This window comes from Oryzias latipes, chromosome 12 (genome assembly GCF_002234675.1).
Source record: "Oryzias latipes chromosome 12, ASM223467v1".
Lineage (NCBI taxonomy): Eukaryota > Metazoa > Chordata > Actinopteri > Beloniformes > Adrianichthyidae > Oryzias > Oryzias latipes.
In genome coordinates, this window is record NC_019870.2 from 16,233,921 (window position 1) to 16,463,575 (window position 229,655).

At 38.7% G+C, this 229,655-nt stretch overlaps 5 protein-coding genes and 2 long non-coding RNA genes across 16 annotated transcripts; 5 read left to right on the plus strand and 2 right to left on the minus strand.

Moving 5' to 3' along the window:
- Nucleotides 1-1,299: 1,299 nt before the first annotated feature.
- Nucleotides 1,300-24,632, minus strand: LOC101161069 (sarcoplasmic/endoplasmic reticulum calcium ATPase 2). The gene is made up of 23 exons (XM_004074844.4): nucleotides 24,515-24,632; nucleotides 24,222-24,239; nucleotides 24,070-24,152; nucleotides 20,658-20,762; nucleotides 19,431-19,569; nucleotides 12,987-13,067; nucleotides 12,292-12,377; nucleotides 11,506-11,661; nucleotides 11,250-11,391; nucleotides 10,663-10,829; nucleotides 8,081-8,169; nucleotides 7,003-7,105; nucleotides 6,788-6,919; nucleotides 6,569-6,688; nucleotides 6,258-6,476; nucleotides 6,047-6,170; nucleotides 5,762-5,973; nucleotides 5,467-5,687; nucleotides 5,184-5,386; nucleotides 5,013-5,098; nucleotides 4,805-4,938; nucleotides 3,092-3,209; nucleotides 1,300-2,992 (listed from the first exon to the last, which is right to left on the minus strand). Exons 1-23 carry the CDS (start codon nucleotides 24,630-24,632, stop codon nucleotides 2,720-2,722), a joined length of 3,129 nt encoding a protein of 1,042 aa, XP_004074892.1. The 3' UTR covers nucleotides 1,300-2,719.
- A 10,037-nt stretch (nucleotides 24,633-34,669) lies between these two features.
- LOC105355256 lies at nucleotides 34,670-35,702 on the plus strand. The gene is made up of 4 exons (XR_002874320.1): nucleotides 34,670-34,822; nucleotides 35,079-35,147; nucleotides 35,235-35,373; nucleotides 35,444-35,702. It is a non-coding gene; the product is annotated as an uncharacterized LOC105355256 (long non-coding RNA).
- A 2,615-nt stretch (nucleotides 35,703-38,317) lies between these two features.
- Nucleotides 38,318-40,554, plus strand: pus1 (pseudouridylate synthase 1). Its single transcript, XM_004074847.4, has 6 exons — nucleotides 38,318-38,652; nucleotides 38,821-39,044; nucleotides 39,130-39,267; nucleotides 39,417-39,519; nucleotides 39,601-40,301; nucleotides 40,381-40,554. Exons 1-6 carry the CDS (start codon nucleotides 38,601-38,603, stop codon nucleotides 40,411-40,413), a joined length of 1,251 nt encoding a protein of 416 aa, XP_004074895.1. The 5' UTR covers nucleotides 38,318-38,600; the 3' UTR covers nucleotides 40,414-40,554.
- Nucleotides 40,555-41,053: 499 nt separating this feature from the next.
- On the plus strand, nucleotides 41,054-48,985 carry noc4l (nucleolar complex associated 4 homolog). Its single transcript, XM_023961110.1, has 15 exons — nucleotides 41,054-41,243; nucleotides 41,370-41,490; nucleotides 42,525-42,631; nucleotides 43,195-43,302; nucleotides 43,378-43,527; nucleotides 43,624-43,726; nucleotides 43,818-43,852; nucleotides 43,938-43,988; nucleotides 44,070-44,181; nucleotides 46,728-46,788; nucleotides 46,884-46,994; nucleotides 47,072-47,235; nucleotides 47,318-47,400; nucleotides 48,425-48,538; nucleotides 48,650-48,985. The coding sequence occupies exons 1-15, from the start codon at nucleotides 41,091-41,093 to the stop codon at nucleotides 48,779-48,781; spliced, it is 1,605 nt and encodes a 534-aa protein (XP_023816878.1). The 5' UTR covers nucleotides 41,054-41,090; the 3' UTR covers nucleotides 48,782-48,985.
- Nucleotides 48,986-49,910: 925 nt separating this feature from the next.
- Nucleotides 49,911-138,455, plus strand: LOC101174933 (RIMS-binding protein 2). 9 transcript variants are annotated; one of them, XM_020707767.2, is made up of 25 exons: nucleotides 49,911-50,347; nucleotides 52,962-53,105; nucleotides 62,317-62,463; nucleotides 92,976-93,065; nucleotides 95,495-95,617; nucleotides 99,494-99,598; nucleotides 101,255-101,305; nucleotides 105,642-105,843; nucleotides 107,907-107,998; nucleotides 108,132-108,211; nucleotides 108,647-108,756; nucleotides 114,616-115,425; nucleotides 115,604-115,627; nucleotides 116,478-116,629; nucleotides 117,879-118,634; nucleotides 118,772-118,927; nucleotides 119,194-119,340; nucleotides 123,569-123,671; nucleotides 124,002-124,130; nucleotides 126,250-126,419; nucleotides 130,466-130,634; nucleotides 131,262-131,362; nucleotides 131,605-131,676; nucleotides 132,346-132,510; nucleotides 135,890-138,455. In XM_020707767.2, exons 2-25 carry the CDS (start codon nucleotides 52,968-52,970, stop codon nucleotides 136,115-136,117), a joined length of 4,320 nt encoding a protein of 1,439 aa, XP_020563426.1. In that variant the 5' UTR covers nucleotides 49,911-50,347; nucleotides 52,962-52,967; the 3' UTR covers nucleotides 136,118-138,455. The 9 variants fall into 9 exon arrangements, with proteins under 9 accessions (XP_020563426.1, XP_020563427.1, XP_020563428.1 ...); XM_020707768.2 differs by lacking the exon at nucleotides 115,604-115,627; XM_020707769.2 differs by lacking the exon at nucleotides 95,495-95,617.
- LOC105355259 lies at nucleotides 51,237-55,595 on the minus strand. 2 transcript variants are annotated; one of them, XR_909723.3, is made up of 4 exons: nucleotides 55,345-55,595; nucleotides 53,088-53,154; nucleotides 52,845-53,003; nucleotides 51,237-51,487 (listed from the first exon to the last, which is right to left on the minus strand). It is a non-coding gene; the product is annotated as an uncharacterized LOC105355259 (long non-coding RNA). The 2 variants fall into 2 exon arrangements; XR_002291361.2 differs by lacking the exon at nucleotides 51,237-51,487 and having other exon boundaries at nucleotides 52,617-53,003; nucleotides 55,345-55,534.
- An 8,791-nt stretch (nucleotides 138,456-147,246) lies between the features above and the next one.
- Nucleotides 147,247-191,252, plus strand: LOC101175177 (transmembrane protein 132D-like). Its single transcript, XM_011481911.3, has 10 exons — nucleotides 147,247-147,603; nucleotides 150,137-151,061; nucleotides 159,985-160,131; nucleotides 169,173-169,344; nucleotides 174,820-174,963; nucleotides 179,125-179,333; nucleotides 181,936-182,116; nucleotides 183,107-183,220; nucleotides 183,298-183,489; nucleotides 188,872-191,252. Exons 1-10 carry the CDS (start codon nucleotides 147,504-147,506, stop codon nucleotides 190,342-190,344), a joined length of 3,657 nt encoding a protein of 1,218 aa, XP_011480213.2. The 5' UTR covers nucleotides 147,247-147,503; the 3' UTR covers nucleotides 190,345-191,252.
- The last annotated feature ends 38,403 nt before the right edge of the window (nucleotides 191,253-229,655 follow it).

Genomic DNA, 229,655 nt, shown 5'->3' on the forward strand with positions numbered 1-229,655 from the left:
CACTCTGCCTTGTTAAAATTCTAAATATAAACGGCAAAACGCAACCAAAGAAACTATAGACTATTTATGGAAATTATTTGCATTTGTTCTTCATAGCCATAGTCACAATGGAGTGACAAAGAAGCCACACGTGGCTCTGGAGTCTCATATTTATTTGAGTGAATAAAAACAGACACAAATCAAATAATAGAATAGTTTATTTACCTGAAACCACAACCTCAGTAATGCTTGTTGAATCGTTATCAGTCTTTTGATAAATATGGACAGCTTCTTTACAGATCGGCGTTATTGTTGGAAAATAAAATGTCACAGAGAAGGCGTTACATGTCCCCCTCACAATAAAAATCACAGTTTCACAGCAGTTCAAAGTAACATTAAAAGAACTGGAATGCCAAGGCGGTAAGAAAACAACCGGTTGTATTGCAGATTTACCGATGAATGATGCGTGTCGGGGACGGATCCAGATCAGCTCGAGTCATTTCTCCAACGTTGTGCAAAATCATTACAATAAAAAGTGATATGATTTATTAAATATAGCCATCTTAAAACCTTATTAGAGTACTATACAGCTGAGAGGCATGCATGGATTTACACTTACGATTATTCTACCCAGTTTTAAAGATGTGACAAACTACGATGGAAGTCAGTTCTTTCATGCAGGAGGGATTGATTTAGGGGGGGTATAAACACACCAACAAAAATGGGTTTATTGGTTGCACACAGATACATGTGCATTTTAAAGTCTGCAACAGCTTGTGATGCTTCTATTATACCTTTGCATGTTTGGCTGTTCTGGTGGGTTGTGTATGGATACGTACTGCTGGTCAGCAAGGTGACAGAGGCGGAGGAAGCTCATGCTGGACAGCAGGAAGTTCTGAGAGCGCTCTGAATGAAAAGGAATCATAAAAGCCAACCTATGAAGAAATGAAAAGAAGGATGAAGTCAGCACAGCAAACTCAAAAACAGCACATTGTCTCAACTTTGAAGGTCATTTTGTGACTGGAAGCAAGTGTCAGAGGTGGAAAGAACGGCACAATCACAATGGTGGCTTAAGGTGGAACGGCGGCACAACCAACCACATGAAACAGCTACTTTATGATACTAGAGAAAACACAAGTGACTAATAGAAAGTAACATTTTGTACAATTAATACAAAGCAGAAATGGATACTCACTCTAATGACATGGGAGCCAATGGAAAGCATTGAAGGGACAAAAAAAAACGCTTTTAGGAGCAAAACAGGCAGATCAAAACCAATCTACTTAAACAACATGCTTCAGACAGTTTCTTTTTTTTTTGTTTTTTTTAATATCCACACAAAACGATGCGCTTAGGATTAGTATTGTCGGGTTTAGGAGTGCGATCCAACAAGAACTCCAAATCTGAAGGTCTGCGGGAATCCAACCGCAGATTAGGATCCGTGTCACAAAGGCTTTTTTTCTGCCGTGTCGCGTAAAGAAAACATAAGCATTCATATGTCTGAAATATTTGTATTCAAGTATTATATGTACAGACAAATACACTTAAACGAACAGTTATGACAAACGAGTCTTAACTGGATTAAATAAAAGACAGAAAACACTTGATTCAAAGGGTTTATCACTGTATTTTCCTTTAAGAAAAAAAAAAAAAGGGGGGGGGGGCAGTTGGAATATTTATTTGCATTCAATGTCCATTTGGAGCACTTTAGTATTATGGATGTTAAGATTTTCTTTATTTTTGTCCTTTGAATCAAACGTCACAGATGGTAAATAGCGTTCCCCTCCAGACTTATTGTCACAAACATTAGGTGTTAGAGAGAGTAGTGGGCGTGTTGTTCTTCGTTTTCTGCACAGGCATATATAGGGACACACCTCAGATGTTATCGGCGAGCACTGAGGGGGGGAGAAGAACAAACTCCAGATGAGCAAAAAGAAAAATAAACAACTATTGAGGTAGCTGCTGCTCGGTGCAGAAAAACTGATTTCCATCCAAACCGTAGAAAAGAATATCGTTGACTTATTGTTAGGGGGAAATTTAGAAATGAGAAACCGTTCGTTCATGCGTGGACACGACATGCAGCTACTGATGCTCTTTTTCTCGTTTTGCTTAAAGCCAAGCATCCCAAACCTGCCTCCATCCTCATCTGCCGCATGGCGCCCGTCCTTACAAACGTTTGAGTTTACACTGAAGACACAATGGTACACGTTAGAAAAGAAATCAAGGCGGTAATGTCTAAGCCACGCCGGTCAAAGCAACTTCAAAAGCTTTACAAAAACAAAAAACAAACAAAAAAAAGTTGCATAAAATAGTGTTCCATCTCTGTACAGATCAAATCACATATCTTCCATTTCTTTCTTAACATCAGGGAAGGTAAAGAAAATGTTCTCTAATTGTAGTGACAAAGGACATGAAGTTCCCATCTTTAAAACATACCTTAAAGGCATCATTGAAATTAAAAAAAACAAGAACTGGCAACACTATTTTCTTTCCAATCAGCAAAAGTCCACAGCCTTGGGAGTGACGCTCAGATTTACAGCCTCACCCTTTTACAAATTCAAAGGATTGGTCTTTACAGAATCTGTTGTGTTTTTGTTGGTCCTTCTCATCCACACTCGCACACTTTCACACACACTAATGATGCACAGTGAGGAAGGCAGAGAGAACGAGGGAGGGGAGGTGATGGCAGTGGGGTGGGGTGGGGGAGGGGATGGAAAAGTAGAGGTGGTGCTCAAATCAGTCAGGACATGAACATGTCGGCCATGTTAGTGTCGCAGCTGTAGATCCAGAGGACCAGGGGCAGAGTAATGGCCACGAAGGGCCAGGAGATGCCCTCCATACATGCAGGCAGGGGGCAGCCTTTGGAGCTGGCGGCCTTCTCCAGCTCTTTACCAGGCTCCACGTAGTTTCTGGCAGCAAACTTGAGCAGCTCGTCCAGCAGGATGACGGGCAGTGAGATCTTGAGCACCATAAGCCACTGAGTGAGATTCAAAGGGGTGATCTGGAAAATCATCTGTAGATGGAAACAAGAAGTGACGACAAGAAGTCCAAATCTTTTTCTCTTTTTAGTTCATCAGAATAAGCAAAAAAAGGAAGAAAGCCTCTTCCTTACCGGCAGAGGCTCCACATAGAGGATGAGGAAGTGAAGGGCCATGGAGAGGCAGATTGATCCCAGCAGCCAAACGTTCTCCCAGGGAGGCATCCTCAGCAGGGACTGGTTCTCTGACACACTGACAAACACAGCAACGTTAAAATGCAGCCTCCTGCATTCACTTCAGTTGATTCGGCTCCTTAAAAATGGGAGTAGGTTGTGAATATCTTGTCTTGAATTTATTTATTCATTTTTTTGGTGCACGCTTGACATGGAAAGACATCATCCTGCCTTGTTGCATTTTCTGCAGGTGAAGACCATCAACTGTGCTTCTAGAATAGCTTTGAGCTGGTCTGGATCTTTTTAGTCTGCAAATTAAAATTGTACCAGTAAACCTACATTCACACCATCCTCTGCATCATGGGTTCCAGAGGCCAATCTCAAATAAAGTCTATGTAAACCCGCATAAACACACGTTTCAGGCTTCCACGTTCAAAACTCTTGTGTTTGTGCGTCGCTACCCAAGTTTCCGCCATCTGTTCTGGCTCTATGTACAAAACTTGAACGTGTGTTGAAACCAGATGAACTTTTGACCAATCAGGAACTCCGCACAATGGCGTTCCTTTGCTCTGCGGTTATAAAAGTGATGATGAAGGAGTGCAGTTTGTGCCCGTCTGGAATTCTATGACACCAAGTCTCTCGTATATCGGAATAGAGCTGTGACAGCAGAAGCCTGGAGCAAGATCCACCAGATTTGCACCAAACCTCTTCCAACTGTAGGTGCAGGACGAGCGCCGCTCGCCGCCGAAGGTCCAGTGTGAACGTGTTCAAGAACGTGCGTCATGAGCCCGATGTGAACGTGGTATAACACAAATGAGTGGACAGCTATTCCCAAACTTTTATTCTGGTACTTGTGCACCCAGAGATGTGGGAATCTTAGCCAAAATGGGGCGGCCGTGGCCGTGGTGCAGCGGTAGGGCGGTCGACCCATGATCGTAAGATTAAAGGTTCGATTCCCGCCTTGCACGCCCATGAGTCGAAGTGTCCTTGGGCAAGACACTGAACCCCACCTTGCCTCTGGTGGTAGGCAGGCGCCTGTGTTTGGCAGCGGAGCCGCCACCAGTGTCTGAATGTGTGTGTGAATGTGTGTGTGACTTCGTGAATGGGTCTGTGACTGTAAAGCGCTTTGTCCTTGTAGGAAGAAAGGCGCTATATAAGTATACGCCATTTACCATTTACCAAAATGGAGACCAGATGAGCTCAGGTGTCTATACTAGTTCATCCTGCAGACAGATCAGGATCCCGATGGTTTACACAGTGGTCACTCACTAGAACACCCTTCAGCTTTTGTGGCCTCACTGCTTAGCAGACTTTTGGAAAGTGTAATTATGCATCCTTTTCATTTATTTTACAGCGCATTAAGTTCTGCGTCCTGATTGCTTGTCAATCCATCTCGTCTGTGCCGTGTCTTCTGTACAGCACACAATGCGTTCAGCAGATCTTTGTTTTCATATTATAATATTCTTCTATGAAGGTTTGAACTTTGAGAGTTTAAACAAGAAAAAAAAAAACGTAAAAAGATTCATTGCTGTCTGAAAAAAGTGTATCAAGTGTGTAGTGAGCTGTAAGAAATAGAGTTGAAATCTATTACATCAATTACAAATTCTTTTTAGAGCATAGCTCCTGTGATAAATGAGGGGCGGCTGTTTTCCCAGTCTTATCGCTCAAACCAACCTGTTGAGGGCGTTGCACATCTCAATGGTGACCAACACAGACAGGGCCATGGTCATTGGGTAAGGGGACTCGAACACCTTACAATCTACGTTCAGGTAGTCGGGATTATCCGGAGCGCATTGCAAAAAATGGCTCTGTTGGAAATAAATAACAAGGGTAAAAAAAAAATGCATATGCATGCTCATATGAAGAATCTACAAAGATCTACCAGCTGGTAAAAGGTGATCCTCGGTCCATCCTCAGCCGCCACAAACCACCAAGCAGCGGCTCCGACAGTGGCCGCCCCGACATAACCTACGGAGCCAAACCAGTCCGTCAAACAGAATCCAAACTTTTCAAGGGATTCAAGGGTTTAACAGAATCGAGGATGTTTGCTTACATCCGATGATGAGGTATCTAAAGAACAGCCAGCCAGAAATGAGAGGCTCCCGAGCGTTGCGTGGAGGTTTGGTCATAATATCCAAGTCTGGAGGGTTGAAGCCTAAAGCGGTGGCGGGGAAACCATCAGTCACCAGGTTGACCCAAAGCAGCTGAACAGGGATGAGGGCTTCAGGAAAACCCAGAGCTGCGGTCAAGAAGATGCTGTAAAGGAAGGAAGAGGGTTGACACAAACCAAATTTGCCCCAAAAAAAAGAGACGAGTGAGTGCAGACGAGTCCTCACCAGACGACTTCGCCCACGTTTGAAGAGATGAGGTATCTGATGAACTGCTTCATGTTGTTGTAAATGGCTCTGCCTTCCTCCACCGCAGCCACAATGGTGGCAAAGTTGTCGTCAGCCAGCACCATCTCCGAGGCGCTTTTGGCCACAGCTGTGCCCGAGCCCATGGCGATGCCGATCTCAGACTTCTTCAGGGCGGGGGCATCGTTGACGCCATCGCCGGTCTGAGGGAACAGATTGACAGCTGAGTCGGGTCTGCTCACGTTTCCAGTAACATCTGACGAAACAAATCTCCCACCATAGCTGTAATCTCATCGTACGACTGCAGGTATTCAACAATCTTTGACTTATGAGCAGGCTCCACACGGGCAAAGCAGCGAGCCTTGACCACGGCTTCTCTTTGGGCAGCGGGGGACAGATCGTCAAACTCCCTGCCGGTAAACGCCATGCTGGAAACATCATCTTCTTCCCCGAAGATACCGATGCGTCTACAGATAGCCACCGCCGTTCCTAAAATATACAAGGGTTTACCTCAAATGGCTTCAAAAGGTCCTAAATTATTTATTTGGTTGGCTCTTCCTACCCTTGTTGTCTCCGGTGATCATAATCACTCTAATGCCTGCAAGGCGGCAGAGCCTGATAGAGGCCGCCACCTCTGCCCTGGGAGGATCCAGCATCCCGACACAGCCCACAAATGTCAGATCAGTCTAGAAAAAAAGAAATTCAAAAGTAAAAAAAAAAAAAAAAAACTGGAATCTGATGATTCGGACAGAACTTTCTGGATAGGCTCTCACCTCATACTCTATGAAGCGGGTGGAGTCTTCTAACACCAGCCTGTCTTTGTGCAGCGGTTCGTCTCGAGTGGCCAGAGCCAGACAGCGCAGCGTGTCTCTGCCGGTGCCGTACTCTCGGATCACGGACATGATCTTGTCCTTGATGGCAGGAGTCATTGGCATCTTGGTGCTGCCCACGCGGATGTGTGTGCACCTGTCAATCACTCCCTCTGGGGCACCCTGGGAACAAAATAGTATTCATAAACAAACTGTAACAGCAACATTTTTGTTAAATAGTTGAATTTGTCAGATCTTTGATGCCGTTTTTTTACCTTAACAAACATCTTGCCCAAAGAGGAGCGGGCTTTATTGGGAGTGCAGTAAACGGACATAGACTTCCTGTCTCTGGAAAATTCCAAAGTAAATTCTTTCTTCATCAGTTGCTTGATTACCTGTGATTTCAAAGACAGAGAAAGCCTTAAACATAAGAAAATATACACTTATTTCCGCTCAAATCCTCAGTTTGATAACCAGAGCATGAGGTTACATACAGAGTTACAGGCGTTGGCTCGCTCGACCTTCGACAAGCTCTTAAGGTCCGTGTCAAACACGTTCATCTTCTCCACCAGACACGTGAGCGCCGTCTCGGTGGCTTCACCCACTTTCTCATAAACGCCTTTGGCCTGATGGACACAGAAAAGGGGAATAAATGTATTCACTGACGAATTCTGGAACAAAATGTCCTGTTCAGTCAAAAGAGACCCACCTCGTTGTAGTCCAGGGCCGAGTCATTGCAGAGCGCACAGATGGTCGCCAGCTCCACCAAACCGTCATACTGGGAGCATTTGACTGGTTTTTCATTATGAAACCTAAACAAAGGGGGAAAATACAACAACATAGTTTTATAGGAAACAAGAGTTTCTGACGAGGGTCAACTTGAATGACACACATTTAAGTACATTAACTGTTGAGCACAATACATGTCTGGAACCACATTTCCACAAAGTGATAAAGCATGTTAGTATCCGACACAGAGACATTTCTTATTCCAGGGACACAAAAAAAAGCTTTTTGCTTTTAAAAGACAGGTAAACTTATCTATTCTCATCTTTTACAGAAATCACCATTGAGATGTGCAACGCCCTCAACAGGTTGGTTTGAGCGATAACACTGGGAAAACAGCAGCCCCTCATTTATCACAGGAGCTCCGCTCTCAAAAGGGAAAAAAATGGATTTGGAATATTCAAGTCTGAAAAAGCATTAAAGTTCCACTCTGATCATCTTTTTGATCTATTGTTAAAGCATTCCCAGTGGGCTTTTAATTCTGATTTCTTTTTTTTCCAACTGTCGTTTTCTACAACATTTTCTGCATAGTGGCAAGAAATCATTCGAAATCCGCCTTGTGGGCAGGACTGTTGGCGCCCCTTCCCCTCCCTGTTGTCCAGAGGTCAAAGCAGGGAGCTTGTGACCCGCCTAGCAGTTTTTTACATCAAAAATTCGCTCTTTTTCAGACTGCATCTTTTCGTCTGCTCCTGATTCATAACAATTTGAATAAGGAGATATTCAGAAACATAACATTTTCTTTATACATGTCCTCCAGCAAAATATCATTTCCATTGGAGTGGGTGTTTAAAATATAATACAGTTTGTCTCAAAGTTCTCCTACATCAAAGAATGTAGTTTATGTTCATCACCTCTTCAATCAACCCCTTAAGCTGCATTCCTGTCATTTTCCCAGTGCTGAAGTTCGCTCTTTTGCTTCACTGGAAGACTGTAGCCTCCCTGACAGACGTCTTACAGCCCTGCTAGCTGCAGTGCATGAAACGCAGGCTTAAAATACTCACACTGCTCCATCCGGGGCGTACGTGGAGCCGGTGATGGTGAATTCCTTTAAGAAGCAGTGATCACTTCCAGCCTTATCAACAATGAACATCTGAAAGAGAGAAGGAAAAACTATTTAGAGAAAATAGCTTTGGCTAATCATTCTCACTGGAATACGTTCCAACTCAAGGAAAGTTTTGGCACATATGCCATTTGGGAGTGCAACCAGCAGGTGGCAGCGCAGTACAGTTTGTGTGAAGGAAACACTGAGCAGGATGCAATAAAAGCTTGAACTAAAACAGAGACAGGCCACTTTGAAGGGAAGGATACATTAATGTCATCTTACAGAGAGGTTAGCCTAAAGTTTCCATGTGTGCAGCTGTAAATTTGGAACTCCCAGAGTTCAGACAATGAGAAAAGAGCTGTTAAGATTCACAGATTAGAATCAGTTTTTACACATTTTTCTATACTATCTCTATTTTCATTTCACGGTTCATGGCAGTCCTGCTTATTCATAAATGAAAGTGGAGGTGAGTCTCCATGTCCTGCAGCAGAAAAAGCAACACAAAAGGGACGAGTGACACGTAAAAAGCTCAAATGTATGTCTTTTTCTCTTTAATTTGCGTTTAATGCTTTTAAATATTCCTCTCCATCGCATTGAACTGTGAAAAACTGTGTGGGCTGCACAAGCAACACAGGTAGGGAGAGAAAGCAGGAAGAGACACAGGGTCAGTTATGCAATGCTGTTTGAAAGAGAGTGGCTGCATTGTGATCAGTGCTCCGTTTGAACAGAGGGGTGAGGGATGCAGAGCAAAGAAGCTGCATTTACATCATCATTAGTCGATGGAGGCGTCAGCCAACATTTCAGTCTGGTTCTTTTTTATGATCTAGAAGAGACTAGAATAATTTGACTACAGGGACGTGTTCAACTAAAATGGTTCCTCTAATTAGGCATCACAGGCATCTTAGAAGTGGGAATTCCGTCAGACGTTTCAGATCCACAGAGGAAAACTGAGGATAAATTGAAACGGATGGATACGAGAGCCAGGAGCAGCCTGCAGGGATTGAAGGTGAACTTAAAAGTCAAAGCACACGTTGTGCAACAATAGACTGTTCTAAAGAGGCCATCTACAAGTCCTGATCTTTAAAACATCGGTGGAAGAAGCTGAAACATCTCATGTGGAGAACACAGCTCACCAGTAGTCGGCTAAAGCATCTGCTGACAAGTGCAAAAGTTTCACTTTGAGTAAAAAAAAAAAAAGGCTTTATTTCATTTAATTGAATAGTTTAAAAATATATATTTTGTCCTGTGGTAAAAATTACAAAGACCTTTGAAGATCAGACAGTCTTTGTAAAGACCTAAATGATCATGGCAGAGTCTGGTCCAGCTAGACGTTTCATCCTAGTTTTCAGCACAAAGATTCCACTGAAACCATTGATATTATCTGTGGTCACTTTTGAAGGCATCAGCGTTGGGAGTACAGTGGAGCCTCACTGTCCACCATTCGCCGTCCCACAGGTTGTTATTTAATTTAGTTTCAGAGGAACACGAACATCCGGTTCCATGCTGGGTCCTCATTTGTCTGATGGCTGATATTTTCAATGACTAAACTGATGAATGCTAAGAACTCTTCCTCCGTTTTCAGCGACTTTCACTTTACAAAAGGTAAACAATATTAGTCGTCATGTTGCCATACTGCCCCCTTTTACGATTGAGAAATTGATTATCACTTCAGAGCTCAAAGTAATCCAGGACTCATGTATTGGCGTTATAATTCTGAGAGTAATATGGTAGGTTAAGGGATTGCTTAATAATAAACTATGTTTCAGTTTGGGAGTAATTTGCACAAAAAAATAATATTTAAGAAAATCTGTTTTAATTGGAATGACCTCAACTGAATTAAACAAAAATAATTTTAAAAAAAGGCAAAAAGGTTGGTTTTTGAATTTTGTTTGGCACTTTGAGACATCCTTATGAAGTGTGGCTTTATTAATAAGTTGAACTGAATGTTTCTGTTACTGTGATTGCATTTGCTTCAGTTAAATACCTTTCAAAAAGATAAACTGCAGACTTGAATGTCATCTGAAATTTCAGCTCATTCCAAAGGAAATTACTCTATTTAATAAAAATTTACTTTGGGTTACTGCAGTTTGAATGATAATTTAATTGGATTTAATTTTAGAATTTTCTATTGAAGTCATTAGACGCATCAGGGTTATGGAATTTAGTGGAGCACAAAGGTTACGATGATCGGAAACTTTAGGACTTTCTAAGTCTCAGCACTTAAATTACCTCACTGGCTCTAAAATAAATGAATTTCAATCTGGAGAAAAAAAATGGTGTCAAGCTCCTAACAAACACTCATAAAAATTCTTTTTCCTCTACAAGAGGACAAAATTCATTTTGTCCTCTTGTTCTCATTTTTAAAGAATCTTCTCCCCCTAACAGGTGAGACAAGTTCAAAAGTGAATCAAAGCAGCACCTCTGGTGAAACTGACACCAACTAAATGATGAAGAAGCAACACTGACTCTTCATTTTGCCCAAGAGGTGGAGAAAACTACTCAACCAGTTAGTTAAGGAGACCAAGGAAAACAGTCCCTCACCCTGCACACAGACATCTGATTGGTGGTTAGTGTCCCGGTCTTGTCAGAGCAGATGACAGATGTACAGCCCAGGGTCTCCACTGAGGGTAAGCTGCGGACAATGGCGTTCTTCTTGGCCATGCGCCGCGTCCCCAAAGCCAAGCAGGTGGTGATGACAGCGGGAAGTCCTGAGCAGAAACAGGAAGGAACGATTTCATTCACTTATAAATCCAAAGATTGAGTATTGGAATGACAATTTATATCATCTTATATCACTATTGTTGCTCGTAAAAAAACCTCATACAGTAAAATTCCTCAATACATTTTCCTGTGCAGCAGAAAATGTCATTTAAAATGCAAAACATGAACTTTGTCATCTACTTTTTCAGTTTAAACCAACAATTATGTTACATAATTAAACAAAAGTGTATAATAAATAAAAAATACAATATTTAGATATAATTTTGCACTGAATGGTGAATCCAATCTTTTGATAATAAGAATCAAATCCATTCAGAGACTGGATTGGGACACTGATGAATTAAGGACCTGTATGTATTGATTTTTTTTATAAACTTCTTTCCTGAACGATGATCTTTATCAGGTACCTTCAGGAATAGCAGCAACAGCCAGAGCCACAGCAATCTTAAAGTAATAGACGGCGCCTCGGATCCAGGAGCCGCCGTGGACAGGATCGCTAAAGTGTCCGATGTTGATGATCCACACGGCGATGCAGATCAGCGAAATGACCTGAAACCCAACATCATGTCAGAAAACACCGATGATGAAAATCTAATCATCGATTGTCTTTTGTGGTTGGATTTTAGCATAAATGTTTGGCACAAAAAGAGCCCCATGTGTAACCTTGGACAGCTGTTGTCCAAACTCGTCCAGTTTCTGTTGCAGGGGCGTTCGCTCCTGCTCCGTTGATGCCATCTCGTCTCGGATTTTGCCTATTTCTGTGTTCCCAGCTGTGGCCACAACAACACCGACCGCTTTGCCAGCTGCAATGTTTGTACCCTGTCGAGTCCAACAAGTAGATATAAAGATGCGAAAGCAGAACACCCAATTCAACAAACAAGCTCCCATCTCCCAAAAAAAGAAAAAAAGAATTATTGTAAAATCATTTTCACAAGACTCTTATTAGGCTAAAAGATTTTTTCATTGATACGGATCACACATTAAAAGATTTTGATATTTCTAGCAACAAAATTAACATTTTTGGAAATATGTTCTGCTAAAGTTGTATGGAGAAATTAGAATGTGTCCTGATTTGACAGAGGTTGATTTATTGTTGGGGAAGACATGCGTCAGACTCACCAGTGATTTAGAACTGATGACTAAGAGCCAAACTGCATTTGATCAAAGTTAAGGGTTTACTTTGAGTACTAACAATTTACTCACTTAAGTTGTTCTGCAGGCTAAAAATAAAACCCAATTATGAAAAAACGTCTTGTTTTTCCTCTGAATGTATTTTCTAGTTATTTACTGCTACTGCACATTTAACTATGATTAAAGATGAAGAGTTAATGGTTAGCTTTAGGACTGTCAACCAATCATGACTGTCAAATCAGAACATTTGGAGATAGTCATCATAAACACACAATAGTATGAATTAAGGGAAAGACAAACAACAGAAGAGTCTCTTACAGAGAAGAGCATGTTCTTCTTGTCCTGGTTGACGGCACGTGGGTCGGGCACTGGATCTGTGTGTTTGATCACAGACACAGACTCTCCTGCAGAAAACCAGAAAATCACACAAAAGGAAATGATACTAGAGTCTGTCGGTTGATACTTTCTATACAGCAGAGTACTAAGAAAGCAGAATCACGTGAGCTGCCTGTCAAACCCCACATTAAACATTTTTGTGTTGTGTGGAGTAAACATTAGAACAGAGTTAAAGGGGGAAATGCTGGCCTGACTGTTGAAAGGAAGACTTTAAAAAAAAAAAAAAGCTGAAACACCAAAATATCTCCTGGAATTCACTACCAATTAAGGTAGCAGAGAAAGATTAGACAGTAGCAATCCTTCTGAAGCTTTCCTGATATTTTCCCCGATACCTTTTTGACCACATATCCATCCAAAGATGATTAGGTTTGACATTTTTACAATAATTTCCGACTTTTTTCTCCAAGAATTCATTACACACTTAAAGGAAGACACGACAAATGTAATCAAAATAAGATTCTTTTAGAGTCGATTTTTTTCTCCTCTCCAAATAAACGAAAATTACAAAAAAGAATGTCTGTGCAAAAGAAACATTGACGTTGGATCTAAAATATCACTAAAAATGATTAGTTTCAGCGTTAAAAGAAAAAGAAGAGCAAGATTTCGAAAGGGTTTACCCGTTAGAATCGACTGGTCGACCCTCAGAGTGGTTGACTTGATAGAAACCAGCCGGATGTCTGCAGGCACTTTGTCACCAACTGTGGACAAAAGCAACAAAACTTTCTATAAATAATCCTGATAAGAATATAGATAAATCTTCAATGTGGGCAAAAAATGAAAGCATCACCATGAATACATTTTAAGGCAAATAAATGTGCAAAAGGCAAAAAAATCTATTGAATTCACAGTAAAGAGACAGAAAAAAAACACTATAAAAGACTTTGAAACAAAATTAGCCATCAGGTTTTTACACTTAGGTTCGTTGACACCAATAAAATAGACAGGTTATTTTAGAGCGGTACATACTATAGAAAGAATCAAGCTTCCACGCAGTTCTTGCGTAGGACAAAAATAGCTCTGCTCAGTCTTTCCATTAATGGGGATTTACAGAACCTCCAATAAAACAAATGTCATGAAACAGCACATTTGTTTACTTGTGTATTCTTTCAAAAAGAGAAAATGTTCGTTACCAACATTCAGATGTGTTTGAGGGCAACAAATCAAACACACTTCAACCACTTCCTGCAGCTATGAAATATGTTTATTTCCACCTTTTGAAAGGTCACATTAAGCTAAGCTGGCAAGACTGTACTTCTAAATAAAATAAAAAGTTTAAAAAAAAAAGGAGCCTGCTGTTGGAGATTTAAAATATATTTTCCATTTGTTTAACACACACAAACACACAAAAAAATTACATAAATAAATAAATAAAACAGCGACGGACAGATTTTTTGTGCAGACAGACATGTAAACCTACACTAAGAGTGCCCTTCAAAATGTGAGGGTGGACGGAGGAGAGGAAAGGAGGATTGGATGGGCCCTTTTAAAAACACACATCCAAAAATGGTCAAAGTATTTTGAGCAGCAGAAAATATACTGCTTTATTTGGTGGAGGGAGGGATGCTGAAAACATCTGCTTTAAGAGGAAATCTCCATGTGCGGGCTAAAAATAGAAACGGCATGATGTGCGATACTGTCATGACCATTCAAAGGGGTCTGCAGCAGCCTCCAACCTGCAACCCACTCCTCCGCGTGGAAAATTCAACGTCTCAAGTAAGAAACCAATTGAACCCAATCTGATTCAAAATAGAAACATTTTTAGTTCAACAAGAAATAGGTTTCTCTTCAACTGAACCAGCACACATTTTGCCTGGTTCCACAATTAATGAAAGACTGACAAACCTCCATCATCTCCCGACTTCATAGTGAAGAAAGAAAAATGTAGCTGCTAGAATTGTTACAACTAGGGGTGCAGCGGATCAAAACCTCATGGTTCAGATCATGTCACCTGACCCCTCATCATCCACGTCCTACGTGATGAGGTTAGAGAAAAACTTATGCCAGAAGCTCCTCCCACAACTCCCGGCGGACTTGCGGGTTGACACACTTCTGGACAAAAGTCAAGCACCAACTTTGACGCATGCTAAAACAAAGACGGTGTGAATCATTTTGCCTTCGGTGTTAACAGACAATTGATTTAAATGAAGCGCGCGGGAGGTGCACATAAAGGGAGGGGGGATCTGCGGTGCATGTGTGTGCCGAACTAGGCTGGTGATCTGTTGTACCCTTAGTTAAAACCCAAAGACTGGTCAATTTAATTGGAAATCCTCCCAAATTTCCATGTTATTTTCCATTCCAGGGTTATATAGAGGGAATAATGTCAGAGGACAAACCCACTTTCACACTCATAACAGTCTTCAAACTAAAAGAGAAGATAAAGGTAAAAAGATAAAAAGTTTGACTTTCACAGAGGATGCTGGACAGATAAATCTAGAATATATTAACCTCAACTTCAACAAGTGATCAGCCAATCAGACACAAGAAAATAAACTAAGTCCTCGATAAGATTGGTTTTTAGTGTTATAAACATGTTTTTATAGCATTACTTCCATGAAGGGGGCGGGGTTGCGCCACGCCAACGATCCTGCCCACAAATCGGCTTTTTTTATGAACCTCTGCTGCTCTGCAGAAACGATGTCCTAAAAAATGAACATTTTTGGGGCTAAAAACAGCAAAGTAGTAATTAAAAGACTTCTGGGAACGCTTTGAAAATAGATCAAAGGATGATCAGAGTGGGACTTTGTTGTGATGGCACACAACAAAATATGCATAGTTTCAGTGAGCGTGTTTGTAATACTGGGTGGCTGGAAGTCCCTGATGTACTACGGCAAAGATGAGGTTCAAAGTCAACAACAGAGAAATGGATCACGATGTTAGCATTTCAAAAGGGAAACTCTCGATATCTTTGATATTTTCCATACTTAGTGAGCAGCAAGAAGACAAAAGAAATGCAGGATTAAACAGACAGTAAGAAAGGAAAGCTGAATCCCTTTGGTGGATTTGTTTCTCAACAGTGAGGGCATTATTAAAAACTATTAATTGTAAGTCTTCAAAACAGCAATTACTGTATAATGGTAAATTACAAACTAGAAACAGACCCAAGATTAATTGTTTTATCTTCTGAAGCATTAAACACAATAAAACCTCCAGTTTTTCATTTTCAAGCTGCTCTTATTCATTTAACTGCATAGTAAGTAGTGCGTAGTGCATAGTAACATTTATGCAAACAAATTAACTGAAGAGACATTTAATTTGAAACGTTTTTTTCTCAGCGAGACAAAAATCCCCTCCTTTTGGTCTGCTGTCTGTAACTTATTTCCCTTTGAAAATGATAGCCAGGACAGCAGCATTTCCTCCTCCCATCTGTTCTCTGAGAGAGAAGTTTATGTCAGACTCCACACATTTATTTTGAAAACAGTCCCAGTGTAACCCACAATGATCACTCTAGAGAGAAGCACGTCACAAAGACTGAGTCCAGCCCAGAAAATAGTGTAGTGGTAAAGAAAACAGCACGCTATGGGATTCTTGTAGGGACTAGAGTTAGGGTCCAGGTTACCTAGCAGCCGGCTGTTCATCAAGTTTGGGTTCAATGAAACTGTGGTTGTCCCAGGGGTTGTATGTTTGCTCTCAGGGACTGGAACTTTAAGACACGCAGACCTACAATGTTCTAGGACTTTGTACAACGTCCTGAAATTGTCCTGGGACAGCTCCCACACACAGCTGCACGTTCAGAGAAACTTAAAGTACTAGCAGAATGAAGCAGCACAGAAAACACACAACTAAGTAAAAAAAACGGAGTAAAAAGCAGAGAGCAGGAACACAGGAAAGACGCTATGTTTATCTAATCATGTATAAATCTTACAAGAAAAGACAGAAATATTTTTTTAAATAAATATTTAAGAAAATGTGTACTAACTCTAACAAGTTGATTAGTTTTAGAAAATACTGGGGAAACCAGAGAAACTTGAAGTGGAAAAACGTTTTATACATACAGCAAGCCAAACAAAAAACAAAACAGCCCTCTGAAAGTGGCGGAGAGCAAAGCCAAAAGGTGAACTTTTCAAGAAAATCTTTATGATTTTCAAAGACAATGCAATATTTGTACAGCTTGGGTATTGATAAGTCATTATGTTGATAAACAAGAGAGCTAAAAACAGAGGATATGTTAGACCATCTGCTCACAAATAACAGGCAATTTAGACTCATTTTAGCCAGTGAACCGCTGGAGCTTATTAATAATTTAAGACGCACACAAAGGACGTCTCAAAGCAGCAGCATCTTTCCTTCGGATGGAAATTCAAGCAATACACAGCTCTTTTGATTCTTTTCCTTATACTGTGTATAAGTATAAAAAAAGATTAAAACTCTTTAACTGTTGGTATAAGCATATGCTACACTTGTCTTTTGCCTCATTTAACTAACTAGAAGATCACAAAATATCGGATGTTTTATGAACAATTTTTTTCTTAAATGACTAAGTAGGCCAGAAAGTCACAGTAATTGGTGATCAGACCAAAAAAAAAAGAAAATCATTGAGAAACTGGCAGCTGAGTTGGTCAATCAGGTTAATTAACTGACTTCCTGCTTTGGGCCTCTTCATATGAAAACTTATTTCAGTGCCATTTTCTTTCCCTGAGCTTTTTAAAATCATTTCACATTATCTAATATGTTTTTGTAATTATAAAATCAATGTTGACATAAAATAACTAAATAAAACCTTTCCATCCTAAGAAGTTGCCAGTCCCCTAAGAAAAGTCCTAAAAGCTTAAGCTAAGTTGATCGCATTTATGTGTTAAACCAACATTCATTCATTTTCTATACCGTTTTCCCCTTTCGGGGTCACGGGGCTGCCGGAGCCTATCCCGGCCACTTATGGGCGAAGGCAGGGGACGCCCTGGACAGGTCGCCAGTCTGTTGCAGGGTAGAATGTCCACAATCACACACCCATTCACTCTCACATGCATACCTATGGTCAATTTAGAGTTGCCAATCAACCTATGAAGCAGTGGGACGGTGGGAGGAAGCCGGTGATCCCGGAGAGAATATGCAAACTCCACACAGAAAGGTCCCCCATTGATGTTGTGTTTTTCATGTCCCCCAGCCGGGACTTGAACCAGGGGCCTTCTTGCTATGAGGCAAGAGCGCTAACCACTGCGCCACCGTGCATGACCAACAATCAGTACAAAATTAAAATACTCATTGGAAACACTAATCTGAGACCAAACAAAAAAATTTTCAACTGGACCGTAAAAGAAAAAGAAAGGGGGAGAAAAGGGAAGAGGACAGCAAAGCAATGACACAAAGAGCCATAAACACATGTGGCCCAAACCAAGATGAGGTTAGCCAAGAAATGCTCAGGAACAAACTGGACTTCTGCTGTTGCATAACTGCTTTACATAATTCCTACTTTTATTCTAAACTGTTGTAGAGACTGATCAGGAGAAGTGATGAGAAGCGTTTCAGGGGTTGACATAGCCCAGAAATTTGCACTGGCCCACAGGGCCAGTAGTTTTTGAAAATTACTGGCCCGACACCGCGCACAGCGAGACCCGCCGCTCCGCAGGTGCTTCCAACTTTAGGGGGGTCCGGGGGCATGCCCCCCGGAAAATTTTAATTTGGTGCATTCTGGTGACATCTAACACTAATTTATACACTTTTCAATGACTGAAAATAGACCATATCAAACTTAAATCTGCTCTAGTCTGTTTCAGATGTTTTGAAGAGAGCGCTGCAGTGTAGTAGTTAACACTAGTTAAGAAGTTTTCATGCTGCTTCTAATCACTGCTATTTCACATTTGTTCCTAATCAATAGTTAAGAAGTTTTATTGACTTTCCTGCTCTGACTGCCTTAAGGTTCTGCTTTTTGTTACTGTTGCAAAGTTACATTTACTTTTTAGTTACTTTAGTTACTTAATTAAATTAAATAATTGAAAAATGAAATAAAATTAAATTACTGAGATCATTCAGCTAACTAGAAATACTTACTGCTTACAGTGTTGTAAAGAAACAAAATTAAGTAGTTTGACCTTATACTCCATTTGAGTCTGAGATTCAGGTATTTGGAGTTGCCTTTGATTCTTTGACATTCAGCTTAAAGCTTAGTGGATACAGTTTCATCTTCAATGCATTCATTAAATATCTTGCTGTCCATAGCACTAATTCCACCCATTACTCCATCTAACATATTCCTATCGTTTCCTGCCATGTCTTCCACATCTCTGACATGCTTCAGTCTCTCTTCAGTGACGGTGTTGGATTTATGATCATCGCGGTGAAAAACCACCATGGGCCGCGCTAATATGTGTGTCAGCTTAAATATATCTGCATAAGATGTAATAATAACCCACTGGCTTGTTCCTTCGTTGTTGCTGTTTAACATTGTTTAGTATTGAATTGTTACATTCAATAAAGTTTGAAAAAAAATTGAGTGAGCGCGTGCCGCGTGGTGCTCGGCAGTGACAGCCGCGCCCGCAGGCGGGAGAGGAGGAGAAGGGTGATAAAAGGTTTCCCATAGAAACCCTTGAAGTCTGAACACAGGACTAGCAGAAAAAGTGAATTATAAAGACGAGGTAAATCTACACGTTTTCGCAAAATATACTTTATTGAAAAAGATGAAAAATGTATTAATTGTTAGATATTTTAGTGGCCCGAGCGGACAAGTAAAAAATAAAGTCTTGTGGTCCGTACTGCTCGAAAAACAGGACCGGGCCAGCGGACAAATGGCTATGTCGAGCCCTGCGTTTATATTTGCCAAACACTAACAGCTTACCACCCATTTGTTTTTCTACAGTGTCATCACCAGCTCAAACTTGTCGTTTTACCATCCTGGGAATAATATTTCAGATTTTACATTTTTGTGTTAACATGTTTTTTATGTCATTTGAGCATAAACCAAATGTAACATAAACTTAAGAACATTTTTTTAATGGATACATCTTTTATATATAAATATTCTTTTTTTTCTCCCCTTATTCTGTGACTTAATAGCAATAAAAGACAACAAAAATTAGAGGAAAAAGACCTGTGAATTATAAACGTTTAACAAATAATGGTCTTCTTACCAGCTATTTCCACTATGTCCCCAGGTACGATGTCTCTGGCCTTGATTCTCTGGACGCTCTTCCTATCCTGGCGATACACCTTTCCCATCTCTGGCTCATACTCCTTGAGTGCTTCGATTGCATTTTCTGCATTTCGCTCCTGAATAGAAGATGAAAAATGTAAATATATAAAGATCAGTAAACTTTTTAAAACAAACATACTGGTCAAGATGAAAAGAAACAAAGTGTGCCACATTCTTTACATGAATGAACAATAGGAGGTTATTGTTTATGATCCCAGGATAGTTAGTGAAAAGAATTCATGACCTGGATAGTAGAAATAAACTGACTTCATTGGACCAAGATCATGAACTTTTTAGAAATGAGGTACAAAAAATGAAATGGCATAAAAATAAAACTATATGAAATAACTACCAGTTTTGAAATATTTAGGAAAAACGTCAGAGTCACTTATTTTGTCATCGGCTGATAAGACTATCACTTAAACAACAATGTCTTATTTAATTGGTAAATCTCGCTTTTGTATATTATGATATTGATTTTTTTCCAATTGTCATTTAGTTTTATGTTTTGTTACAAGGCACTTTGTAAGTATTGTGGCATTTCTTACTGAATTTATTTTAATTTGTTTTTTAAGAATTTTTTTTTGGGTTTGATTCTATAAAACCATATTTTGAAATATGTTATTTTAACTTCGGAAGCAGTCCTTTGCTGTTGTTTCCACTGTTCTCACCTTTGTAATGAAATAACCACTAAACTAGAAAAGGTACCATCAGCAGGATGTAGTGTGGTAGAAAAATTCTGTCATCAAAAAGAGAGGCGGGAGGTGTTGCTTCAGTTTCTTTTAAAATAATGAAAACCAAACCCCAGAATTGTTTGGGATTAAAATCAGTAGTACTGATCAATATTGTAGTTTGGATGATTTTTGTTCCTAACTAGGATTTTGCTGGAGATCCAATATTGATTCAATAAAGATACAGAAAATCTTAGCTTAATGGAACAGCAATAAAAGTTACATTTCTTTTCATTACAGCCCGTATTTGTTACAGTTTGCATTTAACCACATTTTTTGGGGGCTCCACACAGAATCTTTAAACAACTGGAGATCTTAAGCTTTGCAGTATGCTCACCTTTCTTTTCCAGTCGTTTCTAAACTCCTTACCACACATTTTTTTCCCCAAAATAGACTGGTAGCATGATAGATGTCTGAATGAAATGTGCATTTACCTGCCAGACTCCCACTATGGCATTAGCAATGAGAATTAGGAGGATGACAAAAGGCTCCACAAAGGCTGTGATGGTTTCTTCCCCCTCCTCAAACCAGGCCAGTGCCTGCCCAGAAGAAATACAAGGAAATTAGGAAATATGATTGTGTCTCAGAAATGGGGACACTGATATTATGTGCATACAATACATATATACATACATTTTAAATGTATTCATATAAAAAAAACAAAAGTCAGATTGTGGATACGATTTGATTTAAAAATATATAATGTATTTCAGTAAATAACACAAAAATAATTCCAAAGAACAAAAATTAGATGGCCGCTTTATCCCTTTTTTTTGTTCTTATTTCCCTTAAAGTGTCAAATATTTCTAAGAATTCACACACCTTAAATATAAAAAAGATCTGTACAAATAGATGTAGTTTAACAGCTATGTACGTCTATCCCACTGTGGCAAACTGGGCCAAGTGTGTTAGAAGGAGTGCAGGAACCACTTCGGCTTCTTTTAGAATCTGTGCCAGAAACAAAGTGTGTCAATGAGGCGCCAAATGCCTCGGTCCTTTCCATCAGTAACCCATTTCCAGTGCCAATAAGAAGGCTAAAGCCATTTTTCCTTCAGTGTTTATTCCATGAAACACACTCCACTACGGGACGACTTCATTATAGACCGAAATATTGGACTTGTGGTCAGACTTTGTCAATTAAATTCCTCTGAGAACACAAACTGAATGGATTCAATATAATGCAGGTTTTCATGTACAACGGTTACAAATATTGATAATATCATTGTTTGGATTGAAGCCCAACTGTTTTTAAGAGAAAGCCCAAAAATGAACCAAGCTAAAAGAAAATGAAAAGTTATCAAATCTTCTTTCAAAAGCAATAAAAAAAAAAGATTAAATGAAAAGATCAATAAAAACTGCCACCACCCCCCTCCACGTCATCTATTGATGACATGGACATAGATGTCATAAGTTGCATCAATTTCTTTTCATGTTCACTTATGTGAACAGTGTAAAAAATGTCAGTCTTTGTGGCTAAAAAACACGTAGACACTACTGTTTTCCAAACTCTGCAATGACTGAACTGACTAAAAAAGGGGAAAAATAATGTATTTGACTTGCAATAATTAAAGACAATATGCCAAAACCAATTGGGTTCTAACAACTTTCACCAAGTTCTGATCATTACATAATCTGAGAATGATATCATAAAAGCTATAAAGGAAAACACAATTTAATGAATATCTATATATGTATTAACATCAGTAACGTCTTCTAATTGACAGCAAAGAGAAGAAAATCTATTGAATTTGACTTCAGAACAAAATCTATCAACACTCAAACCAGTGTTGGGAGTAAATCATTAACTCAAGTACTGTATGTGATAATAATGATGGCAATAATGAACAGCAACATGTTACTTTTTGTTGAAACCAAAAGACTGTAGGAAGGCATCACTGTGGTAATATTTTACTCAGTGTTCAGTAATCTTATCTGTTACAACAGACCAACCACCCAAAGTCTAATTATTATTCAAAGCTGAGAGACTATGAGGTAAATGTTACAAAATGATTTCTGCTTCTTATTGGTTAATTTTAGCTTCTTAACTTGTTTCGACTTGTATTTATGAGGCAAATGTCCTGCTTGGCTTCATGGATTTAAACATTTGATTTTTGTGGGTTTATTCCTGTTTTTCATAGAACCATTTCCTCTCAGTCCTGGTGTCTTTAAGCTATATGGAATCTTTTTTAAAACAGGCTTTTCTCTTTTTTGCTTTGGTAAAATTTGTTTAAATTAAATTTGTTAAAAAGTTTTTCTGAAACAGGTTTGTGGTTCTTTAATTGGTTTGGTCATTTGTATGAAAAAGTTGAGGTTCTGATCCTCCGATTGTTTGTCTGGTACTTTAACTTTATCAAAAACAATCTGCATTATTAGCAAAGTAGGGGGTTAACTTTTAAACAACATTCACAAATAACCAGTAATGTATTACAGTGTGGAAGTAGCTTTCATATCACACTGAGTGGAACCCCCCCCGGCACATCCATCTCCCGAGTCTTCCAATCAACCATTCGGGGCAGCAGGACCAAACGTCATTAAAGCTACGGCAACTGACCCAGAAAGAGGAGCGCGGAAATAAGATTTGAGCTAAGTTAGTTGAAGTCCGAGGATATAACTCAACTTGTCCAGCCACAAGACAGTAGAGGGCTTAGGACAAGAATTAAGGTGCAAAACCAGGAAACACTTCATTTTTAGAAAATTTTCATACTGAAAAGGCAAAAAAAAAAAAAAAACTATAATAATTGAGTGCATGTATTAAAAAAGAGTGCGATTTCAATGTTTTAAAGTCACATCAAATTCAATAACCTACTATCCTTAGATTGCACTCTTAAATTTAATATTTAAAATTCCTTTAATAAAAGTTTTGGAGTCCTAATTTTTTGACAGAAACTAAATTAATTTCCAAATCAAATATTAGGTTAAAGTCCCCACCCCCTCCGATCATCTTTTAATCTACTTTTAAAAAATGTCCCAGTGGACTTATAATTACGATTACTCTGTTTATGGTCAATAATCAAAAAACCTGTGTCAGTTTCTAGGACATAGTTTCTGCAGAGTGGCAGTAGTTCTTTAGAAATTCACATCTGAGTTGTGGGCGGGACTGTTGGGGTGGAGTAAGCCTATACTCATTTCCCATCATCCATCGGTTTACGTGCTCTCCAGTGAACTTTCAGCTCCTCACACCTCCACGATGCAACAAAATGGGATTAGTAATATTGGAGCTATCCAGTATTACAATTTTGAGCCAGATCCCTGCTCAGACGAGGAAAACAAAGACGTTCATGGATGTATTTCTCTGCAAGTGGATGTATGAGAATCATGGAGTGAAGCAGGAAGCTTGTGGCCCACTAACTAAAGCAGTTGCATCACAGCTACAGGCTTTATCCAACAGCATTTTGTCATCTACTCTAGATTCAAATCGATATGGATTAAGAAATACTCCAGAATGCAACTTTAAGCTTAATTTTCTTTATATTATCTCCATCATTAGATATATGCCATAAAACACTATTTTTGTTAAAGTGGGTCTTTAACTACAACCACTGTTTTAATAAGGTGTTTCTTAAAGTTATCACACAGCTTTGAAAGTTTGTTAACATTAAACAAAGAAGTCAAAATTCCACACTAAAAAAATCCACATGGCTCTAAAACAGTTAAATAAGTGAGTCGGTCTCATAGCAAGTGCCAGTGCTGATCCTTTTTAAGCTTCTCCTTTCCCTTTCTATAATATCAACGCTTATAAAAGTTGTGAAGGTGATCTAACAAAAGATTAAAGTAAATTGAGAAATTATTTCATTGTAATGCATGTTCTTCTGCCCCTGTCAGAACAAATACTTGAGTCATACTTACAAAAGATATGCAGGCAGCTAATAACAGGATCCTCACGAGCAAATCTTCAAACTGCTCAAGAACAAGTTCCCAAAGAGACTTGCCTACGGAAATTTTTTTATTAGTTTACATTTTAAATGTATATTTTTAAGAACACAAAAAGATCCACGTACCCTCCTCAGCCGGCAATTCTGCAAATCATCCGATTCAGACCGCAAAGAGATGGTTGGAAAACAAAATAGAAAGAAAAAGGACATTATGTTATATAGCAATACATTTACAATGTAAAAGTGCTTTAAGTGACAGAAATACTATTTTAAAAAATCACCTAAAAGACAAATTACTACATAAACTCCGGGTTGTGACGTAAGGCGTTTTTTCTGTCGCCGGTATGTATCCGTTGACACCCGGATAACACTTTCGTGTTTTTTGTAAGCTAATATATAGATTCAAACCGGCTCCTTACCGTTCGGTCCAAATCGGTCCCGTTGTTTTCTAACTTCCTCTAAACTCAGGCCAGTGCTTTCATTTACGTTGAAAAAGCTGAGAACTTCTTCCACCGTCTTTGTGTGCGCGTTATCCATGATGGTCAGCGGACACTCGAGGACACCGCTCGTCTCGGAAAGTCCGACGACTATAGTATAGCCGGTCACGATCCACGCCACGAACACTAGGAAACGTCTGCGCGAGGGCCCAGTTATGAGCGAACAAGTGGTTGTTCCACGAAAGCGCGCGTCACGCAGGTGGAAAAGGCGAGAGTGGACGAATAAGCGGCTTCTTTGCTAACGCGAAGCTAAGAGGCTAAAGCTAACTGTGCCTTTGCACCCTGCTTGATTTCGCCGGCTTCCTTGAGCTCCGCTAGCTTCCCGGTTCACAGCGTCAAAAATTTCCTCATTTCTATTCCACACTTTCGGTTGTAGCTTCCCGCTTTCGTTTATCCCTTTAAACTAGCGAGACATTTAAAAAAATCTAAACAGGTAATAATAAACATGTGGTTTGAGTTGAAGCTCGGCTCCTTGTTGCGGAATCACTAACGTTCGAATCGGCACCAATCGCGACTCTTCGTCGAATGCGGCGTTCAGTGTCCGCATGTGGAATGCGCTGATTGGCTGAAAAGACCGGAAGTCGTTCTTTCTCTCCATCTCGCGTGTTCAGGGGTCTGCTGCTGCGTGGTGCAGGCTGTTCATGTTAAATCCACATAATCTTTAACGTTTTCACTGCCGGATTCCAACCATTGTTAACACAAGAAAGTGAGCCCAACTGTTATAAATATTATACATTTTTATAAATGTTATAAAAATTCTGTAATATAATTAAAACATAATTATTAATATTAAATTGGATTTTTTTCTTTTCCATGTTTCAAGTTTTATTGATAATCTATGTTAATCTGTTATGTCATAATGTATAGGAGTGTAATAATTAATCAACATTTCTATTCCATACGATCCAACCAGACTGATCTGTCTAAGGCAAGTTGTTAACCAAATTGGCCAATCCCATAAAAAAATCGTTTCAAAATTAAAAAAATATATATATTTATATTGGAAAATAGCATTTGACCTGTGGCACAGTAGGCCATCACACCAAACAAAACACATTTGATGGCAGCTAAAAATGATCAAGTCATCGGTACAGTCCAATGTGTGGAAACACTTTGAATTTTGCAAAGACGTGATCATACGGTTTGGTAAAATGTTCTAAGAAATTTTGATGGGGAAAAACAACAGTGATATGAACCTGATTTTGAACTTCAAAATTTTTTTCTAATCAATCAAAGCAACAATAAAACCAAATAAAACAACATAAATTTATATCAATACAGATATGTAAATCGTAAGATAATTAGTCATGGATTGATTGCAAAATTACATACATACACATACATACACATATTCGTGTAAATAATTCCATTATAATTACTTTAAATCACAAATAGACCTATTAGCTCTTATACACACTGAAACCATTAAATATTAATTTTGTCAAAATGAGTTTCATTAATTGCTTAAAAAAGGAGTGGGAGGAAGTGAACTTGTATAACCCCACCCGTAAGGCCTTACTTAACTATTTATATACAGTAATTATAATTATTTGGTTCTTAACTTCTGATCCGTTTTTTTACACTTTACCATCACAAATTCAGGTATTTTAATATATACATAATTATTAATGACATCAAATAATAACGATGAAATACATATTAATTACATAAATCATAATAACATATCACAGATCAAGTATAAAAAAACATTCATGTTCAAGTGTCAACAAAAGGCCAACAATGCGATGAAATGCTTAGGATGAGAAGAGCTGTTTCATTTGCCAAAAACAAACACACACACAAACAAAAAGATATATATATTTTTTAACTATAGACATATCTATTCATAGCATGCATAGTAGTAACTTGCATATAAACAATATGTCAAAAACTCCAAATAGGTTTAATCTGCAAAGCAAAACCAAGTCAAGGGATGTATATAACTATGTTTTGGCAAACCCTATACACATTTGCTCTAATACTGCTATTGAGTTACCCCACAGTCAAGTTCATTTATTTTCAAAATAAAATTCAGCCAAACTTAAAATGGAAAAAAACATTTTCATCAGCAATCTAAGAATATTTTAAAACAAGTCAAACTACTACATTTACAATCAAATATAAAGCAAACGTGATGCTTTTTGGAAACATCGTCTAAGTCAAATGCTTTTTTGTGTGAATGCTCTATGACAGTGTGTTTTAAATGAAAAAAAGATCTATGTATTTTAACTGATATTCACTAATGTGTGGTTTGAATGCAGGATGATAAAAAGAAAACAAATCCTTTGACAGGATGACAACATTCATCAACCAAAAAAAAAAAAACACTTCTCTAAATTTAACCTAACAAGACAATCTTCAAAGAGCAATGGAATGACCACAACCAGAAACAATTAGGGAAAATGGTGCTTTTAGCAAAAAAAAAAAAGAAAAAAAATTCTTACAGAAAGACACTGTAAGAATATTATCATCCACAAAAAATCATCACTGACTCATGAGACATCACTGACATTGAGAGGCATACAGTATATCACTTTATACCTTAAAGCCTCTGCATATTTACTTAGGCTTCCTTTGATTAATTCTCCTTTTGAAAACATAAAACCACTTTGTAAAACATAAAAGATTCGGATTAAATTTTACTCCTAGCAAAATTCTTTCATTAATTCACAGTAAAATAAGAACAAAATGTTCTAGAATTAAAAACATGAAATATTTTACAAGGTCCCTGTTATTTCTCTTTGCAGTTAAACCATCTAGTTATTTTGGGTTGAAGTCGTGTTTCTTAGAGGGCACCACTTTTTGCATTCTTCCGTGTGTGTGTGTGTGATTGTCGGTTTATTTATTTTTTATTTATTACTACAAACCAAAAAGAAAAACTGCTTTTCATTGATAATGATGGATTAAATCTGGATCAGCCTAATTAAACAGATAAAGAAAAGCCAAATGTAGTTAAACAATCAGCATGGCAGCTAGTTCCCAGTAAAAATGAATCTTGGGCATATAGCGAACGACCCCCTCCCAAAGATATTGACATCACAGAGGGCAAAACCATCAAAAGAGAAAAAAAAGAATGGGGCTAAAATCTCTTAAAGTGCTCAAAATAAATACTTAAAATCCACTAACGAACCCAAAACACACGTGTCGGGGGAATCCAAAGGAAACTTTTAAATTATTTTAGAATGGCCACAGGACATTTGGCTATGTTGTGGCAAAGTTTAAAAGTTGGCAATTTTCACATTTTTGCACAATTTGGGAAACAAAAACTTTAGTCCAAGAGATTTTCACAAAGATTTACATACAAGCCAACTAGGAAAGGTCTACAACCACAACTGATGAGGAAGAGGTCAAAGGTTTTCCAAAAAAAAAAAATCGCCTTTAGTACTTTCTACAAATGTTAACGCCTCCTCTGGATTTTGATCCATCACCTCGTAACTCCTCAAGCATCATTACTTGGGGAAAAATGTCAGAATTACAGTTTGTAGATTTTGAATTAGCGAAGCAGGCTTGTAAAAAGCTGCGTCCATCTACTGCCCACACGTTTTTTATCAGATTATTGTGAAAATTTAACACATAAATTGGCTAAAGCTGATTAGAATGATGTAATTTATGGTATAAACACCTTAGGAATGTGTTTATATAGTAAACCTCAGTTACTAAGGAAAACAAAAAAAATTTGTTTGTTGGTCACTCCCAGGCAACCAAAAAGTAAAATGACGGCTATGGAGATAAGACCAATGAAAATGCCTACATATTGCATGAATTTGCCATGTGCTGAGCTGACCAAGGTGGGAAGGGCAGGAGAGGAGAGTGAAGGGTATCTAGTAGCTACAAGACTATAAAAAGGTATGAATGAATAAGACACAAAAGAGGTTTAGTCTGTTTTATAGTCAGTCGACTGCAGGATTGTGACCCAAAACAAACAACTTCCATTCAGTTTTTGAGCGCACTATCTTTTAGGATGGAGCTCATCTCAGCTCCTTGTGGTGAGTGCATCAACAGGTCATTAAAGGACCAAAACAAGCTCAGTTAAGGCTGCTTGACCTTTTTTTAGCATTCTGACAACATGAATGGCTGTTTGTGCAAATACTCCAAGCCTTTTCTGCTGATGATAAAATATTTCATTCAATTTTTAATAAGTCTGTTTCACTATAGTCCTATTTTTTCCACTTGCGTCACTAAATTCGGGACAACTGCTTGAGAATCAGGTAGGAGGAAACATCTGTGTATGTGACGATGTGCAGCAAAATTATGAGTACATCAGTGAAGGTTTGACAGCTATTTTTTAATTGTGGAGCAGTTGTCTCCTTTAAACAATCATAGAGCTTTTTTTTAAAATCTGTGGTGCCCGTTCAAACCCGGATGAACTTTTAGTCAGAATGACGCAGGCTTTCTTATTGGGAGACTTCAGAGAACTACATGTTAGGGAACAATCTAATTGAGATCTTATGATGTGTTCTTAATCCATTAAAAAATGATTTAAGTCACGAGGTTCCAAAAACGGCACAGGATGACAGTATAAATGTAGTTAAGGTTGTCACATATTTCTTCGTAGCTGATTGTTGTTTGTTCCCCTGAGCACATTCACAATTTTAGCCTCAACAGTTTTACGTACTATAGATTTAGAAGGTCACATACCTTGGCTGTGGTCATTTTTAACGAAGTTAGCTCTACCTCCACTAGCTGGAAGGATGTTTTTTATTTCATTCTTTTCACCTTACCTCACCTAAGATTTGAATTTTTTTTCCCATGCACTGCAAATATTAAAAAATGAAAACATACCAACACATCACTAACTGTTCTGACTAATTGGTAAATAATTATTTATATAACTTAGTTTAAGAAATTTAGTACCTCGGGTACAAAGAAAATGCATGTTATGCTAGTATTCTCCATTATGTCCATTTGAACACATACAATGAATGTTGTAGGGATAAAATAATAACCCAGTCTGTGTGAAATTGTCCTAATGTTTAAAAAAATAAAATAAGAGAAAAACCTTTGTTGTTCTATTTCCGGTAAGCAATGCAATTTGACCATTTGATTCAATTTTTACCAATGTTGTTATTTTCAATGGTATCAAGTACCATAATATATGACAACAAACACAGATATTATCAAAAGTATTTACTCACAGGCTCAGGTGTCCTAATCACCAAGCCTGGCCACAGACTGTTTTTACCAACATTTGTGAGAGACTGGGCCGCTCTCAGGAGCTGAGTGAATTCCAGCGTGGAACTGTCATAGGCCGCCACCTGTGCAACAAATCCAGCCACTTTCAGTCAAATTAAAGAAAAAAGTGTTACTACTCAACTACATGAGTTTTTAAATACATGTACCTCAAAAACTTTGGAAAAATATCAATCTGGTTATAGGAAGAGAACAGAGACGGCTCTTTTAAAGATCGTTGTCGATCTTAGAATGAACTTTTGAGTCACAGAAACTTTTTTATTCTGGTGCTGCTGGACCTTAGTGTCGCTTTTAAAACAGTAGATCACCAGATTTTATTAGACAGACTTAGAGGAGTCTAGTGGGTCTCTCTGGAAATGTTCTTAAGTGGTTTTATTCCTATTTTACAGATCCACACTTTTATGTAATTATGGATACATGCCCTTCAAGAATCCATAAAATAAAATGTGGGGTTTCCAAGGGTTGATTTTAGGTCCTATACTTTTTATGTTGTTGCCTCTTGGGCATGTCATCAGGGGACGGCGTTGACTTTCACAGCTATGCTGATGATACACAGCTTTACATCAGGCATTGGCATTCTATTAGTTTTGATGTAAACTATTTAATGTATCTAATTTTATTTTATGCACTTAATCTTAGTCTCAATTTTATATTTTTAAACACATCTTATGTATTTAATTTTAGCCTCTTATTTTGATTTTGATTTGTGGGGATCTTTTCTACCAGGGCTTGCTGCCTTGGTCGGTGGTTGCTGCAATTGTCGCCCATGCTGGGCGACTGGATTTAATATTGCAGCCTCATGGCTGTGAATTGGACCCCATTGCTGTTCTAGTCTGGGTGAGCACTGAGGCAATGTTCCTATGGCCAGGCTGGCTCCTGGTATGAATGGATTCCCAAATACTCTTTCCTCAAAGCAGAGCCAAGCTTAAAGTTTCTTTTAGAAATTAATTTTATTATTTTTCTCTCTACAATACCCTATTCATCTCATGTGCAGGCGTCTGATAGTTATGGGTAATTACTCTCAATATTTTTGTTTTTATTAATTATTGTTATTATTATTATTTTTTTGTAATAATGACAAGATGATTATTTCTAGTGTGGGTTTCATGATGGTTACTGCTATTGACTTTTCTAGTATCAAGAATATAATGAATGCATAGTTGTATATGTGTTGAGCTTTTCATATGTATCTGTGCGAATCTCTAATAATGTATCCCTAAATATGTACAGTTAGCAGAATGCACGATGGTTAGTTCAAGGTTGTGGTTTAAATTGACTCTCATTGTCCTTACAACACACACACCCACACTCACTCACACACACACGCACCCATACATGCAAGCACACACGCACGCACAAACACACGCGCACACACACTTTTCCTTTTCATTTTTAATTATTTGTTGTATTTTTACCTCCTGTTTTTGTGTGTTAGTATTGGTAGTCATCTTTGGTTGTCAGATCTGTTTTTCCAGTGTATTTTCATTTGTTTGTTGTTGGAGTTTTTCTGTTGTCTCGCTTAAATAAAAATTACTAAAAGAAGAAAAAGAAAAAAAAAAGTTACTTTCATAAGTATTGATTGTGTGTGGGGTCGTGTGTCATATGTGTTAACAGAGGGGAGTGGGATGGGTGGGTTGGGTTTTTATTGTAAAATTGTGTATGCTTTTTTTTAAATCTTAAAGCGCTTCGAGATGTGCAAGGCATGAGAAGCACTTGATAAATAAACAACTCAGCACTAAATAAATAAATAACACAATAAATACATTTTGATTTGATTTGTGAAATTTCCTCACTCCTAAATATTCCACAGAGCCCCTTCCTTTTCCAATTTGACCGTGCATCAGTGCACACATCAAGGTCCATAAAGACATGGATGACAGATTCTGGTGTGGATGAACTTGAATGACCTGCACAAAGGGCCTGAGCTGAACCCGACAGAACACCTTTGGGATGAATTAGAGCAGACACTGAGCGCCAGGCCTTCTCCACCAACATCAGTGTGTGACCTCACCAATGCACTTTTGGAAGAAGGGTCAAAAATTCCTGTATACACACTCCTCAACCTTGTGGACAGCCTTTCCAGAAGAGATGAAGCTGTAATGGCTGCAAAAGGTGGACCAACACCGTATTGAGCTCTATGGGTTTGGAATGGGATGGCACTTCTGTTCATATGTGAGTCAAGTAAATAGCATCATAACTGCCTATAATTGTAGCTTAAATATATTGTAGCTTAAATTTGAGCTACTTCTGCTAGATCTATGTAACATCCAACCTCACCAGGGTGAGGATGCCGCTGAACTGTGTGGCTGAAGTTGTGGCTTATAAGTATGGGCCGCAGCGGGTTTCTCCTAAGCGCAGCATGAGCGTCATCGCCACCACATCTGTGGTAAAGCCAGTAGAATGGTGGTCTAGAATAAAAGGATAAACTGTATCCAACAGCAGCAACAGTGAGGGATACAGGTTTGACAGCAAGCGAATTGTCTCAGGGCATCTCAACTGCTGTCTGACAGTCATAAAGTTAAACTGTATCCTGCACAAATGTTAAACTCTTATTTAACCATTGTTATCATACTTGATACACACGTGAGAGAGCCCTGTCTCTTTAGACTGATCCAAACTTTCCTTGAAAACCCATTATGTACAACTTGGCACATTTGTTGTAGTTCATTATCCTTCCACTAGGGGCAGTAGATGGGCTTTTCCTGGTCATTTTTAAAATGGTTGCTTCCATGCTTTAGTTAGTTTTCATAACTGTATGATGAGATTAACTTCTCTATTGTTATTCATTTTTTAATGAATACTTCCTGTATTTAAAGAATGCAAAATCTGTTGATACTTAACTCTTTATGATACAGTTACATCATGTTAAAAATGTGTGGATCGCACTTGAGAAAGTGGGTAATTTTTACTGAACTCATGTCCATATTTTTTAATCCTACGTGAACCAAATACGCTGCTTGACACCTGTCTTAAATGTGTTCTTAAGCTTGACACCCCAGACGCGTTTGGGAGGAGCTACCGCCAGATTTTTGTGGTGACTGAATTTATCTCATTTACAATGCAAAGGAAGACACTTATGATGGTGGTGCGCCCATGGTGCGCCTTTTAGGTTTCAATTGTAAAAAAATTGAAATATATAACAGTTTTTCAAAAATGTGTCGTGAGTTTCTTTTTATGCAGCTATTTAATATAATGTAATTTTTGGACTTAATTTGGCACTTACTCTGGACTGAGGGTTGCAATTGCAACAACAATTACCGTGCCAGCAATAACCCAATCAAACATAATTTCATAGTTAATAGACATATTTTTATTTTTCTAAATGAGCCCACTCCTTATTTGATGCAGTATTGCACCAACTGCGGTACTAGCTCTATTTTTGGTCTCATGTGTGTTATTTCAGGGTATATCTAGCTGATCACCCTATAAGGTACCATGGGATCTACATAATGACATCCCAGGGTGAGCTGGTTAATGGTTTAGCTCCTTGACAACCAGCAAAAGTCCTTGTTGGGGCATCATCTGGAAAGATAAACACCCCTCTCCTCTGTAGGTGCTTTGCTCCTTTGTCACCATAATACTACCTAAGAGTTCAGCCGAATGTGTGATGTCATGTAAGTCACAGCACATTGTAATGAACAGTAAAGAAAGAGGTATATATCCTCATTTTTTGTAAATGTATTATCATTATAAATATTAGTAAGTAGATAAATCTTTTTAATAATAGGATTTTATAATCGTTATTTTCTTTATACAGTATGTTCTTAAGTGATTTCAGTAGATTTATGTTTCTTAAATTTCTTTCCCTAGTCCACAAGTTAATAAATAAAATGTTATTGATGTATTTAAAATCAATACGTAAATTTAGATTCATTTGACAGATCCACTTTTCCATTAGTGTGATTTTGCTGCCCTCTAGTGGTTTTTTAAATTAACATACTTTATTTTGCGATTTCAAGCTTCAGAAAACATGTCTACATTTCTCCTTAAATTAAGATGATGAAATCTATATATGGAGTTTTATTTATTTTTAAAAGAATTGTTGCAATTGTTAAATGATGTTCATTCTACATATTTATATGTATTTATTTAAAAAACAAATGTGTGGATATGCTTATTTTTTTATCCAATGGAAGAGATTGGTGCTTTTGAACAATAAAAGCATTTTTTTTTAAATAAAAATTATATAATTCTTAATTCAAATAGAAATTTATTTTATTTCTAGTACTTTTAATTTTTCTATTAAATGTAAAACTAATTTTAATAGACATTCTATCATACCATCACGAGAACCACACTATCATGATTAACTGGTGAACTGGACCATAAAAAGTGTTTTATTTTCAGAAATTTTGTATTAATTGTTGTTAATATTACCAACATTTTTCATGGAGTTGTTGGAGGACAATTTAATATACAATAATAAAAATCTTAAATCTTAAAGCAAAGTTGATTCTCCCTGTATGACATTGAAAAGAACTGATGGACATGAAAAAGTGTATATAACTGTCATCCGAGTACCAATGTTGTGATTTATTGGAAAGTTTATACTACAGAAAGTAATTTTGGTTTTACTTTCTCTGGAAAGTCCTCACATCTTAAGGTACATTCAATTTTAATCAAGCTTCCTGCAGACTTTTAGGAATAACAGCACAATTGGATTCAATGTTCTTATTAATTCTTTGTATATTTTACATTTGTTTTTCTTGTAATTTCTGTAATGTTGGAACACTATTTTCTTCATGTTGACTTATTGTTAAGAAATATGTGAATATATTTTTAAAAAAGTATTGTTTCAATGGAATTAATGTGCACGGATGTGAAAATAATTATTTTGAAAAGTACGTAGTAACCAATCAAAAGTCCAGAAAATAACTTGCATCTTTTTCAAATGTTGGTTGCCATGGAGAAGTCTATTAACCTAATGTAAATCTCAACAACAAATATTTCATTCTTCGACTTTGTAGACATTGCGTCTTCTGAAGACATCAGCAACCTGAAGAAAGAAAAACTCTATTTCCTCTGTTTCCATCACCAAAAGTACGTAGATAAGGAGTCAAAATTTGTTGAAAATTACTATTTTAATTCTTAAATCAGAGCTCTTTAGTTGATAAAACATAGGCTACAGCCGCTTTTTGTTTTTAATTTTCAGTTACAAAAAAAATGATTTATGTGTTTTGAAATAGTTAAGCAGACATGAAATACAGTGTTTAACTGTGTGGCAGTGGTGTTGTAATGATGTATGTAGCAAAGCATTGTGTTTGTAAAGTATGTCTTTGCATGTTTCATATTCCAGATGTTTGACAGACCATCAGACCTCCATGAGCACAACTACTGTAAAAAAGAGTTGGAGCCTGGGAAAGAGGTAAAAGACTAAACTGATGCAATTTCTTCATAAATTATTGTCCACATATGAAAATAAAAATGGTTTGTGTCATGGTGCCTCTGTCAGACTCCTCCCCCTCCTGCAGCTGCTCCTCTCTTAACTACCACCAGCTGTCGTCACTGAGCTCATCACCCTCTGCAGCTCAAAAGGAGATCCAGCTCCACCATTCAACGCCAGTTCGTTGCCTATAATGGTGACTCGTCTGGTATTGGCTAGTTCTAAGATACTTTGTCTTGCAGTAAGTTCTGGCTCTAATTCTATTTTCCTAAACTCAGGAATTCCATCCACGAGTGACGTCAGTGTGGACCTACTACCTTACAGTCTTGAAGAACTGGAAGACCACTCGGACTACGCCGACCGCGTTTGTACCTCCAGCCACGCCACAAGCCCTTGGCTGTTCCGGACCTTGCCATGCCAAAATCATAACCATCTCTGGAGGAATAATAAATCATTCTTACCTGTCCTCATTCTGGGTTCCAGCACCTGGGTTCTCCTCGCTTGGAGATCATGACAGTTTGTGCTTTACATCCTGAAGGGTTCTCGTTTGAGTTTTTTTTTTTTTTTAATTTAATTTAGTTTGTCTTTTTGAATAAATACTTGGTTGAACAAAGGTGTTATTTTTTTTTTTCAGCCCCATGAATCGCAGAAGCACTCTAGAAGTTCCCACCATAACGAGACGAACGGTGAAGAAGGGGCTTCCACCTCACAAATTTTTGAGGTTTCCTCCTGTCTTTTCAAAGTGGCTTTACAGTGGAGACCATTTTACTAGTATTTCATTTGTTTGGGATGTTAAACATTATTGTTGATGACATGGCAAAATCTGTTAATGACAATTACTATGATTTATGAAATACAATAAATGTGTATAAGTGTTGTAATGGTTGCAGCAGAACGTGACTATGTAGTTATATGGATTGAAGTAATCTCATTACATGTTTTTCCATACCAATTTACCTCTACTTGCTGTGCTTTATTTTTAATCATGCTTGTTTTTAGATTTTGTTTTAATGTAAGCACTTTGTTATTTTTATATGAAAAGTGCTTCATAAAGTTTGATTTGATTTAGTTTCTCTTGTAAAGTGGGTTTACAATGGAAGAATTTTGCTTTTTATTTTTGCCATCTTCAGGTGATCCAGCATTCTGGAGACAGAGAGTTCCCTACACCCCCCCCCCCCCCCCCCCCCCCAAAACTCCCAGTGTCTCCCCAGCTCTCGGTGGTCCACTGCTCCAACCCAAGACGACGCTCCTTTGGTGATCAACAACCACTGTGTGGAAGGCTACCAAAGGATCTACCATGACGTGGATGATGGAATGCTAAAGTTTGTCTGCTTTAGACATCACAACATTTTCAGTCTCTTCATCACGCATTCAAAAATGTCAAAATAAGGACACGCATGAAAACATCTGTTTCTTTTTAACAGTTTTGCAACAGCATATCGTCGTCTGTACACCATGGATTTAGGACGACAAATCAAACACAAGCTGTGGAAAAAGACTGAACAAGCGCACTTTATCCACTTCAGTTTGGGAGGATGGTTGTCTACATATTACTGAAATTTAAGCCCTAGCCTGTCTGGCAGTGCTGAATTTTTAAAAGCGTTTTGTAAATACTTTTGTAAATATTATATTTTTGTAAATACAAGAGGGTAACCTACAAATAGAAATCGACAGGAAACTCCGCCCACTAGTGATGGGTCCAGCAACGCCAACAGATCGGCTCATCCGTCGAGCTCATAAAGTGAAATCCCCTATGTCCGAATTCCTACTCACTACATAGTGCACTATACAGTGCTATCACCATTTTGTAGTGCTGTCTGAATCTACAATTCCAAAATCGAATGCCCTAAAAATTTCCCAGAAATCTTTGCAAAAACTCGTGTGTATCGAGAACCCCTGCTCTGTGTCTTTGTGGGAGATGTGGGATTTCAGCTGCAGAGAAACGTGATGCAGACCTTTTCTGGACGCAGCCTTCTCCAAGAGAGGAACATCTTCAAACACTGCCTGAAAGCGTTGGTAAACGACCAGGTTCTCTGAAGGAGGTTGTTACCACCAGAGAGGAGCCACTGTATAGGCTGGAAAGGGAAGGCCCCTGATGAGGGAGACCTTCATGCCTCAATCTTCTATAACGACAGCTGTGCCATTTTTTAAAAATTGTTAAAAGGCCTTCTTTATGTAAACTAGCCTTAATAATCATCAATTTATTTGGCAAATATTCAGTGCCGGGATTCCCTATTGACAATGTAGGTGGTCAGCTAGGGCACCATCTGCTGAGGAGGATAGAAAGCCAGCGAGCATATAAACGTCTTAGTGTCATCCAGCCATTGATGTTGTTGATTATTGTTAATATACAAAGACATAAACCGTTGGGCGCACGGAATAGCTAAAAGGCGAAAGAAAGAAGAAGATATCTGCAAACAGCAAAGAGGTGGTCAAGTATTCATTGGAATTGGTTCATTTCAAGCAATAAGGACAAAAGAAAAACAAAAAAAGATCCATTGATCTGGTGGTAATCAGCATAAGTGATAAGATTGGCTGTGAGATTTTTATTGAATACACTGAAGGTGGCAGAGCTGCCATTTAAGGCGCTAGCCAGACTACCAGGAACAACGTTTGGTTAAGTTAGTTAGGTTAGGTAGAACACTTTAAAAAATGTGTAGGCATAGTGGCAACTAACCTGCGAACAGAGATGGTCGCTCTACCTCTGCACCACAGCCAATGGGTTGTTTTCTTCAGTGTTGCTAGTTAAAATGTATTAACACTACCAGTTACATGTTTTCTTTCTGAAATTTAGAGCTTCATATTAAAATGCTTGTTAAATTCATCTAAAGTGGTGAAAAATAAGTGCACTTTATTTTCTTAAATTGCTTTTGGGGGAAAAAAAGTTAAGCTTTGACCTAGTCTCCACATTTCTTTTGACCGACACGGTTTACATAATGCACTGAATATGAAGTAGAGCCCAGCTTCATTAACTTTCCCCTCTAGGCTTTTTGATGATGATGATAATAATAAAATAATAATAATAAAGGAATCTTTAAACGTTTATGAGCAAGTGCGGGGACACAAATAAATAAATAATAATAAAGAAAGAAAGAAAGAGATACCCCCCCCCCCGCGCACAAACGCATAGAAGTCTCGCGAGAGTACAGAGAAAGGTCAAAGTTGACTGGCCATGTGCAGTCTTCAAGCCGTTGCTGCTTAAATGTTCATTACTGTTGGCTGAGTGTGTGTTGTGCTTATTCTCCCGAACAGTTGATTTAAATTATTAAATATTAAATTTAGTTCGGTTTTCTTTTATTTATTTATTTTTTGGCAAGCCACCCATGTTGTAGTTGGTCTGTCGTGTGTTGTTAGCTGTTCTTTGCGGGAACTTCATCCTCGCTGATGTGATGAATTACGTCGATCATGTCTGCTGGATCTTTTTGCTAGCTTGACATGCTTCAAGTCCGAACACTGTTCAGTGCCTTAGTTGACTGCAGACGGAACGGTAAGCTAGCTTCACACACAAACTTGCAGCTGTCTATATGTCACTTCCTGCATTGCTAGTGACCAGACATGTCTGTAGTAGCGCAAGTGCTAATATTCAGGTCTCACAAATAGAACTTTAACGGTAAATGTTTTTGTTTGTTTTGTTGATCTTCCCCTCTTCTGATAGGTGCTCTTTTTAAGTTTCTGTGCACAATGACGAGTGAAGCTCCCACTGATCAGCAGACAGCTAAGCTGCTGAAAAGGACCAATGAGCAGAGTGGAGATTCTGCTGAAGTAGACAACAAAAGAATTAAAGTAGAGGAAGAACACACAGAAAATGAAAGGAAATATCCAAAGAAAAAAGTGGCTTTACTTCTTGCCTACTCTGGCAAGGGGTACTATGGGATGCAGGTATTTGCTTTTGTTGCCTACGATTCCTAAAGTATTTGAGACTTTAGCTCCAAATTGTTTTCATCCATAAATCCTTTTTTCTCAGAGGAACCCTGGAACCTCCCAGTTTAGGACCATCGAAGATGACCTGGTTTCTGCTCTCGTCAAATCTGGTTGCATACCTGGAAACCACGGCGATGAGATGAAGAAAATGTCCTTTCAAAGATGTGCCAGGACAGATAAGGTGTGGCTTTTAGAGCAATTATTATTATTATTTAGCATAGCTTTAAAACATTCACATGGATTTTACACAGTTTTCCTAGTATTTGTACCCATTTGTTACACACTTCTATTTTTAAAGATACCTTTGGCATACCTGCTTTTCTTTTCTAGGGTGTGTCTGCTGCCGGCCAAGTGGTCTCTCTTAAAGTGTGGCTGATTGAAGATGTCCTTGAAAAAATTAATGAACATTTACCGCCACAGATCCGGGTACTTGGTAAGAGACTGATTCTGGAAACCTCTTGAAATGTTTATGTATCAATAATGATTACCAAGTAGGATGAATTTTCCTCAACAGGGCTTAAACGTGTGACCCAGGGTTTCAACTCCAAAAACAACTGCGATGCTCGAACCTACTCCTATATGCTCCCGACTGTGGCCTTTTCTCAGAAGGACTATGACGTGGGAAACATAGCAGCCTTTCGCCTGCAAACAGAGACTCTTCAGAGGGTGAACCGACTCTTTTCCCTTTACAAAGGGACTCATAACTTCCATAACTTCACCTCCCAGAAAGCTCCGAGTGACCCGAGCGCCCGCCGGTACATCACAGAGATGTCCTGTGGAGAACCTTTCATCCGCAACAACTGCGAGTTTGCAGTGATAAACGTGCGAGGTCAGAGCTTCATGCTGCACCAAATCCGGAAGATGATCGGCTTGGTGATTGCAGTGATCAAGGGCTACGCGCAGGAGAAGGTGATAGAGAGGAGCTGGGGAGAAGAGAAGGTAGATGTCCCGAAAGCTCCAGGACTGGGCCTGGTTCTTGAAATGGTTCACTTTGACCGTTACAACAAGCGCTTCGGAGGGGACGGTTTGCACGAGCGTCTGGAGTGGGATAAGCAGACGGAAGCGATCAAAGCCTTTAAGGAAGCTTACATCTACCCCACCATTGTTGAGACTGAGATCCAGGAGGGCTCCATGGTCAGCTGGATGTCCACGCTCCCGATCCATGACTTCAAAGCCACAGCCGCCGAAACCCGAGACAATAATGATCAAAAGCAGGTACATGTGTATCTAGAATATTTGTTTTATTTACATATTTAACATGTTGATCCGTAACTGTGTTTTTACATTCTTGCAGATCATACCAGACGAGGGGAACAACTCTGATTAGGACAAGAAAGACACAAAAACTCTCAATATATCATTTTTGAGTTTTCCTGTTTTTTGTGAATAAAGCTTATTCATTTTTTATAATCATGAGAGAAGAATAATCAAAAGGATTTGACTTATGTATTGGATTATAATTGACAAATAAAAAAATTTGGTTAATAAAGTTGATGTTTTTTATTAATATTTAAGTTCTTTGGCGTTTTGGAAGCAGTTAAATTGTTCAGAGCTAAAATTCATTGTCCAAATTCAGCTTAGTGAAAGTACATTTTATATTACAAAGTTTTATAAATTATTTGATGGTTTTACAATATATGCATATTTACATTTTCTACGTTTTATTCTTATGTTAAAACGTAAATTTTGTTAATTGAAAACAAAGCTGTATGTAAAACGTTCATTTGTTTCCAACTCTCGAGAGGTACGTGAACGCCCCGGGAAAGTGATGCGTTCAAGAATATATGCAAATAGTAAAATCTTACATTTTAACCAAGAAAACCCTTAACTAAATTAATTGTATTGAACGTTAATATATATTATTCCACATAGGCAGAATTGTTAACTGTTTGCACTGGCTTTTAGTTAATTGTGTAGCAAAATATAGGATGACGTAGATTTTAAGCAAAGTTAGCCGTCAGTGTTCCGGAGTTCCTCGAACGCACCGATCTTGGTAAAACCAACATGGCGCCTTCCAAAAAGCGCAACGTGAATTCGAGAAATACATCAGAAAATGTCTCTAAAGCAGCCAAACTCGACCTGGAAGGTATCGTGGATCGCATTCTTGAGAGCAGAAAACACGCGAATGACATTTTTGACGTTCTGGAGTCTCTGCAGGTATCGTTTTGAAACGAGAAACGTTAATTTCTCGCGGGATTCATTCACGGAACACACGCCGTTCTTTTTTGTACTGTTAGCCTCTGTGTGCGTGTCTGAACTGTAAATAAATATGTCTGTCAACAGTCAGAAAAGGAGAGGGATGTTGTCAGTGCTGTGGACGCGTGCTGCAGGCTGTTTAGCACACTGTTGGAGAGGAAAGAGCTGTTTGTGGGCAAACTTCCTGCAGAAGATGAAGCGTTGAGTGGTAAGTTAGTGTGGGGACAAATTAAATAACGTGGATTAGCCAGTACTTCCGCACGTGATGTAACCATTGTAAATAACTCGTCTTAATAATTACTTTGTACTGATGTCATGGCCTCCAAAAAATGATGTTCCCATTATTTGATCATCAAAGGGACAATCTCAAACTCCATTAAGGCAGGAGTCTACAACCTTTAAACAGTTGAAGAGCCATGTGGTTCAGTTTATCCTATCACTGATCCAAAGACATAAAAGTTCCACTTTAATGTTAAGTAAAAAAAAAACTCAAGTCATGTTTGTTTAGCCATTAAACCATTCATTTTGTAGCTTTAAAATACAGAGGTGAGTAACAATACGTTACTTTATTTACATAAGCTTTTATAAAATATAACTCCTTATAACAGCATCACACTTTTTGCTTCTACGTGAATAGATTTTTGCTGTCCACCTTTTTTGTTTGGACATATCTCTTCAGTGAATCATCTTTCACGGATTTGTTCAGGTGGTGCATTGACCTTAGTTTATGTGCAAAAAGTTCTTCTGCATTCATGTGGTGCTGGAAGATGTTCTTTTTCTGACATTCATGTATGTTTTCCAAGTCAAACAGGCATTTGCCCGATCATTCCAACACCACACGAACGCAGCATATCTCTGAGCGTTTTTCCCCTGAGGAACATCCACTTATTGGTACAATTGACTCTAAAATGAGAACAAAAATCACAGTTTTCAAATGGAAGAAACCCCTGCACTAAAGCAAAGCATTATAAATAAAATTTGAAAACAAGCTCTAGTTTGAAAACGAACACGAAAGTTTTGTGATTGAAAATCACAATTTGCTTTAACAAAAAAAAGGTATCTCTGCAGTTTATCAGTTTATATGATATTTTCTGATTTTTAATTCAGATAATCGATATTTAAAACTCCAGCCATATTGTATAGATCTATAAAACAAGACCTTTAGAGAATTGATCTACTTTGGTGAAATTATGCTACGATTTAATCAGTGTGTTGGATTCTTTTGAACTGCTTTGTCTCCAGGAGAGTCCAGCGCTGAGGACAAGTGTCGGATCTTCATGGGACATCGCTACAATGCCTGCGTGGAGATCCTGCTGGAGCATCTAAACCACGAACAGTTTGCAGTCAAAGTGAGCTCCGAAAAGTGACATCTTCTTCTATCGTTTGGGTTTTATTGGGACACATCTGCTGCTGAGCTGCCTCTCGTTTGAATGTAAAGCTGCGTTCACACCGGTTTATGTGACGCACATTCAAGAACGCACTGAACGCGCATTCTACCCGATACTAGCGCATGCACCTACAGCTGCAACAGTTGTGGTGTGAGATATCGAAGCGGTGTAAATCTCATGAATCTTGCTCCAGGCTTTTTTTTTCTTTCACGGGTCTATTATGATACATGAAAGACTTGGTGTCATAGCATTCCGGCAATGATTCATTTCTCCTCTATAACCAATTTTCAACGGGCGGCACTTCCATGAATTTAAGGGGACGTCAACCATGCATCACTACTAAATCTGATTGATCAAAGTTCAAAGTGGTTCAACTTTTAACGGAACGGATGTTTTGTACGTAGAGCCTGAAAACGATCCTAAAAACGTTCACCATGAACGTTTAAGCCCGAAAGGAGCTTGCTCATTTGCTCATGGTTGCTCGGGTGTAGCTTAATATATTTGGACTTGTCTTTTGGTTTCAGGAAAGTGCCTTGTGCTGCTTAATGAAGTTTGCAGCAGGACAGGTACAGCATCCTCTGGAAGACTTGGAGTGGAGTGAACATCACAGCTTTCCAAGGGGAATTATCCTGGTAGGAGTTGAACCATCAAATATCAGTAACATTTATTGATCCAGTCTGGATTTCTAATCCTTTATTTGCTTTCAGGCGGTGGTGGAAAACCTCACATCTAAGACCACAGACAACACTCTGCTGATCTCCAGGTTCCAGGAGTTCCTGGAGATGGATGATGTGCGCTACTATGTTATGAGCGCGTTGCGGGAGTCTGTGGGAAAGGTCATGGAGAAAAACAAAGGGGTATGACACCATAGCTGGAGGTTGACATGAAAACAGAGTTCTCTCATGTATTTGGCCACTCTGAGGTGCTAAATGCAGCTACTTCCCGCCCTGCAGACCTTACTGCCTGTATATCAGAACAACGTCTTCACCCTGATGTCCAGCATAAGCATGCCGAGTCAGCAATCAGAGCTGACCAACTTTATGGTCAAACTGGAAGGTCAGCTCCTATATTTTTTTTTTTATTCTTGAGGATGCCAGAAAGTGACATGTTGATGTTTATTTGACATTTTTTAATATTTAATTTCTAGGCAAACCTGAAGATTGGAGAGCTGCTAAACTAAATGTAAGTTAAATGTTTTTTTTAATTTCCCTTTCAGTCTTTATTTATAATGTTCTATTGAGCGATGACACGTTCTGTTTCCATACAGAACCACAAGCGAGCGTTTGAGAAGATGTGGCTCGGGTTTCTCAAGTATAAGGTAAAGCAGTAAACAGAAAAAAAACACCTTTTCTTTCCTCGTTGGCATTGCTCTCACAGTTCTTCCATCTTTGTGTCCCAGTTGCCAAGCAACATGTATAAGAAACTCTTGGTGATCCTCCATGACTCTATTTTGCCGCACATGAGCAAACCTGCTCTGATGATCGACTTTTTGACCGCCGCTTATGAAGTCGGTGAGTTCTCTGTCTTCAATTAACCCTGTTGTGTTGGTGTGGAGGAAACTGCACTAATGTTTGAAAGTGTATCTCATTCAATTAAAGAAAAAAAAATCGTAGGTGATCTTTGTTCTAGATTGTTTTCTTGATTTTCTCTCTAGTATTTTTAAGAACTACAAAAGGAGATAACTACACACTACCTGACCTAATCTGCTCATGCAAACTGTGGGTTGACCTGCAAATCAAAGTTGAAAAGCCCCAATGTCAGGGGTCGGCAACCTTTACCATTCAAAGCCATTTGGACCAGTTTCCCACAAAAATGAAGATACAGGAAGCCGCATCACCATCAGGAAAACTCTGTGTTTCCAGTGAAAAGCATCATTTCACTCGTTTTTAAAGTTTGTGAAGAGATGTTCATTTTTTTTTGCATCCTCTGTTATTTAATGGGTTCTGATGAGAACCATTTGCAGAGTGGCCACAAAACTAGCAAATATGTCGTAATTAAGTAACAATTAATCTGCTTCTCCAATAGATTTTTGTCAACAAACAACTTTTTTTCTCATCTGAATCTGGATGTTTTTGGGCAGTTTCATTCTGGAATGTCTCGCCACATTTGAGACTTTGTTGTTTGCTAATTCCTCAGTACATATTAATTATACTGCTAAAGTTGTTGAAAGCAAACAAATCTGCCCAGGTGCCATTAAAGCAACAGTTTTCTCCAGGAACTTCAATTTCCTCTAAAATTTCCATCGTTGTCCCACCTGAGTCAGAGCATTGTTGGGATTACCGGTACTCGCCGGCGGGAGTCGTGGTCGTGGCACCGGTTGATAGTCACATAGAACTTTACTTAGAAAGTCTACATTCAGATTTTTTTTTAAACCTAAGACTCAGCCCGTTCATTTTTTGTTTTGTTTTTTTAAAATCATTTTTGTGAACCTTTCCTGTTCACTGCTTGCCGACCATAGTCATCAGCACAGGGGAGCCGCTCCAGGGACGAGCAGCTCGGTTGTTCCGACCCGCTCACAAAAATGCAACAGCTGGTTGACGACATGGTTTGTGTCGTCATGACGACCCGCAGAGGTTCTGAATGATGAGGCTTTTATTCACTTCTCATTCTACCTCAGTTGCCATGTACTGTCTTTTTAGAAGAACTTTTCATCCTGTAACAGACTCTGGTCCGTGCTCACAGCTGCAGACACGTTGTTAAAGGCACCACGTCAATCTGTCAACACAATAGTTCTTTTACAAAACCATAGAGAGCCGCAGCACAGGGATGAAAGAGCCGCAGGTTGCCAACCCCTGCCAAATGTGTACGTGTCATGGACATAATCCGTTTTGACAAACAAAAGCAGTTTCTCAGTAACTCGCCATAAATAATCTCAAAAATATCACAAGTTCTCATTATTGTTAAAATTACCTCCACAGAAATCACTAATATCGCTTTTCTTTCTCTCGGAGTGAACCAGCATGTCATATGGAAGCGATTCTGTAGCATAATTAAAAATAAAAGTCAAAACCAGAAATGCTTTTTCATTTTCAAATGAAGCTGCATTTTTTGACTCAGAATTAAAATGAAAAAGCAATCCACCAAAATGCTTTTTAATTTTCTTCTTCAACACCGCTTATTCTGTCACTTAATTAAATGATAATGAAAATAGTATTTGACATTTCATTTTCAAAAAGGTCCCTGGTAAATGTGTAGCATAATTCATTTAGAAATGTCTAATTTGACAATTAAAATGGATTAACAGAAATTCTTTTTCACTTCATTTAATTTCATTTCATTTCAAATGAAGCTGTATCAAATGACTCAAAATTAAAATGAAAAAGCAATACTTCAAAATGCTTTTTCATTTTATACTTAAAAACCGCTTATTCTGTGTCATAATTAAAATGAAAATGCAAAGAGGGGATTGCATCTGCATTTTCACATCCACCCTGCGAACATTGTCGCATTATTCATTTAGAAAAAGCATTTCCAGAGGGAAGGCGGGGCGATGACGTCACTGCTTTCTCCGTGTCTCCGGCTGCTAACAGACACAGACACACCAGGAGTAGCTTTGTGTTAGCGGCAGAGAAGACTGCTTTGTGTTGGTTGTGAACTTCTGATGAGTTTACACAGCTTCTCAGGACTACGTAGCAGCATGTCCACCTTCTGCGGTCCTCCTCCTGATGCACCGCGGACAAACCTTTTTTCTTCGGACCGGCAGCTGCCTTCGCATAGTGGAATTTAAATTCTCAATAGCTCTGAAGATGCTTAAGCTACAGTCACCAAACTTTCTGTACCGACTAATCATGACCTTATTGTCCGACAACAACAAATTATATAAAAAATGTGGTTACAATTTTTCAGATTAATTAGGACATGCAAAACACTTGATGCCACACCTTTGTTTGTCTCCTTGAAGGATATAACATGATCCGTTAAAATGAATCTGCTGTTTAATTTCAAGTTTTCTCCTTTGGCGCGCTTTCATTGTTTTAATGTTTCTGAAACAAACGATGTGTATCCAGCCCTCTGCTGTCGGGGCAGCCTCATTTAAGGTCTGTTTGTCATTGAGCAGGCGGTGCCATCAGTCTGCTGGCCCTTAACGGCCTGTTTGTCCTCATTCATCAACACAACCTGTAAGTATCGCAGCAAAATGCTTATTCGCTTTGCCTTCATCTAAATAGGAGAATTACGCGTAAAAAGAATTGTTTTTGCATTGTTTTATTTATAGGGATTACCCGGATTTCTACAAAAAGCTGTACAATCTTCTCGAGCCGACTGTTTTCCATGTGAAGTACAGAGCGCGGTTTTTCCATCTCGCTAACTTGTTTCTCAGCTCCAGGTAACTTTTACATCCTCCCCAGAAGGAATCGATTTGTCTTTTTTTGAGAATGGTTTGACGCGTGTTTTTTTTCCCAGTCATCTTCCACTCTACCTGGTGGCGGCGTTCACCAAACGGCTGGCTCGGCTGGCGCTCACCGCCCCCCCCACGGGCCTCCTCATAGTGCTGCCCTTCATCTACAACCTGATCCGACGCCACCCGTCCTGCAGGGTCCTCCTTCACAAACCCAGCACAGAGGATGGTGAGAGGCCGTGACGTGTCGTCGACACATTCCAAGTGCGCGTACAGATTTGACCATTGAATTGATGACTGTTTCCATTCAGAGCCAGTTGAGGATCCGTATTTAATGGACGAAGAGGATCCGGCTCAGTGCCGTGCCTTAGAGAGCAGCTTGTGGGAAATAAAGGTGTGTTTGCAGCAGCTTCATGCACAAATTTTTTTTATATATATGTCATAGATGATTATTATTACCAGATAATAATATTTTTTAGATTAGAATGACTATTTCATTCTAATCAACTCCATCTTCACTTTAAACACTCACTCCAATGAAAACTGTGTTTTTGGTGTTTTTAACACTTTCTTGTGGTATTTTTCTGATGAATGGGGACACATATGAAGAAAACTGTTCTAAAAATTTCATTTCTGAGTATTTCTTTTTATAAATCATTGGAAATCAAAAGCAGATGAAAAAAAATGCAGTACAAAAAACATTTGTGAAAAAATACACTGGGGGGGCCACAAGCTCTCTGCTCCGCTCCATTCTCATGCGTTCACTTGCGGGCGACTAGATCCACGCACATCTTCATTTTCCTAATCTGAGAAGATACCTGGCTCCAAACTTTAGAAACTATGTCCCAGAAAACCACAGGTTTTTTTTATTTGACTAAAAATGGCAAAATCATAACTAAAAGACCAGTGGGAACACTTTTAATATAGATCAAAAGATGACCAGAGTGGGACTTTAAAGTTTTGGTTCATTAAGTTCATGAATTGATTTTCTTTGAGAAAAATTTTCTTTCTTTTTTGTGTGTGGCTAAAACTGTTCCTTTTGTTAGGTTTTAACATAAAAACTAATCATTTTAATATTAAAGTTTCACCTTTTTTTTTTTAAATCATCAGTCTGAAGAAAACTGTTTGTCAGAACCCAACAAAACTGATTTCAGTATTAAATTTGAACACTTAATCAGATTGTGTTGGATCGGAAATCATTTAAAATCAAACAATTTAGTAACTCTGCCCTATCATTGAGGAGAATAAAGTCGTTTCAGAGGTATCAAAATGTTAGCTTTGGGGGTCTCAGAGGACAGATGTTTCAGATGTGCTTCTATGAATATCCTATGAACTGTCACTTCTTGTGTAGCAGATCATCCATTGTAAAAAATCTTGTAGTATTTTCAGTGGCAGTAAGATGTATATCCATGTTTCAGACGCTACAGAAGCACTACCATCCAGATGTGGCCAAAGCTGCTATGATGATCAACACACCCTTATCAGAGCAGGAGGAGGACATCAGTGAGCTGCTGGAGTTAACAACGTATGAGGTGAAGGACATTTTTCAATGAATCCTTCATCATTTGTGATGCTTATGCACAGAGTTGCTGCTTTAAATTGAAAAAAAAAAACAACTAATAATCAGATGTTCTTGTTTGCAGTTGATGGAGAGAGACCTGAAGAAGCCTCAGGACAAGAAGAGCATCCCCCTGGAGTTTGAAACCGCCACACAGCTCCTGAAAGGAGGCGGCGATGTGTTGGCACATCACTTCTGTCTGGTTTCAGATGAATAAAAACAGGAAACTGGATTCAGTTTGGAAACAATTCAGTGATCAAAGTGACTAAAATCTGGTTAGATTTTATTTTTCATGCCTTTTGAAGTTCCTCTGCTGCTCATGTTTTTGTACTTCAGCAGAAATAAGAAAACTATTTTAGTTTTTTCTTTTTTGTTAAAACAATGTATGGAAGTTAAAGCAATAAACTGAAATATAACAAAACGTCTTTTCCTGTTTCTACTAAAAAACTTTTTGGAAAAATCCACATTTCTTCATTGTTTTGGTAGAATTTATAGAAACAAGGAAGCTTGCCTTGATAGGATGGCTTCAAAGCAAAACAATTGATCACGATAGCAGAATGTGACAGAAAACTCATCATGGAGGTGCCATTAGGAGGAGTTGTTGGTTTACCTAGACCAGGGGTCTGCAATCTGAGGCTTCAGAGCCACATGTGGCTCTTTTAACCTTCTATAGTGTCTGTGGCTAAAGAAAAATAAATGTAGCCTTACAATTTAAAAACGACTTAAAGCATAGATCTAATTTAAATTAGGTTCTCCTTGAACAGTAGATAAACCGTAAAGTTTTTTACACCCCTACTACAAGTCAGAGACCCTATGTAGCCACAAGGGGGCCTGATTCTGGGTCTCCCTGTGCCGGTCCCTGGCCCGGATAAAATGCAGGGCTATGTCAGGAAAAAGAGAAGAATATAAGTAACAACTAAATGAACACAAAGCAGTATCACATTTTTAAATAGGACTTTGTGGCTCCTACCTCCTACTTTGTGGCCCAAATGGCTTTTACTGCCAAAGGTTGCAGACCCCTGACCTACACCAAGAGAAGGGGAAAGGGACCTATGACGGAGTCAGACCAGCTTTGATGAACCGCCAGGAAGTTGGTGATCCACCTGCACAGTGAGACAGCCACTTCCTGCTGGGCCTGTGCAAATGGTTTGAGGGAGACACGAATCCTATTAGCTTTTTACATAGAAAAATGTTAATTTAAATAAAAATTCATGGTTATAATATCTGTAATGTTATTAAGTGTTGTGTAAATTGATTTTTAATATAAGTAATGAGTGAAAACACATGCACAATCTTAAAAAAAGTTTGGAAATCATAATGAGCAACAATTTTTGATGCATTGTTATATTTATTTATTTTTTTAACCCTATTTAGACAGTTTGGTTGGATAAACATTATTGTGAACGGGTGAAAGCTTAGTCATAAATCCTTTTTTTTTATTTTTTTATTTTGCTTGCTGCTCCCTCTTCATCCTCTTGTTAAGTGCACCATATGGCCTCACAGCCTGTATCCCTGCGTACCAGAGCGCAGCGACAGAAACTCTGAATCATTGCTGACTTCTTCATCAGAAAGAGCAAAGATCCTCATGCGGGAGCTTTTTCGGGAAACGTATCAACAATCGGCCAAGCCTTTTTCCCTTGAATCCATGAAGATCATTTATTCTAACCTCAATCCAAGTGTTTTACAGTGAGTGTTTGATTTTAGGGGGTTGGACTGGTAAAGTGAGGGGCCAGGCAGGACAGAAGATCTCTGCTTAAGAAACTGAAGATCATCTTTTTTCAGGGTAAGTGCAGCCGCTTCACATTTAGACTGTTCTAGATGAGCTCAAACTTGACCAACTCCATGCCAGGAACGTTTAAGTAGCTCACAAACCTAAAAATGCAAAGGCAGACGGCTGGAGGAGTTATTGACCAAATGGTACAAAAATCTCTATCAATATAGATAAATATAAAGATTTATAAGAAAGATTATAGAAATAAATTGCAAAATTAAAAAATCTGCAAATTGCGTGTTTTGTGAAGTGCACGTTTTGTGTTACATTCCTTTTAAGACATTTTTTTATTCCAAGAAAGTGTTCAAATCACCAAGAGTTTCAAATTAGAGTATTTTTCAGAGACCCTCACAACCCCTTGCAAAAGTTTATTTTAAGTATAATTCGGTTTAGGTATTCTAAGTGTACTATAGACATGCAGTGTAGAAAGCATACTAACTGAAAATTTCTTCAGACTAAATTGGAACATTTTAAGTTTTAACCCCACCCAAAACCAGAAGCGCCCCTTCCCATTTTTGAGCCAATATAAGTTCATTATTGAGAAAGATTAAGAGATCATAAACACGAGCTTCTTCAATGATGGGAAAAGTAACAATTAAAATGAAAGTAACATCAAATTAACATAACATTTAATTAAATTGAAATAACATGGCCTGATCTGACACCCTTTTAAAGTCTGCTGCCTCCCTCCCACATCCATTTAAAAGGTTCTAGCTTCACCGCTGATAAAAAGTAAACTTCAAGTATTCTGCCTCACTTATAGTATAGATTTAGTATGTTTGTACTACACTTAAATACACTACTTTTTGATAAGAGAAGCCATATGATGAATTTTACATCCTCAGAAATATTTTCATTCTAAAAAGAAAAATGAGGTCAATTGGAAAAACAAAGAACAGTGTTGGTCTGATCCCCCTTAAATAATTCTTTAATCTGAAGCAGAAGTATGTCATCTTATTCAAAGGATGGGCAAACTGGATCAGCAAATGGGTTGACAGCAATATAATGTAGAAATGACGCAGGTGCACATGTCTTTTCTCGCAGCACTGCAGCATCCCAGAGAATTCAGAGATCTTGGCAGGTTGTGGTCATTTTTGTTTGGGACTCCCGAGGATTGTGTTGAGATGATTTTGGTGTCTGCCCTCCTCCCTGCTATGAGGAAACAGAGCAAGGTGAATCAGCACCAAAAAAATCTGGCTGACATTTAAGACCCGTCTTTTAAATAATCATTTTTTTCAAAATAAAAGTTTATTTTATCTCTTTTTTGAAAATTTATAAAAAGTAAGGTTGTGTATTAGCAAGAGTATGGCAATACAGTATGTATCGCGATAGGCGTCTCATGATAGGATATGTATCGTAATACATCTCACTAGTTCTCATCTGGAACCCACTAGAAAAGCGCCCCAATCTGCATTTTTATATGGTGTTGGCAGCAATGTGGCACAGGGTTTCAGTTTGGTACACTGAAGGAGGCTCATAAATTATTAAATAAAAAATCATCTTGTATCGCAACACCGATTTTTTTTCTACACCCCGAATAAAAATATGTAATTTCTTTACGATCTAGTGTTGTTTACCTAAATATGTATGTCACACTTTTCCATCCAAAACTGAAGGATGTTTTATGCCGCAGTTCTTAATTTTAAATGTGCTGCTGGTTTCCCATGGAGACTGTAAGTACAGAGTTGCTGTCTGTACTTACAGGTCAGGTCAAGGTAGATCGGGATTTACTGCCTGCTGATAAAGACCGATGCTTTTTTCCCATGCTCCCCCTGTCACCATGTTGCTGTGATAAAGTAATCCCCTCTTACATAACTGAGAGGAGCGCTCTTTGCCTCATAACAGATATCTATCCACATGCCTGCAAAGAAAGCCTTGGGAAAGTGATGATTAGAAGTGAAATAAAGCAAAAAAACATTAAAATTTTTTCCTTATGAACGTTTAACGGCTCTTTAATCTGACTATAGCGTTAAGCCTTAAATTGGTCTTTTTATACTTAAAACTATAACTCAACTATATATTAATTGGAAGTTCAAAATAAACAAAAGGGATGCATTAGCAAGACAATTTAACTCTTTGATGCTTGTTCGTACTAAATTGTTTACATGTCAAACAATAAAAGAGTAAATTTAAATGTAATCTTGTCTAAATGCTTCATTTTTAATGTCCCCAAAGTATAAATAAAATTACCTGCATTTACATTTGAATGCCAATACTTTGTATTAAATTAAATCAGTAAAAATCAGTTCATAAGCAAAAAAAAATGTCTACAGAATAAAAGTCTGTAATTGAATAAATGCTTTTATTATGAAGGTTTTTTCTATCCATTTTACTGAGTTCAAAGCAGTAATTCAATTCTGGAGCTTTTTTGAGGATTGTTATAAATATAATCATTCATAGTCATAGAAGAAAATGTTTACAATGAATCGTTAAAAAAAGTTTCATAAAAATGAAACATTTATATAAAAAAGGTTATATTCAGAAAAGTGATCTGTTTGGCTGCACCTACATTACATGGCTATTCTTTCGTCTCACATAGTTAGTTAAAAAGCTCATCAGTCTTCTTTTCAAAGGTGTGGTTTTGGACCGAGATGTCCATCAGCACCGTCTCTTGGTTGTTTTACAGGTGACAATGAAGGAACACACATCCGGGGCTAATGTGGAAGATCTGTTGAGGAAATCGCAGATGGAGTTACAGTGGATCCAAAGACAACTGGCTTTGATGGCAGCAAGAAACAAACACCAGCCTCACCTGTACACAAAGGGAAAGGTAAGGTTATCCCACATCCTTTACATGTAGTTCTGTGTCCCTTCCACTCCTGTTACATGCAAGGAAAAAAACGTACTGATGGGATGTTGGCCTCGATCTTTAGTTGAAAGAAATAGGATTTTGCCTAAACATGGAATTTAAAGTGCTAAATATAAGTACATGCTACATAATAGAAACAGCAGTAGTTTTGTTTCTATTGTTTCTATTAGTCTCGAAAAATGAGACACAGATTTGTATTTATGTTATTGTCACTATTAGAATACAATTAACATTTTTTGGCATAAATAAAAACATAGGGAGAAAATTGTTTAAAAAATTGTTTATACCTTTTGACAGAGGTTCACAGGACGTTCTTTCAAAATAAAAGACATCCTGTATTACTTAGGGTTATGTCAATGCAGTAATAGGTAGTGTAATGTCAGCAGTAAATAAAAACAAAAAGAAAAAGTTTGTTTTACCATTTGTGGTACATCGTGTCCAGAAATTTGTAAAACCAACTAATCAAAATTAAATCAGAACTAATTAAGTTAACCTACATTTATTTTTCTATTTGTCTAACCATAGGCCACATTTAAAATCCTTTAACTTGTTCAAAAATAGAAATCCGGTATCCTAAAAGTAGGAATTCTGGTTGTGTTTAGTGACCTCTCAGTTGGTTTTCTGTGCTACACGGTGCACAAAATCTGTCAAAAATATTTTAGGAGTGATATTGTACTGCCCTTCAATTGTTTTTGAATGAGTTGAATACATTACAAATTTATTACTTTACCACTTACTTATTTACTCTTGACTTTAAAGTTCATTTTATATATCAAAACCCTTATATTTTTCTTTAACCAAAGAGGCCCATGCGGCTCCAGAGCCTCAGGTCACAGACCATCATTTGGGACACAACAAATTCAGTCTAAACATTGTAGAAAGTAATCATTTAAACAATGCAACTCAATTAAAAAATATGGTTAAAGATGAGTATTTTGTTTATTTAAATATTTTTCAGTTGTTTAAAACAGGTTTATACAGAAAATATATATTTTTTTAAATGATTATACAGCGACCATGTAAGATGTTTATAATATAAGTCTTTTCTTTGGTTATTAGAATGAGAACTTAAGAAGAAATATGCCAGAGGGTTAATAGCTGCAAATGGGAGAACATATTTCATTGATTATTATTGTGTAATATTATAATGTTTGTTACAGCTAAAACACATGGGTTAGAGCATTTGTAGTCCTTAATTCCAGATTAGACGGCTTCTGATAAACACATCCTGGTGGAGTGAACAGCCATGATAGGCCTCAGAAGAGCAGTTTTTAGAGATAACAACCTTTCTCAAGAGGCCGTCAAATCCAGATCTCATTTGTGATAGCCACATAATCTTCATAATTATATCAGATCTTTGGCCTTGGGGCACACTGAAACTGTAGTTCTTGTTTAAGGAACCGTTTAGAATAAATTGTCTCTTTGTTTTAATATTTTATCACGGACTATTTTGTTTCCTCTTCCTATATTTTCTTCTTGTTGCTGAGAAGAGACTGTCGATGTTGTTGTTCATCATGATCAGCTATAGATCTGCTTCTTCCCATCACCGTGGGTTAAGTCATACCATAAAACTAGATGAAAGATGAGCTTTCCTTTATAAAGTTCATTCTAGGACACAATCCAGGCGGGTTAAGTGAAAACGTGTGTCAGAAATTTGTCTTTTTTAGGAGGGCATTATTTCCCGTTTCCATCTGTCTCTCTGGGCTTGGTGTCAGGCCTGTGAACCCATTCGCTGCAAGTAATGCTGTAAAGATGGCAGCAGACAGTGAGCAAGTGTTGCTTGGCAACAGAAAAGAACAGAAAGTACATTCTGCTTCCTTTTCTCATTCATGCACACTTGATGTCTTTTTCTTGCTGCCCTCTCATCCGTCCTGAGCCTTTGCAGATATACAAAATAGTGCTGCTGGTGCATCTTTACCAAAACCCCCCATGCAGATTTAGTTGAGCCCTCCTACAGCTTTAGTGAGGGCGATGGAATATCCCCAGATCTCATTCGAAATCTGTAAAATGACTTAAGGATCACGCCAAATAGGAAATACGTATCTAAATTAACTTTATCGTACTGTGGAGGAAGCAAAGATCAGAAGGTGATGCTGCACCTATTTCTGGTTTGGAACTGAATCCAACGTGGGAAAAAACCCAAAATCTCACCTATGATGTAATAATGAATTACACAGCACTGCTCAGCAGATTTACTCACCCCATTTAAATGGAGGCTGTCATGTGTGATAGCGTCCTTTGTAAGCCGAGCACGGAGTAATCACGGATGGGGACTGGGGAACGGAGGCGGGCTCACAGAGGGATGAAGCAGAGCAGCTAATGCATTCAGTCGCGAGTTTGGGGAAGTGTGCGTGAGCGCAAGCGCCTGCTACTAGGTAACACTTTTTGGTCCAACTATTAAGTAAACCCAGCCAGTCGCAGCCAAGTAAAGCTGTCAAAGCTGCAGGGATGCTCACTGCGCTCTCGTGCATCAGTGACACGCATGCATGTGCATGGACTTATTGCCTCTGCTTTATCTGCCAGTAAGTGATGTGAAGATAAGCCAGGACGGTCATTTTGGGACAAGGAGGGAGCTGCTTTGCAGGTAGGGCCTTTGCTGCACCTGCAAGTATCAACATTTTTTTTAACTAATTGCTGTTACAGAAATTCAAATGAAACCCAGCAAGACGTAGTCAGCCTTACATAACCCTATGGATTGTTTCAAAATTTTGTTGTTGTTTTAAAATAAAGTTAAAAATCAGTTACAACTTGGCTGTGAAGCTGCATATTTAAGTGGGAGTCATGTAAGTGTGTCACTCACACACTAGAGGGCAATATGACTTTATGTAAATTGTCTTATTTGTAGTAAAATTGAAACTATTTGTGGGAAAAATCAAGGATTCCATGCTGTTTTTTCTATCCTTTTAAAAAACAACGGGGACATAATTTTAAATTTTATTTTTAAAGTTAAATACTAATTTTGTCAGTTATGATGGAATAAATGTTTATACTTTTAATTCTAGGCTTTTAAATGCTAAAATAGTTAGTAATAGCCATTAAAAAAAAACTTATTACACAAGTATATGTTGTAACCCCTTACAGTTACTGGAATTAATCAGCTTTAAATAATAATTCCACCGACAGTTTAACCACTCTAACTTTTGTGCAGGTCAGATTCCTTACAGTTAAGTTCATTTAAGGTTGTTGTAATGCTGAATTTTGTGTTGTTTTTTGAAGAAAAAGGATGATTTTGGTGTGAATTGCTCCAGGAGTTGCAGTTGTGGCTTGATTAGTGTTTTGCTCTTGCGCATCTTCCTTTCCCTTGGAAGAGATGAACTCATGTGAGTCTCAGAGGGCTTTGGGAAATGTCACAGAAGTTAAGTACACCGACCAGCGTGCCCTTAGGAGCAGTTACTGCTGCTGTACTGCCGACTTCCTTCTGAGCGGGGCACTCACTGCAACACCTTTGGTAATCAGCCAGCCTAAATAACATTAAACGCTCATGGCTGGTTTACACTAAAATGTCACATCGAAATTGATTCTCAGACAGTGGAATGATCCATTTAAATCACCAGTAAACAGAAAATCAAAAAAGACTTAAAACCAGACTGATTTATTTTGAAAGGATCATTTACAAAGTTACATTGAGGGATATTCAAATACTGTTAACAATTGATGATTCAATGTAATATTTTTAATAATGTATTTTATTATAAAAGAACAATGTAATTTAACTTTATTGAAAATAAAGAAATGGAATTTTTTCCCCCCTTCATAAGCAATTCATTTGCACTAATACCTTTTAAAAAGACATTTGCACCTGGTAATCATATATACGAATTCGTCTCATATTTGATACAGGCATTACTGAGACCCCTTCTTATTAGCATGAGCCAAACTTTACTTAAAAAACCCATAACTTGGTCCATGTTTTTTTCCCTATAGTTCATCATAATTCCACTAGGTGCAATAGAAGGACTTTTCCTGCTAATTTCAAACGGCTGCCTCCGGAAAATAAAAACAAAACACTTTTGGCGGGAAAAAGTTTAGCTAATTTTAAAACTTTATGACGAGAATGACCATGAGAGATTAGGGTCATCATAAAAAACAGAATGAAGTTGTGAAATTATGAGAAAAAAAGTCAACATTTTATGAGGATAAAGTTTTACAATTATAGCCTAATAAAGTCAGCATTTTGCAAGAATCAAATTGTAAATTTATGATTTAAAAAATCTGTTTGATAAAATATGAATTAAAAAATGGTTAGCTTACAACAAAATACTGGGTCCCCCATAAAATAAATTTGATAATAAAGTTGTACGATTAGAAGTAAGTCAACATTTGACAAGTATGAAATCGTAAATGTATAATCGCAATAGTAAAAAAGTCAAGCTTTTTTAAAAATAAAATTGTAATTTCATAAAGATAAAATGATACATTAACAAAAAATAAAAGTAGATTCAGTGGGATTTCTAAGCAGTGTAATGTTATATGATTTATCTAAAAAGTCTGCAACATAAACTAAACAGCAAATGTTTGTCTTTATTGAAACAAATTTTGTAGCTAAATGTAATATTTTATTACAAAACATGACTTTTTCTTTTAATGATTTATTTGAATTTTCTGTCAAATTTGTGATAGTGGGTTTTAGGGGGTTAAAGTATTGCAGCTTTGACATTCCAGCTTCCTCTTTTTATTTAGACAATAATACTTTAGAACGGTCTTTCTCTGTCAACTTGTGCATTTACACAGCAGATTGATGGTTTTCTTATTTAAAGATGAAAACAAAGACTGACAAAATAAGACTGTGGCAGTGTATGACAATTTTAAAGCCATCAAGTAGTGTAGCACAGAACAATGACCTTTTAGGAGGAAAAGTTTTAGCAAAACTTATGTAAAGAATATCATTAAACAAATACATTCTAGTCTTGAAAACAAAAAATTCCCTTATATCTGTTTTTTTCTATGCGCCTTAGCTCAAAAAAGATGCAGTCAAAATGTCAACCAAGCAAATAACCAAGGCTATAACCGCCCTCAGAGGGTTTAATAAGACTGGAAGACAGAAATAACCTTCAACATTTCACTGTGTCCCTTAAAATAATTGCAGAATTATTGTTTTGTAAAAAAGCTGGAAACACAGGTCCTTTATTTCAATTGACACAACTTAATTTATTGTAAATATTCAATTAATTAAACCTTCTACTCAAACTCAGAAGCCTTTCTACAACATCCAGTGAATAAAAATGACATTTAATATAGGAGTTCAGCAAGGAGGAGCCGCAAACAGTAGTTTAAAACCCCCTAAAGAGGATATTCACTCTATAATGACATGCACACAGATTGCTTCCAATCTGGATCTCACATTTTTACAGTATATTAAACAGAAAACATCTATTTTAACTCTAACAGGGTCAGACGATGCAGCCCAATTACAATATTAACTGTAACCAAAAACACATCTGAAAAGCAGAAGATGACTCTAATAGCTGAATAAAAAGATCTAGGTGTTGGCTTTAATGGACTGGATTCACAATTGTTCATAGTCTTTTATCATGGCGAGTGATTACTGTGCCCATTCAAGCACTCTATTTAGGCGTAGATACAGAATCTGCTGAGTAATTGCATAAACGCTGGCAATGTTTCCTTATAAAAGTCATTATAAATGTTGATAACAGTGACTATTAATTTGTTTAAAAGCTATTGCTGCTGCTGCATCTCCAAAGTCGCTTTTTAATGAAAATTTCTTGTCCAATCTGAACTACGTATTTGTAGCAGATATAATTTTAAACAACTTTGATATAATATATCTTATATTATGTCTTACATTGTATTTAAAAATACATCTTTGGACAATGTAGTAAACAGCAAACGTCAGGTCTTTACAGTTTTGACCTGCAGCTTCATGTTTTAGTTGATGATGATGATGATGATGATGACTTTATTAATCCCACAATGGGGAAATTAATTAATTTCTATCTGTGGCAGCAAAAAACGACATTCAGAAATAATTTATATAACATCAAAAAAGGACATAAAAATGAAATTCATATTAAATTATTAAGAATATTAAATTATTTAAAATTATAATTACAATTATTATTGAAATTGTTATCAAAAATGAGATTCATAATAAATAAATAAATAAATAAACATTAAATACTACTACTACTAATAATAACAATAATAATAATAATAATAATAATAATAATATTCACAATAACAAAATAAAATATATACAAAAAAAAGTTAGAGTTAGTTAAAGTTAGATTGCTCTCAAACTTAATTTGCAGCTATAAAATATTTTCCACGCATTTAAATCAGCAAAAAAATTTAATTTTTTTCATTCATTAGTTTATAACCTAGAAAATGAAGCAATAAGTACAGTCAATAGAGCGTGGTTGTAGAAAATACACTTGTGCTTGTGTATATTGTGAGGACCTCATAAAAATATTTGAAAGATTTTTTGGATGTGTGTACCAATTCTTATTCGTTTTTACAAATGTTTTTTTGCAACCATTTTTTGTATACGTATGTTGCCAAACTCTCAAACTTTTTTATATACACGTGTGGACTCTTGTAATCTAAAGTCCATCTCCAAACATCTTCAGATCTATTTCCAAAGCATTTCCAGTGGTCTTTTAATCATGATCATGTTTTGACCAAAAATCAAGAAACCTTTCCAATTTCTAGGACAGTTTCTGCAGAGCCACAGTAGTAGCCATGGAGCAACCCCGCCCCCCCTCCCCTCCTTGTTGTAGTTTTGACATCACAGATACGATCTTTGTCCATCAGCATTTTTGCATCTGCTCCTGATTCACAACAATTGGAATATAAAGAATACTCAGAAATGCAATTTTAAGCTTAATTTTCTTTATAGAAGTCCCCCATTATTAGAAAAATGCCACAAGAGCATGTAAAAAACATAATTTCTATTAAAAAGGATCTATAGTAACATCACATAAGGACTAATCTAGTTTCTACAGACCGTTGTATGAGAATTTATGGGAGGCAGATGACAACATTTCTCGTACCAAATAAATTGCATTGCTTGTCATGATTATGACTTTCTGATTTGGAGGTGAAGCTGTGTAGAATTCTGGCAGCTTCATTCTCCTAATTGGTTTCTCACTTGAAATTTTGTTCTGTAATTTGTTTTGAGAAACTTTTGTCTCCTTTCTCTGCTGGGATACAAAGTCTATTTATTTTCCTGTCAGGAGAAATGGTTTTAATTTTCTGTGTTGTTTTCCAGGTACTGTCCATCTGACTCACTGTCTTCTTTGTAAGCCCTATACAATACCTCCTGGCAGCGTTGCTAACTGATTTATTAAAGCTATTTCCATAGCCCTCAGAGACATATGTTAGACAGACTGACACCAATGTGCTTAAGAAGAATAATAGGGTTTCATTTTTTTGGTCTTAATGTAGTCTATGTAAATGAATACTGAAAGAAAAGTGTTTTGAGAAGATGCAAGAATTGAAATACAGCAAAGACTTCAGACCTCCTCAGCCAAAAGCTTTGTTTATAAAGGGTTTTAATGTTCTTCTTTTATAGCAGCGACAGCAAAAGAAAATCCTGCACTGGCTGCAGTGAAAGCCCTTTTTAGAAAACCAAACAGAATGTGCCCCTTTGGTGGCGTTAGATTAAAGCTCCTCACCAGATTTCAATTTCATATTTTTATGTTTGTCCTAATGAAGCGGCTGTAGCAAAGCGTAAAACCAGTTTTTAGACCGACACAAAAGATAATTCTTCAGTGGAAAAACCAAAGGAAAAATCCTCCTTCCTGTCGTGGCAGAGTATTTCACTTTAGTAAACTTGGATCGCATCTTCAGTTTTCCTCAATCGAGCAGCCATGTCATTTCTAACCTTGAAATTATTGTAAATTTGCAAGATCTGGTCTGAACACAACTGGAAAAAAATGTTAAATTCTCCAGATGTTTTATGGAGGGAGGGCTAAATCGACAAAAGAAGAAACTATTCACAGGCCTAAATAACAGCGTGCAGCCTGCTTGTTAGAGATATGGAGAGTAATTTCCACTCCGGGTTTAAGCAAGTGAACTGTCAGTTTCTAAGGATATTCCTTCCCTATCGAGGAATTTTCGCAGCAGCAAAAGCTGGTCAATCCTACTGCGGCTGAAAACCTGTGGCAGCAGCAGCTTCTCTTTTAGGCTTTTTAATCCTGTTTCTGACTGCACCCAAGAAATGGAGGTGCATAAGCAGAAATGACTGTAACATGTGTCTCATTTAAAGTTAGGAAAGAAAAAAATTACAGCCTCTATTTTGTCCAGACCGAAAGTTTACGTTTGTAAAGCTAGTGTTTGAGCAATTCTTTAAAAAAAAATCTATTTACATAAATTAAAGCGTATGTTTTGGTGGTATCTATATAATAATTTTGGAATTCTCACATAGAACATGGTAAAGACCTGTAAAGCAGTTCTTGTATGTTTGGTATAAACAATCATTTGTGTTTCTCCTTGTTGACATATTGCGTATTATACATGATGTTATTAAGTTATTCCAAAAAAATTTAATGTATTTGTAGATAAATATGGATTATTTACAATGAATTAATATAGAACTGAAATGTATTGGTTTTGTAACTTTTTTATTGTATCATTCCACCATTTTCTATGCTTGAAATTAACCAATAAATCAATTAAAGACCCACATTGCTGAATGTGTTTTGGGTGTTTTTAAACAGTGCTTGTCTCTATCTTTGGGTCTTGTACCTTTTCTGAGTATTTTTTTTATTGAAATCCTTGTGAATCAGGAGCAGACAAAAAGAAGAATTTGTGACATAGAAAATATGCTGGGCGGGCCACAAGCACCCTTCTCCCCTCTCCAGTCTGATGCATCCACTTGAGACAGATTAAACAAATAGATCCATGTATGTCTGTTTTCTTTGCTAGTAAATGCTGGGCAGTAAACGCGACAGATGATTGGAAGTAAAAGGCAGACTTACGCCACACAAATGGTCCCGTCCACAACTGAAACGGCAAATTTCTGATTAACTACTGCAGCTCTACAGAATCTATGTCCTAGAAATTGGCCTAAACATGGCATAATCATAAATAAAAGACCACTGGTATACACTTTTTAAAATACATCAAAAGATGATCGGAGTGCAGCTTTAAATCAAATGAAATACAATTTTTATCAGAATACAATTAGACGTTTTATTCCATTGTCTTTCAGTTAAAGCATGAGGTTTCACCACATCAGGCTGCAGGACATTCAACAGCCTACAGTGTGAACCGCTTCCGAATGCTGGAGGAGAAAAACCGAGCTTTAAAGCATCACCTGGCTACACTTTGCCAGGAGAAACAGCATTACAGGAAACTGGTAAACTTCCTCTTCTCACACAACTGCAAACATCTGTCTTCATCTTTTGGCTACAACTTGGAGTCCAACTAATGTTTGGACTCTAGAGTTAAATAGTGCATTGATACATTTGCATGGTTTTTAACCCCTTCATGCCTGAATATGTTTTCAATTACGTAAAAAAAATATTCTTCAGTGTTTTTTCAGTTCAAGGTGATGCTAAATTGTTGATTTAATGGCATTTTGCAAGTTAGTCTTACATATGTCTGGGTTGACACAATTGGGCTAGAATGCCCTTTTTCTTGTGTTTTCTTATTCTGTTGCAATTTAAAAGTAGTTCTTATTAGAGTTGGCTAGGTAGTTTTTGTATTGACATGTAGTATCCAGTCACAAATTTAAACTTATTTTACAATATGACTGAGGCGGAGCTACGGGGGACCTGGGGGGGAAGCTGCCCCCACTGCAAAAAGCTTTGCTCCCTGATTTGCCCACTCAATTTTGAAGTGAGTCAATGTTAGTGTTTTTTTGTTGTTGTCAAAGATTGAGAAATTATCAATACAAGCTTCTTTAAGCGTTGCAAAATGTACTGTTTTCAAGTGAAATCTTATTTGCCACGCCCCTATATTGTGTATGCCGGCCCATGTGAGCTTTCAATAATCTATACACAATTTTTTTTTATGGTTTGCAACTGATTTGCATTGCAAAAAACCTGCTGTTTAATACAGCAATAACAACAATAACAACATTAAAAAGTTTTAAGTGTACATTTTTGATCCTTTCGTTTGTAATGGCCTTTCACTCTGCTGTTCTCATTTGCCTTTCCCATTCGAAAGTCTTTTGCCCCCCTCCCATATAAAATGATTAAATTACAATTACAAATTACAAAACAAATAGCAAAATGGAGAAATAAGAGCAAAGCCAATAGATAAAACAAGTTAGCAGCGATGTTGCAAATATCGTGGGAGCTGGTTGTGATGTCATACAGCAAGAATGAATAACTTTTTAACAAGATTTTAGCTGCATTCATTTATACATTATATACTCCAGAAACTGCCTCAAAGTCAAATTTTCTCAAGCACTATTGTGGGTTGACTCATATGCATTTGTGCATGCACATTACGCTCCAATCTGATCAGTCTTCATTATATAGACATGCTAGCCAAAAACAAAGTGTTGTATAAATAAGCAGAGCATGAGGATCGGTGCCAGTTTTCCAGTGTATTCATGCCGCGCAGAGGATGGCTTTGTTTGCCCAGTATGAGCTTGCATGTGTTTGTTTATTTAGCAAAGCTGTCCTCCTCCAGGTGTCTCTGATGGCAAGGTGTGCGAGCTGTCATCGTAGCAACCCAGTGCGTGCAAGTGTGTTGACATAGGGAGAAACTAAAAGCAGGTAATTGCTGCTGCAAGCCTCAATAGGCTGACATTATTTTTAGAAAAAACGTTAACATAACAGTGTCATGTCTGAGTGCAAAAGTGTGCCTCTATAAACATTTACAAGCAAGTTTGGTCTGTTTGTCACCTACATTTAATCTTGTTTTGCAAACAGATGTATTATAACCGTCTTTTCTGTTCACATTATCGTCGAGAATGATAGAGTTGTCAGTTGAAGCTTCAAAAAAGCTTCAGCCATCGTTGTTATCCTGCATAACAACAACTTTCTTTTCTATTTCTATGTACCGGTATTCACACATTAGACAGTAATGGTTTCATTTAAAAAAAAAAAATTGAGGTGCTGTTTCCATGTCGGAATCTTGATAGACTTTCTCATGTGACTCCTTCACTTTCACACACTGCATCATAGTCATTTAGACAGAGACAGATTTAGCTGTGGGATCAGTACGGCTGAGTGAAGCTCAGATATGAGAGCTGCTTTACTCATACATTCTCCTAAGCAGATTCTGTCTGTATGGGTGAACTTTCTGAGGGTTATAAAAGAGGGAAAGAGACCGAATATATGTTGCTGAATACCGAATATATGTTGACCTTTTAAAGCTGCAAAGCAAAGCATTATTTTTCCATTGTTTTTAGCAGCGAAAATTGAACATGTTGAAATGTGCCAAACACCAATTTACTTTACGTTGTGGCTGAAGTGGGAGGGTCTACAAACGTATTGCCATGTTTTAGAGCGGCAAATTCAGACGTCAGTTTAGTGTCTGGATGTAAAAAAGGTATTTTTATGTATTGCTTTTGGTGCTTTATTATTATTATCATTATTGTTTTGTGCAATTCTTTTTAATAATAGCAAAGTTGAAGAGAGGAGGTGTGAGTTGGTGTTCCCTTGAAGCTGTTGTGGCCACTTTAAAGGATGTTGTGAAAATGGAACGTACTATGGTCGTGTATGCGGTAGGTGTATTGGTGTTTTATGAAATAATTTTTTGCAGGTTCGAGGGAGGTAGGCACTGAGCAGAAACAAATGACTCAAAGACTGCAAGCTAGAATAAAATGTGTCTTTTTATTCCCCGCTTCAAAACAGTCACACAACATAACACAGGAGTTTAAGCCATGCAGTTTCAACAGAAAACATTTCATCTGCCCCTACCGTGACACACGGACTGGAGAGCCAACAGTCCCGATAGAGTGGCTTGAAACAAAACTCCGGCTGGGCGTTCGTACGTAACCCACAGCAGACTCTGAATAAAGTTGGGCTTCCTTATCTTTTATATTCTTTGATGAGCGTGAGGAAAAGGAGGGCCGGTCCCTTCCCGCAGGCTCACCCTGCACGTAGACTCATCCTATACCATCATAAACATGTCAGAATATCTTCTACAGAGCACTCCTTTTACGGGTCAGTAACAGGATACAATTCTAAACCTTGTCAGGATATGCTCTACAGAGTCCTCCCTTAACAGGATAAAACTTTATATTAAACATTCCTTTTGGGGGTCAATCATAACAGGATAAGATAACATTGTCAGGATATGCTCTACAGAGTCCTCCCTTAACAGGATAAAACTTTATATTAAACATTCCTTTTGGGGGTCAGTCATAGAAACATCATAAAACATATCAAGACATTCTCCTTTTTTGATTATTAGCAACATAGAACCTTATATAAGAGTACATAAGAGTTTACATAAGTATTCCTTTTTGGATGGTCAGCCACAGAACATTATCTTTAATGCAGGGCAGAAGGCTCCCCCCCTGCCTACAGTGCATTGTCCATCTCATTCCACCCCTTGGTCTGGGGCTGACCATCAATTAAGGAAATGATTCCCATCCCCGGCATGTGAATCCCAAGTAATAAAACGATATTCTCGTGCTCCTAAATAATATAAGCATTCATTCTGGATATGATGCACAACAAAATCAAGTAAATCTACCCGAGACGGAAAATGCCTGATGGTACGGCGATAATTACATGAAATCCAGTAATCATCTACAAAAATTTCCTGTTGACATGAAGGATCAAGGCGGACAGAATATTTTTCTGTTCCAAATGAATCATCTCTGGTAGATAGAATAATTTTCATTTGAAAGCCAAATTATAGATCAATTTAGAAACCTCGCGTCGCACGTGACGAATGTACACACAAGTTAGGATATTGCAAAGCGTCAAAACAGCGATAATAACTATTAATATGATCAAGGGAGGCACAACGGTTGTCCGAGCTGTTACAGACATCCCAGAAAAGATATCCCACCAGTGGTGCGCAGAGTGTTGTTCCACCATTCTAGCGGCATGTACCACCTTATTCTTTGTTATGACCGTGGATATCATGAGTCTGGAAACGTTGGACCTATAAGAATTGATTATCTTTTGGACCTCCGTGGAACGGTTCAGTGCGCATATGAATCGCTCCAGGGATACCTTCCATGGCATGTGAAGAACATTCCACTGCAACATGGTAAGGTGAGATTCTGAAGTAAAATTGGTCAATTGATAGGTCACATTTTTCCATTTCCAGATATTCACGTTCTTCAAACATCCAGAAAAAGGTGTCCACAGCAACATCGGATGGGGGTTAATTGTGGCTATACAGATAGTGTGGGGAGCTATCTGCCATAGCAAGTCAGAAGGTTTTTCTACATACCATTCGCATAGTGCCGTGTCTTCGGTTAAACATGGTTCTCGATATCTACTTGTCACTAAACAGGCCATCCCTTGATCCGTCTGATCACATGTACTAAGGTCATAGGTAAGATTAGTCTGTGGACTAAACCAGTCGCCTTTCAGGATCACATACCAATAACCTGTGAGGGTTACGACAGGCAAAACATGATACTTACATACTGGCGTATGTTCAGTAACATTCATTTGCACCCATCTGACAGTGCAAGCGGTAGCATTACATATGGTCTTCTCAGGATGTATGTGCAACCATAGTCCGTCAGAGATATTCCACAAATTCCTCCACTCGTGAGGATTGTTAGTTGTTACAATCCTCTTGAATCTGTCCTGTTGTAGACGTGCATGTAATCCTTGCACGTTACAGATCGTCATATCCAATGCTTTTGTCACATTTTTCAACACCGTGGCTGCCTCGTTAACCGCAGTCACAGTCCATCCAAACTGAGCGAAGAAAACTTTCGCCGCCTGCTGTTGGGTCAAGACAGTGGTTGGCATCCATGCACCCACAGAATGGAAGGCCTGTGAAGCATCTTGACCCGCGCTTGACAGCATAGAGCGAGTTGCCTCTGTATTCGCAGTGTTAGACAGACCAAGGATAGTTCCAGCTCCACCCAGCAGGGTGTCATACCATGCCCGCTTTCGACGAACTCCATGGCAGGCAGGTATGGGTGGCAGGAGCACAGTCCAAGTAACATCCACATGAGTCCTTTGTTGGGCCAGTTTCTGGCAGGTACCTATTACAGGAACAATGTTGAGTCAGGCACTGCTGCCATCAATGGGGGCGTGTGCTTATTCACTCCCCTGTAGTCCACAGTCATTCTCCATGACCCATCAGATTTTCTAACAGGCCACAGTGGATTGTTCCATGCAGTAGTGCATGGTTTCAGTACCCCGGCGTCCAGGTACTCTTTGATCGTAACACTAATTTCTTCATGTCCCCCAGGTATCCTGTATTGTTTTAGGCATACCAATTTAGTAGCTTGAGGAATAGGGAACGGTGGCATTTGAAGTCGTCCCACCGTAACAGCTCGACAGCAGAAATTCTTTACTCCAAACATAAATTTTCCTTGCTGTAAATTCAGAGTCATTCCTGCTAAAACATCCATTCCAATTATCCATTCTTTAATGGGTGTTATTATAACTGAGTATTGTTTTATTGGCATATTTCCAATTTTTAGGGGCAGCGTGGCGGTTTTACCCATCACTACGCTTCCCCCTAACCCAGTCAATGTTACAGCTGAACCCTTAAATTTGTGAGGGTTTCCATATATCAGGGTGGCCTCTGCCCCAGTATCAATCAAAGCCATCACTGATTGAATTGATTTTTTCCAATAAATGTCTACCATAACATGGGGTCTAATGTCATCAGCGGACCATTTTACAGACCGGATTACTGGGGCTTGGCCTGATTCCTAATTAAAATTAGGGAGGTCCAGCAAATTTGGGTAAAGACGGCTTTTCTTTTTGTCTTTATTTTTACCCTTTTTCTCTTTCTTTTTCTGCTTCTTTTTGGATGCTTTTGCTATCTGATAAGACTCGTCTTCATCCTCACTGCTTGATGATTCAGAGGTTGACTCCTGTTGCTTTCGTTCTTTAGTGCTGACATCACTCTGCACTGATTGAGAGTGTGTAAGAGACTGTAAAAATCCCTTAAAATCAGCCCACTCTGCACATGAGACTTTCAGCCCCCTTCTCCTGCACATTTCTCGCAGCTCCGCAGTCGGTTTCCCATCAATTTCTGAGACAGGAACTCCCCCCTTCACTAAAGCTGACCAGATATCTCGACGGGAGGGGCCGCCTCCCCCATCCCTTCGTGGAGGAGGACGCTCCTCCCCTCTCCCTGGTCGTGATGGAGGACACCCCTCCTGCATGTCCAGTCGAGGCCTGTTTTCACTCTCCCAATTCCCCAGAGAACCCACATCAGCCATCATAGATCGTATGTCTCCCATAGTAGCACGCGGAGAACCCAGCATTATAGTCAAAATCAGAGATTTGTATGCCGCTGGCGCAGTTTTAATGATAGCATCACGCACTGCTTTAGGAACAGGCATATTGACCACTTCATCCATCATTCCAATTGTTAGAGCTTCCCTAACACACAACCGTACTAGCCTTTGGATTCCTTCTCGAATAGTTAACCATGGTTTATTCAGCTCAGGCCAATCACTGGGCATGGCATACTGCTCAGTTATTGCGCGAGCATATGCCTGAAACAATGTAGTCATTTCTTCTCCCTGATTCGTCATAAGTTGTCGATAATTACTGTCTACAGCAGTGTCTTTAGACAATCCCGTAAACCTTAATCCATCTGTGCCATCTATGTCGGTTTGAGCACCGCCCTCCTCCGACAGTCTGACTATCCACAGGTCAAGAGGTTCATCCCCTTTCCTCCTCAGCCGATTGACCAGATGAGCTACCTCCTCTGAGGTGTAGTCCTCTAAAGTTCTGGTTATAACAGGCTGTGGTTGATCCTGTGGCACTGCTTCATACATTTGATGTCCGTGCTCATCCATAACAGGATGTCCATTAACGTCCGTTAATGGTCTCATTAAAGGAGGCACCTGTTGCTCTACACGGCGTCTCCTTATTACCGGATTAGCCCTAAGCGAGGGCCCTCCGTCACCCCACTCATAAAATCCTCCTCCTTCATGGGAATCACCCCAGATGTTGCCATCCCAGCTCTCAGGGTCCCAATCATCCCCGTTTCCGAGTTTAGCCATAAAGGCTCTGATTTGAGGCCCCTCGAGCTTGCGTGGAGGTTTATTATTTTTCCTCCTGTTTACTTTTGACACATGAGCGATGGCTCGCTCAGCCAGCCTGGCATGAGTTTGAGCCTCTATTTCTAACTTCATGATTTTTTGTTTCAGCAATGAATTCTCTGCTGTCTGCGCAGAGAGATCATTTGCTTGCTGCAGCATCTGCGTCTCCTGCTGCATTCTCCTGTGATACTGATCTTTCCATGCACAGGCACACATCCACATGCGCCTCTGAGCCCCTCCCAACGGAGCTTTCGGCTGAACAGTAATGCGACGTAATGCAGCCAGCACGGCGGCTGGAGACCCGTCATCACACTCACTGGACCAGTCCTCTGATCGCCCTCCCCCGTCCCGCAGGCACATAGCGACCTCTTTCCACGGACCGGTCCATCCTGGACAAATATCTTCCTCTTTTTCCTCAGATTTTTTCTGGGTTTTCCTCTTAAACATTGTTTCTATTCAGTGTATCCTCCCACAAACTTGTTAATCCTGTTCGTGACGCCAAAATGTTTTATGAAATAATTTTTTGCAGGTTCGAGGGAGGTAGGCACTGAGCAGAAACAAATGACTCAAAGACTGCAAGCTAGAATAAAATGTGTCTTTTTATTCCCCGCTTCAAAACAGTCACACAACATAACACAGGAGTTTAAGCCATGCAGTTTCAACAGAAAACATTTCATCTGCCCCTACCGTGACACACGGACTGGAGAGCCAACAGTCCCGATAGAGTGGCTTGAAACAAAACTCCGGCTGGGCGTTCGTACGTAACCCACAGCAGACTCTGAATAAAGTTGGGCTTCCTTATCTTTTATATTCTTTGATGAGCGTGAGGAAAAGGAGGGCCGGTCCCTTCCCGCAGGCTCACCCTGCACGTAGACTCATCCTATACCATCATAAACATGTCAGAATATCTTCTACAGAGCACTCCTTTTACGGGTCAGTAACAGGATACAATTCTAAACCTTGTCAGGATATGCTCTACAGAGTCCTCCCTTAACAGGATAAAACTTTATATTAAACATTCCTTTTGGGGGTCAGTCATAGAAACATCATAAAACATATCAAGACATTCTCCTTTTTTGATTATTAGCAACATAGAACCTTATATAAGAGTACATAAGAGTTTACATAAGTATTCCTTTTTTGGATGGTCAGCCACAGAACATTATCTTTAATGCAGGGCAGAAGGTTCCCCCCCTGCCTACAGTGCATTGTCCATCTCAATTGGGAAGTATTTGTTAGGATAATGTAAGTACATGCACTTATGACGTACAAGTGATGTTGTGGTACAGCGCCCCTACGCCCACTCCAGTGGTGCCTCCTCCCTGACAGAGCAAATGCAAGCACGGGGTGTGCACATGGTATGTAAGCGCCCGTAGAATGCCTGAAGGATACCCACACGAACTATTCTACTCAACTAACAGTTGGGTTGCATGCAAGGGACGTGCAAGGAGAGTACACCTTTCACTTAAATCGCACCAAGGGGATCCCTGCAGGCTTTGAGGAAGATTAAAAAAAGGGAAAACCTGTAAGGCTTTGCCTACGTCTTACCAGTGGCATAGTTAGAACATTTTATATGATGGTGCGGAAGGGGGGCAGAAGACTTTGGAAAGGAGGCAACTGAGATCAGTAGAGTGGAAGGCCACTATTAATAAAATGAATCTTTCAATCAGATCCATTGACCTTATGGATATTAATATATTAATAATATAGCTAAAATTGATGCAAAGATTTGGGGAGCTAGTGAGGGGTCAAAGCTTGTTGCTGGGGGTGGGGGGGAGGGGTGGGGGTGCTGTCTCCCCTGTCCCCCTGTAGCTCCGCCCGTGTGTCTCTCCTACTTCACACTTGCGTGTTAAGTCTTCGCTACGACCTGTCACCTGCAGCATGCCCATAATGCATAAACATGATAACCCTACAGGCCCACAGAGCTGTCTTCAAATTTGATATAACCTGCGGGATATCTCCGTGCCCCATACAGATTTTACTGTATAAACTGTGTTTCTATTTGTATGATTTCATATTATTGCAACATTTCTTTCTTGTTCTTCGTACGTGTTGATATGATAGACCAGGGGTGTGAAACTCATTTTCACAGAGGGCCACATCAGCATAGTGGCTGTCCTCAAAGGGCCAGATATAACTTATACATGTAACTAAATGTATGAAAAATAAATGTAACTACTCCTTAATGTTAAGTAACACGTTATTTATTTACAATAACTTTTTAAGTGACAATTACAGTTGCATAGAAAAAACAAATGTTTGCTTGTTACTCTAACATAAATCCTTTTAAATTTGATTCTGTCACGTTAGGTTATGTGGACAGTGTTTAAGTCCTAATGTATAGTAGCCCAATCCGATATTTCAAGTTTAATTCCCCCTAGATGTGAATAAATACACACCAATTTTTATTTTTTATTTTAAGAAATCAAAAACTTTTATGCTCTCACGGGCCACATGAAATAACATGGCGGGCCACATTTGGCCTGCGGGCCTTGAGTTTGACACATGTGTGATAGACCATCACATTAAAACAATTCAGAATCTATTAGACAGTGATTTTGTGCAGCATCTTTCACTGTATTTTTTTGCTTTGACTTTCTATCAGCTGGATTCTCATATCCGTGACAATACTTGTATTGGGTAGTTTATAAACTAATTATAAAGACAAAAATAGACTGTTTAAACCTATAGAACAGTTTCCTAGAAACACTCTGTAATAGGTAGCCAAAGACAGGTTCTCTCTGTGAGGAATGACCTTCTGTAGACTGTGTGGTTGCTGCTAAAAGGGCACAGCTGTCCTCCTGGATACCATCCCTATGGCAACAATTATGCACTGCTAGCAGCTGGCCCTCTTAGATGATAGCCCTCATGATGAAATGAGCTGCCCCAATGCAAAGAGGAGCAACATCCAATCAATAAAGCCTAATAGGTGTAATGTCATTTTTGACCGTGCAATTTCCATTTTAAGTTCTTCTAATTAAAGGTCTTTAGTCAGTTCAAGGGTAATATTAGTGCAACATAACCCTAATAAATTAATTTGTCTTCAAAAAACCTGAAATCACTCTTCTGTCAAATTATGTCATTTCAAATAAATATTTTTTTTTACATTTGAGACTACCACTATGTCTAAATACCCTACCAACCTAACTACTAAAAAACTATACAGTGCGCCTTAAATTTTAACAGCAATTTGGACCCCATGCGCACTATTTTTTTTAAGCCAAATATGATGTCCCAGATTTCCAGAAATAAAAAACCTAATTAATACAGATATTTTACAAGGACTATTCATTAATCCACCCTGTTCTGATAATGAAAATTTGAATGGTTCATAAAATTGAATTTAAATGCAATTTTTTCATATGAAAAATTATTCGAACGCAATGCTTTGTGGTCTATAATTCTGGGAAATTTCTAGGGCACTGGACTTTGGAATTGTAGATTTGGACAGCTCTGTACAATAATGAACTTCCTATAGTGCACTTTGTAGTGCGCAGTGAAAAAATTCAGACACAACATCTGATTTCCTCAGTTAGCATGCTCTACTCACAGAACTTCAAATTTGTGTTTGTCCTCAAGTGCTTGTTGATAGATCAGTAACCATAAAAGAGTCGCTGTGGTCAATGGATACAGCATTTGCCCTCTGATCTGCAGGAGATGGCAGATTTTTAGACACTGAACTCCAAATTGCTCCTGGTGGTTACATGCAGCATTGGTGGCACAAAAGATCACTTTTTTAAGCCAAAGAAACATAAATCTTCTTGTCGGCACAAGTTTTCTCGAGTTTTTTGAATACTTAATGAATAAAAATGTAACATTTTGTGCAACATTTTCAGCTTAATACTGTTAGTTTTATCAATAGTCTCTAATCTGCTCATTTACTATGTAGGTGGGAGGCCTACATAGAGATCTAACTGTTCATTATCAAAAAATGTGCTGCTCTAAACAAAGCTTTGGTTGTTTTCTGGGATTATTTTTACAAGCATCGTGAAAAAATTCTGCAATGCAATGAGACATTGCATCTCGGAAAAAAAAAATACCAAAAAAGCAAGAGATTTAGGGGATGTCAGAATTTACTACTTTCCATTCTTTCACCGTGCCCCCTGCTGCTATAAACCCCCTCCCACTTTCTCCCGCCCCAGCCCGGTCCACCTGCTGCTCCTTACTAGGAGAGTCTGAATGTTTTTCTTCACTTAGAGAGGTTCACTGCTCATTGATGCTTTTGTAGAGCTCTTCAAAATAAATAAACCTGATCACTTACCATCCACGTCCTCTGTGATGAGGTTGAGAAAAGCTTTTTGAAAGTTCCTCCCACATGTGGCAGGAGCTTTAGGTTAACACACTTTTGGACAAGCCTCAAGCAGCAACTCTGACGTAAGTTGAAACAAAGACAGTGTGTACAAATTTTCATTCATTCATCTTCTAATCTGTTTGATCCCTTTCGGGGTCACAGCCTATCCTGGCCATTTATGGGCAAAGGCAGTGGACACCCTGGACAGGTCACCAGTCTGTCGCAGGGCTACAATCACACACCCATTCACACTTACGCCTATGGACAATTTAGAGTGACCAATGAACCTATGAAGCATGTTTTTGGACGGTGGGAGGAAGTCGGAGTCTCCGGAGAAAAACCACGCATGCATGGGGAGAACATGCAAACTCCAGACAGAAAGGTCCCCACTGATGTTCTTTTTCAGGTTCCCCAGCCGGGACTTGAACCAGGGGCCATCTTGCTTTGAGGCAAGAGCGCCAACCACTACACCACTGTGCAGTCACCGTGTATGCAAATTAGATGCACAAATTGCATTCGGTTTGAACAGACAGTTGATTTCAATGATGCACATGCTCAGAACTCGTGGGTGTTGGTGGGCTGCTCTGCTCACTTGGGGCTGGTGGTGCTCTTCTGGCCCTGGCATGGGTGGCAGATGTGATTGCCCAGAGGGCAGTTGTTCTCTATCTGCTACCGTGCGGGTGTTGGGAGGTCCTGGCTGTCACTGCTGCAGCGGTGGGGGTCTTTGTGTGGCGATGGCTGGGCACTCTTCCTCTTTTCTTATATTCCATCATCCACCCCAGAAGAACATAAACACTCACTCCAGCACAGGTGTTAGTTCACCTTTGCACAAATAGTTTGCGTGACTGAATGAAATGTTTCATGTGTGTTAGTCTGAATGCATAAGTATGCGTGTGTGAACGTTAGTTGTTTTATGTCCATGTTTACCTCTTTGTATGTGAACATTATTGGAGTCAACAGGTATGTTTGTAACATTTGAGGGTGTGTGGACAGGCATCGCCCCTTTAAGATTTGTTATACATCTAAACCTGACCATAATGATTATAAACATCCAACAACTTGTTGCTTTCTGATGCTTCATGGTTTTATCCCCCTTTCTAAATTTTTTAAGAGTACGGTTTGCAAGTGTTTAAGTGGTTTAAGTGGTCCTTGCTGGCAACCATGTGTCCGCGGGCATTGCGTTTGTGACCCCTGTTCCAAAGTGATACGTTCATATCGCCCTTGGCAACAGGCATTCAAGTAGCCACTTCCATATCGTTTTCTGGCTTTAAGTAAAAAGTTTTTGGCCATTCAATGCACGTTGCAGATTGAACTTTGACCAATCAACAACTGGGATTTAGTAGTGACATATGGATGGCGTCCCTTTTAATTCGCGGAATTGCCAACCGTTTGAAAATTGATCACAAACGAGAAAATAATAATTGTGGATTTTACCTGGCTGGATTTATGCATCAAGTCTTTCATATAAATACAGAAGTAAAAGTAAAAAGTCTGGGGCAACATTCACAAGATTTGCACAGCTTCGACATTTTGGACCAAGACTCTTCCAACTGGGGGTGACGGACATGTGCTAGTAAACACTGTAAAAAAAACAAGAGGCCCTTCCCTGCTTGTTTAGTGTGAACACCATGGGGTATATTAGCATTCAAGAACCCGCAGTTTACTTGGGTTCTTAACATGAGGTTGTGGTTGCATAATTTTACAGGAGGGTGAGTGGGTCTTCATATAAGACACTTTCATAAATCGTTCTAACATATTGTGTTTTGAATTTGCTTTGTTTTCTATAATATATGTCACCCATTATTTCAAAAATCTTTTATTTCTTTCTGCATGTTTTTATACTCCACATCCTTCTCAATCATTACTTATTCAAACCAAACCAAACCCCTGAAGAAAAAACAATGGTTTCTTCTTGCACCACAATGAATAATCTTCCACGATGACTGCAAAGCTCTGCCCTTTCACATTAATGGTCTAATGTGTGTATAAATCCCTTTTAAACAGTTCTGTTAGCCTGCCTGGTGCCCACACCCAGGCAGAGTGCTTACCAGCAGCCCATAACCAGGCCTGTGCAGCTTCAACAAGCATTAATCTAAGATGATGTGATGCTTATCAGGAAGAGCCATGTCTGGTTTACATTACAGACATGTTGGAGGCCACAGCTAAATATCTAAACCCACAAGGCAAATGTCCAAAAAAAAAAAACAACCCAAAAAAACAAACTTAGAAATTCACCCTTTGACGATGCTGACTTTCATTTCTCTTAAAACTGAGCAAAAACTGTGTTGAAACTGAGTGTTCCAAAAATACAGCTCCATCGAAATAGGGGCCTCTTGGATTAATTTAAAATCCCCTTAACTGGATTATAGCATTTTAGAGGGGTAACCTCAGTATAGCGAAATTCACACATACAGCAAAAGGATATGCATGAGTCACTGCAAAGCTGATGTCAATTTCATATAATAATTATTCATTGTGGCATAGCACTGTAGAAAGTGTGATAGCAAGTGTGTGCTTGTTGTAGTTAAAGGCTACAATCTGTGAAATTGTTAGGATTATGCATAAAGTAAACTAAATCTGGAATAACGGTAAAATCCCAGTTTGTTTGGGCTGTGTTTTAATGGGCTTCATCTTGAAAATTTTTAGGGAATGGCCACTTACCTGGAGCAACATTTTTTTTCTTTACGAAAAAGAAAATCCTTGAAAAATAAATTAAAAAACCTTTTACCAAATGTATTTGGTTTTTTTCAATTTTCCAGCCTAAAGATTACAAATATACTAATTAGAACAAGTAACAGTTGGGCAGTTTTTTCTGTCTGTATAAATACACAGAAAATTGTGTTTTCTTACAAGTAATAGTGGCATTTCTGTCATGATGGAGGACGTATATATGAAGAAAATTACGCTTAAAATCCCATTTCCGAGTATCTCATTCTGATTTGCAGAATGAGATAAAAAATGCAGTTGCAAAAAGCTAGGTATGATGTAGGAGCTACAATCAGCACAAGATCCTTGCTCTTCCCCATCCTGTGAATCCACTTAGATCCACGAAAGTCTTTGTCCTCGTCTGAGCAGGCATTTGACTCAAAACTGTACGGCTGGATAGCTTCGATATTGCTCGCCACTTTTGTTGCACCTGTAATGTTAGGTTGGGGATGTGAAGGGCTGTACGGTAGTGGGACAGAATGTAACCAGTCGGATAATAAGAAGGGGGTGGGCTTACTCCAAGACCACAGACCAACCCCCAACTCAGAGCCGGATTTCTAATGAACTACAGCCGCTCTGCAGAAACTATGTCCTAGAAACCGACACAGGGTATATGATTTTGTCTAAAAATAATTAAAAGACAACTGGGAATGCTTTTACAATGGATCAAACGATGATTGAGTGGGATTCTAAAGTCAACTTTAAGCCAGAAACTATAAATGTGGTACTAATAAGAGGTTTTTGAATTCAGTTTAACTCTCTAATGAATCATCCATGACATCCAGATTTTAGGATGTCTCTGTCTCTGAAACCTCTCCATCTCCCTCTGGCTCTCTGATGTTGAACTGACTGATTAATTCAACAGAGTTGATTTCTGCAGCGCTTTGCACACCCATCAAGTTCAAGAGAGATAAGGGGGTGGGGGTGGGTGGGCACTGAGCGGATGTACAGATGAGACGTGGAGAAAGTAATGGAGGAGGAAGGGTGTTAAGGAGGAGGGTCTTCGGGGGTGGGGAGAGTGAGAGCAAAGGGAAGATGGGAAAGAGAGTGTGTGGCGTGGGGGCGAAGGAAACACACGGAGAGAGAGTGAGAGAGAGATGTAGGGAGAGACAGGGCCCTGGAGCAGCCACTGATGCTGCTGCTGCTGCTGCTGCTACTGCAGCCGTTTGACAATTCCCCACCCATACAGAGAGGCAGAGGAGAGGAGACCAGAGCAAGGAGGAAGAAGGACTGGGCGCCACATCAGTAAAGATGCTCCATTGCTAGCCAGCACACACGGTAAACGCGTCTGATCATCACCCTACCGTCTCTCCACTTCTGCTGTTTGTCTGCATCCCTGGCACGAGTGTGTTTGATTTAGCTCTCCTATATATAGTGCAGTGGGGGTTAGCATAGCAAGGCAGCTTGGGAAAACCTGTCTGTGCAGTCGCTGCAGGAGAAGACAGATGTGCACGGGGAAGTGGGAAGGAGAGGATTTGTACATTTTGTTTCTTCTGGGATGGAGTGAGGAAAAGCAACATCCAGCTTGGCTGTTTCTTGACTGGAGCCACCTGTTCAGAGATGTGTGGGTGTGTGCGGCGTGTGGAAGGATGTGGGGTGGGGTTACAAGTCCTAATGGTTGGTTTATCTTTGAAAAGGCACATGTGAAGATGTGTCTGAATGGAGTTCTCCTGGAGTCTGGGTTGGTATTGCCTTGTCATTTGAGTCTAATCTTGAGGGTTATGTTTTCATTTCCATTAGCATTTCCATTTTTTTCAATTCTGGGAATGCGTGATCTCAGATCTTTCACTTAAGGATGTTTAGGGAGGAAGACAAAAGTCTGGAGTTTTGTCAAATAAATGGATTTAGTTTTTAACTGTGTGTATATGTATGTGTGTGTGTGTGTGTGTGTGTGTGTGTGTGTGTGTGTGTGTGTGTGTGTGTGTGCACGTTGACATCATTAAGAAACATGAGCCTTTCCTGGTTTCCAAGGGTTGCCAGGTGCTCGTGGTGAATAATAACTCACCAGTGGCTGAGTAAAACATCAACTCTATGAGTCATTGAGAGGCAAGGATTTGTGTCTATTTGCAGATGATACTGCTGTTTAACTCAAAGTTGTTAAACCTGTACTGTTGCACTCTAAAAAGTGTAAAACTGTCCTGATTTAGTTCAAACTGTTTTGGTTAATTGTTAATTCAGATTTAACTTCACGTTGTCAGGTTTTTGCTGTGACCCCTGTTTCTTAAGAGACCAAATTGAAGGCAAACGTTAAACACAAGTAGAAGGTCACCTGATATAGACTAGTCTTAGTTTAATCATTGAATGCTTAAAAATGTGATCTTTTTAAAGCATAAATAAAAAAATGTCTGTTTCTGTCTAAAACATTTCTCCATTCAGGTGTGTTTTTGGGAATTCTCGTTGTTTGTTCACATATGTCTCTGTGACAAAGATGTTGAAATATACAGCTGCGTGGGTGGATGAGGCGCCAAAGGAAAAACATTTTATGACAAGGATGGAGAACATTGGTGCTGAGCTTGAACAGATAGCTTTGAGCAAGTCCTCTTTTGGAACATTCAGCCTTGAAAGATTCAGGCAAAATTTATGTTTCGTCTGTAATGTGTTGAATGTACCAATTTCTTTTTTGATCTTAGTGTGATCTAACCCCCCCCCCCCCTCCCCTTTTTTATTTTATTTCTACACATCGCGCTGGGCCAACTTATTTTTGTTTGTGTCCTAGAGGGAAAGTAGAGAGAGAAAGGAGAGAAGACATGGGAAATGAAACATGTGTTTTCAGTCTCATGACTGCATTTTCTCTCCTGCTAGATTGAAAAGGAGCCCTGCAGCCAATAGACACCCAAATGTGCAGGCGCTGCAAATAATCTTTAAGATGACAATTTGGAAGGGGTGTGGCAGCACCTGTCATCCATGTGCACGCTTAAGCAAAATGTGGAGACAAGGGAAAATCAGAAGAGCCGTGCATACAAATAGATTTTTCCCCTCATTTTGCCAGTTCTCAGCACAGTCTGCATGTATTCCTGCCCAATAAAGCTTTAAACATCAGCTTTGAGACTTCTCCAGATGTTTTTCTAATTTGTATAATTGGCAAAGATTGATTACAGACAGGAGCTTTAATCATGCAATATTAACTACAAAATAAATTAGATCGCTTTGGTTTCCAGTTCTTGATTGAGGCTTACAATCACACAGTTCAAAGGGTATCAGATTTGTTACATGCGATACTTCACTGTTACTTTCTACCACCCCTGACTCATACCTGAAAGAGAGCTGTTTCTATAGCAACCCTGCTCTCCCCTCCCCTCGCCCCTGCAGCATTGTATACCCAGCGTGTACAGCTCCGAATGTGAACGCGGGCCTGAATATGAGTGAGCGCCGCATTGATTGCCAGCACGCAGACCAAAGGCTTTGTCACTTAAGCCGGCTGGGAGAGGAGCAGACAGAAACAATAAGGGAACGTTTCCTTCACACGTTTGGCTGGCAGCTTTTCAAGATACAGAAGTTACAGGGTAGTAGGAGACGGACACAAAACACTGCAGAGAGGAAAGGCAATGGAAGGAGGGCGGGGCCAAGCTGCAAAGTGTAAGAAGAAGAAGACAAAACAGTGGAAGATGCTTTTCTCATTGAGATCCTAAACACAGTCAGTGTTTAAGTGCTGTTTAGCCTGGAGTGTGTTTGCTTTTCTTTAAGTAGTACACAGCTTCAAAATGTTGTTTGATTAAGAAACGTGTCCTTTTGTTTATTTTAATACTGTATTTTCTGCACTATAGGGCGCACCAGATTATAAAGCACATTGTCATTGAGGGGTCTATTTTTAAACTGTCCTTTTGGTATACAAGGTGTACCAAAATATAAGGTGCATGGAGAGAGACACAGGAGTAAAAGATAAGTTTGACAGTAAATCAGAATTTAATGCTTTCACGCAGTAACTGTAATTCTAAACCTTGTTTGCAACACATTAAAAAAACTGATATAGCAAAAACAAAAGTTATTGTGAGCAATGTTGGTTGTAAGACCTAAAAAAAAGCACTGTCCGACACAGATACACGTTAGCCAAGTTAGCGCATCCCAATACATGCACCTACCAATCTTGTTTGCTACACTTAAAAAAAACAGACTAATACCACTAAAAACAAAAATGACGAGACGTACTGTGACAAACTCCTAATATTGTTATAGCAACACATAAAAAAATAGAAAACACAGGTTGTGTATACATTTCTTCACTACTCACTACATAGAGCACTATATAGTATTTTCGCCATTTTGTAGTGCTGTCCGAATGTACAATTTCTAAATCCAGTGCCCTAGAAATTTCCCAGAAGTCTCTGCGAAAAACCAGTGTGCATCGATGCTCACTAGATTGGTGAATATAGACCACAATGCATTGGGTCTGAACATTTTTTTGCCAAAAAATGTATTTTTTAAAATGAACCATCAACGTTTTTATCTTCAGAAGACATTGGATTCATAAATGGTCATCGCAAAACGCTCATATTATATTTTAACTTTGTGAAATTGATGACATTATATTCGGTGTTTAAAAAAAAAGTAGTGAGCTTGGCATCCAAATTGCTTTTAAAATCCAGGGCACTACATAGTCCCGCACTATATCGTTTTTTAGTAGTTAGGGATTAGAGTGGGAATTCTGACACAGCCACAGCATTAGTGTATTCACAATCCCTGTAACACCCAATCTTGTTTGCAACACGTAAATAAAAGACTGATATTGCTGATTGTGACTGTGCTAACTCCTATCCCCATAAAAAATAAATAAATAAATAAATAAATAAAAAATCAGAGTTTGACACTGTTACACGTGAGCTGCGATAGGGTATTCACAAGAACACCCAAGCAAACAATTTGACAGAGCGCCGTATATCTCTCAAAATCGCTTTAACGTCAGGCACAACGAGAATTAATCCATGTATGGGGTACATTATAACTGGCACTATTGATTTGAAAAAAAATTAAGACTTTTAAGTGCGCCCTATAGTGCCAAAAATACAGTAATGCTTTGAAGTGTTTATTTTCTTTGCCCGCTCAGGATGACCAATCATATAATGCTATTCTTCTGAATGCTAGTTCAAATGTTTTTTCCACTTCTTGGGACTTGTTTTTTCCTCTCTATTTTCCATTAGTCATTATTTAAATCTCTTGGTTAAAGTGAATATGGGTCTTTTTCATTCTGGACCCAGTGAAATAGTTTTATACTTATGTCGAGTCTAAATAGAAGCTTAAAGTGTTTCATGTGCACCCTCCTCCTGAGCCCTTTGGCAAAGGAGCATGCTGATAATAGCCTGTTAATTCCACACGGCTGAGTGTCTGCCAGTGTCCCCCGTAATTGTTTTTTTTACACTGTTTCTTCCTCTTGGCCCCCCTTCTTTCCTGATCGCACTTTTCAATCCGTCACTCCCCCTTCTTCTTTTTAAATAACTAGTTAATTCCATGCTCTTATCTAAATTGTTCTTTTTTTGTGCCTTGATTAGTGGCTGCTTGTTTCTTCACCCAGCCTTTCTCCTCCCTTATTCAGCTTTTAATGTGTGGAAGTCTGGAATGGCTCGGATTATTAGGGCAGAGGTCCACAGTGGACCGAACACTGAGGATAACTGGGGGGGCGCTATGTCAGGAAGGTGAGGCTGTTGAGAGGGAGACAACATGACAGGACCTGAGCTGCTGTAACTGTCACCTATTACCCTGTGATACTAAGGCGTGCCCAGAGGATGCCTGCAGCTTGCTTTTAAGCACTTTGCTGGGTTACAGGAGGTTCCACAGTGCTGTGTTATATACACTGCAGTTCCTGGAACTTTATTTCTTATACAGATGATAAAAACAAATACGTAGTTCTTTACTTTTAAACTTTTGTTTCACAATAGAACCTTAATTAGAACACTTGAGATTTTGTGGAGGTAAACTTATTATTTTTTATGATGGTTCTTTTGTTTATTAATTATTACATTTGAAAATCTGTTTTTTTTTTTTTTTGCACTTCTTCTTTAGTTAATTTAAAATGTCACACATTTAAAGAACGGTGGCAGAAAAAATTAAAAAAATGACCAGGTCGCAATAATGCATCCCCCATGTTTGGATAACTTTAACCAGGTGCCTTATGATTTATAGTAACTTTAAAACAAAAACAGATGTTGTTTTATTTTTAAGATTGGTTCTTTTACAGATTATTTTTATTACTTTATTACGTACTTCACCAGGTCATCACACAGCAAAGTAGTGATGGGTGATTCCAATTTGATACCAATTACTTTTTGTAAAAAATATATATGTTACCAGTTTCAGAGACTGGTTACAGGTAATTTCTCATTAGTAATTTATTTTTTACTAAGCCCAAAAACAAATACCATCAAAACTGTCTCAAGAGGACCTGGCTGCAGACATCAACGTCAAGAACCGGAAGTCCTCAACCTGAACAGGAAGTCTGAACACTTCTGGGTTAAGGTTAGGGTTATGGTCAGGGGTTAGAGTTAGGGTTGGGGTTAGTTGTAGAATCTCCGTTACCGGCTGGTGACGTCAGGCGCCAGGCCCCTCTCACCAGGACAGGTAACATCTTTAATTTGCAATGTTAAAGATACAAAATCGTTCTTTCTAAAATCACATACTCAGCCCTGATGGAGCAGTTCAATATGCTGTGGGCAGGGGGTTGTTTTGGCACAAAACAATGGAGTATAACCCAAAAAAAAAAAAAAAAAAAAACTTGTTTATTAATTAGTGAACAACAATTTAAAAGAGTAGTCATTACAAAAATTGACTACTCTTTAATATTCTATATATCTATATTACGAAACCTTAGTATTCCACTACAAAGCATAAAATTCTTTTTTTCTTCCTCATTTTCTGGTTACTTCCTTTTGTTTTTTTGTGTCAGCTTCATCATAAAACAGCAATTCCCTAGTAAAGCAACTTTAAAAGCAAAGTGGCCTCCAATCAATCAATGCATTTTGCTTAAAGAAGATAATGGAAGGATAAGGATATCCAGAATGTGTTCTAAAAACATGTATAATTACAACGTTTTGTAATAAACGCTTTTCTGTTGAAATAGGGACATTTTTCTTCTAAATGAATATACCAACTTAAATATTTTCTCAAAAGCCTCACTTGTAGTTCATTATGGGTAAAATCGTAATGGCTTGAGTTCCTCTGGCTGTAGATTGGAACCAGGATAAGCCTAACATTTTCCTGCTGCTTTGTCTTGCTACACTCTGCTGTATTATATGTTTCATTATAATCATCAGCACTAGATTTACAAACTTATTTATAGTTAGTATTTTCCTGTTATCAAGGAGTAGACATGGGATGAGGTGGTAAGTACAATAATAACTTTCAACGGAAATGACTCAACTGACTATTGCTTTTACCTTTTGCATGAAGGAAACTTCCATTCAGTCTCTGCTGGGGTGTTTAAGCGTACTGATCATTTAACTGTGCAATGAGGTCATGTATAAATTATTTAGTACTTGTGCAGTATGTTTTGCTGCAGATTGGGGTCATGTGACTATGTATTTGATCCTGTACGTTTAAGTGTGTGAAAGAACACGCCGACGGGATTGCACATGGATGCAGATGCTCCCCACTTTCCTGCCTTTTGTGTCCCTCACATTGTTTTCCCTGCATTATACGGTGGGTGTGTTGTGCCTTCTGCAAACGAAGGTCCATCCCAGCTTTATGTGAACATGAAGATCCAACAAAGCACATGTAATCCTTCACCAGCTCGTGGGCTCCTCACTTTCCCACCCTCGGAAATCCTTTGTTCGGCCTCAGGGAACGAGAGGTCCTTCTCGCATCGAATGCATTGTGACATGCGTTTGACTTGAAGCTTCACTGGCAACTTTGTGGAGGCAAGAATCCTTCTCACTGTCTGCTTCCGTAGACTGTACTTGCAACACACACAGAGTTCAGTATGCACAGTCCCATGGCCTAATAGTTGCCATGGGCATGTGTAATTCATGGGAAGCCTGTGTCTTTCCCTTGAGATGCAATCCAGCTGGAGCATTTCATCACGGCATGCAAAGAACACAAACTTTTGTCTGGGTTCTCCTCTGCACCCTTGCTTTATGGGGGTGCCAATACCTTTAGGACAAGAATGTACAGTGAATCGCTTTCCCAGAAATCTATGGTTGAGGACAAAACCAAAACTGAAGCCAAAATGACTGGAATTAAATCAAACCCAAGGGTAAATAAATAGGAAAGAAACAAAAAGTTGTGAATACTTGATCTGCAAGAAGTTAAGAAAAACACAGTGGAAGGCACTAACCAAACTAAGTAGTGTTTTTAGGCGAAACGTCTGTTCACAGTCTTCCTCCACCAGTTCTGGCTTGCACTATAGATTTTAGTACAATCAAAGGTAGGAAAGAGCTGCCCCGACCTTTCCAGCATCTCCACTCTGACAAGATCTTTCTGGATTCACCAGGTTGATAACCATGACCCACATCGGCCAGTCGGCAAGAATGGAACTAAAAGGTTTGGAATGAACTGGAATATACCACTGGCACTTGCTTAATTTAAGGGCGTATTATGGTGGGCCTGAATCGCAAATCACACTTAATAATCACTAAAAACATCAGAAAAGCACACAAAGAAACAAAATTATACTTTAGAAATAAATAAAAAAATTCAAAAAATCAAAATACACTTTTTCTTCTTTTGTTTCATTTTATAGAATTTCCTTTTGATTTATGGAAATTCCAGGTTACTTTTGTTTTCTGAAGGTTTTTTTTTCTTTTTTATGAAAATGTTTGTTCATAATTTCAGCCAAAAGTTACTTTAATTTTAACTTTTAATTTCTGGAAACATACTATTGTTATCTGAAATGTTTCCTTTTTTATTTTGTTTTATTTTTTGGAATAGTGTTTTGGTTTCTGAAATTTAGATTTGATTTCTTATACATATTTCTTATACATTGTTGGTGTGATTTGCACTTCAGGGCAACTGTACAGCAACCTTGGTTATAGGTTGAAAATTTAACTTGTGTGAATTAAAAACAGCCCAACTTCACCTACTACTCAGGATAAAAAACAACTCAGGGATACGCCTATCTGGTATCTGGTTACTCATACTCAATAGTTAACTTTTGGTTTCTCTGTTACATTTGAAAAGTGAAGAATTTTTTTTAATTGAAACCACATTTTTCATTATGCAATTAAAAGATCAACTGCTTATAAAAAACTCCTCCATACTGGTCTCCTGTTTCATTTACATACAAGGTGAAGAGTCAAAATATGAAGTAAGAGTGAAAAAGTATTAAAAGAAGATGAAATATTACACAAAAACATCGTGAACTTGACTTATTTTAAAGATAGAAGCAAGACACCTGGTTAAGAAACAGAGGAAGAGAGTATATGTCGCTGCAGAGAAGGTAATCCCTCCTGATGGCAGTGCTGGCCTCTCGCTGCCTCCTCTTTATCTTCTCCCTCAGTACAACGAAAGTTGTCCCATGCTCTGTCAGGGGGAGAGTGTGGAGGTCACATGTGTGCGCAACACACAGTCAAACCAATGCAGCATGTGTGTCCACCAGGGCGCTGGAGCAAAAATGTCTTTGAATTAGTCTTGAGGGTTGAACAAACCCACAGCTACACATCCCAGAGGGCTCTTTGATTGTATAAAATGATAGACCACATTGTCTTCTGGGAAGTGGACGGTGTTGATTTTAGTTGCTACAAGTATTTTGTGACTGGATAACCGCTGTGATTTTTTGTTTTTGTTTTCACAAAGATCTTTATCTTACTCTATTCATGGACAACATTTTTCTTATAGTGAGAACCTCATTAACTGTTTGTTATTCCACACATCATTTAGTCACATTAATTATTGTTTAGGTGTGCTTAGATAATATCTGCTTAGTAATGCTTAGTAATGCAACTTTCAGACACACGCACTCCTTTTTCCATGCTTCACTGTGTCGCAATAAACCACTGACATCTGTGTCCATGGTTTACACATTGTAGAATTGGCCCCGGGGGTCCCCTGACTGTGCATCACACATGTGATCACACACATGATATTTGAGCACACTCACAGTCCATCACCTAGATTAACCACACATTTATGGTTTATGTATGAGGCACCTGTGGAGACACATTAACGGCATAGATCAACGTTCGCTGCCAATGCTTTGCAACTGCAAAGGGAATAAATCAATGGGAATTTATGAATTATCTATTAATTACATTTAGGTTTGTACACGTGACATTTTACTTTTAACATAAAAAAAAGAAAGCAAAGAGAAAAAAAAGGTCAGTGTGCACGCAGGAAAAGGCAGTATTTTCTGATGTGATGTCTTTGTCTGTTGTAAATCAGCTGTGGTGCACAACATTAACAGCATTACAAACGATTGATCCCCAAAATGTTCTGAAGACTCTGGACCGTCTGCCAAGGAAGCAAATGTTTGGCCGATGATCAAGTGGGATTGAAGTCACACATTCTCGTGAAAAGACAAACGCCTCTTAAGCCCTTCAGAGGACAAACTCTGTAACGTATGCCATCTTTTATGCTGTAAAGCAGACCTATCTAAAGCCATGCAATTAATCCTCCTAAATGTTTGTCAGTTTCATAACAAACTATTCAAGTGGAGATTTATGGCATCAGTTTACAACCTTTTCAGAAGATACTAACCCTTCAGAGTGTGTCCTTCTAATTATTAATTTTCTTAAGTGGTTTGGAGAGTAAATTAAACATTTAATTCTTTTTTCTATATGTTTTAAATTGAATTTATTGTATTTTTGTGACTATTTAAACTATATATATTTTTTGAAAAATGAAAAAAGTCCAGCGATATCCTTGAGGAGGGGAAAAGTTTCTAGTATTTTAAAAATTCTATAAAGAGGTGAACTTTCTGTTTATTTAGTTTTTTTTCTATTTATTTACACTAAATGATTTCATATTTTGGAGGGGGAAATTTATAGAACCTGAAGTGAGTTTCCACCCAAAGAAACACAAACGTCTCACTTGCAGTGTTGCATAGTGGTGCAGATTCGCCCGTCAGCCTCTGCACAAACTGCTGACATTCAAAATATTTATTTTCATTACCGCTGCCTTCCACTACTTAATTGGAGAAAAATATACCTTTTCTATCATGGCCTGAATCAAAATTTTGTGTTTTTCCCCCCCAATTATGTGGTAGAAATTAGTTAAACAGAGAGACCTTTAGCAGCTTCTCAGGAGCTCTCCTTGGTCCTGACTGCTGCAGATACATCAGCAAAGATTGACTGGTGCTGCTTCATTATATGAAGTCACTTTGAAGACAACCACAGGGTGTAATCTCATCATCATCAACAACTCACAGAGCAGTCTTTAGTCCAAAAACCTGTAAAAAGGACCAGTCTGACATGGGTTTGTTAAAACTAGACAAGAAAGCAGTTGTTGAGGATGTATTACCTTAAAAATTACATTTTAAATGTCCCATTAATGTCATGGTTTGGGTTTCTTTGTATTGGTTTTTTGCTTTCCGTCTTGTTTCTGTCATGTTTGAGTTCTGTTTCCTGTTTTATTTTGGAAGGTTTCCTGTTTTGCCACGCTTTTGAGTTTTACTTCCCTGATCCCAATCTCTTCTGATCATGTTCACCTGTGTCTTGTCAGTCCTGTTTGTATTTAAGTCTTGTCTCTGCCTTCCTCTGGTGCTGGTCCATTATCTTCTCTTCCCTTCTGCCATGTGTTCATGTTTTGCCTACAGTAAGTTTAGTTTTGTTTAAAACTAAAACTTTTTTGTTTTAGTTTTGTGCTTTTTGTTCGCTGAATAAGCCCCTTGCCCTGGAACTGTGTGCCTCCCGTCTCTGCATTTTAGAATCTTTCTGAGCTGCTTAAACATTTAATTTAATATTGTCTTAAAGTCCAACACTGAATAAAGAAATTCTCAGAAATGCCATTTTAAGCTTAAATCTTCATACATGGCCTTCATCATGAGAAAAAATGCCTGAAGAAAATGTTAAAAACACCATCAGAGTGGGACTTAAAAAAAGACCAGGCTTTCAGTTATCCATTATATGGTTCGAACCTGTTTGTGACTTCACCGTTTCTCACACCAAAGACAACACAACAGATGTCGTCACTATCTCTCCACCCATGGTTTAACTGGGACAAAATGTTTCCTATGTGACATCTAATTAATGACAATCCTCCCGGGGAAACAGTCGCCAGAGGCCCATTCACAGTCATCAGTCAAATGAGATTCTTCCTTTATCAACTGTAGAGTGCGATATCATCTGCTGCTGGCTAATGCCATCAGATATCGCAATGATTAGTATTATCGGTACAATTCAGACTATATTTTGCTCTCATTCATTGAATGAAATCCTTTCCATGTAATTATGTGTTGGCAACCCTAGAGGATGAGAAAACTGAAAACCAGTTGAATTTTTTTTCCATTAATAAACTGCAGTCTAAAAGAATGAGGCTTCCATCAACATAAAAAATACATTAATTAAAAATGGTGAGATCCATAAAATCTAATTAAAAAGCTATAAACAGCAGTTGTGACAGAATTATATTTACACCTGATTAAACAGAGCTTAACGTTCTCTTTAACAAATAGAAGAGTCGCTTGGGTTTTTTCTTTTCTTTTCAAAATTGTGAATTATACTGTTGAACTTACAGTATCACACAGCCATAAATAGCCTTTTTATATACAAAAACACTTAATTGGCCATTAGAGGCCTTAAGAAAGTAAAAAAAAACCCACACACAGTCCCCATGACAATAAAGATGTGACGCAGCAACACAATTGTCCAGTGATGCGTGACATTATAATAGCCAGACTCATTGCATAAACATTTGTAATTGTTTTAGTTATGGTGCTTTTGTAGCCTTTCAGTGATTAGTTTGATGTCAGATCAAAAAGGATTATGCAGTGGCAAAATGATTATAACCTTTCACAAAATGAGCATACCTCATACAGCCTGCTGCTTTTGGCCTAAAGGCTTCCTTGGTCAGATTGAACTTTTAAAAGTTGCGCGTTTTTGCACGTTGTTTCATATGGTAAATACATTTATATTAAGATAAAAAACATATTTTTTTAGCAAACGTTTGTAGTGTGCTGAGAAATATTTTTACTTTTATTTCATGAAAAAATCCCCTGTTGTGAAAAAAGGCCTCCTTAATGAAAACACAGTGTTGTGGTGCATTGCATCTTTGACAAATGACATGGATGTTAAAAAAAAAACAATTCTGAGTGAAAGCAGCATATGCTGCTATCAAATCTCAACAGCCTTTTCTGCTGTTGTGCTGCGTTCAAAGCAGCATTAATGAGCTTTGTCAGCTGGATGTGTGAATAATCACTGAGTGAAAGCTTGTTTTTCTCTTTGGTTTAGGTTGCAAGGCATCCATAAGGTTCTGTTTTTCCTTGTTTGTCTAAATAGCAAGGCATGATCTTTAATACATGTCGTAAATTTGTGCTGAAAAAGATTTTATGAAATATTGGTAGATGATAAAGAAGGGTATTTGATGGATCAAACATTACCGGTGTGACAAAATGGCAACCAATATTGAAACTATCCAGCTGTACATTTTGGAACCATGCCAGCTCTGACCAGGAAAATAGAAACGTTTATGGATCTTTTTGTCTGTAAGTGGATGTATCAGAATAGAGCTTGTGCCGATTGTAGCTTCAATGCCACAACTACAATCTTTTTCAAATGGCGTTTTTTTGTCTGCTCCTGATTCACAGTGATTTAAAAAAAAATGGTCAGAACTGCCATTTTAAGCATCATTTTCTTATATACCCTTCACCATCAGAAACATGTCACAAGTACATGTTACAAAACATATTTCATCGGAGTGAGACGGGTGTTCTGCTGGTTTTGTGACTGATGCTGAGGACATGTTGGCTTGATAAAGCGATTAAAATCAGAATCTAAAGCTGTAAGAGACTTTTAGGCACTGTGGGGTGGAGGTCTTTTGCCTTTATCATTATTACACTTTTCTGCACGCACATATGCATCTCAAATGTCCCAATTAGTCAAAGCCAAACACCTGAAATTATCCTTTTGTGCCAAATTATTCTCAGTTTTAGAAATACAACCAGATTTCTTTGTTGATTTGCCCATATTGAAGGTCTAAATTGGCTGAGAAATGTGTCTTTCCCTTGGCTTCGCGGCATAACACTTTATTTACAAGATGTTAGAGTGCTAAGCAGAGCTGTGAATGTGTGATTTGCTGGAAGTGAGAGGAAGTGAGGAAGCAGACATCATTCCTGAGGCCTGCAACAAAAAAAACATAAAAGGTCATTCATTTCTTCCACCTTTTCTTTATTTCACAGCTTCTGTCAAACTTTTCTACACTGACAGAGAGGTATGTTGAGTTGAAAAGAGATGTACCAGACTGAGAAACCCTGGCAGTGCTGTGTCAGTTCCCTTTTGATGGCTTCTGTCTTCTCAGTTATCCTTCCATCCTTCCCACCCCCGATTCCACGGGGTGTCAAATATAAAATAAGAAAAAAATCCTACAAATATAAATAGCCATGTAGTGACGTGTCATAACAGGAAATGACGGCAGCTGACATTTTGTCTTGTCTCTTTAGTTGGGAGTTATAGGCAGGAGGACAAAACCACTTGTGGGTGCTGCAATAGCAGAGTGCTGTTCTGTCCACTGCAGATCTGTAATCTGCCCTGATTTAATGAGGCAAAAGACGTACACGAGTGGACTTACTCACCACTCTGTGTCTTCCTGGCCTCGTGCGCTGTCTGTCTTTGACTCGGATGCGTCCTTCCTCCACATCTTTGGCCACGTCTTTCCCATCACACAAGCAGATGAATGAGTTTGGCAGGCCCTGCTCTTCGCCTCTTGTTTTCTCTTCTTCTCTTGGCTGGAGTTCAGGGAGTTCCTTGAATATATGGGAAAGCTGCAGCAGCTGAGAGTTTTATGGTTAATCTTTTGTGGGCAAAAGTTCACAGAAAAGGTTTCTCCTTTTTTGGTTGGAATAGTACTAGATACGTGGATCAGCACAAAAGTAGATATTTTAGTGATAAAACATTGTTTTTAAATATTTATTGAAATTTGTTTTCAAAATGTAAATGTTTTAGACTGTAAATCATCATAAATTACAGAAATGTACATTTTTTGTCACCAAGTTTTTCTATAAAATATAAAAGACTTATCTTTAGATGCTAAAAAATAGGTTTAAAATATGATTATCATAATTTAAAGCAATTTAAAATCCATGTGTTTAAATTAGGATTAAATCCAGTTTTATTAGTCTTGAATTATGATGCATAAACGAAACTTCTTTAATTCTTTAAAGCAAACACACTTTTGCCCAACAGGGTTCTTAAAAAAATCATTTTTTCTCAATAAATGATCTTAATGTAGGGAGCCGGTTTAGCTCGTGCTGTTTGCGGCGCCTTCCAACCGTGAAACCAGGGTTCGACTCCGGGCTGCCCCCTGTTCCCTTCTCCACCTCCTCCAAGCCCAGTTTGAGAAGGTTGCGTCAGGAAGGGCATCCGGCATAAAACATTGCCAAGTTTACCATGCGACTTGTTCGCTGTGGCGACCCCTGATGGGAGAAGCCAAAAGAGGAAGAAATGATCTTAATGTAATTTTGCAGTTTCAAAGTAACAGGCAGCAAAGTTTAAGCAAAAATGTTCTTTCTTTTTTTTAAACAGACTTACAGACTGCCTGACTTTTCAATGCTGTTTTGTGAAAAAGAAAGAAAAAAAAGAAATAACATGAAAATTAAATAAAAAAAATTATTGCATGCTGCTAAAATGGTGTGATATTCTTCTGAGAAGCAAGCAAACATGAGAGTTTTAAAAAAAGAAAATGTTTTTATAAAGGAAAATCATAATTCATTGTTTTTAAGTTGGATTAACAGCCAGAGACAATGTAAATGTGATTTAATGAAGATGTTTTTATTCTAAAATGTCTTTCCAAGCTAAAAAAAAATAGTTTAAGTACTTCAAAAAAATCTGAATGATTTCTTTTTTGTAAACATCCTCTATTTTGCTACAAAGTGAAATTGTTTTGTGTAATAACCATGATTCATTTACCCCCTGCGATATCTGAATGAACTTCCCTTAGGAGTGGTGATTCCAGGCTTTTATTTTGCCAGTGGTTGTAAAACAAGTAATTTACTCACATCTTAATGTTGTCTTGCTGGAAATGTCAGGAAGGCAGGTGACGTAGCTTTACTGCAGGTTATGGTCAGTCAGAGTGAAATCACCCGCGCACACTCAGGGTAATGGGAGAAGGACAGCACTGCCCTACTTTTAGACTGGCATAATTATGTAATGCTTGTGTACCTGCAGCACCAGCAGCACGTCAAGTCCTGCCCGCGAGTGTTGACTGTGATCAGAGGAGACAGAAACTACACACCTCTTTTTCAGTCGTTTTACATATCCCATCTTGACCTAATGGGCTTTTACCCTCATAATTCGCCTGTTTGCTTACGTCATGTTGGATTGTCACGTTGTTTCTCTCACCTTTTCTGATTTTTTTCTTGTTTCTGTTTGTGGTAGTTCATTTCAAATGGAGGGTGACAGTATCCAGCTGTGGATTTCTGTCCTCCAGTCAGCATTTTAGAGCATGCCTTGTCCACACACGCATTTGCCTGGAGACACACACACATGCACGCACACAGACAGAGAAGAGCCTTTTCTCTCCATCTCCTACAGAGGCTTGGAGATAAAGTACAAACACTATGAAGTCAAACAGAAAGCCTCCGCAATAAAGATGCATCTTGATAAAACAAGGTAATCATGTATTTTTCTTTTTTCAGAAAGCAAAGCTTCAGGCGGCCTTGCGAGAGAAAAATCATCTGAACTTTGAGGTGATCAAGCACCAGCTGAAGGCGTCCAAATATGACCAGGTGAGGCCTTCACGTGTTTTCATGAAAAACGCAAAAAAAAAATCACAAATAACAAGGACACAAACACACGCACGCACGCACACACACACACAGAAATGATCGATGACTGACCAGAGCCTGCATTGATCTAACCTCATGGATGCTGCACCTCACAAGCTCTAAAGCCTTATAACTGTCTCAGTGATATGTTGGATCTGAGTTGCCCTCTATTCATCAATGGGGCTCTCTTCTCACATGTAACTTTCTCTCAATTTCTTTTTCTGCGATTTTTGACACACACACATAAAATATCAACAATTAATCCTTTAAAACCTATATGGTTCAAAAACACTTAAAGACCTACTCCAAAGAAAATAGGGTTTTTGGTGTGTTTCACATGTTCTTGTTGCATTTTTCTGATGATGGAGATCAAAGGTAAAAAAATGTAAGCATAAAATCGTATTTCTGAGTATTTCTTTATTCAGATTGTTATGAAAGAATAGTTTCTGCAGAGCGGCAGAGGCTCATTAGAAATTAGTTGCGAGCCGAACTTCCCATCATCGGCCTTTCTCCCTCTAGCTTACAGCCCCTTTACAGCCCCAAACTAACATTACTGGTGCAACAAAATGACAAGCCATATTGGACATCTCAAGGGGCTAATCCTCTGTACAAATAATTAAATAGATAGATAGATAAATAGATAGATAGAATAATTTTACCCTCCTTATTTATGTATGTTTTTTGCATCCAGTCCCATAAGGGGGGTTGGGGTGGGGTGCAGTGACCGTCTGTGATTGCAGGCGATTAGCTGTTCTGGCACTAATAGGGACTTTCACCAAGGGGGCAGATTTAACACGTGTCCAGGCTCTTGCTCCACAAAAACGATGCCATCTGTGCTCCGACAAGGTGGGCACAGAGATGAAAAGAAAGTGGGACTATAAGCATGTTCGGTTCCACCAGACATCGTCTGTGAATGAAAGCGTCCGGCTTGCCAGGGCAAACCTGGAAAAACGGGGCAGAATACAGAGGTATTTTCAAAGCTGACAGAAGAGGGAAAAAAGAGAGGGATGGGCTATGCAAGCGTGACATGAGGAAACAAGGGAGTGGTGATATAATAAGAGAAAGTGATCATGGTTTTTGCCTTGAAGAATCGTTCTAAGGATTGAGGAGAATTATTGCACATAATTAGATTTTTCTGACAGCTATAATAGAAAAATTCACACTGTAAAATTCCACTGTGTAAGATTAAGGGTAATCTATTTGGAGAAACCCAATCTTATATTGATCACTACAGTATGTCTGTACCATTTTTCACTGATGCTTTAATTATTTTTGACATGAAATCTTATTCTCTTAGTTAAATAATCTTTTGATCTAATATAAAATAATTCCCAGTGTTCTTTTGATTGGGATTGTGCTGTTTTTAGCAAAGATCATAAGATCTGTGTCATTATCTGGGACATAGTTTCTCCAGAACGGCAGAGGTTCATCCAGAAATTCACCACTGGGTTGCGGATGTGAGTAACCTTCCCTCATTTCCCATCATTCCTTTGTTTACACTCTTCCCCACCAGCTTACAGACAAACATGACAAGCAATATTGGAGATATTTAGCTGTTATTGTATAACGCTAGATGCCAGCCTGAAGAGGAGAATGAAGACGTTCATGAATCTATTTGTGTGCAAGTGGGAGAATCAGAATAGAGCAGGGAGCTTCGGCCTGCCGATTATAGCACCTACTTAATTTGCTCCAAGATTTTTTCAACTGCAATTTTTTTATATATGTCCTCCATTGTGACAAAAATGCTACAAGAACATGTTAAAATACCAAAAACACAATTTTCACGGAAGTGGGTATTTAAATGGGTTCTGGAAAGCAACCTAATTGTGTGGAAACTTCTTTATCAAAGAAGTAGCTGTAAAATACGAGTTTATAAATAACGTTAGATGTGAATGTGTCGTGCTTCTGCTCTGGGCTTGCCTCATGCCTTCTTAATTAATAAGCAGAAGTTGCTTGGCTGAGGGATGGTTCAGTTAAGCTTTATTTTTGCAGAACCAAGTCACAGCTGTGTAGCTGATGTCAGAAAATGAGACAGGCAGCTCAAGTCAGCAGCTCTGTCACACGGAAGGCTAAATGAAAATATGCTGATTAATTTATATCCAGATTTCAAACTCTTCATCTACCCTCTAGCCAACAAGGCACAACAACTGCCTCTGTTCATGAATGTAAAAAAGTAGGTCGAAATCCAACCCTATTAAAGCCACATAGCGACTTTGTTATAATTGGAAACGACAACCCTGAAAATTCAAACAAGTGGCTATTTTCTTTAGTTTGTCTGTTGCTATCTGCTCTGACAGTTAACAACATGTTTTTAATCTGTTGACAGCGTGATATTCTTTGCTGACACCTCACTAATATCTACCTTCTGCTTGGGAATGAAACACCTGCAGGTCCAGTCTGACTATGACCAGCTAAGACAAACCTTCACTGTAGTGAGTCAAGAAAGAGACACGGCCCAGCAGCAGAAGAGCCAGCTCCAAGTCAAAGTTGATAACCTTGAACATGTTCTAAAGGTGAAGAAGTTGATGTATACCTTCATTTAGGTACAATATCTTCTCGTCTTTAGTCCTGCCTACAGTTTGATCACTTTAAAGCATTCTTGCTTCATCTACACTATATGTTTCAAGTTGTTTGAAGTGATGCTTTGACTCCAGTAAAAGAAAGTCTTTTCTGATTAATTTAAAATGTGAGATGTTGCCGGCGAAAGCTATATAATGCACACTCTTTGACATATCTTAACTCTTTGACATGTATGCGATCAACAATAATCATCTGATTCTGACGCGAAGAAAAAAGTGACTTTTCAGATAGACTTTGCACCGATATGCAACACATTGTTAACATTGAGTGATGCAGCACATTGCTAATGTAAAGTTTAGCATATCGGTGCAAGGCTGCTTTTCTTCACTTCAGAATCTGCTGAGGTTGCATTAATCCCTCAAACGGTTTGTCAATAGAAAATCAACACTTTTAACTCCTCATGGCTTGATGTGCAGTTGTCTGTTAACTAACTTAATGTGCAAAGGAGACACAGAAAAACAGATGGCTTGAGGGTTATCAAGCAAGCAAGGAAATCCAGACCTCTCTTTCCTTGACCGCCTCCTCCAGCTCTTGTTCCCAGGCCAGCTGAGAAATGCTTTCTCTATCCAGCGTGTTCGGGGTCTGTCACAAGGCCTTCTCTCATTTAGACATGTCCATAATGCATCATTAGGGATGTGTCTGGGTGCCATCACCCCACCTTAACTGCCACTATCTGAAGGATGAGGGGTTTGTGTGCCCGAATGATTCTCAGTGCTTCATTGTCACGGGCAACTACCTCTGGCAGAGCCACCCCAATGCAAGGAATGTAGGAATAGTTTCGCAGATGACGGTCACCAGGCACTGACTGTCAAACGAGGCAAGGGGCAGGGCCCTATCCTAGGGTAGCTGTAGTGTAGGGCGGTCGACCTCTGATTGCAGATTGCAGGATTGCAGGTTTGGTTCCCGTCTTGCCTGTTTATGTGTTGAAGAGAACTTGGACAAGACACTGAACCCCACATTGCCCCTGGTGGTTATGGGTTGGTGCCAGTGTTCAGCAGCTGAGCCACCATCAGTGTGTGAATGTGTGTGCATGGGTGAATGGGAATGTAAAACGCTTTGGACCTTCAAAGAAGGTATATACGTATACGGGCTGTTGGGTTTAGGTATAACATGGATCTGGCAGTTCAATATTGTACAAATAATAATTCAAACATTTAAAAATAATCCTTTTCAAAGTTAAAGTGGACGTAATATGAACATTTTGTACAAATTGCAAAATAAAATAAAAAAATACATTTATGGCATCTCTTAGAAAGTCTCATTCTTACCCCAAACTTTCTGTTTTTAATAAAAATAAATCTCTTAAATTTGGCGTATTTTAGTGCTGTCTGGTAAATTGAAAAGACCATAAGGCGAACTCAAGATAAATTCATAACTTCAGAAATCAGCACTCAGTGATTCACAAATCCTGAAACTGAATTTATAAACTGCAGAAACTAACGATTTTAATATTTCTTTGAAGTTTTTAAAACCCTTTCTGTACCTTTTAATTTAACTTACATAATTTGCAACTTTGTCTGGATAAACTCCTTTGACACATTTTGTCCTGAAGGGTAGAAAACGATGAAACTGATCAAAGCAGGCAACATATGAAGCCAAGCATCTCTTCTTTCACAAAGAAGCTCTTTTTTATGATGTTACTGTTTGCCAATAGCAATCAGACACAGTTTCACCACGCTGAGAGACACTTTCATTACAAATCCCCACCGCCCCACGTCTCTTATCGATTGTTTGTCAGAGCATCTGAGAGAGAAATTTACGTATATGAGAAAACCCGGCCAGTTCTCTGATACGGCGGAGAAATGTTTGTCACTAAGATTAATTTCAAGAAAACGCTCAGATAACTTTACATGTTGGTTGTTGTGGGCTGTAAAACTCAGAAAGAAATAAAAAAACAAAAACAAAAATTCTTTTTTTGAAGGACTTTCCCTTCTGGCATGTCAACTTTAACCTCTAAGGAAAGCTGGTATGCTCTTTTTCTTCTTGCATGGGTTTCCATTGGGTTTTCCTCCCAAAGACCAAAAGCATAGATATCAAGCTAATTGGCTGCACAGAATGAAAACACAAGACGTAATTACTTTATCAGACCATCACTGCTCTCCAGTTTATTTACTGTTTAAAGGCTTTGGAATTCATTTAGTTTTTATTATCAAATAGTTTTGATTTTAGTTCAAACTCCTTTTTTTGTCTCGCATGTCCTATCTCTGGTCATAATTATTGATGTGAAACTACTCCTTACAGCATGAAAAAAAAAATCCACTGTTAGGAACTTTTTTTTCTCCGAATCGAGTCCTCCCCTGGTATTTGCTAAAAAAGCCGTAGGTGTCACCATCAGGGTCATGTGTAAACATACAAGGCTTATTAAGCTGTTTACAGGCTTCAGTGACAAGCTCTAAGCTACTGCTGTCCTGTGCAGCCTACAATCTCTTCTGATTAAGCAAAGCAGGGGCTTTGGAGGAGCCATTCTTTATTTCAAAATTCTTTTCATTTAAATCGGCTTTGTCTTAAGCTCACAGAACTCGAGCCAGGTTTTGAAGGAATTCCTAAACTGGCAAAAACATGTGATCAGAGTCAGGGAAAATGATGTAATAACATAGATGAGGTGAACAAGGACAACTCAATTTAAAAAAGATCGGAATCAAGCATCAAATTATTAAATTAAATTTTCCACATTTTTGGGATTATAAATCGCTCTTGAGTATGAATTGCCTTTTTGGAAAATCTTATTCAAAAAAATACGAGAACAAAAACGGAAATTATATCTTGAAAGGCAAATTATAATAAATGGAAGCGTACAGAACATGCTAACAAGTCAACTAAATTCTTTATATAGCTTATAATCACTAAATTCATTGAAGTCTTCGTCTGTGTTGCTTTGGAACAATTCCGCCAAGGCCAGTGTAAAACTGAGTGGTGCGTCTTCTTCTGTGTTGCTCTCAGTAACAAATAATGACACACATACCTACAGTGCCCTCTAGTGGTTGTTGTTATTTATTAAAAAAAAATCCCATATAAGTCGCACCTGAGTACAAGTTGCCCCCGTGGCCAAACTATGCAAAAACACACGACTTATAGAAGGTTGCTGTAGCCATGAGAGAGAGAAATTCTCTCGAAATAAATATTTTTTGATTCCACGTATTTTTTAGTTTCAAGAGGAAAATATGCTTTGTTTGCACATATTTTTGAGTTTCAAGTGCATTTTCCTGTACCCAGTGAAAAACATTTTTTGAGCACCTACAGTTTTTAAGGTTTACGCTCAACACAGTGAGTGTTACACTTTGAATAATGGCACAAAAATCACTGCATAGAGATGATGTAAAGATAGATTGTTAGTGTATTAAAATAGATTGTTATTGAGGTTTATTTTGGCAGATGGAGAAATGCTGTGTCTTTGTCTGGTTTTCAAAGATTTTAAGCTAAACCATGCGATTTCACCTGGAGTGCTGCTGAAGCTCAAGTAGAATCTGCCTTTTCATCTTTAATCTGCAGATCTTTCAGTTGGAATCCTGTGACTTTTCACAATCAAGCGGATGCACCTGGGCTTTTCTTACTTTTAATAACCACCACCATTAGCATTGAGAGTCGCTAACTGAAAGTCGCGTCTCTGGAGGGTTGCAGCTTGATAACCAGCCTGCAGTAGAAAACACACACCATTCTGTGACAGGAACAGGCACAAGACCACTCTGACAAATGCAGCAAAGTCTTGCTATCTGTCACCATCAGTAAAGTATTACTGTGGTTGGCCAATTCTTTGGATATACTGTCAGAAAGCTTCCCTGATATCATCCTTCATCTTTCTTTTCTTGCAGCTTATGCACGAGGCAGTGGAGCTGAAGCAGCAGCTGCAGACAGAGTATGAGCAAACCTTTGTGGCCCTTCACACCAAGCAGAAGGAGATCAATCGGCTACAAAAGGTTTGGCATTAAGTTACAAAGAAAAATATAAAAAATGCATGGAAAGCATCATTCTTTTGGTGACTGGCCATTTGTCTGGAAGAGAAGACCGTTGGAGTTATTAGGGAACGTGGTGGTGGAGGAACATCTAGAGAGGTGGAAGTGCAAAAGAAAAGGATGGAGGTAGCTCTTTATTAAAGAGGGAGACTCCAGCACTGCTGAGGTTCTATTTAGAAGAGACGAGGATGGATAGAATCAGGAAAGAAATCCACCAGAGGAACAGCTCATGTTAGATGATTTGGATATTCCTGCAGTCCATTTCATACCAAAGGTGGCCGGTTTTACTTGCGACTGACTGTCTGTGATAATTGCGATGAATCTCTAAATGGGGTTTATACTTTTCAAGCCTGATGATGTAATTGTTTCCAGTCTTTAGGTGGTTTGGTATTTTATTTATAATGGTATAAAGGGATCTTTGAGATTATGTTTTTTATACATATAAAGCTTTTTTCTGAAGATGCTTATATCTTTATTAACAAGTTTGTGATTAATTGATGGTGCAGACAAGTCAAAGCTTCAACATTGCAAATAACTATACTTTTTAACAAAAATTAAATTTTAAATGATTTGCCACCTGCTCCATATCTGAATCCAATTTAGCCGAAGCTATAATTGCATTAGAAATTATGCAGTAAAAATGTGTAGTTTTTAAAAAAAATTGTTTGGAACTGAGTCAGAATGAAATAAAGTCTAACTCCTCTTGTATTTAGAATGTAGTAATAGCGGCTTAGTCTTCGAATTCCTGGGACGTAGAAGTGATCATTTTCTGGATAGAGTTTGCTCCACCATAGAGTATTCCAATAGCTTGATATTAGTATAGGGTAAATGGTGCGATATGCTACGGGTGTAAAATTCCAGTCATGGATGTTGTCATCTGGTTGTGTCACATTTTGCATCAACTAAGGCGATTTCCTTCCGATGGCCTAGCAACCAATGCAATTACATAATACTATAAAGTCTAAAGCAGGCCTAAAGGGAGCAGCTGAAAGATAAATTAAAAAAAGTGACATTGGTTTAATTTTATAACTTCATGCCAAAAATAACCCAAGATAAAGCATATTTGTGCCTAATCAACATCACTGAATGATTGGACATAAATAAAAAAATATATATAAATTGCAAGTTTAGTACTTTTCATTGCAAACTTTCTGGCAAATTGTAATTTGGCTTCTTTCATTCAAACAAAATAAAATAGTTGATTGTATTTTATAGTACATATATTTCATTTGTCTGATGCTGACAGAAAGTTATTTCACCCAAACCTTTTATAGATGATAGCAAATAAATTAAACAGATGTTCTTGTTTTTACCTAAAAAACCTCTCGTCTAATCCTCTTGTGCCATTGAACTTGGAAGAAGGATTTTCGTCAAATATAAGTGGTTGCTTAACATGGAGCCGTTTCAACCACCACACATCCTAAAATAGATCAGGTACTTGTCATCAGCGCTGTGCTGTCAGAAGACGGCATCACTTCAAGTAGCAGTTCTGTGATGAACCAGTGAGCCTCTTTCAGGCTCTGTGTTGACAGTTTGTCTGCTGTCTGCTATCTTTTTCCATGTCATGGAGTGTGGTCACAGTGTCAGCTGTCACAATTCGTTTGTGCATGTTCTCTGCAGGCTTGGGTTCAAACTGACCAGGAGCATGAGGAAGCTCTACACCTGTTAAAGGTACAGCAACTTTGACAGACTCACGGCAACATTTCTCTAAAGTACCTAACGTCACCATTTACTGCAAGGATAAAAATAAAAGTATTCTCAGACATATATATTTACAAAATTACCTTCTATAGTTTTGTGTAAAAAATGAACATTTCTTTCATAATCTGGATGACACATGTCTCAAAGGCTGAAAAAATAAAATCAATTGTAAAATTAAAAAGGTTTCTGTCTTTTGCAATTAATTTTTATGTAGAATATGTAACTGTTTTTTAAAGCATATATTTGAAATGACGAACCCTTTTATGCTGCATTAAAATCACTAATCCACAACATACCATTTAATCCAATACTCCCCTTAATTTAGCATCATCTTGAATAGAAAAAATATTGAAGACCATTTTCTGTATAATTCGAAATAAAATTAGGCTTGAGGAAATAATTTTTCTTGCTATTAAGGTAATTTTAGGCCATTAAACCTGTTTAGTCCTTGTGCTCATTTCGGTAAGTAACAACCGCATTACCATGATTGAATTTGGTTTTAAATTTAACAGGTGTACAGTGTCAGAAAGTAACTGACTTTGCGTCGGATGATTCAGGTTTCTGCGTCGTCCATTAATTTCTGATAATGGACACCTCCAAGGCCCATTATTGCACTTATACCATGGTTACTTACAAAAGAAATAAATATTTAATCAAAAATGTTACGTACTTTATTATTTTTATTTTTTCTGTTCAAATTGCTTTTTCTCCAGAATGCGGACTATTTGAGCCAAATAAGAATTGAGTATTCATCCGGACCGTGGTAAAAGTATATATAAGTAATCTGTTTGGATATGTGTGGCCCTAAATGTGATGGGCTATAAGCCAAATGTAAATGGACACATTACTAATATTAATTTCTGCAACTACTAAGTTGGTACAAACATAAATATCTGTATCACAGTAGCATTACTTTTACCTGAAACTCAAAGAAGACACCACATAAATTACTGAGTTTCGTATGAAACTCATAGTTTCTACTTGGTTGCTGCACTTTAAAAGTCTAGCAGTCATCATGATAAAGCTGAAAATGTTCCGAAATCTATTGAGCTGTTTTAATCTGACTGGCGCTTCCTGCTGCAACCAGGGTCAAAGCAATTCTTGCTCCTTATTAGCCCAGAAAAGGCATGTCTAATTGCAGTCTGCACACCTGTGGGGCTTTTAATAATTTAAGCGCATAGGCAAAAACAATTCCCCTGACTGTCAATGTGTAACCGTAGGAATGAAACCATTTCTAATTACCTTCCACAAACTGGGACAATAGGAGAACAACATTGGGTCAAATGGTTGAGAGTGCCCACGCACACTGCCAGAGTGAGTTTTAATGAGATTAATGTTTAGCAACAAGAAGAGACTATGTTTCCTCTGAATGTGTCTACCTCTATATGACTCATAGCTCAGGAAAGGGGAGATAAACGGGATTCAGTTCTTCCTTTTTCCTTTCTTTTTTTGTTTTTCCTGTAAAAAAATGTCATCAGGCTTTCTGCTGTGCTGGTACATTTGCTGCATTCATCTGGATCAAGACATGCAGCAACCGTGTTTCATTGCAGTCGTTAAAGATGCTTGTCACTGCCTCATGTACTGCAAATTGTTTTCTAATTTTACACTAAACCCCTCAGTGATAATGAAACAAGTATCATTAAAAATTAGACTTTTTTTAAAAAAAATATCTGCATCTGAATATGATCTTTTTATTGATGGAGCATTAAGTGCAGTCAAACTTTAAAAAAAAAGGACAAATTGATAATTTCTTTAAATGTCATTTCGTTATCATTTTGTATTCACAATTTAAATAGGATTGTAATCTCATGTCTGTTTTTCAACATAGCTATTATTCTTCTAGGTTTAAAAAAATTACATTTCTCACGTTTTGTTTAAATAGACCTATAAAAAATATCATTTTTCATGTATTCATTTTTGTCCATTACTTAATAAATCAAGCTTTCTAATGCTTTGTAGTCTTAAAAATATGTAATATTTTGGTAACAGTTAATTGTTGATTTTTTCTAACATGTACAATATTTAATAAATGAAAAATTACCTACTTTTGTTTGAATAATAGTTTTTATGCTATGTCCACACCGACCTCGTCAAGACGCATTGAAGTGACCGCTTCTTTGTAAATGTGGGTTTTGGGTTTCCACATTCAAAACTATTGGATTCACACGTTGCTATGTGAGCTTTTAAGAATGTTTTCGGGCTCCACGTACAATAGGGAACCAGCCACGTGACCCATGTTCTTGAACATGCGTTTAGCATTTGGTGTTAACACTGAACTTTTTCTACATGATACTGGTGTATGTACCAGCAGTTGGAAGGGGCTTGCCATGAAATGTCGAAGCATTACAAATCTTGCTCCAGGCTTTTTTTTCAGAGCTTTATTCCGATATATGAAAGACTTGGAGTCATATAATTCCGTACGGTCATAAATCGCAATTATTCTACCAAATTGGAGTCCCTGATTGGTCAATGGTCAACTGGTTTAACTTTCAACGCAATGGATGCACCTTTTGGACTTAGAGTCTTAGATGGACTTCTGGGGTCCATAAAATTAATTGTGGTGTGCCTCAAGGTTCTATCCTTGGCCCCCTGCTTTTTAACATTTACATGCTTCCTCTGTGGAATGTCATCAGAAGCCACAACATCAGTTTTCATAGCTATTCTGATGATACCCAGCTGTACATAGCTATGTCTCTTGATGACACAAAACCAATAGAAGCACTTTTTAACTGTATTTTAGATGTGAAATTATGGATGGCAAATAATTTTCTGCAGCTCAACCAGGAAAAAACTGAAATTTTAGTTATCGGTCCTGAAGCCAATAGAGAGAAACAGTTTCTGAAACTACAGGAACTTTCATTAAGTCATTCAGAAACAGTCTGAAATCTGGGTGTTATCTTCGACTCTAAGCTAACTTTTATCCCCCATATAAAACAGGTGGTTAAAACTGTTTTTTTATCATCTTAGAAATCTGGCTAGGGTCCACCCACTACTCTCTCTTGCTAATATGGAGATGCTAATGCATCACGAGTAAAATTGATTACTGTAACGCCCTGCTTACTGCTCTTCCAAAAACCAACATTACGAACTTTCAGCTTCTCCAAAATTATGCTGCACGAGTTCTCACCAAGACCCCAGGTGGGCTCACATCAACCCAATTTTAAAATCCCTGCATTGGATGTCTTAACGGTCTTGCGCCTTCTTATTTATCTAATATTTTAGTAAAGTATGAACCCTTGCGATCCCTGAAATCCTCTGGCACTGGTCTTTTAACCATTCCGATTGTAAAAACTAAAACCTATGGAGAGGCTGCTTTTCAGCTCTATGGCCCCCGTTTATGGAACAGTCTGCCAGAGGACCTGAGAGCCGCAGAGAGCATAAATGCTTTTAAGAAAAGGCTCAAGACCTATCTTTTTAACCTGGCTTTTAGCTCATTTTTTATTTTATTTATTTATTTATTTATATATTTATCTATTTATTTATTTTCATGTATTTATTTATTTATCCATTTTATCTTGTTTTATGAACTTGAACTAGATTTTTAACGCGTTATTTTAATTTACCTTATTTCAATGTTTTATTGTTTGTACCAATATGTTTACTTTTTCATTTTCATTTTTATTTTCATTTTATTTCCGGTGCTTCCTCAGTTGGGACCTCTCCTTCTGGGTCGGCTGCTGTTCAGCTGCTGCGGCTCTGGATGGGAAACTGCATCACTGCTTAGCTGTGGTGTAGCGGTCCCCGCCTGTGATGCTGCATTTGGCTGGCTCTGTGCAGCTATTCACAGAGAGGGAGGTTCCAATTATCAGTGTTTCCAACATCTTGTTTTCGTGCTCAGCCTATTTCTTATTGTCTTTCCCCATCAGTTAGGGGGTGGGAAGTGAGAAAGGAGTGGGGGGCTAGGTACAGGGAGGGGGGCCCTATTTTTAAATTTTTGTGCTTGTTTATTTTAATCGTCATGCTTGTTTTTATATCTTGTTTTGTCTTAATGTAAAGCACTTTTTGTTATATTTTTATATAAAAAGGGCTTTATAAATAAAGTTTTGATTTGATTTGAAAAACTGTCCTAAAAATTTGTAGAGTTATAAACGTGATGGTTTTTAACATGGAAGCCCGAATACTTCTCATTGGAAGTGGTTGCTTGAACGTGTGTTGCCGGTGTGAACATATCTTAAGACTTAAAGTGTGTTACTAAATGTTGTTATTTAAGACAGCCAGTTTTGGCGAACCATATAGTTGTCCTTACCCCACTAACTTCATGCACATGTTGTCATTCTGACTGCACGGTCTTTTTAATCTGTTGTAGGTCAAAGTTCGTGACCTGGAACAGGTATGCAGGTCATTCAGTGAGAACCTCAACCAGCTTCCCAACGAGCTGCTGGACTATTATTTACAATCAGCACCTGTGGAGATAAAATCTGATCTCAGCTGGAAGAACCAGATCCAGTCCACACAACGAGAAACACTCCCACCCACCACTGCTGGATTTGAAGCCCAATCAAAGAAAGGTGAGTAAGCGAACTCACCAGAAAGTCGAACATAGAACAGGTGTGCACTTTTTTTTACTGGAGGGGACAAGTATCCAACCCAGTGACACTACAATAAGAAGTAACAACATCTTGTTCAAAAAAGTCACAAAAGATGTGAACTTCTACTTCATTAGACACAATTAGAAAATATTTGATAAAATAAAATAAAAACATATGCCTCAAATCGATTTGATCGTAGTTTCTAACGTCTAAATCAGCTTGCACAGAACCATTAAGAACAAGCGCTAGATTGAAATCTTAGGAGCTTAAAGATATTTTAAGTTGTATTTGCAGTAGTTCAGTGTTTAGAAAATGTGTATTAATTTCCTCTGTTTTAAGCATATCGTGCTGATAGTTTATGCATGCCAACTATATATCTGTCAGCTCAGGAAGTCAGCTGTTTCTGTACCATCTTTCCTGGATTTTTGAGCATTTGTTTAACTTTTGACTGGTGTGTAAAGGCTGGATGATAACAGACAAAAGTTGTCATTTGGGCACTTATATTCAAAAATGGGGGGAAAATCATCATTCCGTACAACCCAATCTGATGAAAACTGTGTTTTTTTGGTGATTTTAACATGTTCTTGCGGCAGTACAAACACTTGTCTGATGATGGAGGAAAAGTACAAAGAAAAGTAGTTTTTTTTTAAAATTCAAATTATTGTGAATCATGAGCAGACAAAAAAAAGCAGTTTGAACAAATGTGTATTTGTCAAGAAACTCCCTGCTTGGCTCTGGTCCGCAATAGGGAGCGAAAAGGGGGAGTGGGTTGCCCCCTGCGAATGGTCCCGTCCACAACTTAGAGGTGAATTTCTAGTGAACTATAGTACTAGCGCCCCGCAGAAACTATGTCTTGGATAAGAAGTTTTTATGATTTTTGCTAAAAGCGGCATAATCATAATTGAAATTAAATTGGGATTGCTTAAAAAATAGATCAAAAGGTGATTAAAATGTGACTTTAAACAATCTTAGGAGTCTCCATGTATTGTCCTTAGACCTATCTGACAGTATCCCAGTAATCAGTTCGGAAATATCACTTAAAATGCTCATCGCAAAAGAACAACATTGAGAAGTTGGATCAAACCACAAGTGGTAAAATCCTGCACTAAGACAACTAGAAAGACTTTCTAACAACTTCAGGATTTTATGTGGAAAATATGCAAGGTCATGAATGCTTTCTCATGTGACCTGCCAATCCAGTTTCATGTTTGATAAATCCCACTGTATCACCATTAATGCCCATATTTGTCAAAATGGGGGCACATTGAACATATGCAGTCTTCTTAGTAAATCATGTGCAACTTCCATTGTCAAGCTTGCATACAGTTATAAGCCTGTAAAACTTTAGTAGATCAGGCCCTAAAAGTCTTCAAACATATGATAGAAGTTTGAATTCAATCATGGAGGCAGATAATGAAGTAATGCTTTGATGAGCTCTGTTGGTACCACACCAAGATGAGAAATTGGGCACCAGATGGTGGAACCAAAGCAGAGCTTGGAGGCATAAATGAAACAATTTATTTGAGACACATTACATAGAGATGTTTCTTTGTTAAACTCTGCATTCAAGGCTGAGACACCTGTTGGCCCATTTCCTGGCTTTGGAGTGTTTGTGGAAGAGGCAGAAGGGCTGAGGGTTTCCACATGAGTGGCTCCTGACAGGTGTCAGGGTACTCACTTCTGGAATGAAATTTTGGTCAAGATGAATGAAAGAAGAAAGGAAATTTTGCCCTCTTCTAAAAGCTGCAAAGAGGCCAGAAGGTGTTGTAGTGGTGCATAAGTGATGTAGACCCTTTTTTAAGGGACATTTGTGTTACAGTTGAATATAACTGATGAGATGGAGGATTTGCAGTCACTAAAGGGTTCAAATGCACTGTAGTTTGATCAGGAAATCAATAGATGTGCAACGAGCAGAAAATGGTTGCAAAGGTAATGAGGGTTCATCTTTATTTGCTTTTTCAATCCATGTATCTCAGGCAATGGGAGCGTGGCACAGACCCCGCTCCTGATTTCCGAATTATTCAGCTGCATTCTACCCACAGGACAAACCCAACCCCCAGAACTGCGATCCATCAAATCCAGCCCTGTGGCAACAGAGCGCCCCAACAGCTCTTCCCAGTTTTCCCCATCAGAGGTGATTTTTAGGTGACATTTTAGAGGCACATACCATCCAATTCAATGTCAGTGCATCTATGGATTATTTTTATTCCTAACATCTTTAAATATGACACTTGGGAAACTGAATGAAGCTTCTGATAAATATATAGATGGAGGATGAGGCCAGTCCATCACCAAGGTCCAAACCTCGCTACACCGGCCAGGTCCGCCTCTGCACTGCCCGTTACAGGTAAATAAAAACGCACTGCCGTCCTAAAGCTAAATAAAAAAGTGTATGGTACCGCCATTTATGTCAGGTTCACACTCACAGATTTGCATGAGCAAATGGCGTTTTGTAATTTAGTAGAGGTGGCTGTGGTGATCAGAAGATTGCAGATTCGGTTTCCACCCTTCCCGCCAATGAGTCAAAGTGTCCTTGGGCAAGACATTGAACCCCCACAGTGTGTGAATGTGTAAATGGGACTGCGACTGTAAAGTGCTTTGGACCTTCTAAGAAGTTTAAAAATGTGCCATATATGTCAATTTACCATTTAATAAAGTGTACTTTATGGTGCATGGTTGACCTGGTCAGGATCAGTGTGAAATTTCTTGGCAACAAAGTTAAAATGCCATTAAGCATAGGGAATGCATGAGGATTTCAGTAAGAAGTACTTTCTCTTTTAAGTTACAATCCTTACGATGGACCAAATGAGCATCCGGAAGCAGAGCTCCCCCTTGTGGCTGGAAAGTATCTGTACGTGTACGGGGAAATGGATGATGATGGCTTCTATGAAGGTACGAAGAGCTGAAATCTTTCACATTCACTTTTTGATGTCTAATTGCCTTGTTTACAATACATGTAACTGTTTTTTGTTTTTTTGTTTTTATATGTTCCTTCTATATGACATTGGGGATTTTTATGTAAACACTTCAGATTCCAAACTTATCACAAAACACTAGAAAAGCTACCTGGCATCCCAAAAAGCAAAGCTAGTAACAATGGGGGAAAAATTAAACATAATTTTCCCCCCAAAAGACATAACAAAGGAAAAAATCCTGCTGAGGATGTTTTCTTTGGTGCTATACCAGATGTGGGCGAGAATTCTTGAGAGGAAAACAACAAAAACCCAAAAAGTGTTCATGCACTGATAGGCGTTGTTATGCAATGACTAAGTCTTAAAAATATGTTTGGCAGCTCACACTGACGATTAGGAAGCATATGCATCAAAACTGTATGAGGAGGACAATAGGAAATAAAGTTCATAGCAATAACATCTTTGTTGTGAGATTTCGCGGATGGAAAGATTTGAAAGAAATTCTTGTATTAAATAATGTAAATATATTACTTACTCCTGATGTCCCATTGTAAACTATGCAGAAGTAAAAATAATAATAATGCTGATGCTATGAGTAAAGACAGCTGTGAATGACATGTCCCTGTCATTCTGACATTGCCCATCATATGCCTCATGGCATTTTGTGACCTTGTTAGAAAAAAAGTAATTTTGCTTCTTTTTTTGATCAGACTGAAACGGTTAAGGTTTTTTTTATTTTAAGAATTATTATGTCTTTACTGTCAGAAGCATACCGGGCTTCACTAGCCAGCACTGCCTGATGGGGTTACAGTGCAGTGATTCATTAGCGGTGGGCGCTCGGATTGCACGGCGAAGGGAAGAAGCTTTGTATTTACCACACAGGCGGGAGACTTGAGCCTAACACCAAGCTGTTGACAAGATGGGACTTTGGTCCCTTTTAGTATGATGACTAATCCAGCAGGGCTCAGTTTAATCATCAGTACACACACAAAGACAAACACACCCCTAAACACACACACACACCTACACACACACGCGCACACACACTCACAACCAAGCAGAAACAGATGGTCTTTAGGTTTCTCAGGCCCTTGTGGAAAGTGGGATTGATGGACAAGATGATAGAGGGCTTTGTTACACAGACACTTCTTGGGTAAAATTGCAATGCTAATCTTTTTATTTTAAAGAAATACTCTGAGATATTCCTGAAACTGCTTAAAACCTTGCTTTGTTGCTTTTTTTTTTACTGGGGTGGGGGTGTGTGTGTGGAAGGTACCATTTAAAAAACAAACTCTAATTCCAAAATGGTGGAGAATAATATGCAGGTGTGTTTCACTCCTTGCATTGTGAATCCTTCCTGGGAAATTTTTCACTAAAGATTACAGGAGTCCTACAACGTCAGATTTCATGTCTTTAATCAACAGTTTCCCTGCGTTGTGTTTAAAAGCATTTGAAGAATATCTTCGCAACAAAGAAAGTTATGATAGCCAAAGCAGTGCCACCTGTTCTGACTTTACATGAGAACTGGATCAATTGAGTGTGACAATCAGCCATAGAAAATGACATGCCTTTTTTTTGTGAGTCGGCCATTGTCATGTGGGAACCAGAATTCTTCAGTAAGCAGTGATTGGTCCAAGTCGTCGTTTCTGTGACAACCACTCTCAATAATCGGGAGTGAGCTTGTTAGGAAGTCCACACCCCTACCACTTGTCACATGTCAATCAAACACGTCAAACGTTCCAGACGAGACTACATTTTCTGTTGCAAGAGGAATTGGCTGCAGACAACCATTTGGCGTCTAGACATCATTAGCTGGCATCAGAAGTTCTTGAACAGAGCCAGAAGTTCTCCCTTCCATTTTAGTTAAAATGTATTCTTTCTTTGTTGAAAAAGACAAATTCTACTGGCGATCCTAACAGTAACATGTTTTTTAAATATAAAACTTCTAATAAAGGAGATGTTTTTGTCAAAACCTACTATGCCCTTTGACATACCGTAATTTCCGGACTACAAGCCGCTACTTTTTTCCTGCGCTTACAGTCCTGCGGCTTATTCAGTGACGCGGCTAATTATTGGATTTTATTGGCGGCCACCGTGTACGTATTTTTGGACACAGTGAATAGTTTGAATTCTCTAACATCAAACACAAGTCATTTGTTTTTCAACACACCTCTAAGCAGCCAAACAGCATGGACCTGACTTCAGGTCTTAGACACTTCAGTCATGGTTCAACAAAACGAAACACATATTTACAACACCCCTTGTGGGCCCTCTTTTTTCCCCGGGGTTCCCCCCTCCTGGGCGGGGGCGGCGGGCCCCTGCCACGCTCCTCCCTGGACCAACCGTTGGCCGGGCGGATGGCTGCCTGGAGTGCGGAGTGGGTCTCCCTTGGGGGGTCCTGGCCCGTACCTGGGGTTGGGGCGGGGGGGTGCCCGGAACTCCTGGGTGGTGGTGGGGTGCTCGTCTGGGGCTGTGGGCGTCCTTCTCCGGTTGGGCCCTGCGTTTGGTTCCCCCTGGCGGGGCGGTGGGGCTGCTCTCCTGGTTGGGCTGGGGCGGCGCCCTCTTTCCCTCCGTGCCTCCCTGCTCTCTGGCTCTGGGGGCCTTGCGGCGGCCCTGCTGGCCCTGGCCTGGGTGGCGGGCTTGGTCGCCCGGGCGGCGGTTGTTCCCTGCCGGTTCCCGTGTGGTGTTGGGGGGAATCCGGCTGCCGCTGCTGGTGCGGTGGGGGTCTTGGGGTGGGGATGGCTGGGCACTCTCCCTCCTTCTTTTCACGTTCCACCATCCATTTTAGAAGAACATAAACACTCACCTGAGCACAGGTGTCAGCTCAACAGACTGAATGACTGAAATATTTCACACTAGTTGGTTTTAAGGCATAAGTATGCGTGTGAACACTATCTGTTTTGTGTACATGTCGACAGGTGGACATTTTTGCAACTAACAGGTGTGTTTATAACATTTGAGTGTGTGTGTGGACAGGCTCCGCCCTTTTTTTTTTTGCTTTTTTTTTTTTACATTTGAACCTTACCATAATGATTAACAACCAGTAAACTTGTTGCTTTATGCTGCTTCATGGTCTTATCCCCCTTCCCCTCCTATTATCACCCCCTACCCCCCCTCTCTCTAACGTCCCTCTTTCTTCTTCCCCTCTTTCCTTTTCCGTCCGGTCCAACACCAAAGATTTTCAGACATGTTTGAAATTAATAAAGTTTGGCCTCAATTACAAAAGGGGTTTATTCAGACATACCTTTGGTTTGTCTGAAGATTAATAACCCCTCTTGTTAAAGTAAAATATGTCCAACCCAAGAGGCCCTCAGCTCTCATCTGTCTGCCTAGCTGTTGGACAGGACAAGTTAAAAAAAAAAAAAACGAAACACGCATGTCCAGCCGCATCCCAGAATCCTTTGGTGCCATTAGACCCAACGTGCACGTGATCGCCGCTACAATATGATGAAGCTTTCAAGTTAAAAGTCAATCGTTAAAAGCAGCGTGAAAAAATCACCAACGGGTTTGGAAAAGCCGGTCAGCTGCGTGACGGAGAGAACAGCGCATGCTCAGGAGTGCATTTACCTCTGAGTCATAGTGACTCGGCTGGCTGCACGTAAATATGTGGCAATAATATCAGCCTTTATTTTGTCGGGACACGACTGGAAACACAAATTGACGTGGTCGTGTTAACGGTTACTAAGGACTGAGCAGAGATTTGCATTGAAACGCTCACAGCCTCCGTGTTAGCTGGAGACTGCGTGTCGTGTGAGCTGCGGGGCCGATGGCAGTCTGAAGGCTCCCACACGTAACAACGCATCCGCCCCTCATACACAAAACGTACAGTATTAAGTCCGATTGCTCTGCACAGACACGATTTGCTCCGTCCACCGGCGCAATGGGGACGAAGCGCTCCTCCCTGTAGCCGCGCTGGCCAGAGCTGTCGTAGTAGATAGGAAGGGGAGACAAGGAGCGCGCGGGAGCGCGGAGGCGTCGAGCCATTCTGCAGGCTGCAGCCAGGGCTTACTCGAGGCGTCCGCGGAACAAGTGTTTGTTGTGGAAGGAAACTTCTGACCCACGCCCCGCGAGGAGGCGCGCGTATCGCGCTGAGGCGCGCGCTTTTCAGTCGTCGCTGCTTTATTTTACTAGCGTGTTTTTTAAACAGCCCTGTTACTCCCATAACGCTGCCGCGACACAAGCGGAAGGAGAGCTTTACCCGTTCACCCCTCCATGCACTGCTGCTCATTCTTAAACACGTACAACAGTATGGCGAGCCGGGCGTTGGCCCCGCCTTTAGCCCCTAAGACTCATGGGAAATGGGGGATCGGGGATGTAAATTTCCTCATAATAACTGAGGGATGTAATGTTGATTATATGGTTACTGTTTGTAATTTTATGTGTGATACCGAGATTGTCAATAAGTTAAAAAAAAATAATAAAAATAAAAACCATAACTGAGGAACTTGTGAACAGAATAGAGGTGCATACTGTTTGGCAGATGCAGATAGACTCAAAGACATGAGCCTGAGGCAAAAATGACTCCACCCACTGTGTGCTAATAAATCACACTTACACTCTGAGTCAGGAAGTGATCCGTCAGGATGACAATGTTGCCTAATTCGTGCGGCTTGTACCCCGACGCGGCTTGTGTATTTGTGTATGTATAAAATTAGTTAAACTTGTGTATTTGTGTATGTATAAAATTAGTTAAACACGTGAAAATGGGTGGGTGCGGCTAAAAATCGGGTGCGCTTTGTAGTCCGGAATTTACGGTAACTTAACTCCTCACGTGATCAACGAGATTTAGCTGATTCGCAGAGAAAAGCGCCTTTGCGGCGGTAAGCAACACTTTAAGCACCTTTTTAGCGATATCCAACACATTGCCTAAATAAATTATTGCATACTGGCGCAATGCCGCTTTACTCTGCGGCAGAACACGCTGATTCAAGTTGATTGCGTTAAGGGTTGACCAGTTACGGTAGTTGGAGCATTGTAATCACTAAAACTAAAGCTCCGGTGTAAACAGGTTAACAGTTTTACAAATCTGAACCTTTTTAGTAATATCAATTTTGAAAGGAATAAAATGATTACCAATTTTAAGCTCAGCTTGCACACAATACCGTTTATTCACATTAAAAAAAATTGAGAAAAGGTGCCACAATTCTGAAAACGTGTGGAAATGTCCGCTTATGACTAATGATGTCTGGACACCATCTTGTCTGCAGCCATGTCCCTGTCTTTTGTTGGGACATCTAATCGGTCAGTTTATAGTTTGAATAACTTGCTCTTTGGAAAAATAGAATGCAAAAAAAGTTGGATTAATGAGAACATGTTAAATAAAGGTAGAAGAACAAGAAAAGTTATCCTGACAAACAGAATGACTGAGTAATAGCTGTTTTTTTCTCAAATGAAGTCTTTGGGAATTTGGCTTTTTGTAATCAGTGGGTGCTTCTTATTTGGAACGGAAGGGGGGAGTGGTTACTCAGTCCAGTTCTCTTATACAATCAATGGTTCCAACCTAAAATTTGTGCTGAAAGTTGGAAAACAAACATCACCTGGTGAGACATCATCATAGGACACCAGTGTGTGGTCTATCATTGACTGCTAATGAGTGCGATGGTGAAGTGCAGATTCGGTACGGTGGCCTGGTGGAACAAGAGTTAATTCTCCACATGGTTGACACCAGTTAATTAACTTGCTACAGTTAACTTGTGGAGAGTCAGATGTGATCTGTATGCACTGAGCAGTTGATTTTTGTGGGAGGTACTATGCAGTCACTGTTTTTTTAAGACATGATGTACTGGATTTTTTTAGTCTGTCTTGCACCATTGTATTTTACTCTCCTGTAATTTTTCAGGTGAGCTGCTGGATGGCCAAAGAGGTCTGGTCCCTTCCAACTTTGTCGAGTTTGTCCAGGACAAAGAAAAGCCAACTGGGGAGGGCGGAAATGATCTGGGCCCTCTGGAACACACATCCCTAGCATTAGTGCCTGTGGATGGTGGCACCTCCCAGGATGGCCTCCTGGGCTCCAATAATGCCCTGGTACCATACAGCAACGGAACAGGGGGAACCTTGGACCCTGAGGACCTTGCTGAAGATGTTGTGCCTTACCCCCGGAAGATCAACCTAATCAAGCAGCTGGCACGAAGTGTCATTGTGGCATGGGAGCCTCCAGTAGTGCCTTTGGGCTGGGGAAACATCACCGGGTACAATGTTTTGGTAGATGGCGAGATACGTGCCAGCATGCCGTACGGCAGTCGGACCAAGTGCTTATTGGAGAAGCTGGATCTGGACGCCTGCGTTTATCGCGTGTCAGTGCAGAGTGCCACCGACCGCGGCTTGTCAGACGAGCTGCGCTGCACTTTGCTGGTAGGGGCCAATGTGGTGGTGGCGCCATACGGCCTACGGGTGGATGACATCCAGCAGGACACTGCCGAGCTCTCGTGGTTGCCCAGCAACAGTAACTATGCTCACACTGTGTTCTTAGATGGGGTGGAACATGCTGTGGTAAAGTCGGGAAGGTATAGACTGCGCTTCCATAACCTGAAGCCTCTGACAGTGTACAAAGTGACGGTGGTGGCACAGCCCCACCAGATGCCATGGCAACTACCTCTAGAGCAGCGAGAGAGGAAGGAAGCTGGAGTGGAATTTTGCACACAGGCAGCAGGTCAGATATGTTCATTTTATCTAATAAAACTCTAATAATTACCATTTCAAAATGCTTCTGCAATCCTAATATTTGTAATTTCAGTTTTTTCTTTTAAATATACGTATATATATGTGCATAACTCTTCTGGAATTCCATTACCTTACTTCATTATTGTTGTGTAATATATTTTGTCCAGGTCCAACACCTTTTTTCATACAAGGTCAGAATGAAACATCAGTTCCTTTTAGATGTCCTTTAAGTGCATGGACTGATGTCACTAGTTGTTCACTTTATGAAAGCCCTATCACTACTTTTTTTTAAAAACGGATAGACAACTAATGCATGTGGGCAAAGAGGCATTTGTTTGTGCTAAACATTTGTCATCAAGTGCTCTTAAATTGAAATTGAAATTATATCGAATAGGTGAAAAATGCAATTTTGCCCAGTGTTTCTTCACAGAGCAAACTGCTGATCAGGGGAATTGTAAACATAGTTAGAAATGAGCTGTTGAGTCAGACTCAGCCTCGAAATCTCATGTAGTTTTTATTTATTTTCTTCAGCTTTACATATTTTAAAGTTTTTTTTGATTAAATTCAATTTTGTATATTGGTGCCAAAAAGCAAACAAAAATATGAACAATTTTTTTTGTTTTTTCAATCTCCTTGTCCTAATAGTTGTATTTAAACACTAATCAGAAGAAATGCAGCTTGTTTTAAGGAAATGTATTTGAAAGACTAAAAAGGAAAGGTATATAGTGGTTTTTTTCTAAAAGAAAAAACCCATCACTCAGACCAAATCACCGTCTTGGGAATGTTCTCCACCACTACATTGCATGTATTTCCACAAAGTAGAAAGAATGAGCCTCTCCTCAAACGCAGAAAAGTAAATATGTATTCAATGAGATCACATTCCACCTCCTCTGGTGTCTTTTTGTGCATGGTTTGTTTGCGTGTATCCCTGTGCACTGAAGAATGCCCCACATCTTTTCTACTCCTTCAAGCACTGTTGATAACAAAAGTGTAAATTATTCATTCTTCTTTCTTACATGAGCTCTCTCTCTCTTCTTCCAGGCCCACCGCTGCCTCCACATGATGTTCAGGTGCTCTGTGGGCAAGGCCAGGGGGTCTTACAGGTCCGCTGGAAGCCTCCCATGCTCTCTTCCACAGGCACGTCTAATGGGGCAAATGTCATTGGCTACGCAGTCTGCACTAAAGGACAAAGAGTAAGTAAGCATTTGTGTAATGTCAAACAAAGCAGACATGTTTATAATCTTTCTTCATATTTATTTAGTTTGTTCTCATTATTATCAAGCGTCTAATGCTGTTATTCTAGTTTTTTGCTATTGCGACTAAGACAAGATCATTTAATTTGTATTTGTGAATTCAAGCATTGAACATATTGTGAATTATTTAATCACCTTCAACTTTGTTGAAACAAGAATATATTGCACAGATGAGATGCTATTAGCTCATCTTTTACTGAGCCATAATGCCATGTAGTTTAAATTCAGTGCATGCAGCACTGCCACCTGCTGGTGGTTTGTGTTCAGTGCACTGCAACTGCTTGTTCTGGGATATGCGACTGAATTAGAAAGGCCTCTTACTCCCTCTGGTGGTTACTGCTGGAACAAACAACTACATACTGTTGAACCCAAAAGGTTAAACTAATGCAGAACTACAATGGAAGTTTGTTTTAGATTCTAACATTAGGGTAATGCACACATAATAACACTAATAGTTGCAAACTGACATGTAGTTTATAAGAAAAGAATAAACATGAAACATTTGGAAGATTTTTTTCTTTTTCAATGACCCCCCTAACCAAAAAGCAATCTTGTTTTAGAAAGATTTTTTTATTTCTGAAGCATAACCAATAATCCTGCAGTTGTGAAGAGATTTGCTAAAAAACAGTTTTAAAGTGTATCTTAATTTGTTACACTGTTTACCTGTAGTCTTTTTATGCCTATATGTACATGCCATCATTATTTAGCTTCTGCCTCTTTGAAGGACTAATTAATAATAAGTTACTCTTAAATATACAAAAATAAATTATTGCTGTGCTCTGGGAAAAAGTACAGTTTTTGGCTAATAGTTACATGCAAAAAGAGCTCTGACCAAATTTACTGACTGTATATTTTTTACTTTGCCAGTTTAAAATCTAACTTTATTAGCATCAAAAGTAAATGTAACAGGAGTTCACTTAAACTGTGTGCAGTTTTAGTAGATTTATAGATTTTTGAAATGTTTACAAGCTGCATTTTTATATGCACGTATGTATGTTTTTGGACATGTTTGCCAGATTTTTTAAATGTTATTATTTTTTTATTTGTCTTGGTGAAACCCTGATAATTTATAAAAAGGATCTAATAGTAAGACATTTTCTTGGCTAGAACACTAGAGGGCAAGCCCACTGTGTATGATAGAGATCTGTGGATCAATAGCAATTGATATTCTTTCTTTATCCATTTCCAGATAGCGGAAGTGTTGTTCCCCATGGCAGATTACGTTACTGTTGAACTGTCGAGGATTCAATGCCTGGAGGCCAGGGAAGTCATCGTGAGGACGCTGTCACTGCAGGGAGAATCCCAGGACTCACATGTCGCCGTCATTCCAAACAACCTGCTTGTGCCTCTACCACCAATTGCCCTGCCTCCACCAATGCACCCTCGTGCGGGCCCCCCTCCCCAACCCCATCCACAAGCTCACCTTCAATCCCCTCACCTCCCTCACCCAACACCCCAGCACCCTGCTCTACCCCATCCACAGCCACTCCCACCCAATGCCCCGAATCCTCAAACCCATCCCCGACTTCCCCATCCATGTGGACCCTCGCAGCCTCAACTGCACCCCCATCCTCAGCCCCAACACCCTCAGCCCCCCCACCCAGGTCCCAGACCCCACCACCTACTTCCTCTGTTGCCACACCCCCATCCCCACCCTGTACCTCAAAGACCAATAAGTGCCAGAGACCTAAATGCCAAAGAGCACACAGTCCACCATGGAGGAGCCCTCCCACCAGGCCAACCTGGCTGGGACCCAATGCGATCTCCTTCACAGCCTCCTGTGCCCATGCAAGGCCACACCCTCGAAGCTCCACCCCAAGCCAATTTGCGATCCCCCTCCCCACAAAGAATCCTTCCTCAACCAAGAGGTACGCTCATTCCAGACACCGTGGCAAAAGCAATTGCTCGGGAAGCAGCGCAGAGAGTGGCCGCAGAAGGTGGCAAGGTAAATACATTCATGTGATTTCATAGTAGCACCGAGTATTAAACACGAGATTTACCCTTGTGCCCTTGCCCTAAAGCAAAAGCAGAAATATGAAAGGAAACAAAAGTTCAGTTACAATCATTCTTTTCCATTTTTAGGGCACCAGGAAACATGAGAGGTATGGGGACCAGGGTCATTCCTTTCACCAGCATCATTCTGATGAGGAAGAAGAAGATGAGGAAGGTTTTTCTCGAGGTCGTAGGAGAGGACCGTCAGTTGATGAGTTCCTCAGAGGCTCTGAGCTGGGGAGGCCGGTAAGATCATTTGTGAAAAACGTTTGTTTTTTTGTTTTTTTATTAACACCAACGTTTTTTGTGAGTGAAATGTCTCACAACCACTCTCACAAAGTGCGGATGCATGTGTGTTCTGCTGGTTGCATGCACACACTCATTTTCTCTGTGTCTCTGTGCGTGTCCATTCGTGTGCATTCCCTCATCTTTTCGTGCTTTGGTATGTTTGTTTGTGGACTTAAACAACTGTGTCTGTGTGTTTGTGTTTGTGTTTTTGTGACCACTAAAAGCTTCACTATAGTCACAATGAAGAATATCACAGCGAAAGCAGCCGGGGCTCTGACCTGTCTGACATCATGGAAGAGGATGAGGAGGAGCTTTACTCTGAGATGCAGCTGGAAGAGGGACGTCGACGCAACTCACACAATACACCCAAGGTGCAGTTCTTTGCACTTATTCTAAAACCCCAAGAGTCAACCACCTGTAGCTTTTTTTTAACTCCCCCGAACTGCACAGGCACAGATACTTCAAATGAGACTGCTGCCTTGACCTGCATATTTGTTGTTGGTGTGTGTGCTGAGCTCCAGTTAAATTAATCCTGCTTTATTTAACTGAAAAGCAGTAACCTGCCAGACGTTCCATTGATCAGTAATTCTTCCTGCATTTGTGAAAAGTAAAAAACTTTAAAAAATGCAGTAATTGTCCCAAAAACAACTTCCTTTATGCAAAAAAGGCTATGCATTTGAGCTGCCCATGCTGATTTTTCTTACACCTACTCGTAGCTACCAGTATGGGCTGGTCAAACTGTTGTGTTCTTTAGACTTGAGGAGATATCAAGTCAACTGTCCTGACTCGAAAGTCTTAGAATCCAGCTGCTTCATCAGATGAGGGTGGGAGAAGGTAGAGAACATGATCAGTTTAAGCCCAAAAAGATGCAAAAGACCTAAGCTTCATGTTACAAGACCACAAACACAAAAAGCTGTAAACTCAAACTTGTGTCCATTTCATGAATGCAAATATCTATGTCTCTTCCACTGTGTGCTAATCTAATTTAGCATTTTTTTTAAATTATTGTAATAACAGATGGTACAAAAAACACAGAAAAGCTTAAACTTGTTTGGAGGTTTAGAGTCTTTGTTATTGGAGTGGCTTAGTAAGTTCTGAGTGGACACATTCACCTACTACTATAAAGGCTCTAACACACTATTAGTAAACCTAAACACTACCAATAACACCAAATACACAAAGGACAAATTCATACTAGAATGTAGTTGTGCGTGCGAACAAATGCCAACACACTCCACTAGAAATGGTAATGGTAAATGGCGTATACTTATATAGCGCCTTTCTTCCTAAAAGGACAAAGCGCTTTACAGTCACAGACCCATTCACCCAGTCACACACACATTCACACACTGGTGGCGGCTCCGCTGCCAAACACAGGCGCCTGCCTACCACCAGAGGCAAGGTGGGGTTCAGTGTCTTGCCCAAGGACACTTCGACTCATGGGCGTGCAAGGCGGGAATCGAACCTGCAATCTTACGATCATGGGTCGACCGCCCTACCGCTGCACCACGGCCGCCCATAGAAAACATTCATATGCACCAGTTGAATCATTTGCATACAGCAGTAGAAACACTCCTATAGACCAGTGGTCTCCAACCATGGAGGCGCTGACTGGTACTGGTCCATGGAACAATTGTTAGAAAAAAGATGACTTACAATTTTTTCCTCATCAAATTTATAATCTGATTCTGAAGGGAGTTTTATTTTGGAAATCCACAATTCTTCTTTCATTCTTGATGCATGCCAAGTCACTCAGTCACATGTCAAAAATACATCCACTACTTTCTGAAACCACCTGCGTCGATTGCTAAGTTGAAACCCCCTAGCAAGCAAAGTTAACAAAACACAGACGCATTTGGAAAGTTTCTTATTAAAGAAAAGCTCCAGGGAGGAAACAGAAGAAGAACCTTTGACTTCAAAATTAAAGGAATCTGCATTTATTTGAGAAAAACCAGGAGTCTTTACTCGAAATTTAGATTTATTGCAACAGTTGTTCCCACAGTTCACAATATTAATGCATAATATTCAATAATTTCAAGTAAATCAAGTAAATAATTTTATATACTTGATCTGCAATGTGTAGCAATAATTACTAGTTTGATGTTATCATGTGTTCTAATGATAATCAATTATTATTACATATCGGTATCGTTACTGTTTACTGAAATCATGAATGAATGTTTTCTGAAGATCATCAATCATTTCTAGGCACTGGATTTTGTTACTTGAAGAGAATCTATCTGATCAGAACCGGATTTAAAACTCTGTAAAACTATCAAATGAATGAACTCAGTAGGGGTGGGATTATATAAGCTTGCTTCTTCCCACTCCTTTTCAAGCAATAAATCAAACTCTACTTATACTTCAGTTAATGATCACTGTATTTAATTAAGCAAATGTGATTTAAGTGACATTTTTGTTTTGTTTTCTGTCTTTTTAATCTATGCATTTCATCATTTCTGTAATGAGTTTGATAAATATGTGTAAATTCTTCATTGCTTTGACTACAATGCTTGAAATAAATCAATAAATCAAATCAAATCAAATCAAATAATCGTCTGTCTAATGTTACAAGGATGCTGTTAATAAAGTTGCTTAAACGGTGGATTCATTCATTTCCAAAATTAAATTTAGAAAATGCCAGTTTTAGTGACTTTTTTTTTATTAATCCACCGCACCTTAAAAGTCTGATGAGGCTGAAGTTGGCGTCTGATTTTTTAGCATCTGCATCCGCATCTAGTGTACAAATGAACATTACCCCCTAAAGTTAATACAAACTAGAGTCTAAGAAAAAAAGAAAAACAATCAAGAAGGCCACTTTAGCCTCATACAAGGCCGATCCATCAAAATCTTGTCTGACATTAAACCAGTCCGTGGCCTGAAAAAAGTTGGGGGCCACTGTGAAAGACCACTTAAAAAACACTAACATACTGGTTAAAAGGCTTGGACACTACTGCAAATGTACCTACACTACAATGAACCCCCTCAAATGATTAGAAATGCACATTAAAGCTTGTAAACATGATTAAAAAAATGTTTACTCACTAATATAAGCATACATAAACTACTACAAATTCTCCTTGCACAAATCTTCCTAAACACTACTACAATGGCTTGCATGTACTAGTAAAAATGGTAACACACTGTCACAAATAATTGTACACATCACTGAAAAATGCTCTCACATTAGTACACATACCATTACAAATATTTTCACACACTACTACAAACACTTAGCCATCACTAGTATAAACGCTTTAAAGGACTAGTACAAATGCTCACAAACACTAGTAAAAGCCTCCTATGCGACAACAAATGCTCTAATCGGGCCACTAACGCACACAAAAGCAAATGCTTGCACACATCACTGAAAACATGCTCTTACTCCAGTGAAATTGTTCACACATATCACTACACACACTACTACAAACACTTTGACTTCACGAACATAAACGCTGTCATAATGCAAATTCTCTCTTACTACTACAAACGCTTGCAGGACTAGTACAAACAATCCTACACACTACTACAAATACTACAACGCATTAGTGCAAATGTTCACAATCACTATTACACTTGATGGTACTAGTAGAGCTTGCATGCACTAGTAGAAACTCCTGTCGACACCTGTATAAACGCTTGTGGGTAAGAAGTAACTTTGTCAGAGAGGCTGTATCCTCGCAGCAGGGGGATCCATCACGGATCCAACAGCAGGAGCACATTTGATGATAAATATCACAGATTAAATCAGCCCTTCAAAATACATTGGAGTATTTGTTCTACAAATTGGGGTTGTACTAGTAACAGAAAGTGTTACTGAATCACAGTGGTGAGTCTGGTTTCCATGGTAATATTAATAAATCAAATCCTTTAGTATTTATTAAACGAATGTACATCACAACTTAATGTTTTTATTTGTTTGCATAATGTAGCAATACATTATTGTGAATGTATTAATTATCTGTGCATTTTTTTAAGTAACCATTTGTCTGTCGGCGGTCTCTTTACTTACTTACTAGCATGTGCATGGAAATGAATGCTTTCGCAAAAGCTCTGAAAAAACAACAACATATAGCTTACTCTCTATATCATCACTAAGCAAAGAAACCATTGTCTCCAACGACAAATGGTTAGTGAACTGATCTTGGCAGTCCAAATCTATGACTTTGTAGCTTAGAGCTAGTCTACATGAAATAGACCCCTGGTTGCGTGTTTTTCAATCCACCCACTGTCTGCATTAACTCTTTTCAGTTACAACTCTGCAAACCTGTAGCCAAACAGTTGCAATCGAAATGTTTTTAGGAGTTTTTATGCATGCGCCTTTTTCAAAACCTGTTGAAGCCCCGCCTCTTTAGCTGCAGAGTAGTCGCTTCAGTTTCAGGCGGGGCTACATCTGCAGTTGGAAGACAAATATCACTTAGACCCTAATGTGTTTGAATGTGAGTCCATGTGTCTGTGTTTCAGTGCCTGCTTGTTAGTTCTGCATGAGTCTGTTGACAGAAATTATGTTCAAGTATTTTTATTTTGGAGTGTTGTTGTGTCTGCGAGGCACATCATGGTTTTGTGATATTTGTGAATGTTTTTTTGTGTTTATTTCAGAGTAACACTTCAGGAGGAGGTCATCATGACCGAGAAGGTGGGAGACAAATGCATCATGGTGGACCCCACCCTCAAAGGAGACCCCTGATGGTCCCCTCCATCGGTCAGTGAAGTCAGATGGCCAGAAAGAATGTTTTTATTTTTCCTGTGTATTTAAAACTCTGATACAACTTTCTCGAGCTTCTCTGTTTTTCCAGATCATCCCAGTGTCTATAACCATGCTCATTTTTTTCAATGTGCAGGCCATGAAACTATTGCCCTACAGCTTTTTACTACATACATGGCAATCCATCGTTCTTCTCTAACACTGATGCAGATGTTACAGATTTTACACTTCAGTAGCTCCAGGGCAAACCTTCAGCGCCTCTTTTATGGGCAGGAAAACTGACATTTCGCCTTAACCCCATCACCTTCTAACTGGTATTTTTCATAGAAGTAACTACTGAGAATAATAGTGAGAGAAACCACTCCCCCACCATCGAGGATGTTAACTGTGGCAGAGTAGCTCGGCACAGGAAGTGGGCATCCCGCAGGCACACTGGCTGCATCAGGCCTCGCCATGGTATGTGCCTGCACTGCTGTTTATACCGACACAGCATGGCAGCAGAAAGGTCACCAGCACCTGGCCAATGACAATAAGTAGCTCTTTCACCTGCAACTGGCTGTTTGTTTGTCTTTAGGAAATACTAGTTAATCTAATGCTTACCGTTGAACAGCATGAACTGCACTGCAATGGAATGGTGAACACGCTGGCAAGAACACAGGTTGACCAAAGATACGTTTTCATGCTTGCAGATGATCTATATTTAGTTCTCTGATCAGAGAATGCCATGCACACACTGCACTGAACTCTGAACGCTCACCTCAACCTATTGAAACAACTACATCACTTACACAGAAGTATACACTTTTCTGACTTGAAGTATTGTTGACCAACTCATTTCTGTTATACTTCTGTTTTTGTAGACTTTCCAAGCCCTGCAATGGACTAACGGTTACCTTTCAGGAATCCTTTACCAGATTAGTTATAGCACCAAATACTAGATTAACAGTTTTTATCTTCAAATTCTTTTGATTCTGGTCCATAGCAGTCCTGGACTGTGAGGACTGTACTGCTTTCACAATTCTTTGTTCTTAATGAGCGTTTCGATCCTGCTAGATACTCAAATATTCACTAAAATTTGCACGCAACTAGTTCCCAGGAAAAATTAATCTTTGGCATAGTGAATGACCCCCCACCAAAAATGATGACATCACAGTGGCTGAAACTGTCAACAAAACGCAAGGGGTCAAGATCTTATGGGGCTAAAAAAAAAGTTCAATATCCTCTAACGGAACCACAGGAGTCGATAATATTCATGGGAAGTTTTGAAATCGTTATGTGATGGTCACAGGACCTACAAGTGTGAAATTTTGCAATTTTTCCACTATACGGTAAAAGAAAACTTTTGTCCAAAAGATCATAAAATTTTACATTTTTTAACATTTTACACCCGCCACAAGGTTAAGTTTACAACCAAAGTTACGTCGACCTTTGATTTTGGGAAGAGGCTGCCATTTTCAATTAAAAAAAATAATTCACCTTTAGTATCTTCCACAAATGTACACTCCTCCTAGGGATTTCAACCTATCGCCTCCCAACTCCTCAAGCATTATTGGAAAATGACTTGGGAAAATATGTTAGCATGGCAAACCCGTGAAAGTAGTCTTCCCTATCACTCGCACTTTTTCTTACTGGAAGATTGTTATATCGTTTTGTTTGGCTCAAGCTAAACGGAATGATATAACACATGATTTGAACATATTAGGAATGAACGCGTGCTCAACAGAAAACCATCTTTGCCGAGAAAATCCCAAAATTTACTTCTGTCGATTCTTCTTAAAATCACATAGATCTGTTTGTCACCCTCAGGCGACAAAAAAATAAAATGGTTGCTATGGAGATAAAACCAACAGAAAAGCTGTCAATTTGATAAAAGTTTTTTTTCATCAATTTGTCACGCCTAATGTACGGAGCTTGGAAATAAATGAGAAATTTTAGTGTTATATTAACACAGGGTTTATGTTAAAAGGCTATTCTATAGAACACGCAACAGAATTTTGTTCATTGCTGTTCTATGTCCATGAATCACTTTTGTCCGTGTATTGTACCATACAGTGATCCTCATTTATCTCTAAACTAAGCTGACCAAAAAACGAAGAAAAGAAAAATCCCACAACATGACTTGGACCCTGTATGTGTGGCCGTAGTTGTGGATGCATGTTTGTGTGCTGTAAAGATGTTTCAACTAAAGTTCAGAGGTTCTTTCTGCATGCTCACAGGCACAAGTATGAGTCAAATCACTCATGTGTTGCATGGATGAATCAGAGTTCTGAAGTCAGAGAATCTTTCTGAGTTCTTCTGACTGAAGCATGGCTGAAATATAAATATATAAACTTGAAGAAAATACTTGATACACACTGACTGTGTAGCCTTAGATCTCACAGTCAGTGCTTTACAGTCTTCTCCATATGTTCTTTGTGTTTTACCATGCATCTCAGCTCGTTGAATAAAGACGGCACAAAATGTCCAACAATGCGCCTATTTTGCAGCTTTAATCGCATTTGTCAATGTCTTAGTTCAAATGAAACCTTATGGAATTTTATGAGCTGTTGTTTTGTGTTTCTTTCTGGTGTTTAAGATGGCTACAGGGATCGGGACCGCCGATCTCCCACGTACTATGAGGAATCGGAGCCTGAGGAGCCCTTTCGGATCTTTGTGGCTCTCTTTGACTACGATCCTCTGTCCATGTCCCCCAACCCAGATGCAGCTGATGAAGAACTCCCATTCAAAGAGGGACAGATTATAAGGGTGAGTTTCTCTTTATGTGATCCATAGATGTGACTGTGACAGGGGGAGAGAAAACATCCTCAAATAAGCTACAGAATCTACAGAATCATTAAAACTTGCAAGATAATGCTACTATAGAAGTGAAATATGTTCATTATTTGTGGGTTTCTGTCATGAAATACTAAATCAGGAGTCTAGACTACAGTCTCTTCATAATAGTTTAAAACAAAAACACATTGTCTTACTGTTGCGCTTGTTTATAGTAGTTTTAAATGGAAAGAGCTAACAAGGAGTGCTGTTTTGCACACGAGCTGCAATAAGGGATCACTAAAACCAATAGAATCTTCCACACTTCGATGACCAAAACTCTTCTTTCACTTTTTGCTATTTTATTGTGAAGATGTGTAGTTCCCTCTTGAGCTGGAGCATGGATAGTTTTTACTATGTGTGCTCCATACCTCAGTCTGTGTGGTTTAACTTAGAGCTCCAGCGTTAACTATGAGCATTTGCTCACCCTGGTGTCATACAGACAGTTCGCAGTGGTATAATGTTATCATAAGTCAGTTCCAAATGTTTCTATGCTAACTTAAGTCCTTTGAAAGCATTCAGGCAACACAAAATTTAATAATCTAGTAATAAAGGGATAAATAATATAAAAGAAGGTAAGTGTAAGGTAGCTGTATGAATAAATAAACATAACTGAATAAGGAAATAGATTGAAATAACAAGACAAAAAGATAAAAAATAAAAAATGAAAAATGCAGCAGCAGTAATTCCAGTTGGACAGTTTATGTGATTGTACAGTGTCCTTGAGTAGTCTGGAGTCAGGTGTTCATAAGAGTGACAGCTCGGGGGAAGAAGCTGTCTTTGTGGCGAGTGGTTTTGGTTCGCAGTGTCCTAAAGCGTCGCCCTGACGGGAGGAGGCTAAAAAGGCAGTGTCCAGGATGGGAGGGGTCTTTTACGATCCTGCCAGCCCGCTTCCTGGCACGGGATCGGTACAGGTCCTGAATGGGGAGAAGGCTGGTACCAATAATCCTCTCAGCAGATCTGATGATTCTCTGAAGTCTGTTTCTGTCGTGTCTGGTAGCTGAACCAAACCAGACCGTGATGGATGTGGTCAGGACAGACTGGATTATTGCAGTGTAGAAAATGGTCAGCAGCTCCTGAGGCAGGTTGAACTTCTTGAGTTGTCGCAGGAAGTACAACCTCTGCTGAGCCTTTTTCCGGAGTGAGTCAATGTGAGCGGTCCACTTAAGGTCCCGTGAGATGGTGGACCCCAGGAACCTGTGTGAGTCTGTTGAAGGGACAGTGCTGTTGAGAATTGTGAGTGGGGGGGGAGTGGAGGGGTTCCTCCTGAAGTCCACTGTCATCTCCACTGTTTTGAGTGGGTTCAGCTCCAGGTGGTTCTGGCTGCTCCAGAGGACTAGCCGCTCCACTTCTCCTCTATACGCAGTCTCATCACCGTCCCGGATGAGCCCAATGACTGTGGTGTCGTCTGCAAACTTCAAGAGTTTCACAGAGGGGGCTCCTGATCTGCAGTCATTGGTGTAGAGGGAGAAGAGCAGAGGGGAGAGAACACACCCCTGGGGGGCGCCAGTGTTCAGGATCCGGGTGCTGGATGTGAAGCGACCCAGTTTTACCTGCTGCCTCCTGTCGGTGAGGAAACTGATGATCCACTGACAGGTGGGGAGAGGCACGGCGAGCTGGGACAACTTCTGGTGGAGGAGCTCTGGGACGATGGTATTAAATGCAGAGCTATAGTCCACGAATAGGACCCGTGCGTAGGTGTCTGCAGAGTCCAGGTGGTGCAGGATGTAGTGGAGAGCCATGTTGACTGCGTCGTCCCCTGACCTGTTTGCTCTGTAGGCAAACTGCAGGGGGTCTAGCAGAGGCTCTGTGATGACCTTCAGGTGGTTCAGCACCAGTCGTTCGAAGGATTTCATGACTACCGAGGTCAGGGCGACTGGTCTGTAGTCATTTAGTCCTGTGACTGGGGACTTCTTGGGGACTGGAATGATGGTGGAGAGTTTGAGGCATGCAGGTACCACACACATCTCCAGGGAGCTGTTGAAGATCCTGGTGAAGATGGGAGCTAGCTGGTCAGCACAGACTTTCAGGCAGGAGGGAGAGACTCCATCGGGTCCTGGAGCCTTCCTGATCTTCTGCTTCTGGAACTGTTGACGCACATCTCGTTCACAGATCGTCAGTGCGGATGAGGGGGCAGGTGTGGGGGAGGTTGGGATTGCGGGTAGATCCTGTGTGATGGAGATGGTGGCTGAGGGGGAAGGTGATGTTCTTTCAAACCTTGAGTAGAAGTCGTTAAGCTCCTCAGCCAGGTGGTAACTGTCTGAGGGGCGGGGGGATGGTCTCCGGTAGTTGGTGATGGTCTGCAGGCCTTTCCAAACTGCAGAGGAGTCGTTGGCAGAAAACTGGTCCGTCAGCTTTGCAGTGAAGGACCTCTTTGCAGCCTTGATCTCCTTTGTTAGCTTGTTTCTAGCCTGTTTATACCGGTCCCGATCTCCACTCCTGTAGGCCTCTTCTTTGTCCTGACGTAGTTGCCTCAGTTTAGCAGTGAACCATGGTTTGTTGTTGTTGAATGTGCAGAAGGTTTTAGTCTCCACACACATGTCCTCACAGAAACTGATGTAGGATGTGACAGTGTCAGTGAGTTCATCCAGGTCTGAGGCAGCAGCCTCGAAGACGCTCCAATCAGTGCAGTCAAAGCAGGCTTGCAGTTGCAACTTTGACTCATCTGACCATCTCTTCCCAGTCTTCACTATGGGCTTAGCTGATTTCAGCTTTTGCCTATAGGTTGGGATAAGATAGACTAGGCAGTGGTCGGAGAGTCCCAGGGCAGCGCGGGAAACAGAGTGATATGCGTCCGTTATTGTTGTGTAGCAGTGGTCCAAAATGTTCAAGCCTCTGGTGGGGCAAGTCACGTGCTGTTTGTATTTGGGTATTTCAGCCTTGAGGTTTGCTCTGTTGAAATCCCCGAGTGTAATCACCAGAGAGTCGGGGTGGTTTCTTTCAACCTCTGTGATCTGGTCAGCGAGTTGCTGTAACGCCTCCGTTACGCACGCCTGTGGTGGAATGTAAACACCGACCAGCACGAACGAGGAAAACTCCCGCGGAGAATAGAATGGTCTACAGTTTATGAAAAAAGACTCCAAGTGCGGGCTGCATGTCTTCTTTAGCACAGTGACATCTGTGCACCAACCTTCGTTTATATAGAAGCACGTTCCGCCTCCCTTTGATTTCCCCGACAGCGCGGTGTTGCGGTCCGCGCGGTGCAGCTGGAAGCCCGGCAGGTGAAGTGCGCTGTCCGGGATCTGTTCACTGAGCCAGGTTTCAGTAAAGCACAGGGCGGAGGAGCAGCGAAAATCCGAGTTTTTGTTTAGGAGAAGCAGCAGTTCATCCACTTTGTTGGCCAGAGAGCGGACGTTTCCTAGGTGTATGGCTGGTAGAGCGGTGCGTAAGCCACGCTGCCTCCGCTTGACTAGCGCGCCTGCCCGCTTACCGCGTTGACGCCGTTTCCTAATTCCACACAGGGCTGCTGCGCCTCCGATCAGGATCTCCAAAAAACTATCCGTATGAGTGAAAACAGGATTAAAAAGTCCGGCACTGGACTCCCGGATGTGCAAAAGCTCTTCTCTGCTGAATGTAACCGCAGTGGGAGAGCAGAGAGCAACGCTAAAAGGAAAAAAAGTGATAAGTGCGAGAGAGCACAGCACCGAGGCAGCCATCCGCGGCGCCATTATTTGTATAATTTTAAACACTCAGCTTGAATGAAATACCTAAATGGTCTTGTTTGTCATGTTCAAAACTGAAAGAAAATGTTAAATAAACCACAAATGATATACAAGTGATGAATGGTTTTGGTGAATAAAACAGGAGGTTTGACCCTCCTGGAGTGCTCTGGTCCTAATATTATATAGACTTCAATAAGAGTACTAAGTATTTAATATTTCAATGATTTTATTTGCATGTGATAACTTAAAACTATGCTATCAAAGGAAGAAGCTTGAAGAAACTCCAATGTTGCTTTCTCACTCTTTTTACCCCCCCAGGTTTATGGTGATAAAGACACTGACGGCTTTTACAGAGGAGAAATAAGAGGCAGAATGGGTCTGATTCCTTGTAACATGGTGTCAGAGATCCGAGCCGATGATGACGAGACCATGGAGGAGCTCATCAAACAGGGCTTTCTGCCTCTTTGCACCCCAGTGGACAGAATAGGTACTGCACGTGTTATTTACATGCATACAAGTTGTGCTTATTGGAATCAGACAGAAACAAAAAAATAATTCTTAAATATTTGAACAAAAGTCAGTTTATTAAGTTGTTTCACCTGTCGAGCTGTAAAGAATACTCAAAGGTACTCATGAATAAGCCTGTTTTTTGATAAAACATTCAAGAAACCTAATATGTTTGGGGATTAAAAAAAATGAAATATGTCTCTTAACTACTTTTAACCTAAACAAATGTAGATATCGATTTTTTTAAAAAAAAGGGTTTCTGTTTTACTAGTGGTGCTGGCTCTGAAAACCCAAATCTAACATTATGTTTTGAGAATTCTGTAAACATTACTGGCAACTGGCTTTTTTTTTAAATTTAAGTAAGCTTTTTTTCTTTGTGTGTGGGGTTAACAAAGCCTTTTCCTGCACAAAAACAAAAACAATAGTTGCTTTCTAAAGTCATGGCTGATGTTTTTGTTTAATAATTCTTGACACGTTGTGATCATTCAAATTAAGAATGATCGATATTTCTTAACATTTAAAACACTGCAGAGAAAATTGGGGGTGCTTTTTTCTTAACCACAGTGTGAATACTGAAATACGTCTTGTCGTAAATGACCACTTGTAGAGCAGAACAGGCGAGGCCTTCGTCGAGATCAAGCTTCGAGGAGGATGGTGGCTCTGTATGACTATGACCCCAGGGAGAGCTCCCCCAACGTTGATGTTGAGGTATCACCTATTGTGAAGGAAACAATCTTATTACTGTTTAACCATTTCAAGTATTTAACCTTTAAAATGCTAACTTTGCTTTTTTAAAATGAAATCTGTGTATTTTAGAATAAAACTACCAGTAAACATTTAGTTAAAAATTTTCTTTTTGTGAGAATACGCTCAATATTTTAGCATAGGTGGCGTTGACTGTATCAAGAAGAAACACTTGTGGAAACGCAAACTGTGTCATTTTCTTACAGGCTGAGCTGACGTTCTGTGCCGGTGACATCATTGCTGTGTTTGGAGACATTGATGAAGATGGGTTTTATTATGTGAGTGCCCTGCGTAACAAACATACTCAGATCTTGAAGTCTGTATTGGCTGCCTTTCCTTCTTTGTATTCAAGTGTCTTACAAGTGGCATTTGACAGACAAGTGTAGTTTTAATAGAAACAATATTCACAATCATCAAGATTGGATCAATTTTACCAGAGATTCCAGCATCTTGCCAAAAATAAGCAAACTTTTAAGTAAAAAAGACATTAAAAGCTTTTCTTACATCTTAGCTTAAAGTATCTTATTGTTCTTTAAAGCTAAATTTATCAAACACACAATATATTTTGGACATTTGCTTGTAGGGTTGCTGAAAAACAGTGTGTTAAAAGCAGACATAAGCATGGTTTGGCCTAAATGCAACAGATCATGCAATTAGATTAAATTTGCTTTATTGTCATTGTCCATTGTACAAGGAAGTTGTGACTAGAGAGAAAATTGTGAAAAGGTTCACGCCTGTCTGAGAAAAATGTATAAAGTGTATAGCGAGGGGTTTAAAGCCAATGCTACTCCGCAGATTTCACCTGTTATTTTTAAAATGTAACTCCTGCAATAAATGAGGGACCACTGTCATTACATTCAGAGACAGGAAACCGGCTGTAGTTTTGCACTTTTAGAGCCCCAATCTTTGATGTATCAGTCACCTCTGCTGTCCTCTGCTGTCATCAGGGGGAGCTCAATGGCCATCGTGGATTGGTTCCCTCTAACTTTTTGGAAGAAGTGCCTGACGACGTGGAGGTGTATCTCACTGATACACCATCCCAACACCCCCAGGAAGGGCCCACCAACCGCTCCAACACCAACTCTGCCACCACTGTACCGGAGGGAAAACGGGTACATCATCCTCGCCGCTCTCAGCGCTAGACCCTGTGTTCATCCATCCTCCGTCCTCTCTCTTGATTTCCGTTTCTCGCTTCCTCCACTTGCAGTCTATGTGCTGTTCATTGTGTGTGTTTGTCCATGTGGTGACAGTGGTGACTCTATACAGACTAACAACCCCCTCACCCTTTGGGAAAAGAAAGAAAGAAAAAGGGGAAACAATCCTGTGTTAGGACCTTTCTTGGTCTCAGAGAAAGGAAGAAGCAAAGCCTGACATGGACAAAGAGGATAGACTGTGGGAGCTCTGCAGGAGGTTCATGCATGTAACACCAGTTAAGGAGGACTTGTAAAAAGGCTCATTCTTGACACAAAGTAATTTGGTACCTCTTTGCACCGAAACACAAACTTTAATCATGCGTATTGTGTATAAATAAATAAAAAAGTGCTTTATGACAACACATGAAAATTGCTATCCAATAGCACTGAAAAAAATCTTTGAAATGAAAAGTACAAAAGGAAAAAAAAAGCATGTTTTTTCTATCTTGATACATTTTATAGTTATGTATTTACTTAAGGAGGCTTTGTTTCTTTGTGTATACTACCCAAACACAAGATCTATTTCCAGTCCCGTTGACAGAGGATGTGTTGTTTGCTCCGAATCCCAACGACAACACTAACCTCCGGAGTGAAACATCCGTTCTGTAATGTTACAATGGAACAATAAAGAATCAGAAGAAACAATATTGGATAAAAAAAAACAAAAAAAAAACGTTCTTTTTTGTGTTCATGTGTGTTGTTGGTGTTTTCAGTTGTCATAGTGGTGTGGGTTGTCTCCGCGGTGACGATGCTGCCACATCTGATTTCCTTTTTTTTTTAAAATCTTTTTGGCTTTTCCTCACCCGCTTGGCAAAACAAAAACAAACAAACAAACAGAAGGAGATTGTTCATTTCACATCATAAATGGCTCTGTCTGCCTTGTACTGTAAGTTGGCAACTCGAGATACCAGACTCGCAGCTCTAAAGCACTCAGTGTGTGGTAACAAGAAGACTCTCTGTGCCGCTTGGCACTGCAGTTTAATACAAAAACTTGTTTTCTGATTCTGATCAGTCAAATCTGCTGCAATCCCCGCTTCGCTCTTTGTCAAACTTTCAATTTTATCACCAATCATTTTGATCTGGACCTAACTTTTATGTGAAAACCAACAGATTAGATGAGTTCTGCTTTAGAAAAGAAGCCTGGAATCTGCAGTTGTGTCCCTGGGTGTTGTACTGCATATGATTGTACTGAGTCTATGTTCCCTCGTGGCCTCCTGACAGTGGATTTCTTTGCTTCTGTGGTGTTCCCACTTTGATGGCTTTCTACTCTTTTGTGAATCTTTTCTATGCAATCTGTGTCTGACTGTGGTAAACAAAAAACACGGAAACAATATACTTAAAGTTACACTGATGTTATTATTTTGTTACTTTAATTAAAACTATTTTTCAGTTTGTCAAAGAAAAACGGTAGGGGGTTCATGGTGGTGCTATTTTGCTCTGGATAATCAGTGTTCAAAACAATCACACCAACAGATAGAGCCACAATCTTAGCTCTACTAAAAATGAAAATCTAAATCTGAAAGTTAAATCTAATAATCTGCAATTACAAAAATATAGATTAAAGGATTATTTTTATGATCTCTTTGTTTTTTTGAATTAGTCACTGTAACAATCTAGGCCAAATTTAAATATTAAGAAACCTCTCAAAAATGTGTTTTCTGTTCTTCTTTTCTTTTTTAAGTAAAGAGCTAAAATTTTAGCTATTTAAAAATATTTTTCCAAAATATGGTCATAAAGTTTTAATACAAAGTAAAAAAAAGTTTTTCTTTTAACAGTTAAAAGAGAGGAATAAAATACAAAAATGTTTCTAGAAGCCATTTTCAAAGTAAAGCGCTTCATCCAGAAATGCCAAAGTCTGGAATAAGGCTTCTCTCCAGTTTTGGGACTTGGACGTCACTTTAACAAAGTTTTACCAGAAAGTTAAAACTTTCAAACTAAGAAAATTATCCTAAAGATGACATTTAAGTGAGTGACTAAAAACTGTACATGGCATAAAAGAAGAAACCAAAAACTCTTGTAAAAACTGATCTTAAGGCATTTGTTACTTCGTCTTGTCCGGATTATCTTCTTTAAAAGTTATTGCTTACATTCATTGATTTGCCTTGATATCAGAACAAAAGCCAGCATTCAGCAGTGTTGGTGAAGGACCACATTATATCACAGGGGATGAAAACTTTGCACATGCTGCTTTTGGTCATTTTATTCTGCCAGTCAAAGAATCAGGGTTTCTGACAAGGTCTCGCCTATTTTAGTCAAACTCCATTTTTCATATTTACATTAGTGATCTGAACACAGACAAACTTGTTTGCATCAGACAATTAACTCTCTGAAGCCCACTGCATCAGAGAAATGATAAAAAAAAAACATTTTTTAAGGGAATTAAGATGTTTTTTAATCACTTTGATGAAATTCACAAAAAATAAATATAATTTAAAAAAAAAACTATCTAATGAGATAAAGATAGTTTCAGTTGTGAACAAGTTGTTTGTGTTAGATGCAAAACATTGACATGAGTGTTCAGGAAAAAAGCACCTTATTTATTCACTGTATCAAATTTGGTCCACACGTTTTTAACATGGTGTAACTGTATAATAAAGAATTAAAAATTTTTGCATTTTTCCACAGCAAAAAGTCGTTTAAGAAATCTATACCAAATAGAGGAATTTTTCTTACCATAAAGTTTTAAAAATAATCAAAACTTTCCAGCCACAAGTGATTTTGAGATTTCAAGGAAGCAGCCATTTTAAATGAGTAAGAAAAGCCCTTCTACAGCCCCTAGTGGTAGGATAGTGAACTACGGGGCAGAAGACATGGGCCAAACTATATTCATATAACCAATTTTTAAGAAAACTTCGGATCTTTCTAATGAGATGGGGGTCTCTGAAATCAGTGTATCAAACATTATATGAATGCTTATAGGTTTAAAAAATATCTACTGACTTGGAATTAGATTTTTTTCTATTTTTACCTCCACTTTAGATGTTTTTCCAAATTCCCAAAAGCCTGATACTAAAAAGGATAGATGCAACAGCAGTAAACATGCCCCAAGCCAGAATCTAGAACAAACAAACTAAAAAAAATATCACAATGTTTTTGCTTCCTTTTTTTCTTTTCCTTTTCATTTGCACATCACAGAATTCTCTCTGGATCAGAGGTTATGCAGACATTTTTTGGGGGGCTTTTACTTTTTCCTTTTGGTGAATTTTAGGAGCAGCGTTGCGTTGAAACATTCAAGTGTTGCTTCCTTTGTAATGTGCTTCCTCCCGCCTGCATGCCTCCCCGTCATTTTTCTTCCCAGGCCGCCCCAGAAACCAACGACACAGCCAACAACATCTCTATCCCCGTCCGGGCACCGTCTCCCATCATTCGCCCTCTCCTCCCCGGGACCATGAGACCCCTCAGCCCCTCGAGGAGTTCCCATATCCCACGGGACCCCAGGGACTCCCAAGATCTGGCAAACAAGAAGAAGAAGGGTCTTCTTTCCAAGGGAAAGAAACTGCTGAAGAGGCTCTCCCCAGTGAAATAAAAACGTACAAGTTAAAAGAAACGTACGTTACTTGCCATCTATTACATTGAATTCTGATTTAACAACCCCTGATTGAGGACAGGAGCTTTGTCTTCTGAATTTGGTGAGTTCAACACGTCCAGGATCAGCGTAGTCAGCCAGCTGAATGGTTAGAACCGGCAATTCTCTGTAACCTGCATCTGTGTGGTCATCAACAGATACAAATCACATATGTTTTGTATAGTGCTGTGCCAAAATCAAGACTTTCAAACTCAAACATATATATTACTGTGATCTATTTTAAATAAAGTTATTTTAAATGAAAAAAGCAAACAAAAACTAGGATTTTCATGACAGGATCTTTCATATTTTCTTTATTATAGGGCAAAAAAGAGACAAATATTTAAAGCAGGGCAGTTGTAAAGATGAATTTCTGTTTTTCAAAAGCTTTTTTCCTGCATTTTCATGGAGGTGTTGTTATCCTCTGCAAAACAATAGGCTACACTGTTATGTTGCATTCTATAAAGCAACACTTGGCTGCTAAATGAATCTTTTTCAGTGCAATACTGTTGGGTTGGTGGTAGCATCTGTAGGGAGAATAGAGACAAATTAGATGCTACTGTTAAGAAGCTAAGAGTTTTACCATTCCGGATTGGGGCATTAAAGCTTTGCAGACTCAGTGGCCTTTTATAAATTTGAACAACGACATTGCTAACTAGCCTTGTCACCTTGAAGAATCAAGTCAGTAACATTTGTTGTCTTGGCTGTCATGAAACGCCTAGTTTGAGCCAAATTTTTGTGTCTATCTTCCTGTTGCACAAAAGTGGGTGTTTTGTCTGATGACTGATTTAAACAAAATAAAATAAAAAAAGAGAAGTTTGCGTGCCTGTGCAAATGTATGGCAGTGTGTGGTGCATTATTGATTTGCACTTTATTTTTAATCCACTTTTTTTGTCTGATTTTTTCTTTCTTTTTTGTAAAAGAGAGAGGTCATAGAAATAACGGTCTTGTGATCTGTTGTGACGTGCTGCTACTTACTTCCATTGCCATTGCAACGTTTTGTTTTTGTTGCCTCATGCATATATGGAACACAAAGAAGCCTAAAAATCTATTAATCAAAATGTCAACGCCTGCATTGTTGTCTGATTTTTGTTTGTGGAGAATTATTGCTTGAATTTGAGTTCTGCTTGCACTTAAAAGTACACAAGGACTGCTATGTACACATTTAGTGAGTGTTAAAGGCTTATTTATGTGTGATCATTACATAGGACTCTGTTATCTGACCTCTTTTTTATGTCACACTTCTGTAATTGAAATATTGACAAATTGATGCTGAAAAGCTCCAACTGATTTTTGTAAGCTGCTTCACATTTCAGCAAAATGGTTTCACATGAGTTTATTTTCTGTATATTAATAATCAGAATTAACAAATAGAATTTAAGTGCTTCTTCTGTCATAAATGAATTCCTGACTTTTTATTAAAACAAAGTCAAAGCAATCAAATTCATTAAAAAAAAAACCTTGAAATGAAGAGGAAAAATTACGATAATTTCTTTCTCCTTTACTTTTTTTGAGGGCAAAAAACAAACTGAGCCTGACTTCATTTCCTGCAGCGATTCTCTTATTTTAGGATGGAGTTAAAAAAGGTTCTAGAAATTGTGACTCTGCATGCAACACATTTGTGAACTGAGACTATTGGAAGTGATCTAGAGCTAAAATACCTGCATCTAACATAGCTTTAATACATTTCATTTCAGTTTCTGATGATTTTGAAATGTTTTTTCTTTTCCATGTATCTGGTCTTTTTGTGAGGTTGCACTTAAAAGAGGATCAAACTGTTTTTTGGTGTGAAACAGGGTTCCAATTTTGAATCGACATGTTTGACATGTTTGCTCATAAAAAGTGGCAAAATTCTGGAAAAAGTTGCTTCTTTACACTTTGCTGTCATTTCATATGTCGTATATTGTTTATTACAAAACTGGTGTCCTCAAAACCAAATCCTTCACCTGTAACTGGATGTAGTGTCTCTCCTTCTAGCTCTTTTGTACTTTAATCCATTTGTAGACATTTTCTAAACGTTTCTACTTGACTTTCTGAACGCCTTTTTATTTTAGTGCACTGAGATTTCCTCTCCGTGAGCATTCATGGTGTCCTTTCAGATCAGATGTGTCAGTCCACCACATGTGCTTCCTTTCTGAATCAAAGATTAAGAAAAGGAAAAGAAAAAAAAAACATAGAAAAGACTCACCATTGTATGATAATTTAAGATGATTACTGTAACTATTTGTGAGTGTGCATGTGAAAATACCGAACTTTTGTAATCAAATTAAATTTGATATTTTTTAGAAAAATCCATGAACACGTTTTCGTTTTCTTCTTTAATCCAAAAAATTTAAAATTCAGAAGGACGTCAACGATGGGATGGCTAAGAAAACTTACACCGTTTTTGAACAAAACTCCTCAGGATGATAAATACGAGAGTCAAGTCAACATCATGTCATTTTTTTGTTTCTACTGTATAGGAAATAATCAGAAGTGCAGAAAATTAGTTGAGTATATCTGATCTGATTATTTTCATCAATTGTCTGCTCTAATAAAAGTAGTTCAGTGCTTCTTCAAGGCAAGTTTCTATGTGTTTCGGAGAGCAGCTCTATCTTGGTTTTTCAAGATAGACGAAACCAGGTATTAATCTTTAACCCTTGTGCTATCCTAGACACTTTAATGTTGGGAGTTGGGTTATCTAGACCCACTAGACAGTGCGCGGAACCTTTTTTCTTTAATGATTTGTGATCTTCACTGGTGTCCATGGATTACATGAAATCCTCTTCACTTTTATCCACCTTTGTCATGGTAGGGAGAACACATGAGGGTGGGGTCATAAGATAGCACTAGGGTTAAAAAAACAAAAATGCAGATACCACAAACTTTTTTTTATTCTCAGGGTCATGCGTAACCACTAGAGGGCGCCCTAAACACGACAAATCAACCCTAATGAACAGTAAGACTTATTTCCAGTCAGGAGCATCTATAGTCAGGACTGCACCAGGAGGTCAATAGGACATTTTTATATTTTTCTTTGACATAAAAAAAAAGAACTGAAGTTGAACTGAGACAAATCTGAGGTGATAGTATGTGTCATTGGTGCATTAAACATTTATTGGCTCCCCGTGGGCAGCACTGTGGTCAGCACAGTCAGAAGTTCCTGGCTGAAATCCAGGCTGGGACCTTTCTGTGGGGAGTTTGCATGTTTTCCTCATGCATACATGGGTTTTCTCCAGGTACTGCAGCTCCCTCCTTCAGTCCAAAATAACACGATCAACGGGTTAATTTGTGACTCTAGGGAACTCCTGTGTGCATGTGAGTGTGTGGCCCTGTGACAGACTGATGATCTGTTCAGGAAGTACCCCACCTTTGCTCAAAAGTATATCCTGCAGCCCACATCTCTAAAAAGGAAACAGCAGGTTAAGAAAATGGATGTCTCCAATAAAACAAATCTGGATCAAGATCAACTTATCAGCATTTGTAAATGGGGACAAATACGAAACACGCTGTGGTTTCATTTAGGCTTTTTATTGAAAACAGATCAATTTGTTACACTAATTTTAGAAGTATTTCTTTTAAAATTATAAAACGGTCAAAATGTGTTAAACTCTTCATAGGTGAACGAGCCTGCTTTTCTTGCTGTTCTACTATCCTCCTCAGGGGGGCAGCAGTGAATTATAGTCTGAAGCTGTCAGGATGAGAGGACAGTGTTCCAGTCAGGTAATTCAAGCAGTGGCAAAGGTAAAGGTCCCTCAGCTTTGTATTTACATAGTCTTGATGGAGACGAGCTTTTAATAATGAATTTTAAAAAATCCACAGTGATGAACTGAAGAAGTCTGCTAGTGACTTCCCTCATCTGTTTTCATAGTTTTCTGCCTTTCCCCACATGCAGTAAACATTTGCTTTGAGTCTTTTGTTTAGACTGAATGTTGATTGAAACAGCTTCAATGACCAGTGGAGAAAAAGCTGCAGCCTCTCAGCAGTACTCAATTCTGGTCACAGTGAGGTAAAGAGGAAGGGAAATTGAATTGGTGAAGAAAATGTTTTTGTTGTCCTTTTCTGTCCATCCTCATTTAAAACCTCCACTTTGTTTTTTTTCTCCTCCCATCCACCTCTCCATTACTCATATTCTCTTTATTGTCTTCATTCTCAGGCGTCCCTGAGCGTCGGTTTAAAATTTTCACTAGTTTTTACCTCTCTGTCACTCGCTTTTTGTTCTGCTTGCCACACCACCAGAGGGAGGCATGTGGGGACATTCATCTCTACAAATCCTCCAGTTGAACCTTTTTTCAACCATTTGACCCTCCCGCACCAAAAAATTCACAGCAGGGAACTTTTACATCAAATGTTCTAATTTGTCTTTTGATGCGTTGAGGGACCTTTTTCTTTTTGTATTCCTTCAGTGTTAAAGTTTGAAACCATCTTTATTTAGCAGGTGTGCTGAACGCCCTTGTCTGCATCACAAAGGGTTCAATTAACCAACTTTGAGCCTCCTGGGCCAATGCGAGTCAGCTGAACCCTCTTCCCTTCCACTGCGTGAGCATGTGAACTGTACCTGCCCTCTACTTAATTAAGCATGTCTGAATATTCTAAAAATATGGGCTTTTCACAGCTGGAACACCATTTCTACATTTTATGGGGAACTACTGTAGTTTTGGATGCATGAAAAGCATCCAACTGCATTGGATGCATGAGAGGTTTTGTGGAGCTTTGGCTCTAAAAGGTATCAATAAAGAAGCTCAATAAGACAGAATGGCTCAGTCCATCCATCCCCTCCAGCTGTAATGTGTTTCGCGGCAGGAGGTGAGGGGCGAGCATCTTACCTGTTCTGCCAAACACCCTCGAGGGGAGAGCCTGCTGGTGGGGGGGAGGAAACATCACATGGGCCGTTGTTCCCCGGGGACATCCCACAGGGCTCGGAAACGGATGCTCGGCCGTATTCTGCGACCAGCTTTCATTTGTCACCATCAGAGAAGGGAGAAAGAGAAAAAGGCCTCACCCCGGTGATCCATCTTTGGCTGAGACTCGCCGAAGTGGGGAAATGTTCACTAAACTTAAGAGGAAGTGTTCCAAAAGATCGACCTCAGCTTTGGAGGGAAGTCGTGTTATAGATGTTCAATGACAGCTTTATGACCAGAGACCAGACTCAAGCACTCTCTTGACATTAGAGAACAAAGAGGCAGTTTGCTGTGATTTCTACGCCTTAAATAGTCATGGCTACAACTGACTTAGGGGCTCTTGGGTTGCTAATTGTGTTTTAATCTGCTCAAGCGATCCCTGCCATTCACAGGACAACGGCGAGCTGATCCTTGTTTGATGGATTGATAAAAATTAATTTATTACAATCTATCTGATGGGGAGTAATAAGAGGTATTAAGGAATTATTAAGATGGAGCGCTACTGCAGTTCACAATCCATCACTGAGCTGGATTACAGTCAGTAAAGGTTAATAGATCTACTAATCATGGGATGACCTCAGCAAGCGAAAGAGGGTAACAAGCTAGTTATATTTCATGTTGATGTCATCCTTCAGGTGAGCAGTTCTGCAGGTCAGATCCCATATGACCTGTTACAGTTTTCACTCATTTGTGTTATAGATGTATTTTTTCCACGCGATTATCTTCCACTGCAGAGTTTTGTTGTGGTTTGTCGTTATTAAAACCTTAGCTTCTATTTTTTATACAAACATATTTAATTATATTACATTAATATTCAGCAATAAACCTGAAACTGTCCAAAAAACTAAATTCTGAGTGGTAAAGTTAGTTATCTTTTAATGCAAATATCACAAACATTTTGATCAAACAGTTTTATAGCGTTGTAAGGATCATTTTTTTGGATTTGCTTCATATCATAACTTGTTGACGATACAATTTGAAGTCAATATAGGTTAATTTTGAACGATCTGATTCATGAACCTAAAATTGATCCAGGATATCTTTAGCCTAAAGTTCAACTCTGACATTAATGTACTGAACAGTGCAGGTGAAGTCTTCCAGATTCCTTGCATTTCTTGCAGGATAATCCATCTAAATTGTATTTTCCTAAATTGAGTATAATCCATATTTTTAAATTTGGAAATATTTTGTTGATTTGATTAACAATTTGCCTCAGACTTATCAATCTGGTTGGATCGTAGGAAAAGAAATGTAATCATCAATTAGGTCGATAGATTGTCGCCCCCTTAGTTTTAATGTTTCATTTAAAAAAAGACATAAAATGTACAGAGAAATAAGAATGTATAAATCCACTAACAAAGCAAAACCAAGGTCAAAACAATATGACAATGTATAAAAACCCAGGCAAGCTCCACTCAAACAGTCAAGGATTTACTCTCAAGGAGTATCATCATAAATATTTTTTTACCTGTTATGTTTGTTTTAACCAAAAAATTCAAAACTAAAAACCTTTTGAAATCTTCTGGCTAAATTGTGAATAAAAACAATGCTGGTAGGGGTAGTCAGTGTTACCTTCACTTACCTTAATTTACTATTAGAAGCAAAAACACAAGGGAATTTTGTGTTTATAGCTGGAAATAAATTCAGGCGTGATGGGGTTGAGAACCTTAAAAAGTCATGAGGAGCAAAAGACACGATCTTCAAAGCGCTGCTAAAAGTCAGTCGGGAGTTCTAAAGGAAGAAGTGACATTCAAAAACTTGTCAGTGGAAGCAGATAATGGAAAAAATGTGTGAGAATTTAAACATAGAACTCTTTTTTCTTTTTTTGAAACCTTAAAGAATAACAGGCTAAACCCTGGAGAAACGTGTTCAACACTGTAATCATCTTAATTTGCAACAGGCTGACATGAACATGCTCTCATTAAAAAAGCAGCCGCGCCTAACAAATATACTATTTATAGCACTCATTGCAATACTTTATACTCAATTTATAAAAGCACAATTTCCATTTCGAATTGCTTTTAAAGAACTTACACAGGTCTTTTTTGCAGAACTTGCATGAACATCCATTTTAGTGAGCAGTATTCTGATAATATATGCTGTAGCTGTGACAGGGGAAGAAAATAAAAGAATGAAAAAAATAAATAAATACAAATTGAGCTTTCTTTACTAGAGTTTGAGCTAAAAAACATTAAACCACCCTCCTTCTTCTGACTTAACCCTTGTGCTATCTTAGATGACCCCACCCTTCCATTGACGTGTTCTCCCTACCATGACAAAGGTGGATAAAGGTGGAAAGATTTTATGTAATCCATGAACACCAGTGAGGTTCACAAATTAATGAAGAAAAAAGGTTCAGAGCACTGTCTAGTGGGTCTAGATGACCCAACTCCCAATGTCAAAGTGCCTAGGATAGCACAAGGGTTAAACACAGACTGTGCAAAGACTGAGTAAGCTGCTGCATAGTTAAGTCAATGACAGCAGCAGTATTACTAATGGTTATGTGCTCTGAAATGACAGTGAACACTCATCCTAAATACACCTCCATTGTATTACCCAATGAATATTAAAGATATAGATGAAAGATGTGATGGTGTAGTGGTTAGCGCTCTCTCCTCATTGCAAGAAGGATCTGGTTCAAAACACAGCTGGGGACATTTGGGCACACCAGTGTCCTCCCACACTTCAAAAAACAAGCTTCATAGGCTGATTCTAAATTGTCCCTATGGTGTGGATGTGTGTGTAAATGTTAGTATTGATGTAACCCTGTGATCGACTGGAGTACTGTCCAGGGTGAACCCGACCTTTGACCTTTAGAAGTTGTGTTGGCTCCAGTTATCCCGTGCCCTTGAATAGAAATAAAGTGGGTTTAGAAAATGAATAGATGAATGGTGCGATATGTTTGGAGTCAATTTCTGAAGGCAAACAAAAGATTCTTGTAAAAGTTAAAGATTGGAGCTTCACGGGATAAACTGCACACTTTGCTCTTGATGCTGCATTAAGCTCACATATAAAACTGGGCAAAGAGGTTAATAAAAAACCTCCACAACAGAGGTAGAATCTAACCACAAATGTTCAAATGTTTTTTGAGATTCAGACTGTAAGTGTGTTTATTTTGCTTAGTGAGGTTGGACCATTTTACCTGGGAGCAAATGGTGAAGGACTAGATTGTGTAAAATACCCTCTAGTGGTTGCATGGTGAACTGCTCCGTACTTCGCTTACCTCTGTTATTACATGAGCTTAAATCTGGAAGCCAAAGGACTGCTTGTTGGTGCAATCTTCATGTGGAGATACTTAAACATTTTTTAAACAATGTATTCTAACTTTGGCTTTGAAAACATCTACACATCCATTTTCTAAACTCTCAATCGCGGTGGACCCCTGCAAACATTCAAATCCATGCCTCGGGACCACTTAGAGTCACCAACTTAGCCATGAATCATGTTTTTGGACTGTGGGAAGTAGCCAGCGTGCATAGAGAAATCCCACATATGCACATGGAGAACATACAAACTCCACACAGAAAGGTGTCAAGATGGGATTTGAACCAGGAGTGTCACGCGACTTCTCACAGGAATGATGTTGGGACAGGCCTCCTATAGGTCCCTTCAAACCCAAAAACCTCTTCCAAGTGAAGGGAATCTTTATACAACGATTCAAGTGATTTTCTGACAGTCACTGCTTGCTTTTGCTGCTCACAATGGAGAGGGAAAAGCTTAGTGACGGCAAATAATGAAATAAAGCTATTGAAATAGAAGAAATTGATAAAAATGAGACTTCAGTTAAGAGTTAAAAATATATATTCAGAAATCCATCCAACCATTTTCTTAACCCCCTACAGTCTTTTTGAGGTAACCGGGTTGGAGCCTATCCCAGCCACTGTGGAGCAAAGGTGCGTTACACCCTGGACAGGTTGCTAGGCTGTTGCAGGAGGCATTCAAATATATAACACAGATTTTGTGGAAAATGCGGTGCAGAGTATGTGTTTGAATAAAAACAGGTTTGTAAAAAGAGATTGTTTTCACTGATCACTGATGATTACATGTTAACGCTCCCTATGGGCTGAAGCCATAAATGAAACGAGAAGACCATTCGATACTAAATTAAGGAGTCCTACAAACACGAAATTTGTCCGAACTATTTACTGAAAATTCATATCAAATTATCCAGTATATTTTCTAAACCTCCAATTGAGCTTTGGCTTTGGCCAGAGGGCACAGAGGTAATTTATCCTGCTGTTAATCTGTTAATCTGGCACAGATTTCAATTCAATTTCAGAAATATTTACAGGATTTAAGCTCTTGAGCAATGTGGCTCCACACAAAATGACCTATGAAAAAAGAACCCTAAGCCACCTGCTAGCAGTCAGAGCCACATTACGAGAATCCAAGCACCCCTCTGTCATGTCAAACACCGGCAGCAGGTTGCCTTTCTGGAGCAGCAACTGAGATCTGGAGACGTTCCCAGACACAGTTGTCAGTGGCTTCTGCCACTGTCAGCTTTAATAGTCAATTCAAGCCAAAAAACACAGAAAAACTGTTTAAATTAAAACTCAGTGGCTTAAAAAAAAAGCAGGCCATGTAGTACTTTGGCACAGAGCACTACAGCAGTGTGTACAGTACCATAAACCAGCCTGAAATGAAACAGAGGAAGTACTTTATTGACTTGTTAAATACTATTTCCATTTAGCTTTTGCAGTCACATGTAAAACTTTTATATCTTTGGTTTTAGTGCCATCACCTGCTGCTGTTGCAATGAAAGAGCCACATTGGCTTTAGTTGGGAAATTATGTAAATAGGTTACTTTAAAAAATGGATTGTGGGGGCTGTTTGAGAGCTTAGAGGTGGGTAGAAAAAAAAATTCTGCCCAAGTCTATTATATTTTCCTATGTGCAGTGCAAATCCCAGAACAGCCCTCAGTTTGATGTTTCTGTGCAGAAGCAGACGGACAGAATCATCCCGTAAGCAGAACTGTGTGGTATAGAAGCTCATTGCATGTGTGGATTCACGTCGATGAGCCGCCTCACCGTCACGCTTTGAACTCACAATGGTGTTAAAATGTCTGCTCATTAAAATGACTGTCTGGCAGATGTGGCAAAAACATATCAAATGAGAGAAGGAGGGGGGGGAAAAAAAAGTCTAAATTAGCCAGACTGATGAGAAATTAAATATGGGCTTGCGGCAGAGCAGGAAAACATTTTCACTGATTTACTTTGAGTCTAATAACCTCAGATAAAATGAATATGGACATGTCTGTGTTTGGAAGTCTCAAGCTGTTAAAAATGACAAACCTTTTAGTAATCCATCACAACTTATGCAAGACTGTAACATTTAAATGGACACTTTATGATGCCTTTGGCCCTGGGGCTAAATGTTTACATACTGGAAAGCTCAGGTGACAGCATGCATCTGCTTCATCCCACGCAGGAAATATGAACTGACCCTGTCCAAGACTAGAGCTGGAAAAACAAACTGAGTCCTGGTGGGGAAGTCCTCAAACATTTTCCTCAAGCAAATGCTTCTTGCTTTAAAATGAAGTTACTCAATGACAACATGTATTTATCTGAATGATTAAGCAAAGTTTATTTCTTTTGGTTTATTCATAAAGCTCAAATTAATAGCTGTTGTCTCTGGGGTCATGCAAAAAAGTACAATAATCATCAAACGAAGCAAAAAAAACAACATTTTTTTTTTTTTTTTAATAAAGACGTCAACTGTTCCAATAGTTCAAATATTAAATGCAATTTTTAGAGCAAAATCTATTTCAGTAGAAGAATAGAATAGTTATAAAACCACTATAAAGAACAATCCTGAAAAAAGTTCACAGAGTAGGTCCAGGAAGGAGCTGTCTGCACGGTGAAGCTGCTGTTTTTATGTTTACTGCAGATGGATAGAAAGATTCGTTCAAAATAAGACAAAAAGTTGTTATTTCTTAATCTATTGATGCTCCTTCTGTTTCAAAATTTTATATATATATATATATATATATATATATATATATATATATATATATATATATATATATATATATATATATATATATATATATATATATATATATATATATATATATATATATATATATATATATATATATATGATCTTTAACCTTCAGTGCATTTAATTTGCAACAGGCTCTCCCCCTGTACCGGCGATTATACCCACGTGGGCTCTCCTAATCTGATCGACACACATGTTTACTGACTTCTGTCACAGGAAGAGTCTGATGTTGGAAACAGCTGGACTCCCACAGGACGAAAACATAAAGATCCTTCGGAAGAAACGGGACGTCACATGTAGAACTGTTGCACGTGCAGCAGGTGGAATATCTCGGAGGCAAATTCAATCTGGTTTGTTGTTGTTGTTTTCTTTTTTTACCTTCTGCAGTCAGGAAAAGTCACTTTTGCGGACCCAGTGATGGAATGACTTGCGCGCTCTGACAAGCTTGTGCGCACACTTCGGTGCGCATGGAAACAACGACTACAACGTGCAAGTCAGCCAAAATGATGATCAACTTTTTCCTCCGTTCCCTATTTCAAGTCGCAGCCCTTCTAACGGTTTTAAAAGGTGAGGATTGTGGTTAAGATTAAGATAAAAAAAATAAAAATAAATTTCCTCCGTTTGCTGTCAGAAGACAGTCGTTTATGTTGCAGCAGACAGGAAAGCAGCTCAAAAAAACGAACTTTTTTTTAATCTAATTTATGCACAAACTATTCCAATAGTGCACAGCTTTGCTGTGAAATAATATGATTTGTACATTTTTGAATGTTACTGCAGAAAACCCTCTGACTTGGGGAACCTTTATTCAAGTGCTTCATAACACTGCAATGATAGGAATTCATATTTTTGTATGGATTTGTGGTTACAAGCCACAGCTTCACCTCATTTTGTTCTCCTTCGATTCAATTGAAAGAGACATCAGGCTCTCCAGTGGGCATCAGGAGGCTTCATCTGTGGGATTAAATAGGCCTGAAGCTGAGGTCGTGCAGCTGTTTCTCTGGTTGTTTAAAGATAACCTGCACTGGGGAGCTCTGAAGCCACTGTGAGCGGGCTGTCTGTGTATGATAGCGCTATCGTGCAGAAGACCACTCTCTGAGATTGGCTGGGTTTATATCTATGCATGATCTCTGCGTGGCCATTTCTCATCATGCACTTGTGTGTTTGTGTGTGAGGGACTCAGCTGGGCTCCCAGTGCGTGTCTAAGTAATAGGGTTCAGCCTTTGATTTGCTCTCTTCTTAAGGACCATGAATATGCATGGCAGCCTTATCTTCCATCCCAGTCACAGATATGTCTGCCACATGTGTAAAAAAAACAAAAAAAAACAACCTCTTTATTCGAGTTTCCGTCATTCTCCTGTTCAGAAAGTAAAGTTATTCATTTTCTTATGCTGTTGAAGTCACATCTGTGAATCCACATGGAGCTTGCCAAATTACCATCTGATCAAAACACCTTGCATCCACTGGCAGACAGAGGCGCTCATCAGTGTTAGAAAAATTTGTAGCCTCAGGTTAGAGTGAACCAATCCCCTGGGCTGTTCTGTGTCAGTTTGAGAAGTTGTGTTTACTTGAGGTTAAGTATCTCCTGTGCTTTATTTTTTTGAATAAAACAATAAAGAACAAAACAGAATTTAATGTAAGACGAACATCAAACGATGTGATTAATGTCCACGTATTCGGAAGCCAACATCCATAAGACATTTTAGTTTTTGGTTCAACTGTATATATTTGTTTTGTTGTTATTGTGTTTTAAATTTTGTTCTTATTGACTTCATTTGCCCCAAAAGCTGAATTTCAGGACTTTTCCAAAACCTCTTAACCCTTGTGCTATCTTAGATGACCCCACCCTTACATTGACGTGTTCTCCCTACCATGACAAAGGTGGATAAAGGTGGAAAGATTTCATGTAATCTATGGACACCAGTGAAAATCACAAATCATTGAAGAAAAAAGGTTCAACGCACTGTCTAGTGGGTCTAGATGACCCAACTCCCAACCTAACCCTTGTGCCTAGGATAGCACAAGGGTTAAGTAAAGATATAAGCGGTATGAGAGACCAATTGCGTACCAAGGACAGCAACACAGTGAAAATTCTGGGATAATAATCAGATAACCATAGGAAAACGGATGACCAAAAAAAAGAGAATAAGAGATTACAGTCAACTTTTGTTTCATATTATATTTGATCAAAATTGTCAGATACTATAACCAAATGACTTAACAAACAGATATATTCTATGTTCCACACTGCAATTCCATTATCGCATTCATCAGTGAGATGCCAACTTAAGGAAACTTTGGTGCAAAAGTGGTTTGATGCAAGGGTTTACTTTACTTTTTAAAAGGAACTTTGACATCTGTTGCGTTTTTTTTCATCATCCAGGAGGAAATTTGATTTCCAGATGTGCTTGTGAAATAGAGACTTGAAATCAGAAAAGAATGATAAATCACATCTTAGACCATTTGGGAGAAAGTGAGATTTAGCTTTGGTTAATGGTGCAGCCACGCAAATGGGGTATTTCTCTGAGGTGCAGCAAAGCCACATTCACATATTAATACTGATGCACTTCAACCTGAAGGAGGGCAAATTACCAGGTTCCTTCGGCAGCAGGAAGAGGGATCTGCTAAATCCTGCATTTGGAGGGTTATTTTGCTGACTTTACAAGTGAGTCTTTCCAGCACTCAGGGGCTGCATTAACCAATTCTGACATTATAATTCATAGAAATAGTAGGAAAAGAAGCCAAAAATATGAAGGACGAATTCAATGTTTTACATTCATCTTTATTAATGTACTGTGATCCTTAACCCTTGTGCTATCTTAGATGACCCCACCCTGACATTGACGTTTTATCCCTACCATGACAAAGGTGAATAAAGGTGAAGAGGATTTCATGTAATCCATGGACACCAGTGAAGATCACAAATCATTGAAGAAAAAAGGTTCAGAGCACTGTCTAGTGGGGTCTAGATGACCCAACTCCCAATGTTAAAGTGCCTATGATAGCACAAGGGTTACAAGTGAAACATTAATGGAAAAATAAGAATGATAATGTGATGGTGCAGATCTTTTTAATTTTTTCTCTGTATTTTGTTCTTTTTTAGCTGCTGAAGGCCAGAAACATCCAGGTGACTCTGGGATCTTCTCCCTTCCATCTCCAGTTTATCCCGTCATCAACTTCCAGGTCCTCAACGTGGATCATGTGTTCCTCAGACAGGAGGGTGCAGAGTTGTCTGGGAACTCCAGTCTAAAAGCACAAACTCAGACTTTTCTCATCACCAGCCCAGAAGCTAAAGTCATCCAGCCAACCATCAAGGCTTCTTACGGCCCTCTTGCCGTAGATGCGTCCATACCCGCGGAGCTGCTCCTGAGTGGACGCAGAATCATTCCTGTCATTTTGGCCCGCCAGGTTCGTTCCTCGTCCCCTCTTGTTAAGATTCTCTTCCACATGCCCTCAGAAAGCAACATCTCTGTTGGGGAAGGAGCAGCAGGCTCTAAAGGAGATGAGATGAAAAATGGTGGGTCCAGCGCCAAGGAAAGAGCTCACTGTGTGACAGCCTACGCCTTCTGGGAGACAAAGGAAGTTCGTGGGGCTTGCTTGCTATCTCCAGGCGGATTCTGCGTGGCGCAGCTGAAGCTGGAGCCCTCCTGGTTCAACTCAGCCAGCAGATCTGGAAGCTCCAGCAGGGAAGCAGGACGAACTGAAGAAATGAAGGGGCTTCAGGAGACTCTAGTTGAAGTCTACTTTCAGAGCAGAAGAGACCCAACGGGTCAGTGCGCGCCCCAGGACAGCCTGCAGCGAGTTGGAGTGGGAAGAAGCAGAGACTCTGGGGGGTCTGGGACGCCTATGAGGCGGATTGGAAGTGTCACTCTGCTCAAAGCTCCAGGAGGAAACCCCACTTTTCTCCGACTGAGGTTGGGAGGTTCTGTTGTGATCCAAACATCCTCCAAGCCTATAAAAGCCACAGATGTGGCAACTTTCTACATTTTCTTGACCAGTACATCTACGTTGGAAAATTTTACACTCAGGTGAGCAGTTTTCTTCTTTTTTCTGAGCCATTCTTGCGCACACATTGCTGAACAATATAGAAGAGAAAATAGAACCAGTACTTAAACAAATTGTCTTAAAAACAATCAAATGAGCAATTATTTTATTGTCTTAAAAAATCACAAGTAACTTGTGTATCTGACAAGATTTTTGCCTAAACCTGTAGAAGCTGCTGCAGATTCTTTATATAGCAACTTTAAAAGAGTGTTAGCACACATAAACATAAAAGGCAATTTCGTCCATATGAAGGCACTTTTCCTTAAATATTCTGGCTTGCATCAGTTTTCAGATGGTTTTTGCACTTTCTAGATGAAGCATAAATTTATTGCTGGAGTAGCACCCTTACAGTGTGAATGCAAACAGACTATTTAGTGAGCTAAAAGGGGTCATAAAGATAGAAACTGTGTGCATATCAGATTTAAAAAGGCCTACAGCGTGAATATGAAGAAGGAAAAAATGGGAAAGATTTGTTAAAAAAAATGCCATGTGAGATAGAACGGAGGGGGAGACACTTTTCAATAAATGGTCAAACTCCGGAGGAAATGCTGTTTTGTCTTTTGCCTTTACGTCTGTCAAGCTAGATTGGTTTACTTTCAAAAGTGTAATGTTAAAACCAAGAAAACAAATATAAATTGACATTTTTAAACACTTCCATTTAAAGACCCAGTCCAAAGGAAATTGTGTTTTCACATTTTACACAACACATTCTTGTAGTATTTTTCTCATGATGGAGGAAAAATATTTAAAAAATTGAGCTCAAATGTGTTTTTCTGAGTTTTTGTCTATTCAATTTGTTGTGAATCAGGAGCCGAAGAAAAAGAAAAAAAAATGCGGTTGGAAAAAGTCTTTGTGACGTAGCAGCTACAATTGGCAGGCCATGAGCTCCCTGCTTCGCTCTAATCAAATACATCCACTTGCAGACACATAAACCCATGTACGTCTTTGTTTTCCTAGTTCGAGCTGTCATCTGGTTTTAAACTGTTCGGCTGGATAGCTCCAATAGGGATGACCATTTTAGTTGAAGCTGTAAAAGTTAGTTTGGGGTTGTGAGGGGCTGTGAGCTAGAAGGAGAGAGTGTAAACGGATGGGTGACAGGAAGTGGGGACGGGGTTTCTCTACGCCAACAGCCCTGCGCAAAAGTCAGAGGCAAATTTCTGATAAACTACTGCTGCTCTGCAGAAATTGTGTCCCTAAAACGACACAAGTTTTTGGGTTTTGATTAAAAACGGCATTAACATTAAAAGTAGCTCTAAAGATGAAAGGTGCGTGCCTTAATGATCTTTGAATCAGATCAAGAATGTTAACTCTATCTATCTTAAAGTTTATAGTTTGTGTTGCAAATCCTGTCTTTTAGGTTTTTAAAAGTCAAGCTGGTTTGAGGATGAAGTTTTTCTTGATCTCTTAAAGGGTCTCTATCTTGCAAAATTAACTTTTTAAGCTTTTAGAAGAAATATTATGTTAATTTCTCACGAAAAATAACCTCAAAGCTGTATTTTGATCCATTCAAGCATTTCTGAGTATTCCTGTAAAAATCTGCGCTCTGACCGCCCCAAACCACGAAAATGAGGAGGTTCTCAGATTGGGTTGTAGATATGTGGGGAACCGCCCCTTCCAGGAAGAGTCTGCGCTGTCAGCACCGCCCCCAGGCAACACCCCCCCACTTTCTCCACATAGCTAGCGGCTACTTTCCTTTTAAATGCACAATGTGCACAGCCATCTTCGTAAAAGTTCTGAGGTTATTTGTTTCCGTGGGCTAAACACAGACACGCTGCTGAGGCCGACTCCAGGTTGACGTCATGAAATGGACAGCACCCACAAGTATCCAAGGGTGGTGCCTCAGAGATAGAGGCATCTTACTTCTGGGTAGAAAATTTCACTGCGAAAATAATTCATATTTCATTTAAAAAAATCGTTCTTTAGTGTGCCAAAGGTAATATAATGTCATACACATGGATATAGTTTACTCTGAAAGGCTTAAGAAAAGCATGGTATAGGCCAGGGGTCGGGAACCTTTTTGGCCGAGAGAGCCATAAACGCCACATATTTTTAAATGTAATTTCGAAAGAGCCATACAATAATGTAGCGTCCCTTTCCCACACTGAGGCACGGAGACTTAACCTCTTTTAGGGTTCTTTATTCTGGTTACTGCAGACCACAACAAACGCCATACAATTTATTCAGCAACTCCTGAATCTCTCCCGCTGAGACGAGAGCGCTTCTCCCAACTTTATATTCCCCTGCTCCCGCTCCAGCCCTCCCATTTCCCTTATTTGGCCCATAGCTGAACCCCATTGGTCCAAATTATCTAACAACAGGCTGAGCAACAGAACTGAGAGCCAATCAGATCTTTGCTTGATGCGTTCAATGAACTCCAGAACTTTTAACGCGGCCCAACAGCCAAGTTAAACTCAGTCCGCGACAATATGTTTAAAACTAAATATACAAGTGAATGTGTGCATTTGATGTAATTTCAACATTTTTAAAGTACAATAAGTCTGTGGATTCTTTTTAATAACATTGTTATGCTGTTGCTAATAAATGATGAGTATTTCTCGTGGTAGTTTTGCTGATTGTCTAGTCTGGTGGTGAGTTTCTCTGCTTCATGCAGGCGTTGAGACTTTAAACGTGATCGTAGGTCTGAATGTTCTGTAGATGTGAGACAGACGTGGAGCCAAACACACACTCACACGCTGCAGTGAGTGACGGGCAGCGGGTTTTACGTTTTTACAATCCCTGCGCGGTTCACCTTAATGGCCGTGCCCACACACACCCTCTGCTTTCTTCCTCTAACATCCCGTCCCCGCAACTGCGCGCTCTTTCTCAGAGACGGGAGCGCGCAGTTTTAGGCACGGCAATTCACAGGTGTCCAGCTGTCACAGGTTTCCAGCTGGTACAAACTCTGTGAAATAATAGTAAAGTGACAGTGCTGGCGCAGATTTTTTTCTCCAAGCACCGCTACTACTGCGCGCCTCTGGCATCGCATCGCGCCCGAGAAGGACTGGTCTAATGAAAAAAAGAAAAAAAAGTATAATTAAAGATTTGTCCGCGAGCCTCATGTGACCATCAAAAGAGCCATATATGGCTCGCGAGCCATAGGTTCCCGACCCCTGGTAAAGGCCCTTCAAGGCAAGTTTCTTTGCAAAAAAGTCCAACATTATTGGATTGCGACATCTTTTAATTTCCAAAAGTAGATGAGAAAATATTATTTTAGGCATGATGTAGATTTTTTTTGTGAAGCTGGAGCAATTAAATAAAACATTCAAACCATGAACCAACAGACTTAAAGAGGGTTTTCACAATTTTCAGAAAGCATAATAATCTTTGGTGTCTGTAACTAAGCTTGCAGAGACAAACGTTTAACTGGAATTACATGAAAATTGATTGTTTCTGGAACATGTGACGTATAAGTAACCAAGCATAGCATATTTTAACATATTCATGAGGGATGAGCTCCATGCATTTAAACGATTACTTAAGGCACTTGAATACTGATGGGGCTCACCATCAAGGCCATGCAATAAAATGCATGAGTGCCAAATGACTTGTGTTGTCTGCCAGTTCCACTGGCTTAATACATTTCTGACATTTCCTGTCTGCTTCAGCCTTGCTGTTGGTAGGGAAGTTATGGAGAGCACTCTTCCATAAACAGGGAAATAATTGGCAAATGATTCACTGGTTTTCATATCTCAACATCCCACGAACATTTCGACAGGGTTCTTTGGTTATTTGACTTCATAAATAATGCATCTGTTTAATGGAGCAGGAAAACAAATAACTAATCTTCCTAACTCCTCTGGGTAAAAGTGAACTCAATATAAAAGCAGTCCTGTCACAGTAAAACAAACAGTTCCATCTGTTTTTTTAAGTTTCTTTTTTTTCTGGTGCTGTTTTTCCCCCACACAGCACTTGATAATTTTAGATATTATTGAATATTAAAAACATTTGAATACTGAGTACACTGAAATCCGAATGCAATCATTTTTAAATAATTAAAGTCACACGTCTTCAATTCAAAATATCACAACTTTCTAAAAGGATCACATGGATAAAAGCTTAATTAAATTCAAAATACATATTTTATTTTGTTTATCTAATTTTAATAAAACCTTTAAAGTTGACCTAATTTAAGGATGGTGTTTTTGAAAAGTAAGAATACCATTATGTTGCACATTTTAATTTTTTATTTTTGGAAAACAACCCTTAAAGACCTTTGTTATTCACTATTTTGTCCAAAGTTTAGTTAAGAGATACACAATGAACCGGGAAGCAGAAATCTGGGCCAGTTTATCTTTAATGTGATATTGATGTTAACACTCCATTAATACAGAGGCTCCACAAGGGCTTCAGGAACTTTTTACAAATCTGAAAACAACGTTTTTTCCTCAAATAGTGCAATTGAAATTGTGTTGCTAAATTCACTGAACATCAGGAGGAAAATAATAAAAAAGAGATTAGTATACCTTATTTGGGAGCAGGTGGTGAGCATCAAAAGTAGGAGGCCAGCAGGTTTTTGGCTTTCATTAGTTTAATTTTTCCCTTCATTTAAACTCTCCAGGTTTGATTTTTTTCAAATCTTTTGGATATTTCTTTTGTTTTACATGTAAAAATTATATTGTCGGGTGCATTTTTGTTGCATTAGCTTTATTTGCTTTAGCTTTGCATGCATTTGTGATGTTTGGTTAGTTGGTGATGATATTCATAATTGTTCTGTCTTCATGTATGAAGAACTAAATCCTTTTAACTCATTTTTCCTTTTGTACTTTTTGTTGAAAAGGGGTTATATTAACAATAGTTCCAAGACAGAGTCTCCACAAACTGTTTGAAGTTACACAAATCCAAAAAACAGTTTTATGTACTAACTGTATAAGAAAATTGAACTGGGTGAGTGTGACGACAGCCATATAGAGTGACTCGCTGCTAGCTCCAGCGGAATAAACTCCATTCAGTTGCCTTTTTTTGGCGATATGGACATATTGGAGCCAGTTGTTGTCAGTAAGCAGTAATTGGAAACAGTCTTAGAAAAACACACCATGAAAATAATGAGAATTAAAAAAAAGGTGGCAGAAGAATAATGGTTCTTCTGACAAATAGAATGACTGAGTAAAAACTGTTCATTTCTCTATAGAAGTCTTAAGGATTTTGGCTTATTAAAGCCAGAGGGTACTTCCTGTTTGGAACGAGATGGGGAAGGGGTCCAGTTCTTATATTCTCATACATTTTCAGAATTATCCTGAAAGCAATTCTTAAGCTCCATTCACACTTCCCCCCGGTGACGCATATTTAAGTGGCTACGTGAATTGTAATATAGCTGGTTTTTAGGTTTTATTATGTATTTTGAATGTTTTATACTTATAATAGCATTTGTATATACATATCATACATGTTTGATTTGTTGTCTGGGATCAGTCAATTCATTCCCAGTCAAATAGACATTTTATTTCTTTGCAAGTTGGAGGTTACTTGGTTTGGAACGTGACAAGAAAGTCAGTAAATGATTTCTACAGTTTTATGAACACTATTGTGATTGATAGTTCAAGATAAAACCCAATGTAATGGTAGAAGTGAAACGTTCAGCAAAAAATAAATAAATAATAATAATCTATATTTGAAAAAGTCATTTAAAAAAGAACAATGCAGGGAAGATTGTTCAAGAGGAAGATTGTTCGAGAGGAAGATTGCAAGTGAAGATGAAGATATACAAATTGAAATCAGTAGAGGAGAAGACAAAAATGAGAAAGGATGTGCGTTTTCTGCATTTATCAAGTTCTTTAGTAATCAATTCAAATATTTTTTCCACAAAGCCCCGTAAAAAATTGCATTTACAGACAAGATTTATTCTCAAATGTATTTATCTATATCAGTGTTCTAACGATTAATTTTAACAAAGATTCAATTCATATTATGAATCTGATCCGATTCATAGTCGATTTTGGTTCATTTTGAACAATCTGATTCACTGACCTAAAATCGACCCAGGACACCTTTAACCCAAAACTTCAACCAGTGTGACTCAGATGTTTTCCAGATTCTTTGTAATTCTTCTAAAATAATCAAGTTTAAATTAAATGTGTACAAACAAACAAACAAGTAAATAAGAATTAATATCAAATCCATTGACATTTTAGTTTCATGAAGTTTACCCCACTGTTGTTTTTCCACAAACAGAACATTTATAGAACATTCTACCACAGTGTATGATCACATTTCTTTGCTAAATTCGAAGTGTTTCCACACATTGGACTGGAATGATGGTTTGATTATTTTTTGCTGTCATCACAAATGTTGTCTGCTGTGATGCACTTGGTTGTTTTTACGTAACACTAAAATAAACCCATCGTGTCTCAATCTGAATGTTATTTTTCAAGGTCGATTATCATAGATTTATTTTATTTGAAAAGGATTTTATAATGATATAGTTTGATTCAGTTAACATCTTGAATCAGACAGATACATTTGGTTGGATAAATCAATGAATTGATTAATCATTACACCCCTAATCTGTTTTTACTACTATTAAAAAATGTATGTTGATTGAAAGTTGCTATAGCACTGTCAAAAACAAAAATATACTCCCTGGTTATGATATTTTTGTGCAGCAGTGTTCTTTTATTGTGTCCCAAGCACACAAAGACTTCCTCAGATATTTTGACACTGTACTTCTGGTAGTCAGAATTGCTTCGGAAAAACCTGCTGTAAGGTCATTGAGAAATAGCGACATGGATAAATTAATAAAGGAGGCACAGGCTTTGCTTACTGCCAACATCATCTTAGAGCTGTTCTTTCATAACAGACTAAAGTTATACAACTAAAACCAAAAACGTCCTGCACACAAACAAAGACAGAGACCCACTGACCTGGATGTCGATGTGGGAAAACGGTAAAAAGTAAGGGGATAGTAGTTGTTAGAGAGATGCTAACCCTTCAACATCTGCTGATGTTTTAGCTATCTGTGCGGATTTGCTGCTTGTTTACCTGAAGTTACCCAAATTTTTCCTACTGATTGCTACTCAGAGGGCTTCTCTGGTTGGGTCAGTTATTTCGGTCCCTGGATTTTTGACCTACTGCTGCCACCGCTGTAAGATTGGACAAGAAGAGTGCAGCAATTAGGTTCGAGTGAAGGGGTAGCTCTGAAGAGCTCAGCAAAATGATTTATGCCTCCTCAGAGAAATCCCAGCTTTACTTCTCTTTTTGGCCAGTCTCTGAGTCCACTGCAGCGGGGTTAGGCCAGATAATCTGCGGCCTTGACGGAACACGAATCAAAAGGTTAATCCTGTAAATGTTTTCATGTGTGTTTATGTGTGTGTGTGTGTGTGTTTGGGCTTTTTGAATCCGACACACTAGCAACTTCTGCATCTTTTATTGATTTACAATTAGACTGATAACAATTTTAGGCGAAAACCTGCATTACGTTTGGTAAAGCAGTGAGGAATTGTTTAGTTTAAGGGTCACTGTCCTCTCGGCTCCCCCCTCCATGGTCATGAACTCTGGATGGTGACTGACAAAGACAAAGGGCTGTACAGAAGTGGCCGGAATGAGGTTTCGCTGCGGGAAGGTTTGTGTCGGCCAGCAGGACAAAAAGCTCAGTGACCCAGGAAGATCCTGGCATTAAGTCACTGCCTTACAACAGTCAATAGTGAGCAGCTGAAGTGACCTGCGCCTCTGGGAAGAATGGTCATCAGGTTCAGCTGTCACTGTGATGCTGAGCTGGACAAGCTGAGAATGGGATTTATCGAATGTTGGAAGAAAAAATTCCGGAAATTTTAGAAAGATATTAATTTTAGGTTAAGTAAAAATGAATTCTTTTTTATTTTTGTAAATTGTGATTTGTATTCCAATCCAGTTTTTTTTTCTGTTTTGATATCGATGCCTTCAAGCATTTTTTTAAACTGCTAAATAAAACATGCCAAGATTTTGCCTTTGGCAATAAGAGGTTTGATCAAGCGGTTTCTGCATATGCCCACATCTCCATCCTGTCAGTTTTCTTCAAAGACAAAACTGAAGTGCAGCAAATTCTTGCATCGCAGGCGTTGTATTTGGACTGACTTTCATAGTGACCTCAGTCTCAGAGGTAATCAATTATTCAGAATGGAATTTGATTGCAAATCAGTACTTTTTATATTAAAGGTGTGTGTTTTAATTTTACATTTGATGTAATGAGATGCAAACTGCTGCTGGCCATTAATCCAACATGAATGGATCTGTGCTTATACGCATTTCCTTCTTTCAATCCCTTGTTCTTTAACTCTCTGATTGAGTCATGAAGCCACTGACAGACATGATGTTGTCATAATAGAGACAGATTGTTCGTTCCGTCACTTCAGGTTGTTTTACCTCCCTTGTTTCAATACAGGAAGATCCTAAAGCTCTTCATGAGGACCCTAACAACAAATGTGCACAAGTTAATGGAGTTAAGAATCACTTTTTAAATATCTGCTACATAAAAAAACAGCTCATATTTTAAGCTGATCTATAAGTTTGTACTTCAAATGTTTTCTCCTCTCAATGGGGCAGTTAAAGTCTGGGATATGACGTCTGCTGCAATCAGATTAGGTATAATTGGTGACCTATCTTTCCTGCCAGTTAAATGGGTGTCTGGGATCTGATTACCTGATTTCCAGCCCTCCCCACAGCTAATGTAAAATTAAATACTGCTGCTGATTCTCAGATGGCAAACAACCTGTGCTGCATCTGTCTGTCTGGCTTTGACCCCTCTGTGTAACCGTGAAAAACCCTCTTAGGCAACCTAATTCCTCCAAAGCAGGATGCATAGAACAGATGCAAATAGATTTTCTTTTTCTTCAAATGGTTCAACTTGGGGCTGTAAAACTCTTGTCTAACACAAACTGAACCAAAAGCGCACACTAATAAATCTTAATGTTTTATCCAAACTTGTGCATCCTGCAGGGCGGCGGTAAAAAGTGGGCTGTCCTTCAGTGCAGCTCGGCCCAGTGACCCAACGCTGTGGGACGTTGTGGTGGAGCCAGGCAGAGGAGCCACCCCCAACAACGTCTCTGTTGTTTGCCACAGGAAGGCGTCAGTCTCTGCAAAAAGGTATGTGCACTGCAGAGACAAGGCATGGGCACAATGTGCTGCAAAAAAAGATGCAACGAACAATAAGTTACCTCCATTTGTGATTTTTTTTAACCATTCCTTAATTCATCTCTGTTGAATTTGTCTTACAAAAGACCATGTAGTCAGTATGCATACAAATGATCTACTTCAGGACCATTATAGTGGAAAGTGTCGGTGGTCAGGTTACGTTTCTGATATCGGACTGACAAAAAAATATTATTTGGCTCAATAATTGTAATTTTTACTGGACATTACTGATGGTTGGAAAAATGGGTAATGACAGCACCAAGGATTTTTAAAAGTTTAAAGAAACACACTTTGTTCAAAGTCCAGTTTTCACTTTAGATAGTAAATAAAACAATGAGATTTATGAAAATTAACTTTTAATAATAAATTTGATCACAGTAATGACTTTAATTATGACAACCAGACTGTCTGTTTATTACTGTTGTAAAATTTGACTGTTTTGCATTGGGAAAAATGGGGACTAATTCGCAGTTCGGAAACATATTAAGTTATTATTTTCAGTAAATTTCAACATTTGTTGTTAAGCCAATAAAAACCCTGAATGGGTTAAATTGGTTCGTTGCAATGATGTAGGGCAAATGGCTGACATTTATTTTACAAAAGCTAGAAGACTTTTTTTAGGCTGATTCTATGCTTACCTTCATTTGTCTGTAAATAGTTTGACGGCAGATACTGTACACAGCAGCATGGATGGACAGATTTTACTCTAACATTTTGTCAGTATGAAAATAAACCTCATACTAATAGGCGAAATGGGATAAAATGCAAATTACAAGCCAACAAGACCAGAATTCATTTTTTTTAAACATAGGATTATTTTAAGTCTATGATTAAACTTTTTAATGCATATTTTGTAAAATGTCTTAAGGTCTAGGACATTTGCTCATTTGATATTTTGATCAGATGATATAGGTATTGGATTATTAAAAAATACATTTTAATACATACACAAGTGTTTTATAAATTCCGTATGCATTGAAAAATAAACTCTTTTGAGTACTTAATGAAAAAAAATCACATTTATAAAAATGTTCTATTAAATAGCATCTAGGTGACTGAAGCCAAAAACCCTATATTTTGCAAAATGTCTGTTTCAATAAAATTGAGGCAAATGGATTAATGCTGGATTAGACCAAACTGAACCTAAACTGTCCAATCAAATTTAAAAGCTTTAGTTATTATTATTTTTTTTCCCATTTTTCCTGCAAACTTATATGTGGGGACAAAATACAAATCCACACTGTTGGTTTGGTCAACCCTAGTATTTGTTTTTTCAGATATTTTGCCTTACTATGGTACATTCTTAGCTCAAAGTGCAAAAGTGAAATAAATAGAGCAAATGGGCCTCAGTATTACAAGTGGTAAAACATAAACCAAAAGTCTGGAAAAACAAGAAAGTCAATCCATGGTAGTGTGTCAATGCAAGAACTTGCTACAATTTGAGAGTAGCTGGTTTACTTCCTGGATTGTTATTTATTCTCTTGGTCAGCTAATACTGAACTGAGGATTTTGGAATAGATTGCATGATTTTGCATAATACACTTTGGTATGCTTTAGTTTTGTTTCAAGCCAAGCCAAGCCAAGCCAAGCCAAGCCAAGGCACTTAGAGCCAAACCACATAAAGATTCAAGATTCAAGATCAATTTTTTTAATCCCCGAAGGGAAATTTATTTGTAGTAGCGGCACCACGGAAATAAGATGGGGGATAAAGATAAACACAAGACACAAAATTTACAGGGAAGAAAAAAAAATAGTCGAAAACTCTAGAACTCTCAAAAATCTTATGTACATCCAAGTCTGCCAGATGAATTGTGAAGTCTAATGGCTGATGACAGGAATGACTTCCTGTATCGGTCTCTAGCACAGGGGGGGGGGTGTATAAGTCTGCCACTAAAGCTGCTTCTCAGTTTGTCCACCCCTTTGAAGAGGGGATTGGAGGGATTGTCCATGATGGTCCCCAGTTTAGCCAGTAGTCTGACTGTCCCCCACCACCTCCTCCAGATTGGCAAGCTTGGAGCCAATAACAGACTGTGCTTTTTTATGAGTTTATTCAGTCTGTTGGCGTCCTTTGCTTTGATGCCAGCACCCCAGCACACTACAGCAAAGAAAATGATGCTTGCCATGACAGACTGGTAGAACATGTGGAGCATCCTGCTGCAAACATTGAAGGACCTGAGTCTCCTCAGGAAGTAAAGTCTTATGCCCCTTCTTGTAGAGCGCCTTAGTGTTAGTGGACCAGTCCAGTTTATTGTCCAGATGTACACCCAGGAACTTGTAGGACGAGACAATTTCTACATAAAGCCAAGCCACATAAAGCCAAGCCAAGCCAAGCCAAGCCAAGCCAAACCTCATTAAGCTAAGTCAAGCCACTTCACTTGACTATCCTCCTGCCAGTTTGCTGCTTCGCCTGATCTTCAATCTATGACCACTGCCACCCAGTCCTTCATTTCTACGTTTAATAAACTACATAACTTCAAACAAAGTCCCTGTTTACTTTTAGGTCCAGCAAATTCCATACCTGACACCTCCCAATCCATCAAAACGTACAGGTTCTCACATTGTGAAGTTGATAAGTGAGAAACGCCCCTATTAAAAAGATTCTGTACCGCCTGCACCGCCCCGAGGAGCACACCCACACACCAGCCAAATCCTTTGTTACGTTCTGTAAAGCTCCATAATATTTACATCCATCTTTGCAAAAGAATTTGAATGTTGTACGTTTTCGTGGGCGAATCGTAGACACGCTGCCAAGGCCTTCTCTAGGTTGACATCAATAAATGGGTGGCACCCACAAGGAGCGAAAGGCGGTGATTCAGAGATCGAGTTGTCTTACTTCCGGCTTAGAATTAGGCTCCTGAAAATAACACATTGTATAAAAATGTCGCTCTGTAGTGTGCCAAATATAATATGTTATCATATACAGTATATGGATGTGGTTTACTATAAGAGGCATAAGAAAGGCATTATATAGGCCTTTTAAAGTCCCTTTTCATTCATCTTTTGATCTATTCCAAAAGCCTTTCCAGTGGTCTTTTAATTATGATTATGACTTTTTTTCCCCAAATAAATGTCTGCAGTTGCAGTATTTCTTTAGAAATTTGCCTCTGAGTTGTAGGCAGGACTGTTGGTGCAGATCAAGCCCACCCCCACCTTCCATCACCCATCAGTTTACACTCACTTCCGCTAGCTTACAGCCCCTCACACACCCTCAACCTAACACTACCGGTTCAACAAAAAATGGCGAGCAATATTGGGGGCATACAGCCGTAGAGACAGCAGTGACCCAGGTGGTTGAGTAGGTCGGCCAATGATCCAAGGATCGGGGGTTCGATCCCCACCCCCCCAGTCAAGTGCTGTTGTGTCCTTTGGCAGACACTTCACCCTCCAAGCCTTCAGTGTTGCACCACTGGTGTGTGAAGTAGTATGAATGTCCCGGTGATGGTCAGAGGCGCGAACTGGCAGCTGCGCCCCTGTCAGTCTTCCCCAAGGGCAGCTGGGGCTACATCTATAACTTACCATCACCAAGTGTAAATGAAGAGTGAATGATTAATGGACATACATTGAAAGCGCTTTGATTAACTGGAAAAGTGCAGAAAAATCCAATCCATTATAATATCTTACAGTTTTGAGCCAGATTCCAGCTCAGACGAGGAAAACAAAGACAAACATGGATCTACACTTTTTGTCTACAAGTGCTTGTGGCCCACCAACTGTAGTTTATTTGTCACAAATAAGTTCTTTTTCCAACAGCATTATTTCAAAAGCTTCCCTCCAACTACCCCAACCCCACCCCTACTTAATTCCATTAACTTTTAGCCAAAGCAATCAGCATGAAGGTGTGGCATGAAGTAATTTTTCCGACCTGACCTGCATCAACTTACCAAGAAAAAACGTCCTAAAGCTGGTACCCACCCCCAGCCATGTGGTCTGTCTTTCTCAAACATGCATTTTTACCCCAGATGTGGTGCAGAATATATGTAAAAACTTTCCACCATTGAGAGGAAAACCCATTTCTAAAATACAGTATGACATATTCAATCCTTGGCATGAATAGATTATATGTTTTTAATTTGAAATTAACTAAACATTTGGGCCTAAAAAGGCCTGTGACAAAAGCAACGTGCAAACTGGATTATAATAATCCAGTTTTTGTTTGTAATTTACAATTACCCGCTGCATTTTAAGGAAGAATGGCCATTCACAGCACAGCACCCCTTCTTTTTCCCACAGCAAAATGCCCCAATTATCCCTTTGTCTGTGCATTTTATCCTGTTAAAAATTCATGTCTCCTTTTGTTAAGAATCCCTTACGGAAATGCATACTTACAAGGGATATTTCACGCAATAAGTGAAAATTGGTAAATTATAAATTACTTCAGTTTTTTGGAAGTTTAAAAACTCTAAAAGTGAAATATGGTAATTTACTGGAGTACCACTCCACTACATCCTTTGTTTTACGAAATATAAATTTTTCTTACACATCCTCTGTCTGTTTAAACAGAAACTCATTACATCAGTAATGCCTGATGCGGATGCTGATGGCGCACAGCAGCAGCCGCCTCCGCCCAGCAACCTCCCACCCACACAGATGCGCGCCACCCGCTGTCCATCCGACCCACATAGCTGTAATCATCCATAATCAGGACTACGTTATCCAGGCTTAAGAGCTTGCACATTCAGAAATGCAGATTAGGAGGCAAAGATATTCTTCCAAGTTGTGTTCATTTTTACTTAGTTTCCACAAGGGGTGACACACGCAAAATATGAGCCCAGCAAGAGCAATCACCTACGTGCACACACACATGCACGTGCACACACACACATGAGATCAGACATATACACTCACATCACTGTCCTTTAATGTGATAATGGATGAATTTCTGGATGAAGAGGCATTAGTATTACGGTACTCAGTTTCACTTTATTTCAGGTTTGAGTGATTTCAATTTATTTAAAACTTGTTTATGTTTTTTTTAGTAATAGATAAAAGAAAAGCTTTATGAAAAAGAAAATATAGTTTTATTACCCCTTGTGCTATCCTATGGGGTCCAGATGACCCGATCCTTACATTGATGTGTTATCACTACCATGACAAAGGTGGATAAAGGTGAAGAGGATTTCATGTAATCCATGGACACCGGTGAAGATCACATATCATTGAAGAAATTTTTTAGCACACTGTCTTGTGGGTCTAGATCAGTGTTTTTCAACCAGTGTGCCGCGGCAAACTAGTGTGCCATGGGAGATGGTCAAGTGTGCCGTGGGAAATTGCCCTCATTAACTGATCTAAAAACATTTACCATCTCCAGGATATAAACTCTGTGTTCATCCAAACAGGCCCTGATAAAACACTGAGAAATTAGGAATATGAAAGATCGTAAAATACTTTTTTCTTTGACTTTATTTTATTCTATTAAAGACATTTTTATAAGAATGACGGTACCGTGATTTAGCAGCAACTAAAGCCGTTTTCTGAAAAGTCCCGCCCCTTTAACTGTCTCCACCAATCATTCTTGAAGGCTTAATCACATGTCATCAGTCTGACCAATCAGAAGTGGTTAAAGTCTTCACTTCCTTGTCCCGATTTAGCTCATAAAGTCTCTCAGTTCCACCAAAAACACCAGGTAAAGCTTTCCCCAGAATCCAGTGTCAGACCGTGGAACAAGTGAACAAAACAATGAAGTGCAGAGACGCTTGTTTTTCTGCGTTTGGCGGATTTATGCACTACATCTCCCATGATGTATTGGGTTATAGAGACAGCTTATGAAAGCGATTCTGTTGCATAAATAAGCATGTTGCTTAGCATTTTGAAATATTGCTTTTTCTTTTTAATTTTGAGTCAAAAAATGCAGCTTCATTTTGAAAGTGAAAAAGCATTTCTATTAATCCATTTTAAATGTCAAATTAGACATTTCTAAATGAATTATGCCACACATTTACCAGAGAAGGTCTTGAAAATGAAATGTCAAATACCATTTGCATTTTAATTTTAATTAAGTGACAGAATATGTGTTGAGGAAGGAAATGAAAAAGCATTTTGGTGGATTGCTTTTTCATTTTATTTTTGGGTCAAAAAATGCTGCTTCATTTTGAAAATGAAAAAGCATTTCTGGTTTTGACTTTGCTTTTTATTTATGCAACAGAATCGCTTCCATAACAGCTTCTCGGCGCACAACGAGTCTCTCCTCTTAACGTCTTGAAACAACAACGAACACACATCAAACAGTTTCTAAATTTTGCCTATGTGCCTAGGATAGCACAAGGGTTACATATTCTTCTTTCTGTTTTGGCTGCCTCTAGGAATCATTCACCCCCATATAACCTTATCCCAAGGATTTTCCTCACTCACATCGCCTCATGTCCTCCTTCACTACATCCACGAATCTACTCCTCTTTGGTCTTCCTTTTGGCTTACTTCCTGGTAGCTCCCACCTCAGCATCCTTTGACCAACATCCTTTCAATGTGTCCAAATAATTTTAATCTGCTTCCCTGAATTTACCTCCAGAAGCTATTCCTTTGTTCTTGCAGATTCATTCTTGATCATATCCACCCTCATCGCCCCCAAAGAGATCCTCAACATCTTTAACTTTGCTACTTTCAGCTCTTCCTCCTGTCTCTTTCTCTCTAAACCTCTGTCTCTAAACCAACAACATGGCTGCTTTTACCAGTCTTCTACACCTTTCCTTTCATTCTTGCTGACACTCTTTAGTCATACATCACAGACACTCTCTGTTGCTGTGGTCTGTTGACCCCAGGTACTTAAAGTCCCCCACCTTTTTCATCTCTGCTCCCTGTAACCCCACCGTACTTGAGTTCCTCGTTTACCCACTCTGTCTTCCTCTCCTTTCTAGAGCAAACCTCCACCTCTCTGGATGTCCCTCCACCTGCTTCTTGCTCTCACTATAGATCACAGTATCATCTGCAAACATCACGATCCACAGAGATTCTTGCCAGTCTATCCATCACCACAGAAAGAAGGAGTTCTAAACTGATCCTTAACGCGTCACCCACCTCCACCATGAACTCCTCTGTCACACCTACATTTCACCACTGTATTCCAGCTCGCATATGTGTCCAGAACAACTCCAATGTACCTATGTGCCACTTCAGACTTTCTCATCCAAATCTAGTGAGTCATTAAGTACAGCTTCTCATCCTTGGTTCTTGTGATCTTCCACTGTTCTTGTCTGCTAGTCTTCCCTGCAACTCTGCCTGTTGATTAGCGCAGTCAGTTGATGATTTTGACGGACCAAACTCAACTGATCAGAAACAAGCACAGCAAGCATAGTTAAATAAAATCAAGGTAAATTATTTTATAGATCAATCAGATGTCAAGATTATAAACTGATAATCCTTAATTTAGTTTGTTATTCCTCCTCTGTTTTTGAAATGATTACTTTCTTCATTCGATGTGTTATGCTCACCACTCCCCACACATGCCTTTCTGTAGGAATTAGCAAGACTTGTTTCTATGGTAATCAGATGATGATTGCAAACAAGCTCAAATGTCTTGTGTTAGAGAATCCAGCCTGAGACGAGGAGATTGCGGGTTCAAATCTTTGTTTTTGTCTTACGGAAGACGTTAAGACTGGGACCCAATGGCTCACTGCTTAACACTCAGCATAAAATGTTGAATGGGGTGGGGTGTTCTGAAGCACAGCTGTGACTGCAGCTCACCACTCCCCCACGGGATGGATGCAGAGAATGAAGTTCACACACCTGGATTGAGGTTATGCAAGCCTTTATTTTAATTGAAAGAAAAAGGAAAAACAGTAAAAGAATGAACAAGTATGAGCCATTCTGCTGTTTTTTTTTTGCCTCTTACAGAATTTCAGGAAAAATGTGAAATACATGCATAGATGAAGTCTAATGTTTGGTTTGTCAGTTAATTATGATAATCAAATGTAGTCAATGTATTTATTTACTGAAAGAGTTTGCAACTTACTTAAAACTCAGCTACTTATTTTTGAATAAACAGAAATATTGTCAATTTTTCTTTTACCTTTCGTTGACAGGAATCTTTTTTTAACTTGTGTTGACTTGATCTGAAAAATGTATTTTCTTCTAACAGACCCCAGTGAAAATCTCAAAAAAAAATAATAATAATCAGGTCCTCTGTGATTCAAAACTATATAAAATTGGAATTTTATTCAAATGGCATTTGCAAAAGCTAAAATATATCATTGACCTCTGTATGGTCTGTCAATTTATGATGCTTTGAATCCTGCATGAATGCCCCGTATACAGAAACCACATAAAATGACTCTGTAAAGGTGGAAATCCTTGGCCATTTTCTTAAGAGATCAGACTCATTTAAGAAGGTTCACAAACATTGGTGTTTGTTCTTGTTGCAAAATCCGTTTGTGCAGGCTCATTCTTGCAAAGTTTTGCTTCTCTTCAAAGGGTATCTGGTCCATTTAAACCCTGCTGCATCTTCCCTTTGATCTGTTCTTACAGACAGGCATGCTTATGTACGATCCAGCTTCAAATAACATCACATGCCCGTTCGGTGACATTCCCTTGACTGGAATACTCGACCGGAGTCTCAACAGCCTCCCCATGTTTACGATTTATTCATCCATAAATGTGTGGGAAAATGTTTGGTACTGTCTTCTTTTGCAGACACTTTTTTAATTTTAACAAAATCAAAGTAATTTATTGTTCAATGCATTTAAATTAACATTTGACATTTTGAAAGTCTTTATGAATTTTACATTATTTTCAAAAACGTCCAACTACTGCTTTATTGAGTACAAGGTTGTGACTTCTTATGTAGGGAAAGATGTTTTATTTCAGTTGGTTGAGCATTTTTTTAGAAATATCATTTGCTATTTTTTGTTTTCAAAGGGTGGAAATGAGCAATAACACATAAGGAGGCCCCTAGTTAGTGTTTGGATGAATACAATCCCAGAAGACCAGCTGGAACTAAGCTTAAATTCAGCTGGAACTCATTTTACTTGCAAAATTAATTTGTGTCCTTTGCTTCCAAACAGGGGTCTCCTGGAGGTTTTACAGCTGGACTTTTCACCAAAAGACATTTCAGACCAGGCAGAGAGTCATAGCATCTCTTGGCGCCTGGAGTTGCCAGAGAATGTCAAAGACGTCGGCATCATTAGGATCTACACCACCCAAAGAGATTACATGGGGCTGGCACCCTTGGTGATGGTGAGATGCAAACATTTATCAACAGTTTTTTTTTTCCCCCTCATCATTTTATCCTAATAATTTGGTTTCTAATTATAGACACCTAAGTTGCAGCGTACACTGTAAAACAAACTTTGAGAAATGTAATGGTAAAAGAACTGGCAGCTGTGGTTGTCATAGTTTCACTGTAAAAATGTGTTACTTTAAGCATTATTTTGGTAACCATACTGTTGTTTTTTTTATACAGTAATTTTTAGGTAATATTCTTAATTTTTTACTGTAAATAGCAATGTATCTTCCCCTAAAAATACAGTGTAACTCTGTGAAAAATCACTTGACCGTAAAATATTCAGTGGTGCTTTTTATCATATGATGTAAAAAAAATTGCTGTTGTGATATTGTATAATTTTTTTGTTGAAAATTGTATCATAATTTTACTGTAGGCACATCAAATTTATCCCATAAAAATTTCAACGTCAGTCTACAAAATAACAAAGACATACTTTAATTTTTACGGTAGAAAACTGGCAGCTTAGGTTGCCATGATTTTACCGTAATAATGCTAAATATATTTCAATGGAATTACAGTAGAAACACACTTTCTTGTCATCCTAACAGTTTTTATTTAAAAACATATCAGAAATTCACAGTAAAATAATATAAAAACATTTACAGTAAAATTATAACCATTGATCTTTGAAATAAGTAATAACCAGACTGTAATTTCACCAATTAAATGCATTAAACTATATAGTGAAATTTTTTAAATTGTTCGCTAGGAATTCGAATTATAGAGTAATTTTTTTTTATAAATTTTGATTAAAATATTTCTTTAGAGTTTCTTTTTTTTTTGAGTTAATGACAATAAATCCAACTTAAAATAAAAGCATACATCATGATAAAATACATTTGGTTAACACATTTTCACTGGCAAAAAAAGAAATGGAATAATGACATTTATGACAATATAAAAGTTTATGTATTTCTTCAAAATACCCAAAACATTACACACAACCCCCCCGAATACTTCTTTTCTTTTCTCGTCTTTAAGAAGTCTTTGAGATTGCAAAGGGGAAGCTATATTGGCAGGATCAACCAGGTATCCCCAGGAGCAAGACCGCATGGGAGGGTGTGGGTCCTGGTCGCCATCTTAGGCTTTCTAGTGGGTGGTGGGCCTGGCTGCTGATAAAAATTGTAACCTTTACAAGATTTTGTTGTGTAAAGCTCCTGTAGACACGAACATTACGGTAGTTGACAAATTGTGAAAATAGGAAAATGTATTGGTTAGATGTTGGTTAGAACATTTATAACTAAAAACCTTAAACATTACATGCAGTCACTATTAAAGTAAAACATTAGTAATTACATTTACATGCAGTAAAAAATAGGGTGCTCATTTTTCTCAACGAGATAATTATGTATTTAATACAGAACAAATATGTAAAAAAATAACTGGTTTAAAAAGTTAAATGTTAATTAAACTGTCATTTTCTTTTTTCATGGTTGGACTTGTCAACTGCCATGATTTTACAGTTTTTTCCTGTAAAAAATGTCAGTATTTTTTACAGTGGATAAAATTCACTTTTTAGATTACAATTTGATAAAACTAAAATGGAAAAGGAGTTAAAAATCCTGCAAAAAGAAAGTCCTGTCACCTTCTATTATTATATAAGAGCATCAAAGAACATTACCTCACCTGCTCTCATCAAACTTAAATTCCATCATCTCAACAAAATACAGTCATATATATTTAAAGTGTGCTGCTTTTACAAATGAATCAGATTCAAGACTGAAAAAAGTGGGCACTAAAAGATAAAAAAAGAAAGTGTTCAGAGAAAGGATTAGAGTCTTAAAATGGAATGTGCTCAGCTGGAAGGGCAGTCAGATTATGTGTGTAGCTTTACCTCGTTATGAGCAGACAGAAATCCCACACTTCAGGCTTAATGTCCCCACCAAGACCTCTGCTGAATAATCAAATGAGGGAGTTCGGATCCTAAACAGAGAATCGTTAAAAATACTTCACAAAAACAAGAAAGGCACTTTTGACAAAACTGCATGCAGTCATTTATTTAAAGCTCCTTTTCTGATATCTCAAAGTGACTGTAATCATTAATGCAGCGGGCTTTGTTCTGACAATAATTAGTATTTTCTGTGAGTGGACTCAAATGATACTTCAGTAAACAGGAAAAAGTGAATTTTGGTTAAAAATAAAAATAAAGTAAGAAGTCACTTTGGCTCCAAACTTCCTACTATCTGTCAAAAATAATAAGCTCACATCTGCAGTGAAATATTAATTATGTCTTGCATGCTATAATTACCATCTGTTTTGTACACTGTTGTCAGTTTATTTGAGACAAATTTAAAAACATGAATTCATGATGGTCAGTCTGCCAGTAAATGTATTTTATCTCAGTTACATACTGATTTTAACAAATGACAAATTTTCACTAAAAAGGTAGGATATCATGTCAGAAAATACATAAAAAGCATTTATGTGTGCAGTAAGATGCAAAACTATCAAGTCTTACGGCCAGTCAGAAAGGACTATTTCTAATTTGTAATGACCTCCTTTTATAGCATTCTTGCTTTTGTCTCTGCGTGTGCAAATCAAGCAGTTTCATTAGGAAAATAAAAGCCCAAAGAGTGACTACTTGAGCTGAACGGGATTACTGAGAACTAGATTACTGCAGAATTTGCAGAAACATGGGATGGGAACTTCTCCCAGTGTGGTACTAGCATGGCTGCAGAGAAATGCAATTGCTTTGTGATTTTCTGCTACCCCTGATCCAGTGGCTTACGCTTGGGTCAGTGTTGCTGCCTGAACTGGAGCATGTCCTTTTGGAATTGCGGTCAGCAGCTGTCTCGCCAACAGAGTTCAAAAACGTGATGCTGCCAGGGAACATCTGCCATGCACGACCTGGTACTTTAATATCAGGAAGGAAGGCAAAATAAAAAAGATGGATGAAAGCTTCTACTGTCAGTACTTCTAAAACTGAATTTTTTGGAGGTGGACAACATTTGTAAAGTAGAAAAAGGTGTTACAGGATGAGTAAGGGCTCAGCTTTGACACAAAAATGTATATTGTAGGTTAAGAAAGAACTTGAAAGATCGGAAACATAATCAGGCTTCTTGTAGGTGCTAGCCTGTACAGAAATGAGGATTTATTTTTATTCATGTCTCTCCAAGTCTTTGGTGAAAGAACATCTGCAGAGAGAGATTTTTATTTTTAGCCCATCTGTCTATGCAAGGTGACAGCTTTGTTTCAACAGGATTTATGTGAATGAAAATTGTCAGCCTGCATTTTAATCAGGGTGAACCTCGCCAACACTCCATCTTTGCTCCTCGTCTGGGTACAGTGAGCATGTATTCTTTTTAAATGTCAGTTGGCTTTGTTATTGCAACCCAGTGCCATGTATCAGAACTACATCTCTTCTCTGTTCTTCACCCTCTAAATGACTGTCGCTCAAAAAAAAAAAAAATTGATGTGAATTTGTGTACTCATTTTTAGATAATTAGTAATATTTTTATAAAGTCCTGATCACACAGTAATTAGCATTTAAATTAAAGCTGTCATTATCTTACCTAATAAACAAGAAAAGGGCACAACAGTTTTTGCAATTATTACATTAAATTAATTTATTTTTAACACCTTTATCTATGGGCACATTTTTTCTTTTGAGTAAAGAAAAGTAGAATATTCTAAAGCATACTGGGTTATTGTACCACCTTTTGTCTCTGCAGCTATTTCTTCCAATTAAGTGATATTTTGTAGATAATCATTCATTTGCACAACAAAATAAAACTGAAAACATTGACAGTAAAAGAGGAACTGGACTGAATAAACCCTCCTCTCTCGCGTTCCAAATAGGAAGAACCCGCTGCACCCAAAAAGCTGAAATTCTTTTGAGAAATAAACAGCTATTACTCATTCTATTTTGGTCAGAATAGCCCTTCCTGCTATGTTCTTGCTAATCCTAATTTGTTTTCATGATGTTTTGCTGTAGTTCAAGTTATTTAGGTCATAAACTGATTAATCAGATGCCTTAATAAAAGTAAGCAACCTTGCGTCGAACGTTCGAAGCATTTGATTGACAAATTCTCTTGAGCCCGCTTTCAGTGGAAGGGGTGTGGTCTTCTAACGTACCCACTCCTGATTTGATAGAGTGGTTGCAATGGAAATGGACCAATCACAGCCTATTTACGACTTCTGGTTCAGATATGGCGAAGGACATATCATTGAAAAATGGCGACTGAATTGACTTTATTTGGTTGGAACTGGAAGTGAGGCATTTTCTATAGGTAACGTCATATATTATACAGTCAGTGATAGTAACACCTGAATGCGAGAGCTTTGAACGTGGAATCCCAAAATGCGTGCGTTTACTTAGAGTTTTTACTGAAAGCATTGCTCAAATACACGTTTCCAAGCCCGGTGTGAATGTTGCATCCGATTCATTTTACATTTCAAATGCAAAGACATGAAAAATCATTGATGGCTTACCGTGTCTCTGTCCTTGGTGCTGAATTGGTTGAGTATTGGTTTAATATTTGCATGCGTGGTAATGTTGCTGTTCATCAGGTCGTTGCATAAACTAAAACAGAATTACACAAATTAAGCATTGACCTGGTGGATTTTGTCCATAAAAGTGGAGACAGAAAGAAGCTTTTTCTGAGTACAAACAGCTGGGGTCACCAAGACAACCACTCTGTACTCATTCCTAATATTTCTTTTTAGAAATATCAGTAAGCCCAACTTAAATGTTCTTAATTTTAAAAGATGGACGTATCTTGACAAAAACAAAAACTTGTAGACCAAGTAAGAACATCTAAAACTCTGTACCAGCTGGGAATTTGATCAGCACCAACATTGCAAAGTTTATTTAAACCTGGGCTGATTTCCCAAATAATATGGTTCTGTTTACAAATGTATCTGTTGGAACTAGTTTTAATCTAAATTTGTACTATAAATAAACTAAACATTCAGTGTATTGTAAAAACCAAGTTGTTTTTACTGAACCATATCCTCAACATGGTTTAGTATTTAAGTCGTGCCCTTAAGGAAATGCTTTTGCTTCAGAAGGCCTCCACATGTCCCCAAATCTTTGATAGAATAAAGTTTCAAAAGAGGAAATCTCCTGTGGCCCATTTAAAAGGAAAACTATATTTATCATTAGAGGGAATTCATGTGTCAATCACAACTTTTTCAGAACATGTTTTGCTTTTTTCTTCTTCAAATTACTCTTTGTACTCTTATTTTGCCTCAGAGCTTCCTCTTCTACTGATGTTTTTTCTACACTAGAATGTAAACTTTCTTTAGAATGAATCATATAGCAATTTATTTTGGTAGTGTTGCTAATAGGATTCATTATTTGCACCAATAAATCGTTCCAGCTTCACTTTTTGATTGATTTAACATTGTTATTGAAAAAGCTTATACACCAAAAGCTTTAAGAGTACCAGGTAAATAATAGCCCCCTTTTTCCTCTGTCTGGTCAGACCACAGATATCCTGAACACAGCCGTGCTGACGGGTAAAATGGTCTCAGTTCCAGTGAAAACTCTGGCCGTAGACGTGGATGGTTCTGTCAGTGATGTGACAAACTACACCAGCTGTAAGTCTACCGCAGAGGATGTGCTCAAGGTATGTGATTCTACTAGAATTTCAGTGTCATATTAAGTTTTTGGATAGGTTTTATTTAATCTCAGTTGTAGGAAACAACAACAACAACAAAAAAAGTCAGACAGCTATGTTTTTTAAATGATAAAATTCAAGACTTATTTTCAAACAGTTTTTTTCTCTGTGATGCCATTGAATGAGGGCAGCCAGAGTGACAAACTGTGGCTTTTGCCTCCACCACATCCACTGTTGCTGTGCCATCACTCAGCTGCACACTCCCATGTGTTTTTCTGTGCGTGTGCCAGAACATATTATGGACTAAAGCTGCTTCACACAATATGGCACTTGACATTGAGCTCATAATGCTAGCAGGGTTTGCAAAGAAAGAAAGCGCAGTCACTTTTACGAAATTGAAACATGTCATTTAACCACTGAAAGAGGAAAAAAAGGTTAATAATTTTTTCAATGAACCCCAAACTAGTTGCTGGATTAGTTTTGTGTGCCTTAATGAGGCTTTGACTTGTTTGTTTTGTAAAATTGTGGGGAAAGACAAACTTTACATTCTTCTGGAGTATACACACCTATTGACCAAAGGTTTTAGTTCACCTCTTAATTTTAATGAGCAACTTGTATTTACTAGAACAAGTTTTGTAGTAAAGCTATATTCACACCACCTTCGACAACGCGTGTTCCAGCGACCAATTCCAATGAAAAATTGATGTAAACTTGCGCAAACTCTCGCATGTCGCTATGCGAATTTCTACAACCAGATCTGGGCCCTACGTACAAAACGAACATCCACTGAGCGTGCGTTTTGTAAGTTACTGGTTGAAAGTTAAACCAGTTTGAATTTTGACCAACCAGGGTCTCAGATTCGGTAGTGACATATATATGGCGTCCTTTTTAATTAATGGAAGTGAATTAAAAATTGATCATGGAGGAGAAATGAATAATTGGGGTTTGTGCCCAGCCAGAATTATATGACACCAAGTCTTACATATATCAGAATCGAGCTGTGAAAGAAAAGCCTGGAGCAACATTCATAATATTTGCACCACTTCAACATTTCACACCAAGTCTTTTCTATTTGAGGGTGGTGAACATGCGCTAGTATCCGGTAGCGACAGTCCAGTTTGAACACCATGCCAAACACTGGTTCAAGAAGGACTTAGTCTTTGAATGCACATTCATCCTGCTCTTGAGCAGGTCACATATGCCCAGCGTGAACATAGCATTGCTTGATGCAATGGAGCTACTTTTTTAACCCTTGTGCTATCTTAGATGACCCCACCCTTACATTGACGTGTTCTCCCTACCATGACAAAGGTGGATAAAGGTGGAAAGATTTCATGTAATCCATGGACACCAGTGAAGATCACAAATCATTGAAGAAAAAAGGTTCAGCGCACTGTCTAGTGGGGTCTAGATGACCCAACTTCCAACGTTAAAGTGCCTAGGATAGCATAAGGGTTACAGTTTATTTGCATCCTCTTTGGTGTACAATCATAGAATTGTGTAAATTCAATTAAGCCTAATATAAATAAGTGTGACCCTGACAGTTTTTAGGACTTCAATGCTAACATACTGTAAGACTTTAAAAAGCTTTTTACTCTTACCTCGACCCAAAGCTCAAATTAGGGAAAACTTGTTCTGCAAAATCATAAAAGCAAAGAAAGAGAATGTTATCGTTTTATTTTTTTGTCTAAATGCAGTTAATTCTTTCCAGACAAAATTCAATTGCATTAATGGCATTATGAACACATTTTTAAATCTTTATAAAATCAAACATAAGCATTTATATTTAGCCCACAGTCTTCAGAGCTCTTCCTGTATCTGTTTTTTCTATTTCTGTATTATTTGTTTTCCACGCAAGGACTGTAAAATTGTCTCCCCAGAGAGTAAGCAGTAAAAATCTTTTTCTATTCTACTAATAAACTACAATTCTGATGCTTTCATGACAATATAAGCTTTATGTGAAAAAAAGTATACAGATTCATCACACATAGCTGGGGGTGCCACTAAACTGCATATAAGAGAAATGCAATAAAGATGAATTTAGAGAAACACAAAGGTATTTGGAGCAATATCAGAAAAGAAGCAAATTTTATGAATTATTTTAGAACCCATGGCACAATTGATAAAGCCAGAACTTATCGACATGGCAGCTTTGAGTTTGCCTTTTCCTGAGGCTCACCAGGAAACAGGAAAAAAACCTTTTTCAGGTCCTCATGAGGTATTGAAACAGTTTTAACTTAATCAAAATTAAACAAAGTTCTTATTATGTATTTATTTCCCAACAACTTAAAATCTAGCAATAATTGTATGCTTTTCATCTGCTCAATTCAGCTAAATCCTAATTTTCTAAACATAAATTTGTTTGTAGATTTTCAATTTTTAAAATAAGATTACCTAAAATGGGTTTATGCTTTATATAAAAACTGCTGTAATCAATTACAATGAATTAGGTAAAAGAAAAAACAGATACTTTGTAGATTTTAAAAGTATATTTCATTAAGTGAAAATATGAACGAGTCTGAAGCTTAAAATGATTGTTTTAAGTTTTATTGAAAACAAAAAAGGGGAAAAAATCCAACAACAGAGAGTTTGTCATTACATAACTGTCAAAAGCTAAGAGTCTGTACTAAATCATAATTTAGGATAGATCAATGATGGTTGATAAAAAAACCCTCTGCACAGAAAACTCTAATGAAATGGCATAAATAATACAATGTGCAATGCAAAAGAACAGTAACTGTTACTCAACTGTGGAGAATGAGTGTACATTTACTGACAAAAAAGTATAGATGGACAGAAATTAGCAAATTTGTTTTGGTCCAGTAGCTGCATAAACAAATTTGGACGAATTAATCAAGGATTAATTAATTAAGGAAGACCTTATATAAAATGTTCAAAAAGTTCTTGAATATTAAATTTGATGTATTGTTTTTAAAAGAAACATGCATTTTTTTCCCGCCAATACACAACATGAAAAAAAGTTGGTATAACACTGAACTGAAAGAAAAATGTTTACCAAGACCAGAAAAACAAATTTCTTGATTTAAATGAAAAAAATAAATAAATAAAAAATAGCGTGGATTTATGAAATATACGTTTTTTTACTTGTAAATTAAACTCTGTGACTCAAATGCTTGAAACCGTTATAAAAGCCAGAATTTGGTGCAAAAGACTTGTAAAACATTTTTTGCAATGTCATGTCATTTTTAAAGGTATGTCTTAGAAAGCCAAAATGTTTCAGCTGTTAATTAAAAATATTTTCATACCACAAAATTCTCCACAACTTGGTTCCAATCTTGTTTCCAGAACTGCTTTCAAAAACACTTTTAACAGTCAATTTTCTGTCTCCCCGTTTTTAGTTTTGGGCAGCATTTCAAAAAACTTCAAAATTTGTGCTTTTTTTTTTCCGTCTTACTTTGAAAACTCTGCACAGATGTTTAGAGCTACAACACTGTAGGAAAAGTATCATTAAAAAAGTGCAAAAATATCTAAAGGTAATGTGGGGTGTAGCTTAGTTTTACCTCCATATGTGGACACTCTGGCTTTGCAGAAATGATTAGTGAACATAGTGTACATAGCATGCAGTTGTAGTGAAAAAGGTGCACCGCGCCATTTGCAAAGTGCTTATTCAAAGTGGGGCCTTAAGGTGTGGGCAAGGCAGTGGAATCCACTTTAGATAGTTGCCCTTGTTTAAATTTGCATAAAAGTACAAAATGATGATTCTTAGTCATTCCTTCGCCTGCCTTTGCCTTCCTCTTTCATGCCTCCCCCTTTATTTCTCTCCACTCTCTTCTGAGCTACAAACCAGTCTGGCACTCTTCAATTATTCTGGTGGAGCCAACGGTTTAAGATAAGTGAGGCAGCCGTGTGGATAGGGCTCAATCTGAAATAAAACTCTCTAACTGCTGCGTCTTGCCTCATTGCTTTCGCTGGTTGGAGACTTCTCCTGCCAACAACTGAGCACTGCAGGGACATTTGTGTAACAGGGCTAATCTGCATCTGTAAACAGCTACAAATGTACTTCGTTCAAACAGAAACCACACAATGAAATAAGAATTTATAGAAGTTTGGCATAAGAAAAACAATTTGAGTGGATTAAATCCAAACTTTGAGAGGTTTTTATTGGGAATTTTTCTGTGAATTTCAGCATTTTCATCCTGTTCTTTTCAGGTGTCAGAGCGGTGCAACTTCATTTACGTAAACGGCAAGGAGGCAAGGGGAAGAACCAGGGCAATGGTCAACTTTACTTATGCTTTTCTGAGTGCGCAGCTGGAAATGAGTGTATGGATGCCCCGCTTGCCCTTGCTTATTGATGTGGCCGACCCTGAGCTTAGCCAGATCAAAGGCTGGAGGGTTCCCGTTACCACTGGCAACCGGAGGTAAGCTCTGACCAACTGCTTTGCATTAGTTGTTGTCTGCCTTGTTGGAACCTTGATAATAAGGATTTCCCATGAGAAAAATTATAGTGGGCTCAAAAAGTTTAACAAGAAGGTGGTATTCCCCTTACAAAGCAGCGGTCTAACATTTAATTTATGTGATAGGGGAGCTGCCAAATAGACTGTGAGGTTTTGGTGGAAAATTTCCATGAAAAATGGATTTAATTTGTCAATATTTCGCAAATCCATCACATATACGGAGGACGCTTGCTCCTCTCCTTGTTATACCTGGAAAGTTTTCAAAAAAGAATTAATTTACACTTCAGGTTCAATACTTTACCTTTAAACAGGTTGTTTTTAAAGCAAAAACAGCCTTAAAAATGTAAAAAACATATAAAACGTTTACCTTTATCTTTCTCACAAAGCTTTATAAAGTCTGATATAGCAACAGGCCGTCTGTGTTTGGTACATTAGATGCCGGGTGAGTGAAAAAGCAGCACGCTTGCCCTGCAGATAAAGGTTAGTGGGATTCACTCAATAAGTACAGTGAAGTCATTAATTTATCACTCAGTACTGCTTGATAATGGGTGACTGGCCTGTCATTTCCGAAATAAAATCGATACCCAGCTGCAGATACAAATAGATAATGGGTCACGGGTATTTTTTATTTTTTTTTGCAGCGCCTTTAGATGAAAACCAGTGAATAGCGAAGTAGTGAAGTGCTTTGAAAGTAAACAGCGGCTAAAAATTCAGAAAATGGTTAGGGATGAGCGATGAGCTGAAACCTGGTTTGCAGCATCAGTTGCTAATATTTGCAGCGTAGATATAGATAGAAAATTTCTACAAGGAAAAAACGCACTGTTGAACATGATTTCACAGGTGTTTATTCAAAAAACTGTCATCGTCACAACCATTAAAAATGGTTTATAATTTTTACTACCTTTTACTAAAGTTTTAAAGGTAGAATAGCAAATGTTTGCAAACCAGATGACAAGAAAACACTAAGTTTAACTTAAGGACTGAAGACGTGAAAAACAACAATTCATGTTTTGGACATCATCCAAGAGGAAAATCATTTTTTATGGAAACGTTATAATTACTTCAAAAGTTACTTTAAATATGTTTTACCACCTTTATTTTTTCTTTTCTCTTGCTTTCTTTACTTTAATAAATGTAATTTACTTATCTTTTTGCACTAGTGTTGGTGTCAGGTTATAGCAGAATGATTAAATTATCCATCCATCCATCCATCCATCCATCCATCCATGCTTAACTAATTAATAGTAACTCAGTTTTTAATATTTCATTTGTAACTTTTAGCAGAATTATGTGCATGCGTGACACATCTAAAAAAGCTTTGTCTTTTTGCCTTTAAGGCCCCCCTTTGATAATCTTTTGATCAATTGTAAAATCATTTTCAGTGGTTTTGTAATGATGGTTATGTTGTTTTTAGCAAAAAAAAAAAAAAAAAAAAGAAAAAAAAAACCTGTGTCGTGATCTTGGACAATGTTTCTGCAGAGCGGCAGGAGTTCATTAAAAATGAGTCTGTAGAGCAGGGAGCTTGTGGCTTATTGTAGTAGTTTGTACTTACCGTACAATCTTTTCCATCTGTTTTTTTTCATCTGTTCCTGATTTACAAGGATTGGATTAAAGAAATACTCATAAATGGAGTTTTAATTATAATTTTCTCAATAAAAATTCTCTGCCGTGAAAAAAAATGCTAAAAACTCAATTTTCCTCAGAGAGGGTCTTGAAAAATATGTAACTGAATAGCAAAAAAAAAACCTCCATGTTTAATTTTTTAAACCTGCTTCTGAAAACCTGAAAAACGTCCAAAAAATTTTAAAATTATTGAGTAGTTACAGCAGACAAAAAACAGTCAAAAGAAAAGAACAAGCATACTAAACAACTTATTAGCTGCTGTAATTTCAAAGTCACCTCAGATCAGACACAGGAAGGCAAAAAATAAAAATGAGTTCATTCTGTGAAAACATTGAGCTGCAACTCTAACCACCAGGATTCGGACAGCGAGATTTAGCAGAGCTACTTTAAGGACTGGTGTTGAGTCACGCTGGTTTAATTCAAGCAGCCTTCCCATCACATCTTAAGCTCTGACCTAAGGCTGTATAATAATGATGTTTATTTGACAGTAACTCTTGACAGGAGCTTTCTGCCTGCAGTACGAAAACATTTCCAGCAGCCCCGCGGCACACCTGGGGTGCACTGTTTGACAGATCAGCTTTGCGTATGATAATTATATGATCATAGCTGAGGGGTTCACAGCTTAACCTCCATCACCCACAAACAAACCACTGCGCCACAGGATCTCGGTTAATTTACCTTAAATGCGTTTGAAAGAAAAGGTCACTCTGCATGTGTTACGCCTCTATAGCACCAATAACATATCTGCTAGCTCTGTCTTTGCCTTTCAGGAGTTTCAAAGCAAAGCTGTATTTTTAAATAAAATAAACATAACGGAAATAGAAAAAAACATGCTGCTGGATGATGTCTGTGTGAAGAGCGTGAGCTGAAATCCACAAGGTTGATTACAAGTCTAATTAGAGAAATGTGTGACGGATGGTTTTCTGTTGCTTTTATGTGGCAGGTCTACATGGGACAGTGAGGAGGACGAGGAGATGAGGAAGGGCAGAGGTTGCATGCTGCAGTATCAGCACTCCACGTTGAGGGTGCTCACTCCCTTCATAGTTCAGCCTGACCCTGAGGTGCTCCTGGACGCTCTTAATGGGATGGATGCTGTTGAGTATTTCTTGGGTTCGGACTGGAAGGTATAAGCATTTTGCACAATGTTGCTTATAAGCATTTAAATCATACTTTTAAAAAAATAGAAAAAACACAATTTTCACTCTTAAAGTTTAGATATAATCAGAAATCAGTATATAATCAAAAAAAAGACACACATTTTTCTGACTCTAAGTCGCTCCGGAGCATAAATCACAGCAACCAATAAAAAAAAGTAAAATGAAGAGGAAGAAAAAAAAATCATATCGCGTTGGAGTACAAGTCACACTTTTGGGAGAAAAGTGCAATGCTTTTCTCACATGCAGTTCTTTCATCCCCTCTTTGGCTTTGAAGAACAATGTTAACAATTTGAATAAATTAAGTTACTTAGTTCAAGTATTTTCTACACTGTAGTGAGTGTCTAGTTGTTGTTCAGAGGCAATGTTCCTAAAGAGAAGTTTCGTTGGGGTAGTTTTTTCTTCAATTTTATGTTGATCTTTACCTTCAACTGCAAGAGCTGTGTGCGTTCAGCAGTAGTTCCGTGTCTCTGTAACCCAGTCAGATGACTTTCTGTCCCGCATTAACCCAAAAATGTAAAAATAAAATAAAAATAAAATAAAAACAAGAATAGTTATGTCTTGATGCAAAAAAGAAAAATGTCATAAAGTTCAGAATTAAAACTGGCAGATTGTCCTCTGTGTTAGTTTTGGACGGCGCTTCTTCTTCTGCGTTGGTGTCAGTGGAAAATAATGACCTACAGTGCCCTCTAGTGATTGTTAGTGGAAAACAACTGTTAAATAGAAACTAGATGTTAGTGGGAAAAATGACAAATATTTGAGCAAATATGTTTTTTTTAAAAACCACAGATAAATTGCTCCTAAGTATAAGTTGCACCCCTGGCCAAACTATGCAAAAAAAACATCCTATTCGAATAATACGGTACATGTATTTTGAGGTGCACTGACATACAAAAGGCAGTTGATATTTCAAAGTTCCTACCCTGTTTTTAGACCTACTCATGCATGTTACCTCAACAGGTGGACGTGACTAATCTTGTTCGGGATTCTCTAAAAGCAGCAGATCCTGATGTGGCCAGAGTGCTTGATGGGATGGTCCTGCAAGGACGGGGCGTTGGTACTACTGTGGTGCAGGTGGGTCGCGTTGCTGTGCGTCTGTCCCTGTTTGGTTCCAGCACCACACATGCTTATCAGCTGTCTCTTGATCCCAGGTGGTGTCTCCCCTGACGTTGTCAGTCTTAGCAGAGAGAACCATCAAGGTGTTGGATGACAAAGTGAGCGTGACAGAACTCGGGGTACAGTTGGTGTCCGGTCTGTCTCTGTCCCTTCAGCTCAGCCCCGGGAGCAACAGGGCTGTGATTGCCACGGCGGCCACGCGTGAGATGATCACACAGATCAAGCAAGTAAGTAGCTGGAAAATTGTAAGACGCAGAGCATAAAAGTGTGAGAAACTGCTTAGTCGGTCTCGCTGGCACTTTTCCCATTTTATGCCTGCCAGTTTTATAGTTTTTATATGCACCACATCACATTTGGAAAGGGAATGATTTGTTTAAGAGTGTTTAGTTAATGCTGCTTCAAACTGAACTCTATGGTTTTAATTCTTCTTTGTCAGATCTTATCAAAAACGTTTTGTTAGATCCAAACTTCTATTTAGCTACTAGTTTTTCTGAGTTCAGGTTTTTTAACAATCATCAGGCTTCTCATAAAAACATATCTAACACATTTGGATGCAGCAGGACAAACTGTAGTAAACATAACCTGAGGGCAGTGTCACACAGCTACTAGACATGTTTTGCGCATTTTCCACAAATTAAATTTTGGTCTTATGAATTACGTATATCACACATTTATCATAAAAGTGTTTCTTGCATCCGTCAATGTGCACAGTCAATGTCCGTTAAAGGTTTCAACCCACGGATCTTGATGTGAATTTGAGTTGTTCAAAAGAATTATGCAGTTTATGCATATTTTATGTAGTTTATATGCAATTATTCTGTAAATCTTATTGCGTGATCTTTCCATGACCATTATACGTATGTCTAACTGACTTTTTACGCATGAACTATCAATGTATGACTTTTGAATCACATATATGGCGCACATATTATTCTCAAATCACATAGTTGATGCACAAATCACTAATGAATTGCATATAAACAGCACAATAATCACACACGGTACGTGTTCTGTGTAGATCTGCATGTTCTTTGCGTGGTTTATTCTTACTTCTTCTTTGGTTTTAACATAGTTTATTTGTGATACACCTGTGAAAACTACTAATAAAGACCACAACTTTTCTCACTTTTTCTCACGTAAATTCACATATGAGCAATTTTTATTGGTTCAATATGAGCAATATTTACGTAGCAGCTGTGTGACACACCCTGGACTTGGTCAGATCGCATGTCATATCGCACTTAAGTCTATTTTTTCTGAAATCCGTTGCCACTCCAATCCAAGAGTCTTTTTTGTTTGGTCCTGATCTGTGTAGATAATTGTTACAAGACTCTTGTAGAAAATATTTGTCCAAATCCCAACATTAGGGTTTTCTCTGAGCTGTGGTTATTTGCAAGGTAGCTCTGGATTGTTTTAGTTTTAATTTGCTTTATTCTGAAGCATTACAGTTTGCTGACGTTACATCTTTAAACTTGTAGGCCACTGATGGAAATTAAAAAGTGTGGTTTCTAATTTGGTAATGTAAGACTAAGCTTAAGCTTAGCGACTTTGCTTATTACTACAGGGTTCCCTCATTTATTGTGGGAGTTACATTCTAAAAATTAGTAAGTGAAAGTCACACAGTAGGATTATAGATGTGTTTGGGTAGTTAAACCCCTCACGACATATCTAATAGACTGTTCTCCAAAAGGCCTGAACATGTTTAAACTGTTCTCTTTTGTCTTAACTCCAAAATTTTAAACCTTCATAGAAAATAAGTCCGGTATTATAGAATGAAACAAAGATCTGATCATGACAAAAGATTTATGTAAATCTTTGCCAATCTGACCACAGATGATTCATGATGACTTTAAACGAGTCATTAGTCATGATTATTGTCTGTATAAACAACATTTTATATATTTATATATATATTATACTTGTCCAGACTTTTTAAAATCTTTTTAGGGGTTAATACCAACAGGTCTCTGAGTTTTTACTGTCTTTTCTGCAATCACTCATTTTCAGTCATTAACGGAAAATGACAAAACAGTCAAACTTCTCATTAAGGCATAAAAACGCATAAAACAATCAGAAAACCCCCCAGAAAATTCTTTAAGAGGTCTTAAAAATGTTAGACTAATAAATGTCAGAGATATTATTGAATTTATATGGAAAAGACTGTACCACTTTTCCCAGCATTTTCAAGTGTTATCAACGACCAAAAGAATACGGTAGCCAACAGGGCTCACACTACACACAAAAGAAACAATGCAACGGCATCACCCGAGGCACAACGAAATTACACGCAACACTACGACATAACCGCAGCAACAGCAGAAACCGCAGCACAGCGGAAATTAGGACTTTTTTTCCTACCTGCGGAAAAAAAACAATTCAGTTTCAAACTATTCGGCGCTCCTGAGAGCTATGTGATATTTGGACAAGATTTGGATGTTTTCTTACAAGATAACGTAATTTCTTACAAATATACGTTTGTCTAAAAATATAAATTTACCCAGCTCTCCATATAGTGACATCTGCATCTAACGCTCTTTGTCTTGTTTTTTGAAATTACGGCTTTTAAGTAGTACATTTACGAGAAACAAACTTGTATATGTACAAGTTTTATCATAAATTTACGACTTAAAGTCTTGTAAAATTTACGAGAAAAAAGTCATAGATTAACGGGGAAAAAAACACCAAAGTTTTCCGTTTATCTGAGCCTAGCTTGACGATGAAATATGTGGAGCCTTTTGTGAAGTTTTATTTCCGGATAGGTTTAAAAAACAGAGATTATGAACCTTTTGGCGACTCAAAATCAGATTATTTTCAGTGGAGCCGGCTTTCCGGGGTTCGGTGTCAGTAAAGCGGAGTTTCATATGTAAAATAAGGAGCTCAGAGACACGTTTGGGTGTAGAGGAACGCTGCAGCCTTTATTTTCCTTTTCATTAACATTCCCTGAAGTTCATTTGTCTCATTACGTGATGAACCTGTCATCCGAACACCAGTGAGGAAGTAAACAGTGTTACATATGCCCCCTCCTTCAGATGAAACGTCCCGTTTCAACATAAAACAATAAAGAGGAATGAAAATAGTCTGTTATATTAGCATTAGAATGTTGAAAATGCCACAAAAAAGTGCTGCTCCTTGAGAGATCTTGTCTTTAATGGAGGAAGAAAGGCTTCAGGTGGACAGCTGCAGGGATACCAACATTCAGCTCACCTGTTCACCTAAGTTTAGTCGGTCTCCTCTGCTGCTGCGCGGCGTTCACCTGCTGCTCTGCATGCTCACTTCCATTTTAATCTCGTAAAATTCCAAGTTTTTTTCTCGTAAATTTACGGTTTAAAATCTCGTAATTTTACTTTTTTTTTGGTGGCCCTAAAACTCAGTCGTACTGAATATTTTGAAACTGAATTATTTTTTCCCGCCGGTAGGAAAAAAAAAGTCCTCATTTCCGTTTTGCTGCGGTTTCTGCTGTTGCTGCGGTTACGTCGTTGTGTTGCGGGTAATTTCGTTGTGGTTCGGGTAATGCTGTTGCATTGTTTCTTTTGTGTGTAGTGTGAGCCCTGTCGGCCACCGTAAAAGAACAACAAAAAAACAAAACAATATTCAATTCAGAATAGCAGGTGCTTGCTTAGAAAATCAAAGGCTTTTGAAAACCAAGTTTTGCTGTTTCGATTGTATTTAGGGGGGCAAACTATAAACTTATTTTTAAAGCCAAGCACAAAAGATTTTACAATATTTATGCTTTGTCCTTGCTTCCCCAATTGTGGACACAATGTGCCCGCTGCCCCATCCATTTTCTGCAGCTGCCATGCTGTGTGGGAAAAAAATCAAGATAAGGCCGACAGAGAGCACAGATGATCATTTTAAAAGCTCACTCTCGCATTTAGAAATGGCAGCCTGCCCACTTTAAATCATGCACCCTGTTGTGTTCATGGAACAGCAATTAGCTGGCCCATAGCTGCTGGAGCGACAGGTCGCCTTACATCCTGTACAGTGTCAGTGCTGGTATTCCCCTGTCAATAAACTGCAGTGGGCATGCCAGAGCAGATCAGCAGCCAGTTGTGTCTGCGATGGCGAGTTGTTAATAGCCGCGGTTACATGGGCAGAATATCTTGATCGGATCAATGGTCGGGTTAAAATTCACCCGTGCACATGGGCACAGAAAACCTTTTTTCCGATTAGAACAAACGTTCCCATGGCTCACACTTTCGTTCGGAATGAATAATTTGGGCATGCGCAGTAGTGTAAAATCACCCGGATGCGGAAATAGGTCCCGTTGTAAACAAACCGCTGCCCCAGACATTTATACAGCAGCTCGGTAACATACGAGACGATCTTCCAAACGTGCTTTTTATTAATGTTATGAATATTATGAAGTGCCTGTTTGCTCATCGTTATATTTAATCTGTGTGGTCAGTGCTTTTTGTGTAAGAATTAAGATGGACGAAAGCTTAGGACAGGCTAACACGGGCTAACATCATTAGCCTGATGGATGGACACAAAATCCACAACCGTTCGAGAAACGCAGCAATCTGCAGCTTTCTAAGGACTGAGCGACATTTATTTTCTGCTCTGAAAAGTTTACACAGACCGCCCCGAAAGCCACTCTGTGAGCTGGCGCCCCGAGCTCTGTTCGAACACGGGTCCTCCTGAGTCCTGCAGCCACTAACCCAGAGCGGCGGGACGGCTCGCAGTCTGAATTCTCCCACACATAACAAAACAACAAAACGCACACGTAACCCCCCCCCCCCGACACAAAATTTTTAATCCAGCTGCTCTGCTCACTCGGGTGCCAGTGGACCGAGTGAGCGTCGGGGGGCACGAAGCGCTCCTCCTCCGAATCTCCCCGGTGAGGGGTGAAAGAGAGGGGAGAGCCAGCGGGGCGAGAGCGGAGCGGCGCTTTTCACGGGGCGTCCGCAGAGCGGCTGGTCGGTCCCGTATGAGCTCCAAAGCTTTCTCTCAGCGAAACACCGTCTATGCATGACGTAACCCAGAGCAGTAGTGACACACGATCGGAATGACTGTTTACATGCTCTACGATCAGATAAACGATCGGTATAACCCACCTATCTCGATCGGAAAGAAATTCTGATCCGAATGAGTCTGATCGGGGCAGAGTATTCCGAACGGCGCGTTTACATGACGCATTTTCTTTCCGATCAGGCGTTCATTCCGATTACTTTTGCCCATGTAAACGCGGCTAATGTTGCGCTCAGAGCCAGTCAGAATGTTTTCAAATGCAAAATATATGCTGGGTCTGTGGCAACCCAGTATCTTTCATTAGCCATAGGAAATGGGTCATTGTGTATTAATGGGATTTGACTGACTAATTCCCATCTTATTATAACTTCTAAAGCACCACTTTCAGATCTTTTAATGAAAGACCTCTATTATGCTTTTTATATTCATTTTTTTCACAAAAACCTCAGTTAAAGCAGTGTGGATGTCTTTTTACACAAGAAAAAGTCAGCCGATTTGGTCTAATTGGAGGTCGCAGGAGAAAAAAAAGAGTGTGAAGCCAGACTGAATATTGATTGCTACTTGTTTTCTGACCTGCTTTTCATCTTGTGAGCTTTATTTTGTTCAGTTATGACTCTGCCTTTCCCCATTTCCTCCCACAGGAAGCTCTGATCAGCTGCTGGGTTCAGTTCAGTGACGGGGCTGTTACTCCGTTGGAGCTGTTTGACCGGAGCGTCTACTCTCTAACAGTCTCTACCTCAGATGAGAGAGTGGCCACAGTACGCCGGACTCCCCAGTCCACGTTTGTGGTAGCTCAAAGTGAAAGTGAAGGTCGGGGGAAGCTAGTGAAGGTGGAGCTGAGAATCTGTGAGGAGTGTCAGAAGTCTAAGAGGAAAAGTAAGCTGGCAGTGGGTGCAGGGCTTCTAAAGACCAGTTTCCAGAGCGGCAGAGCTTTTCCAGGAGAAGGAGGCTCTCAAAAGCAAAAAAATGTGGATGGTAGTAAACCAAAAGTAGTGAACAGTGGCATCAAAACAACAGTGGTGTCCCAAAATACTGTTAAGGATAAAAGGTTGCTCAGAGGTACAGCATTGGTTCAGCTGTCTGGTGGGACAGAAACTACAACTTCAACCACTTTCTCGACCAATTATGTTCATGCCGTTTGGGTTGGTCCCAGTAAAGCTACCACAGGAACGTCCTTTGGTGACATGAGCCGAGGTATCCCAACAACTATGAGCAAACTAGGATTAAATACACAATGGTACACTGCCAAACCAACAATGAATGTGCTTGATCAAGCTGAAGGGAAGAAAAACAACTATGGAAACATGTTTGACAACGTCAATTTACAGACTAACAATGACAACCCCAATGCAGAAATACCTAAGAAGGAGCCACCCAAATCCAAACCACCGAAACTGTTTGAAGGAGACCTCATTAGGACATTCAAAGCCATGTCAGACATGGAGATTGGTATGTATGCCTTGGTGGGGGTCTCCTGCATAGCCATCTTGGCTTTTTTGCTGAACTGTGCTTCATATAATCTCTGTTTTCGTAAAAGTAAGACTCCTATACAGACAACTCCAGCTCCCAGCACAGACCCAAAAGAACACAAGCATGACTGGGTTTGGTTGGGGGGCGGCAGTCAGAGGAGCAGCAGTCCTGCACAGGATGTGCCTGCTCAAGTGTCCACACTAAAACGCGAACCTCCTTGCCCTTTGGAATCGCACCATTCTATAGATTCCATGGGTCATTCCAGTATAGAGAACACCTTGCCCACTGTGAGTGCCCCAGCAGTTCCAGAGAGGACTGCAACACTGGGACGCAGCAGGACTAGCTCCCAGCAACATCAGTATCAAGGCAAGGCAGTCAACCCTATGGCAATCCGTTCCGCCACCTTGCTTGCAAGGCCGCATCGCAGCGAGCCGCTCCATTCCCCTACCAGCAAGAGAAATCAGGTCCAGTTCACTACCTTTACCACCCTGGACATCAAGCACCTGACAGCACTAAAGAAGAATGGTGTGGACTTAAACTGGGCCAATCAACAAGCGCAGCAGCAACAGGCCACCGCTGAACCCAATACGCCATTACCTGACATGCCGTGGCCTGTAGTGAAACCATTGGGAGAGCCTCATTGAATTTACTAAACTGTCAATTTGTGTCTATATGTAATTAGCCCTTGTGCTATCGGCACTTTGACATTGGGAGTTGGGTCATCTAGACCCCACAAGACAGTGCACTAAACCCTTTTTCTTCAATGATTTGTGATCTTCACTGGTTTCCATGGATTACATGAAATCCTCTCCACCTTTATCCACCTTTGTCACGGTAGGGATAGCGCGTCAATGGTCATCTTGACCCCATTGGATTGCACAAGGGTTACGACAGAAAGAATTTTCACAACTGTGGACATTCTGCTGCTGAATGTTTCAAAGAAAATAAGCAATTTTGATGGAAGTTAAGAAACACTGACTGTAAATGTATGAAGGACAATTTATATCTGAAAAGATGTGCTGTCAGTACAAATTGCTAAAGTTTTTATTAAAAAATGTAATTTTTTAGTTTAAACATCTATTTTAAGTGGTGTACTACATTATACATTTTATGGGAAAACGTGTCCTATTCTACTTTAGTACAACTGTATTTTTTCCTGTATGACCTGCTAAATATTTTGCTAGCCATTATTCTGGTAATTTCCTTGCATTTTTTTCTGATCTTTTGTGTGCGGGACTTTTTTTCAGCAAAAACGTGAGAACTCTTAACACGCTGTCAGACAATTTATAATTTTAAAAAAGCCTCTCGAAAAGTTCCTAGCCACTGTCCTCCACATGTAATTCAATTCTGATTCATGCTATGCACAAGTTGAAATGGACGATCCATTGAAGTGTCTTGGGTTTTTCCTTACAGAAACAGTTTGTATGACATTAATACATGTTCATCTGCAAAATATTAGACACTAATAATTTTTCTATGCAAAACACTCTGATTTCTAAACCAAATGTTATGTTTATTTCCTATTTGTGTCAACTAATAAAGACAAATATATGTATTTAAAAAAAAAACGTTTCAATTTTGTTTTAATTTTGTTTATTATTAAACACTAACTCCCAGGAATGCTCAATGAATTTGGATTATAAACTAAAGCTTAATTTAGAATAACTGATAAAAATTGTTTGATCATCATTCAGGAAAATCTTAAAATTGAAATTTTGTAAATGTTGACACTTAAACTGCATAAATATTATTACAATACATTTTCACTTAAAAAGTAATCACGACTTGTTTTTCCTTTTTTAATTTTCCTGTTTTGTTGTTTTTAATCCCAAACAAACTTTACACATTTTTAAAAGATTTTACCCATAATTCCTTTTTGGCACAGTCTACACTATTTGGCAGTTGTGGGTCAACAGGGCCTGCAAAGCCTTTTCTGCTGGCCTAAGCTTATTTTGAAAAAATATTGTTTTTTTTTAAATAAAAATTGCAAATAACTTGCAAGAAAAACTACTAACATTTATTTTTTAATCAACATTTTTCTTTATATCATACTTTATCTAATTAGCATAGATACTGATAATGCTGAGAGAAGAAATACCCAACAATATGTGCACGGACAGATATTTGCTTTAGGATCTGATCTCAACGGAAAAATACCACTAAGGTCACTAAATTACGCAAGTAAACTGTACACTGAAGTCTTTTTCAAACACTTAACAGTTATTGTCACACATGTACATAAGTTATTAAGTTTTGCATCAACATACAATATGTGTGCAGTAAAAAAACGAAAGTGCAGGGCAAATTTGTTCTATATACCAAGCTGCCTTCATGTAAAAAGATTGTACATGTAAAAAAAATTACAATAGTTTGGCACGCTTGCAACAAAGTTTTCAGTTTTTTTGTTGTTTTGTTTTTTGAGTCCTTTAAACAGCACATTTACAAGCACGAGTGTTTCCTCTGAGTGCTCACACACAGATTAACAGACTCAAACTAAGTTACAAGCTTGCCTTGAAATATTAAAGTACTAGGCAAAACTTTTAAACAGGTGTGAAAAAAAAATGATGAAAACAAAGACAGCTTTCAGAAAAAGAAAACACGACAGCTTGATTTCATAAATTTACAAATTGCAAAAGAAAACTTTAAATCAAATGAATATTTGTTAACTGCTCTGAGAAGCACAAAATCAGAATCAGGTTTTTGATTAACCAATTATACCAAACAGGTGCTGATGATTGTTAGTGTAGGTTGAAAGCACATCATGAACTGAAATAGAGACAGCTGGTTAGGAGGCTTTAAACTGGTTGATAAAAGCAGCCAAACTCTGCTACCAAGGTGAAGATTTAAAATACAGCAATGAGACACATGCATCAGCAAGATCTTTTCCAAATATTTTAAAGCAGACTGGGTTTAGAGATGTTATAGGTTATTTGTAGAAGCACAAAGAATTGGGGAACATTGAGGATTGATGCAGGGATTGCCTATATAGAAACTTGGTGCAGCAGATGAACAGACACTTCAAGTTTATTACCCTTCAAAATCAGAGGATGTCCAGGAGAAAGGAAGGTTCCTTAAACATTTGGAGCAGCGTTTCTGCAATGGAATCAGAGATTTGTTAGGATTTATGGTTAGAAATGCAGGCAGATATCATGCAATAACAACTAGGAGACACACAATATGATTGGCCCTAAATGAATTCTGCTATAGGACCACAAATTACAAATATACAGCCAAAGTCATTAAGATCTATCTTTAAGTGTAGCGTAGAACAGGATGTACTGACAGTGATGATATGGCCTCAATAGAACCTTGATCTGAACATCGTGGAGATTGTATGGGATTAGATGAAGAAACTGAAGGATTTAAAAAAAAAAAAAAATTACAGAAAAGCTGTGGTTAGTCCTCCAAGATATTCGGAACAAAATACCAGTCGAATTCCTTCAAAGACTGAACTCAAGTGTACCAAGAATAATGGATGTTGTTTTGAAGGCAAAGGGTGGTGATCACACCAAATACCAATTTTATTTTTGCTCACTCACTACTGTTTGATTATTGAAGAAAATAAATACTTATAAGTTTTAAAAGCATGATTTGTTTACAGAATTTTTTCCCACCTGCATGAAATTCTGCACAATACTTCATCTCCTCATAATTGATCAACCAATCAGCTTATCTCTCCTGCAGGCAGAAAATCGACCATTGCAAAATGTTGCACTGATCAATGTTTTCTGCTTTTCTCTGAGTCAATTTGTGTCACTAAAACTTGAGATTACTTTCTACCCTGAGTCTATCATTTCACCATGCAAAACACACTGTCATGACTGCAGTCAACTGAAACAAGGACAGTCAAACCAGCCACCCGTCACAAAAAGTTGCAGTGGTTTTTCGATGTGAGCGCAAAAGCGATCATTAATGTTCTGTCAGAAGGAGTGAATTCCACTGTGATTTAATTCTTTTTTTTTTCATAAAGTGCTTCGATTTGACAGAAGCAATGTGTATAAAGTTATAGTACTCTTATTTGATTATTAATAATTACCAATGAACACATAGTTACACAAATCTTTTTGATTTTTTACATTTCCCATCTAGAAACACACAAAAAAATACAGTTTAGAAAAAAATACTTGTCCAAAAGCAGCTGTTTTGTACTTTTTGCAAATGCTAAACTATTGGGTTAAAAAAGAAATCATCACAAAGCAGCAATTATTTGCTTATTTTGCTCAGTAAATTGGTGGATCAGTACTCAACTGTTCTACAGCAACTGCTACAGTAAGTGGGTGTCAGTTCAGAGGGGGGATATAATCACCCGTAAACTCTTAGATCAGGCACCAAGCTCCAGTTACAAGCCTGAGCAGGATGCACACAAGACTGTCTGACCTCAGATTCAAGATCGTGATCAACACGGGGACCCAGAACCACGCAGCCAACTGCCAAGATTCCAAGAACAGCATCTGAGATCTCTGTTCAGAAGAGCCCTGCGCTAAAAACAGTGGAGATACTTTGCAAGCTCCCAGGCCTATTTGTTTCTAGAAATTAATTTTGCTTTCTGAAAATTTTTTTTTAAGGAAAACAGAAAAGGTAGGTACTATGAGACATCGCTAGGTAGATGATGACGTTTGTTCATCATTTCAACCAAAGGTTATGGCATGACGCAATACTGAATTTGCTAATCATAAAACTTTTATAAGTATACATTGAAGACGTATTTGAAAAAAACTCAAACATCAAATGTGAAACATCATCATCCATACAGGGGTGCTCCATAGTATCTACCTTTTCTGGTTTCTTATTGTGTTTGTTTTCTCAAATGTTTGGAATAAATGAAATTTATCCCCAAAACAATGGGTGGACAATTGTGTTGTCGTTGCTGGAATGTTGTTTTGATTTCTCAAATGTGTTGTGTTTTTTTATTACCGGTATTTGTTTTACTTTTTTAATTGTGATTGTAATCTTTAATTTGTTTTTGCATCGGGTGATTTGTTGGTCTGATTTGCACTTCAGGGCCACCGTAGAAGCCTTTGTTACAGGACCCAAACTTGACAGGGAATCAGATAGCTAAAAGGATGACTTGGGAATTTTTAATCACGACATTTCAGTACATAGGTCATAAAAAATCTCCTGAAAAAGTCTGTTAGTGTCTTCCCCTGGTCTTTTCAGAGTCTGTAATGAAAGTGAAAGCTGAGCTGTGTGTCCTCGGCTGAGAAAAGCTGAAACGTGTTTATCATGCTGTGATAAACAACAGTTTCTGCATTTTAATAGAGCTCATACAAAATTAGGTGACCATGCAGCATCAGGTAGATTACGAAGACTGTAAAGCCTTTGGAAACTTTTTCCTATTTTTTTTTTATTTCAAAATCAATAAAACAAACTAGAAATTGATAAAACATTGCTGTCATTGTGCTGCATAAACATTTAAGATTGGTTTTCATTTTCAAATAGGACTGTAAAACTGTGATTTGAAATTATCCAGTATATTAATATTGCAGAATTCTAAAAAAGTGTAGTGTTCTAAAAGAGCTTTTCTGCTTTAATATTAGAGCTTTTTCAAATATTTTAATTTTCCAGTTCATTCGTCCTACCCTTTTTTTTTAAACTTTTTTTTTGTTTCAGAACACAGGTGACATACAGCAAAGAACAATAAACTGTACATCAATTGTTTAGAGAAAACACCAGGGGGGATACAAACACAAAATAAACTTATATTAAATTATGAAGCTGAGCAAAATGACATGTTTTAATTGCTTTTTTGTTTGCACTGGGGGAAATGGAATGTAAGTAAAATCTAATTCCGTTCTACTCTTCCAACTGAAACTAAACAATAGAAAAACAAATCTCCATGAACCTGTTGACTCTCTCACCTCTGATGGTAATCTCTTGAGTATTTACATTTTTCATGGAAGTAAAGGGTTTGTCTGGAGGTTTAACACTTTCTCCTAAATCCATTTATATTTGGAATGAATCCACTGAAAACAATTAATACTCTTCCCAGGAATGCATGTACATTTTAAACATTTTTTTCCACATAAAAAAAAAAAAAGAAGTCCCACAGTATCATTTCAGCAGATTCCCTAAGCTGGAGCATCAGCTTCCCTGTTGACAGATTTAAAGGATTGAGGTCATTGTGTTGGAGGATTAGAGTGCATTAGTGGAGCGTCTCAGTGGTACAGTCCTTATAATGTGGGACAAAAGAGCCAAGGACACTTATTAAGTTTTCTTTCACACAGATTGGATGCAAGACTGCAAGACATTATAGGTACAGATACACTGCTGATACAACAGGATATCATGGGAATGTTGGAGAAAAAATTTATCATTTTCATAGCTTTCTTTGAAAAGATGAACTCCTAAATATACCTTGCGCTGCTTCAGATTTATGCAAGTTCCAAAATGCATAAAAAACAATCAAATTTCTGTTATTTTCCATTGAGTGTGCCAGAACAGATCCAAACTCGGGGATCGTGTGATGTCACCAGTCTATTTTCCATGTCAATAATGGTCAACCCTCCCCCTCTGTCATGTTAAAAATAGACCGTTTATGATGCCTTAAAACACAGGCAAGCTAACTCTGCCATCTAGCTGTGTGCTTTACAATAAGCTTGGTACCTGATTTGCTAAAATCCCTGCACCTATTTTTTTATCTTAAAGTTGTTGAAGTGCTTCCATAAACTGCAGCAAATAAGGGCAAAAACAGAACTGAGTTCAAGAGAAAGACAGCTCAAATTCCATATTTTTCACACTAAGTTTTGTAAAGTTTCTGCAGGAAGAGATGTTATTAACAATTCAACACACACCGACCTTCGCTCACCAACAAGCAACCAGAGTAACAATGTTAAGCTCCACCAATCACAGGTGTTGACTGTGTATTATGATAGTTAGAGCCATGCTATTAACTTAGTCCATCAGTGTTTGACGTTTGCATTACACATCTGAGCTCTTAGCTCAGTTTTAAAATGAAAAGGAAGTAAGAACGCTTCTTCTAGTCCAGTCAGTGTCCTCGATTTTAGCTGCGATCTGTCAATCATGTCTTCAGCAGCCATGTCCCGGTCACTCAGAGCAGGAATACAGTTATATTTATGTGTCATCATCTGTGGTCAGCCTCCGCTGCATTGTTAAAAGAGTGTGAGTGTGAGTGAGTGAGTTAGTGCACCAAGTCAAAACAAAAAAATATATGTCCGACTAAAGTAAAAATATTGCAGTTATAATAAAGGTGGGGAGGATAGTGAATATTCAAGATAGCTGACATTTACCCAAACACAAGAGTTACCTATTGTGAACAATGTGCTGGGGTGTAAACTGTGACCAGTCGGGGTGTGACGATTGATTTGAAGAAAAATTCGATTCATATCATAATTTGTGGTTGCCGATACGATTCATTGTGAATATTGGTTCATTTTGAACGATCCGCTTCACTGACATAAAATAAATCTAGGACATCTGTAGCTTAAAATCCAACTCAGAGATTATTACCAGGGTAGTGAACCGTGCAGGTGACGTTTCTCAGAATTCTTGTATTTCTTGCACGATGATCAAGTGTAAATATAATGTGTAAAAACAAACAAGTAAACAAGAATTGATGGCAAATCAATTCCTGTGTTTTTTTTTTTTTATGCAATACGCTTCCATACTGACGGCATCATTACCTGTCTTTAAAAATTCGCCGACCGACTGGCTTCTGCTTTGTTAAGCAGCAGTCACTGTTTCTTCCCTTGATGCGGCTCACCAGCCCCGCTTCTCCTATGCTGCTTATGTTAAAGGACTTGGAGTAAAGTCTGGCTACTCAAAGACCCTGAAACACATTTTGCACTAGAAACGTGCAAAATGTGTTTCAGTAGCCATGGTTGATTTTTTATTTTATTGATTAATTATACTGTATTTAACCCTTGTGCTATCTTAGATGACCCCACCCTTACATTGACGTGTTCTCCCTACCATGACAAAGGTGGATAAAGGTGGAAAGATTTCATATAATCCATGGACACCAGTGAGGATCACAAATCATTGAAGAAAAAAGGTTCAGAGCACTGTCTAGTGGGTCTAGATGACCCAACTCCCAATGTTAAAGTGCCTAGTATAGCACAAGGGTTAAAATCCACGAAGGGAAATTCGTCTTCGCATTTGACCCATCCCGTGGGGAAGCAGTGGTACTGCGCTCGGGAGGTGGTAGCATCAAGGGTCTTGATGTTAATTGCTCGCCATTGATGTGGTAATTGCCCCCAGTACCACTGTTCATTCCCTTCCAGGAAAGGAACCCTGGATTCCTGGGTGGTAGCTTCTCACCTTAAGTTCAAGCTTATTTCCCAGGCCTTTTGTGGCATATCACAATAGCAAGCTAAAAGTGCATGCACTGAACTGACGAAAACTCAAACTGCTTTACAGCAACGTAAACTCCCAGCACTGATGGCGTGAGGCTGAACATCTGCCATAATTTCAATTCAAACCTCATGTTCAACTTTTTTGTTTTTTATTTTTTTTTGCATCCAAAATATTAAATGTTCATGACTTTTCCAAAACTTTACAGAATATATCATTTTTCAAAAACTTTCCAAGGACCTAGAAATTGCATTTTTAATTTCCAAAACTTTTCCAAGTTTTTCATGACTGTACAAATCCTGTGTCACACTAGACTAGGGGTGGGGAAGCTAAGGGAAACTAGGGGTGTCCACCCTTTTTGACACAAAGGGTTTTAAAATTGTACAGAACGGTTGGACCAGAAGCAGATACGTAGAATGATTTGGTACTCCACCTCAGAGAAAGAAATAACATGGAATCTGGATTAAAATAAGCTTTAATTTTGAAATTTACTGTGACTTTTTTCTTTCCATTTTAGTGCCAATTACAACAATAAATTGAAAAATGCAAACTCAGAGAAATGCTGAGGCTGGAACAATTGGGAAAAAAAGACTATCCAACTCGAAAAAACACAAACGAACGTCAGAAATCTTCCAATAGCATAGTGTTGAATACCTTTCTGCCCTTAAAAAAAGGTCAATGTATTTGTAGTGCACCGTCTATAGGGAGAAACTAGAATTAAGGAAAAAATAAAATATTAATAAGGATTATAAATATAATTCATTCCAGTTTGGCAGGCCAGATTAAATAGTTTAACAGTTTGACAGTCTGAACTCATCACATAATGTGTATCAGCCACTGAATACTTAAATTGACGTAAACCATGATTCATTTTTCAAGGTAGGAAAAAGATGCAAACAAATTTTTAAAAATCTAATCACAATTTTTCACAATAATTTAAAAAATAAATCTTCATTTATTTTTCTTAACTAATTAGGAAACTTTTATTTTAGATAAAGTTTTGATTTCACAGCAACCACTTTGACATGGGAAATTTCTATGAATCTTAAAAATACCTTTCAGAAAAAATAAGATTGCTGTCATTACCCTCACATCTGTGCGGTCTCATCTTTCACACACTTCATTCATAATTATCCTCAACTCCCTGATTCACTTGGATCTTGTCAGTCTTTTTCAAAGCCAATTAGCCTCCTCTACTTCAGATTTCACCATTGTCTGAGTCTTTTTTTTAAAGTCTGTTTCTAGGAAAACTCTCCCTACTTCGTAAGTTTATTCCCCTATACCCAAAGTTCTCGGAAACCATTTCATGACCACCAACAACCAGACCGGATTTCTTTTTCCAGCTGCATACAGGTCAGAGTTTAAATTTACATCAAGCTATGAAGTGTGTTTTTGAACTGTGGGAGGAGGCTGAAGAGTCTGGAGAAGACCCACACATGCACAGGGAAAACATGAAGTCCACACCAAAAGGACTTAACCTGAATTCTAACCAAGGCCTTCCTGTATGCGTACACACAAAGACAAATAAACGTACATAAATAAATTTAAATAATGAATGTCCTGCGAAGTCCAAAGATGCTTGTTATCGTTTCTGATATTAGTATTAAAACCTGTAAAATTCTGCATGATATTGCAAGCATGTCAATAAGGGGATGCAAATTCTGTAAATGATTAATCTCTTTATTTTACATTTTGAGGTCAAGAAAACAAGGAGCAAAACTGAACTAAGGGTTTCTAATGGCATCTGTATTTCAGGTTTTAGCAGGATTAAGCAGTGAACCCACTACACCAAAAGGGAAGGGCACAACTCCTTGTTTTCTGCTGGAACTCCTTGTTAAAGATTCAAGCACAGTAAAGAGGCTTTAAACAAGAACTGTAAAACCTGACAAACTATGTGCCGACAAACAGGTCTTTATTTCTTTTCAAAGAGCTCACAAGTTGACAAATATGCAGTGGATAAAAAATGACAGCCCCTGCGTAAGATGAATGGAAGATGAAAGAGATATCATATAGTCATCTTGCAGGTGGAAAGCAGCTCAAACTGTGTGGCGGCTCATTAGGACAAAGTACCCTCTGCTTTCCTGCCACACTTATTGCTGTCATTGCTAGTCAGCAGTGTGTCTCTGTTCAGTGTGCATCATAACAGTGTCAGCAGTCATACAAATATGTGAGCTGAAGCCAAAAGAGAAGTTGTTTTTTTTAATTTATTAATGAGACAAAAAATAAAAAGACTTTGTCAAAACAAACAGAGGAAACATGAGTTTTGTTTTAGCAGGACAGCAGGTGAGTTGGTTGGACTCCAATTCTGTATGTCTTATGCAATAAAGCAAACATCCTGAAGTCAAAGGCAGTGTCACACAGCTTGCTACATACAATTTGCGCATTTGAAAAATGGGTCATATGTGAATATATGCAGAACAAGTGAGAAAACTTCTTTAAGAGAAATTTTCACACCTGTATCACAAATGAACCATGTTAAAACCAGAACAGAACAGAACAGCTCAAAACCGAATACACGGAAAGACCTGTTGGCCCAAACCCTCGACGGACATTTTATCATATCATTGGATAATGAACACAAGACCGCCTTTCGAATAACGTGTATCACAAAAGACCAAAGCTTCATATGTTGAAAATGAGCAGAATGTACATAGTGACTGTGTAACACGGCCTTCAGAGGAGATGTTTTTTGTAGAAGTGGGCAGTTGCATTTCACTTCAAAGGTGCTTTGTGTGGTTAAAAAATGTTTTTTTTTTTTTTAACATCTAAACAAAAGTAAACAAAATGAACAGTTTGCATGAGCTTCAAAATGTCTAACATACCACGCACGGACTGTGTCATATTTGGTCCTTACTTCATCCTCAACTCACATCCACTGGAAATTACAGTGAAAGTCAACCTCAACATGGGGCACAAGTATATTCATCTTTCCCACACACAGCTGCTTTTCAGATCTGAAATGAGGCGGAAAAGTAACTATGAAGCCAGACAGGCGCCTGCAGCAATCAGAAGGATGAATATGACAATTCCATTACAAACAACTTTAATGTTTCCACGGCACATCTGACTTGCTCAAATTCCTGACCGTTTCATTTTTTTGCAGGGTGGCAACAGAGCCAAATCTGGCTGCAGCTTTGTATCATGCGAAAAGGACAAACATCAACCAAGCAATATTTCTGCAGAATAGGGGAGCTGACAAAGTCTCTCCTGGATTTGTCAAGCACATTAGCAGGCACAGATGATACATTCTGGAATACACAAGTTCCTATTATTAGCTAACTCTAATTTTATTCTTGACAATACCATAAAACAAAAGGAAAACTGGATTAAAGAAAAATGTTTTTTAGACTTTGGATCACACTCTCTTACTAGTTTACAGCCCAGCACAACCCCAATAGTTTCATTTATTTTAAGAAACAATTTCTGATGTCCTTTTACTGTAATTTTTTAGTGTAACGCTTAACATCTTCTGCAGTTTGGAAATAAGACAATGTAAACCTCAAATATCAGACGCCATGGTTTGTATTTTTAAACATTTCAACTTAAGCTTGTCTGTAAGGAAGAAATAAGCCGGTTTGTGACTTAATTAAGTCACAAACCGACTGGCTCCCTTTTTTTTTTACTGTTGCACATGTGTGCTTCCGAACTGATGCTTTCTTTCTTTACTGCATAATAAAGATGTCGCTGATGTAGGAGGTCACAGTTAGATGTAAATAGTTGTCTCTGTTGTATTCTTGAACATTTGCTTTTTTTTTAAATTCTGCCAGCAAATATCTAAATCTAGTTCATGGGCCTTGGAAGTTGAAATGTATATAACACCAAACCAAGTTAAAAGTAAAGAAAAAGACTAAAAAGTTGGAATATCATTACGCCTTCAGTTAAACTGAACCAAGGCAGAAATTCAAAGAAAGAAAAAAAGAACTTGGTGGTATTTTATGTTTAGTCCATGTCTAGTTTGTAGTTTGGATCTAGTTGAATATGTTGTAGGGTTTTCTTCACTTCCAGAAAAAACAAGGTTGCCATCACAACCAAAAGAAGGAGATGCCACAAGAAAATGTTTGATCACCTTCTTCACCATTCTGTTTCATGACGTCACCGTAGAGAGCCATTAATCATTTCAGATTAACAGTAAAAAAAATGTGTCATAGTTTCATTCACAGATTTCCAGTTTCAACACTATGCATGTAAGCAAAGTCCCTATCTGTCCTATCCTATTTATAAATGAGTGGACATGATTGATTGATGGGGTAATGATCAGAACAGAGACCTGTGTCCTAAACTTTATATTCTTGATTAGGGAACAATTCCAACATAATTGAAACAATACGATAAAATCCTGTCTTGTATGTTAGGTAATTAAGTTAACAAGCCATACGTTTTAATTTCCTCTTTGTAATTCATGATAGACCTTAAAATAGCAGACTGAACTTTTGGTTTTCCATTTTTGACAGGTACACAGTGAGATCACCACTGCTCTGCTACTCTTCATTGACTCTAAGGCATTCTGGCATACAAAAAAATCTGATTTTCGTACTTATAACTGGCCTTGCAGTCTCTTCCATATTACACCATCTCCAAAAGCTCTGCAGACAACAAATCCTGATTGTCCCTCAAACCAAATGACTGAGGTTGCTTAAAGTTGCTGCCTTGATGCTGCTGAACTCCTCCCTGTCTCTGTCCAGGTTAGTTTCAGATTATTTCAAACACAAATGAAAAATCAACAGAGTGGTTTAAAAAAAGACAAACAATACAGTGTGCTTGAAAATGAGTGGGTTGAAGAGAAATCTTGTCTGCCCCCACCCCTTTTTACAAAACCTTATGATATGATATTCAATATGCGTATTGCTATTTATAGATAGGTACAAAACATTCACGGTACAATTCTGCATGGCAACTGTGCAAAAGTGAAATTTTTTGTTTAATTAATTGTTTCTGGCCTTATACAGTACTATTAGTTGCTTCTTGTAGGTTTTTTTTGAATACATGTAAACTTTTGGTTTGTTTCAAACCTTCATCCAATCCATTCCATAAATCCACACCACAATTTGATATACATGTTTTATTTTTTGTTGTGCGAATGCACTGCTTTTTGAAATTCAGTTGTTTTCTCAGATTGTTTTTCTTAGATGGTTTACAGTCATCCAGTTGGACAAACTGCTGCCTGTTATTAATGTAACTGTTTAACCATTCTAATGCTGGTTCAAGTATTCCATATCTTTCCAGTTTGTTCACCAAAATGTAATGATCAATAGTGTCAAAAGCCTTTTTCAGATCGCCGAACACTCCTACTGCGAACTCTTTATTGTCAGTGCCATTTATAATTTCTTCGGTTAGTTGCATAATCGCCATGGATGTTGATCTGTTTTTTTCTGAAACCATATTGGTCGTCGGATTTTAGTTTGTGTTTTTCTACAAAAATTTCCAGCCTTGTGAGGAACACATTTTCGAGTATTTTTGAGAATTGGCAGAGTAAAAACACTGGTCTGTAATTTGTTAGTTAGTGTTTGTCCCCTGATTTGTGAAGTGGAATTACTTTGGTTAGTTTCATTTTTTGTGGAAATGTTCCTGTTTGAAAGGATAAATTGCAAATGTAGGTTAGCGGGTCAACAATGGAATCAATGACCTTTTTCATCACCATCATATTAATTCCGTTACAGTCTGTAGATGTTTTGTTTTTGAATTTGTTGACGCTTTTGAGAACTTCTTTTGCTTCCACGGGTCTCAAATAGATCGAGTTAGGATTTCTTTTTATGCAGTGTTCTTATTCTGATATTTTTTTAAAGTTTATTTCATCAGCTAACTTTGGCCCTATTTTTACAAAATATTCATTAAACTCCTTTGTCATGCCCTGAATATTGTTGCACATCTCATTTTTACCAACTAAAGAGTCTGGGTAATTTGTTTTCTCTTTGTGCTTCCTGATGACACTGGTCAGTACTTTCCAAATTTCTTTAGTGTTCGATTTATTTTTTTCTAATATTTCTGTATAATAGTCTTTTTTGCATGTTCTCATGATACTGGTTAGTTTGTTTTTATATTTTTTGTATCGCTGCTCTACTTCAACAGTTCTGTTTTTTAAGAATTGTTTGTATAAATTTTCCTTTTTTTGCATGTGTTTCTCAGTCCGGTTATCATCCATGGGTTTTTATTAAGTTGTTTTCTATTACAGGATTTTGTAGGTGGTCAGTTTTTTTCGTATATGGATGTAAACTCCTGCATAAATATTTCATAAGCTGCGTCGACATCATTGCTTTCATACAGAGTTTTCCAGGTTTTGGCTTGTAGTTCTGAATTAAATGCCATTGATTCCTCTGTTAGTTTCCTTCTGTAAACTGTTTGCTTTTTCTCTTTTATTTCTCTGCAAACGCATTCATAGTTAGCAAATCCTTGGAGGTTTTCGCTGATTTCTGTCATAAGTTGTCCGCTTTTTATTCTGTTTTCTAGAAAACAGAATAAAATATTATCTATTAAAGTTGCAGTTACAGTTACATTGTATGCGTGAAATCTTCTATTTTGGTGTGATTTTTTGGGTTCAACAAATCTATGTTAAAATTGCCACAAAGAAATATTACCTTTCTGGAAATATTAGCAAACATGTTTTCAATAGAACTTGTGAAGGTTTCCATGTCTGAGGCAGGTGCTCGATACACACAGCTGATTATGATGTTACTCTGTTTCTCCATACTAATCTCTACAGATATATATTCCATGACATCATCAATACAGCCAGTCATTGTCTCCACAACTTAGTGTTTAAGACTGTTGTGTATATAAAAAGCCACCCCCCCGCCTTGCTTATTTTTCCTGTTCACTTAGTGAAAGTCATAACTCTCAAGCTGGAAGTGTAAGCCCTTTTGTGCCTTTAGCCCGGTTACTCCGTCAACCCAAACAAAAAAAATCTGTCACTTACAACTACTTGATTGTTTGTCTGTTCCTACTTTTTGCTGTTGTGATTTCATCCATCTATCCATTTGTATAGGGCAGAAGCCTACCTCCACACAGAAACTTCCACCAGTTCTGTTGTTGCTAATTTTTATAAATTATGACACTCTTTGCTTATCCTGATTTGTTTTCACATGTTCTATAATGAAATTTGACTTGATAAAATGTGGAGCAACGTCCACGTTTATTTCTCACTGCTAGACAACATTACAGTTTGTGTTGAATTAACGTTACATCTACTTATATATATATATATATATATATATATATATATATATATATATATATATATATATATATATATATATATATATATATATAAATTTCAATTAGTGATAATAGTTTACTGGAATGTACTCATCACTGTTTATAAATGTTTGAGCTGTTTAATAATGACAACATCCCTCTCAAACGGTTATGCTTTTATTCTTTTACACAAAATATTTTTCCCAGTTTTGAGAACAGATATTGCAAAAACTGATATAAACTATAAAATATTTACCTGCACAGCAGTTAGTAGTTGTGAAAGTATTACATTTTGTATAAGTAACTAAACTGAATAGTAAATAAGCTTTCTCTTGACCTTAACCCAAATGCCAAAAGAGGTTTAAACAAAAAAAATGTTTTAGAGCAGTATTTAAATCTGAAAAAACACATTTGAAAACATTAATTCTGCCTGCTTGTTTTTTCTTTTTCTTTTTTTTTTACTTTTAATGTGATAAAAAAGGTAAACCTACCCAGATACTTTGTTGTTGTCTCTGTATCAACATTATGAGCTATAATCGTATTATTTATACAACATCAAATCTGAGGGCATAAACATGGTTTAAATATATAAGTGACCAGGTTTGTATGCATGAGGGAGATTTGTGAATATAAGGGTAGAGCTTTCACAGAACTGGATACATTAACTGAGCATGAAACAAACAATTGCACTGCTGAAAAGAAAAGAAAAAAGATAAAAGCAACAGTTATGTTTGCAACAGTTTGGTCAGCAGTGCCCTCCATCGTTTTCTCAGCTAACATCAGTTGCTAATGTTCAACCCCTTTCAAAAACCTGCAAAAGCTGTCGAAGCTCGTTATCGTCAACGCTTCGTTTTTCTCTGAGGCACCTGGATGGCAGTTAGGCTACGTTCACACTGCAGGCTGAAACGACCCAATTCCGAATTTTTTGCCCCTAAGTGGCCCAATTCCGATCTTTTCATGACAGTCTGAATGACACAGATCCGATCTTTTCAAATGCGACCCAGGCCCCGTGGGTTTGCCGGCCTGATTCCGAATTGTAGCCGATCTTTTCAATTGCGACCGCCGTCTGACCGGCCAGGCGACTTGATTCCGAACTGTACGTCATCGACACGCAACAAACGTCATCATTTTGCGTTGAAGTAGGCGGGAACGAGAACGTAAACATCAACCATGGTGGACGATGCTGCTGAGATCAGTCAGTAGAAGGGAAGAGAGGTCACCGATTGGATTAATATTTGGGCTGATCGCTCTTTTCAGGCCAAACTCCAGGGCTCTGATCGCAACTGGGCGGTTTTTGAAAAAAATTCCAGATAAATGGCAGAGCGTGGTGTTGAACCTTTACCGCGATAACTTTTTTTTCTTTCTCCCCTTTGACCGTGCTCAGAAGCGCGGGGGACCCAGGCAATCCCCCTCCTCCTCCTCCCTGTTCTGATCCTTAGATTCTCCAGAACGGGTTAATAAAGAGTCCATAGCATTTATTTTGGGGGAAACCTTCTTTTATTACCGTCCTCCGTAACACACAACATGAATGCGCGCCCACACTGCCCCCCCCCTATTCTCTATCGCGGCACGCGCTTGCACACACGCGGGCGCGCGGCCCCAGCACATACACATTCCTCTTCCACTACAGTGGGTACAGACGATCCCGACTCCAATGCCTTCTTAAAATGAGAAGATTGTAATTGTGCTGCTCCTTTGTGAAAATAAATTTAATATTACAAAAAGAGCTCCGCTTTTGACAACACTGTTGTTGACATCCATTGTTAACGTTGGCTCCGCAAACGAGTGACGTCGTTCACCGTTGAGTATTCTTCTGGCTTCTGCGCATGCGGGTCTCGTTTGGGTCGTGTCACGGTCACACTGGAGATCACAAAAGTTCGGATTTACTTGGAAATGTGAACGGTCTAGCAAACAATTCGGATTTTTTCAAAAAATCCGAATTGAGCATTAAGCCCTGCAGTGTGAACGTAGCCTAAGTGTTTCTTGTCAGGGATGGAGTGAAGAGTTGTTTTTACAATGTTTCAGCACCTTTGGTCTGCTCAAGCAGCAACTGGAAAGACAGCACCATGCTGCCCTACCAGCAGGTCATCCATTTCAGCAGCATATTGCAACCAGTATGGTTTCCCTTTGTGCTATTGTTATTGACTTGTACACTTTTTTTTTTTTACAGGGATTCTGTAAATTCGATCCATTTTCTTCCTACTTGGGGTGGGGGGGGGGGGGGGTAGACTTACTTTTGTGCAGTACCTTTTTTCACAGATGCATTTCATTGACCTTAACAATTCTAAGAAGAGTATTAAAGTCTTTAAACGTTCTGGGAAAATTTACTTTCAATGCTGCCATGTCAGTTCCATAAGAGACAGTTTGATCTCTGCTTAAGCCTTCTTTGACAGCCATTGTTGAGCGAGCTTGAGCACCATGTGTTTCAGCTGTTTTCTTCTTTTATCCAAAGCAGATGTAAGACCTAATTAGCATACAAGGAAAGGTAGATTCGTTCGTATAGTTCCTTTCATAGAAAAAGCCTCTCAGAAATCCTTTACCAAGATGCAAAGCCTGAAGCAAACAGTGAGGCAAAATAGACACCAACTCTGAAAGTTGTCCAACTTATACAGACGAGAGAGGTCTGTAGTGTTGATTGTAGATAGACTTCATCTATGAGAGACAAAATGTTAAATAAAAACAATCCAGGAAATCACATTGTATGATTTTGGTGCAGAAAATAAGCATTTAGCTCTCACAAACAAGCAGGAATTCTGGGATAAAAATTATCTTGAGAACGGCGAGGAACTGAAAAATGGCTTAAAGAGAGGACCACAGTAACAAAAGTTACTATAGTAACACACTAAGTTGTCATGAAAGCAAATCCTCCAGTGATCCAAAGGTCCCCTGCTTAAGCCAGCACATGTCCAAGCCCAACAAATGTTTGCTAGGGACCAAAGATGATCCAGAGGAGTATCGTAGAATGTCATGTGGTCAGATGATACCAAAACGGCACTTTCTGGTATAAACATCACTCGCCATATTTAGAGGAAAAGTCCTGAGTTGCATACCAATAAAACAATACCCTCTAGCCCACTGACTGTTCCACTGAGCTATCTTTACTGATGCAATATCAGCTTGCCATTATAGATTTATTGAAGTATTTTATTAGTATTTTTATTCATAGTGTATTGTTTTATTAGGACATATCAAGTTGAAACGATCCTTAGCCACAAGACGTTTTTTACAAGGAACCATGGTAGAGTGCAATGAACTGACGCTGATTCCAATCTTGGGGAAACAATAGAACTTGTCGGGAAAGGTTCGGGATTCATTTCGTATTTCTAGAGAATAGCGCGCCCAACTATTCGAAACGCAAGTGACATCTGAAGCGTTGTTCGACCAAGCAAAGCATTTGGCTCGTCATACGTCATCAACCACATGATTTGCGCTAGTTGACACACGTCCCGAAACGTTGTGCCGAAACACTCTGCTTCATGAAGGTGAAACGCGCCGAAGCGTCGTATCAAACGGGCCATCCCTACTAGACAGTATCCAGACCTCAATTCAATACAGAAACATTGGAGGGGTTTGAAAGTCCATGTTATCCAGCAACAGACCCAAAACATCACAAAGCTCTTGAGAAGATCTGCATGGAAGTATAGACTAAAATAGCAGCTACAGTGTGTGAAGACCTACAGGAAACCTTTAACCTCTGTTATTACCAACCAGGGTTGCATTCCAAATAATTGAGGTGAACTTTTGTCATAGACTAAATACTTATTTTCTGTTTGATTTTAAAAATAAATGTTTCATAAATAATACAATCCGACTTCCTAGATTCTTTTTTTTATTTTGTCTTATGATAAAGATGTACTTATGATAAACATGCTCATCTCTCTAAGTGAGACAAATAGCAGAATCTGTAAAAGCCAAATCCTTTTCTGCCCCATTGTATGTGTGTGTGTGTGTGTGTGTGTGTGTATATATATATATATATATATATATATATATATATATATATATATATATATATATATATATATATATATATATATATATATATATATATATATATATATATATATATATATACATACCTTCTCATTCAAAGAGTTTTCATTAGTTTCATGACCATGAAAATTGTAGATTCACACTGAAGGCATCAAAACTGTGAATTATCACAGGTGGAATTATATACATAACAAAAAAATATTATGCTCTTGATGAGCTTCAAGAGGTCGTCACCTAAAATGGTCTTCCATCAGTCTTGAAGGAGTTCCCAGAGATGTTTAGCCCTTTTGGCCCTTTTGCCTTCACTCTGCGGTCCAGCTCACCCCAAACCAGTGCTTCTCAATTATTTTTTGTAAGGCCCCCCCTAGGAAAAAGAAAACGTTTTCCCAATTATTTGGACTGACTGACCTTCATTTCTTAAACTAATGATGGACACTCGTTTTTCTGTACTTAGCTGCTTTTTTTCTTGCCATAAGACAAATTCCAGCAGTCTATTCAGTAGGACTATCAGCTGTGTATCCTCCTGACTTCTACATAACACAACTGATGGTCCCAGCCCCATTTATAAGGCAAGAAATCACACTTATTAAACCAGACCGGGCACACCTGTGAAGTGAAAAACATTTCAGGTAACTACGTCTTGAAGCTCATCAAGAGAATGCAAAGAGTGTGCAAGGCAGTAATCAAAAGGTGGCTACTTTGAAGAACCTAGAATATGACATATTTTCAGTTGTTTCACACGTTTTTGTTATGTATATAATTCCACATATGTTAATTCACAGTTTTGATTACTTTAGAATACCTTTAGTGTGACTCTACAATTCTCATCGTCATGAAAATAAACAAAACTCATAAAATGAGAAGGTATGTGTATATATATATATATATATATATATATAGAGGTAGTATGCTCGAGTAGGCACCAACCAACAGATTGCAGCACATTTAGCTTTGAAAATGTTTAGACTTAATGGTGAAGTCTGAACAGACTGCAGTCTAAACTAACACAAAAGCAACATGCTGCACAAATATGTTGCAAACAAATAATTTTCGTTGAAGCCGCAACATTTAGATCATATTTACAATTTACCAATTTCCTTGAAAATTGAAAAATGCTGAAAACAAACAGAATGAAAGTGAAGTAATTTTGTTTTAACACATTCTGAGAAATTAAGAGAATTCAGATCTACTGAAAAACATGAAAGTTTTTATTTTATTTTTACTTTTAATGAGCTGTCACACATTAAATCATACTAGTGTCACTGGGTTTAAATCGAACTGAAATATTTGCACAAATAAAACAAATAGTGGAGAAATACATTTTTAAGCCCACATGTTCAGCCGATGTTTCCATCTGGCAGATCTGCATCAGCGCACTTGTCACCAGAGCTGATGAGTCCACTGTCCATGACAGCTTTTAGATCATTTAGAAGATGTGTCATTCTGAGACATGGGAGGTTGTTTTTCAGCATTGCTCCATGTCGGGCACAGGATTGTTTTTTTTTTCCTGATCAAGTGATGGCGTGCGTGGGTTTGCACAGCAGGTGGTTGACTTTTCCTTCTTCCTGATGTCTTGACATCCAGCCCACAGGAGGATGTCTGTGGGCTGGGTGTTTTACTATCAAACGCTGCCTCGCTGTTCACTTGCAAAGAAGTGTAATTACATTGTGTTGCATGAAAAATAAAATGAAAGAGACAAAGAGGAGGAGGAATGAGAACAGAGGTAGGCTGAGTAATAGAAAGTTATTACTTTTGTGGTGACAATTCACAGGCAAAGATGGAGTGCCTTTGATGGTGGGCTCAGTCCGTCTCTTTTTGATGTCAAATTGGAGATGTGAAGATCATTTATTCATGACGCTACATTTCCAAAGCTTGCTACCTGGCTAAGTTGTTTATAATGCTTGCCTCGAGCTTGCACAGTGGCTTGATTGCTCCTGAATAATTTGTAAGTTTGCATTGTTTCAGGTTTATTTAGCTGCAGAGGATAACACTGTCACATTAGTTTTCCCTTTCTTCACTCTTTCTCTTGGAGATTGTTTTTTTTCCCCACCAGCTCAGGTTGAATCATGGAGCACTTCTGTTCACATGTACACTAACATGAGCATTGGGCTACAAACAACGTGTCAGTAATTGTTGGATTTCTCTGAGGTCTCATTTAGGAGCTTGTTAGGTTAGGAATAAATTGGAGGGAGAATTGGAAGGCTGTCCAGCATCACAGTGAAAAAGCTACCAAAGATGTGTACGGGAAGGTCAACACCACACATTTGATGAAATAGCAGATCAGTGTTTAATATACAGTATAAATGCCTCATCTAAAAGCGGAGCGACAACATTTTGTATGGAGGGGCGGGGGGGGGGGGCAAATGAGAACCGCAGAGTGGAAGGTCGTTACAAATGAAAGGACTTGTAATGGCCAACTTCCTAAATACTAAAAAACTTTATTATGTGGGGTTATCTAGTGCCCTGGATTTTAAGAGGGATTCGTACAACATTCTCATTAATTTACAAAGACTTTTTATGAACCCACTGTGTTCTGCTAATGAAAACTTGAATGGTTTATAAAAATTAAAATAAATGTCCCCCCCCCCAAAAAAATGTAAAAATGCAAAGCATTATGGTCTATATTCACCTATCTAGTAGTCAGAAGACCTATGTCTCCCCATTTGGTCACCGGTGGGAGCTGTCCCAGAGTTCTAGCCACACGACAACTCCCAGCAACCCCAGTGCACACTTCCTGAATGCTGGAGACCTGACTATCATTCACTCAATCAACCACAGCATACTTAAGCACTGCACTGAGTTGAGCTGAGCTGAGCGTGATGTATTGTTTGTGCTTTCCTTAACAAGCACTGTATTCGGACCCTGAGCTTCTGTTAACTTACCCTGTTTCTGACTATGTTACCATCTGACGCCTGCACCGACCCTCGACTGTTATTGACCCCTGCCTGTCTGACCCTGATTTAGCTTTGTGGACTTTTAGCTGAGCTGATAAACCTGCTGCAGTTGGATCCAGCTATCTGCCTGTTCTTTTGACACTATAAACATCAATGCACATTGGGCTTTTGCAGAGAATTCTGGGAAATTTGTTGGGCACTCGATTTTGGAATTTTAGATTCGAACAGCTCTACAAAATGGCAAACGTGCTATGTAGTGCACTACGTAGTGCACTATGTAGTGAGCAGTGAAGGAATTCGGACACAACCTAGAACTTGTTTGTAACACGCTACACGTAGCCATGTTAGCATATTTACTATACTACTGTAATGAACTTTCTTGGGCTACGTCCAAATTCCCACCCCAACCACTATATAATGCATTCACCATTTTGTAGTGCTGTCCGAATCTACAATTCCAAAATCGAGTACCCTGGAAATCTCCCAGAAGTCTCTGCGTAAAACCAGTGTGCATCGATGCTCACTAGATTGGCGAAGACAGACCACAATGCATTGCGTCGGAACAATCTTTGCCAAAAAAAGGTATTTAAATGCATTTTTTTTAATAAATCATCAACATTTTCATCTTCAGAAGACAGCCTCATGAATAATTGTCGCAAAATGCTCATAATAATTCAATTTTAACTTCGTGAAATCCATAACGTCTTCCGCCTTTAAAAAAAAAAGACATGTAGTGAGCATGGTGTTGGAATTTTTTTTAAAATTCAGGCACTATGCTGCACTATATAGTTTTTTAGTGGTTATGGTGGGAATTTGTCACCACCTCGGTCTTTTATTTTGGGAGAGTTGTGTCCCTCCCAGGTTACCGTAGAGGCCGGAAAGGTGTGAGTTTCTGGTTGGATGTAGATGAAAAAGGAAGAGGGACAAATATGGTGTTTTGAGCAGATTAACCAAATAGCAGACTTGCTGTCCTGTGTCGTTCTTTACCTCAGAGTGACTGATAAGTGAACCTTCTGTTCATCCCAGCCTTGTTTGCAACACTAAAAAGAAAAAAAAAAACTGGGTAACAACGATAAAAGAAGCATTACTGTGCCTACACTAACTCCCAACCTCATTAGTAACGTGTAAAAAAAACATTTTGAGACAGCAAAATGTTAGCCATGTTAGCATATTCGCAATACCACCCAACCTTCTGTCCAACTCATTAAAAAAAAAATGACAGGGTGCAGTGTAGCTCTCAAAATTGCTTCAACATCAGTAGGCACAACTAGAATGAGTTGATATAAAGCACTCCAGATCATAAGATGCACTGTTTTTTGAAACAAGCTAAGACATTGAAATGCACCTTATAGTTAGGAAAATACGGTAATCTGTTAAATTTGACACATAACAGTAAATTAACATGTATGTGTTTATGATGTCAATGCAGAACAAATGAGCTCTGAAGTTTGAGAAGCGCCGATGTGATTGGTTTGAGCATCTCAAAATTTGCGGTTTCTGTTGAGTTTTCGTTGCCGGGATCCAAAAAGACTAGATCAGTAAATAGACCACGATGAACCAGAGACTCTTCGAAGGAAAAGAAAAGGATTGAAGAGGTAGTGTAAATCAACGATCACGTCATCGAAGCTTAAATTTTAGGTAAGATGTATATTAATTCTAATAAAACATAATCAGAACACAATATTCGTCCCTGTTTTTGGAGTTTACAAAGCCCCAGCCCAGTAATGAATACACGTACCCTTAATCAGAATTGGACCACAGTCATCTGAAATCCAACAATAAATGGAAAAAGCTAGTGAATAAAATAATACATCACGGATAAAATAAGTATACACCCCTGGTGCCCAGCAATTTCTGTTGATGGAAATCCTGTTTCAAAGAGAAATGGCAATTTTAGCCTGCGGTGGAGGTAATTTTCCCAAAAAAGAAAAAAATGGATTCAAAAAAGAAAGAAAGGGAGAGGAAGAACATGGTACATGTTTGCTTACTGGAAATTCACTGAAATCGTTAAGAGACATTTGGTCATTTTTATTTCATTAAATCAACAGAACTACGGGACATCCATGCTTATTTGACTACTGTGTCATATTCGGTCATATCTTCATTACCAACGGTACGTTTGAATCATTTTTAAGACTATAAAGTGATGTTTTTATTCTTTAATGCTAATGGTATATTTGAATCATTTTTAAGACTATAAAGTGATGTTTTTATTCTTTAATGCTAATGGTATATTTGAATCATTTTTAAGACTATAAAGTATTTTATTTTAAATCCGTCTATTTACTAATCTTTATTTGTAAAGCACTTTTTATATGAAGTAGCTCAAAGTGTTCAGAGGGAAAGAACCCAGGGAGGTACTCCATCTTCACTGATCAAACCTGTCATCACGACGCTTTGAAGACATTTTGTTCTCCTTTTTTGTCCCTATGAGAGAGCTGAAACAAACCTTTAAATCAATCAACCAAATGTTTGCTTCATTTGCACATCACTTCAAAACATGACGAACATCACAACATCAGAAGAATACACGGAACAGAAACTTCCTCCCCAAAAAACGAACACAAAAGGATACGATGACATGGAAATCTGTGAATGACTGAGGAGGTGACTAAAGGAGGGACAGGTGTGGCAATCAACAAAGACCAGTTGTGAGCAATTACCGTAAAGCTTTGCTGGACAAAGCAGAGTCTAACTTTATGAATTGACTTCAAAAGCGTGTGTAAAAATCAACAACACAAGGCTGTCAGAATATTTATAAAAACAACAAGATGAAATATGGATCTCGATGAAAAGCAGCTCTTAAAATAGGGAAGAAACGTTTTTGTTTTTTTTGCTTTTTAGTGATTGACTTCCACACATTTCTTTGCAGAATGGCTCCATGTTGAAGCCAGTCACTTTTTTAGCAAACGTGTACGAATCATGCCATTATGAATAAGGCAATGAGATAAAGCTTTGGTAGGTTTAGGTGACTGACATCCCACTTTTCCCTCTGAATAACCTGTTCAAATCAGCTTATGATTCAATTTCACTAAGGGAAAATTGTTTTTTTTAATTTATTAGTTTTTTTTCTATGGCTTTCTGAGAAATATATGATGTAAAACTGCATACATGTAACATCGTAAATTACAAATGTTAAATTAAAAATGTTGATCTTTACTTTAAAAAAATCTATAAATCTTGCAATCCTGGCCCACTTTACTGACATGTTTAGATGCTAAAATGTTTAGGAAGCTTTTTATTTTGTGATGTTTGTTATCAACTTAATATTTTATAACAGATACCAGAAGATCAGACCATTCAACTTCCTATGCAATCAAAGTAGAATTTCCATTTGTTGACAGAAGTCAACTTTTTTTTTCTCAATTTTGACAAAAAAGGAAAACAGAAGGGAAACTATTGTGTACAAATCTCAGAAAGATGTCACACTCACTTGATGTGTCAGCATCCTTTTTTTTAATCCCTTTGGGACTCATAATGAAACACAGCAGATGGGAGCTGCATTCTTTGTGACGAGTGTCAAAGCTCCTGTTGATTTTTCCTCTTTTGTGGGCAATGTCGACATTTTATGAGAAGAGAATGGTGCGGTGGAGGTATGTTTCAGAGTTGAGACACTTTTCAGATCAGAGATTTCTTTTTATTCCATTTAAAAAAAAAAGTTTTTCTCCATTTGAATTACCAGTATACCTTTATTCTGATTCCATTGCTGCTATATGGGTGCAAACATGTAGGACCTGGGTTTCATTTCAAAGTATTAGTGGTTAAAATTTAAAACTCTCATCGTTAGTTAGGATTATGACAGCTAGTTATAATAAAAATTGATTTTTGGTTTGGCAAGCATCCTCCATATCTACTTTTTTTATTGTTTTAGAAAGTAAAAGAGATGTTTTGCCAGTAAATCTGCTATCTTAGATGACCCCACCCTTACCCTTGTTCTCCCTACCATGACAAAGGTGGATAAAGGTGGAAAGATTTCATGTAATCCATGGACACCAGTGAAGATCACAAATCATTGAAGAAAAAAGGTTCAGCGCACTGTCTAGTGGGTCTAGATGACCCAACTCCCAATGTTAAAGTGCCTAGGATAGCACAAGGGTTACAAAGATTTTTGTGTGGCAGCATTGGCATCCAACTAAACATTTACACCATTCTGCTTTACTTACTGTATTTTGCGTCTCTTGAAAATAAGGTTATACTAAATAGATCATTAGAAGGCAAATAAATCGGATTAGAAAAAAAGAAGACAGAAGTATAACAGCAGCAATATGTTTGTTCGTGTTAATTTAAGAAATCTGTGTAGAAATGGCTCCCAATTCTTCATTTGTTTTTTGTCTCAGAGCCAATCTTGTTACAAATAACTAAGAACCAGACCAAATTTTACATTATTTTGTTTAGTTTGAACATTAAAGGCTCTTTGGCAAGCACAAAATCATGACAATTTAAAAATGTGTTTCATTTTACAGTTCTAAAATATAGTGAAAACCATGATTTATCCCTTTAATATTTATTCAATTTTACACATTCCAACATAACATTGTAAAATTATATATTCGGCTAAGAATTATTACTTATTTTTTATTATTAAAATGCAGCAAGCGTTTTTCAGTGATTCAAGGCAATCTGTTTATCCCAGATATATTTTTTTTAAATTCCTTTATCTTTTTGTATCAAAATTTGCTTTAAATTTGGACCTGCTTTTTTTTTTAAATGTAGATCATCCCTAAAAGTCTACCTTCATTGATGTCATGGTACCTTCTGTACAGGCAAAGAAACACTCAAGGTTCTGTAGAACTGATGAAAGGAGTCGAAGCGAAGATCATAAATGCAAAACTGAACGTGTTGTCTAACAGTTCATCAAGGACTCAAACGTGGCGGTCAGCAGCAAGTCAATCCTCCATTTGAATTAAATCATTTCTATTTCAAGGATCGGAAATTATGTTCTCTGTTCAAATCGTGTTTCATTTGAAAGCTAATTATGACTAAATGATTGCTATTACCAAAATGAAACAACAGTATTTGATGTCAAACATCTGAAAACTTAAAAAGAACTGGACAGCACCAAAGACCATGGATTTTGTCTGGATCATTATGATAGAGTACACTTTTTGTCCTTTTTTTTTTTACTGTTTTTGTAGGATTCTCTTTTAAATATATGAATTTATCCAGACTAATGTAATCTCCACTTTTCGTTAGTAACCTTCATGCAGTGGTACTTCGTTCTTATTTTAAAAAAAAGACTGCATCAGCAGCCTCAAGGTCTCATTTAGCCCATTTGAGGAAGAAGGTTTGGGAGAATAAAAACCTAAGAATAAAAGTGAAAATAAGGACATTGCTCAGTTAGAAGATGTCTGCGTGGCTGAGGTCACAGACTGGAGCGCATTCTGTTTTCAGGAGAACATTACAAAATAATAATCTGAGGACATTTAACTTTTGCAGTGGCCATTAAATTAAAATTTCACTAATATTTATTAAATATATTTATTTACATACTTTTTTTAAATTAAAAAGACACTTTCAATACTGCTCCATCGATCTGCACATACTTTTTAAGATTTTATTTGCGACATAACGAGGTGAGAGGGACCTCAGCCATTGATACACAAGTCAATAGAATTGAGCATTTTTATGCACCTAACTGTAACCAAGCTGGAATGAAATATGTCATGTAAAGGTTTGCATGGAGAACATTATGACCCCTAAGAAAAGAATGTCAGGATGTATTTCTGTGGCAATGCTTTTTGGCATGCAGGGCCTGAGGTTCGTGTTTGCGATGCATCCTCTATCAGAGCCTCTAAACATCCTGCAGAATGTGTCCCTGACTCTGAATTCCCATGGTGGTCGAGATGGGGAAACCAGCAGACACTGCTGAGATAAGAAACACATACAAGAACACAACAACAGCATGTGTTTCTCTTTATTATCATTTTATATTGGCAATTTATTATTTCATTTGAGTACTGAAAGTGTCTTTAGTTTGAAGATAGCTGCTGGATGTACTTATCCAGCAATGAAAGTTTGTAGTGACAGTGCACAACTTGAGGAGATCTGGCATTTAGAAGAATAAGGGAAAAAAGGGAGAGGAGGAACAAAGCAAATTTACTGCACTAATGGATGTGCTCTGTCCCTGAATGCTCTTTTCCCTCTCTCTGGTGATTGCAGAATGCATGTGTTTTGCGCTTGGGGACAGATGGTTGATAGCAGTTTTCTTTTTTCCCCAGGAGGAGGATGGAGAGAGGGTTGCAAGAAAGAAACATAAAGAGAAAGAGGGCAGTAGTGAAAAAAATAGATTCCTTTCTGAATCCCAAGAAAGTCTATGGAAATCTTTGGATTAAACACACAGCAGTATAATTCTCAGAAGAAAAAATATTATTTGATGAGAATTTTTGGTAGCCATTACCGACCAAATTTAATTATTTGCCAAACATTTGTTATATCTCCAAAACATTTTTTGGACTGTGTTTTAAAGCGTTTTCAACTTTTGACATGGGGGTCAGCAGAATTACTTTATAAGAGCTGTATATTATTCTGTAGAAGTCTGTGGGATTTGGGCTTCTTGGAACCAGCGGGTACTTCCTATTAGGAACACAGTGAGGGAGGGGTCACTCAGTCCAGTTTTCATTTACAGTCAATAGTTCCACCACAAATTAAATCCCTAAACCATTAAATCAGGAATCAGCAGGATAAAATTAAGCAATTTCCTCTCTCTTCCATTACAGTTACATAACTTAAACAATTATGAAAAATAAATATCTTGATGTCATCTTGCTTAGTAATTATTTCCTCACTCAGTTTCTTTTAAAAAGATCTTAAGCATAAAGGAGATAGAAATAAAAATGGATAAACGTCATATGGGGTAAACTGCAAATGGTTGCTTATAAAAAAAAAGTAAGACTGCTCTCGATCCGGGCCAAAAAAGCAAACAAATTTCCTTTACTGGTGTGAATCTGCTCTTAGTCCAAAAATGAAGATGTATGTTGTGTCAATACTGAAAGTGAAAAAAGTCTTCAGCATCATATGGTCACTCACAAAATCAATGTTCATGCAGCAACAACAAATTCAGGTATCAGACAAATTAAAAGAAAGTTAAAGAAAACCTCATGTTCACTGCAACCTTTACAAGTTTGCATTTTATCAACTGTCTTGTACCTGAAGATCTAAAAACATTTTACTGCTGTGTGTCGTCTTCTTTTCCCCAGAAGAGACGTGTTTGTTTTTCCTTTTATAAAGACATCATCTTTGAAGGCAAGTTGAAACACAGATCTTCTCACCTGCTGACAGTTCTGCCTGTTTTATTTTGTATTTTGTGACTGTGCGCTAAACACGACAAGAACTACTCATCCTTCCTATTGCATTATGTGCATTTGTGAGTGGAAAGAAAAATTCAAAGGAAACTCACAAAGCACTGATGACTTTGCACGAAAGAGGCCTTTATTCTTATCATTCAACAAGGGCAGGGGGAATCGACGCAAGTCATACACACTGGGACTCTCACAGCACACCAAGTTCTCTTGGTTCCTCTGATTGGCCACATGTGTCTGCAAAACTTTCGAATGAACTGCAAATCAGGTTATTACCGGGAATGACTTTAAGAAGCAGTTTTATAAAGCTACAAATGTAATATTTATGCTCAAAATGACCCACTTCTTTCAAAATTATTTTTAGTTTTAGTTCAACATACTCTAATTTCCATTTGTTTGGATAGAAGTACCCAACTTGGAGCAGTGTCTGTAGTACTTTCAGAGCCATTGTCAGTCTCTCCTGTGACCTCTTATCAGCTTTTTAGCTGAGAAACATATTTGATGCAACTTTCCTGTCGAGAAAGACATCCAAGATTGTGACAATCAGGCTCCTGACACATTCACAGTGAATCCCCAGTCCCACTTGTTGGCTAGGACAATCATCCAAGATGTATTCCCAACTTTGGAAGAGCTTGCCGTGTGTTTTTGCTACACCACTGATCAAAGCTTTCTTTATCTCTTGTTCTAAAGCATTATTTAATTGTCAGAAAGTTTAAGTGGGCATGGCAGCAATGGAGGAACTAAAGTAGCATGTTTTGTGTGCAAGCTCAATGACGTCCTCCAACCTTGACAGACAAAATGACTGTATAGGATTTACTCATTTTACATGATCAACTTATCTGGCTATCCTCCTCTTGTATCTTCTAATAAAGTGATCTAAAAACCATGATGTGTTTCTATTGTTCCTCACTCAATTAACTTAAAAATGTACATTTTTCAAGGATGGGTAGGAACTTATAATGATGAAAGTTTTGTACCGGATATTCTTGTGAAGTACGAAATGTTCCAACAAGAACCAACTTTGTTTTTTTTGCCTGCCAACACAAGAAAACAAAGACATTTCTCATGCAGGGGCCTTAAGTGCCACTATCTACAATCTTTTGCATCTTTGTGAAAGCTCTGCAGTTTTTTTTAGTCTCCAGAGTCACGTCTTGCTTTTTCTATTCTACAGCTTATGTGGCTTGAGAGGCACTAACAAGAATTTTCCACATATATGGGGCAGGAAAGGATTTGTCAGTCATTGCTTCTCCAAGTTGTACCACTTACAAAGTTAAGGGAGGTCTGTAATCTTCATCATAGAAACGCTGAAACTTGAGAGACATAATGTAAAAAGAAATCTTAGAAATCCCATTCTCAAATTTTTTCATAATTTATTTGTATAATGGAGCAAATAAAATGACTATTGAATTCCCACAAAAAGTGAAGGGGACAGGACGATTGACTTAAGGAAAGGAGGAATACGGATAGGAACGGTAAGATTTTGGGTAAAAAACCTTCTTACATCAGTGAGATCATTAGGGGTCATCGCTGGAATTTCCAGCACCACAATAAACCCAAACCCATCACCCAGGCAACAAAGTAGTGTCTTGGTAAAAAGTGTTTTACGGTTCTGGAAGGGTCTAGCCAAATCATCAAACTTCAATTCAAGAGAGGGAGAGAGTTGAAAGTTTGTGTTGCCTAGCAACTTTAATGGATCTTGAGACCATCTACATGGAAGAATGGGCCAAAATAGCAGCTACAAAGAATTAAATTATTTCAAAATCATACAATGCAGTTTCCTGGATTTTTCCTGTCTCTCATATTTGAACCTATACTCATTACAGAACTAATCTTTTTAAGTGGGACAACTTGAAGACTTGGTAAATGACAAATCTTTTGAGCCTCAATGTAACTCTTTCTTTCTTGGGTTGCATGTGCCAGAGAAAGTATGCATCTGAACCTTTCCATTTTAGTCACACTGCAATGTTTAATCTGAAAATATATGAGCTTCAAAGAGTTTTCCTTGGCTTTTTTTCCTTAATGTTCGGCTTTGATTTAAACTACCTACAGTAAAAAAGGTTAATAGAATAATTAATCCCTACACTTTGCCCTGAATTACTGACTTAATCAAATGCTGAGTCATTGTTCTTCTCAGCTGGCAGTCAGACAGAAAGTTAATAACTAAAAATACCTTTATGATTGGTTTCTACTATGGCTGTCAACGAAAGTACAAAATTATCTGAATTTCACTTGATGGAGTATTTTATTCAGGTAAATATGCAAATACATGCAGGAGGAAAGAACTTGTGGAAATATTTCATGAAAAAAAAATGTTGAAACTAACTCAGACGTTGCTGTGCTTTTTGTACAGTAAGCTCCATTCCACTGACAGACAAGCAGAGGAGGCCTGACGTGGAATGTCAGGGCAGCAAATAAATGTTTGATTGGAAAGGTGGGCTTAGAGAAAGGAAGCATGCACAGGCAGACAAGCTGACACCACCCAGATAATGGAGCTGCCAGTACCTCTCCCACACTACATCTCACCTTACCAAAATACAATCACACGAAAAGACAGTTCAGTTGCTCATGCTGTCCATACAGAAGTCAGAACACACAAACACTAGCATGTCTTGTGTGCTCTCAAGATTGGTATTGAACTCAACAAACAGATGGCTGCAAGAAGGACAAGTAGAAAGAGGGAAAGGTAGATTTTATTGGTATAAGAGGATAGGGCATTATTGATTGGAGGCTGAAGTATAGGCTTCTACCTAAAAACCACCTCTTCCTCTTCATGTATTGGTTATCTTCCCTGTAAGCTAGGCTATAATTTGATAAATCCTTGGGCTGAGATAAAGTGGCTCTTGGCTTGACAGCATGTGGGCCTTCCAATGCTTAGATACCAATCATCTGATTCCTTTTTGCAGCACCGTAAATATAGTCCCTTTCTTTCATGGATTAGAAGACATACAAGCAGTTTGCCAAGAAAATGGGGTTGGAAAAGAAAAATGGCTTTTTTCTCAGAGCAAATAAAAAAGTGGGCTTAAACAAGGAGTTACACTCTCTGAGGCTGTTAGGAAAAGTTCAGATGGTTGCTTTCATGGCTGATCAATGGCATTGTTCGTTGTAAGCCACTGCGTTTGATACCAGTCCATATCAAGCCCATTCAAGACATGAATGAGAAGAAGAGATAAAAAAAATAGCTGTGTGCCCTCTTCCAAAACAACTTTTTCACAGTTTTGCATTAATCACACGTTTTTCTTTTCTTTACTTTGCCCTCAATCCTGAGTGCCATGGCCACTCAGCTACTGTATTTATATTAAATCTTCAAGTCCACTTTAATAGAAAATTCTACCATGGCACAACTAAAACAAGTCATTTCAGTGGACCCCTCATGGTGTACATTGTGACCCAGAAGACGTTTGAAAGACAAACATTTCTTCTTTCCAGACAGTAATGATAGACGTCAAGCTGGGCGTGAATTTATGGTTGCCGTACATACCTATTTAGGACAACAGACACAAGGTCGCCCTCACGGTGATAATGCAAACTCTTTTCCATTGCTGGAAAATAAAATATAAAAAGAGTCTACTTGAATACCTTGTTTAACATGTAATACACGTCCAACAATGCTCTTGCCCTTGCTCCATCTCTGTGATTAACATGGAGGCCTAACAAGTCTGAACAAAAAATGTACATTATTACTTATACTGTAGATAGTAGGGGTGGATGATATTGGGAATTTGGGTATAGGTCCGATGCCAAGGCTAGTATCGCAGATAAATACATTTAACTTAAACTGTGATCATTGCATTATTTAGTAAATTTAACATTTATTATTAATTATGTGTATGTAGCGGCTGGATGGCTCAGTTGGCTGCGTGTAGGATCGGGACATGGGAAACCGGGGTTTGATTCTCACAGGGTGAGATGAGCTTCATCCAGTGTGGGTCTTTAGGCAAGACCCCTCAAGCTACTACCCAACTATGTAGCACAAGGGGAACCCAAGTCTGGGCCTCTTCTGTGCTGGTCCCCAGCTCGGGTAAAATACAGGGCTGTGTTAGGAAGGGCGTAAAAATCTCTGCTAAACCACCTGTGCGAATCTGTGCAAGCTGATTTGCTGGGCCGATCCCTGAAGGGATATGCCAAAAGGTGAACAACAACAAATAAAATTTGTTAACTAACTACAACAATCTGAAATCTTTGAGTACTTTTATGTATGTATTGAAGAAAAACTGCAATGCATGTATCAATCTCATCATGCTAGTATCAATACTCACAGTGGTATTGATAGAATCGATACAACTAAGAAATAGAACACAGTATTAAAGCAGTTATCATCTACAACATTTGGTTTGACTCCAACATGGTTTGAAACAATCCCATCAGACTGAAAAGTTAATTTTTATGTCTTCTTCCACTTTCCGCTACTCCCATCAGGGGTCGCCACAGCGAAACAACCCTCCCACGAGGATGAGTCGTATGGTTAACTTGGCAATGTTTTACGCCAGATGCCCTTCCTGACGCAACCCTCTCAATCCAACCGGGCTTGGGACCGGCACAGCAGCAGAGAAGGGAATAGGGATCAGCCCAGAATTGAACCCTGGTTTCACGGACGGAAGGTGCCGCAAACCAGCACGAGCTAAACCGGCCCCCAAAAGTTAATTTTTATGTAATTTGTAAAAACCTTTACAATGAGCAGAACACTATCTCCAACCGGAGAGAAAAAGGACAACATGATGCAGCAGGGTACAAAACTGGATGTCAGCTGAATTGGAAAGGATGGATTTTTTTTATTTTATTATTTTTTTTCAAAGTTCGGATCACCTTGTACTTTTGAGAGAGTATAGGTTATTCCATATCTGCAGAAAGATGCTGGATATATTTTATCAGTCTGTGGTGGAGAATGCAATTTTCCTTGCAGTCATCTTTTTTGGCAGCAATATCAAAGCAAGGGACTCAGAGAAAGTGAAAAAACAGATAAAGAGGCCCAGCTCTGTGCTGAGAAGGCTCTGAAACTGTAGACAGGATAGCAAGTTCAGCTCCAACCTATTTCTCTTGGTAGATGGACTTGATTTAGGAATACAATTGGAAATTAACATGTCAGTCTATTCACCGTGACATAAATCCAGTATGCTAATAAAATGTCACAAGGTTTGTTTGATGCAATTTTCTGAAGATAATTATAAAGTATTCCAGAGGTAAGGCAGTCGACCTCTGATCGGAAGATTGCAGGTGTGATTCTCTTGCCGTCCATATGTTGAAGTGTCCTTGGGCAAGACACTGAACCCTACCTTGCCTCTGGTGGAAGGTTGGCGCCAGTGTTCAGCAGCAGAGCTGCCATCAGTGTGCGAGTGTGTGTGAATGTAACTGTAAAGTGCTTTGCCTATCGAGGAAGATAGAAAATCACTATACAAGTATATTTAAAGTATTCAGATTTTATCCATTTATTTTTGAGTTGCCTATGCAAGTAGTCCAGCAACTCCAAACGAGTTTGGTTATGAAGTGAAAACATTTCTACCTGTTATTGCCTTCATGATGTGGTGATAACATCACTGTACAGTCGCTCGCATCTGAATAAAAAATAAATAAATGGTATTGTTGCAATAAAAAACACACCTTTTTTAAAATCACAAATTGGTATTTATGGAACACAGAAACATGAAAAGCATTTAAGCATGGTGTGCTGCTAGTTCTTTTGCTGAATTTGGATTGCTCTGCAATAAAAAGAAAGATCTGTGCCTCTCATCCTCTGGTCAATTCAGAGTCAAAATAAAACAGAGAGACAATTTTGATTAACCAGAGACGGGGAATTTTAATTAAAGCTTTGAAGCAGCTTCAAATCGATTTCAAGAGTTTACAGAGTAATGTCTTTTAATCTTTAGGTCAGAAGGAGAAGCCACATCTTACAGCCCACACTAGTTTTATAATAAAGCAAAAGAGAATGGAGCCTCGCCTATTTACTATGACACCCAGATTTAGCTGGGCACCAGGACCAATTGTGAAATGAAAATAATTAATAGGACCTCTTTGGTTATTTTTTAACCCTTGTGCCATCTTAGATGACCCCACCCTTACATTGATGTGTTCTCCCTACCATGACAAAGGTGGATAAAGGTAGAAAAATTTAATGTAATCCATGGACACCAGTGAGGAAGAAAAAAGGTTCAGCGTACTGTCTAGTGGGTCTAGATGACCCAACTCCCAATGGTAAGTGCCCAGGAGAGCACAAGGGTTACAGAACCACTGGTGAAAGTTGTGTTTACGGTGTTATAAACATGTTCTTGTTACTTTATATATATCATGATGGAAGACATATACAGAAAATTGAGCTCAAAATTGCATTTCTGAGTAGTTCCTTAATCAAATTGTTGTGAATCAGAACCAGACGGAAAAATACAAATTGAAAAAGATTGTATTTGTTACGCAGAAAATACACTGGGCCCAAAGCGCCCTGATCCGCTTAATTCCGATGCATTCACATGTAGACAGATCCATGAATGTCTCAGTTTTCCTTGTGCGAGCTGGAATCTAGCTCAAACCTTTATGGCTGCATTTTTGTTGCAGCAGTAATGTTATTAATGCTGTAAGCTAGCGGGACAGAGTGTAAACTGAATAGTGAGTTAGGGGTGATGGTGGTGGTGGGGGGTTGCTTCATGTCATTAATCCCACCTACAACTCAGAGGTGAATTTCTAACGACTACTGCCGCTCTGCAGAAACTATGTCCTAGGAATTTTTGGCCTGTGTTAATCATTCATTTTCTGCTCCACAGCATGGAGAAGAGTCTGCCTTACAGACAAGAATAAAACTTCTACAATGATTTTAACCAAAGGTTTAGCCATAAACAAAAAATAATTTAATACTAATCTGAAACAACAAACTCTTGAACATGTTCAAATTTACTGTAGCAGCCTAGAACCACCCGGCAGTCATGGTCCAGAAAGCTAATTTTTTCACTCATATTTGTGATTTCCTTCTTTCTGGTTTGACTTTGAGACAATAGCCATTGGTTAAAAAAGACAACATTGAAAGCTTTGGCTCGCCTTTCATCTTCCTTTTTTTATACTGTGACTATTTCCATAAGTCATTTTCTTAACTTGATCTGTTTCTAAAGAACCTTGTAGCAAAACAAACACACTTGCAAGTTAGGCAATCATTATTATTTCCCTCAGGATGATGGAAAACAGACTTAGAAATAAGAATATTAATGAAAAAAAGAGGGGGGAGGGCAGCTGAAAAAGATTTCCAGACTGAGGAAGGAATATGCTCTGTGTTCAGAATAACGTGTTCTGCAGCTGTTGCTCCTTCTCCTTGTGGAGCTCAATAAGGCCATCACCACAGGGATTTCAAGTGAGCAACTGGTGCTGCGAAAAATGCCATTATGAGTTTCCCTTATTGAGCTTCTACTTTGTTTTGCAGGGGTACAACAAGTCATTTAACCCAACATTCTCTAATATTTGATGCATCCCTGCTTTGTGCTTACAGGTGCAGTGAAAGCCAAAGGCCAAAGCCATATTGTTTTTCAATATCAACGCAATAATTAACACAGGAGCGCATCAAATCTGCTTTAATTGTGTCATAACTCGCGAGGTTTGCAGACCCAAGTGCTGGAACCCCGAAGGAGACTCGATAGGCAATGAGGTAAGTTGAAGTAGATTTAATGTTGCAGCAAGACTAGTGTTGAGTCCCAGGTTCTTCTGCGAAGGCCAGAGGTGGAGGTTGGAGGGTCTTGACGGCGACAACCGTGTGATCCGAGATGGAAGCCAGCGGAGCGGCGGAGCGAGATGAGCGAGAGGTGGGCAGCAACCAGAAGTGTTCCTCGTGAGAGCGAGATCCTGGGGTGGCACAAAGACAAGGTAATTAGTCGAGAGGCAAACAGGCATGAGCGAAAATCAAGGTGAGGCCAGGAGATGCACCGTAGGAGTACAACGAACTAGCGTCGACTACAGGTCCAGGGTCTCCTTAAGAGGCTGCAGGCTGATGAAGATGAGGAGGCGCAGCTGGTGGAAGAAATTGTAGCTGAAGAGGGGGAGGAGTCTGCCAGAGGCATCATGACAGTACCCCCCCCCCCCCCCCCCCACTACGACCGCCTCCAGGCGGGCCAGGGCGATGATCCGGATGGGCGCGAAAAAAGTCATCGATGAGAGAGCGGTCCAGTATGAGGGAGCGGGAGATCCACGATCACTCCTCCGGGCCGTAACCCACCCAATGAACCAGATACTGGAAACCGCGGCCCCTGCGTCGCACGTCCAAAACCCGGCTGACTGTAAAGGCCGGGGCGCCGTCGATGAGCCGGGCGGGTGGAGGGGAAGCGGACGGCGGGCAAAGGGAGCTTTGGCGGTCAGGTTTGATTTGGGAAACATGAAAGGAAGGATGGATTTTGAGGTCGACCGGTAACTTGAGGCGGACACAGATAGGGTTAATAACACGCTCAATGACACAGGGTCCAATATAGCGGGGAGCCAACTTACGGGAAGTGGCCTGGAGAGGAATGTTCCTAGAGGAAAGCCACACCCGTTGTCCTGGTTGATAAGAGGGACTCACCACCCTGTGGCGGTTGGCGATCTGGCAGTTGCTCTCCTTGGTGCGGAGGAGAGCAGCCCTAGCCTGGTGCCAAACGTCCTGGCACCGCCGAAGATGGAGTTGGACAGAGGGCACTGCTGAATCGAACTCCTGAGAAGGAAACAAGGGTGGTGAGTATCCCAAAGAGGCTTCAAATGGGGACACACCCGTAGCAGCAGATGGGTGATTGTTATGGGCGAACTCAACCCAGACGAGACAGTCCGACCAGTCCCCCTGGTTTTGGGCCACCAAACAGCGCAGTCGCCTCCAGCTCCTGATTGGCCATTTCGGCCTGGCCGTTAGATTGGGGGTGATACCCCGACGTGAGGCTGATGGAGGCTCCGAGGGTGGAGCAGAAAGCCTTCCAGACCTGTAATCTAAACTGTGGTCCACGATCTGACACAATGTCGGTAGGTATTCCATGATGTCGGAAAACATGATTAGGATGTTGGCTGTTTCTTTTTTTTTTTTTTTTTTTTTTTTTTTTTTTAACTTGTCCTGTCCAACAGCTAGGCAGACAGATGAGAGCTGAGGGCCTCTTGGGTTGGACATATTTTACTTTAACAAGAGGGGTTATTAATCTTCAGACAAACCAAAGGTATGTCTGAATAAACCCCTTTTGTAATTGAGGCCAAACTTTATTAATTTCAAACATGTCTGAAAATCTTTGGTGTTGGACCGGACGGAAAAGGAAAGAGGGGAAGAAGAGAGAGGGATGTTAGAGAGAGGGGGGGTAGGGGGTGATAATAGGAGGGGAAGGGGGATAAGACCATGAAGCAGCATAAAGCAACAAGTTTACTGGTTGTTAATCATTATGGTAAGGTTCAAATGTAAAAAAAAACAAAAAAAAAGGGCGGAGCCTGTCCACACACACACTCAAATGTTATAAACACACCTGTTAGTTGCAAAAATGTCCACCTGTCGACATGTACACAAAACAGATAGTGTTCACACGCATACTTATGCCTTAAAACCAACTAGTGTGAAATATTTCAGTCATTCAGTCTGTTGAGCTAACACCTGTGCTCAGGTGAGTGTTTATGTTCTTCTAAAATGGATGGTGGAACGTGAAAAGAAGGAGGGAGAGTGCCCAGCCATCCCCACCCCAAGACCCCCACCGCACCAGCAGCGGCAGCCAGATTCCCCCCAACGCCACACGGGAACCGGCAGGGAACAACCGCCGCCCGGGCGACCAAGCCCGCCACCCAGGCCAGGGCCAGCAGGGCCGCCGCAAGGCCCCCAGAGCCAGAGAGCAGGGAGGCACGGAGGGAAAGAGGGCGCCGCCCCAGCCCAACCAGGAGAGCAGCCCCCCCGCCGCGCCGGGAGAACCCAACGCAGGGCCCCACCGGAGAAGGACGCCCACAGCCCCAGACGAGCACCCCACCACCACCCAGGAGTTCCGGGCATCCCCCCGCCCCAACCCCAGGTACGGGCCAGGACCCCCCAAGGGAGACCCACTCCGCACTCCAGGCAGCCACCCGCCCGGCCCACGGTTGGTCCAGGGAGGAGCGAGGCAGGGGCCCGCCGCCCCCGCCCAGAAGGGGGGAACCCCGGGGAAAAAAGAGGGCCCACAAGGGGTGTTGTAAATATGGCCCGACCAGGCTCGGCCACAGTTGGAAATTTGGCGGGGCCCAGCACTCAGGAGCAAGGACCAGAACCCACCCCCCAGGGACACGAACACCCCCGGCTCAGATGTAATGTGAACCCCCCCACCGCGCGGAGAGAGCACCGCC

Bases quoted from the DNA above. Each gene is read 5' to 3' on its own strand.
- pus1 (XM_004074847.4), top strand. From the start codon at position 38,601: ATGCTTCAAGTCCGAACACTGTTCAGTGCCTTAGTTGACTGCAGACGG. The intron at 39,045-39,129 runs GTATTTGCTTTT...CTTTTTTCTCAG, and splicing joins AGGGGTACTATGGGATGCAG to AGGAACCCTGGAACCTCCCA. The intron at 39,520-39,600 runs GTAAGAGACTGA...TTTCCTCAACAG, and splicing joins GCCACAGATCCGGGTACTTG to GGCTTAAACGTGTGACCCAG.
- LOC101174933 (XM_020707767.2), top strand. From the start codon at position 52,968: ATGAAGGAACACACATCCGGGGCTAATGTGGAAGATCTGTTGAGGAAA. The intron at 115,426-115,603 runs GTCAGATATGTT...TATTTTGTCCAG, and splicing joins ATTTTGCACACAGGCAGCAG to GTCCAACACCTTTTTTCATA. The intron at 119,341-123,568 runs GTGCAGTTCTTT...TGTTTATTTCAG, and splicing joins ACTCACACAATACACCCAAG to AGTAACACTTCAGGAGGAGG.
- LOC101175177 (XM_011481911.3), top strand. From the start codon at position 147,504: ATGGAAACAACGACTACAACGTGCAAGTCAGCCAAAATGATGATCAAC. The intron at 174,964-179,124 runs GTATGTGATTCT...TGTTCTTTTCAG, and splicing joins CCGCAGAGGATGTGCTCAAG to GTGTCAGAGCGGTGCAACTT. The intron at 183,221-183,297 runs GTGGGTCGCGTT...TCTTGATCCCAG, and splicing joins TTGGTACTACTGTGGTGCAG to GTGGTGTCTCCCCTGACGTT.
- noc4l (XM_023961110.1), top strand. From the start codon at position 41,091: ATGGCGCCTTCCAAAAAGCGCAACGTGAATTCGAGAAATACATCAGAA. The intron at 42,632-43,194 runs GTGAGCTCCGAA...TTTTGGTTTCAG, and splicing joins ACGAACAGTTTGCAGTCAAA to GAAAGTGCCTTGTGCTGCTT. The intron at 43,727-43,817 runs GTCAGCTCCTAT...TTTAATTTCTAG, and splicing joins CTTTATGGTCAAACTGGAAG to GCAAACCTGAAGATTGGAGA.
- LOC101161069 (XM_004074844.4), bottom strand. From the start codon at position 24,632: ATGGATAACGCGCACACAAAGACGGTGGAAGAAGTTCTCAGCTTTTTC. The intron at 12,378-12,986 runs GTAAACCCTTTC...GGTTTTCTGCAG, and splicing joins CGACCAGTCGATTCTAACGG to GAGAGTCTGTGTCTGTGATC. The intron at 3,210-4,804 runs GTTGGTTTGAGC...TGTGTTTGTCAG, and splicing joins ATGTGCAACGCCCTCAACAG to TGTGTCAGAGAACCAGTCCC.